Source organism: Felis catus, chromosome D4 (genome assembly GCF_018350175.1).
Source record: "Felis catus isolate Fca126 chromosome D4, F.catus_Fca126_mat1.0, whole genome shotgun sequence".
NCBI classification, from domain to species: Eukaryota; Metazoa; Chordata; class Mammalia; order Carnivora; family Felidae; genus Felis; species Felis catus.
In genome coordinates, this window is record NC_058380.1 from 50,341,084 (window position 1) to 50,629,441 (window position 288,358).

The 288,358-nt window shown below is 41.6% G+C and overlaps 4 protein-coding genes, 1 long non-coding RNA gene and 1 pseudogene across 23 annotated transcripts in view; 3 read left to right on the forward strand and 3 right to left on the reverse strand.

Annotated features, from left to right (window-relative positions):
* Window positions 1–393: 393 nt before the first annotated feature.
* On the forward strand, window positions 394–107,035 carry TEK (TEK receptor tyrosine kinase). Of its 3 annotated transcripts, none has more exons than XM_003995529.6 (23): window positions 395–987; window positions 45,440–45,751; window positions 56,039–56,149; window positions 57,026–57,178; window positions 60,747–60,878; window positions 61,199–61,339; window positions 62,314–62,442; window positions 66,112–66,263; window positions 67,876–68,020; window positions 73,908–74,069; window positions 75,829–75,963; window positions 80,461–80,748; window positions 86,816–87,115; window positions 89,001–89,155; window positions 90,664–90,874; window positions 93,278–93,388; window positions 95,649–95,839; window positions 96,387–96,500; window positions 101,131–101,201; window positions 102,248–102,288; window positions 103,221–103,317; window positions 105,135–105,234; window positions 106,029–107,035. In XM_003995529.6, exons 1-23 carry the CDS (start codon window positions 936–938, stop codon window positions 106,101–106,103), a joined length of 3,378 nt encoding a protein of 1,125 aa, XP_003995578.3. In that variant the 5' UTR covers window positions 395–935; the 3' UTR covers window positions 106,104–107,035. The 3 variants fall into 3 exon arrangements, with proteins under 3 accessions (XP_006939254.3, XP_003995578.3, XP_019671616.3); XM_019816057.3 differs by having other exon boundaries at window positions 89,001–89,152; XM_006939192.4 differs by lacking the exon at window positions 75,829–75,963 and having other exon boundaries at window positions 394–987.
* Window positions 107,036–107,493: 458 nt separating this feature from the next.
* LOC101093554 (putative exonuclease GOR) lies at window positions 107,494–150,222 on the reverse strand. Of its 4 annotated transcripts, none has more exons than XM_045043922.1 (16): window positions 149,817–150,222; window positions 145,251–146,419; window positions 144,726–144,815; window positions 142,178–142,385; window positions 141,617–141,735; window positions 140,057–140,209; window positions 129,831–129,927; window positions 125,954–126,016; window positions 124,399–124,548; window positions 122,784–122,897; window positions 120,063–120,136; window positions 119,783–119,890; window positions 118,392–118,507; window positions 112,412–112,550; window positions 110,144–110,264; window positions 107,494–108,583 (listed from the first exon to the last, which is right to left on the reverse strand). In XM_045043922.1, exons 2-16 carry the CDS (start codon window positions 146,409–146,411, stop codon window positions 108,501–108,503), a joined length of 2,796 nt encoding a protein of 931 aa, XP_044899857.1. In that variant the 5' UTR covers window positions 146,412–146,419; window positions 149,817–150,222; the 3' UTR covers window positions 107,494–108,500. The 4 variants fall into 4 exon arrangements, with proteins under 4 accessions (XP_044899857.1, XP_044899856.1, XP_044899855.1 ...); XM_045043921.1 differs by having other exon boundaries at window positions 149,363–150,222; XM_045043920.1 differs by lacking the exon at window positions 149,817–150,222 and adding an exon at window positions 147,925–149,349.
* Window positions 132,531–134,264, forward strand: LOC101093808 (annotated as a pseudogene).
* LOC123381800 lies at window positions 140,135–172,164 on the forward strand. Its single transcript, XR_006589243.1, has 3 exons — window positions 140,135–140,301; window positions 157,723–157,909; window positions 171,994–172,164. It is a non-coding gene; the product is annotated as an uncharacterized LOC123381800 (long non-coding RNA).
* EQTN (equatorin) lies at window positions 150,375–176,411 on the reverse strand. Of its 4 annotated transcripts, none has more exons than XM_023242372.2 (9): window positions 176,220–176,411; window positions 170,515–170,664; window positions 162,890–163,189; window positions 159,095–159,181; window positions 157,042–157,131; window positions 155,679–155,729; window positions 154,233–154,298; window positions 151,320–151,473; window positions 150,375–150,845 (listed from the first exon to the last, which is right to left on the reverse strand). In XM_023242372.2, exons 1-9 carry the CDS (start codon window positions 176,233–176,235, stop codon window positions 150,566–150,568), a joined length of 1,194 nt encoding a protein of 397 aa, XP_023098140.2. In that variant the 5' UTR covers window positions 176,236–176,411; the 3' UTR covers window positions 150,375–150,565. The 4 variants fall into 4 exon arrangements, with proteins under 4 accessions (XP_023098140.2, XP_006939255.4, XP_019671620.3 ...); XM_006939193.4 differs by lacking the exon at window positions 176,220–176,411 and adding an exon at window positions 173,928–174,011; XM_019816061.3 differs by lacking the exons at window positions 170,515–170,664; window positions 176,220–176,411 and adding an exon at window positions 163,417–163,579.
* An 11,390-nt stretch (window positions 176,412–187,801) lies between these two features.
* MOB3B (MOB kinase activator 3B) overlaps window positions 187,802–288,358 on the reverse strand; it is a 202,980-nt gene continuing 102,423 nt past the window's right edge. For 8 of the 11 annotated variants that reach the window (XM_045043694.1, XM_045043693.1, XM_045043691.1 and 5 more), the window contains 2 exons: window positions 223,962–224,164; window positions 216,835–217,658 (listed from right to left, as the gene is read on the reverse strand). In XM_045043694.1, coding sequence (XP_044899629.1) covers window positions 217,572–217,658; window positions 223,962–224,164 — 290 coding nt within the window. In that variant the 3' untranslated portion in view covers window positions 216,835–217,571. Of the gene's footprint in view, window positions 192,908–215,837; window positions 216,800–216,834; window positions 217,659–223,961; window positions 224,165–288,358 lie in introns of those variants that run through there. The other 3 variants (XM_045043697.1, XM_019816065.3, XM_023242374.2) reach the window with 3 other exon arrangements.

A 288,358-nucleotide genomic window follows, 5' to 3' on the forward strand; every position in this document is an offset into this window, starting at 1 on the left:
TTTTTAAGGTTTTGTATATAATTTGCTTCTGAAACACTGTTGGCCAAGAACCATGAAATCCGTTTCATTACCAAAATCCTTCTAGGCCAAGTTCTTTAAGAAATGAGATCACCTTCAGATGAATTGTTAGCAAAAATTAAAGCTATAGCCAGTAGCATGGATATGTTTGGGCTCTTGGCCAAGAAATAAACCATGTGTGTGAAAGAAAACAGGCTAACAATTCTGGACTCTGGTCTCCGTGGCTGCATTGCACATTGACCTCACCGGTAATTATCCAAATTAATTGCCTTTCGGGTTGTGTTCTCTCATCACGGAAACCTTCCTTTCCCAATTCAACCCATGTGGGTTAAAATGAGAAAACAAAAGCAAAAATTCCGCCCCACACCCAGAAGCCCCTTCTGTCAGGGATCCCAGGTGGACCCGGGAGAGCTGTTGGAGGCTGAGAAGGGCCGGTGATCATCGCATACCACACATAGGTGGAGGGCTGTTATTCTGTTTCCCGCCTAAGAGAGGATACCCCTATTGTTTCTGAAAACGCTGACCAGGACCCACACTTCCAAAAAAAATTCCTCTATCCCCACAACAGCAGCAAAAGCAGCAGCAGAAGCAACAGCAACAGAGAAGTGTTTTGATGAATTGCAAGATGGATAGGGCTTTCAGTGCCCCCAGCCCTGCTGATACCAAACGCCTTTAAGATACAGCCTTTCCCATCCTAATCTACAAAGGAAACAGGAAAAAGGAACTTAAAACTCCCTGTGCTCAGACAGAAATGAGACTGTTACAGCCTGCTTCTGTGCTGTTCCTTCTTGCCTCTGACTTGTAAACAGGACCCAGTAGAACATGCGAATGGAAAGTCACAAACCTCTTGGTGTCTGAAAGGATCCTTGGGACCTCATGCACATCTGCGGAAACTGGATGGAGAGATTTGGGGAAGCATGGACTCTTTAGCTGGCTTAGTTCTCTATGGAGTCAGCTTGCTCCTTTCTGGTAAGGTTTGGCTTTGTTGCCTTTTTTTAATTTAATTTTTTAGGTTTTTTTCTTTTTTCTTTCTTTCTTTAACAGTTAATGATACTGGGCTTTCTCACCAGTATTTAGTTCTGGTTAACAAAGGGCAGCTGTGTTATAGGCACTGTTTCTCTAGGACTTTCCATTTAATAGATGTGAGGATTAAAATGCAATGTCTTTGTGGCTTGGAACTGAGTTTTTCGAGAGTTTCCCTTCCGCTTATTTGCTCCCTATGTTGCCACAGACCCTATGAGAACTGATCAGGTCACTTTATTTGTGGAGAATCACTTACTATGGCACATTATTTTACTCTTCCTCATTTGGGATTGTTACCTTATTAAAAAAACCCAAACAAACCCAGTTTTACCTGCTTCAAAAAAATCTTGCATAATTTTTAAAAAATGAAATTCATGCAGACAATTATGGGGACCCACTTAAGGCAATGTACAGATTGTCATTTTTAAAGGAGAACAAAGATGCTTTTCTATAAAGATGTCATATCCACATCCTATTACAAATTTTTAAAAAATATTTATTTATTTTTTTGAGAGAGAGAGAGAGCACTCACGAGAGCATGCACTAGTAGGGGAGGGACAGAGGAGAGGGAGTCACAGAATCCGAATCAGGCTCCAGGCTCTGAGCTGTCAGTACAGAGCCCTATGTGGGCGCAAACGCTTGAACTACGTACGAGATCATGACCTGAGCCAAAGTCAGATGCTTAACTGACTGAGCCACCCAGGGGCCCCAGCCACATCCTATTTTAGTTAAAGCAATCAAATTCTAGGCTTTTTGGGTTTTTATTAGACCTTGGGTCATGGCTATATAATTATTTTCTGTTTCTTTAAAAAAAATACTTGGCATGTAGTAATTTATAAAGTCTTTATTGGCCCAGTGAAATGAAAGTTGGGGCACTTATCCAGATTACCGGGCACAGGAGAAGATCAAAGCCTGTTGGAGGGCTAAGGAATGGTTGGCTTGCATGTTTTTAGATCTGGTGTGTGTGTTGCCCAGATTCTCCACACAGTGGCATGCCTCTGATGCTTACCCACCCTGAGGGACGCTGTCTGAAAGTGGTATCCAAACATGAAGTACAAATCACAACTCTAATCGCCTTAGGTTTCTCCCTTTTAGTTTGAAAACATTCTAATTATTGTAATGAAGATAGAAATGATACTGGAAATGGAACTGGGCAAACGTACTGACTTGAATGTTGCAGACTATATTATATTATTAGAATTTGATCTGAACATACACATAAGTTTGTGCTACATTATTTTCATACTTTTCTATATGTTTGGAAATTATTAAATATTCAAAAAATTAATCCAACAAGAGAAAAGAATTGCATGTAACTTGTTTATAGCATTTCAGATCACTTTCAACACCCAGTTATATTGAGGATTTAATCATATTTTGAGACTAAGAACGTGTAATGTCAGTTGCTGAGATGCTTTCTCTCTTTATGTAGAAATTATATTAACATAGAAGTGTTAATTTCTCATGTTATATGCACCTTTAAATGAAAGAATTATCATGATTCCATTTTTGTTTGGCTTTTTTTCTGTGTGACATACTTATGAGTAACATGAAATCTGGAATTAATTCTACACCAGGGATTCTAGTAACACAAAGCTCAGGGTCTATCATTGGTCTGAGCTATTTTATAAGTTAAATCACCTACGTGTGCACACATGCCAACACACACACAGTTTTAATTCACTTTTTGCCCCTCAAAGTGACTGTGTCATGGCACTTTGTAGTCTAGGCTTAGAAGAGCTGTCATAAAATCAGACCAAAAAATTATGTGGTTGAAACAGTTGCTCCCTGTCTAGACCTTAGCTCCCTGGAAACACAGCCCTGACTTCAACAGGGAGAGGCCCAAGGAGAGGGATTTCATTCTCCTATTGAAAAGGAAAGGTGACACTAGCAAGGTTGGTTTCTGGGGTAGGTCTGTTGTATTGGAATCCTAAGTTCCCTTCCCAGTATAACTCTCCATGGACATGAACACACAAGGCTTGGTAATTGCGACAAGAATCCAGCATGATTATATCTACAAGCATAGGAGCCCATTCTTTGCACCAAACTCCCCTGGTAGACCATAGTAATAGAACAAGGGACTTATGGTTTATGGTTTTTTCTCTCTATTCCAATGGGTTGTTTCTGATTTTTTTTTTGTAACAAATAAGACTGAAAAAATATGTCACATTTGCCTCAGTGAAGGTGGCTCTGGGTGGCAGATATCCGTAAGAGGTTTGGAAGAGGTATATAATTTTCAGAAGACTTCCCCAACCTACCTAGATTCTGGTACATTCCCCTCCCCATTGAGAATCATGGCCAATTTCAGCTTACAAACAAGTTATAATAAACATACTAGCTTTTCCCCACTCTCCCGTCCTCACCAAACTAGGCTGTTCTCTCTAAAGAGTTGTGTATATAGCAATACAAAATACAACAAATTACTCTTTCTGCTTTATCATAGTATGTCCTATATGATCAACGCCGACCCACTGGGAAGGCTCTAGTAGTATGCCTTCATATCTCTTTGTTGTTTCATTTGACATTTTAAGTAACAACCTGGGTTCAGAGATAGTGGATATCTTATCTGGAATGACAGTGGAAATTCGGTTATAAGGTCAGGGAAGTGGTCCCAGAGGGAACCTTCTCATTAGGGCTGGTCTTGGAAGGCTATATCAAGTCTGAGTAATCAAGGGTGGAGGTCTAGTAGCTGGGACCAGAGACACACCTGGGAATTATTCGCACAGGGAGGAGTTTTGCATTCTTCACAGATGCTCCCTCCTAAGCATTGTCTCTGTTGGAAATGTCAGCATTTCCCTTTCAGCTCTATGCTGGGAGAGCTTCCTGCAAGAGCTCCAACTCTTCTAAGACATCCCTCCAGGAGGGAAGAACTCTTCCAAGGCCATTTCAGAGGACTATGCTATGTCCTCTGGGAGATTCATATGGGTGGGCTCCAAATTTTTCTGACGTTATCTATTTGACTACTCCTAAAAAGATAGGTATGTAATTGTGTAACCTGCTTATTCCCTGTAGATGGCTTATCGGTCAGAGCATAGAACCTGGATTCAAATGATTTCTCTAGGCTGGATGAGTGGACCAAATCCAAGAGACAGCCCTTTAAAATAGACGAATGTGAAGTCATGAGTTTGGTTTCAATAAGTGGATGTATGTATGTTCAGTGTGAGAGAGACTTGGTTTGTTGAGTTTTCTTTTTTTTTTAATTAAAAAAATTTTTAAGTTAATTATTTTGAGACAGAGAAAGTGAGTGGGGGAGGGGCAGAGAGAGAGAGAGAGAGAGAGAGAGAGAGAGAGAGAGAGGCAGAGAGAGAATTCCAAGCAGGCTCTGCCCTGTCAGCACGGAGTCTGGTGTGGGGCTCAGACTCAAGTACCTTGATATCATGACTTAAGCTGATAACCGAGTCAGATGCTTAACCAGCTGAGCTACCTAAGCGCCCCTGTTTATTCAAATTCCTAGTGAGTAACACGTTTTGGTGATACACAAAATTCATAGATGCCAACATGTGCTCTGCTTGCTGAAAAGGTAATTTATAAGCTGCAACAGTTCACTTTAGTAGATATATAAGGTCCAAGTTAGAAATTGTAATCCCTGTACTGCTCAAAGAATACCCATTAAACACTGAAGACATTGAGAAATTTGGCAGTAAACATAGTGGACAAGCAGGAAGGTAAGTGCTTTAGAAACCATTTTATATGGGACTATTTAGCCAGGGAAAAGAGACCAAGATCAGCATTTTTAAGGGTTTCTGTGTACAAGACCCCATAGATAGTGTATTTTGCCAGATCTAGGATAGAGGGGTGAAGAGAGTTAGGCTTTATTTATGGAAACCTTCTAAAAATTGGATCACCATCCCCATGAAGAGTGAACTCCCACACTGGAGAGTGTTCAGGCATAGGTTGGGTGATATCTATCAGGAACATCAGAAGGATGTGGAGTCTGATGGTTACTATACTTGTCTTTCACATCTCTTGCATTTTACTATTTCTCTGTGAGTTCAGAAAAGCCACCAACACCTTTGAAACCAAACAGTGTGTTTCCCGAATTTCAACTCAATCCACATGACTTGTGAGAGAAAAAAGTGTACCTGCACATGTGCTATCATGGCTCTTCCAAAGACACTCCTTTATGGGACTGAGGTGGATCTAATCAAGAAGGCAGGAGAAAGAGTTAAGAGTATGAATTGTGAAGCCACAGACCTGGGCTTAAGCTCAAATTGGATGACAGTGGGAAAGTTACTTGATTTCTCAAAGACACCATTTTCTCATCTCTTATGGATGAGAATACGTATTTCCCAGAGTAGTTATGAGGATCAAGTGTGATAATGCAAGAAGAGAGCTTAGCCGGTAAGAACTTTCTAAATAAATGAAGCTAGTGTAATAAAAAAGGGGAGTATTTCTCTGAGAACCTCTGTGCTAGTTCCAGACTGTTTTAATCTTTTCTAGCATGTAGGGGAGTCACTGCTCATGTAAGCAGTCTCTTTCTGAAATAACTCAACATAGGGTCACTTGGGTGGCTCAGTCAGTTAAGTGCCGACTTCAGCTCAGGTCATGATCTCGCAATTCTTGAGTTTGAGCCTCATGTTGGGCTCTGTGTTGACAGCTCAGAGCCTGGAGCCTGCTTGGGATTCTGCGTCTCTCTCTCTGCCCCTTTCCTACTTGCTCTCTGTCTCTCTTTCTCTCTGTCTCTCTCAAAAATGAGTAAACATTAAAAAGTTTCTTTTTTTAAATAACTTAATTCCTCAAATTTTATGCTTGTCTCTCCCCCCTTGGGCTACTATCCCAGTGCTTCCCTTCACCTACCCTTCATCCCTGCTCTTGGCCCTTCTCCTTCCATCAGGCCCATATTTACAGTCTACACATTTTTCCCCTCATGGCTCTTGTTCATGCTGTTCCATCCATTTGGGAATGACACCCTCCATGCCTTCTCTGCAAACAAAATTGAACTCAACTTGCCTGGGTCAGCTCTTCCTCATGATCTCCTTCCCTTAATTCTGAGTTCCCTTCTCATAGAGGCTGTGTCTTGAGCTTTGGGCACATAGATTTAGCTCCATTAGCCTTTAACATCTTTAACAACAGATAATACTTCTTTTTTATTCTCTATAGTGTGTTGCATTTAATGTTCACACATTTAATGTGTGTGTGAAACATGAAAATACACTCATGAAAGTGTCTTTAACTAGGCCTTTACCTTATACAAGGTATTGTTTGATTGTTGAATATTACCCAAAAGGTATGTATACTTTTTTCAATAGACATTTGAATTGTTGGCTGCCTTTTGTTTATTCATTTTTTCATTCCTTTACTCAGCTATCATTTCAGTCAATGAAGACCTATTGAGGATTACTCACAAAGCCAAGTCCTATACTGGATTCCAGGAATGCAAAAAAGGATGAGTCATTTTTCCCCCTTGCTAAGTTCACAGTTTAGAAGGAAAGAAGAATATAGGCACATGAATTATATGATGATGTGATAAATGTTATCATAGGGATATATATAAAATCTAGCTTTTCAAGAGCTATAAAAACTGTTTTTGGCTCCAATAATAAAAAATGAAACTTTAAAATCTAAGTTATGCATAAATGTCTAAAAACATAGAATATCGACTTCATTAGTTGCTAAATTTAGTATAAATAAACTTAATAATATTTGAAATGAATCTGTAGCTTAGATGTTCCTCACTTTGCAAGAACTCCCTAAATAGTTGTGACTATTGCTAATTATTGCCACTTGTAGTTAGGAATTGCTCGTTATCAAATGATTTGAAAACTAAGAAGATAAAAAAGAAAAGGGAAGAAAGAACTTCCCATTAGAGAGAGCAGGGGGTCAATTAAGTTTGGGGTCAGATCAGGAAGGGCCTTATAGGGCATTTTAAGTAACTTGTACCTCATTCTGTGCATGTTGAAATTTAGTATGGTGTTTGTTCTATCATAGTTGATGTCTATCTTGGAAAAATTACTGTGATAATAGTATGGAAGATGGGTTGACCTGGCAGAGCCTGTAGGCCTGAACTAGTGTGGCTTTTCAACACTCCAGGAAGAAAGGCCTGGATGGACAGGGGGGTTGAGAGTATTGAGGAGATGAAACTGTAAGGGTTGGTGATTGATTGCATTTGGGAGATTGAGAGAAATGGGGGAGAATAAGTATAGTTCCACTGTTCTGGTTTGGGTAGTGGTGGTGCCATTCACTGTGCTGGGAAACATGGCAGGAGGAACTGGTTGGAGATGGGCTGAGATGGAGCAAATAATGATTTTGTATGTGTTGATTTTGAAGTTCCATGTAAAGGGAAAATATTTAGCAAAATTTGGGTCTCTGAGTGTGAAGCTCAGATGAAGGAGACTGGGCAAGGGCTTGAGACAAACACCCTTGATTCATGGGAAGTGAAGCCATGGGCATGGACGTATATGAAGATAAAGTTAAGGGACAAAAAGGAGAAAGTAGCCAAGTGGGGGCAGCAATCAGGGAATTGGTAGGAAAAGCAAATCCAATTAGATTTCTTTCCTGGAATTTTAGAGAATTGGTGTTGTGGTAGCTAAGGAAGAAGAAAGTTTTAAAAAGAGGAGAGGAAGGGCGACTAGGTGGCTCAGTCAGTTAAGCATCTGATTTCAGCTCAGGTCATGATCTCATGGTTTGGGGGTTCAAGCCCCGCTTCAAGTGAGCCCTGCTTCTCTCTCTCGCTCTCTTTTTCTACCCCTTGCTCACTTGCGCTCTCTCTCAAAAAAAAAGAGGGGCGCCTGGGTGGCTCAGTCGGTTAAGCGTCTGACTTCGGCTCAGGTCACGATCTCACAGTCCGTGAGTTCGAGCCCCGCGTCGGGTTCTGTGCTGACAGCTCAGAGCCTGGAGCCTTCTTCGGATTCTGTGTCTCCCCCTCTCTCTGAACCTCCCCCATTCATGCTCTGTCTCTCTCTGTCTCAAAAATAAATAAAAACATTAAAAAGAGAGAGAGAGAGAGAGAGAGAGAGAGAATAAAACAGTTGCTGTTAAAAAAATAAAAAGAGGAGAGAAGGATTGGGGCAGCAGACTGACAGCTTCTGGGTTTGGCGTGGTAGCACCAGGTTACAGGTGTGTGGTTTTACAGGGAGCCAGCCGCACTCCTAACAGTGTGGACCAGGACTGGAAGGGATGTCAGAGGATCATTTGGCATCACTCCCAGCCTTCAGGAAAGGGAATGTCTAAAGTTGCCTCCCTTATTTCTGGAATTTCAAACTGATAACCCAATTCCCACCGGTCTGGCCAGACTATTCCTTAACTCACAGCACACGTGCGGAATGTTTTTTAGATTGAGCCATGCCTGCTTTCCTCTGCACCCCGCCCCCACTCTTCTTGTCCCTTTGGGAATTGGACCGTCCTTCTCTTCATGTTCGTTTCCCCCGGCTGCAGGGGCAGGTGTGGGGATGTGGGTCTGCCAGATGGAAAGAGTCCTGACTCTTTTCAATACATCCGTTGATGGGAGGGAGCGCATTCCTTCTGCCTGGTTGGTTCCCTGTCTAACATGGTATGGATGTGACAGGGAGCCAGTCAGGCAGCCAGATGAGGGACATTGTGGGCGGCTGCTGTTCACTTTCTGCTTGCCACAGCCCTTGCTCGGGGCTTGACCAGTGAGGTGTATGTGGTGGTCACACCCATCTCAGCAGATCTGTCAGCTTTCCCGCTTTTGTTAGAGGGTGATATCATGCTTCCTGGGGGGAGTGCTGGAAGACAATGCTCGGCCACTTTTCTCCAGATACAATAGGCGGAGTCAGGAAGGCAGTATTGACATTGCTGGGGCTGGGGAGGCACTCACTGCTCTGTGGCCGTCAGATGGTGAACCAGCTTAACCTTGGCACACAGGGCCTGGGTTGTGCAAGGCGTCTGGCTGCAGAGCCAAAGGGGACTCCGCCCTGGGGACAGGGCTGCTTTAGACATCTGGGAATCTGGGATGGGCTTCAAATTCTGATCCCTGTGTCAAAAACAACCACAAAACAATAATAGTACCAGATAACAAAAATGACTACCGTAGCTTGAATGTTTCTATGTGCCAAGTGTTTCATGTGATTTTTAATAACTCATGACAACTGTGCACAATAGATATTATTCGTTTTTTTTTAAATAGATGGTGGAACTGAGGCTCCAAAAGTGACTTGCCCAAGGTTAAAACGTAGTAGACATCCATTAGTTTGGAATGCCTAGCATCCCTATGTGTTAAGAGCTGCTATGATTTCCCTCCATGTGACCCTGATGGGACTGCCAGTGACGGCAGAGTGTGCCATTCATCTGACCACAACCGTTGGTTCAGATGGAGGATGCATGACCCAACAGGACCAGGTAGACTCTGGCTCAGGGAATTGATGAGAAAACATTTTCTCTCTTTGGTGAGGACACTGGGCACCCAGAGCTACCAGCTGCCCTGGGTACTTGAAGGAAGCTAGTCTTTGGAAGGAGACAATGAGGACAGTAGCACAGAGAACCTGGAACCATGACAGGCTCTCCATATTATCGGAGCGCTGAGTGCAGTGGTTTTTAGAAATCCACTCCTGTACCTTCCAAGTATGGGATACAGTTACCTTTATTTGCTTCCACAATTTTGAGTTGGTTTCTGTCTCTTGAAAGTGAATCGTCCTGAGTGATGCCCTGGTTTCAGTAGGAAGTGATAGAGGCAAGAGTTAAACTGAGAATGACCTGAAGCCCAGTTATGAGTTCTTTTAAACTCTTCACTGTGTGGTCTTCTAACTAGTGTTTCATGGTCACTGCAGGCTGGTTCCTGGAAAAGGAGGCTGATGACAGTTCTTAGTCGTGTGGTTTTAGGAAAGATTTTAAAAGAAACATTACTTCAAAGTACTTAGTACAGTGTTGGTACATGACAAGCACTCAAAAAAATCAAACGCTGTTAATTGTTTGCTTATAAACAAAGCTGGAGACTCTTAGGTTGCTTTTTGCTGGTCTTTGCAAGGCACATCTTCACCCTTGAGGGCAGGCAACCCGTATTCTATGCCAGATGGAGGTCTCTGCTTCACTTGGTGAAACTCAGCATTAGTACCCTTCGTGGCTTGGCCTTGTCTCAGAGAAAGGAGTGAAAGGAGTCGTTTCTTGATTTTTTTTTTTTTTTTTTGCTAAATATCTGGAGTGTCAGGTAGGAGAATTCCTTCGAGTGGATCTCCTAGGTAGCAAGACAGTTCTTCCTGCAAGATGCCAGCTCCCGATTCCTTCTTTTCTCTTGTCTTGACTGAACAGAGGCTCTAGGATGACTTGTCATTTATAGGTCCCCACCGCACTGATCCCAAGCCTAATTCCTAGTTCTTGACAATTTACTGTGGAATTGTTAGTTCCAAATAGAAGTTGCCTCATTTTTGACTAAGCTCATTATCGGATTTTTGGACCCATCCTGGAGCGAGAGAGAGAGAGAGAGTATGTGTGTGTGGCAGCAGCTCTCCTCCCGTTTCACCACCATCTTTGCCCCAATTACTCCTGTTCTTACTCTGAATTCCTCTTTATGTCCAGTACCTCTCACATCCGGAAATCACTTTCTAATCGGTGGGGGTTGATTCAAACACCCACCTGCGTTACTACTCATTGCTACCACTTCAGAACCAAAGGGCACGGTGTTGTAGCTGTTGGTTGTGGTCGGCACTGTTTCAGAAACCAGTCTTTACCTGCTTCGCAAGGCTCTTGCGATTCTCAGTCCCTCATGTCACATTGGAGGGGTATTTCAGCCATACCAGGCTCTGCGATTTCTAAACATACACTCTTGAAGCCTCCGTGTGCCTTTGTGTATGTTGTGTCTTCTGCCCGGAATGCTCTCTTCTCATCCCCTTTTTCATGTGACTTATTCATGCTTCAAGGTTTATCTCAGGTTCCAGCTCTTCCGAGAAGTCTTCCTTAAACTTCTTGCGTAGGTTTGGGCCCTGCCTTTACCTGGGCTTCCACTAAAAACGTGGCCTGAAGTAAAGGCATATGCGTAGGTAGATTATTCGGGAAGTGATCTCGGGAGCAGGAGTGAGGGACTAGGGAAGTAGAACAGTATTGGAAGTGTTATATGCTGGTCACTGCTATGGATGCCTGCTACCCCAGATATCCTGAGGAGCCTTATACAATGAGACTCAGAACTGTTTACCCACAAAGAAAAAGGAGAGGCATTAATCCATTGCTATCCTCCTCCTCTGTTCAGGGTTATGTAGATAAAAGAAACTAGTGGGTTACTGCTGGGATCTTGTACTGTTGTGCCGGAGAAAGTCCCAGGAAAGGAAAAGACATGTACTTGCCTGGGCACTGGGTGAGCTACTTTGACACCTGCCCAAAGTGGCTGCTGCAGGTGGAGTGGGGTGGATTTGCATTGGTGCCCAAGAAGTGTCACATACGGGCACCCCTATGCTTGCCTCTGTCCTCATACTTAGAACAGTAGATGACAATGAACAGTTTGCTTGTTGGTGTTACCCACTAGTGAGCTGTGGTTGGCATTTCAGTATTCCCAGCACCAGACGTAGTATTGTGGCTGGCAGAGAAAGGCTTTATTTATTTGTGTGTTTATTTTTGAGAGAGCACAAGTTGGGGAGGGGCAGAGAGAGGGGAACAGAGGATCCAAAGTGGGCTTTGTGCTGACAGCAGCGAGCTCAGTGTGGGACTTCGACTCATGAACTGTGATGTCATGACATAAGCCGAAGTCAGATGTTCAACCGACTGAGCCACCCAGGTGCCCCAAGAAATGCTTTAATAAATGGGTTTGCGTTGGAATAAATGTTCCAACCTAGTGCTTCCCTACGTGTGCTCTATATATTACTGCTGGCCTGAAAAAGATGATTGTATGTGCTTCCTGGAAGCATATTTTAAATTATCTATTTTTGTATCTAAGTGTAAATATATGTGTGTATATATCTATCATATCAATCAGGTGATTTAATGAATATTCTTTTTTTTTTTTAATTTTTTTTTTCAACGTTTATTTATTTTTGGGACAGAGAGAGACAGAGCATGAACGGGGGAGGGGCAGAGAGAGAGGGAGACACAGAATCAGAAACAGGCTCCAGGCTCCGAGCCATCAGCCCAGAGCCTGACGTGGGGCTCGAACTCACGGACCGCGAGATCGTGACCTGGCCGAAGTCGGACGCTCAACCGACTGCGCCACCCAGGCGCCCCAATGAATATTCTTAATACGAGGCTCAGAAAAAAATGAGCTAAAGAGAATGGTTAATAGAATAATTAATTGTACAAGCAGCATGTAGATTCAGCAAGGATCATGCCTGTGGTACATAAATTAATGCACTTTGGGAGATACTGCTCTAACTGAATCAGTTAGCTAATCCTCTTTAGAACTCTGTGTCCAAAAAGAAAATAGAAAAGTAATTTGGCATGTAATGAATATTATCCCAGTGAGATGAACCAAGTGGAAGAGTCTTCCAGTGATCAGCCTGTGTCAAAGGATTATCTAGGACTCTAATCTTGCTTTTTCCAGTAAACCTGGAAAATGGGCATTTGTTATTAAATCCTAGACAAGATCTAGTTTACCCCTTGGACATAACTGGGGCCCACAAGTCCGCCAGCAGACCAGCAGGTGTAGTGAGCCAGTAGAAGAACAGGTAAGTCCGTTATACTCACTCATTCAAGCTAACATTTACGGAGCCCTTTCTGTGTCCTGGGAATCTGCTAGGCATTGCAGTTAGAAAGACGGCTAAGAGAGGCACGTGACGTCAACTGGCTTGTGAATGTTCGGTGAAAAGTTCTGCTTTATGGGAGGCAGATGTTGGGAGCATGGAAAATGGAGGGAGTAATTCTGGAAGAGAACAGGGGTCTCATCACGAGGGTGACATCTGAGATGGATGGATAGGATTACACTTTGTGGAAAATCAGGAGTAGAAGTGAGAAGTAGAGCATTCCAGGCAGAGGAAAACGCATGAAAATGGGGAATATGTTGTGTGGCAGTTTTATGTGGTTATGCTCCAGAGCCCACTGAAGGAGGTAGCAGGGGATAGAGCCAGGAAGATGAGTTGGGAAGACGGTAATTTGGTTTGAGTTAGGCTGAGTGGGCAGGGACAGACCAGAGACCCTTCCTGGAGTCATTAGGATGTAGAGTGAAGCTGTGTGAGGGAATGAGATTGTCCAAGAAGAGGACAGCAGACTGGTATCAATGGGGTAAGTGGGTAGAAGAAGAGGAAACTGGAGGCATTCAATGAGAGAAGCCAAGGGAGGAGGGAGTTTTAGCTGCTTCAAAAAGTGCAGAGGCAGGAGTAGGGTGAAGGGAGGGACTAGAGAATGTGGCACTTAGGTGCTGTGTGTTGCAAAGCATTCTTGGTGAATGGCGCTGGGCTGGGGTTGAGGAGTAAGTGGGAGGTGTGGAAGTGGGGTTGGTAAGCATAAATTCCTTTCTGGGAGATGTCCCTTATTCTGGAAGATTCCTTTTACCACGTGCCTTTCTGTAAGCTTGATGCGGCATGATCTGGTAGGAGGAGGCGTGAGGTCCTCTCTGCTAACACTGGCAGAGGATACACAGAGGTCTGGAGATAGGGAAAGAACTCTTACATGACAGATACTCTCTCTTGCCCCTGGATGTGGTCCCCAATTACCTGAATTAGGGAATTATTTTAGTTTCAAGAACATGATAACAGAGGTAGAAGTCTTTATGGCAGGCCACACACTAACTGTTACATAGAGTAGCAGAATAGTGGAACTGTCAAAGTCTTAGAAGATTATCTGGTCCAGTATTTCTGAAGACGAACTCCTCAGAGAATCGTAGAATCCTTTATTTTTTGTCTTTTGAGTATCGTATGGAGCTAATGTTTGTTACCTTAAGAAATACCGGTTTGATTCAACTTTCTCATTATACAGATGCCAGCACTGTGGTTCAGTACTTTGTTTAAACTCACTCAGTGCATTCGAGGCTAAGTTTCTTCACTTCAGTGGAGAATGTGGAAGGCAATCTATAAATTCGGGCAGAATCCATGTACCGTCAAATTGCCTATTCTGTTTAGGTTTGAGCCTCCAGATCATTCACTTATAAATTCCTTTCCTTCTCTTTTAAGTGCTTAATGGATACAGCTGCAAGGCCCCTGGCAGTGCTGGCTTGCTTTGTGCCTCCCAGCCCCCTTCCCCCTGTGTATCTCACACCCAGATTCAGCAGGGCTTTTCACACAAATAGTCTGCCAAGAGGTGTGGAACTGGAGCCAGAAACACACAACAGCTGCAGAAGGGTCAGCCACATGTAGAGGCCTGGGGTAATCTGCAGGCCTGGACACAGCCCTGACCACTGATGACTCCGGAGTCCATAAGCCATCAGCAAAGTGAGTAATACACTCATTCTGCCAGCTGCTTCTGGAATCAAACAAAAACTAGTGTTGTTGCCAGCCAGCAGGGAAAGAATCACCTTTGATTGCATCACTGTCTTCCCATTAAGGCTGGGGAGAGCCTGTGGTTCAGACTGACTTCTGTTAGAGAACCTCTCTTCCTCTCCTAGAGATCACTCTCTGATGGAACTCATGGTTTATCACCCCTGCCAAGCCCACATTTTCACCTTCCCCAGGTGGTTATGAGCACAGGCTCGGGGGCCAGATGGATCTTGGTTGGAGCCCTACCCAGGGTGAAAATGGTGTGACATTGAACAATTTATTTCACCTTCCTGTCGAATGGGGATCGTGTCACCCACACTGCAGAGTGGTAAGGATTCCATGATATAAGTTGGTCAAATGCCTGGCAAGTGCAGGCTCATAAAAAAAAGCTCAATAAATATTAACTGTCATTATTATTTCTTATGTTTCCCTATGTTCCTAAGAGCACCCTGTTGCTAAGAACCTGTATAAATGTTATTCTATTCCATTCCATCCCATTTCAACATCTCCTTCCTTCCAGCCTATTCTATTCTATGAATATTTCTTGACCTTCTACTCTGTGCCCCACCCTGGGTCAGCAGATGTAAAGATGAATAAAATAAAGTCCGTGCTGCTAAGGAGGTTGCTGTTGGGGTGTGAGTTGCCCGTGGACATTCAGTACATTCTCATCATTCCTAATAGTTCCGTTCTATAAATCATGGACACAGCGTTAGATCCCTGCAAGTCGCAACTTTTTTTTGTCAACGAATCGATACATACCTAGTTTTGTGTGTGTTTCCATTTAAAGGAAAAATCATTTAATGCATAGGACTGACTCATTAGCATGGGACTCGTGGTCAACAGCATGAACTGCAGCCCAAAAGGAGCTTATCTAACACGTGTTTTCTCCTGAGGTACATCGTAGCTTTCTCATGCTTAAGAACACTAAACAGCACTTCAACACTATGCCGGGGAGCTATCTTATTCTTTTTATCTTTTGGATTTGTCTTAAATTTTTTTTTAATGTGAGTATAGTTGACACACCGTGTAACATTAGTTTTAGGCATACAACGTAGTGATTTGACATGTTGATACATTATGTATGTTCACCACAAGTGTAGCAACCACCTGTCCTGTTATATTACTGTAACAATTGACTGTATTCCTTATGATGTGCCTTTTAGTTGTTTGGAGGCAATTTAAATGGTGAAACTGCCAACTAAAAGCACAAAAATGTGAAAAAATAGCACTACCTATACTGTGGAGAGGATACTGGTTTACAGTTGGGAACATGTGCATCTGAGGACTCGGGGTTTTTCCTGCTCTACTGTGCATTCTAATGGCTGGGAAGGCATCATGAGTGCTGATTTTGAGGCAATAAATAAATTGTAGGCAAATTCAAGTATACAGAATCAACCAATAATGAGGATAGACCGTTGGTACAAATGACTCTACTCGGGCGGTGATGAGGTTTCCACAGATGTACAGGCAGGCACAGGAAAGAGAGAAGTGAGTTCATTCTGGGACACTCAGCTCCACTGATGGAAATCAGGCTTTCCAAGAGGCATTTCTGACCAAGCAGACAGTAGACATGGATGCCTGAAGAGATGACGGTATGGCTGCCAGATTGGGGCTCAGGGTGGAGGGGGTTCTGCCTCCAGTGCCGTACCACGTGGCCTGGATTTGACTGGATGCCCTTAAGCAGACTTCTTCTCACCCACGTTCATGTCAAAGTGAGACCCAGTCCTCTGAGACACCAAACACATGAGGAAGGACCCACCTCTGTAGTGTTGGTGAATAATAGAATTCCCAGTAGGTCGAAGGGGAGGATGATTTGTGTTGTACAGTGTGCAAAATGAATGAAGTTCCCAAGTAGACATCTCTCTGTTTCTCTGGCAAAGTTCATCTCCAGTTCCCAGCTTCCTGATTTCTCTACCTCCCTCCCTTCCACCTGTCCTGTTCCAGGCTATTGCACTTCACCCCTGCGTGCACATAGCACTCAGCACACCAAAGGTCAGCTCCCTCTCCTGGCTCCCTCTCCTGTGGACTCTTTGCAGGAGGCCTGTATTACTGGGATGGCTTTGGGGAGTTTTTACTCCATGCTTCACTCCCCACTTATCCAAATATTCACTCAGTAAAATATTTTTTCCATATTTTGGAATAGGCAAGAAAGAAGTACAGGGTCCCGGATGAGTTACCACTCCCTCGTGCTGCCAGTTTTTCCCAACAGAATATTTTTTCATCTTGGACACATGATCCGTGGTTTCTACAGTTAATTTGTTTTTATTATTTTTTATTTTAGAGAGAGGAAGCAAGTAAGGGAGGGGGGCAGTAGGAGAGAGAGAGATTGAAAATCTTAAGCATGCTCCACATTTAGTGTAGAGCCCAACACGGGGCTCGATCCCAAGACCCTGGGATCATGACCTGAGCCAAAACCAAGAGTCAGACACTTAACCGATTGAGCCACCCAGGTGCCCCAGTTTCTACAGTTTTTAAAGAGCCTAGTCCAGGCCCTAGCCACACTAGATATTTGATAAATGAATAGATTTCCATTAAACAGATGATTTGGGGAAAGGAGACACTTTTGTAATGTTTTCCTCCACAAAACTGATTGGTACTTTTAATTACTGTAATTTCCTGACATATTTCGCAGCAAGGTTTTATAACCCTCATCACAAGTGCTAAACACTTCTTTCTAATAATTTTCATCAAAATTGCCAATGATCCTATTTTTGAAACTTAAAATAATTGTGAATTTTATCTTAAAGAATAAGCAGAAGGAGCTGCTGAGAAAATTCTGGGGAGAAAAAGGTAATTCTTGGCAGTAGCTCTATTATCTTTTTATTATTATTTTATTTTATTTTTTATTTTTTTATTATTATTTTAAATGTTTATTTTAGAGAGAGTGAGCGAGCAAGCAAGCATGTGAGCAGAGGAGGGACACACAGACACAGAGAGAGAGAGAGAGAGAGAGAGAGAGAGAGAGAATTGCAAACAGGTTCCATGCTCAGTACTGAGCCTGACATGGGGCTCTATCCCACGACCATGAGATCATGACCTGAGCCAAAATCAAGAATTGGATGCTCAACCGACTGAGCCACCCAGGTGCCCAGATAATGGCTCTGCTAGCTCTCAAGGCAGCGTATAATACTCTAGTAACAGTGGAGTACCCTATAAGAGTATAGGGACACAGATTAACAGACTTAGAAAAGTTGGAACCAGACCTGAGTTTACATAAAATTTTATTATCTATAAAGGATATAAATCAGTGGAGAAAAGAATAACAGTTATGGGAAAATTAGTTTTCTGTTTTGAAAAAAGAACTGTTTAAAAAACCCATCTGTTACCACACACTGAAGTAAATGCCAAAGGGATTAAAGAGTAAATGTAAAAACTCAAGCCACCAAAAAAACATGGAAGCGAATATTTATTGATTTTTCATAGGGAGAAAGATTTCTTAGGCTTAAAAACAGTGAAAGAAACCACAAAAATAAAATTCAGTATATATAGCTACATAAATATTTAAACTGTTAATGTAATAAGCAAAATAAAAAGGCAAAGGAAAAATGAGAAAAATACTTGCAACAAATATGGCATATAAAAGACTAAAGTATTTTCATAAAAGATGCTCATTTGAAGCTGATAGAAAAAGGAAAACAACAGAAAAAGAAGAAGAAATAATTCACAGAGGAGGAAATACAAATGGCTAATAGTCTTGTGAAAAAATTCACCCTCTGAATTAAAATCAAATCAAAATAAGAGACTATTTTTCTATATCAAACTGGCAAAGATTAAAAAGCAAGTGAGAATATTCAATAATACACATGAAATAAGTGTGTATGAAAATACACTGCACCTTTTTATTTTTTAAATTATTTTTTAAAGTTTATTTATTTATTTTGAGAGAGACAGAGACAGTGTGAGTGGAGGAGGGGGCGTAGACAGGATCCCAAGCAGACTCCACGCTGCCCTTGCAGAGCCTGATGCAGGGCTTGAACTCACGAAACTGGGAGATCATGACCAGAGCCAAAGTCAAGAGTCAGATGCTTAACTGACTGAGCCACCCAGGTGCCCCAACACTGTAGCTTTTTAGATAGAAATTTAGCACTGTAAACAAAATGTTACCGTAAGATTTTAAATGTAACAAGATTAAGTAAAAATTCAGGATATGAAACTGTTCTGTTTTAACCTAAGAAAAAAAAGTATGTATGTTGGTTTCTGCAGTTTCTCTTTGTATACCCTGGGCAAAAAACAAAGAATATACATCAAAATGTTAGCGAGAGTAAAAGCGTTCCTTTCTAATCATTTTGTCTCGCTGTGTTTGGATAGGTGTTGAAAGACAGATTTCATAATAAGACATATCTTTTAAAAATTTATATGCTGACTGTTCTAAAAAGAACATCAAATATAATACTTTCATAGTTGTAGAGATACTTTGTGATGATCAGTTTCATGCTTAAATTGCTATTTCCTAAAAGATAAAAATAAATATAAAAGGACCCACATTTATCAGTACTGCCATCTATTCTGCATATAATGTTTATGACTATCAAGATATTTATTAATATGGTGTAATTACAGAAAAAAAAAGAGATTCTAGGAACACTCTCTTCCTTGGATATTTTTATTGGGACATTCAGATGACCTATTGAAATAAGACCAGGAGAGATGCTGAGAAATGTTTCTCTCATACGATTCAGTTGATTTTTGATGTTTGGGAATGAAAATACTATGCAAATTGGAACTCTGGGTAGTTACTTCAAAATACAGCATTTGTATACTTTAGCTTCCTTAAAATGTGTATTTTTCTACAGAAATAATTTGATTACAAAAACGATGACAAAAAGGGGCCCCTGGGTGGCTCAGTCGGTTGAGCATCCCACCTTTTATTTCTGCTTGGATCATGATCCCAGGGCTGTGAGATGGAGCCCCACATCAGGTTCCATGCTGAGCATACAGCTGGCTTAGGATTCTCTCTCTCTGTGTCTCTCTCTCTTTCCCTCTGCTCCTTTGCCCAGCTCATGCACGCTATCTCTCTAAAATAATAAAAATAAATTTTAAAGATGGCAAAAATAGGGGGGCCTGGGTGGCTCAGTTGGTTAAGCATCCAACTTTGCTCAGGTCATGATCCCATGGTTCATGGGTTTGAGCCCCACCTAGGGCTCTGTGCTGTCAGCTCAGAGCCTGGAGCCTGCTTTGGATTCTGTGTCTCCCCCTCTCTGCCCCTCCCCTGCTCACAGTTTGTCTCTCTCTGGCTCTTTCAAAAATAAACAAACATTAAAAATTTTTTTTAAAAAGTTAAAAAAAGACAAAAATAACACATGTTCCTGTTGAAAAATTTGGACATGCAGAGAAACATTTTAATACAAAAATTATATACTCTTTTAATGTGTAAGTATATTAAATACATTTTAATACATGAGTAACATAAAATAATAAATAAAATATATAAATTATACAGAGAGAGCTCAAGAGAGAAAGAAAGATTAAGAGATAGATTGAGAAGCAGAGAAATTGCTAGGTTTGATTGTTTGGCTTTAAACATCTGTTAACTATTGTCTTGAAGCATAAACCCAGTTGTACAGGCTCCCTTTTAGAATGGGAACTGCAAGAGGGGGAAAAAACGGTCTCAACCACAGGATCATCGACCATAAACCAGAAGGGCCATAGGAAGTGAAGTCACAGCACTAAGCCAGGTCTTCTGATGCTGCCATATAATAATCAAGTAAGACCTGAAACAAATCCTTTCCTCTTTTCCCTGGACCTCCTCTCATCACTTAGAACTTAACCCTGAGGGATGAAGTGAAGATTCAGGGAAGTGTGATGGATGAGAGTAAATACCAGAAATGGGGTGAGAATGTCATATATGCAGTATTTGTTAATTTAAAAAAGGTGTTATTATTAATGAAGAAGAGAGTCTTGGCTTGTTTTCGGGTGATGAAACAGTTGAGAATGCCTGAGAACCCCTGGTGTCAAAGGGCATCTTTCACAATGCCGTGTCCTTCTGGCTCTGTGTCTTTTGCCCTCCATCTCACCATCTTCCTTGTAAACCTTAGGAGCCACAGTCAGCGGAGTTTGAGAAAGGTGAGGACGACAGCCCACCAGCGCCCTCTGCAGTCTTGCACCATGGCCTCCTTTGTGATTACAGTGGCCCCTGTGACACGTCCAAACCTGAAAGCCAGAGTCCTCAGTTTACTGCTGCCCTTTAGTATTTGTATCCGTACTAATTACCTGAACGTGTTTGATCTGTCTACAAATCTCCCATTAGACTGTAAGCCAGTGGCTCTCATATTTGCTTCATGGAGCTCTGGGGTTCCAAAGGGACACCTGTGTGGCTTGCACAGCGGGTGAAGGTGAGGCCTGGGCTTGCTGGTCTTGGGCCCCATGCCCCTACTTTACCAACTTCAATCAGGGTAACCTTAATTTGGTTAACATATTACCTTCTATAAAATATTCCACTTGGTAGAAGGATGCCTTTGCTTCAACAAAACTCATCGAGGAACTGCTAACATAGTTATAAGATACGCTCTGGCAAAGACAGCCCTGAGCTGGGTGTGATAGACTTGTATCCCATATGAGGAATTATTGGCTAAGCCAATACTGGTTAGAAGCACAGGTTTTGAAACTGAAATATGAAAGCTGATCTGTTTCTTCCATTTACTGTAGACCGGAAACCGGGTAATCACACCTGTATATAAAGGCTGATAAAGTGTTGATTGAAGGTTTGAAAGACTCTTCCAGAATAAAGGGGATATATATATATATATATATATATATATATATATATATATATATATATACACATATACATATATATATATATTTTTTTTCTTAATGTTTATTTTTGAGAGAGAGAGAGAGACAGAACACGAGTCGGGGAGGGGCAGAGAGAGAGGGAGACACAGAATCCGAGTAGGCTCCAGGCTCTGACCTGTCGGCACAGAGCCTGACATGGGGCTTGAACCCACAAACCATGAGATCATGACCTGAGCTGAAGTCAGATGCCGAACCAACTGAGCCATCCAGGTGCCTTGAGGGGATATGTTTTAAGTCATGAGGTTGATAATGCTGACTTTTTGGTCAGTGCTATGGGAAGGATTGTTCACAAAAAAGCAGAGTTTGAGGTGAATGAACTGTTACTATATTGACACTAATATTTTGTATACTTGATTTAGAAGTGAACATCATCTCATTTATTCTGTGAGATTTACTGCCAACAAACCTGAAATTGCATAGGTCCTTGGGGGAATCTATTGCATGTGTGCAAGTATTTCCTTCTAAGTTGACATTTGAGTGTTGATTCCTTTCAGACATTAAAAATTTGAAATTAGCCACACAGACCTCAGCAATTAAGTTCTAATTTCAAGCACATACACTAGAGCAAAAATTTTGGCTTCTTTTGAATACATTTTACATTACACAGTCCAAGAACTAAAGTCCGTTTGATCTAGTTTCTAACTCCTTTAGAAACCAAACTTAGGAGTATCAAAAATTCTATTTGAAACCTAGGTCTTGGGACGCCTGGGTGGCTCAGTCAGTTGGGCAACAGACTTTGGCTCAGGTCATGATCTCATGGTTCTTCTAGAGCCCCGCATCAGGCTCTGTGCTGACAGCTCAGAGCCTGGAGCCTGCTTCGGTTCTGTGGGTCTCTCTCTCTCTGCCTCTCCCCATCACCCCTCTCAAAAATAAATAAACATTAAAAAAATTAAAAGAAACCTAGGTCTTTGGCTGATTAGTCATATTTTAAAATTCTGATTTTAAAATCTAGGACTAAAGTCAGGGATTGTGGACTTTAGTTCCTAGAGCACATGGTAAATCTTGTTTTCCAGTGGTGACCTTAGACTATAAATAATGTGTGTCATCCTTAATACGGAGTCAGACTTTGTCATTAAAGAAACCGCAGATTAAAACTGCATGCCCCCTACCGGAAGTTAAGTCCTTTACTACATGGGAAAAAGAGAAACAAGGGTGTGAGATAAGTTTTGTCGTAGTGCACCATTATCGTGCTGGGTGGTGTTCAATATCTCACTCTGTGGACCCTGTTTTCTCTGGATGTAGGATAAAAAACTACCACAAACTGTAGCTTTTGCCTCGGATTGGTCCTGCAGGGAGGATCACCCTCACGGGGGGCAGGTTGTGCCTATTTTGCAGGGAGAAGTCTCTCTTCTCTTCACTGGTCTCACCCCTTTAGGGAATCCTAAGTCCTCACCATTATCATCATCATCATTAGCAGCAGGAGCAACGTCACTGTTTATTGACCATTGCTATTGGTGCACATTCTTAACACATCTTTCATAGAATTTACAAAAGATTTTTTCATATGATGAAATGCTAAAAGGTCAGTATCATCACCTCCACTTTATGGAGGACCAAGCAGAGGCATAGAAGTCTGAGTTATTTGTGTATAGTCCTGGGTTACATTAGTTATATGTGGCAGATCTGGGATTCAAACCCAGGATGGCTTGATTCCCTTGCTTCAAACCGCATATTGCTTGGCTCTGCTGTTCAGCAAGGCTAACCTGCCTGACCATTCACTGTGATGTGATCTGTGTTTGATGCAGGGCACCTGGAGACTGAAATAGTTTAGACACAGCACCACCGTGAGAGCCATGACTAAATCCAAGGCTTAGGATGCACAACACAAGCCATTTCCCTCCCTTCCAATGAACTCATTTAAACGTGTTTATCTTTTTATGCTCTGTGTACAGTACTACTATCCAGAGATAGCCACTGTTCACATTTTCCAGATAAGATTGAATTTTATATCCCTCCCTGTGGAATTCACATGCCCTCTACCGGGTTTCCCCTGTGAATTCCCAGGGTGCCTATGTTCTCATGGTTACCTCCCACACGGAACTGGGCTTCAGTTTTAATTTAATTTATGCACTCCTCCCTTGCTCTCTCCTGCTGCTACATTCTCTGTTCACCTTGGTGCCGGGCCAGATGTGCAGCTCAGCCTTTTATCTCAAAAATAAGAAAGGCAACAGTTTTTCGACACACACAGAGCTACAGATAGATATAAACAAAGAGACACATAGATGGATAGTACGTTTCTGAGTATAATGCACTTGACCAATGAGTTCAAATAGAGATGTGGTAATGCAAACAGCTTCCCATGGAGTATCGGACATACCTGTTTCTTGAAGCCCTTCCGCACCTATCGTAGTGACTCTTTCCTTTTGTGACACCCATTGGGATTATCTTAAATTTATGAATTAATTTAGGAAGAGTTATCGTTCCACTTAAGAACCCTGTACATTTCTCCAAGTCTTGAAATCTTTTGTATCTTTTGGTAAAATTTCATAGATGTTTTCATAAAGGTCCAATGCATCTCATGTTGGAAATTTCATAGATATTTTCATAAAGGTCCAATGCATTTCATGTTGGGCAATTAAGTGATACATTATTAATACACTTGTGATCTACTATACCATTCTTGCCTGCTGGGAATCCAGAGAATATTTACAGAAGATGAATCATTTAATAAAGTGCTGAACTGATTTGCTAATATTTTATTTGGGATTTTTTTGCTTTTCCATAAGTGAGATAAGGAGTAGTCTTCATTTTTCAGCTATTTATTTGAGGTTAGATAACAAGATTATTCTGCCTTAAAAGAATTGGTAGATTTCTATTTAAAAAAAAAAAAGTTTTTCAGGGCACCTGGGTGGCTCTGTTGGTTAAGCATCCAACTTCAACTCAGATTATGATCTCACCATTTGTGGGTTCGAGCCCCATGTTGGGCTCTGTGCTACCAGCTCAGAGCCTGGAACCTGCTTCAGATTCTGTGTCTCCCTCTGTCTCTGCCCCTTCCCCACTCATGCTCTCTCTCTATCTCAAAACTAAATAAACATTAAAAAAACAACAACAAAAAATGTTTTTCTATTACATAAACTCTCTAGCAAAATCAGTTGGCCCTGTGATTTTTTTTTTTTTTTTGAGAGAAAGAGAAAGACAGCATGAATGAGGGAAGGGTGGTGGGAGAGAGAGAGAGAGAGAGAGAGAGAGAGAGAGAGAGAGAGAGAGAGAGAGAGAATCTTAAGTGGGCTCCACACCCAGCATGGATCCTGATGTGGGGCTTGATCCCACAACGCTGGGATCATGACGTGAGTTGAAATCAAGAGTTGGATGGTTGCTTAACCAACTGAACCATTCAGGTGCCCCAGCCCTGTGAATTTTTGATGAGATCATTCAGGCTTTGTATTTTTTTAGCTTAACTTTAGGAATTTATATTTCCTAATAAAATCAATGAATATATTTTTTTCAAATTTATTAGTTGAGAATTATACATGGGATTTTCTTGTGATTTAAAGCATCTTTTCACAAGACCTATTTTACCTCTTGTTTTATTGCCAATTTTAGTTTCATAAATAGACTTCAGAGACTGGCTATTGTGAATTCTACCCACACCAAGAAGTAGCTCTTGGAATTCTCATTTTTCTCTTTTTAAGTTTCTTATTATCTGTATTTAGCTTTATTTTTCTTTCTCCCTGCCTTTCTTGAGTCTTATTAGTTCTTTTTACAAAGGTTTCCTTAGGAGAATTCTCGATTTATTTATATTCAATAATAATAATAATAAGCCAAGTATTTAAAGCTATGTATTTGTCTGTGAAAGCAGTTTTGGACTCATTTATGTGGTTTTGAAAGTAAGATTCTTATCTTATATTTTCTAGAAGTCTTGTCTTTTTAGTTCTCATCTTTTCTGAGAGTTAGTAATTATTTAGAAGACTGCTTATGATTTTTAAGAGTTTGGTTGTCTTTCTTTGTTTAGTGGTGGATTGTTAAACTTGATTTAATATGTTGTGTAAGGGATTATTGTGGTTTTGGAGTATTGCATGGGTTGTTTCTCTTTGACTTCACTGAATTGAGTGTGTGAGTGTGTGTGTGTGTGTGTGTGTGTGTGTGTGTGTGTGCGCATACATGCGTGCATGGATTACAACAGGGCTGCTATTCCACTGTTTTGTACTGGTTCATTTGTACTGATTGTGAAAACAGTGAAATAATTCTGTGCCATCTGGTAAATAATTGCTGCTTGCTCCTCCTGAATGCCCCCTGTCCTGCCACCTTGGCTGCCTAGATCCCTCTAGACTTTCCAACCACCCAGCAACTAGAGGGTTAATATCTGGCCTATCAGAGCCATTCAGAACCTTTTCTGGCACTCAGATCAGCATGCATTTTAATCTGGCTGGCCCAGGTTGTTAAATATTTTGAGTATTTACCTCGGAGCCAAACCAAATTTAAATGAGGCAAATCCAACTATATATACTTGGTCTCAAATTATATAAAGGTGCAGATAATTTCACTTGGGCTTTCCCTTGCACTGAGCTCGGTCCCTGTTCTAGGTTTCTCATGCTCCAGTTGTGACCAGTGTGTGTGGAGGTGCATTCTTTTTGTGCTACCTGGTTCCCCACTACCAGCCAGCTCCTCCATCTGGTTCGCACTGAAGGCAGCGGTGATCTGATCCAGTGCTGGAGGAAAACCTGCATGTTACATTTGTGGACTAATGATGCACTTGCACATTCTCTTTTGGGGTTTTAAGGATTGTTAAGAGTAATTTTCGCTGTATAGTTTTACCTTTTACACACTGATCTTTTGAAATGTGTTGCTCCATTGAGTATATACTCAATTTTGGTACATATTCTTTGGATGATTGGGGAAACAAAGAAGCTGAATTCTTTCATTTAAGGTATAGTTAGATATACCTGAAAGATACATGTATGTGTTTATGTACACATGTATATATGTATATATAATTTATAATAATTATCAAATTGCATGTTTCATTTTCATCTACCTCATCAGTGAAAATTTGAGAGAGATGTGATGCTATCTGCCAAAACTATTCTGCTTTCCTCCCACTCTTTTTGCTTTTATCTGTTTTTTTCTTTATATATTTGATTCTTCATGATTTGGAGCACAACAATCTGTAACACTGTGCTTTCATCATGGACTTGACTTTCCATCAACATAATATAATACACTTTGTTCCATTTCCATCTTGCATTCCACTTCGTCTGAAACTAATACAATTACCCTTTTTTTCTTTATTTTTAATTGCTTTATTTTCTTTTTTCTTTTCATTTCTTGATAAATTCTTTGTCCATCTCTTGCTTTTAAGCTTGTGTGATTTTCAGTGAGTCTCCTATAAGCATCATCTAGGAAGATTTAATTTTTTCTGAGAGGACTTGCTACAGGTGATTTTAAACATTTATATTTAAATCACAGGTAATGTGTTTAATCTTAATTTCTGAATACTGTTTTATCCTTCACTTTTTTACACTTCTCTGATGTTTCCTTTTAGTGTTTTTTTTCTATCCTTTGCTTATTTGGCTTTATTTTGTTGACATTTATCTTCTGTAGTCATTTTTAGTGTATGTATCCTGTTTTTTATTTTATCAGTGGTTACCCTTAGTTTTTTCAGAAAAATTCTTTAACCTATGCTTCTGTATTTATAACAGTAAATAGTGAACCATATCTGGATACTTGGGTCCCAATGGGGAGCTCAGCACACTTAAACTTTCTCTGATTCTTCCTTTTCCCTTCTAAATCTTTGCTTGCTTAATATGCAATTTGAGATCCCAGTTACACATTTTCAATTTTAAGAGGTACTTATGATATTAAAAAATTTTTTTTTCTATTTATTTTTTTTAATTTAAATTCAAGTGAATTAACATACAGTGTAGTCTTGGTTCAGGAGTAAAAGCCAGTGATTCATCTTTTACATTAAAAAATATTTTAATAGTAAAAAGAAACATATTTTTCAGCCCAATTTTATTGGACTTTGGGGTTACTAAATGCTGATAAAAGGTTGATTGGCAGTCTTGGTTATCACTGTAGCTACAATTCCTCATTTGTTTTCTTGTCTTTAGTGGAAAGTGAGGAGAGTCCATACCAAAGGTGCTACTCAGATGACACCTTAAATCTGAGATCCTCCAAACTATGGAAGCAGCCCAGGTGTATATTAATAGATGAACGGATAAAGAAGGAGTGGTGTGTTCTCACACACACACACACACACACACACACACACACACACACACACACCATGGAATATTATTCAGCCATAAAAAAACCCTGAAGTCTCGCCATTGGCAACAATATGGATAGGTCCAGAGAGTATAATGCTAAGTGAAATAAGCCAGTCAGAAAGACCAATACCATATGATTTCACTCATGTGTGGAAGTTAAGAAACAAAACAAATGAGTTTAGGAAGAAAAAGAGGGGGATTGAGAGAGAGAGAGAATCCAAGAAATAGACTCTTAACTATAGAGAACAAACTGATGGTACCGGGGGGGGGGGGGGGTTGGTGGGTGGAGGTGTGGGTGAGATGGGGATTAAAGAGTATACTTAATATGGTTAAAAAAATAAAATAATTAAAACCAAAAAAAATCTGAGATCCGGAGATCTATTTCTCTTTCATGATGTTGTTAATTAAATATGACTTCACATTTGGTGTATCTTTTTTTAAAGTTTATTTATTTATTTTGAGGGGGAGAGTGCACATGTGTGTGCAAGTAAGGGAGAGGCAGAGAGAAGGGGAAAGAGAGAGAATCCTAAGCAGACCTCGCACTGTCACCATGGAGCCTGACCTGGGGCTCAACCTCGTGAACTGTGAGATCAAGACCTGAGCTGAAATCAAGAGTTGGATGCTTAACTGACTGAGCCACCCAGGCTCCCCTCCATTTGGTAATCTTAAAGTCCTCTCTATTCTTTAATTCAAAAAAACAGTTGTAGTGGGTTTGAATGTTCACTTATGGCAGTCTGCAGATCTGAACTTTATTTTGTGAGCTGTGCAAAATAATGGAAGACAAATTCCTATTACCACTGAAATTTGAGCTGAGTCTTGGAAAAGACTGGACTTGAACAGAAAAATGTAGGTAGGGGAAGGGAGTCCTTGGCAGAAGCAACAGCATCACCAGTGGCCAGGAAGGAAAGTCTGCAGAGTCTGGGGCTACAGAGACCAATGGCACTATAATTCTGCAGTAGTTCAAGTGAGAAAGAATGAGGGCCTGAATGTGTGAGAAAAAGTAGAGCTGGAATGGATAGAATGTGATGATTGGCTATGAACAGTGAGGGGAAAGGCAGTTGTTAGTAACTCAAGAGTTTTCCGGCATCTGTGATTGGAAAGGTGAAAGCTTAAGAGATTATGAGAGAAGCTTAAAACATGAGAAGATGCTGAGGTCCGCTGTAGTCATATTACACTCGAGATGCCTGTCTGGGTGTCTGCAGGCATTCTCATCACCTGTGTTTGTAGCTGGGAAGGGGTTACAGCTGGAGACCTAGTTTTGGAATAAGTGATAACTGAAGCCTTGGGAGTTGGTGAGCTCACTGTGAACACGGAAATGGGGTCTTCCGTAGCCCTGGTCAGGCCATAATCTCTGGGCTAAGGTCACGGCCACTTGCTGAGTTTTGGCAAGAAAGGTGAATGGGAAATTAGATGCAAGGGAAACCTGCTATTTTAGATTCATGGTGTTATTCATGGAGTGCTCCTGTACCTCTACTGGGATGACCAAGCACCAAGGCATATGGCTCCTAAAACAATGCATATGGTGAGCCTCCTGTGCCAAGCTCTCCGTTAGGGAAAAGGAAGAGCTACGAAATTTCATTCTGTTCCAGATGGCTTACATTTAAGATCTCATGTAGTCACTCGTTTACTTGGCTTGTCTACGTCAGTTTCCTTGCCCATGATATGGAGATATAAATGACTAATTGATATGGTTGCTGGGAGAATTATGTAAAACAATGCATTTAAAGTTCTGAATGATAGTACGTACTTGATAAGCTGTAGCTATTATATTACTAACAACTCTAAGTAATTACTTGTGTGTACTTGACACACTGCTATTGAAACACCAAACTACCAAATACTTGATGATACCAATTTGCAAATGGTGCTGCTTAAAGAAATATAGCAGCTCTAGGGAGGGGCCTGAGGGCCTGCTTCCAGGGTGGGAGAGGAGGTACAAAGCTGGGCTCCAGTCTCGGGCCAAGCCACAGGAAGCATGGTTTTATCTGTTTTAGTTATCAGACATCAGCACAAAATTGCGTTTACATAAAGGCCTTGACTGAAAAATGAGAGTTGTTTGAAATGAGTGTGGACTTGAAGGTACAGGGGAGGGAACACTTATTGAATCCAGGTAGAGAAATGTCAAAGGAGGACTGTCCACCAGAGCTGTGGTTTCTGTAGATGGCTGAGCCCCGGCGTGGGGGGAACAAACTCGTTCCTTCCACCCTCCTCTCTCCCTCTGGGGCTTCCTACTAGCTGCAGGAACCCAGGTGGCCTCCATGGACCCAGAGCAGGGTGGAGAAGGTAGGAGCCAGGCTGGTGAGGGCCACACCCTGTCAAAACAGACCTGAGGAACAGCCTGGCCTTAGCAGGTGAGACTCTTACACTATGACTTTTAAACTCGTGTTCTAAATTTGATTGAAAAATGCACCCGGCTTATCTATGCCCAGAGTATCCGACTTGAGTATTTAATGCAATTGCTTCTCTGCCTTTCGTGTTTTTGGACTGCTTTCCCTCAAGTGACTGCACAGACAGGCTCTGTCTCCAGGCTGCCAGAAAAATCTAAGTACATCCCACATTGTCTAATTGGGAAGGTAAAGGAATCCTTCTCCTAAACGGTTACAGTGATAAAATTCCCGGCAGCTGCTATAAATAGAATCACAGTCTGTCACACTGCCATACCTATTAGGTGCCACATCTGTGCCACCCATGAGACACAGCCCCTGCCCTGTGGCATCTAGGAGGCTTCCCAGGATATGTGAGAGCATAAGCCAGGGTATGTGTAGACTAAGCAAGAGTTAGCCAGTTGAGTGTGGGCATAGAAGCTCTGGAGGAGGGCAGTGAAGGCATGGAGTATAGCTCATGCAAAGAGAGTCCAAAGATGGGCCTTTAAGAAGAGTTGCCGACATGTTTGAAATGATGTTATTGTCACTGGAATAAATGGGCCTGGCAGGGGCCCAAAGTGATCCATTAACTGTGACACCCAGGGTTTCTCAAGAATCCTCTTTTAAGGAAGACACACAGACTAGCACCTCTTGAGTCATTCAGGCCTGCAGTTTGATAGGGGAAAAGCCAACATAAAGTTTAGTTGGTATTTCACCTAGCAAATGTGTCTGTAGTTTGGAAGTACAAAGGATTTTAAGAAATATTAAAAAAATTTTTTTTAGAGAATGAGGGAGAATGTGAGCTGGGGAGATGAGCAAAGGGAAAGAAAGAGAGAGAGAGAGAGAGAGAGAGAATCGTAAGCAGGCTTCATATTCAGCGCAGAGCCGGATGCAGGGTTCGATCCACAACCCTGGGATCATAACCTGAGCTGAAATCAAGAGTTGGATGCTCAACTGAGCCACCCAGGCGTCCCAGGATTTTTTTCTTTTTGATGGAGGGGAGAGAATAGGACCAGACAAGCTGCTTTGTTTGCAGAAGTAAGACTTCCAATTACAGAAGTAATTTATGTAAGGCCCAGAGGACAACAGATTCCAGAATTGCAATGAAGGAATTTCTAAATGAAACGATACAAAGCTAGAGGCCCCTGAGCCCTCTTCTACAATGAGGGGCTGCTGAGCCAGAGCATTTGATGCTTCCAAAGGCAGAGCCACTGTCCTGTTGAAGAGTAAAGAGAAGTGAGCTGTGCTAACAGCTCAGAGCCTGGAGCCTGCTTTGGATTCTGTGTCTCCTTCACTCTCTGCCCTTCCTCTGCTTACACTCTGTCTCTGTCTCTCTCTCTCTCTGAAAAATAAAGAAAAAACATTAAAAAAAAAAACTAAAGACAACGAAGAAAATGTAAAAGTGGATTCTCCGGCCGGGAGACATACGGGGTGGGGGTGGGGAGCATTTGTTTAGGTGAGTGGTTTCCCTGAGGGGTCAGCTGGCGAAGGCCAGTGGAGCCAAGGCTTATGTTATCTCCAAATAGTCCCCGTGCTCCTCCAAGGCCACCACCTTGCCACCAAGCTGGTTGTGAAACTGCTTTTCTTGCATGTGAAGAGAATTGGTTTCCTGTTAAGGTCAGTTCTGTAAGAAAGGGGACAAGAATCAAAGTACTTTTGAAGGAAACAAAGGGAATCTTCATTAGCTCAGGATCGGCCTGTTTCCTGCCCATATGGGTTTGAAGTGTGTGGGAGGGCAGGCGCACCGCAGGACACAAAGCCATTAGCACTTCTTCCTTTTGTGGGTGGGTGCTTGCGCTCCAAGGGGACTTAGGAAGAAAAAAAAAAAAGAAAACAGAAACAGAAGACCTTTCCCTGAGGCTAAGACAGACCCTAGTTTGATAGAGATTCACGTGGTCAAACTGGCTTTGTGCCATGCTCATAGAAATAGTCCTTGACACAGAAGCCAATGATTTAGATATTCTCCCATTTTACAGTTGAGTACAATGAGACAAAATTTCAATACCAGAGTTTTTAACTACTCCACTATCCTATTGATGCTGCCAGGCAATTGGTAATTCACAAAAGAGTCACCTGGGTTTAAGATATATTACTTTCCATGACTGGAATTCTTCCATTTCAACTTAAATATACTGAGAGTATGAGCAGTCGGTCAAACATAGTGCTTGATGCTGTAGAGTTGAGGATGAACAAAATAGTTCTTTTCTTCAGGAAGTTCATGGAGACAGACAAGTCAGTTATTAATTAGAACCCTGCCACTAGATTGATTTATTGTATATGCTTTTCTATAAATAAAAATACTTATTTTAAAATTATAAAAGAAATACAATATTAAGTATGTGAAAGAGTAAGCAAACATTTACCTTCTTCCTCACCCCACTCTTCATTTCTAAGCCTAGCAATTTCATTATCCAGAGGTACCACTGTTACTACACTGGCGTATGGCTTCTAGTCTTTTCTCTGTATTTTGGCAAAAATGGGATCATGGATGTTGTTTTGCGACGTCTTTACTTTTCTTTATTTTTTTATTATTTTTTTTACAACTTGTTTTCTTAATATATCGGGGACATAACTCCATGCAACTTACAATATTCTGTTATACATTAGGGCCATCATTAATTCAGCCATGTTCCTTTCATGAACTTTGTGTTGTTTCCAGTTTGTGGCCGTAGGCTGTGATGAATATCCTTGCCATGTCTTTGCGTATTTTTACTGGTCATTATGTACAATACATTTTGAGTATAATTTTAAAAATTAATATATAGTATAATTGACTTTGTGTGTGTTTAGCCCTATGAGTTTTTTTTAATTTTTTATATATCTTTTATTTTTTAATGTTTATTTTATTGTTTTATTATTTTTATTTATTTTTGTATGAAATTTATTGTCAAATTGGTTTCTGTGCAACACCCAGTGCTCATCCCAACGGCTGCCCTCCTCAGTGTCCATCACCCACCTTCCCCTCCCCCCACCCCTCATCAGCCCTCAGTTTGTTGTCAGTATTTAAGAGTCAGCCCTATGAGTTTTAATGTATGTATAGATTCGTGCAACTGCTATTACCACAATCAGAATACAGAACCATTCCATCACCCCAGAAATCTTATTGTACTGCCCCAGTGTACACACATCTCTCTCCCACTCCTATTCCCCGGCTCTAATCCCTTCTCTTCATCCTCAAAATGCTTTCCTTTTCCAGAATGTCATATAAATGCAATCATACAATATGTAGCTTTCTGATAGTACCTTATTTTACTTGGCTTAATGCCATGTTGTTGTAAGTTTCAAAAGCTTGTTCCTTACTGTTGTGGAGTAGTATTCTATTGTGTGGATGTACCACAGCTAGTTAATGCATTCATCTGTTGAAGGACATTTGGATATTTCTAGCGTTGAGTGATGGTAGATAAATAGAGCTGCTATCATCAACATTCACTGTATGACCATAAATTTTCGTTTCTCTAGGGTAAATACCTAGGAGTAGCATTGTTGGGTGATACGATAAATGTAAGTTTCATTTTATAAAAAAATGTTGAAACATTTTCCCCAGTGATTGGACCATCCATTTTACCACCAGCCACGCATTCTAGCTAGCACTCCGTATTATCAGGTTTTTTTGTTTGTTTTGTTTTTAGCCATTCTAATAGGTATGTAGTAGTATTTCATTGTGATTTGAATTAGAATTTCCTTAATTCTGCATGCTTTTTTGCCATCCATATGTCTTCTTTGGTGTAGTGTCTCAAATCCTGTGCCCATGAAAACAAAAAAATGAGTTGTTTTCTTACTGATGAGTTTTGAAAGTTTTTTTAATGCATTCTGGATACAAGTTGTTTGTCAGATACGTGATTTGCAAATATCTTCTCCCAGCTGTAGTTTGTCTTCTTATTTTAACATTACCATTTATGGACCAAAGTTTAAAATTTTTGTAAAATCTAATTTGTCCATTTTTTCTTTATGGATCACACTTTTGGTGTCATAGCTAACAACTCACGACCTAAGACCAACATCATGAAGATTTTTCTCCTATGTCTTAAAATTTTCATATTTTTACATTTTATGCAATTTATTTTCAATCAGTTTTTGTTTTAAGGTTGGAGGTTTTAGTTCAGGGCTCAGTTATTTTGCATATTGATGCCCAATTGTTGCAACCCTATTTGTTGAAAAGACCAACCTCTTGTCTCTGAATTGTTGAAAGATACATTTTTGATGTGAAATGGTGTCATATGAGTATAGTTTAATTGTTAATGGGTTTTGAGGCCGGTCTGCTTAAATTTGAATCTCAGTTTTACCACTAATTACCTGTGTGACAATGACCAAGTACTTAACCTTCCTCTGCCTTCATCTCCTTTTCTGGAAAACAAAGATATAGTACCTACTCCATAAGATTGCTATGATGATTATTATGAAGAATACACTTAAAGCAGGGCCTGTCATATAATAAATGAGGAATGAGGGTTAGCTTTTGTGTAACTTTAGTTATTGTAGATATTACAAACATGTCCTACAAATGCATTTCCAAGAAAATACAAAGTATTGCAACCACTTTGTCTTCAACCTACAAATTGGCTATGTGTATTTCTTCGTCGGTGAATTGCCACTAATTTTACTTTTTATAAAATTTACTTATATATCATATAAACTCTTCAGGTTTTACATATAACAATGTCTTTTTCTGTTAGAGTGTCGGAACTTTAAGTTTTACTCCCTAACCTCTGGGGAGGGGGTAGGCGCTGGAGGTTGAATCAGCTAATGGTCAATGACTTTGGCAATCATGGATATGTGATGAACCCTCTATAAAAACCCAAAAGGACTGAGTTCAGAAAGCGTCTGGATCCTGAAGAGAGCATGGAAGCTCCTGGCCCTTTCTCCATACCTTTCCCTAGGTACCTCTTCATCTGGCTGTTGATTTATATCATCATGTCTTTTATCGTATCCTTTAATAAACTGGTAAATGTGTTTCTCTGAGTTCTGTGAGCCACTCTAGCAAATTAAAAGAACCTAAGGAGGTCCTGGCAACCTCTGATTTCTAGTAAGTCAGTCAGGAGTACAACAGCTGGCACCGCAAGTCCAAGGAGGAGGGTTTTGGAGCCTCCAGTCTGTAGCCTAATGGAGATGTGCAGATGACAGCCTGGACTTGTGACTACTATCCCAAACGGGGAGGGGGATGGGTAGTGGGCAGTTTTACAGGACTGAGCCCTTACTCTGTGGAATCCAATGCTGTCTCCAGGTGCATAATGTCAGAATTGGATTGAATCTCAGACACCTTGCCGGTGTCCAAGAATTGCTTGGTGTGGTATGTTGGGGAACCCCTCCCCCCACTTTGGAATTGGGTCCAGGAACCCAAAAAGGGTTGGTGTCAATAGACCTATAAATGGAACATAAATACCTTTCTTCACTAGTATTATAAGAAGTCAGGTGTACAAAGTTTATAAATTACCTAGCATTAGTACCTATTAAGTAGTGTGTGGTAAAGAGTGCTAGCTTTTGTCCCTGCGTGGTATAATCTGAGGCCTGCTGGCGAGGCTAACCCTCTTCCTTTGGTGGTCTTCTTGTAGAGACCATCACGATCCTGGACTTTTTTCATTACAGACTCATTTCTTTGGTTTGCTCTTCTAATAATTCTCAGTGGGTTGTCACTTTAGGCTCTTCTTGATTATTCTCTTTTTTGTGCAAGCAAATCAATCAAATTGGCTTCTCAATCAGGAGATGGAGATCAGGGCACGGGGGAGTTAAAGAGTTTTGTTTAATTCTGTCTTGGAAGATATAGCTATTTGGTTGTAGAAGTAGATACACTCACCTTTGGGCAGCATAAGGGTGGAAGGGAACTTGGCAGGTGATTGAATCTGGATGAGAGCCAGAGAGAAAAAGTGGTCTGGCACCAAATGTGGATTCCTCTCACACCAGACTCATTTCCTGGCACTGGATGAACATGGTCAAATTAGAGAGCACTCTTCTCTTGAGGTGAAGTGGACAGGAAAGATGGTAAGACAGCATTGTAAGGCGGGGGCGGGGGGCATTTGCGAGGTGTTCAAATTTCATTTCTGGATATTCCCAATCTCTCTGTCCTGTATCCTTTCCAGATTTTTGGCTGCCTCTCCTCAGTGTCTTTCCTCCCTTGCCCCAGTTTCTACCAAGCTCCAGGATTTTCCAGGTACCATCCTGCCAGATTTGTAAACATTTCAAAATCCCTCACATCAAAGATGTGTCCATTTACACTGACAGCTACCCCCAGTGACAGGGCGCTGGAGAGAAATCAGCACTTGCAGCCTGACTTTTCTGCTGTCTTTGATGTGACCCTTGAACACTCTCTTTTCCGTGGGTCTCAGTTTACATTGTGAGGCTTGAACCAGGGAATCTCGGAAGTCCTTTCCAGTTTAAACAAGCCTTGATTTGGTGGTATGATGCTTCCTCTACCACTGCCTTACAGAATAGAGTTTGCATTTAAGTGCACATATGTGCTTGCTTGATAATTAGTGTAGCCTCACTGTGCAGACGTTCTGCCTATTCCCTGAAAATAAAAAGTTTCCTGCCAACTGAATGATGCTCAATCTTTAAAAATTTTTTTTTCTATTTTTTTTTTAACATTTATCTATTTTCAAGAGACAGAGAGAGACACAGTGAGAGGGGGGAGGTGCAGAGAGAGAGGGAGACACAAAATCTGAAGCAGGCTCCAGGCTCTGAGCTGTCAGCATAGAGCTCAACATGGGGCTCCAATCCAACAGTGAGATAGTGACCTGAGCTGAAGTCGGATACTTAACTGACTGAGCCACCCAGGCACCCCCCCCACCTTTTTTTGACTAATGCTAATTCTAACTAGAACATGTGTTATTTATCCTGGATAGAAATTTTCTGGTGTTCTAAGGTGGGGAAAGGATGCCATTTCCTCCAGGAGACAGACAAGGACTCTATTTGGCTGGGAAGCAGGGATGGGAAACAGCCATGCCCTTTGGGTAAACTGGCTTGGCACAGCTCATGGGTGAGAACAGTTTGTTGTTAGACACAGCCTATTCACATCAGGAATGTCCTTGTCTAACTCCAAACTCCCAATTACACAATAAAATAACTTCCTTTAGTTATTTCCAGTCTTGTGCATTTTGGTATCTTCTCGTTAATTATCCAATACCTTCTTAAGGAAACATGAGGATGAAGTTATTGCTCAGACAGTTACTACATACATAAAAAGATCATGGAGACCAAAAAGAGATTGAAGTGTTGGAAGTATGCCTGGGAACTGGATTTCTTCAGAGACAAGAAAGCAGAGAGGATACTGAAAATACTTTAACATAGACATCTAGAAATGGCCCTAGTAGTTCTTAGGATCCAATAAAAAGAAACTAATGCTAACTTTAGGGTAGACTTAAGAAAGAACATTCTAGAAGCGAGTCTTATTAAACACTTATTCATTCTTAAAACCCTGCTCCATAGTTTCCCTTTGGGGAAAACTTTTCTGTCTTCTCATATCCCTTTTGCTTTGCCTGGGTAAGTGGAACTCTCCTTCTGGCCAAATGTCACTTCCTGAGGGAGCTTTGCCTGGTCTTCAAACCCTTCCCCTACTCCAGCCAAGTCTGATTAAGTCCACCATTATGCTATCCCATAGCACCTTGTAATTCTCTCTCACAGTATTTATCATGGTTCCAGTGTTATATTTATGTATGTGCTTAGTTTCTCACATCTGTCTTTCACATTTGCCTGTAAACTACATGAGGATTGAGATTATCTGTTTTATTCATTGTTGTATCTCCAAGTACAGCACAAGGGAGGTGCTTGGTAAGTTTGTTTAGTGGATAGGTGGACAAAAATAATGAGAAGTTTTTAAACTATAGAGAATTTTCCTTTTTTGGACAGCACTAAAAAAAAACAACAGAAGTAAAGTAAAATCCAAATGATTCCACCAAATATCTTGGATAGTCTGTGGGTTGTCTCAGCTTCTTTGGCTGTTAGCTAATCCCCTTGATACCAGAAATGCTTTTGGCTAAGGTAGTACTCATTGACATTTTAAATATTTGGAAGTTTAAGATATCTACTGCTATTACAAAGGTGAGACTTTCAAGAACACTTCAGAAAGGTTTTAAATGTAGTCAATATCAAACTTCCAGGAAATCATACAGATAGTTTTTCTGAAGACATGTTATCTTATTCCAAAAACATATCAGTGAAACTACCAATGCCACAATTTTAAGGTGATAAGCACAAGAAAATGACTTCAGTATGCAGTAATTTAACCTAGTTTGTACGCTTAGCCTGTCAGCAGGGAGTTGGGTTAATTAGAACTTCACTGTCTGCAGCAGTACTAACTTGAATGTGGGAAGAGAGGCTAATTAGAATAAGCATGTTGTGCTGCATTGGGATGTATTTGCATTGATAATCATATTTAATGTTTCATTTTATTGTAAGAGGAGAAGTAGTTAAAAGTGATGGCCTTGGAGGTTTTATGTTTTTATTTTAGCAAAACCATTTTTCTCCCAAATAAAAGCTTATGTGAAGTGTAAATGTAAAAAACGGGTAAAAGTTGAACGTCTCTTTGAGAGTGTGTATGTGTGTTAATTTCTCCTCCACCGGTCTCAGAAACTTCTGGAACATTTTAGAGAATGAGAACTTGAAATACAGTTTGAAAAATAGCTCGGTCTCTACTTTCTAATTCATTTAAGTTCTGGGGAGCCTGGGTGGCTCAGTCTGTTGAGTGTCCGACTTCGGCTCAGGTCATGATCTCGTACTTCGTGAGTTCGAGCCCTGCGTTGGGCTCTGTGCTGACAGCTATGAACCTGGAGCCTGCTTCACATTCTGTGTCTCCCTCTCTCTGCCCCTTCCCTGCTCATGCTCTATCTCTCTTTGTCTCTCAAAAAAATTAATAAACGTTAAAAAAAATTAAAAAAAAATAAGTTCTATCATATGGATGTTGATTTAGGTCCATAATCCTTTTTATGACCATTTTTTACTTTTTTGTTATTTTTAAATTTTAATTCCAGTGTAGTCAGCGTGCTGTGTTGTATTAGTTTCAGGCGTACAATATAGCGATTCAGCAATTCCACATATGACTCAGTGCTGTCATCAAGGTAAGTGTACTCTTGATTCCCTTCACCTATTTCACCCATGGTCCCACCCATCTCCCCTCTGGTAACCATCTGTTTGTTCCCTATAATGAAGAGCCTGTTTTTTGTTTTGTGTCTTTTTTCCCCCTTCAATCATTTGTTTCTTAAATTCCACACATAAGTGAAATTATATGGTATTTGTCTTTCTCTGACTGGCTTACTTCACTGAGCATTATACTCTCTAGTTGGATCCCTGTTGTTGCAAATGGCAAGATTTCACTCTTTTTGATGGCCGAGTAATATTCCATTGTATATACAGTAAAACCTTGGTTTGTGAGCATAATTCGTTCCAAAAACATGCCTGTAATTCAAAGCACTTGTATATCAAAGCAAATTCCATAACCCAAAAAATATTCATATAAAAATGATTACAATACTGTAATATAATACAAAATAATAAAGCAAATACAAAATATGACAAAAAATAAGTTAACCTGCACTACCTTTGAAAACCTTCATGGCTGGTGTGAGGGAGACAAGAGAGAGGAGGGTTATTGTGTAGGAAGAATTTCACTATCACTAATGGAATCACTGCTGGCTCAATGGAATTTTTTTCTGCATACAATGGGGGCCATTGTATACGCTCGCACAGTGTTGACTACAGTAAAGAATTAATAAACTCTTGTCATATACTGCATTTAATGTAACCGGAAATAAGGCAGCAGAAGAAAGGGTCTATATCTGTAGGCAGCCTGACCTAGAATGAAGCAAAGCATTCCTAAGCTTCCTCTTATATGGAAAAGCAAAGAACTGTCCACAGGTGCTTAGAAATGACAAAAAATACACGAGAGCCAGTTGTGGACACCTTCCAACATTTTGAAAAATCCCAAATTTCTGCCAAACACCGTGACCTGAGATTGAGCATCTGAGCATGGGAGATGATCACCCACAAGCCCTCAGAGAGAGAGAGAGAGAGAGAATAACCATTGGCTCAGTTGTGATCATGTTATGTTTGGCATCATGTGCTATTCATATTGCAAAGCATCGCTTGCTTATCAAGTTAAAATTTTTTAGAAATGTTTGCTCATCTTGCAGAACACTTACAGAGCAAGTTACTCACAATCCAAGGTTTTACTGTATACACCACATCTTCTTTACCCATTCATCAGTCTGTGGGCCCTTGGGCTATTTCTGTAATTTGGCTGTTGAAGATAATGCTGCTATAAACATCAGCGTGCCTATATTCCTTTGAATTAGTGTTTTTGTATTCTTAGGGTAAATACCCAGTAGTGCAACTACTAAATCATAGAGTAGTTCTTTTTTAAAATGTTTTGAGGAAACTCTGTATTGTCTTCCACAGTAGCTGCACCAGTTTGTATTCCCAGCAACAGTGCACAAGTGTTTCTTTTTCCCACATTCTCACCAATACTTGTTATTTCTTGAGATTTTTATATTAGCCCCTCTGACAGGTGTGAGGTGATATCTCATTGTGGTTTTGATTTGTATTTCTCTGAGGATAAGTGATGTTGCACATCTTGTCATGTGTCTGTTGGCCACCTGTATGTCTTTGGAGAAACATCTGTTCATGTCTTCTCATTTTTTAATTGGATTATTATGATTTCTTAGTGTTGAGTTGTATAAATTCTTTATATGTTTTGGATACTAACCCTTTATCTGATAGGTCATTTGCAAATATCTTCTCCTATTCCATCTTTCAATTTTGTTAGTTGTTGGCTTTGCTGTGCAGAGCTTTTTTATTTTAGTGTAATCCTAGCAGTTTATTTTTGCTTTTGTTTCACTAGCGTCAGGAGACATATCTAAAAAGAGGCTATTATGGCCAGTATCAGAAGAATTACTGCTTATGCTTTCTTACTGGATTTTTATGGTTTCAGGTCTCACATTCAGGTCCTTAATGCATTTTGAATTTATTTTTGTGTGTGGTATAAGAAAGTGGTCCAGTTTCACTCATGCACGTTGCTGTCCAGTTTTCCCAGCACCATTTGTTGAAGAGACTGTCAGACTGTCTTTTTCCCATGGCATATTCTTGCCTTCTTTGTTGAAGATTAATTGACCACATAATTGGGGTTTATTTCTGGGCGTTCTATTCTGTTCCATTGATCTATGAGTCTATTTTTCTGTGACCATTTTTAAAGAAAAATATTTCTATTTCTTGGTTTTTGAGGTATTATTCAGAGCAATGTTGAATGAGAAAATCGAAGTGCAATTTTCAGTGTACCACATGCAATTTAATAAGCAAATGTTACTTTGAAAGATTAGATGATGGGCTGTATAGCACACCAAAAATAGAATGAGCAAAATGACATTTTAGGATGTTGTTATGTCTCCACTGTGATGGACGATCATTTGTGAACTTGGCGGATGCCATGTCATGATGGAAGGTAAATAAGACACATTTTAGGCAAATATTGAGAAGTATTTGCAAGGTCTTTGCTAAGGAAAAATAGTACCAATCCCCAGAATATAAAAGCTGTGTGAAATTCAACATGCAGACTTAGTTACAGCAAACTTAGCCTTGATGATAGAAGTGTAATGAACTAAGTACTAAATTTTAGCAGAGCCCTTCAGACTAGGCTCGTGGCAAAATAGCTCCACAGTGGTCCCCAGCAGGACTTAGAGAAGACCGTGCTGTGATGGAGGAAAAGATGTGAGGCACGGTTGCTGATATTGGTGTGAGCTCAGATGGGGGTCTGTCTTTTGGCCATTTTTCTGAGGAAAATGTCCCTAGTAGCAGATTCCTCTGTGGCACCAGCTATGAGACTGTAGTCACACCTTTCAGTGTCACTGGCTGAACTCTTTCAAGAAGCCACAGGCCACAGCTGTACCCATTGCATTCGGGCCCCTGCTCCATTATTCTCTTTGAGAGGCAAAGTGTGGGGGGCGCCTGCGTGGCTCCGTTGGTTAAGCGTCTGACTTGGTTTTGGCTCAGGTCGTGATCTCACGGTTCGGTTCATAGGATTGAGCCCCACATCGGTCTCTGTGCTGACGGTGTGGAGTCTGCTTGGGATTCTCTCTCTCTCCCTCTCTCTCCCTCTGCCTCTGTCTTACTTGTTTGCGTGTGCATGCATGCACGCCCCGCCCTCTCAAAATAAATTAAAACCCCCCCAAAAGCAATAATTTGAAACAAAAAGAAAGGTTAAGTGTGGCTATTGTTCTTCTCTCTGTTCTTAAATTTTTTTAAACCCATGTTTTTCCCTCTGGCATTGTGGAATGACATCACATTTCCTATTAGTCCAAAAAAGAGAGAAAGAGAGAATGCATTTTTTGGATGCAATCCAAGGAGATTTGGGGTAGATGTGGGGACCACTGATGAGAGACATATATATTCCTGTGGCTCTTGAATCCCTCCCAAATGCATCTTTTTAAGGCTAGAGGAATAACTTACTTTTTACATTTAATTTTTATGTGTAGGTATTATTCCAATGGTTCAAAAGCAGCATATATAAGTACATGGTGAGAAACCTCCCTCTTACCCTGTCCCCCAACTACCCCACTCTCCTCTAATGGATCCCTCTTGTTCTCAGTTTCATGTGTCACCTTCCAGAATTTCTTCAGGCATACACAGACAAGTACAAATATGTGCTCTTGTTTTGGGAAAACTAAAGATTTTTAAGATGCATCCCAGGAATCTGGTAGTTATTTCTTCTCATTTCCAAAGCTCATATACAAAATCCTTGTGATACTTTATTGTAAATGCCATAACAAAGGACAGAGAGCTCACTGGTGGGAGAGGGCTTCCTGTCCCTGGCATGCTGAGTAAGGGTAGGAAAGCATTGCCAAGTCTGGATGCTCGTAGTACACAATCTCCCTTTCTGTCACTCAAAGTAGAGGGAGAGAGCTGGGAGGAACAAAAGGGAAAAGAAACCAGATCCATACCCAGAAACAATCTACAGATGAAGTGTGGCTGTCTCTTCAAATCAACTGCTTTCTCTCTTATTTCCTAAAGTCATTAAATAAACCACAGCCAGTGCCAGTGCAGTTCAGTGAGTTCAGAGCAGATCCCTCGGTCTTGGCAAGCCACCCAACTGGTCCTAGAAATGGGGCTGGATTGAACCAGAGCTGAAAGAATTACAGTGTTTCCTTCCTCTGATGACTCTCTCGGGGGACATGCCTGGAATGAGTGAGCGCAGGAGATGAGGTGGTGTTCGCTCAGAGGCACAGCTGGATGTATGTGTGGAAGTGGGGGCTGTGCTCCGGTGTTACATTTAGAGGCTGTAATTCCACTGCTAGTTTTCCTAGCTTATCCTCTCTTACAACATTTTCCTTATCCCAACCACTGTCTCTTCTCTGGAGATCTTAAAGTTACCATTGAGGCTTGACGCAATATAGATACTACAGGGTCAGGCTTGGAAACTTATTCTAGGTGAGGTTTTCTCCCTCAGTGCCATGTACTGAGTTAACATTTACATTAAGACTTCACTTTGGCATTCTTCCTAATTGATGAGATAAAAGTCTAACTCCTAACTGAATTATTCTCAGAACATCACTGCATGCACCCAACATTGGCGGTTGCCATTAGAAAAAATTGTATGAGGACTTCATGGCAGATGTAATGCTTACCATAAGCAGATGCTAAAAAAGTTCTCTCAAAAAAGTTCTCAAAAAAGCTCCCATTACTCTGCAATCATTGATCACCTCTCTGTGGCATTTTCTAAAAATCGTAGCATTTGCTTTTTAAACTCCATTAATTCTCAAAACAGCCTTTTACGTATGGGCAAGAAAGTCAGTTTAGACTCAGAAGAGTACTTTCACTTTTAACCTTACTATTCTAGAAGTGGGAATGGTGAACTTGAATCAGACAGATCTGGAGTAAAATTTGCCCATCCATCCATCCATCCATCCATCCATCCACCCACCCACTAATCCAGCAAATGCTTAGTAACCCTTTACATAAGGGACCTAGGCAGGGTATTCCTATATATGTCAATGTGAACAAAATGGCTTCAATCCTTGTATTCATGGAACTTACCATCTAAGAGAAGAGAAAGTAAATAAAATAGTCCCAGAGTGTGGTAACCATTATGCGGGAAACAAACAGGAGGCCGTTTAGAGGGTAACAGGATGAGAGTGTACAGATAGTGTAGATCAAGTAGGTAGGGAAGCCATCTGTGAGAAAGGTGTTTAGGAAGAGGCTCCAAGGGTGAGCAGAAGTTAGCCATGCAAGAGCGGAGCCAGGTGCAGAGATCAGCATGTGCAAAGTCTTTGAGGTAGGAGAGGGCATAGTGTATCTAAGGAACTGAAAGATCTATGGGAGTTTGAATTCTAGCTAGGACTTCAGTAGTTGTGGAAGACAGAATTGCCACTCAATCCTTTGAGCCTTCATTTCCTCATATTGAAATGTCAGATAATGGTGCACACCTCACAGGGTTGTTGGGAGAATTTAATGGGTATTAAAGGAAATAACATGTAGTCTACTTGAATCGCTTGGCATCTTCACAAAGGTCTCTGAGACCCCAGTTGGTCCTTGGCACCCAATGTGATTGACCTGTCCAGCCTCCTGATCATTGTATGTAGACTTGGGGACCAACCATCACGTGGACCAGAACATCCTCCATCCCTAGTTTTTCACACTCAGCGAGAGGAGAGAATGGGCACAGATTTCATTTGTTCATCTTAAAAACTTTGGACATCAAAAGAGAAGTAGGGGAGGGAAAGAAGAGGAGGGACAGAAAGTGAAAAGAAAGGATTTTATTTTCTAAAATGTGCTTCATTATTTATGGAATAACTATTAAAGACCAGATAGGATTTCTTAACTACATTTGGAGAGGGTTGAGGTTTGGACATACGTGTTCAGAAAACAATAAAGAGAGCTGAAATAGTGGTCATTGTATGTAGCAGACACAGTACTTAGTAAGTTTTATACTTTATCTCCTTTAATCTTCACACGAATCCTGTAAGATGGGTCTTATTAGCCTTGTTTTAAAGATGAAGTGAATGAAGCTCAGATAGAAAGGTGGACCTCGCTCAGTTCCTGTCTTGTGGGACTTAATATGGAATTGGACAAGTCTTTGGTAACAACGAGAGTCTATAAAGTTAGCATGCTGTGTGTAGAGTGGATATATTTTTTAGAATGCTTTATTGTGGCAGTACCACATTATCATTAATTTTTTACTTTATTTAATTTGTTTTGAAAGGAAGAGCAGATACCTGTGTGAACAAGGGAGGTGCAGAGGGAGAGGGAGAGAGGGAGAAAGACAGTCTTGAGCAGGCTCCACGTCTAGCGTGGAGCCTGATGTGGGGCTTGATCTAATGACCATGAGATCATGTTCTGAGATGAAATCAAGGGTTGACTGCTTAACTGGGCCACTGGGTGCCCCTATCATTAATTTTTAATAATGATAATTATTATCATTAATAATGACAGTAATGCTATTATCATGAATTTATCTCAACTCAACGAGCATTTGCTGAATTCTTAACTAATGTCCCAGACGCTTTAGTGGGTGGAGATTTGTAACACACAGCTTTGTCTTGGGGATGGAGAATAACTGATAGTTCATTGTAGTTAGGATGTGCAGTGGAGCAGGACTGGTTAGTGGCGTCTGAGTGATGGTCACAGTAAAGAGTTTTGGATCTTGTCCTATGGAAGAGTAGCATTAGAAAGACTGCTCCCTAGCTATTTTTAGACAGAGCTTTATAAAAATCAGTTCATCTGTGGGGCCATGGTAATAACCTTCCTCATAGATTATGTGCTTTCTTTTTAGGAACAGTGGACAGTGCCATGGACCTGATCTTGATCAATTCCCTACCTCTCGTGTCTGATGCGGAAACATCCCTCACCTGCATCGCCACTGGATGGCGCCCCCATGAGCCCATCACCATAGGAAGGGACTTTGAAGCCTTAATGAACCAGCACCAGGATCCACTGGAAGTTACTCAAGATGTGACCAGAGAATGGGCTAAAAAAGTCGTTTGGAAGAGAGAAAAGGCTAGTGAAATCAATGGTGCGTATTTCTGTGAAGGGCGAGTTCGAGGAGAAGCAATAAGGATACGGACCATGAAGATGCGCCAGCAAGGTAACATGCCCCTTAGTCGTGGGCAGGTGAGGTGTGCTGAGGCTCACACACAACTTTTGTTTTGGCAGTTGCTCACTCAGAGACTGGGCATGAGCTGTGTGAGTGTGGAGCTTGAAGACCTTGTCTGCCTCGTTCCAGGCATTGCTTGTCTTTGATACATGTATAGCACTAGAGATAAAAGAGACTGGCCAGTCCACTTCTTGCACATTCAGCCCCTCCACTAGACACTGTGCCTAGGTCATGAGATGAACTGTATTATATTTCGTACTAAGAGCTTCATGACCCTTATGGAGATCTGAACAGGTTACATGTATGTAATAGAAAATCACAGTTATGGAGACAACTGTCCGTGCCAAAATATTGGCCGTTTTGAGCTTTCTCATTGAGTTTTCATTTGATTTTTTGTTTTGCTTGCCCCTGAGTATTCTTAACAGAAGTGAATGTTTTCAGGGGAAAGTGTGGTAGAGATAAGAAATTTTAAGGGGAAGCATCTATCAATAACTCAGCTTCATTGGTGACTTAATGTATCAGTTTTCTGGTGCCACAGTAATGCTGTGTGTCACATGACCTCAAACCGCAGTGACATACAACAGCAAGCACATATAGCTTATGAGTGTAAGTCAGCGGGGCTGATAGGTGGCTCTGCCATTCTCGACTGGGCTTTCCCACACATGGATGTTGGCTGCCTGAGGCTTATTATGCTGGCCTTGGCTGAGCCAGCCTGGCTCTTTTCCATGTGTCTGTTATCCTTTTGCAGGCTAACCTAGGTATATTCTCACAGAGATGGCACAAGAGCCAGAGAAGAAAGGGAAACACACAAGGCTTCTTGAAACCCAGTCTCAGTAGTATATACTCTCACTTCCGTCTCATTTTTTATTGCCCAAAGAAAGTCAAACAGCTGAACCTAAAGTCAGAATGGATGGGCATCACACAACCAAATGTCAAAGATTATGGTGACAGGGAGGGATGAAGAACTGAGGCCCTTTTTGCAGGCGGTATACTGTTCTTGGAAAGAGACCATGATTTCATTTTGAAAGTTGAATAACCACACTTAGCTCACAGAACACCAGAGCTTTGAAGGGAGATGTTGAGGGCCTTTTGCAAAGGGCGCAGGGGGCCTGGGGGCCAGGGGGGAAGGGGGGTCGTGTATAACTCTTTGCTACCACTCCCCAAGGCAGTGATGTGATAGAGACTTTCTCCCAAGATACAAGTGGCTCTAAGCTAAATCTTTAGGCCAATCCTGATGGCAGTTGGAGGAGACAGTGTTGTGAACATTATTTAATGATTCTATTTTACCCCAGGGCTCCCAGGCCTGGCCAGGCAGGTAGACTTCTGGTATCTTGGTGCTGCCTGCTGGGAAGATGGTACAGAATTCCAGCAGAGATGACCTTTCCTTGTTCTGACTCAAATGATCTGGCCACTTCAGTCATCAGCCCTTTTTACTGGGCTGGTCATACCTTTAGTGAAGGAGTCCTTTCCAAATTGATGTCATCATAACCACAGGGACTGTGGCCTGCGAATGTGTCATTTCATGAGATAATGACTGTGTGAACTCTTCGGGGTTTGATTTGTAATCATAAAACTGATCCAGATAAATAACACACTTCTACACATTTCTCTTATTGGCAGGTGGTGGTTGTTGTTGTTTTGTTTTGTTTTTTGTTTTTGTTTGTTTTTTTTATATAGGAGTCTGCATTGTTTTAGACCAGTGTTTCTCAACACTGAACGTGCTTATAAATTTCCCATAGGTCTTGGTAAAATGCATACTCTGGTTCAGTAGGTCCTTGAGGAGAGTCCTGAGATCATACATGTCTAACAATGCCCCTGGTGATCAGGTGCCTCTGGGCTGCGGACCACACTTCCAGTAGCAAGTGTGGAGAATTAGCCCCTAGCTGGGGTCCACCTGAAAACATTTCTTTGAATTTGCTAACATTGGTAATTAGAAGATTTGAAGGCAGCAAGCTCATTTTCAAGTCAAAAATGGTAAAATTGCGATTCATGACAAATGAAGGAAAAGGTTTTCTTAGCAAAACTGCAATGTTCACCTTTAGATGACACAAGGGTGAGTGGGAAAAGTGCACAGCAGACATTCCCAGGAAGGCAGGTCTCCGCTGAGGGGAGAGAGTTTGAACAAAGGGATGTGAGGTGTGCCAAAGCTATCATGGCTAAAAAGTCAACTCTGTTATTTTTTGCCTGTGTCATTCGGGATTTGACCTGTGTAAAGAGTTATGTCTCTTTGCTGATAATTCCCCATTCTGAATGAAGATAATCTGAGATTTGTCCCCAGTGGCTTCATAGGAATGAAATATGAAGTGCTGCTGTGCTCTTTCCGGGCTGGCTTGGGGCTGAACTTGACAGTGTAGGAAGAAGAACCTGTAGAGAGTATTAAATCAGAACGTTGGGAGTCAAAGACCAATGACTGTTCCAAACTGACAGTCAAGGCCAGCACAGGTAAAGGAGAACTTAAATTCAGTTACATGAGGTAAAAGCAGACTTGATAATGTGGAGATGACGCCTTTTAGGCTCCTTTCCCCTGACTTTTAATTCCATCTCCACCATTTATCAGCTCTGTGGCCTTGGGCAAGTTACTTAGCACCTATTGGTCTCTTTTTTTCATCATTTGTGTAACGAGCACACTAACAATACCTTCAAAACTGTATTCAGTTTTAAATAAGGTATCTACCAAAAGCCAGTTCCCATGAGTGCATTCATATTAAGATTTGATCGACACCACAGATGTGTTGCTAAAGGCTTGGGTGACATGAAACATTGTAGAATAAGTTACATAATAACAATAGCAGTTTGTAAATGTTGGGAATGGAATTTGAAGCCAAGTGATCCGACTGCAGAGCCTGTGTGGATGACCACCGCAAGACCCTCGGTATATCCCTCCCACTTACTGTGAACCGCTCTCCCCGATTCCGAACACTTGTTGGGAACAGAACAGTTCCAATGGAAACCCTGCAAAGCAGCCCAGGGCACAGTGAAGGTAGTTTGGGTGGGTTTGAGCTTGGCTGTGCAACTAAATGGTACCATGAAGGCAAGTTACTTCACTGAAATCATGTTTCCTCCTTTGAAAAATATCACCAGGATAGAGGTTTTTCCCTGTACATTTGAGGATCAAATGAGAAGACCACCAACCTATCTGGCTCATTGTAAACGTTCAATAATTATCATAGTGTCCTGGAATAAGCAATAATTAAGTGAGACTATTTTCTACTCAGTTATGGAAAAAATTGAATACCATTCATTAACATAATCGGTATACAAAATTTATACAAAACAGAAAAATAGGTAGTACTTTCTTTCCTGCATTCATTTTTTTAATGTTTATTTATTTGTTTTTGAGAGAGAGAAAGAGGGTGTGTGCACAAGAGGGGGAGGGGCAGAGAGAAGGAGAGAAAGAGTCCCAAGCTGTGGGTTTGCGTCCCCACGATCTGTGAGATCATGACCTGAGCTGAAATCATGAGTCAGATGCCTAACTGTGACTGAGCCACCCGGGTGCCCCCTTTCCTACGTTGTAATAACAACATCTCAGGGTGGTGCAAGGATTCTGTATCTTTTACCGACCATCCAGTAGCTGAAATACGGTGTGAGGAAAGTGATATCCTTTATGTGAATCAGGAAAACCTCTACAACGGTGTCTTCATGGTACTATTAATTCCCTAGTAACGCATAATGGGATCTCAGAGGTGTCTGCCCAGGGACACAGCAGGATAGGATAAACATGTATCCCTGCTTGCTGCTGACTCGTGCATCTGGGGAGGAAGTGGAAAATCCATTTGAGATGTGCCAAAACATGCTTAATTTGGCTTGCACACTGCACATGGCCAAACTGTTTTTTATCAATGGCATCATGCAAAAAAAAAAAAAAATCAAAAGCAATTTGTTCAAACCTCCCTGGTGATTTCATTTGGGGGTCGGGAGGTATAAATGAAGTTTGAAATATTTTCACATGCAAGCGGCTGTCTCAGAGTTTTCCATCAGGAGGAAACACAGGTTATTTCCTTCCTTATTTTCATTCGAGAAATAACTTTAAGAACATCAGACATTCCAAACACGATTTGTGAAGTTGACAGAGAGGAGCCATTTGTATCTAAATAACACAAATTAATGTGTTAAAAGCCTAAAGAAAATAGGAACATTTGAAATCCGACCCATTTATTTATTCTTTCATTCCATGAGTATTCTTAGGTGTCTCTTTGTGTCACACATGGGAGGTACAGCGATGGTAGTATGTCCTGAGTGTTAACCTGCCTGACATTCCCCCAGCAGCTTTATATACATTACTGTGTAATTAAGTCTTTACCAAACGTGTATCTGGTGCTGATTATTATGACCCTGTATTAATAGATGAGGCCTTTGGCTATTGTAACTTAGATGCATTCACACACCTAGTATCCACTGTTGGACCTAGGAAGGATAACCCAGGCTGATCCCAGAAGCCAGGCCCTAACCAACGCCCTGTGCTGCCTTCCAAAACAGACGTGCCCTTGTTTCCAGGAGGGTTCAGTCTAGCAGGGCAGCTGTGCTGTTGGGGCCTGGAAGGGGAAAGTGCAGGACATTTGGAGAACAGCCTTGGGGCGCTTACCCTGGGTCCCAGGGGATGAGTAAGGCCCCTGGAGAAAGGGACATCTACATGGAGACTGAAGAGGAGTGGGACTTGGTGAGACACAGGGAAAAGGCAGGAGCAGAGGAGGGAGGAAGCTCATAACTTGCCTGGGAGTGGTCACGTGGTCCACTGCAGACTGAACATAGTTCACAATGGCTGCAGTTAAGAGCTAAGGCTGTGGGACTGGAATAAGAGGAGTGTGGAGAGCGGGTGTGGTTCAACAAGTGGGGGCGTCTTGAGATTTTGTCTCAACTTTAACTCTTACTGTCAGGAGGCCTGGAGTAAGGGACTAAGTCACCCTTAACGCCATCTCCCACATGGGTAGACACCGGATACAACATCTTCACAGCACTGTTGCAAAATTGCACAAAATAATAATGGACATGAAACTACCCTTAGTCTAACATGAACGGAGGTACGCAAAATTGAACTCAATTATTTTACATCCCTGAGAAGCCTCTTTGTTTATAACTGTTACTATCATCGATTCTCTTCTCCACCCCTTAAGGAAAAAGTGGATCATGTTCTTAGTTAAGTTCTGTCAGTTAATTAGCCCATCTAAATCATGTTACTCAAGTCATTTTTGAACCCAGGCCCTAGCAATCTCATTTTTAAATGAGGTAATAGGACTTCACAGCCTTTTGAGTGCTAATGTTATATAACCTAGGAGAGGCTTCCAGAGCTGAGTTACCTAGTTCAAACCCTGACTCTCCCATGAAATTGCTGTGTGATTTTAGACAAGTTACTTAGCCTCTCTGTACTTTAATTTCCTCATTTGTAAAATTAGGATAATTGTAGTAATTATCTGATAGAGGTATTATGAAAATTAACTATGTGTGAAGTCCTTAGAAAAAGTAGTGCCTGATAGTAGGCACTATTATTTATTTATTTTAAATCCAAGTTAGTTAACATATAGTGTAATAATGGTTTCAGGAGTAGAATTTAGTGATTCATCTCTTACATATAATACCCGGTGCTCATGCCAACAAGTGCCCTCCTTAATGCCCATCACCCATTTAGCCCATCCCCCTACCCCCCTCCCCTCCAGCAACCCTCGGTTTGTTCTTTTTAGTTGAGTCCCTTATGGTTTGCTTCCCTTTCTCTTTTTATCTTGTTTTTCCTCCCTTTCCCCTATGTTCATCTATTTTGTCTCTTAAGTTCCACATATGAGTGAAATCATATATTTATCTTTCTCTGACTTATTTCCCTTAGCATAATACATTGTAGTTTCATCCACACTGTTGCAAATGGCAAGATTTCATTCTTTTTCATTGCCAAGTAGTATTCCAGTGTGTGTATATAAGGAAATGCAGTGCCTGGTAGTAGGCACTGTTGAAAGGTGCTTACGGTTTTCACGGTACAGTCAAGTCACATGACACTAGTCTGTGTGTACTGTGTGCAAGCTGGGCTCCTCCATCATCAAAGTACAGCATGGAAGGTTGTAGACCCCTTTATTAGTACCCAGCAGACAACAATCGACCTCGAGCCAGGAATGCAGGACGTGGCAGGTTGGACAGCAGTGGAACTCTGCTATGATTGTTTCTACCTAAGGAAACAGGAGCTTAAAAGGCACAAGGTCTGTAATAATAAAAATCCACAGAGTGGGGATGGGGTGGGGAAGAAAAGCCCCATTGGAGTGGAGCCTCGGGGAATCTCTATTCCTTTTCAGAATACAATGCTGAGTGAGAAGTCTGGGGTTAGCTAAACAGTCTTCACACAAAGGGGCAGAAAATATAAACAAACCACTTAGAAAGGAACAACAGCATGAAATGGTCAGAAAATATTCTCACAGGCGCCCAGGGTCATGTCTCAGAGAGCAGGAGCTGCTGCTGTTAGGATTGCTCATGGATGCATCTTGTCAGAGTGAGAGGGCGCCCCGTCAAGTCCCCCTGCCAGTCCCTGCATGGCTGATCCATGTCAGTACCAGTGAGCAAGCTGCCACTCATGTCTATCCTGCACAGCTCAGCACGGCAGTGTTGCTGTTGGTTTATATTTGGGCAGGATACTGGCCTCTTCTAAGTACCCACGGGTTTGGCATCCATTATTTAATATTCCTAACAACCTTTCAAAGTAAATACTTTGGGGGGGTCTGGGTGGGTGGCTCAGTCGGTTAAGTGTCCAACTTCGGCTCAGGTCATGATCTCGTGGTTCACAAGTTCGAGCCCCGTGTGGGGCTCTGTGCTGACAGCTCCAAGCCTGGAGCCTGCTTCGGATTATGTATCTCCATCTCTCTCTGCCCTTCCCCTGCTTGCACCCTGTCTCTGTCTCTCTCAAAAGTGGATAAACATTAAAAAATAAACAAAGTAAATACTTCTACTTCCAAATTACAGACAAGTAAGCAGAGATGTTCACAGGTTAAGTAACTTATTCAAAGGGTCTAGTAACTGGCAGAGGGTGGCCTCAAGCCCAGGACTGTCCTCTTCCAGAGCTCATGGTGCCCTTTGATCTATACCATTCTCCCTCTAAGGTTGCCCCATGTCACCGTGTCATTGCCTGCACCAAAGGCATTTATGTGGGTGTCCTGGCAGGGCATCAGGCCTGGGTCAGCAGGCACAGAGGAGAATGGGCAGCTGAACCAAAAGCTGAGACCTTCTGAGTATAGTTCAAGGCATCTTCTGCCCTCACAGGGTAGCTCTCCAAGCCCATGGTGTGCATAGTACTGAATCAGCCTCTCTCAAGCCACCTGTCTGAAAGCCACAGAAACGGTAGGAAGGAAGGCTGATTCCCCCGGTGGTCCTCAGCAGGCTTGGTCCTGGGCTGAAACTCCATAGCTCTCCAAACCTTAGGGTACAGGGTGTTTTGCTATTGATTGCTAATTTTGGTGCCTCCTGGTCAGAGAATTTGTTCTATAGGATATTGTGTCTTTTTATTTATAGAGATGTGCTTTGTGGCTTAATAAGGGAGGCAATATGCCTGAACGTATGCTCACATAGCTGGGTATGGGGATCCATGAATAGCCAACAGATCTTTAATTGTGTTATTCAGATTTTCTTTTCTTTTTTTTTGTCCTTAGTAATTTTTGGTCTGATTGTTGAATCGGCTTCTGAAGGTTTCTACTCTGCTTGTGGATTTGTCAGTTTCTTTCATTCTGTCAGTTTCTGTTTCATGGATTTTGAAGCACTGTTGTTATAGATGCTTATACAAGTTCAGGATTGCTCTTTCATTTTTTTTAGAAGTTTATTTATTTATTTTGGGAGAGAGAGAGCATCCCAAGCAGGCTCTGTGCTGTCAGCGTGGAGCCCGACGTGGGGCTCGATCCCACAAACCGTGAGATCATGACCTGAGCTGAAATAGGAGTAAGACATTGAACTGACTGAGCTACCCGGGTGCCTCCCATTTTTCAGTCATTATGTAAAGATCATATTTATCCCTAAAATTTTGTTTTGCCTTGAAAGTAAATGATGTTTTCCTGATATAAATAGTGCAATACCAGCTTCTTTCAAATAGTGTAAGTCTGGTGTCTATTTTTCTCACCCTTATTCTCAATTTTATGTGTCATTACATTTAATGTGTAGCTCATGAAAAAAATAGATATTTTAATTCATTCTGAGATTCTCTGGCTTTTGACGTATATTTGGCATAATCTATATTTTCTTTATGCTGTGATTTTTATTTGGACTTATTCCTCTCCTTTTAGGTCTTTTTATTTCCATTCTCTCCTGCCCTCCATGTTTAGGAAAGTTATGGATTCTTTTTATTTATTTATTTTTTATTTTAAAGTGTGAGAGAGAGAGATTGTACAAGCTGGGGAGAGGGGCAGAGGGAGAAAGAGAATCTTTTTTTTTTTTTTTTATGAAATTTATTGACAAATTAGTTTCCATACAACACCCAGTGCTCATCCCAAAAGGTGCCCTCCTCAATACCCATCACCCACCCTCTCCTCCCTCCCACCCCCCATCAACCCTCAGTTTGTTCTCAGTTTTTAAGAGTCTCTTATGCTTTGGCTCTCTCCCACTCTAACCTGTTTTTTTTTTTTTTTTCCTTCCCCTCCCCCATGGGTTCCTGTTAATTTCTCAGGGTCCACATAAGAGTGAAACCATATGGTATCTGTCTTTCTCTGTATGGCTTATTTCACTTAGCATCACACTCTCCAGTTCCATCCACGTTGCTACAAAAGGCCATATTTCATTTTTTCTCATTGCCACGTAATATTCCATTGTGTATATAAACCACAATTTCTTTATCCATTCATCAGTTGATGGACATTTAGGCTCTTTCCATAATTTGGCTATTGTTGAGAGTGCTGCTATGAACATTGGGGTACAAGTGGCCCTATGCATCAGTACTCCTGTATCCCTTGGATAAATTCCTAGCAGTGCTATTGCTGGGTCATAGGGTAGGTCTATTTTTAATTTTCTGAGGAACCTCCACACTGCTTTCCAGAGCGGCTGCACCAATTTGCATTCCCACCAACAGTGCAAGAGGGTTCCCGTTGGGAGAAAGAGAATCTTAAGCAGGTTCCACACTCAGTGTGGAGTCCCACATGGGGCTCAATCCCATGACCCTGGAATCGTGACCTGAGCCAAAATCAAGAGTCAGACACTCAACCAACTGAGCCAGGCAAGTGCCCCAGAAAGTTATATATTCTGATTATCTTCTCCTAGTGGTGATCCTTAAATTTTAAAAATTGGCTTAACTTGTATGTCAGTTATAGCTCAATAAAGCTGAAAATTTTAAAAATTGGCTTACCTTAATAGAGACTAAAATTAATCACACCTCCATTCTTGTAATTGTGGCTCTCTGTAGATTATGGTGTAAATTAAGGGAATTCAGAAACTGTTGTGGCTGGAAGAATGTTAGAACATGTTACTCACACATCTTGTCCAACAAACCAAGAGACTCGGGCACTGTTATGTTCTAAGGCTGACACAAAGACAGATGTTTCCAAAATGGTTTTATAAGCCAAATATGCAGTAGCTTCCCCAGTGTCCTTCCAGTACTGCCCAGTCCCATAACTGTGTTAGTATATGTGTGTGTGTGTGTATGTGTGTGTGTGTGTATTTATATAGTAATGTATATCTAATTATGCATTTATAATTATGTAACAAACATATAATTATATATATATGTATGTGTATGTGTGTGTATACTGGGTCCCATCATTGCCTTAGTGTTCAATATTCCATTATTTACACCATTAGTAATAAGTCCAGCATGATGCTAATTCCATTTGAGAAATGCTTAGGGCATTCTAAAGCAATTAGAATTATCTGGATCCCCACAATGGAAAAGGACCACCACCCAGAAGGGACAAGTCATTTGGCAAATGTTTAACCATTTCTATTCTTCTCCACTCTGAGAAAACTTGGTAGGGATTGGAGAAGGATGGCTGATTCATCGTTTTAGTTTATGGTTAATCTCAGGTCTTAGTTTGATAACACATATTAATCAGCATAACGTCCTTTTCTCCCCCAATAGTTGTATGGGAAAAAATGTGTATGTGTAGGTGGTGTGTACATTCTTACAGTTTTACAGAGAAAATGACTGTTCCTTTCATCATATTCTTCAAAACCTTAGTGAAGTTTGAAACCCATTAGTTGTCATTGTCTTTTAGATCCTACACTTGAGCTGACTCCTGCCAAATGCTCGCCCTCATCTTCTGAATTCGTAGTTCAGTTGCTCCTGGAGAAAGTGTGTCCCCTCATCTCACTTGTTTGTTTTCTCTCTTTTAAAAGCTTCCTTCCTACCAGCTACTTTAACCATGACTGTGGACAGGGGAGATAACGTGAACATATCTTTCAAAAAGGTGTTGATTAGAGAAGAAGATGCAGTGATTTACAAAAATGGTGAGTATGTGTTTTGTTTCCTTCCAGCACCATGATGTGAGACATCAGATAACGCAAAACATGTTGTTGGATCATTACCCTGGTGCAGTCTGGTGGGCAGATGTTTGAAGTAAAGCGCTATGATGCAAGCCCATTGAATTTTATTAAAGAAGCTCTAATAGGCAGTGTGGTTGGTTGCTTCATCAAGCAAAGTACAGATTCATATACATATATGAATGTACATACATTTTGTATATGTGAATGTGTAATACGGAATTGTGAATGTACAATAAAACCCCATCATGATGTGATAAGTGAGGTCCCAAATCCAGCCATGTAAAATGTGAGGTGGTTTGATTGCGAGGTTAAGGAGATGACCAGGCTGAGACTGGGAAGCCAACTGGCAGTGGTTCTGGGAGTCCAACTGTGCTGTACAAATCTGTCCAGGTCCAACTATGGGTTTGGCACCACCTGGTGGCAGTTGCCGGACCCAGGTGAAATATTGATGGGGACTATTCTGAGTCCTATGGATGGATGGGACTTCCAGATTGGTGTAGTGATTCTAGGTATTTATCTCCTGGTTACTTGGTTAGTTGGCAGGGGTACCTTTGCCCGTTCATCTCTCCCTGCAGAAGATAAGCACTTTAGCTTTACCTCTGTCTTCGTATGTTTGGTGGTAGATTGCGTAGACTAAACTGTCTGCTCTCTCACCGTACCTTTCTCACTTTTTGGGAGAGCATTGAATAGCTCAGCCTTTTCATTCTTCTCCTACATCCACTATGCTAGAGCACATTTTCTGTGTCCAGTCAGGGAGAGCTGATGAAGTGGAGAGGCCAGATGGGGAGACAGGAGTGTCAGCGTGTGACCCACTGTTCTCCACCTTTCTCCCTTCACCAGGTTCCTTCATCCACTCAGTGCCCCGGCACGAAGTACCTGATATTTTAGAAGTGCATCTGCCTCATGCTCAGCCCCAGGATGCTGGAGTGTACTCAGCCAGGTACATAGGAGGAAACCTCTTCACCTCGGCCTTCACCAGGCTGATAGTCCGGAGTAAGTGATTGAGAGGCCACAGTCTGTGATGATTTGGTTGTTAGGATTTTTAGTTACAAGTAACAGAAGCTGACTCTGGCTACTTAAGCAAAAACCAGGGATTGGTTGAAAGTATATTAAGGACTCTTAAAAATTGGTGGAACAGCTGACAAGCAAGTTTCCAGAAAAGATAGGCCCCAGGGAGGATCTGGGGCCCAGCATTGGTGGGGGCAGATGGACTTTCTCTCTAGGATGCTACTCTTAGCCTAACTGTGCTTCAGCAATGTTTCTTTTACTTCCAAAGTTTGAATTCCCAGGGTAAAGAATCAGACTGGCCTAACATATGCTAGATGTCTACTGGCCTAGACCAATGAACTATAGTCAAGTGCAGAACCACTTATCACAGTGTGGGCCCTAGGAACTCCCACTTGAATAGCAGCATCATTCCATAGGAAGGGGGAATCACAGTGAGTTGGGCAGTCTCCCTGAAAGGTATCTGCTACGTGGGGAGGAAATGGGTCTTCTAGGTAGGTCTAATATGTAAACATTAAGTCTCCTATAAATCCCACACTTTCCAGATCATGTAACACTCAAATGGGATTTCTGTTTTCATGTTTGAAAAATGTGCATGAAGTAAAACTAGTAAAAGCTCCCCCACCCTCTTACAACTACCAAAGTGGAGAGTAACCATCCACCATTAATTTTTATAAGAGATTGATTTGTAGAGAGAAAAACTTGCCTTGAATTTTCCCGGCTCTGCCAAGCCTTCATGCTCTTAAATACCCAGGCCTAAGTATTTGGGCCACTCTGTCATTCTAATGATAGGAATCTCTAACTCATCAACAGTTTTGCTTTTGCTTTGCATTATATTCATTTATTCATTCGTTTGTTCAACAAATGTGTATTGATCATAACTCTGTGTCCGGCATTGTGTTGGTATGAAAATACAAGGATAATAAGATGAATCCCTGTCCCCTCGGAATGGTAGTAGAAGTATGAAAAGTGTGGTTCATCTGGTTTGGTCAAGTGAAATCTGCTTTTATCCCACTGCTCTCATGGAGAGTCCAAATGGCAAAAGCACAGTTTATCTTCATTTCATTTAGATGTACCAGCAGTACTCAGAGTCTGGGGTATGTAGACACATTTTCTAGCAATATAAGAAACATCAGATGTTGACCTACGGTAAAAGACTTAACTTTCTTTTTCTTATGTTTTTAAAATTTATTTATTCTGAGAGAGAGAGTGAACGTGCAAGTGGGGGAGGGGCAGAGAGAGAGAGAGAGAAAGGGGGGGTGGGGCGGGCAGAATTCCAAGCAGGCTCCGTGGTTGTCAGTGCAGAGCCCAACCTGAGACTTGATCACAAACCTCAAAATCATGACCTGAGCCGAAAACCAGGAGTCGGACGCTTAACCGACTGAGTCACCCAGGTGCCCCTAACATTTTTTTTAAATGTGAAAACAAACACAACTTAATGTAGACTAGAATTTGAAACTCACCTGATTTTTAAAGATAAAGTGAAAGATTTCAAACACATTTTGATCTCTAGCTTATACCTTGAGATTGCTAGGAACACATGTTCATTCCTTTGCTGTTTTTAGGAGTATTTTGGTGGAAGTATTTGAGAAGCATGGCTAATATCTAAAATCGTTCTAAGAAAGTTTGAATTAGGCTACAACCCATCCCATTTAAGAGTATTTTTCCCCAGTATGATTTATTTGATATTTTAAGAAATGATGTACAGGGGCGCCTCAGTCAGTTGAGCATCCAACCTCAGCTCAGGTCATGATCTCACACTCCATGAGTTTGAGTCCTGTGTTGGGCTCTGTGCTCACAGCTCGGAGCCTAGAGCCTGCTTTGGATTCTGTGTCTTCCTCTCTCTCTGCCCCTCCCCTGCTCATGCTCTGTCTCTCTCTGTCTCAAAAATAAATAAAGACATGAAAAAAAAATAAAAAAAAAAAAAAAGAAAAGAAATGAGGTATAGCCGAAGGCATTTGTCCATTTCTCATAACTGTAGGGTGTCTCTCTAGGACGAATTGAAACCTAGGAATAATCAGTGCATAAAGACTTCGTGTTAAAAATTACACTGGTTATATCTATAGGATTTCTCTCCAATATAAATTCTCTCTCTGACAAAAGATCTCTCACAACCATTGAGTTTATAGGATTTCTCTCTGTATGCATGAGTATTTGGTTTCCTGAAATATAAAACCTCAGGGTGTTTGAAGAAAATCATAGAAGCCTGATTGCATACTTGTTGCTTATCAACAAACTCTTTACCTGGCTTCTTCATCCCCAAGAGGTCACCCCAAGTCTTTCCCCAATCTTTATTCTTTCACCCTTGCCAGGATTAGGGGAGAAGCTGGGACAGGTCTATAGAGAAGTATATAGTTAGAGACATAGTTTAATATAAGAGGAAGCCCACTATCATCTCCATAGGCTGCCATCATTAGTTTTCAACATGTGCAGATAACATGTGGTCTGGCTCTCAAGAAATCACTAATCATGCAGAAGTATTTTTCCCTTTATATATTAAGGCATGTAAATATTAGCTTTTAGACATTTTGTAGCTTTATCTATTAAGTGGAAGTCTGTAAGAAAGGGTCCGGGTAGACAGTCTTCCTGCTTATTTCAGAGAAAATACTGATAACCAGGAGTTCTTGCCAAAGCAGTTATAAAGTTACATCAGCTGTAGGCACAGGTCCAAGCTTACCACTGTGAGACTAATATTCAGGGACAAAGACACTAGTTGCTTTCAGATGAGAAATAAAATTCCTGACCACAAAGGGTCATCCAAATCCCCCTGAGTTTTTTCCCTTACATCAGAAGGTGTCCTTGGATGTAATTAACCATTGAAAATCACCTGGTGAGATTTTCCATGAAAAAGAATCTAGAAGCATTTTACCATTCTTGTATTTTAGGTTCTGTGTGTCTTGCTTCACTTCTTGAATGTTCTTGAAAAACTAGGTGAATGCTACTAGCTTCTGCTTGCTTTTTTAGCTGACTCTTTGCTCTACGTACTTTAGACTGGAGGTTTTCACACTCTGGCATGCATTATCTGGAGGACTTGGTAAACATGGTTGCTAGACCACCTCCAGGGTTCTCATTCATTAGGTCATGGATGGGGAGCACGTTTGAGGTTGGCATCTCCAGCATATTTCCAGGTACTGGAGAAGCTGTTGGTCAGGGATCACACTTTGAAAACCATTGCTCTATCTGTAACCATTCCTGCAGCTCTTGAACACGCCAGGCTTTCCACCCCTATCTTGCTTTTGCTCGGAACACACTCTGCAGCCTGTCTTCTTGGCTAATTACGTGGTCCTGCAGATTCAACTCACACATACCTCCTCTGGGAAGCCTTCCTGTGTATCCTCTTCCATCCCCAAGACAGGATTAGATACTCCTTGTCTTTATTTCGATCCTTATTTCCTGTTTCCATGTCTGTTTTTCATATAAGACTATTAACTTTTAGAGAGCAAAGATTATCTTCATTTACCAGTGTCCACTAAAATGACTGACAGGTCGTGGGTGCCCAGTAAATGTTGGCTGAGTTAATGTGCTCTACTCACCAGAGCCTTGTTTTCCTTGAAAGGATGTGAAGCTCAGAAGTGGGGACCTGAATGCAACCGCATCTGCACTGTTTGTATGAACAATGGTATCTGCCATGAGGATACAGGAGAATGCATTTGCCCACCTGGGTTTATGGGGAGGACATGTGAGAAGGGTAAGTCAAGAGTACTTGCTGAGTAAGTTGTAGATTTCAAAAGCCGTCATTGCTGGATTTAGAATTCGAACCCTGGACACAATTGGGAACAGAAACTAAATGGCTTGTGTTAGGCCATATGGTAACTTGGTGTGAATTGGAAAAAGGTATCCTTTCCTAGAGGTGCTTGATCGCCGGCCACTGAAAAGCTGTCCGTGCCACAGCTGAGATTGGCTTATTTTCCATATTCACAAGTCTAGGAGAGACCCTTTAAAAGAAGACTCCTACATTCCAAGGGGTTGACTGTTTGACTGTGAGTCCTCTTTTCCTTTCCCTCCAAGCTTGCGAACTGCACACATTCGGCAGAACTTGTAAAGAAAGGTGTAGTGGACCGGAGGGATGCAAGTCGTATGTGTTCTGTCTCCCAGACCCCTACGGGTGTTCCTGTGCCACAGGGTGGCAGGGTCTGCAGTGCAATGAAGGTACGTACCAGTCACACCCCTGAACAGAGAAAGTTCTAGCAGGTATACCAAGGAGGTCCAGCTTGCTGGAAATAATAGTGTGGGATATACCCGGGCTGTCCAGTCAGCGGCCCAATGCTGGGCTACAGCGTTTTGAATCACGGATGTTTTCATCCGAAGTTAATTATGTTTTTATAATTAAGACTCTGGACTTTATAGAATGTACTTCTCATGCATATCACCTGGGGTTCTTATTGAAACATAGGTGCTGATTCCATAGGTCTGGACTGGCACCTGGGCATCTCTGTTTCTAACAAGCTCCCAGATGGTGCTCATGCTGTTGGTTTTCAGACCACACTTGGAGTTGGAAGGCCATAGAGGATTTGTTTTTTCAGTGGGATATACATATCAGGACTCTTAGGCCCGATCCAGACAGGATTTGGGATATGAAAATAGAGGAAGGTCTTTTCTTCTGTGGACCTTACTTAGGCAGTACTAACTCCACCTACTCAAAGAGTCCCTCTGCCCTTTCTAAAATATAACTTCCTGTTCAGTGAGACTGAGTGGTATGTGTTGCACATCTTTCAAGTACGGTTTCACACGTCCTGTGATACAGTAGCTTGCCACGAACACGCAGTCAAGGTTGCCAGACCCTCTCTCATGAATGCTAATGTGGTGAATTCACCATAGCTCCAAGGGTTGTCAGTATTTACCTCACAAAATCAGCTGCTTCCACATCTGCCATATTGAGAACTATGATGGAGTCCTGGCGATTCAGTAACAATGTTCTGGGGCAGAGCAGTTCAGTAGAAATAGAACCAAGCCACATATGTAACTTTCTAGTAGTCCTCTTTAAAAAAAGTTAAAAGTAACAGTGGATATAATTTTTAGGATTTTATCTACCCGATAAATAGCTTAGACAAAACTAGCCACCCACAGCCTTAGTTTTTTCCCTTCCCCTGTGGTAACGGTGGTTCTGGTGTCTTTGTCTGCAGCGTGCCAGCCTGGTTATTATGGGCCAGACTGTAAGCTTACATGCAGGTGCAGCCACGGGGAGACGTGTGATCGGTTCCAAGGATGTCTCTGCTCTCCAGAACGCCAAGGGCTCCAGTGTGAGAAAGAAGGTAAAGCAAGGTAACACTGTAGTTTGGGCCATGTTCAGCATGTTTGAGCTGAGCTTTGCTGGTTATAATTCTTGCCCCAGCAGCCCACATTCCTCAAGCCACTTCTGTTTCCATCCAGAAGGTGGGAAGAATATATCCCGCGTCCTAAAGGACACCATTCTAGTTCTCTTATGCAGGCCCTCATGGTGGCCTTCGTTTCTCCTTCCACTAGGAGTAAACCATAGGCACTTTGTGGCACATTCAATGATGACTGGCTAGCTGAGGGCTCTGCCTACCTCTTGTCCCTTCTCTGGGACCAGTCTTTTCCCTGGATAGGCACAACAGGGAAGAACTGCTTTGGAGGGATTTGGACGCAGGCTATTTTTGAAAAGCAAGATATAAAAAAGAATGAAAAACAAAAAGATTACCCTCAAGATGAAATTTTAATAATTCTAGTTCAGAAATTACCCTAGAACAAAACCTGACCCACAGACCAACTCCAGCCCGCTCTTTTTTTTTTTTTAATGTTTATTTATTTATTTTGAGATATATATAGAGAGAACCAGCGGGGAAGGGGCAGTGGGGGGGGGGGTGGTCAGAGGATCCGAAGCAGGTTCTGTGCTGACAGCAGAGAGCTCGATGTGGGGCTTGAACTCATGAATTGTGTGATCATGACCTGAGCCAAAGTCAGCTGCTTAACCAACTGAACCACCCAGGTGCTCCCCAATCCACAATTTTTACAGCTTTATTGAAGCAGAATTTTTATATCATGAAGCTCATCCCTTTTAAATGTACAGTTCAATAATTTTTTTGGTATATTTAGGGTTGTGCAACCATCACCATAATCTAATTTTAGAATGTTTCTGCCATACCAAAAGAAACCTTGTACCTACTGGCTGTAACTCCCATTTTCTGCTCCTCCCAGCCCCTGGCAACCATTAATTTACTTTGTTTCTGTAGATGTACTTATTCTTGACATTTCATAAACTGTAAGTGGAATTATACATTATGTGGTCTTTTGTGGCTGGCTTTGTTCATTGACTATACTATTTTGAGGTTTAATTGTATTGTAGCATATATCAGTGCTTCATTCCTTTTTATTTCCCTACCATCTGTTGTTATAAAGAAAATTTTACCGGAACACAGCCACGCTGGTTCCTTTAGAACATATAATGTATGGCTGCTTTCACACCACAGCAGAGTTGAGTAGTTAGTTACTAGAGAACTTTTAGCTTGCAAAGCCGAAAATATGTACTGTCTAGTCCTGTACAGAAAATGTTTGCCAACTCCTGCCCTAGAATATACTTTTTAAAATTAAAAGAAGCATATTTTTGCATATTTTCAAAATATTAATAGTATTAATACTAAATAATATTATTATTTACAAATAATAAACACATAGCACCTTTTCAATCCTATAAATGTCACTGTTACAGAAAGAAATCTACACTCAGAGCAGCAAAACCGAGAGCTTCACAGCTTTTTCTCTGTTCGTTTTTGGAATCAGAACAGATATGGGAGGAAAATACCAACGACTGTTTTCCCAAAGGCTTTGGCTGAGCTTTCCATGTTCACTTCTTTCCGCCATGTTCGGACTCTACTGCAGAGTAGGAACCTGGGAGAGTCTAGGAAGGGAGGGAAAGGTCTTAGGGCTGCCGGAGGATCGTGTTGGAAATAGGCAACTGAGAAGCTGAAGGATCTGGATTTTCAATTTTATGCCTGCTTTTCTGTTCTAAGTCTGATGTTGCAAAAGGCGTGAGAACCTCAGGCCCAGACCCTGCCCCCCTGGCTTTCAGAGAGCAGTCTCCTTCCCCCCAGTTCTGCTCTCCCTCCCCCTGCACCTCTGACAGCAGGAAACACAAGGCAAAGATGAAGGAAAGACTTCACTGGATTAAAAGTATGGAAGCACATTTGGGACACCTGGGTGGCTCAGTCGGTTAAGCATCTGACTCTTGGTTTCGGCTCAGGTCATGATCTCATGGTTCTCAAGGTTGAGCCCTGCATTGGGCTCCAGTCTGACAGTGTGGAGCTTGCTTGGGATTCTGTCTTTCCTTCTCTGTCAGCCTCTCCCCAACTCGCTCTCTCTTTCTCTCTCAAAAATAAATACACTTTATAAAAAATTAAAATTAAAAAAAATATCAAAGCACTTTTTAAAATTCCTACTCGAGTACCTTCTGATGCTGAAAAATCTGGTAGATTCTTTCTTTTTAAATTTTTTTTTAATATTTATTTTTTGAGAGAGAGAGACAAAGACAGAGAGAGCGCGCGTGAGCGTGGGGGAGGGGCAGAGATAGAGGGAGACACAGAATCTGAAGCAGGCTCCACGCTCTGAGCTGTCAGCACAGAGCCCGATGCAGGGCTCGAACCCACACACCGTGAGATCATGACCTGAGCCGAAGTCAGCCATTTAACTGACTGAGCCACACAGGTGCCCCCAAAATCTGGTAGATTCTAATCATAATCCCTTCAAGTCTACAGATATATCAAGGAATTACCTCTGCCGTTATTAAACTTCTTTCCCTCCTGCTCCATACCCTTTCCTCATCATAATCTGGGCCCGAGAAACAAGATATCAATATAAAATATCAATATTGTGTTTACTGTGGCCTCCCCCTGCCCCTCCATAAAACAGCATGTAAGTCACTGCCGCTCTGGGGGCCCTTACATCATCCACATTCCTCACTAAGTGATGGACTGCTTTCTGCCTCATTTCACGTTTACTTACGAAGGGTCTGAGATTCTCAAATACCTTACGATTGAGAATAAAATTGTTCTATTTCAGGATTATCCATTCTACTACATAGGTATTCGGCAAGGAGTCATGATACCCTTGTTGCTACCAGAGACCTTTTCTTTCAGTATTGGCAGCAACACTTTTGATTGGTTGTTGCCTAGAAACCAGTCTGGGGCAGTTATAGTCTACTTCGGGCATGTAAATGTGAATGTTTTTAATCGCCTGCTACTTGGAGATTCCCAATCAATGAGACATGTCTTGTATATCAGAATGGAGGATCAGCAAATAGGTGGGGTCATTGGCTGAGTCAATGAGAACCTAGTTTTGGGGGTTTTTTTCTTTGCTTTTGTTTTTGTTAACATTTTCTTAAAAAGTAAAAGGAGCTGAAAAGTAGGGCCAGGGGGATGTGGCCATGATAATCATTTTTTTTTAAAATTTTTTTTTCAACGTTTATTTATTTTTGGGACAGAGAGAGACAGAGCATGAACGGGGGAGGGGCAGAGAGAGAGGGAGACACAGAATCGGAAACAGGCTCCAGACTCTGAGCCATCAGCCCAGAGCCTGACGCAGGGCTCGAACTCACGGACCGCGAGATCGTGACCTGGCTGAAGTCGGACGCTTAACCGACTGCGCCACCCAGGCGCCCCCATGATAATCATTTTAATATAGAGACTGTCCATCCCAGATCCATGGAGGAGAGCAGGGCATTATGGCAGAGTGTGGACTCTGGATTTATACAGATCTGAGCTTGATTCTGGACTCAGAGCCTCAGTCTCCTCATCTGTAAAGTGGGGACTATAAGAGCATACCCCCTAAGAGTGTATTATGTGATGATAAAATGATATAACATTTGCGGAGTTCTTACCTGGGGTGTAACTTGCTAACTGGTAGCTGCTTGTATTACTCTTGCTGCTGTGTTAAAGATTAGATGCCACAATGTTGTTTTCTTCATGCAGGCATGCCAAGGATGGTCCCAAAGATAGAGGATTTGCCGGATCACATAGAAGTAAACAGTGGTAAATTTAATCCCATCTGCAAGGCGTCTGGCTGGCCACTGCCTGCTAATGAAGAAATGACTCTCGTGAAGCCGGATGGAACGGTGCTCCATGTAAGAGTCATTCTTAACCTGTCTCCTGACACCACTAGATGCTTTCTATGCAGTAATCCCCTCACTGAAGGCTAGATTCCACCCAGGGCTTGTGTCCTCCTAAGCCAGTGTACTGTTAGCTTTGACAAAATGCCATGTCTCTGGGGGAAGTAGAGCAGATTCAACACAGCCTGGCCAGAGCTACGGTGCAAGGTTGGAAATAGACCACCACAGTCTATCCACCAAGGCTGGCACTCATCCTGCAGAACTTTCCAACTGTGTGTGTTGAGAAGTATGTGTCAGCCTGTGCAAGGCTCGGCCCCCCGAACTATCCCCATGTTCTAACTTCTCCTATCAGGAAGAATGAGGTGGTCTTGTGGCCACCAAAGTGTGTGGCAAGGTAGGTGTGGCCCCATGAATCAGCAGGAGATTCGTGTGTTACCCCCCAGTGCTATCAGGAAATGGTGCTTTGATGACTGGTCTACTTCTACAATGCTTTTGGGAGCAAAAATTAGCAGCGTGTAAAAGAGGGGCGTTCAGCACAGTCCTTTTGACTCTAGATGAATCTGCTCCCACGTTTCCTGTTCAGAAACCGTGATCCATGGAATCCCTTGGATCTGAGGACATTCCTTGGCCCTCCTACTACTTCACTCTGCCCTTGCTGAGTGCTCAGCTCTGGTTAGTGTGCTGTCATAGCAGTTCTTCTCTGCTGGAAAGGACTAAACAACTTCTCCAATATGTTTGCCTCTTTTCTCCCAACAATCCCAAATGCAGCACAGACAGGACTTCCCCAAATTTCTCTGTGTCACAAGTGATCAGAAAGTGGATGTATTTTCTTATCCAAAGATTTTGAAGTGGTTACCTTTTTTTCTCTCAAAGATGATTGAACATCACCTTGACAATAGGGTAGATGCGAGTGACCTCTTGAGGGCAGGATAGGTAGAAAATGTGCCATTACTGGTGTCGACACATCAGATGTTCTTGATTCCACTCAAAGAATTCATTAGGTAGTGAAACAAACTGACAGCTTCTTAGAATCTTGTTGGCCTTTTCACGAGTTATTGGAAGTAAGAGCTACCATCTAGTGAGGGTCAACCATACTGTATACAACATGTTGCTAAACATTACCTGTTCCCTTTTTGTAGAAGTGGAAATTGGCTGGGTGAAGTTGAGTAATTAAGAAATTGGTGAAAAGTGACAGAGCAGGGATGTGATTTGAGGTTAATTTGTCCTCAGAGCCCTGATTTTTCCCACCACACCACACTTGACAGCTCCTCAATCATTTTAGGAAGCCATTTTGTCCTCTCACCAGCCATCTCCGTATTAAACCGGGAAGGAACAAATGTTACCAGAAGCTGTTTAAAATAATTAGATTCCTAGCTTGTAAGTGTTTACCCCACACTCCCAAACACACAAACACAACAGCAGGATCTGAGAGGGCATCTATCCAATATAAACTTTCAGGGCTACTACAATAGCTTTGGAAATAAGCCAATGATTATACTAGCATTGCATTTGGTTTCTTAATCTCTCCTAGAAAACTTCTTATCAAACAATGAGGTGGGGTCAGTGTTATGGACCTTTCGTGTGTTTTGCCTCCTTAGAAGCTTTTATTTGTATTCATCCCTTCCAGCCAAAAGACTTCAACCATACAGGTCATCTGTCAGTGGCCACATTCACCATCCACCGGGTCCTCCCCCCTGACTCAGGGGTCTGGGTCTGCAGTGTGAACACAGTGGCTGGGATGGTGGAAAAGCCTTTCAACATTTCTGTTAAAGGTAAGCTCCGCTTTATAGAAGTAGAGCTTGTATCCTTTATGTATCATTGGGTGCTGCTCCAAGATAGAAATGTTATCTGAGCACTAAGATGACGTTAGGATATTTTCCAGGATAGGAAATCTTAACAACTTTTTATATGCATGAAAATGGAAGGGAGGAATTAAGTATATGACCTGTGGAGTCACACAGCCCTGGGTTTAATTTTTGTCCCTAGTAGCCAGACACCTGTCTATAGCCCTGAGCAATTGAATTTAACCTCTGTGAGCCTATCTTTATTTAAAAATAAAGCTTAGTTTATCTATCTCTCAGGGTTACTGTGAAAATTTGTTAAATATGTAAAAACACTTGGAGCTGTGTCTGGAACAACATGTCTTATAGTGTTAATATTTCATGAAAAGTTTGACTTCATTCTATTCACTATTGCACAGGATAATTTGGCAAATACTTTGAGGCTTACTCATTTATTATGAAATCCAGACTATGCTATATAATGAACATGAGTGATTTCTTTCACATATTCAGCATTGTGAGTATTCTTCCTGCTCTGAATTAGTATTTCAAAATTCAAATTAATCTAAGTGGGTGTATGTACATTCTTGGCTTGAGCGGAAGAAGCAACGTGGAGGTAAATCCAAGTTAGCTTGGCTGGTATACATGGATGCCACAAGGAATTTTAAATGTCAGCTTCATTTTATTAAAACGTGTTTTAAAAACGTTTATTCATTTTTGAGAAAGAGAGACAGAGCATGAGTGGGGGGAGGGGCAGAGGGAGAGGGAGACACAGAATCTGAAGCAGGCTCCAGGCTCCGAGCTGTCAGCACAGAGCCCGATGCAGGGCTCGAACTCACAAACCACGAGATCATGACCTGAGACGAAGTCAGATGCTTATCTGACTGAGCCACCCAGGTGCCCCAGTATTTTTTTTTTAATGTTTATTTTTTATTAAAAAAATTTTTTAAATGTTGATTTATTTTTGACAGAGAGAGAGACAGAGCATGAGTGGGGGAGGGTCAGAGAGAGAGAGAGACACAGAATCTGAAACAGGCTCCAGGCTCTGAGCTGTCACAGAGCCCGACACAGGGCTCGAACTCACAAACTGCGAGACCATGACCTGAGCCAAAGTCGCATGCTTAAATACCTGGGCCATCCAGGCGTCCCTAAATTTGTCAGTTTCTTATGAACTCATTTAGACAAAAACAGCAAGCAGCTCTCTGATATGTGTTGTAGAAAGAAAAGGCACCAAGCTAAGTGCCTCACATACCTCATCTTATTTAATTTTTATAAGAACTGTGGGTGATAGATGTTGTTATGACCACTTCACCAGTCAGAAAACAAATTCAGAGGGGTTAGTTAACGTGTGTAAGGTAGCATATCTCTTAAGAAGTAAATCTGAGTTTTGAACCTGGGTCTCCTGACTCCAAATACTCCACCATCTTTTCTAGACCATTTTATTTTCTGAGTCTGTTGTGTTAAAGATTAAGACGCAAGATAACCAACGTTGACTCGTATTTGACCCATTTTGCTACTTGATTAGGAATCTTTGGGCTATCCCAGAGCTAATTCCCATAAATGAAATAAATGTAAATGCCCAGAACCTAATCTTTTTTTGAAAGACCAATAACAACATTAGCCTGAATACAGCCTTATACATTTGGATTCTGTACCCTGAGGATCCGTGTAAACTGCCAAAGAATCTTTAATATTTTTTGGGTTACTGGAAAAAAGCCCTGATATGTTTTATTCAGTAGAACATTCACACGATCAAAATAATTTCTTATATCTTGCGTGTTCTTGAAAGGAAGGAAATGATATGCAGACAAGACAAATTACCTTATTTTTAAGCTTGTTGGAATGTTTGCTGCCCATGGAAAATAAATAAGTCAAAAATAAACCATGTTGCTAAGATTCAGAAGAGTCAGTAGTTCTCATTTTTATTTTTTGGTGGAAGTCACAGCACACAGCATCAGTGCATAGAAGCATCTGTTTTACTAGGTTACCGATGCCTCTTCATGTCATAATTACTGATATCCATAAAATGGAAATAGCCATTAGGTAATTTAATCAGTATCTTTAATCATAGTTTATACATAAAAAAAAAAAAAAAGATGCAAGGCTTTTTGCTACCAGAATACAAGTTGGTACAACCACTTTGGAAAACTGAAAATATATACTAATCATTCACATACCTATGACCTGGCAGTTCTCCTAGATACTTGCTCAAAAGAAATGAGGGTGTATGTTCAAAAAGGCATCTTCAATAATGTTCAGAGCAGTTTTATTCATAATAGCCCCAATTTGAAATTAACGCAAACATCCATCAACATCATAAAGGATACATAAATTGTAGTATATTCATATACAACGGTTTGCTAGGGTTGCCGTACAAAGTTCCACGGACTAGGTGGCTTAAACAATGGAAATTTGTTTTCTCAAGTGCTGGAGGCCAGGTGAGTGATTAAGGTTTCAGCAGAGCTGATTTTTCTCCTGAGGCCTCACTCCTTGGCTTATGAATGACTCTCTTTTCCCTGTATTTTTCATATGGTCTTCCCTTTGTGTGTGTCCTGATTTAATCTTCTAAAGAGGACAACGGTTATATTGGATTAGGAACAGACCTAATGATGCCATTTTAACTTAATGACCTCTTTAAAGACCCTATCTTCAAATATATTCCAAGGTACTAGGGGTTAAGAATTCAATGTAGGATCTGTTTAAGTACATAACAGATATGCATACACATATGCATACACATAATAATTGTGTTTGGGGGAACACAATTCAGCTCATAACATCCTACAATGCAATATTAAATAGCAAAAAAATTAATTCCTGCAATAATACATAGACATAATAATGAGCAACAAAAATATATGCTTTATGATTCCATTTATATAAAGTTAAAAAACAGACAAACCTAATTGATAATGACAGAAGCCAGGAAAATAATTCCCTATTGACAGGGCAGGGGCACAAGAGTTCCCTTTCGGGAGGCGAGGAGGCGCTGGAAATGTACTGTGTTTCAGTCTGGGTCATGGTTACGTGGGTGTGTACCCAGGTAAAGTCCCTTGAGCTAAACACACTTAAGATTTTTGCACTTTACATTATGCATATCTCAATAAAAATTATTAAATTTTTTAATGGTTATTTTTGAGACAGAGAGAGACAGAGCATGAGCGGGGGAGGGTCAGAGAGAGGGAGACACAGAATGTGAAGCAGGCTCCAGGCTCTGAGCTGTCAGCACAGAGCCCAGTGCGGGGCTCTAACTCACGGGCTGTGAGATGTCCTGAGCCGAAGTCAAATGCTTAACCAACTGAGCCACCCAGGCGTTCCTCAATAAAAATTATTAAAAGACAGGGGCGCCTGGGTGGCGCAGTCGGTTAAGCGTCCGACTTCAGCCAGGTCACGATCTCGTGGTCCATGAGTTTGAGCCCCGCGTCAGGCTCTGGGCTGATGGCTCGGAGCCTAGAGCCTGTTTCCGATTCTGTGTCTCCCTCTCTCTCTGCCCCTCCCCCGTTCATGCTCTGTCTCTCTCTGTCCCAAAAATAAATAAAAAACATTGAAAAAAAAATTAAAAATTATTAAAAGACAAAAAATAAAATGATAAATTACTAAGAGGAAGCTTTGGGGCAGTTTGTTTCATTCTTGTAAAAGTATCCCTTTTATAAGATACTGGTATTAATAGCTATAATAAAAAAAGCATTTGATGGTTTAAGCAAACAGGTGGTCTTATTTGATCATACAAGGGAAGCATGACTTAATGAATGAATTTACTCACAGCAGTGCCCTCTTCTCAGAAACTGCCCTAATTAAAAACACTGGCAGAATCTGAAAGATTCTACATACATAGCATACATTCTTGGGGAGGAAAAAAAACAGGTGTGCATTTTTAAGAAGGATAGGTTAGTGGAGCTACAGAACTCACTAGAAATTCAATTGACAAACATTACGCAGCACCTGGTAAACCTCCATCATCTTTGTCCTTTCGGGGTTTAGAGTCCAGTGCAGTGTTTTACAACCTTTTTATCATTATCACCTCACCAAGGAGCCCCTTTAGAAATTTATTCCCAAACTCTCCTCCCAACACCATAAAATGTTAGTATCATGAAGTACTGCATATCTGTTTATGAACTTAGGCTCTTTCGAGGGTCACAAACCATTGTATTATCTGAGGCTTTTCCAATCATGCAAGAACCAATTTTAACCACCTTGGGGTTGCTATTTCACCCCATTGAGAATACTTGGTCTTTGAGATGGGGAGATTATTCTGGATGGTCTGGGTGGACCTACTGTAATCACATGAGTCCTTAAAAGCAGAGAATTTTTCTTAGTTATAGTCAGAGATATCACAATGGTAAAAAGAGTTGAGGAGACATGATATTGTTGTCTTTGAAGATGGAGGAAGGAGCCACGAGTCAAGGAATGTAGGTGGTTTCTAGAAGTTGGAAAGAACAAGGAAACAAAGTCTCCCCTAGAGCTCCCTTACTGCCATGCTAACACCTTGATCCTAGTCCAGTGAGACCCGTGTCTGACTTCTGACCTCCAGAACTATAAGAATAAATTTGCATTGCTCTAAGCTCGAGAGAGAGAGAGAGAGAGAGAGAGAGAGAGAGAGAGAAAGAGAAAGAGAGAGAGAGACACCATGCATAGTCTAATAGGGAAGACCAATGTCAAATGATCACACAAAATCTCTAAGAATAATAAATTCTGAAAATTGCAACAAAGGAAAAGTGTAAGTTGTGTGAAGGTGTATGACACACAAGCATAACTGGGGTTTGGGGATGGCCCCTGTGAAGAAGTCACATCAGAGCTAATTGCTGAATGATGAGTTAAGAGGTACCAGAGAGTAGTGGGAGGTCTGGAGCACTGCTGGCAGAACAACATGTACAAAGAACCTGAGACAGAAGGGAGCTTGGTACACTGTCAGCCGGATGAACTGAAAGGTCAATGGCACTGGAGGGTACTGGGTGAGGGCAAGAGGAGGCAGGGGCTCAATTGTGCAAGGCCTGGCAGGTCATGGTATGAATCTTAGATTTTACTCTAGACATGATGGGGATCTATAGTTAGGTCTTGAGCAGGGAAGTGAGCATACTTTAAGGAGTACTTTGTGGATAATGGTTTGGAGGGGCAAGAGGAAAGCCAGGAGACCACACCACTGGCAAATGCATTGAATCTGAACAGAGAACTCTAAGGGTGATATGGCAAATGCGGGGGAGTTCTCCGGCCTTGAGACCTCAACCACCAGCCTAGTGCCAGGTTCTTGATTTCATTGTGAGAAAGAATTCAAGAAGGAGTCAAAGTGGAGCAGAAGACGCTTTATTGCAAAGCACAAGTACACACTGAAAGGGGATGGGTGGGGTGCAGGTACAGTCAGATACAGGATCTGAGTCGCTTGGGTGGAGGTAGGGTTCTGCTTTTTTATGGGTAGTCATAACTAGGGGATGGTATGTTCTTGTAGGGTTGTGGGAATAGGCGGGGACTTCTAAAAACTCTGCATATTATTACGCATTCTCCATGTCAGCTACTATATGCAGGCGCAGTCTGATTTTTCTCTTGTGGCTTCTCCACAGTCAAGAGGTACTAGGAGTACTCTAGTGCCCCCAGTGCAGGAGTCATTCTTGGCAATTTGGAGGCTAACTGGGTCCGTGTACACGTGTGCCTTGAGCCTGAGCAACAATAGGATTCTTATGGCCGTGAGAAACCACAGAGCTATCACAGGGGTTACTCAGATGTCACATTCCGTCAGGTGTCAGACTCAGTTCCCTGTCTTTTGTTCCTCCTGCGGTTACCCAGGAAGAGTACCCAGAGGGCACTCTTCCTCTACCTCCACCAAAAAATGATAATCAAGCTCCAAAATGTTCAGGACTAATCTGATTGTTGAAATTTTCTTTAGTTCTTCCAAAGCCCCTGAATGCCCCAAACGTGATTGACACTGGACATAATTTTGCTGTCATCAACATCAGCTCTGAGCCTTACTTTGGGGATGGACCAATCAAATCCAAGAAGCTCCTATACAAACCTGTTAATCATTATGAGGCTTGGCGGCATATTCAAGGTAAGGTGTGAACAGGAAAGACTCCAGCTAAAGAAGTGGCAGAGGTAGAAAAAAAAATTCCTCAAATACAGAAATCTTCTCTCCCACTCCCATTCCTCTGCCCCTGGGTAGTGGCTATAGCAGAGGGTTCCACTTGAGAGTATTCAGGACAGAGTGCGTGGGTCCTGAGTTCTTGGGCTAACTTTCTGGAAATTGTGGTATACTGCAGGACACAGAACCAGGCTGTGTCCAGCGTTACTATTTATATCAGTATGTCTTTCCCACACTTCTCTGGCTCATCAATCCTCTGTTTAGCTACTCTATCTGGCTGGGTCATGGTGGAAGATACATGCTTATGCCATGAATACGGTAATAGGAAAGTCCAGGGCCTGCTGGAAAGGCAGAGAGACTATAAAATCTGAGGGGTGATTGTTGCTGATGTGTTGAGTTGTTCATTCTTTTTCTCTTTTGAGACTTGCCCTGTCCTGCAGGCTCCCAACACACAGAGATTTTGAAAGGATTTTGGACCTGAAAAGTTTGGGCTGCGGCCGACTAAACTGGGGTTGGGGGTACAGTATGTGGACAAAGAGTTGCCCCTCCCCCAACTCCCTGAAGGAAAAAAAATCCCAAAATGTGATAAAATGTCAACAGTTCACGGAAACAGTTACATTTATTTTGAAACACAAATTGCAGTTCTTTTTGTTCCCTGATGCGGAAATCACAGGTTTTTTTTTTTTTTTTAAAGCTGAACATTGTCAACTGGCTATGGTAGCACCAACTTGTTAGAGCTCTCACTACCACACTTGTCAACAGGCATCCTTTAGTATCATTATGCCTGTCAGTTCCTAAAAAGGGCCCTCCACATACTCTCTGTAGGTAATTGACGAAGTTTCAAGAAGGAGAACAAAAGGAGGTTTGAGCTTAATGCTAGCTGACCTATGTTAAATTAAGTCATGGCATTGTTACTGAGCGCTTCATTCTATTCTAGACTCAGCCGAAATTCAGAATCCCAGTGACATAAGGCTGATTTGCTATGTTGCTGTTTACGATATCAATGGCTAGGTCTTATTAAAAATCAGCTTTTTTTTTTTTTCCAATACGGTGGTACTAGTCCGTCATCACTTTCTACAAGTGGACATTCACAAAGTGTTCTATGAACTCTTATACACAGCCCAATTCTTTTTTCTTACCAACTAGGAGTTTATCCTACAATAAGGCAATAGTTTGCAATAGCTATGGAGGACAGAGGCTGGCTAAAGCTAATAGCTAAACATGCATAAACTATTTGTTTATGGGCTCTGTTTTCAAGTACTTCAGAGCCCTTCCTGTGCAAGTAGTGTAACTATTACAAATCTGTTATCCGGTCTTTGTAAACAAACTCCCAAAGAATCTCTTCTGTTGAGAGCCTGACTGCAATCACTATGTATTTAAAAACAGTGGCAATTAAATTATTTTATATTATTGTAATTGGGATTTTCCCTCCCTTAAATCTAATTGTTATTTCATATAGTTGAGGATTTGTGTGGTTTTACTCTACAAATGAAAAGACAAATGTGGAAGTGATTAACTGGCTCAGAGACCTACATGAAATGTATACATCGTCACCTGGAAACTTCCTTTAAAAAGCCTTTTTTTCCCTTATGTTAGGAATGGCTTGCCTGTTTCACTTACACATTATTTCTGAGAACCAAACACTAGTTCACATCACAAAAACAACATTCCGATTTAAGCAAGGTCTGAGAATGCCAACTTAAGTTTCCTGGACTTTCCCTCTTCTCAGTGACAAATGAGATTGTTACACTCAACTATTTGGAACCTCGCACAGAATACGAGCTCTGCGTGCAGCTGGTCCGGCGTGGAGAGGGCGGGGAAGGGCATCCGGGACCCGTGAGACGCTTCACCACTGCTTCTATCGGTCAGTGGAAGCAAACGGCATTTATTCCTGCGCTGGGTGGGAGCGGGGAGGAAGGGGAAAGAGGAAGGAAGACCAGGAAGGGTGGTGGTGGGCGAGTGGATGGGTGGGGGTGCAGGGGGAAGGAGTTTGCTTTTGAATGGGTGGGAAAGTGACAGGAAGGTTGACAGCTTGGAGCCAAATCGTTCTTTTATTTGGGCTGCACTCCTGGTCTATCTCCCTGGGGGAGGGTGTCTGCAGCAGTCCGGGACAGAGGAGGAAGCAGATGAGCCTTCAGGAAGGCAGGGACATCCCTTAGGAGTTGGGATTTACTTAGCAGCAACTGCTTGGTTCCTGAGTTTCACCAACAGCTTCCTGTTTCCATCTTCAGGGCCTAGGCCAGACTCTTGCCACATGTATACTTCAGAAATCCCAGTTGACTTATTTTTAAAACTAATTTCTAATGTTTCAAACTAATTCATGCCCGTAGTTGAAACGTCAAATAGAATGAAAGGCTGTTATCTAAAGATCAGACCCCTGTGTCACCTCCCCACCTACGAGTGCTTCTCCCGATAGGCAGTCAGTTTCACCTCCTTAAGCTACTTCCTTTTTTTTTTTTTTTTTTTGAGAAAGACAGTGCGAGTGAAGGGCAGAGAGAGAGAGAGAGAGAGAGAGAGAGAGAGAGAGAGAGAGAGAGAGAGAGAGAGAGAGAGAGAAGGAGAGAGAAGGAGAGAGAGAGGGAGAGGGAGGGAGAGAGAAAGAAAAAGAAGTGGGACTTACCCCAAGCGGGGCTCGTATTTACCCAAAGTGGGACTTGAGCTCACCTGATATGAGATTTGAACTCACCAACGGTGAGATCATGACCTGAGCACAAGCCAGATGCTTAACACCTGAGCCACCCAGGTGCCCAAGCTATTTCTTATTATATATACCTCAGTGGTTCTCAAACATTAGTGTCCATAAGAATTACCTGGAGAGCCTGTTAAAACAGGTATCTGAGCCCCCCCCCCCCCAGAGTTTCCAATTCAGTAGGTTTGGGGTGGGAGTCAGGCTCAAGATTTTGCAGCTCTAAAAAGTTGGCGAGTTGTACTGGATTTTGCATATCCTCGGTCCATACGTTCTGAGTAATATAGTGATATTTTTTTGGTTGATCAATGTTAGTATCTATTGGCCTTCTACTGTGTTGATTGAGAATCCTTTGAATCTGTGAAGCTTCCTTGATGCTAACCTAGGCTCCATCTTTCTGCTTCCCAGGTACCCCTGTCAGAAACAGGGGAGTGATCCCTTGTAAAGTTTGCCTTTCTAGTGGTCCTTGGGTATAAGCATTTGTTGCTGTCTCCTGGTCAGCGCTTTATAGTTTGTAGTTCACATATATTTAATTTATATTACCTTAAAGGGTAAGAATCATCTTCCCCATTTTATTGAGTGGTTACTAAGTTGATCTTCAGACTTAACATCCTTTTACTTCTTTGGTTGTTGTTGTTGTTGTCACTATTATTATTATTATTATTATTATTATTATTATTATTTTAGCTAGGAGCCCAAAGACACCATTTCTTTATCCCACTTGGTCAGTTTTCCTATTTTTAGTCCAGAAGGATCTGGATTAATGAGTGTGAAATACGAAAGAACATTTAAGTCTCCTGCAGGGGTGGTGCTTCCCTTAACAGAGACTGCCCAACTTCACTCACCCTATCTGTTTCACCTCACTAGCGCCACCATTAGAAAACCAAAGGGAAACTCCAAAGCAACTCTGGTGCTTGTAGAAGCATTGTGCAAATGAGGAACGGTTTCCTGGGAACTCAGCAGATAGCAAATACCAAAAATCATACCAGAAACTATATAAAGTAGAAGATAAAGACATCAAAGGGGCTTCTGGCTGTGGTCAGGTTGCTGCTCAAAGGCAAATGGTAGTTAATTCTCTCTCTGCCAGTACTGATGAATCAAAGGGGAAGGTCATACATAATCTGACTCAGATGGAAAGTATTTATGGAACAGATCATAAAACACTTCACAGACCCACACTGGACTGTCTTCAGTGCTCAGAACATGTTCCAGCCAGGATGTATTTAGAAGTCTCTTGGAATATTTCAAAGGAGTTCTCAGGGGTAGGTGGGGAGGGAATTCTTGATGGTTCTTCTTTTCCCATCATTTGAATCTTGCTGATGTTTGGTTTTTAATTTATCTGGCAGTTGCACTATTTATAAGTGTGTTGACTAAATGGGGAAGGCCAGAAAGCCAGGAGAGGAGGGAAGAGATCACACTCTGAACACATGGCACATACAGGGCAGGTAGGGAGGGGTGAAGGGTAAGTCATGTTCCCAAAGGAAAGGCAAAGGGAAGTTGGTCCCAGTTACTCCCCTGTACCAGGCCTAGGCTTAGAAGGTTTAGATATATGCTCCAAGACATCAACCCTCTGTTCTGCTTTGTCGTTACAAGCTTGCCTAGCCCCTCTGGGCGGCTTCATGGACCTTAAACCTCAGAGATGAGCCAAAGGCGTTGACATCACCTCTTTGAGTTTGTAAAGGTTATAGGGAATAATAACTATGTAGAGTAATAAATGTATTCATGTTAAATAGTTATAATAATGATTTAATTTGCAAACGCTATAGAGAGTAACTATTGCTTTAGCATAATGCCAAGTAAATTGTGGGACCTGACTGCTGGTTCTCCCTAGTATAACAGCAGTCAGACTGGCTGGTGGGAGTCACTGTCCTGATGTATGGAAATAGACCCTTCTTCTCATCAAGAAGAGTTAGAACAGTGTTTCTCAACCTTCTCTCCCTTTCCTTCCCCCTCCCCCTCCTCCTTCTTCAATCATTGCCCCCTTTTTTAGATATCTGTGTCCTTAAGACAAATGTCTAAGCCATTGTAATGTATAAAATGTTCTCATATCCCAGGAACCAGTTTTTGCCCCCTTAGGGGCAATAATGTCCCCACTGAGAAAGCACAAGTTAGAGGATCCCTATTCTGTGTTTTGCAAACACTTAATATCTGGAATTTAAAAATCAATTTACTATTATTAACTGAAAATACACAGATTCCTTCTGTGTCCATTGACACAAGACAGGAAGAGAGGGAGGAAGGAAGAAAGAAAGGAAGGGAGGAAGGAAGGAAGGAAGGAAGAAAGGAAGAAAGGAAGGAAGGAAAGTAGGTTATGTTAATAGAGTCCCTGACACCTTCCAAGCATTTTCACATCCATTATCCCATTTACTCCTCCTGAGTCTGCAAGATTGCTTTTTTCATCCTGTGTTACATGTAAACTTGGAGAACTTACGAATTTTCCCAAGCCACAAAGCATTATCTGATTCATTTCAGAACTCATATTGTTTCCATTCAGGTACCTGTCTGGTAGCCCAGGGTCTTGGCAGGGGCAGCATGTGGTTGTAGCTGATACTTTGATGTGATCAGAGCAGGGCTGCTCCAGGCCCTGCCACTACAGCTATTATAATGTTTGAAATTCTTGCTAAGGAGAAGTAACCCTATAATTGCTTTAAAATATGTTGCTCAAAAGCATGACAGAAACACTGAATAGTTACCTACTATCCCACAATCTTGGGAAATCTGTTTTAATTTTTTTAAAAAAATTTTAATGTTTATTTTTGAGAGAGAGAGAGAGAGAGAGGGAGGGAGGGAGGGAGGGAGGGAGGGGCAGAGAGAGAGGAAGACACAGAATTTGAAACAGGCTCCAGGCTCCAACTTAGCTACCATCTGTCAGCACAGAGGCCGACGTAGGGCTCAAGCTCACGAGCCGTGAGATCCTGACCTGAGCTGAAGTTAGACTCTCAGCCTACTGAGCCACCCAGGCGCCCCTCCACATTTTAAATTTTTATCACTTTCCTCCCTGTCCTTCACCATTTGTAGACATGACTTTTACCATGTTGCAGAGTTTTTTCTCAAGTATTATAAATACTTTATTGGCCTCCCATACTTTTCCCCATGATCTATTTTAATCAATTGGATGGCTATATCATAATTTATTAAAGCATTTTCCTATTTTGAGTATTTAGGACTGTTTGCTATTTAAATAATGCTATAATGAACATCTTCATGTACATAGGTTTTTCCCTTTGAATTATTTCTTCAATATAAATCCCTGGTATGGTTAGGTTATAGGGCCAAAGCATATGGTCATTTCTAGGGCTATTGGAAAATATTCCCAAGTTGTTCTCTAAAGGTCTTCCTGTATTATAAGTATTCAAACTACAAATTAGAATTGTTACAAAGATTTGCAGTTTTGATAGAAAAAAAGTCTTGCATGGTTGCTAGCTTGTGTTTCTTTGATGGCTTGTGAAGTTGTATATTATTCTAGAAGCCAAGGTTGTTATGTAAAGCTGCCCTTTGGGGCTGTTTGTGCTTCACCCTATGTGAAAATCATGGTCTAGGGGCACCTGGCTGGTTCAGTCGGTAGAGCATGTGACTGTTGATTTTGGGGTTTTAAGTTTGAACCCCATGTTGTGTATAGAGCTTACTTGAAAATAAAATCTTTAAAAAAATCATAACCTTTCTGGTTTCTCCCAGGTCTCCCTCCTCCAAGAGGTCTTATTCTCCTACCAAAAAGTCAGACTACGCTAAATTTGACCTGGCAACCAATATTTCCAACCTCAGAAGATGACTTTTATGTTGAAGTGGAGAGGAGGTCTGTGCAAATGAATAGTGACCAGCAGAATATCAAAGTCCCAGGCAACTTGACTTCAGTGCTACTTAACAATTTACACCCCAGGGAGCAGTACATAGTCCGAGCCAGAGTCAACACCAAGGCCCAGGGGGAATGGAGTGAAGATCTCATCGCTTGGACCCTTAGTGACAGTAAGTAACTCATGTGCCCCCAACCTTGCCTGAATGACATTTGGCTAACGCTACTTGGACTTAGCTACCATCAAGTCAAGACTGTTTGCTGGAAATCGTAAAAGGCAGTTAATTGTGAATGGAGGCTAATTAATACCCTGCCCCAGCATACCAAATCATTTGAATAACCTGTAATGCATAAGAAATCTCCATGTTTTTGGATTTGCAATAATTCAGGCAGGACTGTGCTAAAATTTACCTTTCCTTGGTATGGAGTTATGTATTAAGTAAGTTAATAACATGAATAAGCTTTTCTAGGGTTTAATTTGTTACAGGACAGTTTTCAGGATTGTCCTCTTTCTTGGGGCACCTGGGTGGCTCAGTCAGTTAAGTAACTGACTTTGGCTCAGGTCATGATTTCTCAGTTCATGAGTTCAACCCTCACATTGGGCTGTCTGCTGTCAGCACAGAGCCTGCTCCAGATCCTCTGTCTCTTTTTCTGATCCTCCCCAGCTTTGCTCTGTCTCTCTCTAGAAAACAAACAAACAAACAAACAAACAAACTAGGATTGTCCTATTTCTTTAGACACATAAAAATGCTGGTTACTTAGGTCTTTCCTAATCTTACAAGCCAAATACTTGACTTGAAAAATATTCATAATAGATAATTCTTAGGGTTCCAAAGTATATTTGAGAGTAATAAAATCGCTTTTCTTTCAAAATATTCTGCAGCCCAGGATTTTCTGTATTTCAGATTGGTCATTTAAAACTGGGGCGCCTGGGTGGCGCAGTCGGTTAAGCATCCGACTTCAGCCACGTCACGATCTCGCGGTCTGTGAGTTCGAGCCCCGCGTCAGGCTCTGGGCTGATGGCTCGGAGCCTGGAGCCTGTTTCCGATTCTGTGTCTCCCTCTCTCTCTGCCCCTGCCCCGTTCATGCTCTGTCTCTCTCTGTCCCAAAAATAAATAAAAAAACATTGAAAAAAAAATTTAAAATTAGTTAGGACTTCTTGGGTTTCCTGGTGGTATTGAAAATTTTTCATCATTAGGCAAAGAGTTCTCTTTTGATTCATTGCATTAGAACTATATCTGTGTGTTTTGGAGTCCTTGGAAAGATTAAATATTTCTTGGCCACACCGACTGCCACTTATGTTAGGATCTTGTGGTCCCTTGCCAATACCCGATGTCTGAGGCTCTCTTCAGCTGTGTCCTCACTTCCTCCGTACCAGGTGTAGACACTGGCTCTGTTTCTCCAGCCACTGTCTTCTGTGAGTGACATGTGAAGTCAACTGCTTTGTCAGTGTTCAGGAATTCTTCATCAGCTTGTAAAAAATTCTGTGAAATTTAAAGTTACAACATAGTACAGAGAATAGTACTTCAAACACTTACATTCCTACCACCCAGAATTAACAACTGTTAATATTGTGTCATATTTACTTTCAGCCTTTTTGTTGATTTATGGAAGTAATAACACCATACAGACAGATCACAAGCCCCTTGGAGCATCATCCCTACTCTCATTCTATTCTCTGCTCCCCAGAGACAACCCAATTAGGAGTTTGCTGTGTATCTTTCCATTCAAGGTTGAATCAACTCAGTATGTTAATTTCATCGATAAGTGCACATATGCATACAAATCACTCTTCATCTTGCTCTTTGGAATAAACATCATTTCATCTTATCCATGTTCCTTTGTTTAGATCTGACATATCCCTTTTTAACTTCTGCATAATATTCTTTGTTATGACTGTCCTCTTATTTATCCATTCCCTTTGAGGTGGGCATTTAGGTTGTCTGTTTTCCTCCTTCCCAACTTCCTTCCTAACTTCCTTCCTTCCTTTTTTTTTTTTTTTAACTATCCCAAAGAAAAATGCAATGATCATCCTTTATACATGTCTCCAGGTGCATAGGTGTGAGAGCTTTTCTAGGGAGTATGTCCAGAAGTAGAACTGAGGCTATTTTTCTCTGAAGTGGCTATTCCAAGTGGATGATGTCCAGGAATATGTGAGAGCACCATCTTCCCCACATCCAGTCCTGTATATATATCCTTTCTCTATAATACTTGATGTTGAAGACCTTTTTATTTTTCATAATCTCAAAGGTAAAAAATGGTACCCCACTGTTAATTTCAATTTTCTTTTTCTGGGTAACCAGCAATGTTGAGCATATTTTCATGGGCATTTGGATTTCCTCCTTTTTTTGATGTATTTGTTGATACACTTTGCCCATTTTCTATTGGTTGCCTTTTCTTACGGATGTGTAAAAAGCTGTTTATATAATTTGGATACTTATTCTTATTACACACATTGCAAATATTATTCTCATAATTTTTTTATTTTCCACTTGTCTGTGGTGACTTCTCCACAGATACTTTAAATTTTGAAGTAATGAGACCTTTCAATATTTGCCTTTATGGTTTGTACTTTTGTTTCAGAATTATTCTCTACCCCAAGGTCATGAACATATTCTCTGTATTTTTTCTAGTAGTTCTAGTTGTTTTGTATATTTGGGTCTTTAAAATTTAGGGATGTTATTTTGGTGTGTTTTTAAAAAATGTTTTATTTTAGTTTTGAAAAAGAGAGAGAGGGAGGGAGGGAACAAGCAGGGGAAGGGCAGAAAGAGAGGGAAATATAGAATCCAAAGCAGGCTCCTGGCTCTGAGTTGTCAGCACAGAGCCTGACACGGGGCTGAAACCCACAAATGGCGAGATCATGACCTGAGCCAAAGTCAGACATCTAACTGGCTGAGCCACCCAGGTGCCCCTATTTTGGTGTATTTTAATCTTTTTAGTTTTAGTCTTATTTATTCACATATAGCAAGCTAATGGTCATAATGCCATACTTTGAGTAGTCACAGCCTAGCAATTTCATCTGGTCCAAGTGTAAGGGGTGGAATGAATTAAATTTGGCCTATGGCCCCAAACGTATGTAAAAATAATACATGTGTGTAATTTTTTTTGCATACGTATATGCAGAGTATATCATTTGACACAACAATTACTTTGTAAGGAAATTAGAATAGGAATTGTCATCATGTTTAACAAATGAGGAACCTGAAGCAAAGGAAGGTAAGCAACTTGACCAAAGTTATTAAGCAAGTAAATCGTGGGGTTAGGACTCAAAATTGCATATTTTAATTCTATGTTTTGTTTGTTTTTACTAAACCGGGATACCCATTAGTCTCTTTGGAGGGGCAGTGAACAATTGCAAAAAGAGATCGTTTCTTGGAGAAGTTCATTTTGCAGTCATATCCCACTTGTAAATTGTTTGGTTAGCTTTTCCTAAAGTGTTTTAAAATCGACTTTAGAACCTACCTGGTGAAACTGCAAAAATGTAGATGGCTGGATTCAGACTCACTGCATCTAAATCACAGATCCACTAAGCTAGTTCAAAGGGTGACTTCTTTCAGGCATAATGTGGATAAATTGGTAGATGTAAATTTGTGCTTTTTAGTTGGCATTAAAATTAGCAGGTGTCTGCAAGGCACTGCTTCTTTTTGTGACAGGTTTAGATCTACCGCTGGTTTATCAAGTTGAATATTTTTTTGAGGCACCACTATATAAAAGTTAATCATGTGTTAATAGTAGTCTGAAAATGGTAAGAATCCAAATATTTTGTCATCTCCTTATGGGAAGGAAGATTATTCTATATTTTTATAAAAATATACAAAATCTTGGTAGTGGAGGCAAAGGAAGTTAAGACATACTGTTGATGAATCAACTGTGGTTTGGGACATAGAAAATGACCATCAGATTTGGAAGGCCCAAAATCCAATATTTAATCCTCATAAATTGCCACAGTTACCAAAGGAGTATGATCACCGTCATGGAAAGAGGAAATTTAGAATCCAGAAGAATCTCTGAGAATTCAGGATAGAAAGAATATACCTGAAGACATTTCTTGAAGGTTCTGTTTTGCTTCTAAGCAGTATATGGGGAAAGACAGTAATATATGGGGTGAAGTCGCCTGGGTCTTTTACTTACTTACTGGGACCAGTACAAGTCCTTTCATTTTCAAAGTCCATCTCTAAAACTGGATAATAAAAATCTCAGCACTACTCATAGCCACCTATGTGGTTATGAGGGTCAAGAGGGAACCTGCATATGGAAACACCTTGTCAACAGCCTCACAGATGGAAGGTATAATTGATATCAGGGGCAAGACCTTGGATTCCTTCTTCCCTGGGGTCATACAGAGTCACTCTATTGTATAGAGTCAGCGACTTACCTCTTGCAGGAGTCCTTTACCAGACAGAAGGTTGAGTGAAAATGTAGGGACAATTCTGTGCCTATCATCTTCACATCTGGAAAACCTCAGAACCTCTCTTTCTCATCCTCCCCCCAAGTAGAATGTGATCTCTATTTTCCCTAAATCCCAGTAGCATTTTGTCTGTTAAGTCCTTGACACATTTTCTTATGTGTACACTGACTTGCTACTGCTCCATAAATACATTTAGGGCAAGGATAGGCTTTTTGGGAAAGTGGCTAAGATGATGGACTGTGGAGTCAGAGTGCCAGGAGTTGAATCCTATTTCTTCTACACAATAGCTATATGACCTTGGTCAAGTCACTTTACCTCTCTGGGACTGAATTTTTATAAGATTGTTAGGAAGAGGAGATGAGTTACTGTATGGAAGAGCCTATATAAATGTCAACTCTCATAATCTTTCTGTTCTTCCCAGCATCAAAAACAGTATAATATATGTTTGTGGGTAACAGAATTTGAAGTCTTATTTTAATGCAAGCATGAGCAAATATGTGATGTATGTGTTGACGTTTTTCCTGGCTTATGCTATTTTGTCATGTCTTCTGGAGTCCACTTCCAATTGATTGGAATTACCATCTGAGAAAACATCTATTTGCCATTCATGTTTTTTAAAAAATTTATTTCTTGTTTAATTTACATCCAAGTTAGTTAGCATATGGTGCAACAGTGATTTCAGGAATAGATTCCTTAATGCCTCTTACCCATTTAGCCCATCCCCCTCCCCCAACCCCTCTGACAATCCTGTTTGTTCTCTATATTTGAGGCTTTTATGTTTTGTCCCCCTCCCTCCCTGTTTTTATATTATTTTTGCTTCCCTTCCCTTATGTTCATTTGTTTTGTATCTTAAAGTCCTCATATGAGTGAAGTCATATGAATTTTGTCTTTCTCTAATTTCGCTTAGCATAATACCCTCCAGTTCCATCCACATATTTGCAAATGGCAAGATTTCATTCTTTTTGTTTGCCCAGTAATACTCCATTGTATGTATATACACCATCTCTTCTTTATCCGTTCATCCATCAATGGACGTTTGGGCTCTTTCCATACATTTGCTATTGTTGATAGTGCTGCTGTAAACATTGGGGTGCATGTGCCCCTTTGAAAAGTATACCTGTACCCCTTGGATAAATACCTAGTAGTGCATTTGCTGGGTTGTAGGGTAGTTCTATTTTTAATTTTTTGAGGAACCTCCATACTGTTTTCCAGAGTGGCTGCACCAGCTTGCATTCCCACCAACAATGCAAAAGAGATCCTTTTTCTCTGCATCCTCACCAACATCTGTTGTTGCCTGAGTTGTTAATGTTAGCCATTCTGACAGGTGTGAGGTGGTATCTCATTGTGATTTGTTTTTCCCTGATGATGAACAATGTTGAGCATTTTTTCATGTGTCGGTTGGCTATCTGGGTATCTTTGGAGAAGTGTCTACTAATGTCTTTTGCCCATTTCTTCACTGGATTATTTGTTTTTTTGGGTGTTGAGTTTGATCAGTTCTTTATAGATTTTGGATACTATCCCTTTATCTGATATGTCATTTGCAAATATCTTCTCCCATTCCGTCAGTTGCCTTTTAGTTTTGCTGATTGTTTCCTTCGCTGTGCAGAAGCTTTTTATTTTGATGAGGTCCCAGTAGTTCATTTTTGCTTTTGCTTCCCTTGCCTCCAGAGACGTGTTGAATAAGAAGTTGCTGCAGGCAGGGTCAAAGAGGTTCTTTCCTGCTTTCTGCCATTCATGGTTTATGAACTGACATTAAGTATCTCTTAAGAACATAATAATCTAAATGATGATAGTGTATCCTAAGTGAATTAAATTTTTTTTTTAATTTCTAGTTCTCCCTCCTCAACCAGAAAACATTAAGATTTCTAACATCACAGACTCCTCAGCCATGATCTCTTGGACAATCTTGGATGGCTATTCTATTTCTTCTATTATCATCCGTTACAAGGTTCAGGGCAAGAATGAAGACCAGCACATCGATGTGAAGATCAAGAATGCCACCATTACCCAGTATCACCTCAAGGGCCTAGAGCCTGAAACAGCTTACCAGGTGGACATTTTTGCAGAGAACAACATAGGGTCAAGCAACCCAACCTTTTCTCACGAACTGATGACCCTTTCTAAATCTCAAGGTTGGTAGAGTGGACAGGTATTTACATAGGATTATTTCTGGAGATGATTGGGAAAGCCCCATTATCTTAAGATATTTACCTGATATGTACATCATGTGACATAACTCATTTGTCCAAATAGGCTTCACCATCTCTAGATAGGTTCTTAAAATGAAAATGCCCCTGGGAAGGAATCCTTGTTGATCCATTTTCTTTTGTTAAGCCTTAGACTAAATTATCCCATCACACTCCCTATCCAGCAGTGGAGGCTCTGAAGAATATGAATTTGATTCCATGGAAAAAGAATGTGGAAGCTGCTTAGTGGAGGCAGGCCTACGCTGGTGCTTCAGTGGGAGGCTCCAAGAACCAACACCATTCTTTCTCAAATGAACTCCTCTTTTAGCTTGGATGACACTATACTATTCTGAGGTTTTTTTTTTTTTTCTTTCACTGTTTGGATCCAAGTTATAATGTCTCCACATCCACCACTAACCCCCACTCTAGTGAGAGTAAGCTCTTCGAGACAGATGGAGGTCCCTCAGAGTGCCAAGCACAGGATGCCCAGGGTTTGTGATTGATAACACCTGTTGAACATAGTTAAGTGAACAAAAGGGACCCAGGATGGGGATTGGGGGCTGCAGTTCCTGGAGCATCCTCCCTTTGAATTCTGTCTGCAACCGTACCTCCCAGCCCTCTGCCCTGTACCACAAGTGTGAGGGAACATAGAATGATGTTAGATGGAAATTTTGGAAGATTTATATAACCTGGACTAAGGTTTTTTTTTTGTTTTTTTTTTTTACAGAAAATCTTATAGTAGTAAAAACTTCTTGGTTTCGAGGGCTACCTAGGGCTTAAGAAATAAAATGAAACATGGATATTTTCAGTGCTGATTCTTTGGAATATTTTTGAAATGTTAAAGGAATTATGAGTCTACCAATTATAGAGAATTGGAGTTTTCAGATGACACTCTTAATAAATGCATTACTTTTATAATTTTTTGTGTTTTGGTAAAATGTGTACAGGTCCTAAATCCAAGCTCTATAAAAATACAAGCAAAAAAATAAAAAAAAGACATAACAAAACAACAAAATTCTCACTATTCTATTCCAGACTTGTTTTTATGCACCCATGAGTAGAGATAGAAGGAAGGAAAGAGATAATCACAAAAGAATACTTGTAAGAAGATGGGGTGATGCTCTACATACTGTTTTTCGTAAAAATATATTGCATTTAATTTTATTTGAGTTTAAGGGAAAGAGATGGAAAGATTAGACCATAATCTTTAAGTTCATTTTGACCTGAGCCCTGAATTTAATGGTTTTTCTTTTCTGTCTCTCCCTCCTTCCCCTCCTCCTTTCCTTCATTCTCCCATTGGTATTCTCAGATTTTCTCTATCAGTTTTTTATATAAGAAAAAAAAAAGCAAAATACCTTACAGACTCTAAACTCAGCATCTTAGAACAAGAGAGATTTTCTAGGTGGGGAAATTATTCAGGGGAACTTTAGCTACTTTCCCAAAGTCCTACATCTAGTTAGTCATTCTCACTATTGCTTGACAATGTGCAGTTGCTTGGGCCTCTACTTGGAAGTAAAAGTTGGATAAATGATGAGATTAATAATTAATAATTAATAATAATCAGCACTTTGTGTTTTTTGGTGTTTTTTTTGTTTTGTTGTTGCTTTTGTTTTTGTTTTTTTTTTTTTAGGTCTTATAAAAAGTCAGACTGTGAGTCATTCCTCTCCATTGAGTTTCAGAACATATGAATGAGTAGCCCAAGGTCCCATAGCAATTAGGTGGCAGAGTCAGGGCTACCATGACATTTCTGTTTCCCTGTGATGTCTACCATAGATGGTCTTGCCCTGTCTCTCCAAAACTAACCCTACTGCTTCTCCTGTGTTCTGCGCAGCACCAGCGGACCTTGGAGGCGGGAAAATGCTGCTTATAGCCATCCTTGGCTCGGCAGGAATGACCTGCCTGACGGTGCTGTTGGCCTTCCTGATCATGTTGCAATTGAAGAGGGCAAATGTCCAAAGGAGAATGGCCCAAGCTTTCCAAAACGTGGTAGTGTCTCATCTTCCTACTAACTAATAAGTACAAGTCTGCATGAATGCAGAACCTTCACTTGAAAGCTGTGGACCAGGAAATTTACTTCTAAAGCCAGTATTTTCCTTAGCCAGGCCTCATCTTCTCTTTGACTTCCGTTATGAAATGGGAGATAAACAGCATGACTATATAATTTGTTATCCAACCTGGAACATTTATGAGAGTGAAAAGGTTGCTCTTAGTAATTATTCAGGAAGCCAGGGCTAAAACAGGCCCTAACAAAGTGAGCTGTATGGTCATCCTAATGATAAGTCACCAGGGAGACTAATCTTGCAGTATGAAGAACTGAACACTGTTGGTAAGGAAGGACATGAGTGTAACCAGACCTCAATGTCATGGGTAATGATGTATTGTGCTAGACATTTCCTATTTCCAGTTCCCATTTTCGACTTTTAGTATCTCCCACAATCTTATTATCCCATATACATTGTGTCTGTAATATATGTGAATTGTATGTACATGTGTGTATCTCCATTCCTTTGTATCCTTCAGTCTGCAGTCATAGTTCATAATACCTGGCACTGCATCATTCTTTCGCCTAAACATTTTGATCAGTAACCAGAGTTTACAAAATCATACTTGACCAATATGTACCCTGTTTGATTCCTTTGGTTTTACTAGAGCCTGAATGTCTTTCTAGTGTGTGGTTTTAAGCTCTGTAAAATGAACTTGCAACCAGCTTTATCAATGCCATGTACAAAACATTGAGTACAGCTACACATTCTAGATAAGGTATACCTTCATGTCCACAGATCCCTGGGCTTCCCCTCTATGGAGGACAAGGGGAGCTTTGTTATCTGACTCCATGCCAGAGGTGGCTCAACTCAAGCTGCTTCTGGAGAGAAAGGGCCAGCAAGGGGGCCGGGAGCACTGGAGCTCCTATGATACTGGTGCCTTGTCATTATACATGCCAGCCTCTCAAACTCAGGAGAAAAGGTGATGCTGTGTTGGGCTTTGCTGTAAGCCTCTGTCATCCTGGGGTCTGAATCTGCTCCAGAGTGGGCTCAAGAAGTTCTCAGGTTTAGGATAAGCCAGAGCGAGTGAGTTAGAGTCCAGAATAGACCAAGACTATGTAAGAAAAGCTCTCATGGAGGCATGGCCTCTTACTGTCCCAGATAGGATCTCTGTGTTCTTTTCCAAACCAGAACTAAGTACCTGCTTATTTAAAAGCTCAATAGAAACTCAATGTGACTAACTCAGGGATGTGCCATCCTGTGGCATCCCTGCTCTAATTCTCCCCTGCCTTGCTGTCTGCAGACATTGCTAATTGATTGCAGAATACCTTCCCCCAGTGCCTGGAAGTGTCCCATGAAGCTGTAGACAGTCTGTTAGATGAAACCTATTTCCATCTCCATCCCAGAATTAGTTTCTTGTTTCACTTGGTATGGATACAAACCAGGAGTATTTATGCATGTCAGAATTATGAAAAATCCTGACATAAAACCTTTAAAAAATTATTTCTCCAGAGGGAAGAGCCAGTTGTGCAGTTCAACTCAGGAACTTTGGCCCTGAACAGGAAGGCCAAAAACAACCCAGATCCTACAATTTATCCAGTGCTTGACTGGAATGACATCAAATTTCAAGATGTGATCGGGGAGGGTAACTTTGGCCAGGTTCTTAAGGCGCGCATCAAGAAGGACGGCTTACGGATGGACGCTGCCATCAAGAGAATGAAAGGTCAGTGCTTGGCCACATCAAGTCAGCATTTCACTCGGGCGGGGAGACAACTTGACTTCCTGTTGAATCTTTCCTCTATTCTCCTACATTATTTAAACAGAAAATTGGCATGGTGTCAGATATAGCTGTTCAGTGCAACTGCAGGTGATATTTCCTTTGAGGTCAGCTGGTGACAGGGTCAGGACATAAACATGAAGGCATGAGCTGTTTCAATGCCACTGTCTTGTTGTGATGTGAGAATACAGATTCCCTGTCACACACTGCTCATTGTGGGGGAGGACTGTTGTTTCTCTTACTGCAGTGGTTCTCAAAATTGAGCATGCATCACAATCGTCTGAAAGCCTTGTTAGAAGCAGACTGTGGGGTCCACCTTGGTTTCTGACTCAGGAAGTCTGGAGCAGGGCCAGAGGATTTGTATTTCTAATTAGATCACAGGTGATGCTGATGCTGAGGGTTTGGAGGCCACATTTTGCAAACCACTGTCTTCATGGATTATCTGCATCAAAATTCCTGGAGACGTTAGCAATGCATCTACTTGGCTTCTCCCACTGTTGGATCTACAGTATTTGAGTTTCTGGGGCGACACATGAGAATCTGTGTTCTCAACAAGCATGCTCCTTGCTTCTTCTGTACCCTCAAGTTTGAAAACCATTGATCTAAGGTCACAAGAATGAGGTATTTTCCAGTTGTCTTCATCTCAAGACCGCTTGGTGCCTACCCATCTAACAAAATGGCTAATACACATCTTCTGAGAAAGCTGAATGTCTAGCTCACTGTCTGTACTAGCTGTATTCTCTTCTGTGTGAAGTGGCAGATAATGCACATGGCTTGATTGAGAAGCTGCATTGTGGCTTCTAGGGCATCTGGGCTTGGAAAGCTGTGTGTCAGAACAGGGAATGTAATTAACTACTTCTGTGGGTCACCTTCACCGTGTGGGCTCTCTAAGGCTGCTGCTGGGTTTTCCTTTCTGACAGCAGTATTGAGCGCAAGGGGGGAATTAACTTGTTCTTTGCAGCAGGTTGATAGAAAACAAATAAAATAAAACAAATAAAATACTGTCAATGCCTAGAGATAGTAGTATATTTCAAATACACACATACACATGTACACACACAATCTTGCTTAGCATCCAGAAATGTCTTTTCTGTTTTGATACTTTAGTTACAGGGAGTTTTGGGGAATAGTAAGGATAGTGTGAGAAGAAAGGATATAGAATTTTGTAAAATCAGGGCTTTTAAAGTCTGATCTGAGCCTGATGGTCCCATGCCCATGTGAAGAGGTAAAATAGCTTAATGGGGCACCAGGGCAGAAAATGTCTGCAGGGAGAATGATGCATCCAAAGGAAGACAGATACTGAAGTAGGGGACAAGGTCATTATAAAGAACTTCATTTTAAATATGCTTCCAAGGCATTAAACCTCGGGCTTCTTATGGTATGAACAGGGTATCTGATTTGGGATTGCCTACTAGCTAGTTTTGTGTGTACCCTTAGCCCATATGAAACATTCCTGTAATTTCCAAGCATGTTCAGGTAGGCACAGGGCCACCAGCACCAACTGGCCCCCCCTTCCTCCCTTTCCTACCCAACATTATTTTTCAAAAAACCATAATAGCGCTCTGTCACCAATCAAGGCTGATCAGTTTGTGCATCAGCCAGAGAGAGCTTTCCCTTCAGCCTGGTTGGTACCTGGCGGTTCTTCCTCTGATCCAAGTGGTAACCGAGAGACAGGATGAAAAGAATAGAAACAGATGTAGTTCAGTTTCCTGACCATCAAGCAACTTCCATAGAAATGCCGTTGGATTTGAGGTGTTTTTTTGTTTGTTTGTTTGTTTGTTTTTTTAGCAGGACTGATTTGTGGGAAAGCAGGTTAAAAGTATTATGATAAAGGAAGGTGTGTACATTCCCGGTGTTGTTGTACTGAAACTTTGGTTCTGCTCCTCAGCATATGCGTTGCTGGACAGCGGCTTCAGCTAGAATAGCTGGAGTCTAAATAGAGGCTGCTCCATCTCTACCAAATCATCTCACTGGGCATTTGAGAGCTTAAACAAGAAAACTTGAGAACAGTGGTTCTCAACCAGGGGTGATTTGCCCCTTGGGGGACGTTCAGCAATGTCTGGATACACTTTTGGTTGGGCCGCTGGTATCTGGGGGGGGGGGGGGGGTAGAGGCCAGAGATGCTGCTGAACATCCTACTATGCAGAGGACAGCCCCCCAACAACAGAGGTTTCCGCCCAAAATATCAATGGTACCAAGTACTCTTCCTAGAGTAATGTCTGATTTCTATGCAGTTTTCCAGACCTGATGGTGACTAAGTGCCTCTGAAGGTCCTGGGGAGTGGGAGGGAATAGTTGTTTCTAAAGAGGTCTAACAGCCAGGGATCACAACTCTTGACTTAATTCCCAGAATATGCCTCCAAAGATGACCACAGGGACTTCGCTGGGGAACTGGAGGTTCTCTGTAAACTTGGCCACCACCCAAACATCATCAATCTCTTGGGAGCGTGTGAACATCGTGGTAAGATGCTCTTTTCCTGTCTTTCCTGCCAGAATTTTTGTTTAAAACAGGCACATTCCATATTGAAATTAGTAAATATAACAATCTTAAGAATGCTACGCATTTTTTTTTTTTTTAAAGTTGCAGTTTAATTCTGAATGTCTGGTCCTATTTATAGATTGTAATGAGACTTGGGATCTTTTTTGGAGGTAGGTCCCAGGCTGGATCTTTTGCCTTCTGGTGTGGTTCACCCATTAGTGTTCAAAGGTACCCGTGGTTGCTGCACACTGCCATCCTTGCTGATTCAGGGATTCCCTCAGCTACTATTGCTAGGGTTTGGGGGAGCCTTCAGCATCAGGAAGAGTGAAGTGCATTGGCTCTTCTGAGTTGCCTATCTTATTTCCTCCAAACCCAAGACACTGATACTCTGAATGTTAAATCCATGAATGCCAACAACCTATTGTAACAGAAAAGCATTGGTAATGGCTAGGATAAAATAATAGTAATAAACTTATATCTGATAGAACTTCATTTTTTTCCCCAAACAATTATGGGTACAATTATGGTGGAGCTCTACAACTATCCTATGTTGTGCATACTCTTAAAGGTCAACTTATATTATTTAGATATAATTGAGCACTTCTATGGGTTTACTTCAACATCCTACCTGGGTTTATAATTCTGAATCTATGCTTAAATTTATGCTTAATTATTATTAATTCCTCATTGGAAAAGTTTGATCCCACAAAAAAGCTCCATACAGTAATTATTTCCAAACTTGACAACCTCTTGTTGACTCTGAGGCACAAACACCAACAATAGAAGAGAGACTACTTCCTTTTCCTCAATTTATTAAACTAAAAATACTGGGGCTTCAAACAATATATCATTCTGTGATCCAATAGGGTGTAATTCTGAAAGCTAGATCATGTCCCTTAGGTTCAATAATGAAGTAATGACATTTATTTTTCAGCTATTTCCTGAAAACAGTGGTCAGCATGGGACAGCAGTAAATGAAAGTTTAAAAAAAGTAACCACCGCCAACAGAAAAATTTGTATCTTTTAAATTTTTGCTCTGTCATCACCTTAGCACATAACTGGTTGGCTCTTAAAATTTATAGTTCAGTGAGGAAGTGAGAAAGCATTGAGGCGTATCTTGCCTTACAGTGCTACATGCTACAGTACTAGGCTTTTTTTTTTTTTTTACACCAGAATTTCAATTTCTTAGAATGTCTCTGAAGTTAAAATTCATTCGACATTTTAAATGTAAAAAATGGTATACCAAAAATTTTACCTTTAAAAGACAGTAAAACCACTCTACTTTTCATTGACTCAAAAGATCAATGTTTTTGTGAAAGAAGATTAATTTTATCAAAAAAAAAAAAAAAAGGAAAACAATTTGGGAATAGGCGAAGACAACGGACCATAATTTCTTCTAGTACCTATTGTTTTATTTGTCTAAGTTTGAGTTTTCTGATTTCTCTAAGCAAAATGCAGTCTGTGACCTCAGACTCTGTGAACCTAACGAGCAAGACAGTGACGTAGCGGGAGTTTTAGGGGAGCAGTAGAAGGAGGAGGCAGAGAGTTGCCTGGTACGGGTCCTTCTGCCATGGACACTTACTCTTTTTTTTCTTTTTTTAAAATAACCTCAAGAAAAGTTAGAGACAGACTGGAATAACATGCCTGGCTCACATTAGTTCTCCATCAATACTGAATAAAAAAATAACAGGTGATGCAGACTAGCTGTCCTAGATCTTCTGGAGGCAAATCTTACTGAGTAGGTGCAGGCCTTCAGGAAGCCTCCATGTTAGTCCACGTGTGGTAGGCGGGAGGGGGTGGGAAAGAGGGGACCCTGAGTTCGAGCATGGTGCCCTGTAAGCATGGCAGGAATGTGAAACTTCTCTCGGTCCTGTTGTCAGTGTTCTCAAGGTTGGTACCGCTAGATGTATTGCTTTTTTTTTTTTCCTTGTTAATGTTTATTTATTTATTTTGAGAGAGAGCACAAGCAGAGGAGGAACAGAGAGAAGGAGAGAGAATCCCAAGCAGGCTCTGTGCTCATCGTGCAGAGCCTGACACAGGGCTCGAACTCATGAACCGTGAGAGCATGACCTGAGCCCAAATCAAGAATTGGACACTTAACTGACTGAGCCACCCAGGTGCCCCAACGTGTTGCTTTTAGATACTAAATTTTACAAGCCATTCCCAAGACCCTAGCACACCTTTGAAATCTCAGAGCTGTTGAGGGCCACTGAGAAGGTGGTGTCTCTCCCTTTCCCCACAGGCTACCTGTACCTGGCCATCGAATACGCTCCCCACGGAAACCTCCTGGACTTCCTGCGCAAGAGCCGAGTGCTGGAGACCGATCCCGCCTTTGCCATTGCCAACAGCACCGCCTCCACGCTGTCCTCCCAGCAGCTTCTCCATTTTGCAGCAGATGTGGCCCGTGGCATGGACTACTTGAGCCAGAAACAGGTGTGTGGTGAGGACCTTGCTTTGGACATCTTTCCTTTGAAATTCTCTCTGGACTCAGAGTTGAGCTAAATTTATACATTTTTTCTAGTCAACTTCCCCCCTTTAATTCCTCTTATGATTGTCCTAATTTTAATCTCTTTGTTACTATTCTGTTTATATAGAAGTTAATGCCAGACACTGACAAGAACTGTATTTAGTGAATCTCAGCATGTGTATTTGATGAGGAGGTTGAACTGATCTTAGCTTCATTTGGATCCAAATGATGCATGGTAGCAGAGGACTTGGACTGCAGCAGGAAGATTTAATGACCTGGGTTTTTTTTTTTTTTTCTTTTCTTTCTTTTTTTCTTTTTTTTTTTCCCCCTGAAATGCTTCTCCCAAAACATGATGGGTCATTTGGCCAAATCCACTGAGGATATTAGAGAGGAACTTTAAGGGAATTGGGTTCCTCTCTTCTCTATTTCCCAAAGGTCTGACCGCAGTGGCCTTGTGCCAACAGAATGAAGTGAAAAAAGCAAACGATGTTTTTTTTTTTCTTTAAATTTCAGTTTATCCACAGGGATCTGGCTGCCAGGAACATTTTAGTTGGTGAAAACTATGTAGCCAAAATAGCAGATTTTGGATTGTCCCGAGGTCAAGAAGTATATGTGAAGAAGACAATGGTAAGTTCAGAACACAGACACTGAGGACATCCTCCCCAGGACAACCTCCTTCTCCTGATGGCCCTTCTCTTGGATGCCATTGTTCTTTGGTGACTCAGGCATCTGGCTGGGTACCCCAGTAGGTAGTGCCCTGGCCGGGCAAACATCCTTTCTGAGGTTTGATTGCTAAAATGACTGAAGGCTCTGTATTTGCCACTGAAGAAGCCACTGTCACATGTGGCCAAGTGATTGAACATGCAAGCCTCATGGTACAGGGGTCAGTCTACATCCAGGCAGGACCCCTAAGTGTCTCACTCAGAAACCTCTGAGGAGCTCCCTCAAACCCCTTTCATGTACAGCAAGCATAGGAGGGACAAAAAAGACATCTAACATACTTTCCAAATCTAAAGGAAAGAAATTAATAAGGTTCCTACCTCACAAAGAGGCTCTATAGAGAAATCCCTAACTTCTAAGGCCACAGATTTCCCTCTTTGCCAAAAGTTCTCCACTCCCTCTCCAAGCCTACGTCGAATCCACATTCTGCTGATGACACCTCCTCTCCCAAACAGTAACATTTAATCTTCAAGTGAAGATCCCAGGAGAACCTCACCATGGAAGGAGAGAAGCTGGACTCAGTCAGCTTTCGTTGCCTGTCATAGCTCCCTGGAAATGCCCCTTCCTTCCAGGGATGTGACAACAACGTGACGCCACCCTCTGCTTTCCCAGGGTGGGCTGGCACGTTCAGGGCCTTGGAGCTAACAAATCCTGCATCATCACATGTGTTTGGTGGCTCTACCCCAGTGGTATGGCTCCCCCTTTCCCAGGTCTGGTGGACATTACTCTGGCTAAGATTTCCTGGGAATCCTGCGGTTTTCACATGGCCCCTTTGCTTTTGTGGGTAACAATTGCCTCGGCAAGGCTCAGGCTTCTGTAGTTACCCTCTTTTTTAGGTTCTTAAAAAAATGCTTATTTTACTGACTGACAAGATAACAGAAACAATATTCAAGAATGTTTTGAAAAGGAAATGACCCACAGTTCACTACCTTAACACATTTTATTTTTCATTTTTTACTTCTTGCCTTGCACAAACATACATATTTTTATATAGCTACTATCACAGTGAACATAACTATTTTGGATCTTTCCAGTTCCCTTTCTGATAAGGGTTTGAGGTGGGGCCTCTTTGGCTCTTAGAGACCTCACACACATCCAGTGGGGTCTTGGATGCTTATCAACATCAACACCTTCCAGAAGCCTTGGGCGCCTCCCTGAGGGTTGACTCCCAGGCACACAATACTTTTTTCTCTAAGCTTTTCTGAATTTGCCTCACTCAAAGCAGATGTTTCTCAGCAGAGGGGCAGGGCTTGTCTTAAAGAAGCAGGACCCACCACTCACCCATTTACTCCTCCCCCTAGGCCACCTGAAGCTTGCTATCTCCCTCACAGAGAACCTTTCCTTGCTTCTCTTTGGTGTTTGGGGGCTGTGGTGCCCGGAGTGAGGGGGTGGAGGCACTGACATAATTTAGCCCCACAACCTACATATTTTATTTGGATGCTGTCCTCAGATGCCCGGGGAGAATGATGGTTTGCTTGGCATTTCATAAAGGGCAGTGATTTCTGCAGTCTTGGAGAGCTCAAGAGGAATGCTTAGGGGGGCAGAGCACTTAGATGGGTCAGAACATAACTGTGTCTGCTGGAAGTGGCTGGGAGAAGTGTCCTGCAGCAGCATGGGGTCTGGGAGGAAAGACATTAGCCCTCAGGCACCGGAAAGGAGAGGGAATGGAGGGAAGCCAGCTCCCTGCAAGAGGGGTGCAGTGTGGCAAGTTACCACCAGAGGGCAGAGTGGCTACTGTCTCTGGACTATTGTTTAAATCTGAGATTTTTGCACTCCAGCTGCCCCTCAGAATCGTCTGGGGAGCTTTCAAAAAATACTGATGCTGAGTCCTACTGCTTAAATACTATATACATACTTATATACTCTGATTCTGTTGTCCTGGGGTGGAGCCCCTACATCAGTTTGTGGTTGGTTGGTTGTTTTTTTTGTTTAAGTCCCCCAGGCAATGCTAATATTGGAAGTGTTGCAAGCTAACATACTAAGTGATTTGGGGCTTTATTACCATTGATAGATGCATCCCCTCTCATCAATGTCTTTATGACTATAGTGTTTCATGTCTGTGCTAGGTTTGGGGGTGACATAAATTGGGACAGCCTCCACCTTTAAGTAGCTCAGATGCATAATAAATAACAGTTCATTAATAATGAAAAACAGTTGATTAATAATGAAAAGCAGTTGATAAGTGCTGACGGCAAAGAAAGCACAGAGGAGAAATGCACATGGGGACACAGAGGAAGCACACTGAACTGAGCCTGTGGGCAATCAAGAAGGGCTCCGTGGAGGAATCTAACTCTTGTGTTTTACAAATGTTAAATAGATATGGGAGATATGAGAATGAATTGGAGGGTGCAGTACATGTAAAAGCCTAGAGACAAAGGAAGGTAGGAAACATTTGGGGGACAAGTAATTCAATATGGCTGGAGCATAATGCAAAAAAGAGGGAGAGTTAAAATTCAAGGTGGGAAGAGGAATCAAGGATAAGGTTTTTTTTTTTTTTTAAGTTTATTTTTGAGAGAGAGAGGGGCAGGGGTGGAGGGGAAAAGAGAGAGAAAGGAAGAGGATCTGAAGCAGGCTCTACACTGAGATCAGCGAGCCCTATGTGGAGCCAGAACCCACAAGATCATGACCTGAGCTGAAGTCAGACTCTTAACCAATTGAGCCAACCACACGCCCCACAGGGATATAGTTTTATTGAAGATTTTTGAATTCCAGCTAAAAATTTTGGACTCAGCTAAGGAATTAAGATCTTGGGACAATAAGGACATTGAAGAACTTTTTAAAAAAGGAACCACGTGTTTGGATTTGCCATTTTGAGCCATTAATCTGGCTGTGGTGCAGAGAACTGATCCTTAGGGACTGAACCTCTAAAGCAGGAAGATCAATTAAGAGGTTGTCATCAGGTAACAGATGATGGTGGCCTGAACCCAGGTGGGAGAGCAGGAGTGACAGATGGAAATGGACAGACCCAAAAGAAATTAAACAAAAATAATAAAGTGCACGTGGAAATTAGTAATTTGGAGGCATGAGGTCAGAAGCTAGCAGGTACATAAAAGCAAAGACAAGACAGAAAATGTCAATGACTCTTTCCATTCCTGTGGAAGGGAGGAAAAGGCTAGAATAACAGGTGTGCCCGGAGGTGAGGTGGGCATGGAGTGAATATTGGGGAGCACAAGAGGTAAGTTTGCAAAGGGGTAGTTTTATAACTGAATCTTAAAGTACCAATCGGGACTTAGGGTCAGAACAGGCTTCAGAATATCTCCACTTCACAAAGACCTAGGAGACAGTGGCACCTTCAGGACTAGAGTTGGGGCCCAGGGCATGGCTGATCTCAAGATGATCTCAAGATGGGTCTGGGAGAATGCCTTCTCCTATTTCAGGGGAACTGAGAAGACCCCCAAATACTCTTGATGTTGTCTTACTTCCTGGCTTGCCGCAGCTGAAACGCTGCTGTTAGAGCTTGACAAATCCCTGGGGGAGAAGGCCCTCTCAGTAGGGCTTACATGATTCCTGGAGTGGGTTGATGGGAAGGGAGCCCAAAATCACAGCGAAACTAGGAATAAAACTTAGAAGCCAAACTTCCCAATGTCCAGTCATTTTCCCCAGGCTGGACTTAAAGAAATGGGGACAACTTTGGGGCACCTGGGTGGCTCAGTCAGTTGAGCATCTGACTTCAGCTCAGGTCATATCTTGTGGTCTGTAGGTTTGAGCCCTGCATCCGGCTCTGTGCTGACAGCTCGGAGCCTAGAGCCTGCTTTGGATTCAGTCTCTCCCTCTCTCTGCCCCTCCCCCACCCACAGTCTGTTTCTGTCTCTCAAAAATGAATCAACGCAAAAAAAAAAAAAAAAAAAAAAAAAAAAAAGGGACAACCTGGGTGGAGTCAGCACTTGGCCCCCAAAGGGCAAATGATTGCGTGTCATCCCATCTTCAAACCCAGTGTAAACTGCATTGATGGGAGGTTATATCCTCCTTCCCCACTAATGTGTATGCACAATGTTCCCTTTGGTCGGAAAGGCTCTTCTCTCCCCGACCCACCTGAGGACACCTACACATACAGAACCGAGCTCACGTGTCCCCTTGTCTGAAAGTCCTCCCCGTCTCTTCCAGGTTGGCCACCTCATATCACCTGAGCCTTTCCCACACTACACTTTGATTCTCCATTTCCCTGCTGCCTCTCTCCCTTTTCAAAGCTCTGAGTGCCTCTGAGAGCCACAAAGTGAATCAATGAAATGCCTACCAAAAATGCACATGCCCATCCACACACACATACCCACACATGTTATTTTTCTTTATACAAAACAGTGGTAGGGACTCCTTGAGGTCAGCGGGGTTTATACTCCTTGCACATCTTTGGATTTGAGAACGCTCTTTTACATGGGACATACACAAACAGCAGCTCCTGACTGTGCTGTATCTTACGTGTGGGGAATCCCAAACACACTTCCCTGTGGGCTTGAGCGAACCACAGCTCCAGGCAAGCTGTGTGCCTGGGGAAGGGTCCCTGTTGTGCCTAAGTGGCATCTCACTTTGTTCTCTCCAGGGAAGGCTCCCGGTGCGCTGGATGGCAATCGAGTCGCTAAATTACAGTGTGTATACAACCAACAGTGATGTGTGAGTAAGCCTTTTATTGTTGAGGGATTTTTTTTTTCTCCCAGAAAAATAAGCATCTGACAGAGTCTTAAAGCAAAGTAGGACTGTTATGTCCATCTGTGGAACAAAAGTAGTCAGTAAGCCCGAGAAATAAATTTGGAGTCTATGAAATAAGCCTCAGAGTAGACAGTATTCAGGGTGTAATGTAAGATCCCTGGTAACAGGCTGTAGGTGTCCTTCTGCCCGTCAAGGAGAAGTGGTGAATTCTCCATCTCCAGAGGAGCAAGGGGCATATGGAGCATTCCTGCTGCTCCACTTCCCAGACTGACCTCAGCATACAGGACCCAGAACAGTGAGGGGCAGTTCACAATAGCTGCTGGGGGTCACATGTGGCTGGGGAAAAAGGCAGGCCAGATCAAGGGCCCATGTCTGCTCACAGCCAAGAGAGACAACTCTCAGGCTGGTGGTGAAGGAAGGGCTGGGAGTGAAACTTAGGCCATTTCCGCTCCCCCCCCCCATTGACATTGACGGGAGGAAACACTGAGGCCTCGAGGCTTGAGATGACTTGTCCAGGGAGTTTAGCTTATGCCGGGGGAAGGGCAGGGGGCTGGCAAGCACTGCTTCCTCACTGCGTGCAAGGTACCTTTTGTATATTCTCTTCCATCGTCTCTGCATAATTTTGAGGCGGCAATTGGTGTTCCCACTTGCAGAAGACACGAAGAGGCCTCCAGAGGTTCAGTAACTTGTCCCAGGTGACACGAGTATCAGGCAGCTGAGCCTGGATTTAAGTCCAGTCTGTTGGCTTTAGAATTGCACCTGCTTTCCCCAGTACCACCTCATGTTCTCCACCTAAAGTGAGTGGGCGTTCTCACACCATTTCCCCGTTAGGATCCTTCCCTTGGCCTAAGAGGAGGTCAGCACAGGCCACGTACAAGACCCTGTCCTGGGGAGCACACATTTAACATTTCCTTTTCTGGCAAAGCATCAGTCACCCTGACTTTTGAGGCAGGAGATTGACGGGTCAACCTGTTTGTTGATTATTGGTTTCCCTACTGTGTCTCCTGCAGATGGTCCTATGGAGTGCTCCTATGGGAGATCGTTAGCTTAGGTGAGTATCTATGTTTATCTACTAGGCGAGACTCCAGGCAATGGGAGTGGACCCCTCCCATTCTCACTCACTGTGGGATCCCATGGGTGCCATCTTTCTGGGGCACCACTAGATGGGACTGGGACATAGAACTTGATGGGTTTCCATGTATGAGTGTGTTTAGTCCCATGTTTCTCTTTTTGAGAGCCCTGTGTCTAATGTCATATTTAGTACTAACAACCTGGTGGCTGTGAACTTCATCATAGGTTCTTTGTTTGTACAGAGATGTCACAGAACTGTTATAAGTTCACTTCTGCAACTTTAAGATGATATGTTACACAGCCATGAAAAGTCATTTTTGAAGACCATTTAATAGCATGTGAAAACATGCATGCCAAAACCCAGAAACTTCCTTACACAGTGATCCCATTTTATAAATGTTATACATGTTAACGTGAAAAACCTGGAAGGAGTCTGCAGGAGAGCACTACAAATATTGCTTGCTTGCTTGCTTCATGCGTTTTTGTATTTTCCAAGTTTTCTATATTAAATATGTATGTTTTAGAATTAAAATTGGGCAGTACCGATTATAGATAAAATCGGAATTGTATAAACCCGACCGAGGACTTCCAAATAGGACAAAGATACATCCCATTAGTACAGTAGAGGACTCATGTGCAGGTGAACTCAGGGAAGAGAAACAGTGTGGGAAACAAGGAGCCGCCTTCTGGATCTGTCTGCCGACGGAATGGCCACACTGTCATGCAGTTTGGGGCTTATGTCCAGCTGTGATGTGTGGTGGGTTTGCTCAGACAGGAAGATCATGCTGATTTTGCGTCTTCTCTTGACATACTCTGTCTCTTTCCCAGTCTCTGGGCTTGAGGGGCCTGGGACAGGAGACGCTGTGCTCCACCCCAGAGGGGCTCAGGGCAACCCGGTTTCCTGTCTTGCAGGTGGCACTCCTTACTGCGGGATGACATGTGCAGAGCTGTACGAGAAGCTGCCCCAGGGCTACAGACTGGAGAAGCCTCTAAACTGTGATGACGAGGTGTAAGTCAGCCTGGGGCCATTTAAACAAATGTCTATTCAGGGGTGCCTGGGTGGCTCAGTCAGTTAAGCATCCAACTGTGGCTCAGGTCGTGATCTCACGGCTTGTGGGTTCGAGCCCTACATCCGGATCTGTGCTGACAGCTCAGAGCCTGCTTCAGATTTTGTGTCTCCCTCTCTCTCTCTGCCCCTCCCCCGCTTGCACTCTGTCTCTTCCTCTCAAAAAGAAATAAACATTACAAAAAAAATTAAAAAGTCTACTTTGAGAGAGAGAGAGAGTGGAGGGGGTGCAGAGAGAGAGGGAGAGAGAATCCCAAGCAGGTTCCACACTGTTAGCGCAGAGCCTGACACGGGGCTTAATCTCACACACTGAAACGTGATAACCTGAGCTGAAATTGAGTCAGACACTTAACCAAATGAGCCACCCAGGCGCCCCACACCTTAGGGCCATTTTATTTTAACCTTCCCCTGTGTGTTTCTTGGACAGACTGACACTAATGAAGAGGGTACCTGATTCACACACACATGCGTATATGTATACCTGTACATGCACACACATTGAGATCCTACATACTGCCCCCCCCAAAAAAAAGAAGGGGAGTTCCTTCAACTAATACCATTCTGTAATGGGCAGGGAATTGAGAGCTTTCTAGGCACAGAAATCCAGGAGGAATTTAAGGTGATGATTATCAGGAAGGTTGAAATGAAAGGCAAAAAATGCAGAAAAGATCTGAAATCAGTTCATGAGACTCTTCATGAGTAAATGCATGAAACCTTGAGACTAACTTTGGGGACAGAGATTTTAGGCTGTGATAGTAGGAAGATTTTTTTTTTTTTTTTTTTTTTTGGTCATAGAATCTTGCTTCTGCAAGGATTGTTTTCTAGGAGTAAGAATTATACCCAGGGGAAGAATGATTAGCTTTTGTGAAACCACCATTCTCAAAACTGAGTTAGCTGCTGCCTAACTGGCATGATGTGAAAGCACAAGGCTCTAGGTTCAGCAAAGAATTTATTGTCCAAACTGAGCCATTTCTAAGAAAGAGTGCTATTATGGTACTGATACAAGAGGCCATAAACCTAGACCATGCTAGGTTGATAGCCTTCTGTGCACATAAGGTTCCCCTGAGGCATTTGTTCCCAGTGTGAAAATTTGATGTCCCAGACATTGGTTCTGTAGCCCTGGGGCGAGGGGGGAGGGCACTGCCAGGAATCTGCATTTTAATAACACAAGTGGTTCTGACCACATTTGGGAGAGTACTGTCTTAGACCAGTGCTTCCCAGACTGTGTTCATGCATGTGCAAGAGGTAAAGAAGTGATAGAAGGGGGAAGGAGTTCTGTGGTCACCTTGGGAAATTCCGTGTTAAGTCAGGTTAAACAGGTTTTTTGTTTAAATGGCAAGACTTCTCAAGAGTTTGCTCTGCTAATCCATAAGAGGGAGATGCAGTGTGGAAGTTGGCAAATTTATTAGAGTATGGAGCCATTTTTTTTTAAATAACTAACATTTTGAGAGACACAGTATTCCAAGGGACATGCTGCCCTAGACACATGACTCAGTTCTTTCCAGATAATCAGAAGAGGTGAGACCAAGATCCTGCAGGAATGGTACTCAGGGGAGGCACTAGATTTGCTGGCAGAAGAAAGGGGGTCTTGAGGGAGGTGGGAGGCTGGATCGAAACTCAGTGCTGTACCCTGTGCTGCCAGTCAAGTGTAATGACCATGTGTTGAATGTCTACTTTCTTTGTTTTCCATACCCCACACCGGGCCATGCCCAGGACTGAAGCACAGTCAGAGTTAACTGGCTAACTCTTTGTTTCCAAAGGTATGATCTAATGAGACAGTGCTGGCGGGAGAAGCCTTATGAGAGGCCGTCATTTGCCCAGATATTGGTGTCCTTAAACAGGATGTTAGAAGAACGCAAGGTGAGCATGGGGCTCAGGGCAGGCTCTTGAGTCAGAATTCCTCATGTGCCCTGTATGGTTAAAAAAAATGGCTGATACAAGTCACCAAGTACTCCTGGGCATAGCCCTTGGTATTAGAGGGACATAAAAGATGTGGCCGCTAACTCTGAGCAAGTTACAATTTCAGAGGTGGTAAGATTTTTATAAAAGAGAGTCACATGTGGTAGAAGAGATAGAATTAGCTTGTGAGCCTCACGAGTAATGTGGCCTGATCCTTCAATTTTATAGAAGAAATATACACAAAGAGGTGAAAGTGATGTGTCCAAGGACACACAGCCAGGAGTAGTGGAGCCTGGTGTCCAGTTTCTGTGGGGAGGGGCAGGAAGTCTATCAAAATGTCCAGCAGGTGGTCAGCTATACTGATCTGAGGTTGAAAAGGCAAGTCTAGGTTAAGGAAATGGATGGCAGGTTACCACAATGCAAGTGGTAATTAAACCAGAGATGGGGGGGGGCGGGGAGGGTGGTCACCCACAGGGATGGGGACAGAGAAAGTATCTGTAGAGAATGGGACATCTCCGGAGGGACAGCAGAGAGTGGCCTGGAGAGAGAGACGGTGAAATCTTACCTGCTGAGGTCGAGGGATACATTTCAGGAAGAAAGTTGTCAAATACAACATGGGAACTTAAGACAGAAAAATGTCCCCCAGGTACCTAGTCCTTGAACCACATGAAGGGAGCTGGGGTATGACTGTAAGTGCCACATGCAGAGGCAGTACCGGGGGAGCCTGTGTCTCTGACCCACTCTTGCTCTTGTAGACTTACGTGAACACCACGCTTTATGAGAAGTTTGCCTATGCAGGGATCGACTGCTCGGCTGAGGAGGCAGCCTAGGACCAAGCCCACCCGCCTGTATGTTCTGTCTCCCCTCCACTGGCATGACAGACCCTTGATGCCACGCAAGCCAGCAAGACTGTGCCAAGAGAGGTGACCTAGAACATAAACATGTACATATATTGCTGTGTGTCTGGGACTTTACCACAAAAACCCGTGTGTGTGAATCTATAGTACACTTTGACTCTCATAGGACTGTATATACTGTTTCGAGTAAGAATGTGCTGAAATCAGAATGCCTGTTTGTGGTTTCATATGCAATAATATATTTTTCTAAAAATATGGACTTTACAGGAAGGTGTGTGAGTACAATTACTATAATGCATAACTCATTATCATCCTAGGTATTTTTGATATTTACCTTCATAGTGAATGCTATAAAATCTTTGGGTCTGTAGAAGAAAGATCTTGTTAGTAAACCTAACACTGGCCCTGATAGCCTGGGTAAGAAAAGTGGGGGAAATAGGTTAGTTCTATCAGGATAGAGGTTAACATCTAAAAGAGATTCTGCTGTCCATCTCTTAACTTTCTCCCTCGTGTATAGAAGCCATCCCACTTTCACTTGGTCATTTGTCAACTTTGTCATGTGTTTCCAGACCCCACCAGTCAATCCAGAATGCTAACACCTAAAAGTAAGCTTAAATCTCATTCCATACAAGTCTAAGAATCTTTAGAGAAGTACAAGTTTGATAAATTAATGAGATTTGGTTTTAGTTTATCTGGTAACATGGATTTGTGTGTTTTAAGAAACTGAAGTAGGAAGCCTGGAGTTCCACTTGGGAGACATGCGACATTTGTATCAACTGAACATCCCTACATGTATTGCACGTTGTAAAGTTTCAGTGTTGATCAGTTGTGAGTTTACAGTTTATACCGTAGGCACATGTTGCACTGAGGTCATACAGTAAGTGAATAAATGTCTTGCCTACCCACTTTTCGTCCGGGAATGTTTCTCATAGGTATTGACAAACATCTTTATTATACTTTAAAGTTATCCTCCTTGAACTTGTCAGTAAGATCCATGTAGAGCAGCAGGTGGGTACTCGGCCAGACAGGGGCTCGCAAGCTCCCAGGATTGGAAACATCTAGAAGTGTTGTGTCTAGTTCATTTTCTTGCCAGGGCCACACACCTCCAACTGAGAACTTAAATGAAGAGCCCTTGATAATGAGTCCCAATAGCTTCTTTTGCTTTTCATCCAAATGCTGTAGAGATACTCCTGACAACTGCTAGCTTGAATGTATAGTATGTGGAAATGAACCACAACAAGGATGATCTGAAAATGTAAATAAGACCTTCACATTTTTCATATGGCTTTGGAACAAACGTTAAGGTTTTTTCCCCCCATAATAGTTTGACCTTCTTAATTACGTATTACTTAAATTCATAGTATCCAAAATTTGAATTATTTTATTTCATATCAAGTACATGAAAAGAGACATGGCGGAGAAGTACTTGCGATAGTAAGAAAAAGATGTTCAGTGATACTTATTTGTAACTCAAAATGCCAAGGCAGCAAACCTGAAGTATGTTTGAGGGCCTGTCGTCGCAGGCACCTGGGGTCCTTCTGGCACTCAGGTCTCACTACTGATTACTCAGATGCACCTGTATCATCGGCAAAGAAACCTTTGTCATTTTGCAGCATTTTAGCAACATTAATATTGAAGGTTCATCCTTAAGGGTAATCAAACTGAGTTATGTCGTGTAGTTTCCACATCATCAAAAAGCAATTAAGCAAGGAGGAGCTAACTCCTCAAAGGAATTCAGACAATTCCGATATTAGGAACACAGGTTAGAGCATGGTACGTTTGGGGGACCCACAGGACACTCCCTTAGAAAAAGGAGTGGTTATGAATTAAAATCAGGTAACATTATAGCAGTTAGAATAAAAACACATAATGCATTAGCCAAAAGACCTAAATCTTTTTGTTAACAGACACTGAAAATTTACGTTTACTTTGTGAGGAAAACCTATTCTACATATATATGAGACCTAAAAAAAGTCTGCGTATTAGGTAAAGACAGTTTTAGGTATTGAGAGAGAAAAAGAAATGTATGCAACCTCAGACATGACCTTGATGGAAGTCACGGACTCATTGCTTCAACTTGAAACCATTGTTACTATCAATGAAGAGGAACCAAAAATTCAAAACAAACCAACTTTAATTTACCCATTAACCATTCTCCCCTCAGCAATCATAACTTAAGAAATAAACTATGGAAATTTAGCCTTTAAAATGTAATAAATAAACCTCAACAGCGCTTTCCTTTGTCCTCTTTGAAGAAAAAGGTCAAGAAACTTCATGCCATCATAGACCAAACTCTACTGGCAGCAGCAGAGGCCAGAGGGGTCACTGACACAACAAGGCAGGGATTGCAGATCTTGTCAGACAAAATGATTACTTCCTTCCTTTCAGGTCTTCTTTTACCTTCCAGAGGACCAGTTCCATGCAGGCAGTTGCATTGTCAATTGAATTGTGACCTCCAAGTAGTACAGAATATAAAACAATGTGTTAGACAATGACTGTACCCATGATATCACCCACAGCTGTTCTCAAAACAAAGCCTGGAGTTAATGTTTTTAAAAAATTAACACTGGTCACTTAGCAAAATGGTATTTTGTTTGCTTCGTAAATGCTGTACATAAGTGTAGATTAGCAAACATCTCCCTTTTCCTATGTAGCCTGTCCTCGCATGGTGACTGCTTTGCTGTGACTAGATAGCTCATGGGTGCTCTCTCTCTGGAAAGAAGGTCCAGAGGGAAGGTAACAGAGGGGCAGGTATTACAAAAAGAGATCCAGCTAGGAGTCAAAAACAGTCTGTGAGGAGAAGTAGAACTGTCTACACAAAGAATGACCTCAGATACAAGAGTACATGATTTTGAAGAGTGGATGAAATTTACCCAAAATATAAAGTCTATAGTTCTGATGAGGATAATAAATGTATGAGATTAAATGAGAAAAATCATACTAGCACTTCTGAAATAGTGGGTGTATTTTTCATTTGTGTTATTCTGAAAAAGGCTGAAAAAACAAAAAGTATCTGTATTTTTATATAAGCTATTTTTTAAGTGAAATATTTTCATGTGTAAGGCTTAAGATGGATTGCAATAGAACACATTTTATAATAGAATTTTGTAGGAGCTCTTTGCGATGTATTTTTAACAAAGCAGGTAAAGATCCACTTTGAGATTGTATTAGTGTCTCACAAAGAATGAAAGAAAAAGACCATAGGGGTACAATATGTATTTTGTACAATTCATGATATGATCAGAAGGGCTTCCCGTATCTTAGGTATCTTTAGAAACATAGCATTGTAACAAATTTTAACATGCTCAGAATTTTCTTACACTTCTGTATTGTACGTAAGAGGAAACTATATGGGCATGAAGGTGTTGAGTAACTGACCTATTCCAAGGCATGCACTGCTCAACTGTGCATACAGCAATGCCACTAACAAGAGAGGTGGTAGCTATACTTGTACTTGAAATACACCCAACATTAGACAAGTTAATCAACAAACCCAGAAATGTTCTGGGAGCAAGATACACTAATTGAATAGAAGTCAAGTGCACATATAATGCATGTATTGAATTTGAGCTATACTTCTAACAACACACCATTTACTCTGGGTGAGATAACCTGAACCCAGTGAATTTCATAACCTCATTTAATGAAAAGCCTATATGAAAAGGGGTACACGGCAAAATTTAGAATGGAATTCGATCTCCACACCAAAAGAAGTTTTATACATGAATTCAAAGGCCAGGCAATTTGCCCAACAATTATCTGGCCATCATTTTCTGTATAGTTGCTGTTTTGATGCCTGTGGAAGATCCAGGACTATACCTGGCAGTGGGCATTGGCTTTTTACAAGCTTTCACATAAGCAGGTACAAGTCTTTCCACTATAGGAGAGAATCCATGAATAAGAACCTACCTTAAGCATTTCAGAGGGCAGAACTTTTACCATCAACCACATGGTTTGTTTACGTAAGTCAGACATAGGGCCCTGGTATTTATCATTAGCAAACAGGCTCTTACCATCATCCTGAATAATCCTCTGTAGGTAGTCAGCCACCAGACTCTTAAGGGATCTTTTGTGAGGCAAGCCTAGTCGATGAGGAAACAGAACTGTTGTGTCCACAACTGAAGTGTGAATTAACTGTCAAAATAAAGAGAAAATCCTATCAGAGATTTTTCCCAACGAGTAACCATATAGATAGCAGCAACAATAATGGTAGCAGCAGAGTTATGCTACAAAAGCAAGTAACATGAAGCAGTTATGATGTAACAGTGACTAAGCATGCTACATGGACTATCCATTACAACTTGCAGAGTAACTCAATGAGGTAGACCTTTTGTCCCTTCTTTACAGTCAAGAAAACTGAAGCTCTGAGAGATTAAGAAGGGAGTTAGTAGAGAACCCAGAAATCAAATCTAAGACTTTGGGAACCACTTTCCTACTGTGAGAGCACCACCAGGGGGCAGCATGAGGGCAGAGAGGGTCCATCAAAGACTGGGGGGAGATGCAAAGCCATGCCCCTACCACCTTGGGACTCAGCTCAGGGGGGCGCACCTCAACCTAGCACATGTCCTACCACAGATTAGTGGTTTACTTGTCTGTGTCCGGGGAGGGAGCATGGACAAGGACTGTGTCCCGTCTAGTTCCAAATTTCCTGTGCTTATACATGTAAGATGGCGAATAAATTTTACAGAAGTTTCAGGAAGCAGAAAATAGGATAGATGAAGAGCAGCCAGACAACAGAGCCTAGAAACAGTTTGGATTCATTAGGAGAGTTGCATTTTTGAAAGGTGCATGCAAGAAGATTAGCCTCAAGAGTAATTTAAAGACCCACTGAAAACTGAGGAATTGGAAATTTAACATTCAGCATGCCTAGAAGCACTTAAATTCTCCTTTAATGTGTCAACTACCAACGAGACACCAGTTCCTGGCTGCAGAGTATTGAGTAAATAAAAGAAGGTGGTGGTGGAAACAGAGACAAACAGGAAAATCCAGGAGTTATCTGGACAGAAGAAACAGACTGAACACAATGAGGAATCATGATGGCTAGAAATTGTGTGGTTTGGGAGACAGGTGCAATAGGATGGCTCCTGAACAGTTTGAGAGGTGAGGTCACTGAGGTGATGGAAGGTGAGGGAAGGACATCCCTGGAAAGAGCGTTCTTAAAGAAAATTTATGTCCCCACCTCTCTTTCCACACAGCTTGGCAGGGTCTGAGTGGAAGCACATTCCAGTATTATCTGTCACATGCAGAGACAACAATACTATTTGAGACAAATATCTATTCTTTGAATCCCAGCTTTACATAGAAAAAGGCTGACATTCACCTATGAATGTAAATGGCCTTACTGGTATTCTTGCACTAAAAAAGAACTAGCCCTTCTTTGCCTGAAGGTAAGTCCTAGGGTGGCTGAAAGTTCTAGAGTCTCCAAAGTTCTAGAGCTGTGCTGTGCCCTCTGATAAGCCACCAGCCACCTGTGGCTATCTAAAAAATGCAAAAATCATTTTCTCAGTCACATTAGACATATTGTAAATGTTCAATAACCAAACGTGGCTACCATCTACCATAGTAGATAGTGAACATATAGAAAGGCCGATTGGATGCCAGTGTTCTAGAACAGGGGTGGCCACCAAACTCTGTCTTTAAGTGCCCAGTTGTGAATGTTTTCAGCTTGGAGACCACACAGTCTCTGCTACAACTATTTAGCAGTGCTACTGTAGTATGAAAGCAGCTACAGAAGACACAGAAGTGAATGGGAGCAGTGGGTCCAACAACAATATTTGCGAAAACTAGGTGGCCAGCATGGGCCATAGTGTTCTGACTCCTGTTCTAGAACACAGCAAAGAACAGATGATTTTAACCTGAAGTATATTACAGGGGAGATTTTCAAGTAGATCATGCCAAAAAAAATGAACATGACATTTGATTTTGAGCGTACCTATAAACCTACCTTAATATGAAAAAGTGTCTCTAAGGATGTGAATAAAATAACCTGTTAGATAAACTTAGTCTTCCCCATTTGAGTATTAAAGACAATTATTAAAGAGGATGTTAAACAATGATTTTGGTTTTATCATAATGGACTTTCTGATCTGGATGAACCAAATGACTTTAGCTGTCTTATATTGTAGCTTCTGGTTTATAATAGTTGGACTATGTTATCAACATGGACAGCAATTCTTTTCTTCTTAGTTAATGGGGCAAATCAACAATCACTGATAACAATGATAATGACTACCATCTTAACACATACTGTTTTGTAAAAGTATAAGCCTGTATTTCTTTACCTTAAGAGCATAAAGACTGTTTTCAAAGCTGTGTCCAATTAAGACAGTGTCAGCACTGAACAGGTTCAACAGGATGGCTTGGACATCACGGATTGAAGTTTTGATGTTCTTCAGGTCCTCTTCGACCACACCAGAAAACCTGCCCCAGTAAGACACATAATGCATAGAAGAAAGTAACTTACTGGATTTCATCAGGTATGGTTAGAACACATTACTGACCCAATGTGAGAAACATTCACTGAACAAAACAAAGATCTGACTTATGACCATCAGCTGCCCCTCCACTAGGTTATATTTGTAACCTAGTAAAATTTATAATACGGATTAATTTATGTAAGGCTGGGAAGGCAGGAGGCATTCCAAGTTCACAGGATTCCTTTGAACGCTCCTCTTTGTAGAAGCTCAGTTTTATCCATTACAATTTAGTTAAGTAACCTATCTCCCATTAAAGTAAGCCTAAAAAAGCCGCTGTGGAAAGCAATATGGAGGGTCCTCAAAAAATTAAAAGTAGAAATACCATATGATCCAATAATTCCACTACTGGCTATTTACCCGAAGAAACCAACAACACTAATTTAATTTTTTTTTTTTTGCAACGTTTATTTTTATTTTTGGGACAGAGAGAGACAGAGCATGAACGGGGGAGGGGCAGAGAGAGAGGGAGACACAGAATCGGAAACAGGCTCCAGGCTCTGAGCCATCAGCCCAGAGCCTGACGCGGGGCTCGAACTCCCGGCCTGCGAGATTGTGACCTGGCTGAAGTCGGACGCTTAACCGACTGCGCCACCCAGGCGCCCCCCAACAACACTAATTTAAAAAGCTATATACACCGCTATGTTTATTAAAGCATTATCTACAATAGCCAAGACATGGAAGTAATCTAAGTGTCCATTGATAGCTAAATGGATAAAGAAGATGTGATACCGCTCACCCTACACACAGGAATAGTATGCAGCATTAAAAAAGAATGAGATCTTGCCATATGTGGCAACATGGATAGACCTAGAGGGTATTATGCTAAATGAAATAAGTCAGTCTGAGATTTCACTCACATGTGGAAACTAAAGAACAATCAAAAAGCAGAATTAGACCAAATTGATGGTTGCCAGAGGGAACGGGGATAGGAAGATGGGAAAAATGTCAAGAGGGGAATGAGAGAAACAGACTTGTAGTTATGGAATGACTAAGTCATGGGGATGAAAAGTATATCATAGGGAATAGAGTCAATAATACTGTAATAGCATTGTATGGTGATAGATGCTAGCTACACTTGTGACCATAGTATCACGTACAGAGATGTTGAATCACATTTTACACCAGAAGCTAATGTAACACTGCATGTCAAATATACTCAAATAATAAAAATATAAAGCCTATAAATGAAATATGGGTAGCATAGGAGAGCAAATGGAGTCCTAGGTAGAGTCTAGATAACCTATGCTTGAATTAGTCTATGACTCTGCTATTTACTTCCTCCCCAGATTCTCAGAAAATTACTTAACCTTCTGGGCTCAGTCTTATCTGTAGAGTCATTTACCAATCTTAATGGCTTATAAGGACCCAATGAAATACATAAAAAAAATTAAAAAATAAAAAAACAAAAAACAAAAAAACCTACCCGAGTGGCTTTCATGAAGCATTTTCTAGATAACTGTCCAGAAACATGGCTACTGCTACGCTGTACTGCAATTTAGGAGAAAAGCAACTGATAAAAATACTGGGAAGGTATTTTGAACTTAAATTTTATATTGACATTATGGTCTCCTGTCAAAAACAAAACATACCTGGCTCCATTTTTATTTAATATAGTATTGGAAGTTTTAGAGCAATGAGGCAGGAAAAAAATCAAAGGCATCCAAATTGGAAAGTAAAGTCAAACTGTCACTATTTGCAGATGACATGATTTTCTATATAGAAAATATAAAGACTCAACAAAAAACTGATAGACTAAATGAGTTCAGTAAATTTCCCGGGTACAAAAATCAATATACAAAAATCTGCATTTTTTACACTAACAATGAAATTTCATAAATAAAATCCCATATATAAGCATCACAAAGAATAAAATACCTAGGAATAACTTTAATCAAGGAGGTAAAAGACCTGTACACTGAAAACTAAGACACTGATGAAAGAAATTGAAGAGGACAACAGTATATGGAAAGGTATTCCATGCTCATGGATTGGAAGAATATTGTTCATATTTCCATATCACCCAAAGCAGTCTACAGATTCAATGCAATCCCTATCAAAATTCCAATGGCATTTTTCACAGGAATAGAACAATTTTAAAATTTTTATGGAACCACAAAAAATCCTGAATAGCTAAAGCAATCTTGAAAAAGAACAACAAAGTTAGAGGCAACGCACTTCCTGATTTCAAACAGTATTACAAAGTTATTGTAATCAAAGCAGTTTAGTACTGATCAAGAGACAAAGGCAGAGATCAACGGAACAGAATAAAGCCCAGAAATAAACCCATGTACATACGGTTAAATAATACATAACAAAAAAGGAATGAATATCCAATGGAGAAAAGTTAGTTTCTTCAATAAATGGTGCTGAGAAAACTGGACAGCCACATGCAAAAGAATTAAAGTGCATTATTATCTTATATCATACTCAAAAATTAAGAAGTTATCAACTATAAGTCCAGCAACCACAAAACTCCTAGAAGAGAACAGGCAAAAAGCTCCATGACATTGGCTTCAGAATTTCTTTTTTGGCTCTGACTCCAAAGCAATGGCAACAATAGCAAAAATAAACAAATGGGACTATATGAAACTAAAAGGCTTCTGCACAGTAGAAGATACCATCAACAAAATAACATACTGAATGGGAAAAAGTATTTGCACATCATTTATCCAGTAAGGAGTTAATAACTAACCAAGAAATAGATAGAATTCATACAACTCAACAAAAAATCCCAAACAATCCAATTAAAATTAGGCATAGGATCTGAATAGACATTTTTGCAAAGATATACAGATGGCCAATAGGCACATGAAAGGATGTTTAATATGACTAATCTTCAGGGAAATGCAAATCAAAACCACCATGAGATATTGCCTCAGACTTGTTAGAATGGCTATTATCAAAAAGATAACAGGTATTGGTCAAGATATGGAGAAAAAAACATTCATTCACTGTTGGTGGGAATATAAATTGTGTGGCCACTATGAAAAATATGGAGCATCCTCAAAAAATTAAAAATAGAACTACCATATGAGCAACCAATTGCACTTATGGGTATTTATCTGAAGAATAAGAAAAGATGTACGTACTCCAATGTTTATTTCAGCATTATTTTCAATAGCCGAGATACGGAAACAACCTAAGTATTCATTGATGGATTAACTGATAAGATGATGTGGTATATGCAATGGGATACCACTTTGCTCTAAAAATGAATGAAATTGGGGCACCTGGGGGGCTCAGTCAGTTGAGCGTCCGACTTCGGCTTGGGTCATGATCTTGCAGTTGGCAAGTTCAAGCCCCTCATTGGACTCTGTGCTGACAGCTCAGAACCTGGAGCCTGCTTTGGATTCTGTGTCTCCCTCTCTCTCTGCCCCTCCCCCACTCGTGCTTTGTCTCTCAAGGATAAATAAATGTTTAAAAAAATTAAAAATTAAAATGAATGGAATCTTGCCATGTGTGACAACATGGATGAACCTAGATGGTATTAGGCTAAGTGAAATAAGTCAGAGAAAGACAAACACCATATGATTTCACTTATAAATGGACTCTTAAAGGCTAAACAAATGAACAAACAAAACTCATAGAGAACAGAATTGTGGTTTCCAGAGGGGAAGGTGGTAGGAAGTAGAAAAAACAGATTACGCAGATCAAGAGGTACACATTTCCACTTACAAAATAAATCAAAGGGATGTCATGTACAGCATTGGGACTACAATCATCAATACTGTGTTGTAAATTTCAAAGCTGCTAACAAAGTAAATCTTACAAGTTCTGACAAGAGTTTTAAACTCTGTACAGTGACAGATGGTAACTAGTCTTATTGTGGTGAACATTTCACATGTATACAAATGACAAATCATTATGTCGTACACCTCAAACTGATAATGTGTGCTAATTATACTTTCAGAGTTAAAAAAAAAAAAAAAAAAAAAGATACCTGACTCCATCATCAAGTCATCAAGCTTAGGGAATGTGATAATTAATCAAATATTTGGACTAAGAGGAAGTTATCAAGGGGTACTTGGGTTTAAGACTGTTTTTAAAAAATGCAAGGCATTGAATGCATTTGAAGTTGTTTTGAGACTCCATATTTATTTATAATGCAGACCCTTCAGTTACCATTTTGTCACTATGAATACCAATAACTACCCAAGTACTTCCTGACCTGTTCCAAAAAGCAGGTAGGAAAGATTCCATTAAGGCCATGGAAGAATAAGTACCAATAAAAGTACGATAACTGTAAGTATTTTACAATTCTGTTTGCCAATATACCCCAATACAGCTGGAAAAAAAAACAACAGTAAAATAGGGCTATTAGGATATGGCCAAAATGAGTAGGAAAAAAAATCCAATGAGGTCAGGAGAAAGATTAGTATACAAAATATATTTTCTGATCATAACTTTTCCTGAGTTTTGTGCATACAACCATTTTTATGAACTGTGAGGGACTTTATATTAAAAAATGTTTATTAGAATTATCTATAAATATTCTCAAAATTCATCATCAAAACAGCTTTTAACTTACATGACCACTTTGCTTGTGTTCTAAAATGATGGACATATACACATTATATGACACACATACTTTATATATATGTAAGATTTTTTACTATATACACTATTTTATTACAATTATATTATGTATACTTTATAAATTCTATATACTATATAGTATATATATACCATATGATATATATACTCTGTGTATAGATAAGTCCTATTTGTTCAGATATCTAAACAAATCATATATATACTCACATATAAATAAGTAATTTTAAGTAGTATTGGAGAATTTGTTAAAATTGAATAAATATAATCCCACCAATAATAAACACTTCTTATTCTAAAGTGAATTCAGATCAGTGCCTTCTATTTTATTTTTAAATATACAAATATGTCATTTTATATGGCTTATAAGCCTTAAGGAAACCCAAATGTAACTGATTAATCATATCACTGGTGTTTCATCTGAGGTTTATAAAAATTAAAGATACATCTATATTGTACAATTTCAAGTTAGCATTGAGTTTGGGTCAGAGATAATCATTATTATTAAAGTATGACCTATTAGGAGAATCTGCCCTGAACTATTACTTTGCAAACCATATCAAAGCCATGTCTACAAGATTGCAGATATTTTATCTAGTGACAATTTTTACCTAATGGAAGAAGATAATATAGTACTTTCAAAAGGAACTGATTAATGATTTAACAAACAAATGAATAAGAGAATCTATTCACTATTTGTGCTTCTCTCACCTCCTACCTACCACTCCAACATGTCAACATTCAACAGGGCTGAAGCTTTGTCTCTTATTTAGGGTTGTAACCTGGGATCTAACACAGTCTGTACAATTTTATCAAGTACTTAATAAAATATGAATGTTCTTGATCAATGAATTAAAGGAAAATAGCGTAACTCATGCTCTAACACTAAATGAATACAAGTACAAAGCTAAAATGCACATAAACTACATGTTGAATATTCTACAGTCTCAAAAACCAACCCTTTTTTGTGGATCCTGAGAAACTTAACAGAAGACCATGGGGGAGGAGAAGGAAAAAAAAAAAAGTTAGAGAGGGAGGGAGCCAAACCATAAGAGACTCTTAAAAACTGAGAATAAACTGAGGGTTTAAGGGGGGTGGGAGAGAGGAAAGTGGGTGATGGGCATTGAGGAGGGCACCTTTTGGGATGAGCATTGGGTGTTGTATGGAAACCAATTTGGCAATAAATTTCATATTAAAAAAAAAAAAAAAACCAACCCTTTTATATGACCCGTACCTAGTGTTATAGTCAATTACTTCTTCATCTGGTTTCACAAATGTAGCATAGACCACCTGAAGGCTGGGATCAACCACCGTCACTTGCGTAAGTTCCAAACCTTTGGCTGTGTAGCACTATCAAGGGGGAAATATTAAACTCATATATCATATTGAGTAAACATATTTTAACATCTAAGATATCTTAAAGGAGTATTTCTAACTAGAACATACAATTTAATCCTATTACTCAGATTTACTAACAAAAGCCAGTCAGTGGATCTGACAGTCTTGTAAAAGATGTTCCAAGCTTTAACTTTTTTCCTTAATGTTAGTAATATTTCTGCTAAGAAAATAATTTCATTTTCTGGGCTTAGTCTTTACAATTGCTTTCATTAGAGATCAGTGCTATCCAGGAGAGCCTTCTGTGATGATGAAATGTTCTATTGCTATGCTGTGTAATATGGCAGCTACTAGCCACAGGTGGCTACTTAGTATGCGAAATATGGCTAGTGTGACTGAGAACTTGAGTGTTATTATACTGGCTAATGCAGTTATAGATCTTGTTGAATGAAAAAAAGAAAAACTTTACCATAAATATCAATGTGGCACTGGAGAGGACAACATGCTAATATTTGATTTCAAAGCCTGAAGCAGCCTGAATTGTTTCCAGTTGAAGACCTAAGCTGGAAACTGAACAATGTCCTTCTCTATTTATTGTAATTCACTCTAAAATCCGCTCTCCAAATATAATAGAGGGAATAAAAACTTTATGTCTTGGTAGAGACAACCGTTCATGTGATGTTTGACACGTCCCACGTACATTCCCTTATTTTAGTGTATCTGATTCTTACTGTTACCGTGGAACGATTATTAACCCCATACTTGACAGAGTAAAACATCCATTATACCTGCTCCAGGGTGACAGGAGGGAAGCAGTGAAGCTTCCCAGGTCATACGATTCAGTTCTGTTTGTTCCCTACTTTCTCATATTGATTCTCAGATAAAGAAAAATCACCATAAATATTTTGCTGCCTCTATAAACAATAGTTTCTGAAAATTCGTTCAAGTTTTTATGCTGATGCTGGGGATAACAGTATTATTTGTAACATTTTCCACCCGCACAATTTCAGCAATTTGAGCAGGAGAAGCACCACTGGTGATAGATTAAGAAAAATTAATAAATAAAAAGAGACCCACGGACCAGTTCCTGGCCTCATTTCTTACTAAGTACAGGAATTCCCCCAAGTCACCTCTCCTGCACTTCAGTTGCTTCTGAAGATCGGTGAATTACACGCAGAACTATGTGGCCTCAAGAGAAAGCCCAGCCAAGTGATGTTACACACACCGTGCCAAGTGCTCCACAAGGATTCGGTTGTAATTACTGCAGTAAGAGAGAAAACACGGACGTACCACCTCACAGTTCACAGCAAATACACCATGATTGCCGTCGGGGGGTGGGGACTTGACAAAAGTCTTCACAAAGCCCTCTAGGTTTTCCTTTTGGTCATGAACGTGAAGCTGAAATAAACATTGCCAAATAAATTACCGGCTATTTCTGCCAGCACCGTTAAGCTCATAAAAATTTCACCAACTAAAAATTAGCTTAATTAACCCTTTCAAATTCTTTCACATCTCTGGAGGCAGCAAGTCTGGTTCTGAAACAAGCAGCGGTCTGGGTGACAAGCCCTACCTTGGCGACCTGACACCCGGCAGAGCCAAGGACACCTTCACAACAGCTGTACCGTGTTTCTGAGCCACCGAGGACTGCAAACCAATCAAAAAATAAAAATCAAATCAGGCAAACTTTATAAGGCAGAGTGGCTCACTCCCAGAGCATGTGTCTTATCTTACCCTCCAAGACCTGTAAGGACACTGTGCAAGTACTTGATGTTACTCCTCCCCGTAGTCATGTTTTTGGATATTCATAACGAACAGGAAAAACCAACTCCTGGAACAGAGTTCTTGTGGGTTGCACTTTGAAGGTGAATTACAGTTACCAATGTCCTGAACACCTTCCACCCCCTTACTTCTCTTGTTTTGCCCTGATCCCTCAGCTCTCCTCTGGCATCACCCCCTTATTCTGCTTGGACTTAACCTCAAGTATGTTTTCAACATCTTCCCCACTCCCTGACCTTTTCTTCCCCACTCCATGACCTTTTTACTCTGGCTGAGGGGCTCAAAGTACCACATTCTCCCTTCCTATGTCTGAGTTGTTGATCTGATCCAAGAAACATCACCCAGTTATGTAGACTGAGACCATGATGCAGATGTCATCTCCAGCCTTGGCTGGACCTACCAAATCCTGATGCCCTCTCCTTCTGTATCTTTGCCCAAGTACTATGTACATTTTCACAGCTATAATCCCAAATCTTCCTATCTCTTACCCCAATCCCATAATCCAGCTCATCTGTTCCCATATCCACCTTAGCCCTTCTTCACTCTGGCCCAAGGTAATGTTCTCCCAACTGTTCCTATTACTTCCTTCTGTCTACAGTGGTTTCTGCATCAGTTTTCCTATAAAATGGGCTACAACGATCTCCTTAAAGCACACATATTCATTTTATCACTTTCCTCAAGTCATTCCCTTGTTTATTACTGATCAAATGCAAATTTCTCAGGCTGGTGCTGAAGGCTCATGCTTAATCAGTCTTACATTACTCATCCAATCTTGACATCCCACAGCTTTCTCTTACCTTCTCCTGTGGTAAGTAAAGAAGGCAGAGAACCAGTATTAACAGAGCATCTGTTATAAGCCAGGACTTTGACATGTCAGTTCACTCAATTGCCACATAAAGCTCATTCTATGAAGGTGGAAACAAATGCTCAGAGAGCGTAAGTGACTTGCCCAAGGTCTCAGGGAAAGTTGATGTCAAAAGAGCCCCAAATCTCAGGTCTGCCAGTTCCAATGTCCTTGTTCTGTTCATTACGCTGTATGGTCTGGTTAGCCCCGATGGTCTATCTGCTACACTTACTCCTCTTCAGTACCTTCGCTTCTTTGTTCTACTCCTTCTGGAATTCATAGTCCCTCCACCTTCCAAAACTAAGCCCTCCATGCTCTCAACACTCAGGCCAAAGTTACCTGATTTATTATTTATCCATGTATTTATTCAGTCATTCAATCACACCCACTGTTCTCTTCTATTTTCTCCCGGCTTTATCTTCTTCATACTATTTATTACAATATCATTCACATTCATATCCATCTCTACATCAATAGTTCATCTGTCCACCCATCTCTCCAAATGTTTATTGACAGTCTATATGTATTAGGTACTATGCTAAGTGCTGGGGAGAATATAGGGAGAAAAAAAAAGAATGGATGGTGGTCCTTCCAAAAGCTCACAGTCTTTTGGAGATGGCAGATAAACTAGTAGATCATTACAAAATGTAGTTAAGTGCTATGAAAGGAAGAGGCAGGATAGAAGAAGGCAGACCTATTTCAGATGGTGGGGTTGAGAAAGGACCTTGTGGAGGTACTACTGAAGCAGAGACACAAAGGATAAAAAGGAAACAGCCATGGCAAAAGCAGAGAGAATAATGGGTAAGAAGGCTCTGGACAGGGGGTCAGTGTGGTGTGAAAGTAACAATGGACAGGGGAGAAAATGGGGGGCAGAGACTAAGTCAGGCAGGGTCAGCAAGGTAACCAAAGGGTTTTAATCAAAGCAGGGCAGAGACAGGACCAGATATGTGATGTAAAAAATTACTCTCGAGTTTCTGGGGTGAAAAATAGACTGGGGGGGTGCGTGGGTAGAGAGAGAGAAAAGGGTACAGTACAAGCAGCGAGACTGGGCAGGACACTGCAGCAATTGGGGACCGAGATAGGGGTGATTTGGACCCAGACAGTGGCAGTAGAGGTAGAGAAGGGACAGGCTCAGACTACATTACTGAGGGATAATACCTAAGACATACACACTGCTAAGACAAAAAGGTGCGAAGACGAATGACAGCACCCAGGTTTTTGGTTTGAATAGGAAAAAAACCCAGCTGAGTGGATTGTAGCAAATTTATGGTGTTGCAGGCAAGATGGGGGCCGGTGGAGGAAGGAATCAACAGTTCATCTTCATTCAGGGCAGGGGCGGGGGTGGGGGCGGCAAGGAATGGAAGCTATTAACAAAGAAATGATTCTAATGCTGGCAGGTGCAAAGCAGGTGACATCAGGAGGCAGTTGACTGCTGTGAGGTCTTCCCGCACCCCCCTCACAGCCTGGGACTCCCCGCACCAGTGGGCCCCAAGGGTAGCGAGTGGTGGTCAGAAGTAGGTGCTTGTAATTCAAACTTCAGATTCGGTACAGTTTCTCTTGACTGGACTGCACCTGACAAATACAGTGAACTGAATAGTTTATCGCACTTTTCTCTGAACAGCTCTGGCACTGGCTTGTCAAATAAATGAAGCAGAACTACCAAATACTTGCCTTTCTGAGTCAGCACTCGGCCAAAGTGGTAGTAGCATTCTTCTACCCTACTGTGTTTGCCTGTGGGAGTCACACCATATATTTTCCCACAACGACAACAGATCTTCCTAGAAGCTGAAACAAAATATGAAATTATTCATGAATACTTGGGGAGAAAAGACAAATGAACCGAAATGCAGGGAATTAACTGTCTTTGCATTCTTGATCACGCATGGATTACATGCCCAGGGTTGACCGTGAGGTAACAGGGAACTTAGCAGGATTACCCAAAGCAATACTTGTAGGTGACCGGCTCCCGGCACCAGGGGTGCCCGTCTTCCAACAGGCATCCTGTCTGCCTCCAGAGTCAGCCTAATGCCAGATAATTGTGGTTTTAGAGCCATAATTTGACTGTAGCCAACTTGATTAATTATCTACTTTTAGTACATAGTAACTCCTGAAATAGGACATATGTCTTCCTTATTATCCCCTTTAAACATGGAGGGGCCTGCATGCTTATTAAGTCATTGGGAGTAGATCTGGGCTTTTCACTAGACCCATTTGTGAACATTGGTTTTCAGTGATAATCCTCAAATTGGTTCTGATGATGACGGCAACTCTTAGTTGCAGTCTGTTATGAACCTCTGAGGCAGGTACTGTGCCGAGCACTTCGCATGCATTCCTGTAACTGATTCTCACAACGACCTGAGGGGGTAGCTGTATGATCCAGATTTGGGAAAACCAAGGCTGGAGGGAAAACCAACAACCAAACGCAGGTTTCCCTTCCTCCTTCAGAGCCTCTGTTCTTAACTGGGTCAAGGGTTGAAAAAAAAAAAAAAGGTAACTCAAATGGCAAAGACAATAATGAGAAAAATTCTAAAGATACAAAAGATAAATATTTTCTGGTCATCGAAAAAAATATTTTTAAATGTTCATTTATTTTGAGAGAGCAAGTGAGAGAGCATGAGCAGGGGAGGAGCAGAGAGAGAGGGAGAGAGTGAATCCCAAGCAGGGTCTGCACTGTCAGTGAGGAGCCCGATGGAGGGGTCGATCCCATGAACCATGAAACTATAACCTGAGCTGAAACCAAGTCAGATGCTTAATTCACTGAGCCACCCAGGCACCCAGAAAAATATTTCTATAATTCCATTTCCAACTCCAATGGACTTAAGGTTTGACAGCTGGGATATTAAATATTCTCTCTTTCTTCTTGGTGGAAGGAATGAATTTTAACTATGCCTAGTATTTAGAGAAAATGTAAAATAGTAACACTAATTATAAATCTTTTTTTATAAGAATTTCTAATTAAAGGATAGGAAGTATTCAAAACTGACACTGCATATGAATAGTTGGTAGGAGTAGGGACTCCAGAATCAGACTCCTTGGGTTCAAATCCTGGCTCTCCTACTTATTTTCAGAATGACCTTTGACAAGTCATTTGACCTCTGTGAGTTTCAATTTCCTCATTTGTGTGAATGGAGGTAATGCTAGTACTTACCTGAAATGATTATTAATATTTAATAAATTAAGAAAATAAACTTCTAAGACAATGGAAATGAAGTGGAAAGGGAAATATTCCTTTTAGTGTTCCAGCCTTAGCATGTAGCAAGGATCATTTTCAGTCCCATACACTTACTGTCATTTAGAAGAGCTTTGGTCATGCCTGGATTTAAAATAATACTTCCTGGTTTTTCAGGGCTGGGTTGTGGATAGTCATTTTCATGTAACTGTTCTTCCGTTAGAAGGTAGTCTTGCAGATGTCTGTAGAGAACAATTCCTGTGAGTGCTAAGAAAAAAAGAAGTGTGGTTCAATAAAATTTAAATAACATGTTTTAAGGTAGTGGTAAGGTTAGAGTCTACTAACCCTTTCAGATATGAAAAGCTCAAATGCTGATTAACATTAAGTAAGGAAGTAGTCTAAAAAAACCAAAGTCTTCATATCCTTTGACCTATAGATATGCAGATACTGATTGCTCACTGCATCATCTGAGGTCCTATACTTTGGCTAAGAGAAGGGGAAGTAAGAATCCCATCAGTAATAGCCAGTGCATATTAAGCATGCCAAAAACTATCGTCAGGACTTTGAACTTTATATTAACGCAGAAGCGAAAACCTATTGACCTCATTTTTACAGACAAAGAAAATGAGGCTCAGAGAAATGAGGGCACATGACCAAGGTTACACAGCACAGTTAATACACAAACTCAGGTCTTCTGACTCCAAATCATGCTTATTGATTCTTAATAAACACTGAGATAAGCAGAGTACAGAAGCTTACAAGCAGGAAACATGGTAACTCTCACAAGGGCAAAATGCTCAAGTTCAAGGATCTCTTTTCAACATCACTAACCCTAACCCCTCACATGAATGGATTCCTAAAATTTCTCCTAAGGTGTTATTTAAAATTCTGGCAGAATTTGCTACACTATCTTTGGCAAACCCTTTTGTACAAAAAAGAATTCTTCTGTGTGAGAAATATTAGGAGATTCTAGAAGCACCTGCTTTGTTTCAGACAAGTACTTAGAGGACAAGACAGGTGCTACCATCTGGTTTTATTCAAAATACGACCAAAATCAAGTAACACTTTTTCTTTAGCTTTTTGATCCTGGGAGTTTGTTACAAATGCAGACTTGGAGGCTGTTCCCAGACATCCTGAATCAGAATCTGCACTTTAACAAGATTTCCAGGTCATTCCACGCATGTTAAGTTTGAGAAGCACTACTCTCACTGACTGGATAGATATTAAGTATCCCCTCCCACTACTCTTCAAAAAGGAGGCTGAGAATTCAAATACTGCCTAAGTAGAGCCCATTTTTTCATCTATTTATACTAATTTTTAAAAAGGCTATTAAATATTCAGTCTGCAGATGATCCTTCATAAACACAATAGTTTATTTATTCATTTATTTTCATATCCATTCTCTGAAAGAGAGAACGAGTGGGGGAGGGGCAGAGAGAGAGGGAGACACAGAATCTGAAGCAGGCTCCAGGCTCTGAGTTGTCAGCACAGAGTCTGACGCAGGGCTTGAACTCACAAACTTTGAGATCATGACCTGAGCTGAAATTGGGCGCTTAACTGACTGAGCCACCCAGGCGCCCCAACACAATAGTTTACTAATTGCATCACACCACATTTACTTCTCCTTTAAGGTAACAAGGACAAGAGTCTGTCAACATTGCACCAAACTTACCACTTTTCTTTTCATTCTTTTTCAATCCCGTTGTTTTATCGTTGTTATTGCTTCCAGGGACACCTAAAACATACAAGAACTCTTCTTCTGAGACAATGAATTATTTTTGTCTGCTTTATAAAAAAATATAAAACATGAGAAAGGTCTACAGCACAGTGAAGTCTTTATTTTTACCTTAAAATAGGCACCCAACATGGGAGACCAAACTACTTCATAACCAATGCTAAGTTGGAAAAAATGGTAATTTATGAACTAAGTAGATCAGGACTTCGTATTTTCTAAAGCTACTATATTCTGTGTATTGGTTAGAGTATGTCTAAATATGAGTCAATGAGTTTTACATCATTACTAACTATAACTCTCACAATTGGCAAACCATTTCCATTTCATTGCAAATATCCAAATGTGTACTTAGACTTCACGTTCAATATCTTTATGCTGTATTTAATACGAAGAGAAGGGGGGGGGAGTGAGAATACCATGAAAATACTAAAACAAGAGACCCGGTATATTTTATTTTCTTATTATTTCAATTTTTATTTTATTAGGTTTTTTGTTCTACTTCCAGTGTAGTTAGCATAGTGTTTTATTAGTTTCAGGTGTACGATATAGTGATTCAACAATTCCATACATCACCCAGTGCTCATTGTGATAAGTGTATTCTTAATCCCCCTCGCCAGTTTATCCCATCCCCCACTCTCTTCCCCTCTGGTATCCATCAGTTTGTTCTCTATAGTTAAGAGTCTGTTTTTTGATTTGTCTTTTTTTCCCTTTGTTCTTTTTTTCCTTTTTTCTTTTAATGTTTATGAGAGAGAGAGAGAGAGAGAGAGAGAGAGAGAGAGAGAGAGAGAGAGAAAAAGAAGAGAACAGAACATGAGCGGGGGAGGGGTAGAGAGAGAGGGAGACACAGAATCTGAAGCAGGCTCCAGGCTCTGAGCTGTCAGCACAGAGATGAATGTCAAGATCATGACCTAAGCAGAAGTTGGACGCTTAACCAACTAAGCCACCCAGGTGTCCCTTATTCGTTCTGTTTCTTAATTTACCCATGAGTGAGATCATATGGTGTCTTTCTTTGACTTACTGTGCTTGGCATTATATACTCTAGATCCATCTTTGTTGCAAGTGGCAAGAAACATTTCATTCTTTTATATGGCTGAGTAATATTCCATTGTGTGTATATGTATGTGTATATATATGTATACACACACCTCTATCTATATACATCTTCTTTATCCATCATCTACTGATGGACACTTGGGCTGCCTCCATAATTTGGCTGTTGTAAATAATGCTGCAATAAACACAGGTGTGCATACAGCCTTCTGAATTAGTGTTTTCATATTCTTTGGGTAAATAAATACCCAGTAGTGGGATTACTGGGTCACATGGTAGTTCTATTTTTAAGTCTTTGAGGACCCTCCACACTGCTGTCCACAGAGGCTGTACCAGTTCACACACCACATCCTCACCAACACTTGTTTCTTGTGTTGTTGATTATAACCACTCTGTCAGGTGTGAGGTGATATCTCATTGTCGTTTTGATTTTATTTCCCTGAATATGAGTGATGTTGAACATCTTTTCATGTGTCTATTGGCCATCTATAGGTCTCCTTTCAAGAAATGTCTGTTCTTGAGACCTTGTATATTGTAACACAGGTATTCAAGTCTATTTCAAGTGCTGTACATAAAAAAATGCCATAGGGGCGCCTGGGTGGCTCATTTAGCTGAACATCTGACTCTTGATTCTGGCTCAGGTCATGATCTCAGGGTTATGGGATCAAGCCCCGTGTCAGGCTCCACACTGAGTGTGGAACATGCTTATGATTCTCTCTCTCCCCCTCTGCCTCTCTCCCCTGCTCATGCTCTTTACTATAAAATTTAACATTAAAAAAATGGTTTAAATGCCATAAATTATCAAGTTTTTATATTCTTGAAATTAAAATAGCATTTCTAAGCATGACACAAAACCCAGAAACCAAAAAGCAAGACATTAATTACACTTTTATTTATTTATATATATATATATTTAAATGTTTATTTATTTTTGACAGAGAGAGAGAGAGAGAGAGAGAGACAGAGACAGAGACAAAACATGAGCAGGGGAAGGGCAGAGAGAGGAAACACAGAATCCAAAGCAGGTTCCAGGTTCTGAGCTGTCAGCACAGAGGATGATGTGGGCCTCAAACCCACAAATCGGAGATCATGACCTGAGCCGAAGTCAGATGCTTAACCGACTGAGCCATGCAGGTGCCCCTAACTGCACTTCTAAAATAGCTTCTAGGGGTACCTGCGTGGCTCAGATGGTTAAACGTCTGACCCTTGATTTGCCTTAGGACATGATCTCGTGGTTCATGGGATAGAGCCCTGCACCAGGATTCTGTCTTCCTCTCTCTGCTCCTCCCCTGCTTGCATGCACGTGCACACGTGCTCTCTCTCTCTCTCTCTCAAAACAAACATTAAAAAAGAGAAAAAAGTAAAAGTGAAAAGCTTTATTATTACAAACTTCACAAATAAGGCTGAAGTACCAGTGAGTGACAAACTGAGGAAAACATTTGAAGCCCATTAAAAGGGGATATGCGAAAGGTTGTTGCAGATGAATAGGCTGATAATAAAAGGGGAGAAAGATGCAAAAAGGCAATTTAAATTGAGATAGATAAAAGGAAGGTCTTCAACCTTATAATAATAATAAAAAGCTAAAATAATTTCATTTCTGGTCTATACTTTCACACTCCAGAACGGGATAAATGAGGAACTTTTCCAAGGTGTGAGGAAAAAGCTTATACTCCTACCCTATTAGTGGGGAATGTAAACAGCAAATGTTTTCTGGAGGCAGTTAGCAATATTTGCCCATTTTAAACATGCAGACCTTTTCTGCTAGCTACTCTGTGCACAGGGATTTATGTTAAGGATACATAGGCTCTAGTATGAGGAAATGTTTGAGTTCACACTCCATTAATCACAGAACGTAAGGTAGAAAAAACATGTAAGCCACTTAGATACTCAGTGCGTGTGTTTCTTCTGTATTCTACACTCTACACAATGGAGTATCAGTACTACAGGTCTGTACAACAGAGTATCATGTAGTCATTAAAATGTACGATACAGATTTGGATGTTAACACATTCTAGATCAACTGATGAAAGATTTCTAGGATACTTTATTCAGTGAAAAAAGTTAGAGCATACATCAAATGACTGCATTCATCTCAATTATTAAAATTACATATATTTCTGTAGTCATTATGGAAGGGTCTATATCAAAAATTTGGAATAAAGTTGTCTTTGGCTGTTTTGGTTTTTTTTTAATGTTTTTCTGTATTATTTGAATCCATGCTATGTATTCTCGAATACCCCCAAGGAAACAAAATTGGGGGTAGGATTACCCCCAAGCAAACAAAACTGGCTCTTGAGGAATAAAGAAAAAAAATCATAGATATTACAATGGTATGTGGCTTTCCAAAACTCAGCCTTACCCAACAAAATATTATTCCTTAAGTACTTAATACTACTGGAGGTTGGGGGTGGGGGTGATAGAAAAAACAATGTCTAAAAAAGATCTTAGGGGGGCAGTAATGAAAAAAAAAGAGCTGAGAAATACTATTTCACATGGAATGAGTTACTTTTATAACTAGAAACCAAATTTAATTATCTCCATGATAACTGCTCTCAAGGAGTTATATTCATATGTCTAATTTCAAATCTAATTTGTTATTTTCAACCAAAAATCCCACTTGCATGTTCTACTCAAGAGAATATTTTTAAACTATGTTTCATTGAATACCTAAAAATGACCCTGCTAATGAAAAAAAAACATGTTTAATGTCAGGTGTTGATCACAAGTTTTTATCTTATCACTTGATTAATTATAAAGAAATTACCTTGATCTCTCAGTTTCTTAAGAGTATTTATCGCTATGTTCACATACATATTTCTACTGCCACAGCGTTCGTAAATGGCCTTTTCTTCTATTTTAGCCTAGACCATGAAGTGAATAATAAAAGATATTAAATCTCAACATGATGGATAATAAATGTTTACAATATAATGGAATAAATATGGCAAAATATAACTCAAGGGATGGGGGAAAATGGCGCAAATAAAAAGCAACTTATTTTACATTTTTCTGTTTATGGCTTTTGAGAGGAAAGAAAAAAAATTATCCCATGAATCAAATCGAGGAACTAGATACTTCTCTTCACAAACTAAAACCACAGTATAGAGTACAAAAAGCCTACAGTGCATATTCATTTGATTCTCAAAGCAAGCCTCTAATGTATCAAAGGTGCTTATTATTATTCTCGTTTGAGGAACAAAGGTTCAAGGGGGGAGAGAGAGGATAAAGAGGACAGAGAGGAGAGAGAGAATCCCAAGCAGGCTCCATGGCCAGCGCAGAGTCTGATGCAGGTCTCAATCTCATGAACTGTGAGGTCATGACCCGAGCTGAAATCAAGAGTGAGACACCCAGGTGCCCCAGTAATCAATATTTTTATGCTAGGATTCATGAAAATCGTAAACGTCAGTAAAAGAAAACAAATGGATAAAAAATGACAGAAACCAGTAAGGGTAATATAATGATAACATTATATTAATGCTTTATTGGGCACCTAGTATGTGCAGGTTTGGTAGAATAGTCATTAAATGTTTTCTCAGTCTTCATTGTGAATCAGTGAGAATGAGTGCCATCATGACTAACTTGTATGAGGCTCAAGAAAAAGTAGATATCTTACTGTTGCAGAGCTAGTAAATGAATCCAGGAGTGACCAAACGTCAAAGCCAAGATTCTTCTCACTACACTAAACTTCACAGAGAGAAAGCCATGGGGGGTTGGGGAGAGGAGAGAAGAAAAGCAAATTGAAATAATAAAGGATAACATGTCTCTGTAACAGGCTGTTTTTGTCTGTCTTTGCATTGCCATTATTCTTCAACCAGTATAGAATCCTGGAGGAGACACACTTCCGGAATGGCTGAACAAGAACGTTCATGAACTCACCTTCCCATAAAAATAATTAAAATACTGGCAAAACAACTAAAGTAACCATTTCAAAACTCTGAAAATTAACCAAAGCCACAGAACAAACTGAGAATTACTTAAGAGAAACTACTGAACCTCGGTAAGACAATGGTCTATACCATTTTAGCTTGAGGGTTTTCCCATTACCCACTTCCTACCTGCTAGCTTAATGCCATAGTGATAAAAAGTTGGCAGCCTGGTAGCCAACAGAGAGGATGGACTTCTTTTACAGCTACACTAAAAACATCATCCCCAGAACACAGACAATATTTTGTCTGAATAAGCAGCTCCCTGGAAAATCTATTCTCAAGGTGTTGTGGGTATTTGAGTCAGAACTCAGCTCATGGTGGGGGCGGGGGGACCCTATTGCCTGGGTGCTACTAAAACAATAGCAACTGGGTGGCAAGATGACAGCCACCTAAGGTTATGATTTCTTGTTGGGCAAACAGGAATGTGGCCAGGAATTTTAATTTTTTAATGTTTTTAATGTTTATTTTTTTGACAGAGAGAGAGAGAGCAGGGGAAGGGCAGAGAGACGGGGAGACCCAGAATCCAAAGCAGGCTCCAGGCTCTGAGCTGTCAGCACAGAGCCTGCAATGTGGGGCTCGAACTTACCAACTGTGAGATCATGACCTGAGCTGAAGTCGGAAGCTCAACTAAGCCACCCCAAACCTGGCCAGGAATCTAAAAAACATTTTGGAGACCTAGGTGACCACAAAAAACTTTGAAAGGTCCTGACATATTCCTGGAGCTTAAAAGGTGGCCCGGGAAAGACCTGGGAAAAGATAAGGCCCTACTCACTCACTAGTGGCTGTTCTTGAAGCCCTGGAACAAGGACGTAAAAGCTAAGTCTGGCTGTCAACCTAAGTTTTAAGGCACTTCTTCTCACATAGATTCCCCCTGGCAAAGGGAGGAAGACATACAGACAAGGCATTTAAGGAAATTTTCTAACCAGTCATTGGCGAACAAGTAGATTATGCTGACAGAGGGTGATCCTTTTGAAGGAGGCCTTAAAATAAAAATTAAAGGCAAGAACTTAAAAATGCTACTGGAGAACTCAGTGGCCGTACATTGAAAGGAATACAGAATCTACAAAATTAGTTCAGTAAAGTCACTAAACAAGTAAGTAGCAACAAGAAAAACCAAAACCTAGCAACAAAACAAAAATGTACCTGAAACCAGTTATTATTTAATCATACAGTTTGTAACAAAAAAATTATGAGTTATGTAAAGAAACAAAAAAGTGTACCTCATACAGAATAAAAACCAGCCAAGAGAAAATGTCCCTGAGAAAGTCCACATTTTGGACTTTAAGTACAAAGACTTTGTAAATATGTTTTAAAAATGAAAAACTATGTTTAAAGAAGCAAAGAAAATGGGGTCTTACCACATGGACAACATGAATAAAGAGAAATTTTAAAAATAAAAAGTTTTTAGGAATTCTGGAGCTGAAAAGTATACAAATTTTTATCAGTACTCTAGGGGGTCCACAACAGATACACTAGATGGTTATTTGAATTCACATGAGAATATTGGTAAATATAACTTTATAGGAAAATATCGAAGAATGTATGTGTTCGTATGTAATCATTTTCTCCTGTTTTAACAATGGCATAGAGCAGTAATTACAAAATTGTGTTGATAGGCTTATATAATGTTATAATCCATATAATAATAATGGTATAAAGAAGGGGGTATGAAACATATACTGGAACAAAATTTTTATAGGCTATTGAAATGAAGGCAGTTTTAATCTGAATTAGATTGTTTTAAATTAAAATGGTAAGTGTAATCCTAAAGGCAAAAAGTAAGACAGTAACTAAAAAAATATAGCCAAAGAAATGACATGGGCATTTAAATGATACACTAGAAAATATCTATATAACACAAAAGAAAGCACTAATTATAGAGAAAATAAAAAGACACAAGACATATAGAAAACAAATAGCAAAACACATGATGTAAATCCTCTTATTGGTCAGTACTTACTAAATGTTAATTGATTAAATACTCCAACTGAGGGAAGAGACTGGAAGAATCATGAAAAATATGTAACTCTACACTGTATACAAGGTAGACACTTTAGATCTTTAAGTAATATCTGCACCCCACACGGGGCTCAAACTTACAACCCCAAGATCAAGAGTTGCATGCTCTACCAACTGAGCCAGCCAGGCACCTCTAGATAGACACTTTAGAGTCAAAGACCAAACAGGCTGAAAGTAAAGGAGAAAAAAAGATGTACTTTGTAAATAGTAAAATATATGTGAAGTGGCTATGCTAGTATCAGACAAAGTAGATTTTTAAAACAAAAGTTGTTACTAGAGACAAAGACATAATGATAAGAGCCAATCCATCAGGGAGACATAACAATTATTAACAAATATGCATTTAATAACAGAGCAGCAAAATACAGAAAGCAGCAGCTGACAGAACTCAAGTGACAAATAACAATTCAACATTAAGAATGGATACCTAAAGTTTCTCTCTTCTCCAACCATCCAAGATGCTGAAAGGAAGGAATGTCAAGGAGAGGAAGGTGGCCTGGTGCCTGCTGTTGTGAAGAAGCAGGAGGCCAAGAATTTAGTCAATCCCATTTGATAAAAGGCCCAAGAATTTTGGCATCAGACGGGACATTCAGCCTAAAAGGGACTCACCCACTTTGTCAAATGGCCTTGCTACATGTAGCTGCAGCAGCAAAGGGTTATTCTCTATGAACGTTTAAAAGTGCCACCTGTGATTAGCCAGTTCACCCAGGGCTTGGACCACCAAACAGCTACTCAACTGCTTAAACTGGCCCACAAATACAGACTAGAGATAAAGCAAGAGAAGAAGCATAGATTGTTGGCCCAGGCTGAGAAGAAAGCTGCTGGCAAAGGGGATGTCCCCACTAAGAGGCTGCCCATCCTGTGAGCTGGGGTTAATACTGTTACCACCTTAGTGGAGACAAAGACGGCTCAGCTGGTAGTGATTGCACATGATGTGGACCCCATTGAGCTGGTTGTCTTCCTGCCTGACATGTGTCCTAAGATGGGGGTTCCCTAGTGCATTATCAAGGGGAAGGCCAGGCTGGGTTGTCTGGTTCACAGGAAGACTTGTACCACTGTCACCTTCACACAGGTTAAGTCAGAAGACAAAGGAGGTCTGGCTAAGCAGGTGGAAGCCATCAGGACCAATTGAAAAGATAGATATGATGAAATCCACCCCCACTGGGGAGGCAATGTCCTGGGTCCAAAGTCTGGCTTGCATTGCCAAGTTGGAAAAGGCAAAGGTTAAAGAAATGGCCACCCAACTGGGCTAAATGGATGCTGAATTTTCTGTACATAAAGCAATAAAAAGTTCTCTTTCAGCCAGTGTCAAAATAAAAAAAAAAAAAAAAAGAATGGAGACCTCTGTACCATACTTCAATAATGGAAACAAGTCAAATGGTGAAGAAAATAAAATATTTCAACAACACTATGAATCAACTATACCTAGAAGACATCTATAGAACACTCTGTGCAACAATAGCAGAATATATAATGCCTCTCAAGCAGATACAGAACATTTTCCAGAACAGATCATGTGTTAGGCCATAAAATAATGCTCAATAAATTTAAAAGGATTTAAATCACAGAAAGTATGTTCTCTGATCACAATGGTATTAGATTATAAGTCAACAACAGAAATTTGGGAAATTCACAAATGTGTGGAAATTACACAGTGGGGCAAAGAAGAAATCACAAACGAGATTTAAAAATTGAGATGCATTTAAATGGAAACACAACATACCAAACCTTTTGATTAGAGAATAATTCCTATTGTAAATGGCTTTACTAAAAATAAAATGGAAATTAAAAACTTTGCCTTCCATCTTAAGAAACTGTAATTTTACTAGTAAACCAAACCCAAAGAAAGCAGGAAAGAAATGATAATGAGTAGAAATAAATGAAATGAAGAATTTTCTAAAATAGAGATAACTAAAAAAGCAAAAGTTGGTTCTTTGAAAAGGTCAACAACATTGACAAACCTTTGGCTAGGCTAAGAAAAAAGAAATAAGACTCAAATTACTAAAATCAGTAATGGAAGAGAAGGCATCACCACACAATTCACAGAAATAAAAAGAATGATAAAGAAATACTATGAACAAATATATACCAATGTATTATAAAATTTAGATGATGTGAAATTTTAGAAAGATAAAACCTCATGAAATTGACTCAAGAGTAGACCTATGAGATGAATTGGTAATTAAAAAAATATCCACAAGCCCAGACCTCATTGATGAATTCCCCTAAACATTTAAACAAGATTAAAAAAAAAAAAAAAAAAGGAATAGTAACCATTCATAAGATCTTCCAAAAATTAAAAAAGGGAACATTTTACATCTCATTCTATTAGGCCAATATAACCCTGAGACTCCAAAAAAAGAGTAAGTTACTATAAGCAAAGAAAGCTACAATGTCCATCACTAGAATAAAGAAAATGTGGTACCACAAGTAATAAAGTATTATTCAGCTGCCAAAAAGAATGAAATTCTGATATGTGCTACAACATGAATGAACTATGGAAACATTACACTAAGTCAATGAAGCCAGAAACAAAAGGACAAATATTGCATGACTCTACTTAGATGAGGTACCTGTAGTAAGCAAATTCACAGAGACAGAAATTAAAATAGAGGTTACCTGGGGCTAAGGGGGGGGGGGGAGAGAAGAATGAAAAGTTATTCATTACCTTAATAGGTACAGAGTTTCTATTTGGGATGAAGAAAAGCTCTGGAAATGGATAGTAGTGATGGTTAAACAACATTGTGAAGGTACTTAGTAACACTGAATTGTGCGCCCAAAATGGTTAAAATGAGAAATTTTATGTCATGCATATTTTATCACAATAAATGTAACAGTAATGGGGTACCCAGGTGGCTCAGTTGCTTGAGCATCCAAGTCTTGGTTTCAGCTCAGGTCATAACCCCAGGGTTGTGGGATGGAGCCCCATGTTGGGCTTCATGCTGAGAAAAGTAATATTTAAAAAAAAAAAAATTACAGACTCATGTCTGTAGACCTAATTAACGTTGACACAAAAATTCTAGCACACTGAGTCCAGCAACATAAAAAGACTATACACTGTGACCAAGGGTGTTTATCCAAGAAATGCATGAGTTTAAGATTAATAAAAAAACAAACCTACAACAATGTAATATACTACATTAATTGAATATAGACAAAAACTATATGACATCAAGAGATAAGAAAAAAGTATTTAAGAAAAGTCAAGATGATAAGACACAAACTAGGAATAGAAGGGAACTTCCTCAACTCGATAAAGGACATGTAAAAAAAAAAAACAACTAAAAAACCACCTACAGTAACCACTGTACTTAACGGAGAAAGACTGAAAGCTTTCCTCTTAGGGAAAGGAACAAGACAAGGATGCCCCCTCTTACCACCTCCACGCAATATTCTACTGGAAATTTATGCTACAGAAATCAAGCAAGAAAATGAAATAAAATATATACAGATTGGAAAGGAAAGAGTAAGACTGTGTCTATCTGCAGTTGATATCATCTTCTTTGAAGAAAATCCCAAGGAATTCACTGAAAACTATTAGAGTTAATAAATAGGGGCGTGCCTGGGTGGCTCAGTCAGTCAAGTGTCTGGCTCTTGACTTTGGCTCAAGTCATGATCAAGGTTTTTGAGTTCAAGCCCCTCATTGGGCTCTGCGCTGTGTGTAGCCTGTTTGGGATTCATTCTCTCTCTCTCTCTCTCTCTCTCTCTCTCTCTCTCTCTCTCTCCCCCCCCCACGCCCACTCTGTCCCTTTCCCACTTGTGCATGCTCTCTTTCTCTCTCTCTGTCTCAAATAAATAAACTTAAAAAAAAAAGAATAGGCATATAAGGGTTCAAGACACAAGATAAAAAGTATTAATTGTATTTTTGTACACTGGCTGTGAACAATCTGAAAATAAAATTACAAAAACAATTCCATTTATAATAGTGTTAATACAGTATCTGGGAATAAATTTAACAAAAAAGTTAAAGACTTATACTCTGAAAATTACAAAACACTGTTGAAAGGAATTAAAAGAAAAAAAAACCACAAGACATTCCATGTTCATGGTTCACAAGACTTAATATTGTTAAATGACAATCCTCCACAAATTGATCTAGAGATTCAAAGCAACTGCTATCAAAATTATAATCCAGTATTTCTGTAGGAAATACAAGCTGAACCTAAAAGTTATATGGAAATGCCAGGGACCCAAAACAGTTTAAAAAATTTAACAAATATGGAGGAGTCACATTTCCAACTTCAATACTTACTACAAAGCAATAGTAATTAAGATTGTGTAATACTGGTATAGGATAGAAATAGAGATCAATGTAATAAAATGAGTCCAGAATTTATGTTCATTTATATCTAGTATTTATGATCAACTGATTATTGACAAAGGTGACAAGACAATTAAATGGCGAAAAGATAATCTTTTCAACAAATGGTGCTGTGACAATTGGATATCCACATTCAAATGGATGTTTGGACCCCCGCCTCATACCTTATGTAAAAATCATTTAAAAAAGTGAATCCTATGCCTAAATGTAGTAACTAAAACTGTAAAATTCTGAGAAAAAATAAAGTAGTAATAAATCTTTGTGATCTTTGTTTCTTAGATAGGATACCAAAATCACATGTGACAAAGAAAAACAGATGAATTGGAATATATCAAAATGAAGAACTGTTTGTAATGCAAATGATCCAGTCAAGAAAGTAAGAATACAACTCAAAGAAAAAATATTTGTAAATACTGTATCTACTAAGACACTTGTATCCAAAATATATATAGAACTCTCAAAACTTGATGGGGCGCCTGGGTGGCTCAGTCGGTTAAGCGTCCGACTTCAGCCCAGGTCACGATCTCGTGGTCCGTGAGTTCGAGCCCCGCGTCCGGCTCTGGGCTGATGGCTCAGAGCCTGGAGCCTGCTTCCGATTCTGTGTCTCCCTCTCTCTCTGCCCCTCCCCCATTCATGCTTTGTCTCTCTGTCTCAAAAATAAATAAAACGTTAAAAAAATTTTTTTTTAAATAAAAATAAAAAAAAAAACTTGATAAAAAGACGACTAAAAATATATGCAAAGGAACTGAACATATGTGTACAGACATATCCAAGAAGACATACAAATGGTCAAAAAGCACCGATAAATATGTTCAACATCATTAGGCATTAGGGAAATCAAAATCACAATCAGATACCATTTCATGCCCAATAAGTTGGCTCCACAAAATGCAGGTAACAAGCACTAGCGTGGATGTGAAGAAACTAGAACTGTTTACATCACTGATGGGCATATACAACAGTACAGCTACTCTGGAAAATGGTTTGGTATTTCCTCAAAAAGTTAAATATAGAACTGTCATTCAACCCAATTATATGCTCAAGAGAAACATCATCATCTGTTGACACAAAATCTTACAATGTCCATTTATGTACAAATGTTCATTAATAACCAATAAATGGAAATAGCCCAAATGTCCATCAACTGATGAACAGATGTGTATATCCATAAACCAGTCTCATTTGGCAAGAGGAAATTAAGTAATGATGCATACTACAGTATGGATGACCCTTGAAAACAGTATTCTAAGTGAAAACATTAAGCTTGTCACAACAAAATCCCTTATTATCAGATTCCTTATTCTAGAAATGTCCAGAAGAGCAAATTATAGAGAAGGTAAGTGAGTGGCTGCCCAAGGCTAGGAGATATGGAGGGCTAGGGGAGTGACAGATGAACGGTAACAGACGATCTCTTTGGGGTGATGAAATTGTGTTAAGATTAATTGCAGTGATTGCACAAGTGGTTGATTTGAGTATATATACTCAAAGGCACTCCACTGTACACATAAAATGGGTGAATTAATAGGGTATGTGAAGTATATCTCAATAAAACTGTTAATAAAGAGAATCTTCTGAGTCCTTTCTCACTCTTAATACAAGAATCTGTTACGATGACAACTTCACTTATATCCCCAATGTTTCTAGCAACTGGCAGCTCACTACTCTCTAAGAAACAGCAATTTTATGGGCAGAGGTGTCAGTTATAAAGATCTTCCTCACAATTGGGGTAAGATTTGCCTCTCGTTGCTTTCACTCATGGTCCTTTTCATAACCTCCCAGAGAAGTGGGAATTAGCCTCAACCAAGCCCAATTCTAGTGTTCAGATGTGTGTTTGTCTAACAGTATTTAAAATATTAAAATTTTTAATATTTAAAATATTAAAATACTTTAACATAAAAAGTCTTCGAGGACTAGAAATATGTAAATATTGACCTTGAATTGCCAAACTGCAATTATCAGATGGAGCTGAGTAGTGTCTTTCCCCTTTAGATTGCACTTATTGTGTGTATGAGCCATAGTTCCCTGACTCCTTATTACTCCCAGAGTCCACAAAGGCTTTTGAAGATATGCATGGGGACAGGAGCTATGGTTATTGCTCCTGATTTGTAAGGTTTCATTTTGGAAAAAAAAAGGCTTTGAGTAGATTTGCAAAGACAAGTGCCTCCAAGAGACCAGATCTGGCCCATAAATGAGCATAAATAGTGGTATGTAATAGGGAGTAGTGGGGACTATGACTCACTTGACAGTATATGCTTCATATAAAGGAGGGGAGACACTGCTCAGATTAATATACTATTGGCCTTGACAAGTGGGCGCCTGAGTGGCTCAGTCGGTTAAGCACCAACTTAGGCTCAGGTCAGGATCTCAGGGTTCATGAGTTCAAGGTCCACTTCAAGGGAACCTTGCTTCTCTCTCTCACCCTCTCTCTCTGCTCCTTGTGGGATTCTCTCTCTTTCTGTCTTTCTGCCCCTCACTCACTTGAGCCCCCCCCCCAAGAAATAAAAAATTAAAATAAAAAAAAAAGAAAATTATAGGACTAAGACAGTTTTTGTCACTAGAGTAACCAGGGTACTCTTTACAACTTAAGGATAGCAAAAAGATCCTCCAGGAACCAGTCCCACAGCCTGGTTTCGAAAAAGGGGAAGAGAAAAAGAATAAAGTTGTTTCTTGAGGTTTTTTTTTTAATATAATACTTTTGAAGTGTGTGTCTTCAGATATACTGACCTTGTTAACAGCCTCATCCTCTGTTTTATAAACTGTCAAATACTTCTCAACAAAGAGGTTGACATAGCGTTGTCTTACTTCCTCAGGGACTTTGACAGAGGATTCTGATGTGACTAAAGCCCGCTTCCGATGAGCCACTTTGTATTTCGGCATCTTGTTAAACAGAGTTGTTGATTAGCAAAAAGAAAAACACATTTCTGTTTAAAATTGCTACTATGTGTAGGAAACAAGTACAACTATCTCAGGTAAGTTCTCTATCAATTAAATTCAAAACTAATTTAAAGTTATAAATTCATTAAAAATAAAGTAAATAGGAAGGCGCCTGGGTGACTCAGTCTCATGGTTCCTGAGATCAAGTCCTGCATCGGGATCTGCACAGTGAGGAGCCTGCTTGGGATTCTCTCACTCCCTCACTCTCTGTCCCTCTCCTGCTTGCACACATGTGCTCTCTCTCTCTCTCTCAAAAAGAAACATTTAAAAAATAGAATAAATATAAGGCATAACGTTACCTACACTCACAAAAGGGAGCCATGAGGATGCGAAACCAGTGAAGCTACCTGTGAGTACCCCATTCTAGCTGACCCGATTACTCAAATCATCTCTCTACTCTCCACAGCCAGAATCTTAGAGCTCTGGCGTGCTCTTCTCAGCAAATAGGAAAGTTTGTCACGTACCATTCTTAAGAAGAATTTATGTCTCAACGTCAGTTACCATTTCACAAAGAAAAATGCTCAGATTAAATAAAAGTTATCAAAGATTTATACATACTCAATATTGTCAGTAATATCCCAGCTATAAATAATGTTAGCATTCCTTTAGAAGAACTTATTGATACTTTGAGAACTGTACAATCAGTGAATCTGTCTCACTTTTGGGGGGGGGGTAAAAAAAAGTTACACTTTCCTGTAGTTGTTCCCTTGAAGCACAAAGATGTTTTAGGAGGAAGAAATCCTTAAAAGTGACAGGTAGTTTTCTGCTGAAGAATACTTAGTAAACAGAAAAAAAAAGTAATTGCCACAAATAGGAGAAAAATTACTAAGGGGGGACTGCCATCACTGTTGGCATAATTTATGAAAGGTCCACCTGCCTCTCTCTCTCTCTCTTTCACATACACACACATATACACCCCTCACTGGATGTCTCTTGAAAGGTATATTCCAACGTGAAACTTTCCTTTGAAAAAAAGTTGAGGAGTCTTAATCAGAGCCACTGAAGTTTTACGGCTAAAATATGCCTAATATTTCCAGGAACAGGATAAACAACATAGTTCAATATGGACACACAGACACAAATCCCATCATAAAATTACAATAACTATCTGACAGTAACTAGAAAAAGCTGAAATTTCTCTCTGGTGTCTGCCATGTATCTGAAGGAGGGATCTCCAGGAAAAAAATATATATATATATTTTGTTAATATAAAATATATTTTTATATAAAAATATTTTTATATAAAATATAATTATACATATATTTTCAATCTCCCAGGACCTCTATATGTAGACCGGTAAGTTGATTATTAGCACTAAAATTCTGGCCTTCAGACCTAGTTTATAATACCTTCACAGGAAAAGCAGCAACACTTTTCACAGGAATGTGTGATCTGCTTGGTTTTGCATTTGGCTTTTCCCTTGATAGAAATACATCCTGATGAAGCTTGGTTGATGTAAGTGAATTTTCTGAGATGTTTCAATGACAAAAAAAAAAAAAAAGAAAGAAAAAAAAAGGTAAGAGTTAATGACATTAGCCTCAGATGATTCGAGTTTAATTATCAATTCAAGGTTTCATAATACTTCCTTTACAGACTCATTTTTTTTTCTTGAAACAAAATGTAAACACAAAAAATTCCCAATAGCTAACCCCAGTATCATCTATAAGAACAAATTTAGATAATTTATAAAGCAATTCACTTTATGTAGAAATGCTTATAAGGTATTACTGTCTATAGCTTAGCATTTAGGGACAAACAGCATACATTATATAAATATCATGCTAATCATATTTTTCACATAAAGTTCCACGTGAATGACTCAGCTATAATTGGTAATATATGGATTTCATAGGAAATGCTTTTTAAAATAAGGTAAAATCCCATTTCGTGACTAAGTGATTTTCTCATACCTCCTGAGACTCTCCTTTGGGTCTGAGAGACTGGACATGCAAATGTAGTTTTCTTTTGTTCTGAAGTGGCAGCAACAAAAGCCTGCCCACTCTTTATGTCAGCCGTGATCTGTGCTGCCTGTTGCTGGGCACGAAGGATGCCAGGGCGACTCATCAGTGGTGCCACTGGCTCCCTGAATGGGCTAAGGATGTCTTTACTGGTTGGAACCTATACAGCATCAACACAAAACGGAAGAATGATTTTAAGAAGTTTTAAAAAGACTGATCATTTCACTATCGCTTTTTGCACAAAGGCTTGTGGAATGGATTACATTTGTAATACCCCATGTGATTCAACACACACATAAGTGGAGTATCCCCAGAAATATGCAGAGATAAAACTGAACCTTTGAAGCATTTAACTTAGTAAAACTTTTTGTGAACTGAGAGACATTAATTCTCATATGAAAATGACACTTCACTTTGTATGAAGGTAAAAGTGTTAATCAAACTGCTAACAAGACATATCTGACCAAAGTGACTAGAATTTGAAGTTAAGGAAAGAATTCTTTAGGTAACCAGGCTTAAGTATCAGGTGACTCATAAAGGGACAAACAGCAGGCTAGCATCAGACTTCTCTACAGCAACATTCATTACAACACGAGAATGAAGGCGCGCCTGGGTGGCTCAGTCAGTTAAGTGTGACTTTGGCTCAGGTCATGATCTCACAGTTCTTAAGTTCGAGCCCTGCATCCTGCTCTGCACTGACAGCTCAGAGCCTGGAGCCTGCTTCAGATTCTGTGTCTCCCTCTCTCTCTGCCCCTCCCCCGCTCATGCTGTCTCTTTCTCAAAAATAAGCATTAAAAAAAATAATAAAAAAAGAAGAGAATGGAACACCAGAATGTTTAGCTTGATTAGTAACAAATGTCCTATAAAATGTCCTACATTTGTAGGAAATGTCCTACAGAACAAGGAAATAAAATTTCACCCAGATTGACAAGGTTTTTAAAAATATTTAATACCCATTTTTGGTCAAGGTTTGTGGGAAGGGAACTCTGAGACACCACATAGGAATGTACACTGTCACAATCCTTCTGGAAGGCACTATGGTGATATACTTTTAAAATGTTAAAACTATCTTCCTTTGTCCTGTTGCTTACTATTTGTGAGAATTTATTTTAAGGGGGGGATCACTGATAAAACCAACCAATACTTAAATAGAAGAATGGGGGGGGGAGTTACACAGCAAAGTAAAATGAAAACTATAAACACTGTATCATTTGCCAATAAAGGAAAATAATGTTTCCAAAAACTTTTTCCTAAGAGAAGGGGAAAGAAATGATTTTCTTAAGTACCTATATATCTGACCCTTGGATACTCAATATCACCATTTCACAGATAAAGAAAATAAAGCTCTGATAAATTAAATAACTTGCCCAAGGACATCCAACATCAACAAAGAACTAGAATCCAAGTTCTTATTTGTGACTTGGGAGCATAAACTCTTTTGATGTCATGCAGAACATTCTGTTGTCAGTGTCTACCAAGTGCAAATAATACAGAGAATTGAGCACAGAAATAAAGCTTGTTAAATGGCACTTTTTAACACAGAAGTGTTAAAGGAGTACTACTCACACCAGTGCCTTTTAACTTCTTTACATGCCAGCATTTACCATGTTACAAGAGATTTACATGATTTTGAGAATCTACAGTCGATTCCCCTTATTCACCACACTTCTGTTCTATCGAGTCCCACAAACAATGAGTTAGTGAATACTGAACCGTTGCTCCTAGAGCATATACAGAGTCAGGTTCAGGTGAGTCTTTGATCACACTTTTGCCAACCAGTCAATAACCTAACCTTGCTTTCTGTGTGTTTCTGTTTAAAGACACCTTAGTACATATTGCTGGTTCATGAACATTGAATTCGTAGTCAATAGCACTGTAACTTATGCCTATAAAAAGCTTATGTAACACATCTCTGTAAGGCAGACTTCTTGCTCTTAGGAACACTGGATGACCCTATATTTGGGGGCCATTTTAAATAGCAAAATCACCAACAAACAACACAAACATGCAAAGAACGCGGCACTAAATAGATTGAGAAAAGGACATATGTTAACAGTATGAGAGCCAAAACAAGAAGGCAGTATTGCCTTGTTCAGCCTTAGCTGGGAATGTGTGTGGGAGGTAATTTTTTTGCCATGACACAGGCCTACAAAGGTCCCCCAAAACACGAGTCATGATTTTAAGGTTACAAATTAACTTCAGTGAAGAGGAGAATTTGCAAATGCAGAATCTGGAAATACTGAAGATCAACCATAGTCATTTTGGTTAGAAGTCTATGTGATAACAACATCCCTGCTTTTCATGAAAATGTTAGATAATGGGGGAAAAAGTGAATAATGTGGAAAACGCTTACAAACAGAGATCAAGTTACTGAGTGTACACTTGTGCCCCCAGGTGGCTAACAAGACACTAAGTATTGGAATATACTTAAGGCTCAAAATGGCAAGGCATGCATTTTATAAAATAACGTGCCCCGTAAGACAGGAGCTAAGGAACTCACATTGAACTTGGCAATGTGTGCAATTCTCTTTTTGGGTCCAGAAAGGTTTTGATAATACAACTTATCTAATCCCGTTTGCTTTCCTGAAGCCTAGTGGGAAAAAGATAAGAATTACCCAATTTCAGCAGACTACAGGCATATTTAGCACGTTTACTAAAGAGCCACAGGAATCCAAGCTATAAAATACTAGGCAACTTATTAAGCAATAATTCACACAAAACCTAACTTGAATAATTTGACATGCACACACGACTACAGAGGATTCCTCTAAGCTGGGAAATCAACTGTAACCATGTAATACCGTGGCTTCTGCAGGCTGTTGAGTCTACACGACACTATAGCCAGCCAATTGTCAAGGTTTTCACCTTGTTGTTCTAATAGATTATTAGCCCCAAGTATTAGAGCGTATATATTAGATACGCCCGTTATATAATTTCTATTTCTACAGAGGGCAGAACAGAGTATGCGTTTAAGGGAAATGCCTTCAAATTTAGGAAAAGGATTTAGAAGAAAAAACGGACTGACCTGTTTAGTAGTCTCTCCCTTACAAGCTTCACTTTCTGTGAACTCTGTGAAAATTCGAAGGCATTCCTTCCTAGTGTCACCGGAATGAGAGGGAGTGTCCTCCTCAGTAGGTTCCTTACCAAAATCAAATTGGACTACCTTGCGGTCCTCAAAAGTAGTGAGGTCCCGACTATTGTCTGGTCTTTCTAACACTTCGCCTTCTGCACGCTCACCTGCGGGAGAGACCTGGGGCCGGCTTGAATACCAACCTTCAGTTTCTTCATTGTGAGGATTGTCAATTGTTTTTACATATTTTTTGTGATGTGGATACCTTTCATTATGCATTCTGTTCTGTTTTTCTTTGTCACTGAGAGGTGCATGAGGTATGCTCTCTCTGGAAATACAGACATAGTTTTTCCCACCACCACAGCTTCCCATCTTAGGGAGGTGGCTTTTAGCACGATTCAAGTTTACGTTACTTTTAATATCTAGTGAGCTATGCGTGAGCGATACTGGTGGTTCTGATTTGTTATCGTCATCATCTACTTGTGTGGTTAGTTGGGTTTTATCGATTTTTTCCTCTTCTGTGCCAGTAATTTGAAGGCTCCTCTCCTCTGGGGACATTATAGGTACCCTTTCATCCATATTCTGATATTTGAAGCCTCTCAATGGTTTAGGTTTCTTAGAAGTAGGCACGATTGGAGGTACATCTATTACAAGGTCATCTTCATCAGATTCTTGAAGATTTATTGTAATTCTTATTGGTGAAACATGAGGCCTTTGGCTCTCCTGGGACATGTGGCGATTCTCATCCACAGATTTTTTCAAGCGGCAGACTTGCTGTTCGTCAGGCTCAGCCTGTGTCACTTTCGATGCCCCAAGCAGCTCTGCAGAATAATTCAGTAAGGGATCATATTCAAGATCAGTTGCTGGACATTTGTGGTCCAGTACATACTTTCTGGCCTGACTCTCTTCATTCTTTGATGGCTCGTGCCACTCTTCCTTTGGAAGCGGGCGATTTTCAAGAAAATCTTGCCTCATATTTGTATTCCTGAAGGAGGTCATGTGACTTTGCGATGGCTCTTCATGTGTTAAAGCAAGTTTGGAGAGGCTCTTCTGCTTTTCTTCAACTTCAGTCTTGACGGATTCAATTTCTTTGCTGAGCCTTTCCAGTTCTTCCATGGTTGTGCCTAGTTTTGTCAATGCAAGAGAAGTTTTGTTTTATCTTTAAAAATCACTTCAGATGAAATGCAGACTCCAGAATATCCTGGACAAGGAGTTTACTATCAAAAGGACATTAGCTCTTCCAAACCCCAGCCATCTACTAACTGATCGGTTCTTAGAAGCAGAAGAAGTCAAGAACTAGCTCTGTTTAAGTCTTTGAAATGTCGAGCTCATCTCCATGACTGATTAAAGTACATTCGTGCCTTATTACTAAAGTGCCCCACCAATGTGGGGCCAGGTTTATACATAATTGTTAAACTCTGTCAAACATGATATAGTTTGGATATAGCCTATTGAGATTATTTACCAACCAATGACAATTTGGAACCAGTTCAAATACCCGAATGCCACTTACACCGAATTGTACATCGTTTCATACACCAATATATCTTCTCTAAGAAAACATTATTTAAAGCACTAGTCTTTCCTTAATTCAGTGGGCTTCAAAATTTTCATTAAGGTCCCTGGTAGTCTACTGATTGTCTCAAACATAAACTGCCCCCTTCCCTTGCCCACCAACATAAAAAATCTTAAAAAAAAAAAAATCAATCAATAAAACAAAACTCTAGAGCAGCTGGATTCACACTCCTGAGAAAAAACCAGGATAGTAACAAGAGAAAAGGCTCACAGTAACAGCTGTTCCCAATACCTGGCAGCTCCTTTCTGACTTTTAACTAAGGAAATCAAAAGTTTCTTCCCTCTTTTCAAGATACATTTTCCTATATCATTTATGGGATAATTTATACACTTCTCTCTTTTCTCAAACAAGAGATTTCAGATAGAACATGTGGTCCAACTTTTAACCTGTGAATTTATTTTCGATAATCCACATGTTTTGATAACACACATGCTGCTTTTTTACAAAAGGAGCTCTCTCCTGGCTCAACAACCTCTTTTCCTGTTAAATTAATACTGCTGAAATGTACAAGAATGGGTTACAAAGGTGAATGACATTTGGGGGGAGGAAGGAGAAGGCCAAGAGCAAGCCCCAAAACGAGAACTATCCTAGGATCCAAACATAAACGCCTGGATCTAATTTCTCTTTAAATAAACGCGGACAGGGGTCTAAACTCAGGATAACCAGCCGGAACTGCATTCTGTCATCAGCTGGGTTTCATTTGGTTGCCTTGATTGAGGAAGGACTGTTTAAGCAGTGCTTTGGGGGCACTATTGAAAAAAAAATGTGTTTATACTTTCTCTCCATCTCACAAGTTAAAAAAAAAAAAAAAACGTTTTCCCCCACCAGAAGCTATATTTGGAGGGTTAATTTTGAAGTGTGAAGGCACACTTAAGAACCTTTGGTCAGGCTACAGGTGCCTGAGAAAATTTCCTTTGGATTATAAACACTTCTTGCTGCAACCAGGGTCCCACCGCACCTCCTTTCACCAGAGCATAGTAAACCCCTTAGAGTAATTCCATGATGGGTATGGGTGACACAAGTCCACGCACATCCATCTTACAGCCAGCAAACCTGTGCATGCCTTTCTAGGATCCAGCGCGGCGGGAGCAGGCATCTCCTGGTCGGTAGCAGGGAGACCACAGCCCAGCGAGCACCGCTCGCCCCGCCTCCCTGATCACGTGACGACGTGGGCAGGGAAACCCATGTAGAAGGGGGCGTGTGCGCGGGGCTCTCAGTTACTGCACCCCATGTTCCCTGTCCTTTGGACCCAGGAAAGAGGGGCTCTTGAGACAACCAGCCCACTCCATCTTCCCGAACATTACTGCCCCTCCACGCCCAGGTTTCAGGAATCATGGGACCACCCAAAAGGCCTGAGAAAAACTCTCCCACTTAGGATCCCCATAGCACCATTACTGTTCAACATATCTCAAAACATACTTTTCACGGGAGGGATAAAGAAAAAGGGAATAGAGGTTGGCACTTAAGGCTCCTGATCCTGGGTGTGATGCTGGGGAGATTTTGCTCTTGGAGACTCGGGGACAACTTGGTTCTTCCTCCTAAAGCAAGAGCTTTTCTCTTTTAACAGCCACCCTGTAGGAATTGCCCTTAAGTAGCCAGTAGGAAAATAGATCAAAGCACCTCTTTGTGGGCTGGGGAAGAGGCAGATTATGGGCATCAGAGAAAGGAAATAAGAGTCGAGACAGATGCTTGGGAGACAGAAATTAAAAAGCAATTTTTTCATGACCTTTCAGGGCAAACAGAGATCTAGAGAACCTGCTGAGGAAATGTACGTTTGGTTAGTAGGGGACAAATGAAGCACCCCACCCCCAACACACAGACAGACACACGCACACACACCAGCCCGGGCTACACAGACCTCTCCTTACTTCTAGACCAAGCAAGAGGCCAGAGGTGGATACTAGTAAGGTTACCTGATATGCTTCATGCCCCACCCCCACTATAACTTGACTGAACTTTACAATGGTATCTGCAGTGGTCTCCACAAGCTATGCCAATTGAGGATGAGAAACCAATTTTTAAAAATATGGTTTACATCTCTTTTGGCCATTTAAACCATAGTAATGCAATATTGATTAATTCTCTAATACTTTTGAGTCCTGGAGAGAAGTGGGGTCATTAAAATGCGACTTACATCTATTTCTATCAAGGAAATTTTCAAGGGTGGGTGAAGAAAAGAGGTGGGAGTGAATGGTAGTCAACCCCTCACGCCCACCTGACATTTTTTTCCATAAGCCCTTTCTCACCCCTGGATTCAACATGGCTCCCATGGCTCCTCCACACCTGGAGGACTTTCAAGCAGCTGCAACCATCTGCCTCACTCATTTCCCACTGCATTTCCTGGTGTCTGAACTGACAATACAAATGCTGGCACTGACCCCCAGGACGGTCCTAAGGGCATGGAAAATGGCAAAAGGACCCGGCAAAGGGTAGCATGGGCTACTGCTCAAGGCCACCCCTGAGTCACGATCTGTACACTCTCTGAGCCTACCTGAGATGAGCTGCCTTGCCACGTCTTTTCGCTCAGGGGTAGGTCTTATATAGTCCCAAGCTACTCAAAGGCGGAGCTTCCTAGCTTTCCCAACCAATGGTGAGACTGGGGCTGGAGTCAAGGGAGAAAACAGGGAGTGAGCAAATGACTGAGAATCCACAGTAGGGGAAGTGGCAGGTGAGTGGAAAGAGTGTGTCTATCCTCCATGGGGAAGGTTCATAGAGGCATAAGCTAGGGGTGGGGAGAACAATTTTCCAAGAACTTAAAGGACCCTCAGTTAAGGAGCCTTCCACCATATTTATGTGGGGCTGACCTTGCTCCTAAATAGCGTCCTTTGGTTTTTGTTATATTTGACTGTTAGCCTTCACGGATCACAGAGAGAACCATGCTTTGGAAGAACATCTTAGTTTTGCCCCTCTCCCTCAGGTGATCTTAGACAAGGCATCTGACTTACCTGAGTTTTCATTTGTTGATCTGTGAAATAAATGTGCTTTTCATAGGGTAATAGAATTCGGTGTGATATAATATACCAAACTGCCTAACATAAAGTAGGTGAGAATTTAGGAAGGCAGTGAAACCTAAGTTCTCCCCCAACCCCCAGCTCTACACACATCCACAAAAGACCAGATGCATGTTCCTAAAATCTTTTCTGTTGAAACTAATTCCTCAAAGTGAAACAATATCCATATTCCATGGGTCTTCTTTGTAAACTGAAATACTCCTGGGATGGAGAGCCTCCTAAGTCACTGAGAAGTTGACGACTTTTAAACAAGAATGCTAGGAGGCTCTAGTACTAATTTAGTTTCATTTCTTGATAGGGTACAACTGTTTCACCAGTAAAACACAAACAGGTGTGTTCTTTTTGCTTTGGGGTGGGGCGTAGGTAATTGTGATTACCCTGAAAGTCCTCAGAATGCAGATAAGATAAATATCTAAATGTCTTCATTTTAAAGAGAATCAGCCTAAAGTGAATACCTTTCATAAGTCACTGTCCAGGATTATTTTTACCAGATGAGTTTTCCACACCTTAATTTATTTTCTTGTATTTTTTCCATTATAAAACTTTTATGGCTGAGATAATTTTATTGAATACGTCCTCCTTTTCAGACATCAGAAAATTTAAATTCCTCAGCAGAGTTTCCAAGTCATGACCTTAATGAGAGTCCCAAAGAAATTGCTTTCTGACTCAAACTTAATGTCCATTCAATCTGTGGGAGTTTCTTCACTTGGTTCCTCACTCTGAATTAAATCTGACTCATCATTCATGCCTGTATCATCTGAGGCTGTGGAAATCATGTCCGTTGTTCTAGATTTTGACAATGTGTCTTCTTTTTTCAATTCCGAAGATGTAGTACCCCAAAATGTGCTGCTGTCAGCACTCTTAGAAAAAGATGTGTCTGATACACCTTCTGACGGGTGGAAGTAAGACAGAGTTGCCAGCTCTGGGTTGACGGAGTATTCGGTTAGAACTGGACTTTTATAACTGAAAAAGAAAACAGGTATCAAGAATTATTCCTAATTACATACATTTGCAGCTCAACTCAATTCAGAAAGGCATCACAAAAATTGAAACAATATGGAATTGGAATTCTGTCCAATTACTTGGTATAATGCCATATAAATAAATAAAAAATGTTAGACCCTAAGTAGATGTGCTGTTGAGAACAGAGGTCATAGTTCTTTTGTTCCCAAGCTAGAAAAAAGAATGCATATCTAAATTCTCTATACCCTTTTCAATTGACTAGTGTTATTTTTATCTCTAGATGACTAAAATACTAGGGAAAAATTCTCCCTGAGAGACAGCCCCATGCTCCTTTCTGAATAGAGGAAATGGAGCCTAACCTCGTATCTTACAGATAAATTTGGGAGCTGCATTTCCTAACAGCCTACTAAAGAAAGGAGGGTGTGAGCTTCATATCACACCTGTTACAAAGACTCCAGAGGTCTGCAGACTTACCTCATTGTCTTCACCTTGTACAGCAAGGCACTGCTGATGGCCAAGATGATGACAAAAAGGAAGAGGGTCATCAGGGAGATGCCCAGCATTAATTTTAACTTGATTTCCTGTAGCTGTGTCATGTTATCTTCATTTATGGCATTCAAATCAGAGTCTGAGAAGAAAGAAAGAAAAGGCAATGGGAAAGAGTAACCGAGTCCAGCATGTTTCCTGGAGAAGTAAGGATAGCAGAGCAACTGCAGAAAAGCGTTCGCCATCCAGAGTAGTCACTACTCACGCCCACTACTCATATACCATGCAGAGAAGACTGTAGGCTCCATCCTATGGCTAAGTGCCCTTCACTTTTTTTTAAACCTTCACTAGAGTCCTGGAAGAGCTGTTCTTAGCTCCATTTTACAGGATCACAGAAGTTTATGAATTTGCCCATGGCACCTAGCTATTAAGTGGCAAAATCTGGTTTCAAACCCACATTACCAGGTGCTAAAATGTGTATATAGGAATCTTCCTCCCTGACTAATAAAAACCACTGGAAAGATGACTATTGAAAATATGATGGACTCACACAACAGGGGTTAGTCCTTCAGCAGAGAAAGAATTTTACTGTTGGGAACTGCATTGATTTTTCTCTGATGCCAAAAGGATGGTGTACTGAGGTTTAAGAAATGAATTTGCCATTTTATTACTGAGATCAAACCTAATGTATATGATGTTAAAAAAAGAAATGAAAACCTACTGCTTTCTAAAATAAGTTATGTGATAAAAATCATGTCCAGACCCAGAGCTATCAAAGATATCAAATCTATTGATGAAAATATAACTTTACTGCCAAATTTTATATTTTCCCGAATTTATGCCTCACTTAATAGCCATTTATTTAATGCGACTTTAAATGACCATGTTGTTATTTCTCTCTTCTCCCAGCTTTCTCCCACCCAAAACTTACAAAGGTTTTCATTATTTGTTAGGTAATGATGTTTTGGATAAGCAGTGACAAGCTCCCACGTCTGTATTCTCTCATTCTGTTAATTGTCAGAGTACGATCTTAGACCAAGTAGAGTGAAATGTACAACTATCATTGATTATCTTGACTTCAAGGCAGATTACTTTGGGAATAATCAAACAAATGATGTTGAAATGGGCTGTGCTCCTGAATTGCTTTGCTACTCCTTAAAAGGTTTTTTATAAAGAGGTGTACTTGTAGTACATTTTGTTTTTTGAGGTGATGGTCAAAACTAGAGAAGGGTTTGGAATTCTCAACCACTGGACATTATGACAAAGCTAATTACAAGTATGGACAGGTTTTCTCTCTCAGCCTCAGTTCTCTTGTCTGTGAAATGGCGATAATACCAACTTCATGGAGTTGCTGTGAAAACTGACATAATGTATGTAAAGCACCTGGCATGTAATAGGTACTAAATACATGACAGAAAATAAATCGTGCCCAATCTAATTAGTTGGAAAGACAAAGTATTTCTAAGGTAATGCAGCCTTTGTCATTTCTATATACAATTTTTCTAAACAAAGAATTCTCTTCATTCTCTTTAAACACTGCAAGGCGAATGGCTGTATTTATTACAAATAATCCAATGCAGAAGAGAGTTGTCAGGACTTAGATGTATTACCAGGTGCAATTTTTTCCCAGTAGTTTATTTGTAGGACAGAGGTTTTGGGGGTAAATTAATGTATTGCCTTATTGTGACATTTTCTATTGAAATCAGTTCTTTTACTCATATAAATACGACTAATCCATTAATGAAAACTACAAGACTGCATTCAGCAGCAGGAATTTTCTCATTCCTTGCTGGTGGGAATACAAAACAGTATAGCCACTTTGGAATTCAGTTTGGTAATTTCCTACAAAGCTAAACAGTTTTACCAGACAATTCAGCAATCACGGTTGTTGGTATTGACTCAAATGAGCTGAAAACTTATGTCCACACAAAGACCTACATATGAATGTTTATAGCAGCTTTATTCATTATTGCCAAAAATTGGAAGTAATCAAGATGTCCTTTAGTAGGTGAAAGGATAAATATATTGGTACAATTTATTGTACATTGTCCAATTGTGTGGACAATGAAATGTTAAATAGTGATAAAAAGAAATGAACCATCAAGCCACAAAAATACATGAGGAATTTTAAATGCATATTAACAAGTGCAAAAAGCGTTGTGAAAGTCAATATACTATAGTTACCAACTATAGAACATTCTGGAAAAGGCAAAAATATGGAGATGGTGAAAAGAGCAGTTGGTAGCCGGGGATTAGTGACAGAGGGGATGGATTGGTGCAGCACAGGGGATTTTTAGGGCAGTGTAACTACTCTGTATGATTGTAATGGTGGACACATGACATCATGCATCTGTCAAAACCCACAGAACTGTACAACACAAAGTGTGGACCCTAATGTAAACTATGGACTTCAGCTAATAGTAATGTATCAACATTGGCTTGTAAATTATAAAACGTACTAAACCAATGCAAGTTGATAATGATAGGAAAAACTGAGTAGAGGAAATATAGGAGAAATCTGTACTTTCTGCTCATTTTTTTTTTCTGTAAGCCCCAAACTGCTCTGAACTTAGAGTCTATCAATTAAAAAAAAAAAACTGTGTTCTATATATGATTCACTTGCCTACTCCCCCATTTGGTTTATCTGTTTTAGGAATAGAAGTTATAAAATGGGAAAATAAAAATAGCCCTCTCCAACATGGTACCTGGAGAATAATGCTTAGGGACAACTGCTTCTCTAAAACAGCAACTGTCCTCTCTGATATAGTGTTAGCCACCGTGCTACCCTTTCACATACACTTCACATTACTGGGGAAAACACTATTGCCACACAGTGAAGTCACACACTACAATGTGTGCTGGCATTGATGCATCCATTTAATTGAAGTGTTTTGTGCTTACATGGAATTGGGTGAAATAATTGATCTTTTTCCTCAAGCTCCTCAGCTGTTGGTGTTGCATTTAAAGCTGTTAAAACAATAAATTGGCGTTAAGGTAAACAAAATTAACTTCCTAAAATTACTGTGCGTGAGTTTAATATGTAGAATTTATTCTCATTATTCATGACACTTATGTTCCATAAAGTCATGTGAACACTGAATTAGTGAATACTAAACTGCTGCCCCTAGGGGAAATACAAGGTTAGGTTGCTGTGAACCTCTGGTCACATTTTCATCAACCAACCAATACATAACCTTGTTTTCTCTGTGCTTCTGTTTAATGATATTTTATTTAATATATATTGTTGATTCATTAACAGTGAATTCATGATTAACAGCATCATAAATATGCCTGTTATCTGACACATATTTTCTCCATAAGGTATATCACAGCCTTCTTGTGCTTAGGAATACTAACCAGTATCTTAATACTACACTTAGGGGCCATTTTAATTAGCAAAACCACCAACAAAATGCACAAACATGCAAAACACACAGCACTAAGTAAACCACCAAAAGGACACTTAATTACAGTGTAAAAGCTAAAAAAGGGAAGGCAGAGCGTTGCCTTCCTTGTTTTACCTCAGTTGGGAACATGGAGTGTCAGGCAATTAAAATTTTTGCTGCTCTGGGCATGTCCACAAGCGACCACGAAAGTAATTTGGGGGGTTACAAATACTCTTTAGATGTAGGTAAATTCACAAATACAAAATCTGCAAATAATGAGGATCAACTGTGTATGTATATATTTCATGTCTACAATATATGTGTATGGCATATGTGTATGCATACATGTGTATGCCATATGTGTATGTATATATTTCATGTCACATACAATATATGTGTATGCCACATGAATTAAATTTACTCATGTGTGCATCTACATATGATATATACATTTATACATGCATATATATCAATGCACATTACATTTATTCATGTATGCCTATATGCTTTTGACATATGCAATACATATTACATATGCATTTTGACAGATGCTTGCATATATTTTGATATATGCTTTGCATTTATTCACACATTTCCATGTGCTTATGGGCAAATTGCTTCAAACACAGAGAGGGACTATATTGAGCAAGAGCCTTACTTAAAATTTTTAATCATAAATAAATTGAATGACAAGGCTGCAATATTTATAGGAGAATAAACAATTAGGAGAGGGAATCAGAAAATGCAGGACACGGTCAACTTTGTGGTTTTGATTTGCATTTGCTATTATGTATGATAATGGCAGCAAAATGTTGACTTATTAATTCTTAATTAATTCTAATATTAATCCTTAATATTAGAACTGACTCATTAGAACAAAATTACACTGGTCTTGGTTTTCTTGCATAAGACTTTAGAAAACCAAAACAGTTTCTCAGCTACCTAACGACTATCAGTTTACCTTTAGCTAACATTGTCCAAAATGCAGGCTCATTTGGACGGTTGGTTCGTCCTGTTTAAAAAACAAAATAGAACAGGATAACTAGGTAAGGTGAGTTCGCTTTAGTAAATTTAGGATAGAACATTTATTCACTTTTCTGTTGGTCATGTAACAGTTATACTTTGAGCTCCTACCATGTTCCAGACCCTGTGGTCAGCACTAAAGTTACAAAAGTGACAAGACATGGACCTTATGCTGAAGGAACACACCCTCAGTTTGGGAGACAGACAAAAATCACTATTCGTTATGTTGCAGGATAACGGGGGCTTCAATAGAAACACACAAGTGGTGTGCACATAGAAACCAGCTGCAAAGGCCGGAAACTCTTCGAAAGGGAGACGATGCTCCAATGTAGTCTTAGAGGACTAGAAATTGTTTGCTAGGCAAACAAGGGAAGAGTGAGGTTATTTCACTGTGAACAAAGTCAGAGCCGTGAGCAGATTTGGTGAGTTCTAAGAGCCTCAGGTAGTCTGAAGTGAAGAATGTGGGTGGGAAATGGGACCACAGAAGAAACTTGAACCTTTCCCAGGGGTTAGATTGTTTCAGATTTAAACGCCTGGTTTAGTAATTAGAACATGATCCCAAACCTAGTAGTAAATTACTAAAGATATTTAAGAAAGGATATCACTAGGATGATTTTCTAGTTCTAAATATATAAAAAAGATGACTAAGTTGTTTGTTTTAGTAGTGTTAGAGATGCAAACTAATTCACAACAGTCATGTGAGAAACATACTTGGATTGCATGAACTGGAGAAAATAGGGTTTCATGTAACGACAGGTCCATTGTCTTCAATTAGACCACTTGTTCAAGACCTTAGAGGAGAGCCATCCTGGGGGTTATGTTTTCACAAATATTTCATAAGGAACAATATTATCAGCAGGAGAGATAAATGATGATTTTGATTTTGAAACCTCTCACTACCAACCACCCCCCACCAATAATTTTGGGAAACACTAATAATTGACTCTAATTAGAAATAAATTTATTCCTCAAGCAGATAGACACTTGTACATTATTATTTTTAAAATAATATTAAAATGTATTAAATATATTTATATGTTGAATATAAATATAAGTGTAATACATTTTGTTAAAATAGATTTTATTTTAAAAAGAGCTCACACCCTCTCCCTTCATCAGGTAAATCTAAAAATGGACTCAGACTTCCATTGTTTCAAAGATTTTCAAGTGACTTTAAATTGCAGCTGTGTAAGTTCTTTATAGCACGCTATTACTTTATGAGACATCCAGAGTAATGAGACTTAAATTAAATCATATAATGATATGCTCCAGGTATGACTAATGTGTAGAAACTTTAATACTTCGATATTGTTTTTGAGGGGGTTCAGTAGCATGTTCTTCACTGGTGGCTTTCCCAGGAAATGATGTAGTTGTTTCATTGAGGAGTTTATCTAGGAAAAGGGATAATAAATTATAAGCACATACAAATATTGACAACGTCTGTGATTAGGCATATTTTTTAAGCTAAAAAATGGAACATAGAAGAAAAAGAGAAAGATGTTGACATTTTTCCTGAGATATCGTAAAGGAGGGGAAAGACGAAGGCATTGAAGAATAAAGTTTTGGGAAAATGGGTTGCCCGAGAGGGGATTAATACGCCTATAATTTGTGGGAAAGAGGAAAAGCTGGTACTGTGGGGCCAGAAGCTTCTTTTAGAGGTAAAAGAGGTAAATACCAGATGGTATTCTGAGCAGAACTTGAAGTGATACTATCAGCCCAGAACAGCTTGGTTGCTGGTCAGTGTCAGGACGTGGAAGAGGAAGGTACATCAGTATCCTTGTAAATGGGAAGCGTTCCCTTTACTATTCAAAACAAAATCAAGGGTTTTCAGGACTGATTTACTATGTATTTCAGTCTATAATGTGCCCCTCTTCTGGAGGAATGTCAGTAAGAGTGTATTTGGCAACAATTGTGACCCGAGACGTTTTCCACCCCTCCCCACCCCCCATGGTGGCCATTTCAGTCAATTTTGTTTAATGCAGGTGCTAATGAAGTTCCACACGAAGTACAGGCAATCTCGCTATAGAAAAAGTTCTACATAGAGACAGAGTTAATTCGGACTGAGGCTACCAACAGCACCATGACAGGTACCTTGTTGGCAAGAAAGCTATGGAAAAGAGAATCTGTTTCCAGACTTGACATGATTCAGGCAGGACTCCAACAAAATTGGTAAGTAATCCCCGAAGTCTGCTATAGAACCCTCATACTCTATTTTGGCAAAAAATCATGTGGATTGCCCCCTTGCCCTCACAGTTCTAGTTCCAATTGTTAGTCAAAAATTTTCTGCAGAGTTCCAACTCCTTGAGGGGCTTGCTCCTCTAGAATGTCCCTACCATGTTAGCATATCTCCTTCTGTCAGATCCCCATTTTAAATGGCAACAATTTCTTATCCCTATCCAACTTTCTTTGACAATACTCTGGAGACCTGAATTGTAGGAATAGCAATTAGGTTTTGCAATTTCTTTCATGGGTCCTATGGTCCTCAAAAATCCATCTCTTAAGGAATTTGAGCTACTTGGTCTAAGACCTGCCTTTCTGTCTCTTGTCCCAAACAACTTAAGATGATGTTTGGTGTATACAAACAAAAGTGAGTGATTTGTTTAATTAACACATGCCCTTGTGTTTAATTGTGCCCATGTGTTTAATTAACACATGCCCTTGAAATGTCCCTAATTTATTTCCCAAGGTTTGGAATTGTTCAAAATATTCCATTATTATCAAATAGCTTTTATTAACAATTAGGTATTACTGAGTCTGGCTTTTCCCAATATTAAAGTTGCCAGAGCCAGACACGTTCTCTCTTCTCTATTTAATTTTATCCTCTTTTCCTTGTCTTCTGTTTTATGCTTGGGGGTTTTATAGATTTGAGCTGCCAACACTTCATGGTGAAAGATATGTATATCTTTAAACATATACATATAGATATGTATATGTACTTTGGAGACTGTTAATGGCCTCCAAACTCACATGCTGGCAACAACTTTATTTAGCAAATTCATTATGCTTGGTGGAAAGACACAAAAAAGAAATAAGAACATTTGAAGTTGGAGGTATAAGTAGAAAGGAGTAAAAATGTGGGCTTAAGAACGACATACTGTTTTATAGAGCTATACATTTAGTCACTTATCTTTCCATGAAAACTAAAAACATGAGGCTAAGAAATGCAAGAACCTCCTTGACTTCTAACTATTAGTGCAAGGGGTATGGAGTCTCCTTATTTTGGAGGTAGGATTCTCTGACACTAGCTCCACTAAGACCTTTTTCCTACTTGATACTCTCTAGAGCTATTTTGAAATCTTGCTTTAAGGGCTCTTCCTATTTGCAGTGGTGGTTTTCACTACTTTCAGTACTTACAGTTTCTTAGAGCAAATTGCAAATCGGTTGTTGCTCTCACAGATATTTCAGACTGGCTGCCATTTACATTTTGCGTTGTGAACACATCTAAAAACACAAGATCAAATATTTTCAGCAACTAGCTAAGTTACTTCTTGTTCCTTTAAATTTTTCTTCATCTGATTTTTTTTCTTAAAACAAAGGTACTAATTCCAAGAAAAGAATAATAAAGTATTTGAGATATTCTTCATCTACAAATTGTGGAAATGGGGCATGGTTTAAAAATAAAATTCATAGGGGAAAAAGCCAAATTGGTATCCTGATATTAAATAACATTCCAAGAGAAATTATTGAGGAAATTATAACAAGTGCTAAAGTAGATTTGTAGGTGTATATTATTATCACTGTATTGATATAATCAAAAGCCAAGTAAGAAGCATTCGTTTGCCCCTGAACCTTCTGTTAGATTATAGAATAGCTTAAACAGCATATATTTCAATAACAATAACAATCACAGTCTCCCATACATGTTCACATTTACATATGTACATAAAGAATCTTGCTCTTAAAAGTTGTCAGTGGGGTTGGTTATAATTCAAAACCAATGGATATATCCACCCAGAGTAAGAGTAGATTGGATCAAGATGGCTGACTGAATCATTGACATATGAATATATATACATGTCTCTTTTTTCCAAAATCTCATGAAATGACAGAAAATCTTATATGTACGTGAATACATATGTGTGTTTAGTACATACACATCTATTCATTCGTCATACCACTCAGGCTTACACTCATGCTTACACATACACACACATGCACACACACACACACACACACACACACACACACACACAGTCCCATTAATGTATCATGATTTTTGAGGAATTTTTGAGCTAGATCTATGGAAAAATGTAGCAAAAGGAAGCAAAAGCCCAACATGTATGTTGTAAGTTATGAAAGTATAGAAACTAAGACACAGTGGTATTTTTACAGGGAAAGACAGATCAAAGAAACAATAAAAAAGGTAGCAACTGACCCAAGTTCAAATGAGAGTATATATTAAATGGGTTTCACATAAGTAGGGAATTGGTGTTCAATATTAGGCAATCCTCCTTGAAAAACACAAAGTTTCATGCCTATTTTATGCCATATACAAAGATAACTGATTTAAGAACTAAAAGTTAAAGACAAAAATATGAAATCATTTGAAAAAATAGGAAAATAATTTATCTTGGATTGAATAAGACCTATCTAACCAAAATACAAATTTTTTAAAAAAATAATCAACATTGATTTCATAAAATTAAAATTTTTCTCTGTGATTAAGATACCTAAACAGGTTTTAAAGATAAGCAATAGCCTGGGGGGAAAATACCTGTTAACTATTACTATAGCAAAAACAATTTGCTAAACATAAAAGAGCCCCTACAAATACATGACAATACAACCTGATAGAAAAATGGGCCATGGATATGAATAGGCAAATCATAGAAGTAGGAATAAAAATATCCCAAAAATACAGAGAAAAATGCTCAACTTCATAAGTAATCAGAATGCAAATGAAAATAGTCATGGAAAATTCTCATTTATATTCACAAAATATGGTTAACAATTTTCATTGTAGGTAAGATTGTGGAGCATTCTTGGAGGCTATAAATTGGTAGATGCTTTTTGGTAGTGTCTGGGTGGCTCAGTCGGTTAAGCGTCCAACTTCAGCTCATGTCATGATCTCACGGTTTGTGAGTTCAAGCCCCGCCTCGGGCTCTCTGCTGACAGCTCAGAGCCTGGAGCCTGCTTTGGATTCTGTGTCTCCCTATCTGTCTGCTCCTCCCCTGTTCACTCTCTCTCTTTCTCTCTCTCTGTGAAAAATAAAAATAAAACATTAACAAATAAATAAATAAATAAATTGGTAGATGCTTTTTGGAGGGCAATTTGGTGGTATCTATCAATATTTTTAAAGATTCATTTTTTTTATTCAGCAATGTCCAGTACTCGGTATCTATCTAAAGGGAGATACACTTAAGCATATATGAGAAGAATGTCCAAGGGAAAAACTGCACATAATCTAATTCTTTAAAAAAGATAGTGGCTCAATTATGGGACATCATTTTCTGGAGTACTAGGTATCCACCTAGTGGATAGATGTGAAACCAGCTCAAGGTGTTAAATGAGAAAAGTAAATCTTGACACATTTTTGGTAAGATTTCATTTATGTTTTGTATGTATTTGTGTGTGTAAGAATGATTTTTTTCTTTAATCAAAGTTATCATCAGGCTCTTGATTTATACCCTCTGGTTAATTCCAGAGGTACATCCTGAAAGGGGAATGGTTGAACCATGTGCACACCATAGTGGCGGTCTGATCCTGGACAGATTAGATCCCACTCCTCCTGACTCTGCTTTTGGTAGCTATGAAACCTGGCAATTGACCTCTCTGAGCATCAGGTGTTTTTTGCACCTACAAAAGACAGATATTGATTCATCAAAGAGAAAACAGAAATACAACTCACGCATTATTGTTATCAAAGTACTTGAGTGTATATATTTGTACATGTATATATATGTCTATATCTTGATTGTATTTCTATTTTTAATTTGATTAATGTTAATAAGAATTCCAAGATAATTAGATTTAATCTTAATTTTTTTATTTTTCATTTTTAAAAAGTTTATTTATTTTGAGAGGGAGCAGGGGAGGGACAGAGAGAGAGAGAGAATCCCAAGCAGGCTCCATGCTGTTAGCACAGAGCCCCACATGGGGCTCGAACCCACAAAGCTCAAGATCATGATCTGAGCTGAGAGCAAGAGTTGGACGGTTAATCGACTGAGCCACCCAGGCACCCCTGTTTTTATTCTTAACAAGAGTTTCTTAGGAACTTTTCACTTTTTAGAATGGTGGACCTTACAAGGAGATGGAAAGAAAGCCCATATGAGTAATGATGAATAAACTGAAGTTTGATGGACCTTCCAAACATCTTAAAGTCATCTTGACATGAATTGAATTTTGCCCCCCCTCCAAAAGTCTGAACCCCCAGTACCTCAGAATGAAACCTAATTCAAAATAGGGTTGTTGAAGATAAAATTAATCAAGATGAAGTCAGCTTCTTAGTCTGGCCGTCTTGGACAGGGCTGGGCAGGGTAAGGTGGGGTAGGGTAGGGTAGGGCAGGGAAAAAAAGATGGAGTCACCCTGGAGTAGGTTGGGATCCTCATCTGATATGGTGTCCTTACAAGAAGATGGAAATGGACAGAGAGACAGAGCAAGAGTGCCATGTGAAGATGGAGGCAGAGATGGGAATTCGTGACAAGCTGAGGAATGCCTGGGGCTACCAGAAGCTGGAAGAGGCAAGGAACGATCCTTCCCTAGAGGCTTTGGGGAGAGTATAGCATGACCAAAACTTTGGTTTTGGATTTCTCGCTTCCAGAACTGTGAGAGAATAAATTTCTGTTGCTCTGAGCTACCCAGTCTGTGGTACTTTGTTTTAGCAGCCCTAGAAAATGGATACACACCTCCAAAGAAAGTTTGGTTAACAAAAAACCATACGATTAGATCAATTGCAAATCACCAGAATGCCACGTGCCCTCTGTTAATTACAGACCATTATTGAAAGAATCTTGTTAAACTTCATAGTGTCTCATGAAAACAAAGTGATAGAAAATAAAAATTTCATTTTACACATGGAAACATTTAGAAGGTAAATAGGAATTTAAGATGTAGGAAATAAAATGATAGAGTTTTAAAAAGAGTTAAAATAAATCAAACCAGAATAACTAGCTTTTGCATATGTATTGCTATAAACTTTAAAGACTTACATTGTTTTATATCTTTATAATAATTGCCATTCTTCTCATTAGCAGGAGTATCCACCTTATTTTCCGGTGGCTTATTTTCTGGTGGGTCCTTATTTTCCGGTGGTTTATATTCTGGAGGTTCCTTATTTTCTAGCGGTTCCTTATTTTCTGGTGGTTCCTTGTTTTCCAGCGGTTCCTTATTTTCCATCAGTTCCTTGTTTTCCAGCGGTTCCTTATTTTCCGGTGGTTCCTTATTTTCTAGTGCCTGTTTACCTTGTTTTTCAGGTAGCATCATTTCCGATAACATCATGTCCCCAGACTCTGTAAAAAGCATGATCAGAAATATGTTGAGTTCTTTTACTACTTTCCCCTTTTCAGCTACATTTTTTCACAAAGGATTTGAGGCCGAGATTTAGAATGTACATTATGCCATACTTCCAATGATAAACTTTACATCGACCTCTAGAAAACTGTCACATATCAATTTTCTAGGGTAATGGGTCATCTTATCTGCTATTTCTGTAAAATCTTTAAATACTTACTCTCACCATCATTATGGGAAGTCATATTGGGGAGCTGTGAGGAAAAAACCCCAGATACAAAAATATACAATATAAAATTCATTGGGAAATGATATGATTTATCCAGTTATCTACTGTGTCTCCTCAGGGTTTCCTTTCTGTTGCCCAGCAGATCTGACAACTAGCTAGGTCATTATGATGTCACTGCCAAGTGGAGGTCAGAATGTCGGGTAGGAGTTTGCAAAAGCTTTGTGACTCAATCTGACATCTATTTTATCTTTGGTACTCTGGTGGTTTCTAGTTTTTTAAAAAGAAACCATTATCAGACTTTCTTTGAAAATTAAGAAATATATTTTCATGAAATAATGTGAATTGTTAGTCCCTGGATTTTAAAGAACCATGAATATTGTTGCTAACAAAATGAGAACATGCTTTGGTTTTCAGAGCATTACAATATTATGTGTTCTTTTGGATAGCTGCAGCAAAGTATCTGTTAAAAACCAATTAGAGATACCAAGATTCAAGCCATATGCCCTGCCAGTTCTGGTTCATGGACTACCTTAACTATAACTCTTTAGGAAAAGTGTTTTGAAACTCATCATATATATATATATATATATATATATATATATATATATATATATAAAACCTGTATCCTTCATGAAATATAAAATATTTGTTTTCCTTAAAACATTTTTATCAATGAAACCCACCTTTACCTCACATACTGATTGAAAAAATAATCTAGGACCTGGGGAAGATGGCGGCGTAGGAGGACGCTGGGCTCAACGCGCGTCCTGCTAATCACTTAGATTCCACCTACACCTGCCTAAATAACCCAGAAAACCGCCAGAAGACTAGCCGAACTGAGTCTCCATAGCCAAGCGCAGACGAGAGGCCCTCGGAAGAGGGTGGTAGGAAGGGCAGAGAGGCGGTGCGCACTCCATGGACTGGCGGGAGGGAGCCGGGGCAGAGGGGCGGCCCGCCGGCCAAGCAGAGCCCCTGAGTCTGGCTTGCAAAAGCGGAGGGGCCGGATGGAGTGTGTTCCGACAGCAAGCGCGACTTAGCATCTGGGAGGTCATAAGTTAACAGCTCTGCTCGGAAAGCGGGAAGGCTAGAGGACAAAGGGAGGGAGAGTTGCTGAGCCCCCGGATGACAGAGCTCAGTTTGTTGGGGAACAAAGGCGCTCACCAGCGCCATCTCCTTCGCCCATCCCCCAGCCAAAATCCCAAAGGGAACCAGTTCCTGCCAGGGAACTTGCTTGCACCACGCAACCCCCCAAAGCTGTGCTTCTGCGGATCCATCCCTCCAGCGGCAGGTCTGACTCCCTCCCGGTGCCACAGGGACCTCCTGAATCGGACCTCTGAAGGATAAGTGAGCTGAGCCTGCCCCTCCCGCCCCTGTGCACCTTGCCGATCCACCCTAGCTAATACGCCAGATCTCCAGCACCACAAGCCTGGCAGTGTGCAAGTAGCCCAGATGAGCCACGCCACCCCACAGTGAACCCCACCCCTAGGAGAGGGGAAGAGAAGGCACACACCAGTCTGACTGTGGCCCCAGTGGTGGGCTGGGGGCAGATATCAGGTCTGACTGCAGTCCCGCCCACCAACGCAAGTTATTCAAGACAGCACAGGGGAAGTGCCCCGCAGTCCTGCACCACTCCAGGGACTATCCAAAATGACGAAACGGAAGAATTCCCCTCAAAAAAACGTCCAGGAAATAACAACAGCTAATGAACTGATCAAAAATGATTTAAAGAATATAACAGAAAGTGAATTTAGAATAATAGTCATAAAATTAATCGCTGGGCTTGAAAACAGTATAAAGGACAGCAGAGAATCTTATTGCTACAGAGATCAAGGGACTAAGGAATAGCCAGGAAGAGCTAAAAAATGCTATTAATGACCTGCAAAATAAAATGGAGACAACCATGGCTAGGATTGAAGAGGCAGAGGAGAGAATAGGTGAACTAGAAGATAAAATTATGGAAAAAGAAGAAGCTGAGAAAAAGAGAGATAAAAAAATCCAGGAGTATGAGGGGGAAAATTAGAGAACTAAGTGATTCACTAAAGAGAAATAATCTACGCATAATTGGTATTCCAGAGGAGGAAGAGAGAGGGAAAGGTGCTGAAGGTGTACTTGAAGAAATAATAGCTGAGAACTTCTCTGATCTGGGGAAGGAAAAAGGCATTGAAATCCAAGAGGCACAGAGAACTCCCTTCAGACGTAACTTGAATCGATCTTCTGCACGACATATCATAGTGAAACTGGCAAAATACAAGGATAAAGAGAAAATCCTGAAAGCAGCTAGAGATAAACATGCTCTAACATATAAAGGGAGACCTATAAGACTTATGACTGATCTCTCTTTTGAAACTTGGCAGGCCAGAAAGGAATGGCAGGAGATCTTCAATGTGATGAACAGAAAAAATATGCAGCCGAGGATCCTTTATCCAGCAAGTCTGTCATTTAGAATAGAAGGAGAGATAAAGGTCTTCCCAAACAAACAAAAACTGAAGGAATTCATCACCATTAAGCCAGCCCTACAAGAGATCCTAAGGGGGATCCTGTGAGACAACATAACAGAGACATCGCTACAAGCATGAAACCTACAGACATCACAATGACTCTAAACCCATATCTTTCAATAATAACGCTGAATGTAAATGCACTAAGTGCTCCAACCAAAAGACATAGGGTATCAGAATGGATTAAAAAAAAAAAAAACATCTATTTGCTGTCTACAAGAAACTCATTTTAGACCTGAGGACACCTTCAGATTGAAAGTGAGGGAATGGAGAACTATTTATCATGCTACTGGAAGTCAAAAGAAAGCTGGAGTAGCTATACTTATATCAGACAAACTAGACTTTAAATTAAAGGCTGTAATAAGAGATGAAGAAGGGCGTTATATAATAATTAACAGGGTCTATCCATCAGGAAAAGCTAACAATTATAAATGTCTATGTGCCGAATACGGGAACCCCCAAATATATAAAACAATTAATCACAAACATAAGCAACCTTATTGATAAGACTGTGGTAATTGCAGGGGACTTTAACACTCCACTTACAGAAATGGATAGATCATCTAGACACACGGTCAGTAAAGAAACAAGGGCCCTGAATGATACATTGGATCAGATGGACTTGACAGATATATTTAGAACTCTGCATCCCAAAGCAACAGAATATACTTTCTACTTGAGTGCATATGGAACATTCTCCAAGATAGATCACATACTGGGTCACAAAACAGCCCTTCATAAGTATGCAAGAATTGAAATCCTACCATGCATACTTTCAGACCACAATGCGATGAAGCTTGAAATCAACCACAGGAAAAAGTCTGGCAAACCTCCAAAAGCATGGAGGTTAAAGAACACCCTACTAAATAAAGAATGAGTGGGTAAACCAGGCAATTAGAGAAGAAATTAAAAAATATATGGAAGCAAATGAAAATGAAAATACAACAATACAAATGCTTTGGGATGCAGCGAAGGCAGTCCTGAGGAAAATACATTGCAATCCAGGCCTATCTCAAGAAACAAGAAAAATCCCAAATACAAAATCTAATAGCACACCTAAAGGAATAGAAGCAGAGCAGCAAAGGCAGCCTAAACCCAGCATAAGAAGAGAAATAATAAAGATCAGAGTAGAAATAAACAATATAGAATCTAAAAAAACTGTAGAGCAGATCAACGAAACCAAGAGTTGGTTTTTTGAAAAAATAAACAAAATTGATAAACCTCTAGCCAGGCTTCTCAAAAAGAAAAGGGAGATGACCTAAATAGATAAAATCATGAATGAAAATGGGATTATTACAACCAATCCCTCAGAGATACAAGCAGTTATCAGGGAATACTATGAAAAATTATATGCCAACAAACTGGACAACCTGGAAGAAATGGACAAATTCCTAAACACCCACACGCTGCCAAAACTCAATCAGGAGGAAATAGAAAGCTTGAACAGACCCATAACCAGCAAAGAAATGGAATCAGTCATCAAAAATCTCCCAACAAATAAGAGTCCAGGACCAGATGGCTTCCCAGGGGAGTTCTACCAGACGTTTAAAGCAGAGATAATACCTATCCTTCTCAAGCTATTCCAAGAAATAGAAAGGGAAGGAAAACTTCCAGACTCATTCTAGGAAGCCAGTATTACTTTGATTCCTAAACCAGATAGAGACCCAGTAAAAAAAGAGAACTACAGGCCAATATCCCTGATGAATATGGATTCAAAAATTCTCAATAAGATACTAGCAAATCGAATTCAATAGCATATAAAAAGAATTATTTACCATGATCAAGTGGGATTCATTCCTGGGATGATCAAGTGGGATTCATTCCTGGGATGCTGGTTCAACATTCGCAAATCAATCAACGTGATACATCACATTAATAAAAGAAAAGATAAGAACCATATGATCCTGTCAATCGATGCAGAAAAGGCCTTTGACAAAATTCAGCAACGTTTCTTAATAAAAACCCTCGAGAAAGTCGGGATAGAAGGAACATACTTAAAGATCATAAAAGCCATTTATGAAAAGCCCACAGCTAACATCATCCTCAATGGGGAAAAACTGAGAGCTTTTTCCCCGAGATCAGGAACACGACAGGGATGTCCACTCTCACCACTGTTGTTTAACATAGTGTTGGAAGTTCTAGCATCAGCAATCAGACGACAAAAGGAAATCAAAGGCATCAAAATTGGCAAAGATGAAGTTAAGCCATCACTTTTTGCAGATGACATGATATTATACATGGAAAACCTGACAGACTCCACCAAAAGTCTGCTAGAAGTGATACATGAATTCAGCAAAGTTGCAGGATACAAAATCAATGCACAGAAATCAGTTGCATTCTTATACACTAATAATGAAGCAACAGAAAGACAAATAAAGAAACTGATCCCATTCATAATTGCACCAAGAAGCATAAAATACCTAGGAATAAATCTAACCAAAGATGTAAAAGATCTGTATGCTGAAAACTATAGAAAGCTTATGAAGGAAATTGAAGAAGATATAAAGAAATGGAAAAACATTCCGTGCTCATGGATTGGAAGAATATTGTCAAAATGTCAATACTACCCAAAGCTATCTACATATTGAATGCAATCCCAATCAAAATTGCACCAACATTCTTCTTGAAACTAGAACAAGCAATCCTAAAATTCATCTGGAACCACAAAAGGCCCCGAATAGCCAAAGTAATTTTGAAGAAGACCAAAACAGGAGGCATCACAATCCCAGACTTTAGTCTCTAATACAAAGCTTTAATCATCAAGACAGCATGGTATTGGCACAAAAACAGACACATAGACCAATGGAATAGAATAGAAACCCCAGAACTAGACCCACAAAAGTATGGCCAACTAATCTTTGACAAAGCAGGAAAGAACATCCAATGGAAAAAAGACAGTCTCTTTAACAAATGGTGCTGGGAGAACTGGACAGCAACATGCAGAAGATTGAAACTAGACCACTTTCTCACACCATTCACAAAAATAAACTCAAAATGGATAAAGGACCTGAATGTGAGACAGGAAACCATCAAAACCCTAGAGGAGAAAGCAGGAAAAGACCTCTCTGACCTCAGTTGTAGCAATTTCTTACTTGACACATCCCCAAAGGCAAGGGAATTAAAGGCAAAAATGAACTATTGGGACCTTATGAAGATAAAAAGCTTCTGCACAGCAAAGGAAACAACCAACAAAACTAAAAGGCAACCAACGGAATGGGAAAAGATATTTGCAAATGACATATCAGACAAAGGGCTAGTATCCAAAATCTATAAAGAGTTCACCAAACTCCACACCTGAAAAACAAATAACCCAGTGAAGAAATGGGCAGAAAACATGAATAGACACTTCTCTAAAGAAGACATCCAGATGGCCAACAGGCACATGAAAAGATGCTCAACGTCGCTCCTCATCAGGGAAATACAAATCAAAACCACACTCACATATCACCTCACGCCAGTCAGAGTGGCCAAAATGAACAAATCAGGAGACTATAGATGCTGGAGAGGATGTGGAGAAATTCGCACTGTTGGTGCGAATGCAAATTGGTGCAGCCGCTCTGGAAAACAGTGTGGAGGTTCCTCAAAAAATTAAAAATAGACCTACCCTATGACCCAGCAATAGCACTGCTAGGAATTTACCCAAGGGACACAGGAGTACTGATGCATAGGGGCACTTGTACCCCAATGTTTATAGCAGCACTCTCAACAACAGCCAAATTATGGAAAGAGCTTAAATGTCCATCAACTGATGAATGGATAAAGAAATTGTGGTTTATATACACAATGGAGTACTACATGGCAATGAGAAGGAATGAAATATGGCCTTTTGTAGCAATGTGGATGGAACTGGAGAGTGTTATGCTAAGTGAAATAAGCCATACAGAGAAAGACAGATCCCATATGTTTTCACTCTTATGTGGATCCTGAGAAATTTAACAGAAACCCATGGGGGAGGGGAAGGAAAAAAAAAGAGGTTAGAATGGGAGAGAGCCAAAGCATAAGAGACTGTTAAAAACTGAGAACAAACTGAGGGTTGATGGGGGGTGGGAGGGAGGGGAGGGTGGGTGATGGGTATTGAGGAGGGCACCTTTTGGGATGAGCACTGGGTGTTGTATGGAAGCCAATTTGACAATAAATTCCATATATTTAAAAAAAAAGAAAAAATAATCTAATATTTAGGTAGTCAGAAAAGGGCTTAATTATGTTGTTATACTTATATTAATAAAATTAATAATATTATCCATATTTTTCTCATATAATAGCTTATATAATAAGAAATAGAAGCCTAAATCAAATGGACAGTATCAACAATATTGTTCTTCGTGATATTAAAGGATCACTTAACTCCTCCTCTCTCAATTTTAATTATTATTGATAGATAGCCTCTCGGCATTAGAGAATATTCCTAATTAAAATTACAGAAGCATCAGGAAAAACTAAACAAATTTGAAAAGACTTGAAAGTTTTTTCAGCAAAAAGAAGGCTCACAAATTAATTCCAACCTGGTGTCTCTACTGGGCATACCTGACGAACTAGAGGGGCACCTGACTAGGAATGTAATTGCCTAAGTGGATGAAGGGAAGCAGAGAGGACTTACCCTGAAAGAAAAGATGGTCAAGATCAAAGTTGGTCCTGTTTACAGCACTGTTTTCTTTAGGCTCTCTGGCCCATTCTTCTGAGCAATGGGAGGGGGAGAAGAGATGTGCATAAAGGGCTCGAAGGCCTCTGCAGTTCTTTACTTTGGTATCTAACAAGGTGCAAACATAGAAAAGGAGACACAGCTGAAGTCGGCACGCACCAGGTTGCTGTAGACCATCACAGTTTTGCATGATGGAGCCCAGCCGTGATGAAACTCAGGAGACAGAGGTTCCCGGGGTGGGGGGAGAGATGGCGTCCAGTGGAATTACCAGTTGTAGCTGGTGTGGCAGAGAGAAGGAACCAGCTGGAGAAACAGGTTGACTACGGTATGCCCAGAGTATGACACACTGCATGGCACATTAAGTGCTTGAAAATGAATTCAGGAATCACTTACCTGCCACAAGTCAACGAAGTATTTCCTAATGACACAAACAAAATTGTGTTTTTGTCATCTATCTTTCTCTCTTCTAAATCCTTGTGCATTCCCAGGACGGTTATGTTTATTTTCTGATGTGACAAACCCTCTCTACAGGTAGTGGAACTGGCAGAGTGCAGCTATGGCAGATTTTTTAAAAACAATGTGTTTGGTGAAACTAAGTTAAAAAACAAATTCCAATTGTCTTTTGTCCCATGATCAGTACTCTTTTTACACAATATTACTAGGTGTTACAGGTTGAGACACGCCTCCTCCCCCGCATTCATATGTTGAAGTCCTAACCCCCTAGTACCTTGGAATGTGACCATGCTTGGAGATGGGGTCACCATCTATGTGATCCATTAAGAGGAAGTCATACTGAAGGAGTGTGGGCTCCTAATGCGATATGACTGGAATGCTCATAATAAAGGGAGAGCTGGACACAGACACATGCAAGGAGAATGCCATGTGAAGTAGAAGGCAGAGATTAGGTGATGCAGTAGAAATCAAGGAACGCCGAAGATTGTCAGCAAACCACCCAAAGCTAGGAGAGAGGCGTGGAACAGATTCTTCCTCCCAGCCCTCAGAAGGAATCAGTCCTGCCGGCACTCTGATCTTGGACTTCGAGACTTGAGGACTTGTAGTCAACACATTTTTGGTGTTAAAGCTGCTCAGTGTGCCCTGTTACGTCAACCCTAGCACATTAATACTAGATAAACTCCTTTGGGTTCTTGGGAAGATGTTAGGAAAACTAAAACTGAATATCCCCTCTTTGGATGTCATCATCATTTTAGGCTGTAGTTAACCTTTCCACAAATGTAAATACTCTATTACCCAAAATAGAGCCTTTTCCTAAAACAAGACAAAACAAAATAAAACAAAACCCCGCGAGTGTACATTGACTTTTAAAGGTTGCCCTGAAAAGGAACCATTTCTAATACCAAGAATGTCATTAGATATAATTCATAACCTCTGATTATGTTCTAGTTCCTAAATGTTTTCATGTTTGTTGACTGTGTCTAGATTACAAGCTCCTCTCCTATTTTGGTGTTTTCTCCTGCAAGAGCACTGAACCCAGAGTAAGAGGACATATGTTTGGGTCTTAGCTCCATCCCTTCCTACCTGTGTGATCCTGGACAAGTCAGCTCCTTCTGACCCTGAATTTGCTCATCTGGAAAATGGGTAAATTAAATATTGCACCAAGTAGGTATTTGAGTCATTTACTGGGTTGAATTTTATTCCTGAATGTATTTACTTCAAAAATTTCTATACAGATCATTTTTCTTCATGCCTAAAAGGATTAGAGGTGGTAATATTTTCATATATCCAGTTTTTTAAGAGGCAAAACATATCAGTTTCCTACTCAGAAACTTAATATAAGTAGACTAGGTAATAAAGTAGAAGATACACAAATATTAAGAAATGACCCAATATATATTTTTGGAGACTGTCAACTCATCCTGATCTTTTAAAAACATGTTTATTTATTTTGAGCGAGAGAGTGAACATGAGCAGGGGAGGGGTAGGGAGGAAGAAAGAGAATCCCAAGCAGGCTCCACGCTATCAGTGCAGAGCCCGATGCAATGTGGGGCTTAATCTCACAATCAACCATGAGATTATGACCTGAGCTGACATCAACAGTCTGACACTTAACTGGCTGAGCCACCCAGGTGCCCCCTAATCTTTGACAGACTCTATTAAACACCAGTAAGTTCCATAAAGCACAAATCAGTTGTTGCCATCCATGAACATAACCACCAAAACCTTCCTTAAAACATTAATTTGAATACTTAAATCTGAATAATAAATTCACCCACTGCATAAAAGAAAGTATTTGTTGATGTTAAACACTTGGATTTAAAATTAGATCTTTCATTCATGGCATAATAGAAGATGCAAGGAAAGATTGCATGTAATGTGGACATGCTTAAATTGTTTAATTACGTTGCTAATTAAACAATTACAATTAATTGTTACAATTAATTAAACGTAGTTTAAATGCTACGTTTAAAACTTCCAGTTAACCTATGTCATAAGGACATTGCTAATTAACGGCTATCCAATGATCCAGAGAAACAGGGTGGGTGTATTAGAACAGAAGGGCCAGAACATTGAGGTTACTAAGAAAAGAGCGGAAGAAGAGATTTACAGTGGGGTCTGGGAGTTTAACATTTCAAAGCTGGAGCAGGGCAGTGTGGTAATGAGGTCCAAGGGCATGGTTTCAGATTGCTAAATTAGATTAGAGGAAAAGAGCATTGGCATTGGGATGTCACGTAAACTGAGAGACCAAGCTGTTGTATGCACTGCCCATGTGGCCAAGGAAGTTCCCTACAAGAGGAACAAGAGGAAGTGGGAAATGGGTGCCAATGGGTGAATTAGGGCAGGTTTGGAGGATGACAAAAGGTGATGATGGTGGATGGGTGGTAGATGGAGGGCTAAATGGTGTAAACCCTGAAGGACAGATGGTATTTGAGAGCAGGAGTCAAGGTCTTGAATCAGCTAGAAGGCCAACCCCACCTCAAGGCACTGATATATGCTGGCATACAGAAGATATATCAGAAGGGCTTCTAGAAGGCTGCAGTGAAGAGCCAGACCTCAGAGCTTGTGCTCAAACTGGATCTAGATGTTGAATTTATAATTTAACATTATAAATTATAATAAACTCATTCTCCTAAACTCAACATCTAGAAGACATCCAACTTAGTGAATATTCATAACTTTTTTGGGTCATTTGCCCTATTGTTTGTAATTTGGGTTGTTTCCAGTTTTCCTTTTTATAAACAATGAAGTAATGAGCATAGTTATGACTAAAATTTTTTCAGCATTTATGATTATTTCCTTTAGAAATTCCTAAAAGTGGAATTTCTACCTTAAAGCATATGAACATTTTCCAGGTTCTTGATGCTCATTATTCCATAGTCATTTTGGATTTTCTCTGCCCTAGCCCTAGAACCAACCATTTCTCCAAGAATTCCAGGCTCCAACAGCCCATGCCAGGACATCCTCTCCCACCATGGATTCCCTCCTGACTCTGATTCGGTTCCCACTCCTCTTACTCCAATGCCCTCTTCACCTTGCTTGAGCTCTGGGCCATTGTGACTCCCTCCACCCCACCCTGGCACAGATGCCTACTGTGTTTAACCTAAGGATTTAAGGATGGGTATTTTCAGGAAGACGAAGAGGGAAGTAACAATGTAGTTACCTTGAGATTTAGTGGGTTCAGAAATATTCTGTATTGCTGAACACTATCCTCTCTTACTTTCTTCTCAGTGATCACCTTCGTCCCAAATCCTGTTCTAATTCCTTTTGCCCCTAGCTCATATCTTTTCATTCAACTTGGAGTGATTATCCATGTTCACATCTAAAAGGGAATTCACACAGTCAAAAGACCAAAGATACTAACTAGTCTTTTAATGAAAACTAGAGGCCTCTAGATATAGATTGAAGTTAAATGATTTGCCCTCCAAGTGGGAATGTGAAGTGGGCGTGTTCGAATGTAACTGGGAACCTGGGCAGTGACCAAGGCTGACTGAACAAGTCATTATAACATTTACACTGATTTTATGTGATCTTTGTTTGGCCCATCTTATCCCAGAAAGGATTTTAGGAAGTGTATAAGAGGCACAGGATATAACTGGAGAGCATAAGTAAAATATGGGGGTGAGGGTTGGGAAGAGAAAAGCAAAGACAGGGACCCAGTTAAGCAGGAAACAGCTTAAAATGCAACTGTAAAGTTCCATGATCATGTTCAAGGTTGGCATACAATTGCTATTCTTCATAGCAAGCAATACAAAAAAACAATCTTTTCGTTACATGACCCACGGTGTTGAGAGAAACAAGGAACTACTTCTCAGAGGACGGACATCTATTCTGGGTGTTGGAATCGGACAGGCTTATTTTCTCTGTGATCTACTTCCCTATTCAGCTGCATGCGTGCTCCATGCTGCCTCCTTCATGGGGCCATAGCTACGGAGATGCTCTTTCAGCCCCTCAAATGTGCCAAGCCTGTTCTTGCCCAAGGGTCTTTCTCCATGCTGCCCTCTTTGCCTGGAGGTCTCTTTCCCTTCTACCTGCTTGGCTAACTCCAGACAAACTTGATGGTATAAGTCTAAATGTGCTTCCCCCAGGGAAGCCTTTTCAGACCCAAGACCAGGTCAGGTTTTCCTGTTCTTACGGTACCTTGAGCCTAGTCTGTTCTTACAGTGCCTTGAGCCTATCCTTAGAGAACTTGTCACAATCCTAAAGAAACCTTTGCCTGTGTATTTGCTTCCTGAAAGTCTTTCTTTGCTAGAATATGAGCTCTGTGAGACTCTGTGTATCTCGTTTACTGCTGGATCCCCAGACCCTAGCACATAGGAGGTGCAAAAATAAATGTTGCAAAAAATATTTGTGAGAGGCTCCTTAATGAATTTTATAGGTACAATGTCTTGTAACAACCCATTTTATAAGCTGAAGGTCTAAGTAGTTTGGGGACTAAGTTGGGAATGTTGGCAAAAGGCCATCTGCATGAAAACTCGTGGGGAATGTGCTACAGGCCTACTAGGATTGTGCTGTCATGTTCCTGTTCCACTAATGGAACAAAGAGAGCCCGGCAGTGGCCACTTGCACGTGACTCTTACAGACCTGCCCACTCTGGTCCCTCGGGTTGTCCTTTCATGCAGAGAGGGCATCAGGCAGGTGAAGTGAGGCAACACAAAGCCACAGGTGCAAAGTTTATTATTTGTACTGACCACCCTATGCGACAGGTCTCAGAACCTAAGAAGCCCTGAAGACATAACCTCTTCAGTGCATAAGTGAGACTCTTTCCCTTATGGTCTGATCTTTTATTTGCTACCCAGCTCCCTCCCAGCCTCCTCCCTGACCTTCTTGCTCTGCACTGACTCACCATTTACTTTGAATGCATGTGCTTTTCCATATGAGGATATCATATTAATGAGAAGCGTTTCCTTTGTCAGGGCAACTAAGGGAGACGCTTGCTCAGTTCAGCCTCTGCTGAGACGTCAGACTCCTGCTTGGCCCTTGACTCACCTCACTTGTGTAGATGCAAGTAGATTAATACTCTGTAGCTTTCTGTTCTATTCGCCCATGCCCTGATGACAAATACTCCTGCCTCTGACGTAATCCACTTTGTAAATGCCTACTAACTAAAATGAACGCATTCTGTTCTTCAGCGTCAGAAGTGCCCCTCCAGATTAATTCTGCAAAGTAGTTGCACCAGCGACACCCAGGAAAGCCTGGTGGGTCCTTACCTTGTCCTGGTTCCATTCCAGCTGCTCTGAATGGGCATCTAGCTCCTCACAAGCTGCTCTACTCCTTCCCAGGTGCCCCGAAAGGGCCGCCGCAGGAGAGGTGTGTGGTGATTAAGAGTCCTGGCTTTGAGTTGAGTCTGATGATCTGAGTTTACATCTCCACTCTCTGACTAACTATTGGTTTGACCTTGAGCAAGTTGCTTAATCTCTTCGAGACCAGTTTTCTCACCTATAAAATGGGGGAAATTATGGTAACTACCTCGTGGAGTCGATATGGTAATTCAGTGAGGTAACACATGTAAATCAGTTGGCACAGCGCCTGGCACATAGTAAACACACCGTAGTTATAATGTCTTAATAGAAGTCTGTAAAGCAAGAGGTGCCTTTATTTATTTTTAAATGTTTATTTTTTCTTAATTTGGAGAGAGAGACAGAGAGAGACACAGAGAGAGGTAGCACAAGCAAGGGAGGGGAAGAGAGAGGGAGAGAGAGACACAGAATCCAAACATAGCAGGCTCCAGGCTCTGACCTGTCAGCACAGAACACGACGCGGGGCTCGAACTCAAGAACCATGAGATGGTGACCTGAGCTGAAGTCGGACGCTTAACCAACTGAGCCAGCCAGGTGCCCCAGGTTGTGCCTTTTGTAAAAACGAACAGGCCACAAAGAGTGAATGCATCATACAGTATATGCTACAAAATTTCTTTAAAATCCTCTTCATCCAAAATCTTTCCCACACCCCTTTTATTGTCTCCTAAAATAACTCTCTTCTTTGTCATTCCACTAGCTCCTCTTTAGTTTTCTTCCCCTTCCACCTTTGCTTCCTCTCCTCAATTTGTATCTATTTATTTGTTTTGCCAGTAGTTCCATGTTGTTTTTCGTTTAAAATAGTTTACTCCCCCCGCCAACTCTAAGATTAGTTTAAAAAATCAACCTTTTGGGGGCACCTGGGTGGCTCAGTTGCTTAAGCATTTGACTTTTTTTTTTATGTTTATTTATTTTTTGAGAGACAGACACAGTGTGAGTGGGGGAGGGGCAGAGAGAGAGAGAGGGACACACAGAATCCAAAGCAGGCTCCAGGCTCTGAGCTGTCAGTACGGAGCCCAGCGTGGAGCTTGAATCCACAAGCTGTGAGATCATGACCTGAGCCGAAGTCAGAGGCTTAACTGACTGAGCCATGCAGACGCCCCTGCGTTTGACTCTTGATTTTGGCTCAGGTCATGGCCTCATGGTTTCTGAGTTAGAGCCCCGCATTGGGCTCTGCACTGACAGCATGGAGCCTGCTTGGGATTCCCTCCCCGCCCCCCGCCCAGCGCTCTCTCTCTCTCTCTCTCTCTCTGCTTCTGCCCCTCCCCTGCTCTCCTGTCTCTCTCAAAAATAAATAAATACACTTAAAAAATTTTTTTAATCAATATTTTTTCTGAGTTTTTTTATGATTTCATATTTCTTTACTTTTAAATTTATGATCTAAAGCACAGACTGGTAAATATTCAGTAAGGACAAAATTATAAATATTTCAGTGCTTTTAAAAAGATTTTTTTTAATGTTTATTTATATTTGACAGAGAGAGAGACAGAGCATGAGCAGGGGAGGGGCAGAGATAGAGGGAGACACAGAATCCGAAGCAGGCTCCAGGCTCTGAGCTGTCAGCACAGAGCCCGATGCAGGGCTTGAACTCACGGAAAGCGAGATCATGACCTGAGCCAAAGTTGGAGGCTCAACCGACTGAGCCATCCAGGCACCCCTTCAAATATTTCAGTGCTTTTATTAAGACTTGTACTTGCTATTTAGTGCAATAAGGCAACAAAATGTAATAGAAAATAGAAGAATTGGAGAAGAAGAAACAAAACTGTCATTTACAGATGACATGATGGTCTACACAGAAAATTCAAGAGTCTTCTAAGTATCAGAACTAATATGAAAATGTAGCTCAGACTTTAGGGACTCACAACTTCTACTCCTGTCTCCTACAATACTAGCTGTGGAGCTCCGAGTGGCTGTGTAAGGGCCCCTTATTGGAGACACCCCATGGAGAGGGCCCTTGACTACATGGAGAAGGAGAGGGGCCCAGCTGAGCACAGTCTGAGCATCTCTGTTAAAGCACCAGGAGTGTGAGTGACACCATCTTGGCTTCAGCCACCAGCTGAACCTCGCCAAGTGACCTCTGACATGTGGAGCAGAAAGATTGCCCAGGCGAGCTCCACCTGAATTCATGACCAACAAAATCATGAGATATGATAAAATGGGTGTTCTTTCAAGCCACTACATTTTGGCATGTTTAATTATGCAGCAACGAATAGCAAAAAATAAAATTGGAATCTTAAATTCAAACACCACTCTCTGGCACAACTTTCTCTCCTGGTAGCTCTCTAATTCGGATACTCCCACCATCTTGTTTTCCACCTCATGAGAGTCTCTCATTTCCTGTCCTCTCTAGTCCATCCCCATCCAGCAGCCCCCTCCTCTCTTTACTGCTTCTATATTCCAGCTTAGATTCTGTGAAAAGTATTCTGATTAAGGATGCGAGCAAATAATCATTCCTTTAAATATGTTTAGACAGAAACCCAGACTCAGACTATGGCTAGCACACAAACTATCTTTACTCTTGTCTGCCTTCCCCCCGAAACCACCTACTGGGGGAGAAGGGAAGGATCCTTCACCAAAAAAGTGGACCTGATGGTTCTAGTTCTTGGTGCTCCAGGCTGGCTTGGGCTAATGACAGAGAAAGAAGGGAAGGGAGGGTGGGCAAGCCTCAATAGTCTTAAGGGTCTCAAGAAAAGAGAAAAGGGTCTCATGGGGGGGGGCGTGTCTCAACAGTTCTGTCTTCCAGTTACAGTGGAGGCTGTGGCAGCAGCAGGGAGGTGGTGTGGGCTTGTTCCCTGTGCTGTCCTAAAGAGTCTGCCTGCCCTCCAGGTGAAATTCTCTTACAGGCGGTCGGGCAAGCAGGATCATTTTGAGAGTGACCAGGTATGGAAGGGCTGCACTGGCCAAGCACAGCAAGTGCCTCTGGGCATTCAGGACTCCCCAGGCAAAAGCATCGGCACCACCACCAGACAAACAACACAGCATATAACGATTTCAAACAACTGCATTACAACCAGGTTGCATCGGCCAGCGTTCTACAGAAGGAACACTTTAAGTGCTTAGCAGAAATTAGCAGACTGGTTCTTATGCTTAGATCCACTTTTTTTATTCTTTTGGTGTTAAAATGTCCTTTATTCTATGAAATAAGGGTGATGATAGATGGTACCATCCATAAATCACCCCTAACCTGTGACAGGCCTGCTTTGGGCCCTGCTGAGGAGAGGAGATGAGTCCATTCTGGTGGGAGTGGGCTATCTCTGAAGGACACTGTGGGGGGAAAGGGATTCAGGTCTGGGATTCAGAAAGAGTAGTCTGGCTTCAGTTTGTGAAAAGTGGATGGCGAGAGAAGATCGTGGAGACAGAGAAAGCCCTACCCTCACTTTTGCAGAGTAATGGGCACAGGGAAGGACAGCCTGAAGAAACACAAAGGCCAAAGAAAATGGAAACGCAGGAAGAGGAGCCTCTTTGGCTTTGAGGCTGATTTTCTTTCTTTCTTTTTTTTAGTTTTTAATTTATTATTTAGTTTTGAGAAAGGCAGAGAGAGTGCAAGCAGGGGAGGGGCAGAGAGAGACAGAGACGCTCAAGCAGGCTCTGCACTGGAGCAGAGACGGATGTAGGGCTCAAACTCATGAAACTGTGAGATCCTGACCTGAACCAAAATCAAGAGTTGGATGCTTAACCAACCGAGCCACCTAGGTGCCCCGAGGCTCATTTTCTAAGAAGAGCTTGAGCACATCTTTTTCTAAATTGGGGGAACGTACTTGCTATTTTGTTTTTCCCCATAATGTCATTAAAATAAGGAGTCTGCCCTTCAGAACAAACTTTCTAAGAATGGTAGAGAAAAGGGTATAATTTATTTTGTTTTCCTAAACAAAAGCTTTCTTCTTCTGCTGTTAGCCAGACTAGTCTGTTTTGGCAAGCCTTCCACTGGTAATAGCTGCTTTCTCCATTCTATATTCATGTATCAGTTGTATTTGAACTCCAGTCATTAACAGGTGTCTTGTTTGTATCTTTAGAGTAGTAACCCCTCCCCCAAATCTGGCCCTAATGCACACCACATCTTAGTAGCTTGTTGACATGACTAGTATAAGAATAAATGCTAGGGGCACCTGGGCAGCTCAGTCGTTTAAGCGTCCAACTTCAGCTCAGGTCATGATCTCACAGTCCGTGAGTTCAAGCCCAGCGTCAAGCTCTGTGCTGACAGCTCAGAGCCTGGAGAGAGCTTCAGATTCTGTGTCTCCCTCTCTCTCTACCCCTCCCCTGCTCATGCTCTGTCTCTCTCACTCTCAAAAATGAATAAATGTTAAAATTTTTTTTTTAAGAATAAATGCTAAAGATTTGTACGTAAGTGGGAAAAAGTATTCTTCTCAAAGGGCTTCTAAACTTAGGGATGAGAAAAAACAAAGACAGTTGCACCTTGCCAAAGCAAGGGAGTTGAGGCTTTCATACTCCTGCCCCTACGAAATCCACATCATGACAGCATCTGTGAGTACCTACAAGTACAGGTTGTTTGCTTCCCTACTATGGCTGAGTATTTAGCCATAGTACATAGCCATCTACTGAATCAGATGTGTTCCCTATGTGTTTTCCAGTCTTGTGTGTTCCTGTTGCCAAACTTGAAGAGAAAATATTTCCTTTCCTTTCCTTTCCTTGGTATCTACTAGTCTTTCCTGGAAGGCTATGTCTGGTGAGGGACAAAATTATCTTGTGGGCCAATTGGAAGGTGTGAGCTCCTCTGAATCAAAGGGCTTTCCTGTACCCCCCACTGGTCTTGTCAAGCTGGTGGAGACCGACCTTCCCTAGTGAGTCCTTCTTCCCCAGGTGGGACCCTGGTTAACAACACCAGCATGGGGACAACAAACCCACGTGTTTCTCTCCATCGACCCATCAAGTTGAGGATCTTAACGTTCAGTGGCATTTTCAGCAGACTTGTACTTTCTACACTGTGAAAGAAGCATCCGTCTCACCTTGTGTAACTTCCTTGTCATGGCTTCCCAAGGTTCCTTTGGGCTTTTCAGAGGCCACTGATTTTGTGATCCTTGAGGTGAAAGAAGCTTTGTCACCAGGATAGCAAGTAAGCAATCTAAAAGGAAGAATAACTGGATACTTGGGTGGCTCAGTCAGTTGAGTGTCCGACTTTTGATTTCAGCTCAGGGTCATGGGATCAAGCCCCATGTTGGGCTCTGTGCTGAGTGTGGAGCCTGCTTAAGATTCTCTCTCTCTTTCTCTCTCTCTGCCCCTCTCCCACTTGCATGCATGCTCTCTCTCTAAAATAATAAACATTAAAAGAAAATAAAAACTTTTAAAAGGAGGAATAACTTTTTAATAAATAAATGTGTGTACCAAATAAAATAACATAGTGATTGTCAGCAGGAGCTCTGGAGACAGACTGCCTGAGTTCAAATCCCAGCTCCACCATTAACCAGCTGCATGACCTTGAATAAGAGAGTTACTCCTCAACCTCAGTTTCTTCATCTGTAAAATGGGAATAATAACAATGGTACCTACCTTACAGGATTAATTCAGATATTTCAACTAAAACTCTTGGCAAGGTGCCCAGCACTGAATGAGAGCAAGGACCGCCCCTGTGCGAGCTCATTATGCTCCCCTGCATGCAGCCGGCCCTCCATCTCACATCTGCAACAGTTGTTGTCACCAATAGTTCCCTGGATGAATGGTTGTGAGAATGGGGTGGAGAATATACATCAAGTACCAAGCACTGTGAGTGGCACAAAGTAGATTTTCAGTAAATCAATTCCCAATCCTTCTTTCCCCAAAAATGCCTTCCTGATTCCCCTGAAAACACTCAGCACTTGCTCTGCTCCCAGTTCTTTCCAACACAGCGCCTCGGGAATCTGGGAGCAGCAGAGGAGGTTCACATAAAAACCGTCTCATTTATTCTCCTTCTTCTTTGCCCAAGTGTTTTCCTTTTCACGTTTCTCCAGAAGTCTCCTTGCAGTCACTTAGAAGAGATAATGCACATTCCAATGAAATGTCATGAGCCCACAGCATCACAGTCTTTTTTCTGAATGCAAACAGGTGACATGGTGATTACTGGCTTATGGCTCTTAGGGACTTTCTGGACATGCAATTTCTTACCTCTTTTACTTCAAACCCATTAAGTTATAGGGTTGTGCTAAATTCACAGTCCAGATAATGCTCTGCCAGTTTGTAATAACAAAACTATACCTTATGTTATCTGCACAACCTCAGGAATCTCATCCTAAGCCTGGAAATGTGCTAAAAATTGTTCCTGGGAATGTGAAACGAGGCTCACCTTTTGAATGACTTTTCTTTAACTTCCATAGTTCAATAGTTACTGCATCTAATGATTTACTATTTAAAAACAAAACTCCAGGGGCACCTGGGTGGGTCAGTCCGCTGAGCCTCCGACTTCAGCTTGGGTCATGATCTCACATTTCGTAAGTTCGAGCCTCTCATTGGGCTCTGTGCTGACAGCTCAGAGCCTGGAGCCTGCTTCAGATTCTGTGTCTCCCCCCCTTCTCTGCCCTTTCCCTTCTCCTTCTCTCCCTCTCTTTCTCTCTCGCTCTTGCTCTCAAAAATAAATAAAACATTAAAAAAATAAAAACAAAACCCAAAAAACTCCTTCCTTGCCTGCTCCTCTCTTGACAAATGCTGCCTCCCTCTATGTTTTGTAGCGGAATCATTTTGTGGCCAATATCCATGAAGCCCTAGGAATGGGCTTCATTTCATCACAGCGTCTTTATTTCATCCAGCCTTGAAACATAGGCTGGGATTATGTCCTGACATATTTAAGATCTCTCGGTGGAACCAGGAACTAGAGAACACATTAAGGTCTGCATAACTCCTGGTGACCTCAAAGGAAGCTGCACATGGAATGAATGCTGCTTTTCAAATGTAATGTGATTCCTGTTCGTTTCTAAATCAGCCCACAGAATATAGGCATTAATCAATCTCACAGCCATATAGTGCTCTCCCCTCTTGGTTGCATATTTCTAATTGTTGACATAACCACATAGTTTACATTATGGCACGGAATTAATGCCAGTTAATGTCTTTAGCAGAGAAGGAAAATCATCAAAAATTAATGGCAATGGTTCTGCAAACTTTTTAAATTTGTTTATTTTTTTAATTTGATTTTAAATGTCTTAATTAAAGATTTTTTTTAAATTCTGCAAACTTATTTTTATTTTTTAAATTTTATAATGTTTTTATTTATTTTTGAGACAGACAGAGACAGAGCATGAGCGGGGGATGGGCAGAGAGAGAGGGAGACACAGAATCTGAAGCAGGCTACAGGCTCTGAGCTGTCAGCATAGAGCCCAACGCGGGGCTTGAACCACGAACTGTGAGATCATGACCTGAGCCGAAGACAGACACTTAACTGACTGAGCCACCCAGGCACCCCAAGTTCTGTAAACTTCTTATGGTCAAAGCTAAGATCTCCAGCTTTGGGCGTTTATAAATTCTTTTTTAAAATTATTTTATTTTATTTTATTTTATTTTATTTTATTTTATTCTATTCTATTCTATTCTATTCTATTCTATTCTATTCTATTTTATTTTATTTTATTTTATTTTATTTTATTTTATTTTTGAGAGATAGAGTGAGACAGAGTGTGAGTGGAAGAGGGGCAGAGAGAGAGGGAGACACAGAATGCAAAGCAGGCTCCAGGTTCTGAGCTGTCAGCACAGAGCCCGACACAGGGCTGGAACCCACAACTGTATGAGATCATGACCTGATTCAAAGTTAGATGCTTAACCAACTGAGCCACCCAGGCGTCCCTGGGTGTTTCTAAATTCTTAAAAGTCTGCTTGTTTTCCTCTAAGAATGAATGAAATCCATGCTTTTTTTTTCTTTTTTCTTTTTTTTTTTTTTTTTCATTTCACAGCAAGTAGCAAGACCTAGAAATTTCTTAGGTACTTTTTAATCCGTCAAGGAACACTCTGCTCCCACTGTGAGTGATTCCTCCTGGACTTCTGGATTGTTTTCCTTTCTTCGGCCACCCAGAGACCCCATCCTGGCCTCTGGTCTTACCCTCGCAACACTCAGCACTGACCTTCTTGGTGTCCCTCTGTTAGATCCGTTGTCCTGCCTCATCCCTAACTCAGGATCCTCTCTGTATCTGTGAATGCTGCACATCTTGTGAAAGGAAATACTTTATGATCTCAGTTGGACTGGTCACAGAGGCACTAAGGCAATCACACTGACAAATGACCAGGAAAGAATGTGAAAGCTAAATTGCTCCACCACATGGAGCCTGTGTCCACAGAGAAGAAGACAATCTGAAGAAGAGCTCAGTGTCCAGTGGGTGAAGGTGTCTCCTGTGGTTAAGGGTGCGGGCTCTGAAGCACACCTGAGGGGCATTCATCCTAGCTCCATCACATTGCTTGTAACCTTGGGCAAATTACTTAGGTGACCTTGACTATAGAGATAAATGTAGACAGCCAACTTCACAGGGTTGTCACGGGCATTAAATGAGGTTATCCATGCAAAATGCTCGCGTGTTTTTAGTCTATAGTATGCCCACTTCCGGTGTATCATCAAATTAATATTATTATATATATTTTTTATTTATGTTTGATGGAATACTTTAATTAGACACTATCTGCCATGTAAATCCATTCATTCATTCATTCATTCATTCATTCATTCATTCATTCATTCGATCGTTCATTCATTCATGAACCAAAGGCTTATTCAGCATCTAATGTGTGTCAGACACTCTTCTAGGTGCTAGGGAAATATCAATAAACAAAACAGAGATCCTTGATGTTGTGAAATTTATATTCCAGTGGGGTGGGGGATGGACTAATAAATAAATTGACTAATTTATTAATAAATGGACTAATAAATATTATGTAATATTTATATAATGCAAATGCTATAGGAGAAGGAAAATTTGAGCAGAGAAAGGGCCTCATGAGTCCTGGGGAATAGGTGTGATCAGCAGAGGCCTCAATGAGAAGGTGATGCTCAGCAAAAACTTGAAGGAGGAGAAGGATTTGACCATAAGGCTTTGTGGGGGAAGAGCATCCAGGCACGGAACAGCCAGGACACGTGTCGCGAGTGTGAGTGTGCCCAGCATGTGTGAGGCCAGCAAGGAGGCCTGGGGTGCTGGAATGGAGGGAGAAAGGGGGAGCCGAAGATTTTGAGCTGAGGGCACAGGGGAGCATTGCAGGGTTTTGAGCAGAGAAGGGGCTATGTTCTCATCCACAGACAGGACAGGGGTAGGCAGCATACTTCCTCAAGTCACAGTTTATGAATTTTCTAAATGCTGCTGCCTCTTGTGGCTATCAGTCGGCATGCAGTTTGTAGCAACATCAAACACATCATTGTAGAGACATATGCACAGTAGTGGAGCACAGTTATTTGTAACACTTTTTCTAAGTGAATAAACGCAGGATTGTTGATACCTTTTCCCCACTATGTTCTACATATTTCTTGAAAATGCTTAGACTCTTACCCTTTGCTGATCTGATAATAAATGAGGTCATGTCTCAATTGTATGATATGATTTCCTCTGGAGCAGATATTCCCCTTAATCTAGTGTGCACTAATAGTTACAAACTCAATCAAAGTTTATTTAGTTTGAACTGAATTTCCTCATTTAGTTTTTAATTTATTAAGTACTGGCAATTTGTGCTTGGTTTCTGTGTTCATGAAAACTCAGATGATGAAAGCTGCATTAAAACAATGAGAAGTTTCTGTTAACACATGGAGTTCTGATGAAATCTACCTCACAATGAAAGAGAAAAATGGGATAAAATATAGAGTTGTGGTAAATGACACTACCATTGTTTTCAAGGACACTTCTTTATCATTATGGTCAAAGTAGCAGTGAAGTTTGCTTGGGAGCACAGTTGAAGTTTAAGAATGTACGATCACTGAAAGGTTGGATAGATTCAGTGATTGGCTTACTGTCCACGGGAGTATCAATTTTTGCTGTTGGTGGGTGGAGGGACTGAAGGCATCTCATCTGAATGTATTATGTTCTAGAAGAGTTTTCCATTCATTATCATCAATACAATGTAGGTTACAAGAAAGAACATAATGATATAGCAGATAGTGTGTGTAGGGATCAACTTGAAGATTAGAATTGTGGTTTCCTCAGTGGCCTCTCCAGACATGGTGGAGCAGGAGGTATGACCTGAAATGTCTTCAGGGGAACGGCAGGAAAAATGAGCAAGGGAAGCCTACCAGAGGAAGAGGACGATGGTAACTGACAGCCAGCCACGTGTCCGGGACGCCACTGTGAGTGGTGAGGACATGCGTGAATCAAAGAGAACGTACCCCATCACAATGGGTGAGCCACTTCCCAGCCAGTCCTGCCACACAAAAACAAAAGTCTGGTGTTGCCAGATCTGATTTTGTAAGAGGAGACAGGCATTCTGATTTTTAGGTGTCAAATTTCTCAACTTTAAACTGTTGGCAGCTAGTTAGAAAAAGGAAAACAGGGGCACCTGGGTGGCTCAGTTGGTTAAGCATCTGACTTTGGCTCAGGTCATGATCTCGCAGTTCATGAGTTCGAGCCCTGCATTGGGCTCTGGCCTGACAGCTCGGAGCCTGGAGCCTGCTTTAGATTCTGTGTCTCTCCCTCTCTCTCTCTGCCCCTTCTCCACTTGTATGTGCGCACACACTCTCTTTCTCTCTCTCAAAAATAAATAAGCATTAAAAAAAGAAAGAAAAACAAAGCTGTGTTAGTCTAACAAAACATGCCTGCAGACTAAATTCAGTCTACAGTCTGCCTCTCTGTCACATCTTGGTGTACATTTCAAACAGTGGAAGTGAAGTAGAGGAACCCTTGGTATTTGTGCTGGGCTACCAGGAGTCTCATTCCTCACTAGAAATTACCTCATCACAAATAGCTTTTGTCATACATAGTATTTGATTGTTGCTATTAGCTACGGTGGCTATTACACGAGGCATTTACAATTATTCTAAAGTGGCTGTAAATGTACTAATACTATAAAAATACACAGAAGTTATGTATTTGTTTTCCAAATATGTTAATATTTTTATATTATATTACTTTGCAAAAACAATTGTAAGTTAAATAGGAACAAATCCATGAGCAATTGCAGTTCTAAAATCCGAGACAAAGAACAATTGAATATAATATTCAAGGTCACACAAGGAAGGCAGTGGCAAACCTGAGGTTAAAACTCAGGTTTATTTACTCTGATTGATGAGCTATTTCTATAGTCAAGGTTTATTATATTTATATGCCATATTGTCATCAAATTTAATATTGAATTCTACCACAAGAAAAAAGATGCACGACATTAATCTAAACCATATGCATGACATACCCTCCTGGGAAAATCTGAAGAGTATAAAGGAACTTCTGCTAAAATACAAATACATGTATGTGTGTTCTAAAATAAATACACTTTGAATTACTTCTTGTAGAGTTAAGGTTCCATTTCATTTACCTGTTCCAGGATCGCTGCAAAATGAAAAACATTTTTGGTGAAAGAAATTAATTAAGCACACACAAAAAAGACAGACTAGATGATGGTTACATGTCTTTTATTTGTGACATTTGAGTTCTTAAGCTCACATGAACTGATTCCATAAATACCCTTTCATTTCCTCTTGCTTTCCTAATTGATATAATTGTGTTAGTTTGTTCTTAGAGTCAAACCCTTAATTTAATCTCAAATGGAACTAAAATATAGTAAACATTTTTTTTTCTGACACAATTAGAAAAGATACTGGAAAACCTTGACATTAGAACACTAAAAGCTAGTAAAATAGCTTAACTTTCAGATTAGAAATGGACTCTTCTCTCTAAAAGTTATAAAAATCCTTATTTAGTCATCAGAAACTTCTCACCCAGAATTAATAACTGCCCAGAGGGAAATAACCTGTTATAAGTTTTTGTTGTTGTTGAAATATTTTTTAAAGCGGGTTTTCTATTTCCAAAACACTTTGGCTAATTCTAGGAGAGAATCACCGATTTTATCATGGACCAAAATGCTCCAAGCACAAACAACAACACCTGGTGTATCCAGGTGTCATGACTGACTCCTTTTCATGATTTTGCCTTTGTACATATTCCTCGAAGATATGGCTGTTCTTGTCCCATAATATTTCTTTCACTCACAGTGTGATACCCGTGGGATACAGGAGTGATGGAAGGTCAGAGATCACAGGGAATGATGTGCTTCCATCAACGACCAGATGATGACTTGGCCTAATTCACCACAAAAATACAAGAGGACCTCCATCCAAGTCTCAGTGCTTTGCCAATTAAAGAAGCGGTTAAAACAAAACTGTCATCTGCTGAGGAATATCAAAGGTAGAAAGGAAGGAAACTCAGGAAGATAAACCAAAATGGTTGACTATAATGGAGATATGCTCACAAATGGATTAACAAGCAAGTCAGGACTTAGCAAAGAGACAATAGAATTTGGAGAAAGCATGTGGTAATTTCTTACACGTTCACTGCTGGCTATATCCATAATGCACAGTGACATGGAAAGCTTGGGGAAGGGTTCAAGTTGAGGTGCAGAAATGTTAGCAACTGGGCACCAGGGTTTCCGTGAGAATTCTGCCCCTGAGAGAGCTGAAAGGAAAGGAAGCTGAAGGCCATCGGTAACAGTCTTCAAATACTTCGTGGATATGCAAATAAGGCTCTCATTGCTTATGCTTCTTCTTATCCTAATCTTTGTGTTTTCCTTAATGTGAGACACTAGGAAAGGTGTGCTGAAACCCAAAGATAATAGTTTGGTTCAGGTCAGATGGAAGGATTTCAGGTGTTGTGAAGTGTTCAGTGGAGACACACCAAAGGATGTAGAACGTCTATGCTTGAAGGTCTTCGAGAGGAGAATGAGGTTTTCACCAGGAAGGTAACTGACAGCATTTGGGAGGGTAGAAGGGATGGATGAAGAAATCTCTTGAAGTTGCTTCCACTGATCCTAGCCCTCAGAAATGAGAAAACACTCCAAGAGAGAGTTAACAACCTAAGAAGCAGGATATGACTCTAGATGAGTATTTCTTCACGTATTTTTTTTCATTATCATCCTCTTAAGGAGCCTTTTAAGACAGTTTATTCTTAATCATGCCCATGAAAGTTTAATACCATATATACGCTTTATATCTGTTTATGTACTATGGCCCTTTGAAGGGCCACAACCCACTGTAATATCTAAGATTTCTCCCCCACCCCTAAAACACTCCTCACAATTTTTTCACCCTTGAGAGAAATCACCTTTAATGAGAACACACACTCTCTAAAATAAACCATGGGTCTGAATGGGAAGTCATCGAGGATGGGAGCAAAAAAAAAAAAAAAGTTATATATTTCAACTCTGGCTACAGGGACCATACAGATTCTCATTAGCCAGCATACCAATCTAGTGTCCTTATTACTTCCCCTTCCCTCTGTTAAGGGGGAAGTTATGAATCCTTTGTCATTGCTGTATCATTGAACTACAAGGGTTATAATTTTTGGAGATCGTGGACCTCTTTGAGAAAATTAAGAAAGGAAGGCACATTTGCCCAGTCTCAAACCATAAAATGGGTGCGTGTTGAATTTCAGAGCTTCTTAATGGATTAAGTACCTTTATAATGAATGGATCAGGCAGACAACACCTGAACCCACTGGTCAAGTTTAATATCACGAAGAGACAACTGGTCATATGCTTCCTGATAAATGCAACAGGAACAAAACATCACTTGTGTAATGTTCTTGCTAAAATAAAAAATGTTTAACTGAGTCTAATAAGAGGAAATAAGCAGAAAAAAAATTCCAGATTGTGGAACATTCTACAAAAAAATGTCAGTGTCATGACACACACACACACCACAACCACCACCACACACACACACACACACACACACACACACACACACACACGTAAGACAAGAACTCTAACCCACTAACGAAAGAGAACGACAACAAATGCCACATGTGATTTGTAAGTGGATCCTGGATAAATAAACAAAAGAAGCTATAAACATTTTGGGGACAAATGATAAAGCATTTAAAGTTTTATGATGTCTGCAACATATTTTGAAATGGTTCGGCAATCAGAATGTGTATTTACAGAGAAAGAAAGAAAATGTATGGAAAGTGTCAATAATTAAATAATGTTAACAACTGATGCACATACATGAAGGGGGGGTGTGGATATTCACTGTAATCTTGACTCTTTGAAATTTCCACTTTAAAATTTCTCAAAATAAAAAAAGGTAGTGGATACATGTATCCAACTGAAAAAGAATGGTGTGAAATGAAAGAGAGCCCATCAAGTTAGGAGGCAGAAGCAGAATGTGAGGCTCAGATCCCCTGGTTGCAATAAGATGTACTTAGGATGTAGTCAGGTCAAAGAGATAAAAACTGCTTGTGATCATTTTCTTTAGAATTGGCCAAAGTTCTGCAGGAGTAAGGAATACTCAGTAATTAAAAAATAGGAGTGGTTTGCCAGAACTTATCCTAGAGGAGTTGATTAATGCAATTAGAAACATAACCAGGAGGAAATTGTGCCAAGAAGTTTAAAAAATACTTTTTAAAAATGGAATGGAAATTTCATACGCACACACAGTTAATAGGAAGTAGCCTTAAAAAGAATTAATAATAAATGTCTTCAGAGTCTAGTATCCTGTTTGATTAGGCGTTGGTGAAATGCAGGAACATAGTCAACTTCTTAATGCAAAAATCCTGTGGTTTTCCATGATGGCAGACCTTCGGGGTTCCTCCTAGGGCGTGGGCTTCGCTGTCATTTCTCTTGTCTCTCTGCCAGAACATTCCCATGAAGTACTTTACAGTGTATTGCATAGGTTGGGAATGGGGGTTCTTATTTCTCTGTTCTCTGGATCCTTAGGACAGTCATATTCTTTCAGCCAAAAATGATGCCCAGAAGAATCTTTGCCGATCTTGTCCTCTCAGAATTACTTAGGAAGCCAAAAAAAGGGGAGGGGGTCTGTTTGTTGTTGACCAGAGCACAACAATATGGAAAGAGGTAGCAGCATTTGGATTCCATGAGATAACTCTGACAAGATCGGAAGCAAAGGTCAGTTTGCTGGGTGAGGGCAGAATGCCACAGGGTCCAGACAGTCAGCCCTTTCTCTGGACAAAGAAAGATTTCATGCTCTCTAGGCTCCTGTGGCAGCCACAAACGGCTTTAACACATTACATCCAATGAAACGAAATCAGAGTTTTTTAGTTATTCTTTAATTGGTGTTACATTAAAATATACTAATACATTCTTATCTACTTCCCTCCACCAACTGCTATTTTGTTAGATTCCAATGATTGCCGGATTATTATCACCCTCCAATCACAGGCTCTCAGGACTACCACCAGTTTCATGAATGGAGCAGAGAAGGCAACATTTCTTCAGCTAAGACTCACTTGGGTTTCAAAAGGCAGGACGTAGCACAGAATGCGTTATTCTGTTTACTGGAATAGGAAAACTGGGAAGGAATGGAAGAAGGAAGTTAGCTCCAGTTACACTGTTGCCTTGGCAACTGTGGCACAATCATAGGGGCAGAAATTAATTCTTGCCATAATATAATACGGCCGAGGAGGGGGACTGCAGAGGAAGAGAAAGAAAACACGGGCTGGATGTAGGAGCTCAGAGGGCCAGCAGGGAAGGCGACAAACCAATGAGCTGGGTGTTTGAGCTATGTGTACCAAATAGCCAATGGCACTTGTTTTATTTTGTTTTGTTTTTTTCCACTGAAACTTCAGTATTATGTAGAGACAGCCAGAACTCCCTACCCTTTGCTCAAAAACAAACACTGCACTAATCTGGCTCAGAGCTTTTGCTGATCATTCTTGGTCATTTATAACTTCCTTTTATTCCTCTCTTCTTGGAAACAGGAAAAAATTTTGAATAGAAGAGACAAGGAATGGTGTGGCTATAAAAAAACACATTCTATTCAGAGTTAACTGGTAACCTGTCAGCTTTATCCTAACAGCCAGACTCTTCCCCATAGTTAAGGTTTGTCTGGGGTCATGGGTGGTCCCTGATAAAACTGCCGAGTAGGGAATTCTCGCTGAAGCTGAAGGGTGGGGGTCTCAGACGTCTTCAAGGCTCCGTGGTCCTGCATGAAGTTAAACCACAGAATCAGATCAGGGTGGAAGCTTTCAAAGACCTGAAAGGAAGACTTGTTATAGACAAACTTGCTGCTCATCCAGAGTTCCAAAATTCACCCGGGATTTAGAAGACACGGTACAGAAAAGTCGGCCAGTTGACAAGACAGGAGTGGGGAAGTACAAGTAAGTGTCTCAGTCTCAAAACCTGAATTCCAGTAAAGCTTAGGCGGCAGGTCACAGGCAGACTGTGACGTGCACGTAAGTGCAGAGGCTTCCTCGGGGCACTTGAGAGCCAGAAGGGAGAGGGGGCAGTCCTTCCTGCGCACTGTAGTCAGACAGGTCCACGGGTCGTGGCTAGCAGCACTCAGAGGGTTAAGAGCACACGGGGTGAGTGGGGAACGTCTCTCAGGAATCACTGCTCGTCTCCACCTTGCCTGCTCCTGGAAGCAGGTGCCTGTTCGGCCAGGGGAGGTCTCCCTCCTGCTGGTGCAGGGCTCCAGGAGGGAAGAGCTTTCCTCAGTCTTCCAAAGGGGAGATGGGGCGTTAGTGACACATCCTGCTCGTCATCTCTTTCTGGAAAGCAGGGAGAGAAGGATGGTTAGGAGTGACTAGAAGCAGTGACATGTTGAAGGATTCTAAAAAGAAAGCCCTCACAATCTCTGGAGTCTTTAAACAAGAAATTGCAAACATAGCCATGGACAAGGCTCAGCATGTGAATGTGTTCCATTTGGTCTGCAGGTTTGGGTTTTGTTTTTTGTCTTTTTTTTTTTTTAATGTTTATTTATTTTTGAGAGAAAGACAGAATGCAAGTGGGTTAGGGGCAGAGAGAGAGGGAGACACAGAATCCGAAGCAGGCTCCAGGCTCTGGGCTGTCAGCACAGAGCCTGACGCGGGGCCCAAAGTCATGAGCTGTGAGATCATGACCTGAGCTCAACTGAGTGACCCATCCAGGCGCCCCTGTCCTTGTTTTAATCAAAGTATATATATATATATATATATATATATATATATATATATATATATATATATATATAAATTGGCTAACTTGCCAAAACTCTAGGTAGCTCACTTTTTTTTTTAAACTGCAATATCTGGAGCCACTGGACAGTTCAGGTTGAAGAAGGGCTGTCCTCCTCAGATGGAGAATATGGTCTCCAGTTGGCCCCAGTCCCCACCACTCCCAGTTGTCTCCCCAGGAGGAGCCAAGTATCATTCCTGATTGATTTGATCATTGGATTTAGGCTGCTACTTTTCTAATAGGAGAGAACAATTTCTTTTTACCTAAGTTTCAGTCAAAGATGGGAAAATGAAGGATAGCATAAGAGGGTATAAGTGAAGGAAGAATAGTGGGAGGAAGGATTTTTTTTTAATGGGCATGAAGAATATACCAATGTGTCTGACATGCAACCACCTGACCTTTCACTCATCTCCATCACCTGCTGGTTCTTGTGAGCATTTGCACATCCCTAATGTGCCATCTGCTCTCTGTCTCCGGGCCGCTGCATCTCGCCTCTGCATCGGGGAGACCCTTGCCTGTGCCCTGCTCCTACCACAGCCTGCCCTCTTTACCTCGCTAATGGCCACTCATTTTCCCAACTCAGGCATGATGAGTTTCAAGATGCCTGGGAGACCTTCTGAGACTTCTGCCCCAGCCTCTGTGGCGTTAACCACTCCTTCACCTGTGCCAGCCTGGAGTCTTGCATGCAATGAGCTGGTCTGCACATCAGTGTGTATGCATGCGCTATGGGCATTCTGTGGGCCCTACTCCACTGTGAGCCACTGTGTGTCAAGAAAAGAAACATTCATGGAATCACCAACGCCCATTCATCTTGTATCCCCTGCCCTAACACCGTGCCTGGCACAGGGCAGTCACTTCACTTTCATCTCCAAGAATGGCCTGGACAGGCTGGTAATGAACCTTACGCCCTGCAGCATTTGGGAGGACACATTTTATACCACTTTATGTAAATGAATGAGCTGCTTTGAAGTTTCACCTATTGCACAGCTGATGCCAGCTGCTACCTCTCTCACGTGCTGACCCCGGATCACCCCAGCTTATAAAACAGAAAACATCTGAGTAAAAGGAGTTTGGGACCAGGAGTGCCCAGGGGCTTAGAGATTCTATTAGAAAACCACACCAATGTGTTGGTTAAAGAAATGACAGGATATACATGGCATATTCTAGGTACTTTTGCATCCTTGTAATATTATTAAAGACAAGCAATCACATACAGATACATGTATTAAAACACTAAATGACCAACTCCTTATGCTCATGACTTGTGTTATGTACCACGTGCCTGGGAGATGAGGTTGTTGTTCGCAAGGAGCTATGATCTTTCAGAGAGAAAGAAATATAGATCACAAGCTAAAATACAATGACATGAATGCAAATATTTAGAGGAGGAAATGCCATGAGGCAAGGTGGCACCAAATTCCACCCACATTAGAGCTCACTTCTGTCCTTACTATCTACCTGTGTGATCTCCCTGAGTCTTTAGGTCTTAGCAGAAATACCTTTTCTTTAGGGACACCCTCCCTAAGCTCTGAGATAGGGCATTTCCCCCTTCTCTGCCTTTCATGGCACCCTTCTTCACAACTGGAATAGTCTATCATTTACTTCCCTCCTGCCTCTTGGATTCATCCCCTGTCAGATCCTGGAAGATCCACAAAGGAAGGGGCTGCTCTATTCCCTGTGGTGGCAACTGATATTCAATACGTATTTGTTTAATGAAGTAATGGATGGGCCCTCAGTCTCCTCAGCTATAAAATGGAACAGTGATACCTACCTGACAAGGTGACTGGGAAGGGTAAAAGTATTAAGATATGACCAGACTCAATATACATTAATCCCCTTCTCTTCAGAAATACACATATAGCAACAATCACTTCCTGTCAGGGCAAGAAGAGGCTTGAAGAAACTTCTCTGATAATATACCCATTTAGGTGGGCCCTCAAATTTATTTATTTATTTTAATGTTTATTTATTTTTGAGAGACAGAGCGTGAGTGGGGGAGGGGCAGAGAGAGAGGGAGACACAGAATCCGAAGCAGGCTCCAGGCTCCGAGCTGTCAGCACAGAGCCTGACACAGGGCTCGAACCCACAAACTGCGAGATCATGACCTGAGCCAAAGTCGGACACTTGACCGACTGAGCCACCCAGGTGCAGTGGGTGGACCTCACAATTTAAAGGAGTCTGATGAGTGAGGCAGGGAGAAGGGGCTGGAGATCTGAAGGGGGGTGGGAAGAGTGGCCGAGGTGATGACCTCTATGGTCTGGTGGTACCGTGGCTGGAGCAGAGGGGCCAGGCCAGGATGGGACAGTGGGGTGGGGACACAGAAAAATGCACAACTGCTCAAATAAGGACTCATGTACTTGGTGTGAGGAATGGTAATAAATGACAACAATCTTAAAATGAATTTGCTGCTCCTTTGTTAAGCCTCCAAAAGTTCTTGGACTTTTGGTTAACTTCTGATGACAAAGATGGAAAAAATAAGGTGTGAATGCACAGTGTGCACCTGTGTGAGTATCTGAGCTAGCAAGAGAGACAGGTGGCGGGGGAGAGATCATGGGATGAACACAATTTGGCCTTATAACTAATTCTGCAGTTATCTGCAGTGGGTTAATACTTTTGGAAAGAAAGGAACTAGCATTTGTTAAGCACCTATGAGGTGCCAGATGCTTGGTGGGGATGGAGGAGGTGTTAGGTCATTGCATCTGTAAAACTCTAAGAGAAGGAACTCTGGCCCATTTGACAGATGAGGAATCCAGTCCTCCAAGCAGAAGTGATTCACTCAAGCCGAACAAGTAAGCGCAGAGCCTTCCATCAAACAAAGGTCAGCAATCCCCTCGTCCTACTGACCCTGCAGTCATTACATCCCGTAACTCTTACACTAGCCCTGTGAAATAAGATTTGCCATGCTCATTGACACAGGCTCAGAGACAGACAGTAACTTCTCAAAGTCACACAGAAAGTGGCAGGGGTAGGACTTAAACTCAGGTCTATCTGAGTGGAAAGGCCAGCTCTTTGCACTACACCATGTGATTTGTGGTTTAAAGCATCTGAGAATTCCTTATGAAGATGCATTCAGATGATACTGACATATACTAATTGATAGATATTAATTGCAAATGGTTGCAGTCATTCTTGGATTTTCAAAATGTCAAAGATATTTTTTTCATTACCTGGACTGATGCCAATTACAGGCGCACTGGCTAAATAATAAAAAACAATTATGCCACTAAAATGCCATACACACTAGAAATATGGAAGAATTACACACACACACATACACACACGCACACGGGGACACTTTGATAGAGGATATGGGACTTATCTAAAGCCATTAGTCTGTGAAAAGCCAGGACTTTCCTTACTGCAAATGCTTTCTTGACCACAAAATGAAGGAGAAAAACTGTTTATGGGGATGTCTCCTAACATTTTTATAGGGAAAGAATGGTTGAAATAACAGACCAGGAATTTCCAGATCCGTCCCTGAGGAAGAACATCTCTCAGTTAGATCCACCCTTCAAAGCTGTATTCTAGCACTTCCCCACTAGGTGGAGCAAATGAGCTGGTTAAGAAACAACTGGTTCTTGCTGGAAAACACCCCCTAACCAAAACCAGCCAAATATTGGGTTCCATAGCTTTCATCACCATCAAAACCCTCCTGAAGTCATCTAGCAGAACCAAACACATTCCTGCTATCACAGAGAGCGGCCTAAACAACATTTGCCCACACTGTTCTTTAGGAATGAATTTGTCATTGTAGGAGTCATCTATATGCAATGTGTATTAAGGCAGACCACTAAAGAACTCCAAAAGGTACTTTAAAAGCTTCTGCAGAGATGATGAGAATTTCCTGAGAAATTTTCATGAAGACTGTACTTGACTTGTATAGGACGATGTTTTTAAGCACCTGGATTTTTAAAAATCCATCCTTGAGGAAAGAGTAAAGCTGGGTTTTGGTTGTGCTCACTCAGTATTATTTGCTTTAATGTAAGGCAGTACTTGATTTTGTCAAGTCCCTGGTTCCCCACTGTCAACAGAACAAATTCCATACTCTATGGCTTGGCAAACAAATCTGTTTATAACAGACTCACCCCCTCTGTTCACCTCCTGTTGAACCCCCCACCCAGTCACACACCACACCCACCAGGCAACCCAAACTCCTCCCATTTCCAACAGGGCACCATCTATCAAGGTTTCTAGTAGTTTTTCTAGCTCTTTCTTCCATCTGAGAAATACCTTCTGCTCTTCTGTGCCTGGCAAACACTGACATCCTTCAAGATTCAACTGTTAGCTCCCAGAAAGCATTCCTTAGTTTCTTCGGTTTCTTTGGTTCCCCATCACTTTGCACACACCTGTCACTTTCTACCAGCATTGGAACTCATCATTTCATTTTTTGCCAGAGTCTGAAAAGACCCTTAAAACTTTGTTATATATTAATGTATGATGAGAAATATTTTGATATATGGTTTCATATAATTATTTTGGGGAAAAGTATAAACAAAATAGGAGTCCAACATGATGAGTAAGCTTATCTCTGGGTGAAGGAAATGATGCATGTTTTCTATTTCTGATATTTGCCCTTTGCATATCTTCTGGATTTTTAGATATTTTTAATACACATGTAATTTTTTCCTAAGAAAATAAGCTCCAATAATTTAAAACAACAACAAAAATAGAAGTGGACCAAACCTCCAAATTGAAATCATATTTGCTTTTAGAAATAAAGTTAAAATGACTTTTGGCTAGTTTTTGTGTGGAATGGGGGTGGTGGATGAAATCAGCATATCTTCTGCATAAGAAATTCAAGCTCTTCTGTTCTAAACACTTTTAAACTGAAATAGAGATCTTTCCTGGCCATTGGAACAAGTGTTTGATATCTGTAGGACAAACTTGCATGAACTCTAAAAGTCAAAACTTACTCTTATCTCCCAGGGTAGCCATGTTTAGAACGGGCAGTGGAGGGCAGAGAGTACATGGTTGCAAAGAGAAGTGAAATAAGTTAATTGAGGCCACACAAATAATTGCTGACCCAGCTGTGACTACCAGAGCCCAACTGACTCTTTGCTTACCGTACTTACCATCACACATTTTAGCGATTTTTCACATAAAGGGAAAATATTCACATCTACTGGGTGTCAGTCATGTTCACATAGTGATTTTACTAAGTTAGCATTAGAAAACCTAAAACAAGCTCTAAGGGATGCCTGAGTGAATCAGTCGGTTAAGTATCTAACTTGATTTCGGCTCAGGTCATGGTCTCAAGGTTTGTGATATGGAGCCTGGAATATGGTTCTATACTGATAGCACTGCAGAGTCTGCTTGAGGTTCTCTCTCCTTTTCTCTTTGCCCCTCTCCGGCTAGCACTCTCTTTCTCACTGTTTCCCTCTCAAAATAAGTAAACACTAAAAAACAAGACAAAACAAACAAACAAAAAACACACCACCAACAAGCTCTACAAAATGGTGGCATGATCACAGAATCACAGCCTAGTGTTAAAGCCAGGAGGACTCTTGGGTATTGTCTCAGACCTTCACTTCAGAGACTGAAAACCCAGATGGTGGGAGTGGAGACTTGCCTGAGGTGGCACAGATTATTAGCAGCAGGGTTAGCACCCCTGGCTGCAGGCTCTGGGTGCTTGGTGTTTATCTGAGAGAAGGAATCTGTGTAAACGAGGATGTCTTAGAGTTAGCTCAGTGCACTTCAGGTAAAGTCCCTCCCACGTTATTGGCTTCCCCTAACCTACGCTCTAACAGCTGTCCCTGGTTTTCACGCTAGTAAGTCCCAACCCTCGTGTTCAATGCTCTTTTTCATCTGGACTCCCAACCTCTCTGCCACCCTGCCACTCCTCAGCTCTCCTTCTCTCCTTTTGAACTCACAGCAACTCTTCCTGAATCTAGGCTTTCCCTTGTTCCTCTTCTTCCACAACACCCTTCTCCCAACTCCGACATCCTTCAAGGCTCTTGATCAGGGTGGCCTCTTCAGGGACACCTTCTCTCGCCTCCTCCCTCACCCTGTCCCTAAGAAGTATTCGGTGCTCCTCTTCTGGTTTCCCTCAGTGCCCACAGCACCCTTCACATTGTTCTGTGATAGTTTATTACTTTCCTGGTTCCTGCACGGGGTTGCCACTGAGGAGATGAACCATATCTTGTGTCTGTTTGGACCCTGGTGCCCAAGGAAGGCCTGACACATATCAGGTGCTGAAAAAAATACGTATTAATTGGACTAAAATCCAATGAAGAAAAACAATGATTAGGTCTGCAGGCCTGTAAAGCGAGTGGTGGTGGGAAATATGTGTTGAGAACCTACTTTGGTAGAGACATTTATATTTATTTTATGGACTTATTTTCAAAACTGTAGAGTACACATTGTTTTTTCTAACATACAGATGAGGAGACAGAGGCTCAGAGAATGGAGGTAACTTGCTCAAGTTCACAGAGCAAGCGAGGGGAAGAATAAGGATTTGCACCCGGGTTTGGTGTGACTCAAGAACAAAAATAAGCCAACAAACACCAAACGTACTGTCTCCATTACTGCGCTACCGTGAGAAATAAAAGAAGAGCAGTGGGGCCTTTGTTTTTTCTAGTGTTTTCTAGTATATTCGGATACGAGGGCAAAACAATAGCATTCTGAAGTCTACTGTTTTCACTTCACCAACTCTGCTAATTCTGAGAAATAAGAGGAGAAGGAGAAAGAAATATTGGAAACCAAGACGTGTCCGAGGAAGAAGGGGAGCACAGAGAGATGAAAGGAAGGTGGGTGCAGAAGGCTGGCAGCACGCTAAGGAGAGAACACAGGGCTGAAAACTGTGAAAATGACCTTTATGTAAATAAATGGACCCTCCCTCCATCAGCCACCATTAAAAACCCAGTGGCTTAAAATGGGGTAGTTTGAATAGACAACCTACTGTTAGATTTGGCCCTAAGAGGGCAGTAAATTGCTTCTCAGTCAACAGAGTGTGTGTGCACACACGCCCTCACCTTCTCCAGGAGTGGAGCGTCATCTGACACATTTAAAAGACAGTATGTTAAGGTGATGGTTGCTGAAAAACACCAAAGAAAAACGGTGAGTCCACCAGGAAAAGCAATCAGGTGTGGTGATCTTTTTATAAATTGCCTCCTTGCCCACGGACCTGCAGCATGGCCTCAGCCCCCCGCAGTGGCGCACCCTCCCCTCACAGGCTCCCCCAAGAGCAGAGCCAGCCCCGGCCTCTCATCAGCCCCCAGGCTCCCCTCTGAGAGACTTGGGAACGTGAGTTTGAACTGCAGCCTGAAGTACAGGGGCAGCATTTCTGGCTCCAGGGTGAGGGTGTGGCTGACACCAGAGCCCTCTAACGGGGAGAAATTTCATTCCCAGCAGCGAGTTGGGCCTTTTAGGGGTGGTGGCCAGGTTAGAGAGAAAGCTTTCAGCGGTGCCTTTCATCCTACAAATTCCATTTTTTAGACACTTGAAAGCCTCCAAGTTGTATCCTCATTATCCATTTTGTTTCTTTTGTTATTGGCTGTTTTTCCCCCTAAAAGTGGGTGCTTTGAAAATGTTAACCATTTTGAAAATTCTTTCTGTCATGGGTCTTGCCCCCTTCCTTCCTCCATTCCAAACGACTATACTGCTGGTGTCTATGACAAGATTTCACCAGAACCACTGCAGTCCACCTGCCTCTCCAGGGTCCTCGGCTCCTGCCAACACCCATTTCTCTCAGGTCATGTTGCTACACTAGAGGTCAAGCAGATTATTTATTTCTTTATCTCGAGATCTAACCCACTGGTAGCAAAAGCAAGTCCCAGGGGCGAGGAGAGTGAGAACCAAAGTCAGCTAAACTGTGTGGGTCAGGCTGAGGTCAAGGGACAAGGACTCAGTGAAGTTTCTTGGGCACCAGGACACTATGAGTAAGAATTCCAGGAATGGGCAGGTGTGGCCCTAGGGGCTGTGGATTCAGAAGAGGAAAGTGGTATGTATGGTGATAAGGCATTACATGGTAAGAATCAACATCAGCTGTTGTCTCCTAATCATGCAGTTTGAAGGACTCAGAATTTCCTGCGATCCCACGCTGCCTTATGATTCCAGAGAAGCAGGCGCTCTAATCCCTGCTGGTATCATCAACGCGGCTGGCTGGAAAGGTGCCCTTGAAAATCCACAGGGGCATAAAACTTGCTTCCACTCATCTCCATCTCCTACCTGATAAATCCAGATATCTCAGGATCTGCCCCATTCTTCTCTCCAGCCTTGCACACACCTTGCTTCTGTCTGCTTCTGTATCTTTGTGTGCTTTCTTCTTCTACCTGGAGAGCCCATTCCCTTCTCCTGCCCAGAACACTCCTGTTCACCCTTTCGTGCTCTGCTTACAGGTCTGTGAGGGTTACAAGCTGCCTCCATGGGACACAGAGCATTCAGAGAAAGGGACCAGGACTCGGGGAAAGGAAAGAGAGAAGGAGGGTCCCAGTGTCCCTAAAGCTGGTTGCTAAGAATGTAGCCTGGCAGCTAGCTCTCCCTCAGACAGGGGTACAGAACAATTCTGCTCTGGAGGGCAGTGTCTCTCTTCAAGGGGGAGCCCAGGAAAACCAGGAGGCTGCCTGCTGCAGGGAAATCCCCAGAACAAGAAAAGACAGAAAGAAAAACAAACAAGCAAATACAAAATGCCCCATCTACTTTCCAGCCCAGTCTCTGTGGGAAAGCTTGGAGAGTTGACAGTGGAAACAACAGGGTTAGCGGGTGGGGGGGAAGGGGCGGTGGGGAGGGGGGCAGCTTCCACCTGCCCTCAGGCCCCAGAGAAGCTGCTATGTCTCAGGACCACAGCCCTTGAGCCCATCTTGCAGAATCTCTGTGGCACCCTCCCCCTGACCTCTCCTGCTCCAGGGACTTGTTTCATCCTCAGGGCTTTTGAAGCCAGTAGGATGCAGTTTCTCTCCAGGGTCCTGTAGGCAGGGAGCTTCTGTTCAGGAGGGCAAACTGACCAGGGAATAGAGAGCAGGTGCTTTGTGCAAGGATCAGGCATTGGGCTTAAATGTTTTCTTAAAACTATCTTTTTTACATAGTTGTGTCTCTTTAACGGGACCTGAGAGAAAGCATTCCAGTGGGATACTGACACCAGACACCTAAAATTATTTTTGGAACAAGGCTTTATACATTATAACTAACTTGATGAATGAATGAGTGAATGAATGAATGAAGTAGTGTCAGGTCACAAAAGATGGAGTGGACAAGTTGGGGCAACGGTGTTAAGAGCCTTTGTGAATCAATAAAAGTCTATTGTGTTCCTAACAGAATAGAACCTATCACTTCCTGCACTTTTTCTATGCCAGATGCTGTGCTCAATGCTGGACATTCGTTATTTCATTCAGTCCTTACAGCCGTCTTCTATAGGGAGTGGTGTTATACTCATTTTACAGATGAGGGAACTGAGGTTAAGAACCTTGGTCAAAGTAACACAGCTATTAGTGAGGGTAGACAATGTGGGAACTTGAAAACCTGTCTTTCCAACCAGTCCACCATGTCCCAAGGCCTTGTGCCGAATAGATCTTCCTTCAGCTGCATTTATCTGAGTCAGCGGGCACACACAGCCAGCACTGGTCTTGGGAACAGGGACGTGGCTGGTGGAATCATTCATGGGAAGCCCACGGTCAGCAGCCCAAAGTCTGAATTCTTGTAAGGCAGGCAGGGCAGCCAGACTACAGAATTAAGATTTCTCCCGGCTCAAAGTATACATGAGATCCAACCAGCACACAGGAATTAAGAACGTTCTTTCTGTTTTCTTTTAGGAATGTGGGTGGCAAATAAGCCAAAAGAAATAAAAATAGAAACATGGCAGGCCAGACCTCCCTAAACAGGAAAGAACAATATTTATTTGATTAATTCTGTTCCTAAACAGCAGCCCACATTACTGACACGGAGGGCGTTCCCCAACGGAGGGGTGTGTGTGTGTGTGTCTGTGTGTGTGTGAATGTGTGTGCATATGTGTACGCCCCCAAGTACATGTATACATATGTATGGATAGATAAACACACAGACCTGCCACCCACAGAGAATATTTATTCATATTATACAAGAATCAAACTGCTCTTCTTTTCCCCAATCCTGCAAGCATTAAAAATAAGTCACTTTATGTAAACATATTCAGTCTCTTGATTTACACTGGTTCTCATAAAGGCAGAGCTGCACATTTTTGAAAACTCTCTCACTTAACCACAGGAGATGGGTTATGGACACCCTCCAGATGGAGACAGGCTGCCTTACCAGGCATCATGAAAGCAAGAGTGTGATTCACAACGTTCCATCACCGCATTTATCAAGACCTTCTCTCGAAGCCCTGCAGGGCCCGTTCTGACACTCCAGGCATTGTAATGTTCCGACCTACTCTGCAGTGGAGCTACCCTGTCCTCCCCATGCCATCCTTCCCGCTGGTGCACTATTAGCTCCTGACCATTAAAGTGCATGCACCCAACCGGATTCCTGCTCAAAGTGATGCGACCTATAACCCAACGAGGCACAGTCTTGGCCTCTCTGGCTGGCAGCCGCCCCTCCCTCCTCCTTCCCATCTCTGCCTGCCTCCCTCCTCCACAGCCTGGAGCCTTGAGCTCCACACTGCTCTAAAGTGTCTGACTCCCTCCCTCCCATACCCTGCATGTGTCAGCACAGCCGGACTGCTTTCTGGCACATGCTCCTCAGACCCCTCGTTTGGGGACGAGCAAAGGGTGGTTGAGTGCACTCACTCCCCAGAGGGAGGTGGCAGGTTTCAAAGTGGCCCAGTGGCCACCTATCAGGTTGCTGCTCTTTGAAGGCTGGATGTGGGAGGGCAGGGTAAGGAATTCTCTGGCTTCTGTCACTTGGCCTTTCCATGAGGGGGTGGGGGAGGGGAGGCACTGGCTGGTGAAGCAGTTCTCAGTCTAGGCCAGGCAGCTGCAGGCACAGACTTTCTTATTCCTAGAGAAGCTTAATGGACCCAACTCTTAATGACATTCAAGAAACGCTGAAGAAACACGACTTGTCATTTTGGGTGTGCCCTGAACTTTCAGGGCATGGGTCCCTGGAGGAAGAATTTACCTCCCCCAGGAAAACAAAGAGTTCATAGAAGTTGTTCAGCCGAGCTGACTGCACCACAGGACAGAGCCTGCCATCACTTAATAAGACCTCTATTGTGTGTCTGATGAAAACACATAGAGATTTGCTTCCTCAGAGAGCCTATAATTTAGGAGGATAGTAGCTTCTCAGCAGTCCCATTCCTTTGGAAGGAACAGAGTGTTAGGTTAATGAAATACATAGACATGAAACAAACAGAATCTTCATTTTAACAAAATAAGATTGCTTGCTCGGGATTAGACTACAGAAATGAAACATGTTCTCAGCAGCCTCAGAGGTTTAGGTTAGGGGCCAATCTTGGTGTCCCTCTTGGTGGCCCACTTTGTCACTGACCCTCATCTCTATGGGGTGGCCATTATGATTCCCCTACAGAGAAGCTGAAAGTTACAGAGGTTGGTGACTTGCCCACGGTTACGTGGTTAATACTTGGCAGAGCGAGAATTTGACCCGAGATCTGTCATTTGGGTCAATGGGCCTCAGAATCACATCTTTCCTTTACATCAGAGAACTGGAAACCACAGCCCACAGGCCAGATCCAGTCCACACCTGTTTTGTATGGCCCATAAACTAAAGATAGTTTTTACACTTTCAAATCATTGGAAACAAAACAAGAAGAATATTCCATGACACACGTGCTATGAAGTTCAAGTTTCAATGTCCATCAATAAAGTGGTCCTGGGACACAGTCATGCCCATTTGTTTATGCATTGTCTCTGGCTGCTTTCCCACCTGAAAGGCGGAGTCGAGCAGCAGTGACACAGACCATTTAGGGGCCACAAGCTAAAACATGGGAGTGTCTGGACCTTTTCAGAGAAAGTTCGCTGTACCCTGAGGATACCATGGCCAGTGTGACTACAGTTTTAAAGCCCATGGGATCATAAATGGATCCTCAGGCTGCCAAGCTTGTAAAGTTGACCTGGCCACAAACAGTCCAATATTGCTCCTGCTGAGGGCGGGCAGTGATGGTACATCAGGAAGAAAACACATGTAAAACAAGAATAAACTCTGCATGTGCCTGCAGCCCCTTAGAACCATACTTGTATAGCTTTCAGAGTCTGGGAGGAGGCAAGCCCCTTTCTTTTCTTAGCCTCTGATTCCTAATTAATGAACCATGAAAACAACATGGATTTTACTTAAAGGGGATGTGCTTCAGAGAGCGAAAGCAAGTTTTACTTGTTAGGGCTCCTTCCTCACTTGTTCTGCTGATATTTTAGTATGAAGCTGCAATTTTAGACGTTGTAGCAATCGGGGCGATTCTGTGCCTACATGGCCACACTGCATTGCTCTCAGGAGGGAAACTGTCTTATGTATTGAAGGTGGGTAGCTGTTTGGTCTCAGTTAAAGAGAAATAGAAGCAGATACGCTTTTTCTTTGCATGCTGTTTTGTTCCCTTTCCTGGCCTCATTTGCACAGCCTAGACTCCTGGCTCGTATGTGAAAACAAAACAAAACAAAACAAAACAAAACACAAAACAAAACCCACATGTATCAAGATGAAAAGCGCTCTGAAGATGGATGGTGGTGTGGATTGCACAACAATGTGAGTGTACTGGATGCTACTAAACTGTACACTTAAAACAGTTCAGATGGTAAGTTTTATGCTATGTGTATTTTACCACAATTTAAAAAAACAAAACAAAACAATAACAATAACAAACACCCCCATAGGTATCAATTTTGGAAAAAGGATTTCAAAAGCTTCCAGGAAGAGGATTTTTATGTGCAATTTCAGGAACAAAATGGAAAAAAATCCACAGGGAAGGGGTTTTGAAAGATCTGAAGCTTTCTCAGAAAAAATGCGTGTGTCTGTGTGTGTGTCTGTGTGCCTGTGTACCCAAGTGCACACTTGTGTCCAGCTAATTAAATGCCCTCTATTATTGCCGTTCATATTGGAAACAAATGTTCACCAGAATTTTTCCATTTAGAATGATCTATTACTACAAAATGCCAAGCACCCTTGCAGCAGCAACAGAAACCAAAATAAAGGGTAACTGAGAAGCTCTCACAACTCTAATATCTTATGCCAGTGACAGAGGAAAGAACCACACGCGCGAGTACCTATCAAGATTCCTCTGTGGTAGAGCACACACAAAGGCTGCTGTCCCTGTCAAAGAAGGAGAGAGTTCCAAATAAGAGAAAACCACAATAGAAACCTTCTATTAGAAGTGGGATTTAGGTATGGATAGGAGTGCCAACTTCATGAAAAATCTACCTCTTCCATCAGCAGGCTATAAAATTAAAACCAACATACGTTGGATGTGGTCAAATATCTTATTTGACTCCTGTCCATTTGCCAATGTTTTTCAAAGATTAATAAGATAAAATCCCTTGAGTGTGTGCTGTGAGGACTCTGGTACTTTCTGCCAGTTTCCCCGAGCAGAGATGGTGCATGGCGGGGCTTCTGAAGGCTCCACTGTTTGGAGCGAATGTATACAATAACAACAGCTGCTTTGCGGCCCTGAGCCTGGCAGCGACGGGGTCAACAATCTCAGTGCCAACTGGCGATGACACTGGTCGTGTCAAGTGAAGCCAACGACAAAGGAACAGATGTGCTCTGTGTCTCTCAGTGCCTCCAGCAATACAGTCACTGCAGACCGGCAACGGGGATGAGCACAGAGCAGCATGGTGTGCAACTGACACCAAGTCAATCAAATGGCCACTCTCTTATCTGCTTCATCCAAACCGTGCACACCACCCAACACACACACACACACACACACACACACACACACACACACACACACCGATGCTCACTTCATAGGTTTGGAAGTTCTGGGCTTCCAAGATATGAGAAAACTCTAAATGTAACACTTAAGTGCAGGCAAGTGTGAAAGTGTTGCCAGACTGTAATAGGTCAGACCCTGCTCTGCCCTGTCCAGAGGCTCTATAAAAGGCAGGAGGGCAAAATGATGGCTACTAGGTAAAGTGCACTCCTAGAAAGAATTTATTAGGCCTCTAGGGTTATGAATGGAATGGAAGAGAATGGAATGGAATGGAATGGAGTGGGATGGAGTGCAACGAAATGAAACGAAACGAAACGAAACGAAATGAAACGAAATGAAATGAAACGAAACAAAACGAAATAAAATAAAATAAAATACAAGAACTGCTCTAATAAGTTGCCACCAATTAAAATTCTGAAGAGTTCACCTAAAATGTTGGAGCTTCAATTTCTTCTGATTTGCAAACTCTGGGTCCCTACTCCCCCCTCAATGAAACCATGAGCTGGAGGTGCATGGCGGTTGCTCCCAGAGCTTCCTATTTTTTATGGCTTGCCTGTTAATTCGCATTTGCTCCCTGCCTGGACTCTGTAGGCTTTGGGTTTGGGTCATCTGATCTATAGACATTACACTTCTGGAGGCAGGTGCCATTCGTTTTAGTTGCTCCAGCACTCAGAGCCAGCTCTTTACACACTGCCATCTCCTTGGAATCATTAAACAGTGCACATTCCACGTGCTCAGAGAGTTGACGTGACTGGACCGTGGCCTCACAGCCAGATGATGTTCTGTCCAAGGGTCAGAACCTTAGGAAATCACCTGGCTGCTGCAGATTATCAGAAACCGTTTGGGTTAGTGTGCTTCTGAGCAAAACTCTGCCTCAGTGAAGGCCGTGTCTGGGTCAGAATGCATGTGTTGAACTCCTGACTCCACAGGGCTATGTGACATGGGACAAGTGACTTCACACCTTGTCCGATTTTCCTCTTCTTTAAAATGGAGATAAAAACAGTATTTATCTCACAGAATTGTGTGCAGATTATATAAGGTAATACAGGGGCACCTGGGTGGCTGAGTCGGTTAAGCGTCTGACTTCGGCTCAGGTCATGGTCTCACTCACAGCTTGGGAATTCGAGCCCCACATCAGGCTCTCTGCTGTCAGTGCAGAGCCCTCTTCAGATCCTTTGTCTCCCTCTCTCCGCCCCTCCCTGACAGAGAGCCCTCTAGCTCTCTGTCTCTCAAAAATAAATAAACATTAAAAAACAAATAAATGATAAATACATAAACACAGACCCCACAGCACTTGGTCCATAGCTTTATTTAAAAAATTTCCCTATTATTATATCCTCAGATGCTGAGCATATCAAATTTTAAAAGTATATAGTTATTACCGGCCACTTAAAGTTCTTATATGCTGAAATACTTTAATAAGACATAAACATAAATCTCTACTATAAACCTGTTTCAAAATAATTATACTATTATGAATAAATGAAGTAAAAAAAAAAGCCAGTGGACATTTTATTCATTCTGGATCTACACTGTGCCAGAACTGGAAGTATATAGAAATCTCCCCTAATCCAGTGGATTTACAGCTTATTTTATTTATTTTTTATTTTATTTTATTAAAAAAATTTTTTTTCAACGTTTTTATTTATTTTTGGGACAGAGAGAGACAGAGCATGAACGGGGGAGGGGCAGAGAGAGAGGGAGACACAGAATCGGAAGCAGGCTCCAGGCTCTGAGCCATCAGCCCAGAGCCTGACGCGGGTCTCGAACTCCCGGACAGCGAGATCGTGACCTGGCTGAAGTCGGACGCTTAACTGACTGCGCCACCCAGGCGTCCCTACAGCTTATTTTAGTTGTAGAAACCATTTCTTCTAATGCAATCTTACACAGAAGCCATTAAGGAAAAAATATAGCAAATCTAGTTGAAGAGGAGGAAGGGTCCCAGATCCTGGCTCTGGCTTCACCCTGCATGGTCACAGAACCTGTTGCTAAGGATCGCTGATTTGGGCTATGCCCCCTCATTTTACCCGTTGGAAAACTAAGACCGTTCAGACCTCTCCACAGGTAGGAACACTCAAGTTAAGGACCAAGACTGACCTGTCACCATATCCCCAGAGCCTAGCCATATGCCTGGAGCACAGGGTCCTGGAGGTACTATGGTTTGTGTGATGGGGGTTCAACACATGAGGTGCTATGCTGAAATGGTGAGGTCTGGAAGGGATGGGCTTCTAGGGTGTGGTGATGACTGGTGCCATTGTTGGGGGGGGGCGCGACAAAAACACCATTATGGTTTAGACAGGGTATGGAGTGTAGGTATGGAGTGATTCTGGGGGAAGGGATGGGGTGGAGGAACGTGACCCTGAACTTAAGCAAACAAAAGTAGTGGGTCTGGGTGCCATCTAAGAAATCAAGATGAGGGGGCCATTCTTCAGCCTAGGCATCTTGTTGGATTCCATTTCTGCCCAGAAATTTGGGAATTGATGGTATTAGTTTCTTATTTTTATTTATTTAAATTTTTTTCTTTTTTTATGATTGAGAGAGTGAGAGAGACAAAGCATGAGCAGGGCAGGGGCAGAGAGAGAGGGAGACACAGAATTTGAAGCAGGTTTCAGGCTCTGAGCTGTCAAGCTTGAGCCCCACACGGGGCTTGAACTCACACACCGTTAGATCATGACCTGAGCCAAGTCTGAAGCTTAACCGACTGAGCTACCCAGGTGCTCCTTGATGGTATTAGTTTCAAAGTGTGATGCCTGGCCCACCTGCACCAAAATTACTTGGAAGCTTTATTAAAGATGAAGATTTCATGAGTCCTATTCCGGAACTACTGAATCAAAATTTCCAGTAGTAGAACCCATGTATATAGCCTCCGCAAGCTCCCAGGTGTTCTTGTGTGGCAAAAGTCTGAGAAGCACCATACTCCATCTCCCTGGGGCTCACCTGGTGAGCACATGAGAGCCATCTAGAGAGCTTTACTTTGCTGGAGCCCCACCCTTGGAGATTCTAATTTAATAGGCCTGGGATGGAGACTGAGAATCGAAAAGCCTTCTGAAACCTCCCCAGGTGATATGCAGCACAACAGTTTACAGGAATGCAGACTGGTGCAGCTGCTCTGGAAAACAGTGTGGAGGTTCCTCAAAGAATTAACTACCCTACGACCCAGCAATAGCCTGCTAGGAATTTACCCAAGGGATAAAGGAGTGCTGATGCACACGGGCACATGTACCCCTATGTTTATAGCAGTGCTTTCAACAATAGCCAAATTATGGAAACAACCATTCTTAACTGGTTGCCAGAGGGAAGGGAGAGCTACTGTCTCTGTGACAGGAATTACTTCTGTTCTTATAACTATATTCTAATTGGCCCTTAGGGATAAGTTGCTACTTTTCCTTTCAGTTTGTCTTGTTAACCACCCAGGCAGCAGGGAGACAAAAGTTTTCAACAAAGACCTGTCAAAACACTGTTTTGGTGAATCCTGACGTTGTTTAAAAAATAAATTGAATGCATTCACCAAGCAAACTTTAAAAATAAAGTGTATCGAGGTAGACGTGGTCTTCTAAAGTGCTTCTATTTAAGCGTACAGTTTGATGAATTTTGATATGGATATGCTCCCAGGTAACCACCACATTAAGATATGGAACATTTCTATCACCTCTGAAACCTCCCTCTTGCCCCTTTGCAGTCAAGCCCCTACCCACACCCTTGGTGCCAACCACCAACCTGCTTTCTGACACCGTGGCTTAGTTTAGACTGCTTTAGAATTTGATACAAATGGGATCAAACAGTATGTACTTTTTATGTCTGTTTTCTTTTGCTCAGCACAATGTTTTTGAGATCTGTCTGTAACATGAATTATACTACTTGCTGTTTCTTGTGTTTCAAAGGCAAGCACACAGGGCTGCAGGGCACTACTTCAAGGGCAAGTTTCTGGAGTGACGGAGGGCAGATTACTGATACAACAGGCTTGACTGTCTTATATAAGGAGCTTGGCTAGGAAGGGGAGGAGTTTGCCACCACTCTGAGGTAACAAGCGTTTTCACTGAAGCAGGTGATTTCTGGAGGAACGAGCGCACTGGGGGAGGCAGCAGACCTGAGCTGCAGGACGTGGGGAATGAAAGAAGAAAGGGCAATGCATGGACCAAAGGCAAACATCACCTGTTAAGTAAATTTGGTCTCTGGTTTAAAAATATATTAGAGGAGGCGCCTGGGTAGCTCATTTGGGTGAACGTTTGATTCTCTATTTGGGCTCAGGTCGTGGAGCCTGCTTAAGATCCTCTCTCTCCCTCTGCCCCTTGCACACACATGTGTGTGCGCTCTGTCTCTCGTTCTCTTTCTCTCAAAAGAATATTAAAATAAAATAAAAACATACTAGAAAATTCTTTGATATTTCTCTCTTCAATAAATAGAGCATAATTGCCCTCCCCTTAAGTGTGGGCTGGACTGAATGACTCACTTCTAAGGAAAAGAAAATGGTGGAGGGGGGGTTGTTTATCACTTCTGATACTAGTCCTTAACAATATGGTGGCTTCCATCTTGTTTGCCCTCTTTGGGCTCAGCAAGCAGTTAGCACGGACCCAATGTGGTATAGTGTGAGGGGAGATCCCTCTGAGGAAGGGACAATAAAACTGCAGCTTTAAACTGCAAACTCTTGATCAGGACTCAATAGGTGAGTCAAGGGCTCAATGGTGATCAAGGGCTCACATGGATCTCTGGCCTGGTGGTGAGAAGCCAAGGCCCGCTCAAGGAACTCTAGGAAGTTCCCTTTCGAGTAGTCTGTATTTCTCTCTTTTTTTTTTTTTTCAATCCAGACCTACCTGTATGCATTTATTTTTTATTTATTGGTCCAGGTACACTCACATTCACAATGTCATAGGAATCCGTTACCACTAACATCATGGAACTAATATTGATTCATAGTATGTTATAGTACTACACTATGGCCTAACTGGCTTTGTTGGTGGCCTATATATATCTGAACTTTATGCATAAAATTATTTCATGGGAAGAGGTGTTCCTAAGACCACACAAGCCCCTAGGATAGGGACTGCCATACTCTTATCCTCATGCTTTTATGGGGTGGATGGAGCAGGTGGGTGGTGAGAGAAGACATACTGTTATATTTCAATAAATAAAACCTTCCCGCATTCAAATACCAATACTCATTTGACATCTTTTGGAGCCAAATAATCTAGTCTTATCTGGCTGGGAAATTTGAACTAGTCTAGACCACACAGAGCAGCCAAAATTTGGCAGGCTTATCTATGGGCATCAAGCCATACTGACTATTCACATCTTCATATAAACGCTCATGGAGATGAATTAATTCCTACTGTGACTGACATTCTGTAGCAATTTCCAATACCGCAGACACAATGAAGTATAATTATGATTTGGTGCCCCAGAGACCAACAGCAGTCCCGAGGTATGGAGCTGCTCTCTGAGGTGGAGGATCTGACATTGCACCGAGGGAGAAACACTAAACATATGATTTCAAGTTTTATCTATCTTTCATCTGTAAACTAGGTAGGAGAGGAGTGGCCTAGCAAAAAGAGACCATGTGAGGAGCTAAATGCCAATGTCTTACTGAGGCATCCTAGGGACAATTTTAAACATATTTGGCAGCCACTGGTGGTGGGACAGGGTATTAACAGTGTATTGTAGGAAGGAATTCTTGAAGATAAACCCTCCACCTCAGCGGTGTCCAACAGAAGGTTCCATGATGATGGAAAGGTTTACTATCTGCACTATACAAGAGCCACTAGACACATGTGGCTCTTGAGCACTTGAAACGTGGCTAGTAAGATTAAGAAACTAATTTTCATTTCAGTTCAATTTTAATTAATTTAACTTTAAGTAGCCACAAGTAGTTAGTGGCTTCTGTATTGGATGGTACGGCTCTAAGTAATGGATTAAAGGGTAGGATTCTTTAAAAGCATGAGTTTCTTGGGGCCCCTGGGTGGCTCAGTCAGTTAAGCATCTGACTTCTGATTTCAGCTCAGGTCATGATCTCACCGTTTGTGAGATCAAGCCCTGAGTCAGGCTCTGTGCTGACAGTGTGGAGCCTGCTTGGGATTCCCTCTCTCGTTCTCTCTCTCTGCCCCCTTCCCCCTCCCCCTGACACTCTCTCTCTCAAAAAAATAAACTTTAGGAAAATAAAATCATTCTTTAAAATGGAGATGCATCTTATATGACTGGCACTCAGCACAGTGTCTGCGGTATAGGTTTTCAAAAAATGTCTATTAACAGACACTCAGCAGCCAGAAGAGAACTGAGCTCATAATACAGAAAGTAGATTACAGAAGACTGAGTAGTTAGTATTTCCCAAAGGGTATTTCAAAGCTTTAGAAACACAAAACTCTCTGTAGCGAGAGGATTCCCTGATCAAATAAATCTGCACATTGTGTGCTTTAGCTGGAAGGTTAGGATTCATGTTAGGGTATTAAGGACCCCAGAACAGCTAGCTAGCTTCCTTCCTTCCTTCCTTCCTTCCTTCCTTCCTTCCTTCCTTCCTTCCTTCCACATTTATTTATTCTTGAGAGACACAGAGAGACAGAGCATGAGCAGGAGAGGTGGAGAGAGAGGGAGACACAGAATCTGAAGCAGGCTCCAGCCTCTGAGTTGTTTGTTAGCACAGAACTGACGTGGGGCTCGAACCCACGAACCACGAGACCATGACCTGAGCCGAAGTCGGACGCTCAACCGACTGAGCTACCCAGGTGCCCCCCCGCCCCAGAACAGCTTTATTAACTCACTGTTTCCCAAGTTATGTGACCATGGAACTCCCTTTCACATAACACCTTCTGACATCCCTTAGAACTAGCAGATTTGGGGAAGAATACTTTGGGATATGTTACACTAATGACAGAGGAGGAGGGGATCTTCCAGTGAACCCCTTCAAAGCAGGGACCCTGATTTTCAGCACATATTCAGCAGGTAATAAGTGTTTACTGAATGGTCTAGAAATGACTCTCTTCCATTAAAACTCAGGCAGTCTGTAACCATGCCTACTCAGCCAAGGTAAAGAGATGAGCCAGTGTGTGCTCTGTAAGCCTAGGCATTCTTGGGCTGCTATAGTGGGCATACTTACAGAACTGGAAGATAATCTGACATGTAAGCATGACACAGAAGTATGTAATGGAAAACTGGAACAGGAATAACAACAGCTATGGAAATACATATATTTGAAAACTTTTTAGTAATCTCTATGCCCAACATGGGGTTCAAACTCATCAGAGATCAAGAGTTGTATGCTCTACTAACTAAACCAGCCAGGTACCCGTGGAAATATACTAATAGCATTTTAAGACTAATTCATTGTGATTGGAATATCAACTTCCATAAAAAAGAATCAAACCAGAGATACAGGGTGGTGTAAAACAAGATGGGGCAGGGTTCCTGGGGATAGGAGAAGAGAATGGTCCTGTCTGAGGGGGGCGGGGGAAGATAATACAAGAGTCTGATTGAGACCAGGGTGGTCTTAGTTATTTAGTTACTTCCCTAGTTACTTCTGATTTCAGGCTTTGCTAATATTTTAGTAAGAAGGGTTTGGAATTAACTCTAAGTCCACATGATAATTTCAGCTAAAAATTATTTGTAGTTATTGTACATACACATATGCTTAAGTTTAATAACGTGCATATAGACCATTCCATGGTCTAGATTAATCTCTTTTCAATGAATTCCTTTTGTTATCTTTTATTTTTGTTTATTTTTATTTTATCTTGGAGAGAGAGCAAGCAGGGAAGGGGCAGAGAGAGGGAGACAGAGGATCTGAAGTGGGCCCTGCACTGACAGCAGAGAACCGTTGTGGGGCTCAAACTCAGGAACTGTGAGATCATGACCTGAGCTGATGCTGGACACTCAACTGACTGAGCCACCCAGGTGCCCCCTGCTTTTGTTCTCTTAAAACTTGAAATTAAAAAAAAAAAAAAAACCTCAAAAGTCTTTTCAGATCTAGTTGAGTAGAGGAATCTGGATGGAGGAAACTCCAACCAAAACCTTTCATCAAGATCACGGAACCGTGTGCCATGAGGTGCCCGCAGGGCTGGGCATGTTATATGCGAGTATATCTGCAGCCTTCACCACAGGCATGTTATATGTGGGTATATCTACAGCCTTCACCATGTGCTTTAGATTCACCGAGATCTTTCCCCTTCAAATTGGGGCTTCAAAAGGAAAATGTGTACATAGTGTAAAGATAAACATTACCTCAGTGTTTACAAAGATGCTTAACTCCCTACTCCAGGAGGGACCACTCCATCTCCAGGGAAAGCTTAATTGTTTAGTTCAAGGAGACTGTATGTAGTCCACCTTCAACTACAATCACAAAGTGACCTGAACCACCACTAGCTTGCTCCTTCAAGCATCACTGCAATGGCAGCTCTGTGAGGGGGGAGCAGAGGGTATGGCCAGAGAGAGCAGAGAGGACATTCAGAACCCCTGGTCCTGGGCACACAGGCCACCATGTGCAGCTTTGGTCTTTGTTGGTAAGGCCTTTGAAAGCAAAAGATTTGATTTTTCTGCTTCTCATAAAGTGATACATGTTTGTGATAGAAAACTTGAAAAGACCAAATAATTATCTATATATAATCCATATATATATATATATATATGAATAATTATATATATATATAATCCACACACATATATATATATGAAGCATTACCCATATTTCCACCAAGAGAGAACTACCCTGGACACTTTTTGCCATATTTCCTTCCTCATCTATGATTAGATGCTTCTAAAGGACATACTAATAGATATAGGATTAGAGTGATTTTCCAATACATTTTGAATCTTGTTTTTATTACTCAGTATTACATGCTGACAATTTTCCCATGGGCATCATCTTCAGCTATAATTGATCACATTTTAGGCCCTGAAATAAACCAGACCACATCTCCCCTGACCCAACCAAAAAAAGAAAAAAAAAAAAAAAACCCAAAAAACTAAAACCAGTCATCAGCCCACAGACCAGAAGCAAAACTCTCTGGATATCAGCAAAGGATGAATAAATAGAACTGACAAAGACATGTAGCTGATTTTGCCACATTCCCAGTAACTCAGTACAATGTAGTTCATTGAAATTAGTCCCACATTTCTTTGCTGTTTTTCAAACTGCCACTTTACAGTATGTTTGCCAAGGCTCTTAAAATGTTCTCAGGCTGGCACATCCACTCAGCTCTGGGCATTAAGGTTGCCCTGTACTACCACCACCAGCTGATGCTACAATGGACACACACACATACACACAGCATGTCATCTAAAATGACAAAGTCTCAGGAATGCAAACTCCAGCTGTTCTTTGGGCCGGGTGTACCCCCCTCTGCTGGCATGATGGGCTTTAAGTCACGAACTCCCCACTAAGCAAGAAGATGCCAGCCTGGACCAAAGATGACAAGGCTGGGACATGCCATGTCAAAGATCATAATCACCGTACTCAAGCTGGGGGAGACTCTTGATACGGTGTCTTTTACATCTGGGAAAACTGAGGCCCACAGAGATCACATGCCTTGCTCAGGGGCGGACAACTGCTGGCGTAGCATTAATAGTGGAAGCATCATTGTAGGGAAGGCCGAACTGCCAGACTCACAGGCTGAAGCTCTCTCTTTCTTCTTCAACGCCTGTGCCCATGTCCAAGCCATTTGGCCACAAGTCAAGGAAACTGCATGACAAGAAACACCACAGAGGACTTTGCAGAGATGACGTTTCCAAAGAAAAGTTCCTTTCAAAAGCCCACAATGGCTCTTTTGGGGAGCAGCTCTGGCTCATGTGAGAGGTTCTGCTTCTTTTTACAGACCTGATCTCATCTTGCCATGACAGGCCAACCTTGGCTACCACACTCACCCAGGCATCTACAAGGGGAGTTTAGGAATGACCTGGCCACCCCTTAGGGGAATATAAGGTCAGCATATGCTTGGGCCTACATGGCTTGTGGCGAGGACTTATAGAACAAGGCTTTCCAAATCTTTGGTCTCCAAAGTGCCCTGGTCCTAAATTATCCATTGTTAAATGGGTGGTTTTGGAGCTAAAGCCTAAAATCACTAGGTGCAAGGACCTCAATAATTAGCCAACTGGGGGAGGAGTGGGAGACTTGGTGTGACAAAATGGTAGTAATGGCAGTTAGAGATGGAGAGGAATGTAGTTTAGATACGGAGAAACAGAGGACCACACTTGTCTGAAGTAAAGGTAACAAGTGTGAGAAGTAGATAAAATAATATACGTAAAGAGCTTAATGGAATATCTGGAATTCAAGAAATGGAGCTACTGTCTATTTCTTGAAAATGCTTGTGTGCCTTGTACATACTAAGAACTCAATGGCAGGTGTGATACAATGATGCAGAAGGACTGAGGGGTGAGAATGAACAGGGCTGGGTTTATTTTCTTTCTCTGAAGCCCTCCCCTAGGATGAGTTTCATTTCCTTCTCATCTTCCTCTTACCATCTTCTCTCCTTCCTCACCCCATGCAGCAGTGGTGGGTGTAGTAGGGGCCCAGGTGGAGGCAGGAAGGGAAAACTCAAAATCTAGAGACATACCACAAAGATGGAACAGTATTACCCAAAGTTTGCTGCATGGACCATGATCTTTATGTTAACGAGTGATAACAAATGAAAAAAATTTTGCGGGAGTCAAATGTAGTTAAACTGAGTGGGTTACACAAAACTGAACCAGCTTCTTCGCTGCAGGACGTCTCAAGGTCTTTAATCTGCAATTCTACATTGTGGGTCTTCAGGGCTGGAGATGATATAGCATTTTGTAAACTTACTTGATCCAGGGAGAGAAGTCTGTTTTCACTGAGCATTACTCAAGATCAACTTTTTTTTTAAATATAGTTGGCACACAATGTCACATTATTTCAAGTATACAACATAGGGATTGCCATGCTTCTTTGTTATGCTATGCTCACTCACCATCTGTCACCATACAGAGCTATTACAGTGTCACTGAGTATATTCCCTATGCCATGCCTTTTATTCCCATGACTTCTTCATTGCAGGACTGACATTTTGAGGAATATTCTTGGCCAATACTGATCCTTAGATTTTTCTTCTTTGCTTTACTTTCCCACCTCATTGAGCTAACCTCCAATCCTAGAGAAGACACGAAGTGCTAAAAATAGTAAATCTCACATCTGAGAGTAATTGTCATCCACAGCCTTGCCGCCAGAGTGTGGTCTGGGAACCAGCAGCACGGACATCACCTGGGAGCACAATGTGCATGTTCAAGTCCCCTTCCAGGTGTACTGAATTGGAATCTACAGTTTGGCAGCATGCCCATGTGATTCACATGCAGAGTAAAGTCTGAGATGCAGACCGAGGGAGCTTGGTAGTAGGCCCTGAGCTCAATAATTCTGATTTGCTGTATCTGTGGCAAGGCCCAGGTATGTGCATTTTAAAACATAACCTCCAGAAGATTCTGATGCGCTAGCATATGGACCCCTATTAAGAAACACTGATTTAATTTAAGAGCTTCTATGGCCCAAGTGCCCTGCCGTAAGGTAAAAGAACAGCCTTGTGACAGTATTTGGCCTCACAGCTGCACCTCTGCAAGGTAGGTTCTTAACAATCACCTTCATTGTTAGAAATAAGGAAATGAAACCCTAGAGGGAGATGGAGAAGGCCCTGGACCAAGGTCACCCAGGGGTCAGCAGGTGCACGAGGGTGAGCAAGCACCCTCCTTCCTCCCCACCTCCACAACCTTCCTCCTCCTCCCTAATCAGCTTTTTATTCACCAGCTACTGCAATGCTAACAGTGCTTTCGGAGTCTGCTTTTGTTTTTAGTGAAAGACCCACAAAACACTGCTGGTTATTTGTGCTTGCTAATGATAATTCTGATCAGCTCAATTCTGTCAGCTGACTCCCCGGCTGCCAGGGGCCCACAGCAGCCTGCTTATTCAATCAGGGACTGGCCCATTTTCTAATTACCAGCATCATTTGGGCTCGTTTCCTCCAACTGTGAACTTGCTTGAGTTCAAGTCTTCTTCAGCTGTTGCATTTACATGAGAAATGGCTCATCTGTCAAGTCTGTGTCTCTGTTCACCTCCCTCTCCCTGTTGGAGACCAGATGAAATGGGTTCCCAGGCTGCCGCTGACCAGCAGGTCCCAATGGGAGCCATGAGGCAAGCCCTGCAGGGGGATGCACACACTGGCCTTGCTCACTGGGCTGGCCAGAGTGACCTCTTCCCAGCTTCTGAATTCCAAATTTCACTCCCACTCTGAGGCCAGAGAGCGTCACCAACCGTCCCAGTTTGCCAGGGATCGAGAGTTTTGCCAGGGATCGAGAGTTTTCCCAGGACATGAGACTTTTAGTGCCAAATCTGGGAGGGTTAGTCACCTGGACGCAGTAGTATGAGAGCATTCAACGCTGCCCAGGTGACCTAGCTGGAATCTAAAACAGAAAACTAACTGAAAGTTGGGGTATAGATGATGATACTAAGACTGATGATACATCCTTTCACTGCTCTGTGCCTAATTTTGCTTTTAAGTTCTATTGCTAATCCAACAGGATGAAGCTTTATTTCCAACAATGAAGAAGTGGAAGTCTGCTGGCATGTTCTGAGATAAAGGTGGCACCAAGGGAGGAATGATTGGTATACAATCTCTGTGGATGGAGGCACATCCTCAAAGTACTCTTCCTAATTCAAAACATATTATGCACTTGGTGTATACTTGGCAATATAGGCATGTGAGCATATATCCTGTATACCCCCAATTCTCAAAGAGTTGACCATCCTATGGGAGACACCAATACAAAGATGATAAACTGCATCTGTTACAAGGATACCTAGGGGATCACTAAGATGGCAAAAGGCCATGGGAGCTGGGAAGGGAGAAATGGGGTATCCTTGCTCACTATATGCCAGGGACTTTATATTCATTATCTCATTTAACAGCCAACATTCCTTAAGCCCTTACCATGTGACTAATCCATTTAATGTCTACAACAATTCAATTATTATACCCATTCTAGGAGTGAGGAAAATGAGGCTTTGAGAAATCAACTACTTGCTGAAGATTGCAAGTTAGTAAATGAAGAGTTGGAACCCAGAGAGACTGAGTCTGGTGTTAGGCACTGAAGTTGAATCTCCTCCCCTGTGGGGTGCTGGACACTCCGTAAACATCAGATGAAAGCTACAAGGTAGTCTCTGGGAACAGACAAGTACAGCTGTCCATGGTGGATGCAGAGCAGAGAGGAACCTGAGGTGGGGTCTCTGAGTTCTACACTCATGCAATCCCAAGGCATGATATCGGAAATGTCCCACTGGAGATGTGGGAACTCAGAACGCTGGTGTTCTAAAAGAAGCTGGCTGCTCAAATGTTGCCTTTCTGGCCTTTTGCTGCATTAGATCCTAAAGAATGCACACTAGAATGTGAAGCCAAAATGCCTGACTTGCTTACCATTTTGCAAGGGCTTGAAGATGAGTGTGTCATTATTTTACATTTTTTAGTTTGTAGCTATAAGTTCTTCAAAGCATACCCTTCTTATGAACATCTGAGTAACTTGTGTTGCACATACAGGGTACCTGATATATGCAAATTAAATAAAAATGTGTTGATCTGAAATACTATGATTGATTTTAATATGTTCATTGCTACAGTCAACTTAGAAGTTAGGTGTTCTAGCATTATCAACTACTGAAAGTGCTCCTATCAGTAAAAACAGTCCAAAAGTACAGTATTCTTAGTGGATACTGGACTATGCTAAGTATCCAGAGCCCGATATTATATAATTATAATTATTTTTTTAAAGTTTATTTACTTATTTTGAGACAGAGATCATGGGAGTGGGGGGGGGCAGAAGGAGGGAGGGAAGGAGAGAGAGGGATTGGGAGAGACAGAGAGAGAGAGAGAGAGAGAGACAGAGAGAGAGAGAGAGACAGAGAAAGAGAGAGACTATCTTAAGCAGACTCCTTGCTGTCAGTGCAGAGCCTGATGCAGAGCTCAATTCCATGACCCAGAATTCAAGAGTCAGACGCTCAACCCACTGACCCACCCAGGTGCCCCTATAATTACTGTCCTTAGAAACGTTCTCAGTATCTTTTTCTGTTAACTTTATAGGCTTTGGTTTGTGTAAAATGAACACATAATTTCAGACAATTAGGCATGAAAAACATTTGTTAATATGTAAAAGCATTAAAGTTAATTACCCTGCAATTATAATTAAGAAAGCATAAAGGTAGGAAGGATTCTGTTTCAAGCAAGATTTAAAGAAATAAAAGGTTCTAGGGGAAAAACTGATAACCCTTCTTCCTCACTTCCATTATTAACAATTCCTGGCTAACCCTGAGTCAGTCTTCCCTATGCCTCCAAAGAGGCTCTCGTCTGGAACACTGAGCTGTTTGGAGCCTTTCTGTGACTCTCACTTCAGTCAGCTCCTGGTACTGCCAGGTGTTAGAATCCCTGGGGCTCTTCCTCAGTTACTGAAAATTATAGTTTTTTGATGGCTAAGAAAGGCTGGCTGGCGCTCAGCTTAGTCTTACAACGGCCTTTATGCTTTTGTACGTAAAGAAGAAACTGACTGTTGCTTCTATCCAGCTGTTTCTGCTCCTTTGAGGCAGTGAAACCGGCACAGTGAGTGCTTTGGGGAGCCTCTTCCTTCTGGTGGACCTTCGGGGGAAGGTATTTCCCCTGACGGTTTCTCCACCCTCTTGGTTTCCGTGGCCTGGAGTCCCTCTTTCCTTTGTCCTTGACATTTTCTAAATTAGCTTTGTCAACTCTTTCCAGCCTTTTAACTTCCTTGAGCTGTTTGCACACCTTTTCTTCTTGTACTGTTTACCCACAGCTGCCTTTACAGGACAAAGTAGGAGAAGTTCAATCGTGAAGCATTTCAGCTTCTTTCCACACTACTTGCCCAACTGAATTCAGAGACAACCGAGTTCCTGCCCCCAAGAACTTTCGAGAAAACTGTTGTAAAAGAAAATGAATAAGATGAGCACTTCTGTAGCCAATAATATATCTTATTTGTGTCCAGAAAGTCCTGTTTTGTTCCAGAACTCCCAGATTTCAAGTTGAGAAACTCTAAAGGTGATATATCAATTTCTTTTCCAGATACAGATACTGTACCATATTAAACATCTCTCTCTCTCTCTCTCTCTCTCTCTCTCTCTCTCTCTCTCTCTCTCTCTCTCTCTTTTTGTATTTTTGATTCTTTAACAACAGAGCCTTGCTGACCCCGGAGGGACTGCCCCTCCCAGGGCTAGCCAATTCCTATATGTAGTAAACAACTCACCCTCCAGCTGTTTACTCCCCAACCAATACAAACCAATCAATCCAGAGGCCACAGCCCCAACCACCTCCCCTATGCCTCTCACCCTTAGGGCTATTACTGCCTTCCACAAATCACCCCAGATCCAGGTACCACACAACTAAGGCAGACCCTAATCCCCAGGGCCTCCTGAAATTATTCAGATTAGTCAATTCTAATCTTGCTTAGCTTGGCTCACCTGTTCCTTCCCAGAGAAACCCCAATAAAGGCTTTTGCCCCCATTTTCTCTGTTTCCCCTGCCTCTAACCAACCCTGGTGGCTCCCCCACCATGCCTTGCCCTGCCCCCCACCTTGACATGGTGTGTGCCCCTTGCCTACTGATCTGTGAGTGTAACACTCTATCTTTCCAATGGCAGTTGTTTCCTGATCTGTTGGCCTCACCATACATAAATAACAACAAAACCTATACTTAAAAAACATGTACATAAAGAGAAAGGAAGATGGACTAGCAAAAGACCATAGCCTGGGCCCTGTGTTGGTCATTATTCAAATGGACTTGGAAGAAAGTTAGTTGCAAAACTGCCATTTTTAATGTTTTAAGAAGAAAGTGTGATTTTAGTATAAAGCTCTGTATTTACGGGATAAGTACTCAGTAGAGCCAACTAGAAATAGCTGTGATGAGGGCATCCACATTAAGACACTACGTGTTACAAAAGATGTTGAGGATTTCAAGGGTCCTTGACTTCTAAAGCACAGACTGAGTCCAACTATAAAAACACCTTATGAAGAAAACACAAGGAATTCCCATTCACCTAAACAATAACTGTTGTTTCTTAAATCAAATGTTCTGGATTTTAATATATCCCAGGAGATTCAGTACGAAAAGCAAAGCCCTTCAGATACTGTATTCTCATCTGGAGCTTACTTCTGTCGCCATTTCTGGAGTCCAAGGGCTTACTTCTGTCTCTGTCTCTGGAGTCCAAGCACTGACTTCTGTCTCTGTCTCTGGAGTCAAAGCACTTAGTTCCATCTCTGTCTCTGGTGTCCAAGCACTGACTTCTGTCTCTGTCTCTGGAGTCAAAGCGCTTAGTTCTGTCTCTAATTCTGTAGTCAAAGTGCTTACTTTTCTGTCTTACTCTTTGGAGTCAAAGTGCTTACTTTTCTGTCTCACTCTCTGGAGTCAAAGCTACTCGCAGGTAGTTTTGCTTGACTTGGCATGCCTAGCAGCAAACAGCAGGTGCTAAATATGTGTTTACTGATTAAAGGAATGTTTCTGGTTATCTTTGAATGGATAATATGAGAGATCAAAGATGCTCATTTAAGGGAGTAAGTAGATAGGTGGCTGGTTTGGGAGCTGAGAATTAAAGCTACTCCCTCGAGCCCAAACTACTACAATCCTACTACATTCTGCCACTATAATCCCACTACAAACCACTATGTGGTTTACTACACTGGGTGCTGTGGACATCTTGGCATCTCCTGCTCCTGAAGCTGACCTCTAACTCCTGTCTAATGCTGTAGGCCTCTGGCTGATGGCTTATCATGAATGAGCATTTTGCATGGGTTTGTCAGTGTGCTGGGACAAAAGGCTGAGCTCCTAGAAGTAGCATGGTGACACTTACCAAAGGCTCTAGCTCCTTGCGGTCTATGAGGTTCATCTCTGTGACGAAGTAATAGAAGTGCTTGTAGCAGGTGTTGACATGGGCCTCCGCGCCCATCACAATGACCCGGTCAAAGTGGTGGATGTAGACGTGGACGAAGACTCGGAAAAGGCGGCACAGGATCTTCTTGCAGATCTGAAGGAAGTTCTTTGGGAAGGGAACACCTAGAGAAGTTAAAAAAAAAAAGAAAAAAAAAAAAGGAGAACAAAGCCATGATGGGAAAGCTCTGATAGCCCAGGAGCACATGTGTGAAGCTGGAGAGCATCCTGGACCTGAGCTCCCTGGCCAGCCTACAGATGCCTGCTCTCCACGGGTGGCTGTGTCGGATCCTGCCTAAAAAAAAGTGGCTGAAATGCTGTTGTATTTAAATGCCAACAATGACCAGGAAGAGACCAAAAAATGAACGAACAGGGCCAGGTTGGTTTCTTTACCTAAATGTATGGGTGTGTATATATCTGTATATATCTATATATCTATATCTATAGCTATCTATATCTATCTATAATATATCTGTATATATCTGTATATATAATGTGTGTATATACATTGCTTATATTTATATAAAAATATTCATTTTTACATACAAATGTGTGCTCTCCCTTCTTGTGTTTTTCCCCCACTTGATAGAGCACAAGAAAGTTCATCTTCCTCTTACATTAACATAAAGAAAACCAGCAGGAGGAGGGGAATGCTCCAAGGAGACAAGCGCTCCCTGACACATCATGATGGGGGCGGGGCCTTGAGCACTGTAGTAAATTGAAAACACCTTCTCCTCAGAGGGAGCTGCTGTGCCAAAACTCCCGCCAAGGGTGGCCGTGTGAGAACTCCTGAGTTTTCAAGATAATTCAGAAATTTGGAGTGCTATGTGAATTTGCTGCATTTTTAAAACATCAGCAATTAAAGTTTTACAGAAATACCAACGGTCAACACAAGACATCTTTCTAGCTTAATTTCGCCTACAGGCTACCAGTGTGCAGATTCTGATCCAAATTTCTCCTGAGATTCACTGTTTCTGAGGTGGGCAAATGCAGCAAACTCCATAGACACTTTGCATTACTTATTACCGCTTCATCCCCTTGTGGAAGGTAAGAGTGGGTTATGTGGCCAGAGGAGACACCCAGATTTCCTGTTCGATGGCCACTACTGCTGTCTGGTCAGAGCAACACACAGCAGGATCCACAAGCCCACTTCCTTTCCCCCTCTTAAACACTGTTTAAACTCTTGTTATTTACACTGTCCTAAAATGGTGACAAGTCTGTTGTAAGTCCAATAGACTTTGATTTCCTGCTCTGCAACTTTTCTATCTGTATCACCACAGGCAAGATACATAATCTCTCTGAGCTTCAGTTTTGCCATATGTAAGTAAAAGTTGCGACAGTTGTGAGGATTCGATACAGGTACAATTTCCAGTGGCTGTCAAGAATGAGGAGTGGTACTCATGCAATTTTGGTTTCTCATCTATAAAAGAAGGATCATAATAAAGCCTTCCTTGCATGCGTTGGAAGGTGCTAACATGAGTAAAATCCTTCGACAGTGCCTAGAACAGAGTAAGAACTCACCAAATGGGAATGGCCCCCTTCTCTCTGCACTACAGTGAGGGTCTGGAGCACCTCGCTGTTGTTATAAGGAATACGTTACCTTTCTCAAGAAAAGGTAGACATGGCAACCAGCCTTTCATCAGAATTGGAGAGTGTGCTCAGGATGTGGCCCTGGTCCCTAGGAAGCCTGGAATTTTGTTCTCTGTTCTTCCACAGGGTCCCAGTGGCAGCTGTCTGGTGAGATACTCTGTAATGGGATCACCTGGGACGCCCAGGACACGATGGGAGAGACAGAACATGACTGGCAGCTGGTAGAGGCAAGATCTGTCTCCCTGGGGCCCGGCACTCTTACCTGCTTTTCTTCAAAAACAAAGTGGGACCTATCAAATGAACCCAGGGAGAGACTCAGGCATAGCGTGACAGCTGTCTGGGCAACAGATGCTGGGATTTAGGGATGGAGGTGAGGTACAGCTGGGAAGGAGGTGGTGGGCAAACCCTCGCAGAAATTATGGGTGGTTTTCTAGGCTGAGGAGAGGCCAGCAGAAAGCACTGTTGCCAGGCTGCGGAAGGTTCTGGAGTCTTCAAAGAAGCTCAAGTCCCAGAGATGATGGAATCCCCTCCAAGTGTGTTCCCATGAGAAGGGGAGCCCTGTAACCCACAGAGTGACAATACCAACGGCTGACATATTTTTCCTTTACAACCTATCTGCAAAGTAGGCTTTACTACCTATATGTCATGGATGGCTAACACTGAAGCTCTGAAGCACAGATTGACTTGCCCCAGGCTATTTAGCTAAAAAGTGGCAGGGCTGGGATTTGGACCAAGACAGCTTGATTCTAAACACCAAAAGATCTGGTTAAGTTTGGAGTATAACTCTCTACCAAGGATAGAGGCATAGCTCGACTGCTAAGTGAAACAAGGCATCCAAAGGTTACTCTTTGGTGGTACAGAAATATGACTTAAAAAAAGAAAAGTGGTGGAGAGAGAGAGAGAGAGAAGTTTGAAAGAAGTCCACATCGCTGGCAGCCACAGATTCAAGGGGATAAGAGGAAGGCTAATTAATACACTCCGCTGCCTTCAAGGAGAAATGTGTTTTCTCTGCCCATGCCTTGGGACTGGGGATCTGGGACTAATAGTAAAAGCCAACATCAACTGAGCACTTACTGTGTTGTAGGAACTAAGCCAAGAGATTTACACAGATTAGCTGATTAAGTTTGCAGAACAAGACTTGAAGACAGGTACTATTATTATTGTTTTCTCATCTTTGAGATGGAAACAGACTCAGAAAATTAAGTAGCTGCCCAAGGTCATTCAGCTGGCAAACAGTAGAGGAGGGGTCTGGACCCAGGTTTGTCCAACCCTAAAGCCCAGGACCACCCTGAAAACCTGAGATACTGCTCTGGGGCTCCAACACACACCTGCAGCTCTGTGGCCCTTCCTTTCTGGGTGGCCTGAACCCCCTCCAGTGGGTTTATCTTTCACATCCCCTGCCTCCAGTCTCCGTGGAGGCTCACCAGCTGCTAGAGAACATGGGGAGTCTTAGCTGTGTCAGTGCATCTGCTTGACCAGCCCCAGGCCCCACACACTGACTCAGAGGTAAAGCCAACTATTGGGCATACTGAGGATGTTCATGGCAATTGCTAGGTGTCTCTAGATGGTCCCCAGTTTGCCATATTCCCCCCATTCCTATTCTGCTCAGTTCTGAATTCCTGGTGCTACCTTCCATTCCATACCTGGTCTCTGGCCTTGCTTTTGTTCTCAAAGTTGGTTTGCCTCTATCTCTCCCTTTTGGGATATGGCTGGAAATTATCTTGAGAATAGTTGAGTTGCTTTGAGAATCTGCAAGGTCTACTTTTAAAGTCCTGGCCCTACAATTTACTAGCTGTATAGGCAGGTTACTTCACTCTTCTGGATTATAAAATAAAGACATTTGCTTTGCAGTGTCCTTATACTAGTATCTGTACTGTAATGGGTATGTAGTGGGAACTTTTGTACTAAGTTCTATTTTTTAATTTCTCACCTGAATTCCTCGGGACTCTAGCAGCTTAGTTGGATCTGACCCTTCCACCATTCCCTCCCTTACACGCAATTCATTATTCAAAAGTGAACATTGCAAATGGTTCAAGTCAGGACGTGCTCAGCATGTACCAGTCACCTCAGGCCAACTCTGGAAGCTGACAAGTCCTGGACTGAGAGTTCTAGGGAGCCCAGAAACCCCAGTGAGTTCTCTGCTGCACCAGAGATAAAATTTCAGTTCACAGAGCATGGGATTAAGAGTAAGAAAGCTACACAGCAGTTGGGAAATTCATTCCATAATATCTATGGTTCAGGGGCCACTCCTATAGTTTGTGTAATATTTTAGCTGTTTCCCCCCCTTCTCTTCAGCCTTCCAGGTGTTCAGATTTGTGTGTGTGTGTGCATATGTACGTATGTGTGTATATTTGTGGATATATGTGTGCATGTGTATATGTATGTATGTGTGTATATGTGTGAGTGTATGTGTGTTACATGTACGAATCTGTGTGTTTATATGTGTGTACGTACACGTATGCATATGTCTGTGTGGCATGTATGTCTGTGTGTTTTAAACAAGCCTTCAGAAGGTGGGAGGTAGAAGAGACCACTCCCTTTGATGTAGAGAACTGGATGTCTAACCCTTTGGTGGACTCTGCAACTATCTCACCCTGTGTAACTGGCTTCATGGCAGCAAGATAGGGCAAGACTCAGCCCTGCTGATCCACTCCCTTCCTTGACAGGCCCCAGATGGGCCAGATCATGAAAAGTGATCCATCTGAGGGTTTTTGTCTTCATGGGGCTGCTAAGACGTATCCAATTTCCAAAGGAGCCAAGGAAAGGGCTCCTTGGCCAAGGAGCCAAAGGAAAGGGATCCTTGGGTGATGCCTGATACATATGTGTGTGAAGTCCTTTAGTCCCGGGACATCCTGAGCAGTGATATTATTGTTGCAGCTTTGTTTTTAACTGAGGCTTAGCTCAGTGAAAGTACTTGCTCCTAGCCTCATAGCTAAAAGGAGATAATGATTTGGCTCTAAAATCAGGTCTTTTCTTCTGCATCCTGTTACTGAGGGCTCCATGGTAGCAGGGAACAGATCACCATTTTATGACCTGCACTTAGCTCAGTACCTGGCTTATGGAAGGAGCTTGGAAAATGTGTGTTTGCTTGCTTTAAATGCATACAGTCCAGCAATAGGAAGAATGAAAGGCCAATGAATCATCACAAACGGATGCTGGGCTTGTTATAATGATGGCTGGCAGCTGAGGGGGCTGTACACTGGCTGGGTCTGGGCAAAGGGCTATGTGGACATGTGGCACCACTGATCCAGCTCAGGACCACATTCAACCTTCTGTCCCTCTGCTTCTCTTGCGTGTGTGAGATATTATGCACCCTTCACTTTAGTATTTCCCAAGCCATGTTTTGAAAATCACTAATCTTGGGAGATCCTTGGTTAAAAAAAGAGGATCATGAGATCAAATGTATTTGCAAAAATGCTGCTTTTGGGGTGCCTGGGTGGCTCAGTGGTTAAATGTCTGACTTATCTCATGGTTCATGAATTCGAGCGCCACGTTGGGCTCTGTGCTGATAGCTCAGAGCTTGGAGCCCTCTTTGGATTCTGTGTCTCCCTCTCTCTCTGCCCCTCCCCCACGCTCTCTTTAAAATAAATATTAAAAAAAAATTTTAAATGCTGTTTTCATAGAGGTTTACAATGTATCTCCGCAAAATAAAGGATCTGAGAATTCCTGTAGGAAAAAGTCCTATTTTACTCTAAACTGCTCCCCCCGCCCCATAATATCTACTGGTTTAAAATACAGTCTGTAATCATACTCCCCAGCTTTCATTTCTATGTCACTCTACCTTCTATTCACAAGGTAGTCATGTGCAAACAGTCCCTCTAAGCCTCAGTTTCCCCATCCAGAAAGAAACAGGGATGTTAATGTTGTCTGTAGCTCATGAGGTTGTTGTGAAGGTTAAACACACACACTTAAAAAAGGTTTTGCCTAATGCGTTGCAGGTAGTAAGCACCCTCTTGTGAACTGTTACTTTTAGTATCCCATAGACCCAAAGTTCTTTGGAAGACACTTTGGGATTAAATTCCTCCTGCATATTTATTTTCATGAGGGCAGCTTGGGCATTAACACATCAGTTCTGAACTTACAAAGAACTCACAGTGGCAAGTACTCAATTAAGCACTGAGTTACATTCTGCCTTATATTATCTTCTACAAGTTTCTCATATTTATGTCTCATATTATTGTAAGCTCCCTGAACAAAGGGATTGTTTTAAATTCTGAGTCTGCTTTTAAAAGTACCTGGCACAGACCTAGGTAGGGAATACTTATCAATCAAAAGTGAATCATAAAAGAGCAGTGATTTTATTTAGTCAAGATGTGACTCTATCATTTCCTATTTGGGGGAGGAAAAAAGCCTACAGCAGAACAACAGTGTTTTGCCAGGGTCTTGACAAGGTCCTGACATGGGAAGCTTCACGCTGCCTTTGGTGAAAAGGGAGGAGAACTCTGTGATAAGAACATTTTGATTTCAACAAGGAGGTGGGAAGAAAAAAATCTGAAACTCCTCTTTTCTTATCATTAAAACCTCCCTTATTTGCCTTTCAATAAATTTTTTCAGGTGCTGATAATTTTCAGTTACTGTACTCAATTAGAAAGTTAATGCTAGACAATATTAACCAGTAGTCTTAACTGAAGTAGATTGCACGTCTGAAGGGTTTGGAGTTAAACTATGACTAGTCTTATTATAAACCAGATAAGCCATGTGACCACAATCCCAGACAGATATGTACTAATTGATAAAGAAAACAACCTTTGATCAGAAGGTCTCTAAATTATTTGCAATCACTGATTGAGTCTCAGGGCAATCTCTTTCACCACCCCACCCCGAGCCACATCCCAGGACTCTCAGATTCAAGCTGGGGAATTTCATACTCTAAGAAGTTATCCCCAAATGAGAAGATGTGTTCGGAAGAGTGTTCTCTACAGAAGTGATACACACACACACCACACGCACAACCTTGGACCTGGATGATCTTGGGTCATGTGATGGAGTTGGGTCTCTGCAAATGGGTCAGTACTGAAATTAAGTTGGTGAACCTAAAACAGGGCCATGCTGAGCCCAGATTCCAGAGGGAGCTGAGGCAAAATGCCTGGGCAGAGGTCAGAATCCCAAGCCAATCACTTGTATGTGCTTCCCTCAGGAATTTGCTCAACAATTAGACTCAAATCAAGACTGGAGTTTGCTGGATGATCAGGCCAAGCAGGAGGCTGAGCCAGACAGGAGGGATGAAGGCAGAGGGTAAGGTGAGACTGGGGGGCCTGGACTCTCCTGAAGGCCTGACAGGCAGCCCCCAGCCCTGCCTCTGCTGCTCAGGAAGATGTGGTGCTCGGCAGGGAACCAGCATCTGACAGAGTCCTGCAGAGTTTATGAATGTGCCTAACCACAACTTTCTGATCTCCAAACCACAGTCAGTATGAGAGCTAAATCGAGCATGGAATATAATAATTTCTCTGGGGCCCCATGTGGATTTGCCTTTTATCTCGGACTTAGTAAATCTCCTTTCTCCCAAACAAAATTTAATAAAAAATTCCAGTAATTTCTGAGCTTCAATCCATTTTCTTCCTTCCTCCCCCCTCCTCTCCCTTCCCTTGCACTGTTAAGCAGATGCCCCATTCAATCCTTCCTTTTAGAAAACCCCTGAAAGAAAATAAACTATCTAAATGGCCTATGTTTTCTCTTTTGTTCTGTTATGGAAGCTGCAAAAGAAAAGAGTCCCTCAGAGAATGCAGAAATGCTTTGGATAACAGGGCCACAGATTGAAGACAAAGGTCCCAAACTCAAGACCCAGGTGAAAGCTTCTGTGCTAGCTATAGCACATTCCTGTTCTGTTTTCTATCTTTTAAGAGAATGTCCAATGCTTGGGGAGGAGACTCTGGTCCACGATCACACTGGGCTGGACCCGGACTATGGAGATGTAGCAAGTAAGGGCTAAGAGGTTGTCTCCAGGGACAGCAGAGAACTTTCCTCAAACATCCCAGGTTCCATAAGTAATTGGCAGATATTCCAGCCTGTCATTTATTTTGTTAATGCCTCTACTTCCTAAGAGTTCAGCTCAAAGACTTCCATCATCTCCAGCCTCAGGTTGTCTGCCATCTGCTGAACCTTCCTGAGCACAGATCCCACATGGTAATTCCATACTTCTCTGTGGACCCTGACTCAGGTCTGCCTTCTCTCCTAGACCGTACCCTCCCTGAGGGTCCTTGCAGCCGATCCTCGGTGCCTGGCAGGGAGCCTGGAGTGGGCTCACCATGTAACCAATAGTTGCCAAGTGCTGGACCCAGAGCTGAACTCTTAAGCCACATGCTGACCCTGAAATCAAAGCTCAGAAAGGCGAGGGGACTGACTGGTTGGGATTTCAAACTAGGCTGTGATGAAAAGGGGTCTGAAGTCCAGCCTCTGATTCTGGAGCCTGTGCTCTTTCCACTCGGCCAGGATACTCGATGGGGTGTTCTCACAGCTCCTTTCGTCTCTTTCATCCAACTGGAGAAACTGGAGAGGCAAAGCTTGTTAAAAGACGAAGGTGGAAGGCGGAGGTTTGTCTCTTACTTCTCCAAATGCATGTGTCGTCCAGCATTAAGAACTGTGGCTAAGGTATCTGGTTCTGGTGCCCATCAGACTTGGGTTCACATTCTAGCTGGGAAACTTCCGGGCTGCTTGCTCTTGAGCAAGTTTGCGAATGAAAAGGCTCATTTCCTCATCTGAGAAATGGGGATAATTAGACCTAGGTGTCTGTGAGATTGTGAGGGTTAAACAGGGAGCACCCGGTAACTAACAGAACAGCCGGCGTTAACAGCTGTTAGGAAACTTCGGCTCTTCTTCATCAAAGCCCAGGGTGCAGGGGAAGGACAAATGAAACAGGACAGATGAAGTCACCTTTTCTTCAAAGGGCAAACTCTCCTGGAAAGTGGATCTGGGGAACATCCTGTGAGTTGTCTAAGGAGTTTCCACATGGCACAAGATGAAACCTAATGTTCTGGCCCATCCTTTTGGGACCCCTGATAGCACACAAATGACAACAACCAGAAATGCCCACAACTCCCCTTAACACTCCCTTAACTCCAGAAATGCCCCCAACTCCCGTCACTCACGTCTGAGGGCATTTGTGCTGTCCTTTTTGTCTTTGGGGTTCAGTAACCGAAGAGTGCATGGATGAAAATCCCTGCACAAGCCATAGAATTCCCTCATTCTCAATAGTTCCTGAAGAAAAACAACATCCCACACACGTGGGAAAAGAAAACAGACCTCCTCTGGCAGCGTGGCCGAGAACATACCATTTCCCAAACACTTGCAAAACAAAATGCAATTGGATCACGAGGAAAACAAACAGCGAAAAAAACCTCATAACACAGATCTGTTTCTTACAAATACACATCCTCCTCCTCTTAGCTTCCGCCCTGCTGCCTGCCCATTGCATCACCGTTCTCCCGCCTCCTAAATGTATCTACATATTGATCTAAAGAAGCCCCATGTGCTCGGGCTCAGGCTGATCAAAAGTCAGCTGCAGAGGACTGACTCCTTGAAGCAGATGTTTTGTGTTATCTCTGTGCGTTCCTCAAGAAAGTGTCTGTTCGTCATGCCAAGCAAAACAATCCCGTGTAGCAAGACTTTGTTCCTCTGCCTTAAAAAAAATAAAGTCCCCAAACAAGCTGACAGCTGCAAATGGTTAGAAATAAACTGGCTACTACCCTGTTCCCCAACTCCCTTTGCCCTTCCCCAGTGCCCCCTGTGTTGCCCTCTGACCTACCACCACAGTGGTTGGACCAAAGGAAAATAGACTAGCATGTGATTATATGTTCTAAACAGATTGTTAATTCTTTCAGACATGCCATTTTGCCAGGCAGAGGAAGTGCTGTTTCAGCCACCCAAAGGAGCGACTGTAAATACAATGTGCCTGCCTCCCACACTTCCCTCTTCTCCCCATGTCACTTCCCTACTGCCAGAGGCTGTTCCTTATCTGCCCATTCATCTCCAGGATGTCTGCCTTCACCCTCTGCCATCGCAGCATGGAGGTGGAAGTAGACTGAGAAAGACCCAGGAAATCCTGAGGAAGATGCTCATTCACTACAGAAAGGCAATAAAAGCCGTAAAAAACAAACTGTAGCTAGTTCAGATGTGCTGAATTTGCTGAAAATCAAATGGGGCCAAATGGGGTGGAGTGAGAACAAGATGATAATCAACTTCATTAGTACTAGAAAGTCAGACAGAAGTACCTGCACTTTGATCATGATCGCCAGTTGGAATCTGAAAATGACTCTGCCTTCTTGTCATGGATGATGTACTATGAGCATCATCACAAATAACACTTTCCTTTATTCACCAGCAGATTCATTTTTCCATGATGTGATGAAGGGCAGTTAATCCCAAATCTTGTCTGAAGAGTTCTCCCTCCACCTCTACCACCACTTCTCTAGCTCAAGCCACCATCATTTCCTGCCTGGTTTGCTGGAGCTTCTCCCCTCTACTCTTGGATTTTTTCTAATCTCCCACCGGGCAGGCAGACAATTTTCCTACTATGCAAATCTAACCAAGCCATCCACCTTTTTGCATTAACCTCTAAAGCAGCTTCCTACTGCTTTAAGGTAATATCAGAGCTATTTAACACAGCAAGCAAGACCCTCTACGGTTTCAACTTTGTTTATCTCTCCATCATCACTTCTGGAGCCTCCTAATTTGTATATAATACTCCACTCTTCTGGAGCTAAGATCCTCTTCTGCTCACTCTGGGAGTTGCCTCATACTGAAGAGTTGGCAGCTGGAAACCCTCTTCTTCAACTTCCCCTTCTCGTCTGGCTAACTCCCATTTGTTATTCAAGGCTCAACTCCATCATCACTTCCTCTAGGATATCCTCCTTGTCCACCTAACCCAGTCAAGTCAGGCATATCATGACGCCCTGTACTTCTCCTATGACCATACTTGCTACATTATAATTGTCCATTTTTTAAGTCTCCCCTGGACTGAAAATTTTGTACTGTCAGGGAATGTACTTTTACCTTTCTTGTTCACAGTTATCCCTGGCATCAAATGCATACCAGAACATGGTGGTCTTAGTGAGTATCTGTAGAGTGAATACATGAACAAATGACCATGTAAAGTGTGGGTGGTGAAAACTTCTGCTTGGGTTGCCTTTGCTTTTCCCATCCCCAAGCAGTGGCCTTGAGTTACTGCCTGAAAACTCTTGCTCTGTGGAAAGTTTCCCCGGGGGAATTGAAAAACAGGCCCATGTTTAACCTTGTCATGTCTGAAGTTATAAGGCTTCAGTGAAAGCTGATACTTGTATCTCTTCATACTTGGCAGATCACAAAGAGAAATGCATTTTTCTATCAGGTTTTCACTCATAAAGAGAAAGAAGCAAGCCCTCAAACCGTATTGTATATTTGTACTGAAGTGCGTATTTTCATATAAATAGAAAAGTGCCAGACAGGTAGTTTTCCAAATTTAGCAAAGTCAGAAATAAGCCAGGATTGACTGACAAATACTCCTGATACATGACAGGGGTAAGCAGGGGACAGGGAGAAGACAGCAAAGCAACAGATCCTTTTTGCAAAGGGTGGGCAGATCTAGAAAGAATGATGACTGGAACCCACTTTAAGGAGTGCTTTGCAGAGCCACAAGGCAACAGTGACCAGGAAGAAATTAATCTGAGGTAGGGGTGTGACTGTTGGGGGGTTTTCTCCAGACAAAAAGAGTCTAAGAAAAGGACACTTGGCCAAAAACATTCAGGGCAGACTCTGCCTGCAAAGACCCTTGAAGCCTGAAGCTGAGGGGAAAATGCCAAGTGGACGCAGATGACTCTTTACACCTGAGCTGGAGGGGTGAAGGCAGGGACTGAGCAAGAAATGGTGAGTCACTGTATTCGCATGTAAGAGCCAATGAGGGTGAACCAGTAAGAGAGGGGTCAAACCAGAAATAGAGCTCTGATACTTGATCTCTGGGATCCAAGTTCAGCTAAAATCACAGACTAAGCTGTGTATCTGTAAATTACCTACTGGAATACAGTCTGAACCAGGAATCACAAAATCGAATGCCTTCAAGGGTCAGAAAGAAAAAAGAAGAGTATAGTCGGCTGGGTGTAATAAGATAGTGAGCAGTGCGTACAGTGACAACCCGAGAGGGCTCTAGGCAGGAAAGGACAAGAGCCCCTCTGCCTCAGCTGACTGCTGTTGAGGGGGTATATGGGTCTAGGACTGCCCGATCTTCTAGGAGCCTAGATTCCAATGTGGAATCTGTTTATAGTTAAATGTTGGTGGTTAATTCAGAAACATTAAAAATTTTAACATTTCATTTATTAATGTTATTTATTTTTACATAGTTAGCTTGGAAAAGCTGACTTTCTATAAGATGACAGCTTAATTTTTAAAGATTTACACTAAAAAATGTAAAATGCTCTGGTAGTAATGAGCTACAGCAATGAGCACACAACAGCCATATCTTAGCTTCTTTTTTTTTAAGTTTATTTATTTTAGAGAGAGAGAGTGTGTGCACACAGGTTGGGGAGGGGTAGAGAAAGGGAGAGAGAGAATCCAAGGCAGGCTCTGCACTATCAGCTCAGAGCCTGATGTGGGGCTTGAACTCATGAGCCATGAGATCATAACCCAAGCCAAAGTCGGATGCCCATCCAACTGAGCCACCCAGGTGCCCTCCAGATCTTAGCTTCTAACACCATTCTTCAATAAAAGGAATCAGGGCTCCTTGGAGAAACGGCTGATTCTAGGGCTGCAAAAGGAAATGTAAAAGACAGCCTGGCACCTTGTAGTGCCAGAAAGAAAGGATCACAACCCTAGGGGCATGTCCAAGGGACACTGGAGGCAACCTGAAAGAGCTCGTGAACCACCAAAGCTGGAATGGGAGCAACAAAATAAATGGAAGAGTACTGGATTGTAACCCAAAGTATAAAATCAATATCCACAAGTCCCGACTGATAGACGGTTGAATAAATGAATGGAAAATTGACAAATGTCCCATGGAGGGGAATTCCAGGTAACTTATGTCGATACTTCCCCCTGAAGGAGGTGGAGGCCCCCTCCCCACCAATGATTGTGGGGTACACTAGGTGACTTTCTTCCAAAGAGTAAGTATGGAAAGAGTTAATGGAGAAACTTAATGGAGAAACCTGGCAAGCACTACATTGGCCAGGTGATCAAGGTTAATATCAATGACAAGTCATGTGCATGGCATAGATCTTTGATATGATGTGATGAAAATGTCACTTCATATCTGTAGTCTTCCTCTCAAGAACTTATAGCCCCTGTCTAACCATGAGAAAAACATCAGGGAAACCCAAACTGAGGGGACATTCTATAAAATATTTGACAAGTACTGCTCAAAATTGTCAAAGTCATCAAAAACAAGAAATGTCTGAGAAAAACATCATAGCCCAGAGGAGCCTAAACAGATTTGATGGCTAAATGTAATGCGGTGTCCTGGATGGAATCCAGGAACAGGAAAGGGGCATTAGGGAAAGATTCATAAAATGTGAATAGTGTGTGGAGTTTATAGTACTGTTGTTAGTTCCTTAGTTATGACACATGTATTATAGATATAAATGTAATGTAAGATGTTACCAACATGAGAAACTGTGTGAGGGATATATGGGTTCTCTCTGTACTACCTTTAAACTTTTGGATAAATCTAAAACTATTCTAACTAAAAATTTTATTTAGATAAAAAATACCACTCTGTGGACCACAAATATTTGATTAGGCCCTGGAACCATAATTTTTTCCCTTTGGTTCATGCACTGACATTTCTATGTTTACTGATGAAACTCTGATCAGGATGGCTACATAATTTGCAGAGACCCTAGTTCACAAATTATTAAGAATTTCAAGATGATGACAGCAGAGTATTCAACCGAGCACAGCGCTCTCCTGAGGGCAGGCTCCATGTGACTGTACATGACCCGTGGCTGGGAAGCAGACAGTCTCTGATACATAGCATGGTCTGAACAGAGCTCCTAGTTATTCTTGCCAGATAAAACTCCCACCTACGGTCTTTATTTGTTCACTAACCAATTTACATAACTAACAAACATTTATTTATTTGGTGGTGTGCTAGATACTAGAGATTCAGCAGTGAGCAAGAGTTAAAATGGACTGATAAATCATAAGATCACCTTATATGTAACTGAATTTGGGCACTGACCCTAGGACCTCCCCCAGGGAGACACCCCTCAGGTTCATCCCCTCAACCTCTTGATTTTCCCCTTTTCTCCCATCTCAACTGCAACACTACTTCCTACAATGGGATTTCTTGTATGTGTATGTACTTAAGTTTATTTTACTTATTTTGAGAGAGAGAGAGAGAGAGAGAGAGAGAGAGAGAGAGAGAGAGAGAGAGAGCGCACCCACAGGGAGGGGCAGAGAGAGGGGAGAGAGATGGAATCCCAAGCAGGCTCCATGCTGTCAGCCTGTCAGCACAGAGCCCGATGTGGGGCTCAGACTCATGAACTGAGAGATCATGACCTGAGCCGAAATCAAGAGTCAGTTGCTTAACTGACTAAGCCACCCAGGCACTCCTACAATGGGATACCTGAAGAAAGTGGATTTTAAAAATTCTAATATTAAATATGTAAATGCTTTATGAGGCTATTTTGTAACATTTGCAATTGAAAGTTTCAGTTACTTTGGCTCCTAAGAGAAACTTTATACTTCCTGAGCACCTAATGGCATCAGACATTAACATACGTTAATACTGATTACCCTAAACAAACCAATAAACCCATGAGTTGTTTCCCGCCCCACCCCCCCTTTGCAGATGAGATAATGAGAAGCTTGAGAGGCTGAGTCACTTGCCCGAGATACAAATGACAGGTGGTAAAGCTGGAATTTCAACCCAGACCGACCTCACTCGGAAGCACACATTTCTCAAATAAAACACGCTTTACCCCTCAAAATCCAGGGCGGTTCCTTTAAAATTATTTTTTAAATTAACTTCATTTTCCAGAAAATATCTCTGTATAGCTCGTTTTAAAAATCCTCAACTGAAATAAATTACTGTGAGGCCATTAGCCAGTTTTAAGGTCCTTAATAAAGCATGACATTTGAGGAGGACGGTCTGAGAGTTCAGGAATTCGTCATTTGGAATTTGGTGGAGGTAGGTGGAAAGAGAGGTAAGAAGACAAAGAGACTCCAGCAACTGCCTCTTTAGCATCTGAGATTCTAAAGCAGAGGGAAGAGGCTGATGCTGCAGGCCAAAACCAGCCAGCAGCATGTTTTCTTTGGACCACACAGTATTTTGCAATGCTGCCAACATTTAGAAATTGGGAACTATAGTACAAAGATCAAGAATTCTGGCTTCTTTTGGAAAAACTCAGAAGACCTGTCACAGCTGGCCTGAAATTCCCTCATGGCAACAGCTAAGTGATACCTGCTTCCTGTAATTGGGAGATGCTCCATTCCCCTGGGCAGCCCCATTCAATTCATTCATTCACTTTGTCAGCTTGGACCCTTTAAAGAAAACATTGCACATGGTTGCAAATTTGACTGCAGTAAATGGTAGGCACTTCTGGCTGGGTGCCCTTCCTTGGGATGAGTCTTCTGCCCTTCAGGCAGAAGGGGCTCTTTCCACCAAGGGGCCACCCCAGAATGGTGCCCACTGGCCTGCCACCTGCTACTCTAACTTGGGTCACCAGTCCCAGCTGTTGTAGAAGCAGGTGGTTTTGTTTTGTGTGGCCAGGTGAGGCTTGGTTGCATGGAAAATGTCTACTGGCTATACTGGAAAATGATTACCCTAGTGACACTGCCCCCGAGTATGTAATATTTTCAGATTCCTCCTTCCCAGGCCTCTCTGAGCACTGACTGGCACCGTCCTCTTTCTAGTCCTCTAACACAAATGTGCAGAGGGTACCATTTGCTTGTTTGAAGGCAACTCCAAGAGGAGCATCAACAGACAGGCATCTGGATTAATGAAGGCAATGGGCTTGGTGTTTTGCGACACAGGAGTGTCCTCCCTATGCCTTTTCTTTGTTAACATTTACATAGACTTGATTTTCTTACTGCCTGCATATTTGCATGATACACATAGACATTGCTAAACCCCCCCTTCCGGCATATTTGGTCTATTCTACACTAACTAACTATGGTGATGTTTTGGTGATGTCACACAGAAGCACAGTCAGCCAGCTTACTCACTGGAGAGGACTGTGCACCTTGAGAGACTCTTAGGAGTCCCAAGGAAACCACCTTGCAGGGCACGTGTCTCCTTGCCCAGTACTACCTCTCCTAAGTTCTCATGAAGTTCTTACTTTCCTGGGCTGAAATGCATTAGCACCCTTTGAAATAGTAATTAGTAATTTTAAATGTTTTCTAGTTTGGTGAAAAAATTTCTGACTTATAAATCCATAGTTTATATTTTCAGACAGGTATTTCGGAATATGTACTTATAAAGATAGGTCATTGCCTAAATTCTTTTGGTCTAATCACAAAAGTAATATTGTTAAAAAATTAGAAAATGCTGGTCAAGTATAAATATTATTATCACCCATAATCCTACCATGAAATAACCACTGATAATATTTTGGTGTGTTAACTTCCAACCTTTTATCTTTGAATATATATATACATATACATGTATATATATATATGTGTATATATATGTATGTAAATGGTATATTGTTTTTAAAAATAAGATTAAAATCATATAATACATTGTATCCTCTTTTTTACACTTAATATTATATCATGAATACATATAAATATTCTTTGAGCAATGGATTGTCACAGATTCAGCAATGATGAGGACAAAATAATATGTTTGAGTGACTCTCCTTGAATATATCTTCAGCAATTAGTCTCTGACAATGTTCCTTGGTTAGATTCTTAGGAATGGGTTGAATCTCATAGATTGTATTAGTAGTTCATGCACATTTTGCACTTTACTCCACAGTAGATCCATTTGTCTTATAGAAATTATTAACTTTTCTGTAAACCTTGAAATAAAACAAATGGGCTCTATTTATCCTGCAGGATAGTATTGGTATTCCCTGGCATACCAGTGGGTTCCCTGTCATTGTGCACACCTTTGCAAGAGAAGCCCTGACGTAGGACTGAAGAACTAAGGCTGTAGAAAGCAGTTAATAGTCTTCCTTTGAGTATAGCAGTGGTTCTCTCAACCCTGGCTGTACATTAGAATCATCTGGGAAGCATATTACACACACGCACTCACACACACGCACACACGCGCACACACACACACACACACACACACACACAAAAGAATGGCAATGTCCCACACTAAAAAAAATTGAATCTGAAATTCTCCAGATGATTCTAGTGTGTAGCACTGGTTGAGAAACACTGGCCTAGAGCCGTGATCTTAAAGTGTGGTGCTTCAAACAGCAGCACCAGCAATATGTGGAACTCACTAGAAATGCAAATTCCCAGACTCCAAGCTAGAGGCACTGAATCTGACTCTTTGGGACCAGGGCACAGCAATCAGTGCATTTTAAGATGCTTTCCAGATAATCCTGATCCATGCTAAAATTTAAGACCACTGGCCTAGGGTATTCCTTGTCCATGTTCCTGGTCCAGAGATATAGTGTACCTAACCAAGTAGGGGAGTTTATTGAAAATTCATAGAATCTGCTACCAGACAGATTGAGTTCAAGTCTCTTGTCTGCCACTGACTAGCCAAATGACTTCAGGCAAGTGAATTAGCTCCTCTAAGGCTCAGTTTCACCATACAGGATATGGGGATAATATTAACAATACACCTACCTCATTTGGTTATGAGAATTAAATGTAAAAAAAATAATGTAAGGTATTCTGTAACATGGGAAGAGCTCAAAAAATATTTGCTATTATCATTACCCATCCAAGATACCATTATTAGTGGTCAGGAGGCTGGAAGGAAGCTTCAGAGGTGGAAGAAACCAACTGATCTGATGGTTTTAACATCCCAAACAAATGCTTGCTCCCTGACTGTTGTCTAGCACGGGCTTGGATTTAGATTACACCTTCCAGTGGCAAGAACAGATGAGTTTCCCAGGATAAGACAATCAATCATTCTCTCAGGAGCTATCTTCAAATTGTGGAAGCACTGAGGGGCACCTGGGTGGCTCGGTTGGTTAAGCATGCGACTTCAGCTCAGGTCATGATATCACAGTTAGTGGGTTCGAGCCCCTCATCGGACTCTGTGCTGACAGCTCAGAGCCTGGAGCCTGCTTCGGATTCTGTGTCTCCCTCTTTCTCTGCCACTCACCCACTCACACTCTGTCTCTCTCTGTCTCTTGAAAATAAATAAATGTTAAAAAAATTTAAAAAATTGTGGAAGCACTGAAAATATATGGCTAAAGACACAGGCTTGGTCACAGGCTTGGTCACCTGGATGTGAAAACTGCCAGGGGTGGGAGGAGGAGGAGAAGGAAGGACCCTGTATTATCTAGACCAATGTTCTCAAATGGGGGCCTTAAGAAGCACTTGGAGGGCTCACTAAAACACAGATTGCTGGGCTGCACCCCAGAGTTTCTGCATGTTCGGGGTGGGGTCCAGGCTTTATACTTCCATCAAGCTCCCAGGTGATGCTCACGTAGCTGGTCAGACCACATTTTCCATGCTAAATTGAAACTTCATGAAACTGAAAGGCCACAATGAATGGTGACCTATAAAAGCTTAAGAAAAGAAGAAATATTCTCCAAGACATTGACATTTCCTCTGTAAAATTCAAATTCCTTTTGATGTGCTACTTAGATTTGCCTCAAACAGGACTGGCCAACCGGACAGATGTGCTGATAGTTACATTTTCATTTGAAGCCCAGGTCCTATGCTGGGAGAGATGGAGCAATGGGTGGTTGCAGCCCCCAGGCTGCTTTCACAGGTGGTGGTGGTGGGGTGGAATACCAGCCATTCCCAGCTGCACCTCTTCCTCCCAAGAAGCCAACCCACACCAATCACTTAGTATGTCCTAAGCATTTGCTTTTTAAAAAAATTTTTAATGTTACTTATTTTTGAGAGAGAGAGAGAGAGAGAGAGAGAGAGAGAGCGAGCACAGGCAAGGGGGGAGGGGCAGAGAAAGAGGGAAACAATCCAAAGCAGGATCCAGGCTCCAAGCTGACTGCACAGAGCCCAACGTGGGGTTTGAACTCACGAATCTCGAGATCATTACCTGAGCTGAAGTTGGATGCTTAACCAACTAAGCCACCCAGGTGCCCCTGTACTAAGCATTTGTATACACAATGTCATTTAATCCTTCTTGTGATCTTATGAGGTAGGTAGTACTTGTATCCCAATTTTACAGATGAAGGAACTGAGCTCAAGGAGGTTAAACAAGTTTTCTGAAGACATGTGACTAGTAATAAAGATCTTCAGAAATCAGACCTCAAAATATTCCTTTCTCTTTCTGACCCACACAATGGGTAGAGTCGTCCTAGTTTGTAGACTGAAACAACCATGTGCATGGCTGAGGATGAACCAGGCATTGTTGGTATATGGACACCCTGTATCTGAGCCATCATGGGGCTAAGAGAATGGGATGGACTCAGCATTTGGGTGTAAGTAATAGGGTCACAGCCCATATTCCTGTTTTCCTGCGCTCCAGCAAGCTCTGGTCTCACCATTTGGACCAACTGAACAGGAGGCAGAGTTGGCCTTACCCCATCCAGTTCCTTGATAACCACCTTCAAGGATGTGGCCAGTATGATGACATCTATCCCCAGTCCCAGCTCCAAAGGGACACGGTCAAGGTGTAGACTCAGAAGCATTTGAACTGGAGGTCAGCTCTGCTGAATGACCATAGGGATGAGGGCTGGGGATTTCTGTGGCTGTCTATTCATGTCTCTGGCTCACTCTTTGGTTTATGGTCCACTCACCCAGCCCCTGCCAGCTCTGCATCATTTCCTGACCCAGAACCACACCTGAGGAACTATATGCATCTTTGGGTATAAAATGACTGACTGGGCAAAGGCAGAGCCTGGGCATGTGATTGAAGTGATAAGAGAAACTGAGATCTTATCATATAGGGAGGCTAAGAGAAGACTGGAAAGATAGGGTTCAAATACTGGAAGATTGTCACTGGAAAGACAAATGGGAAAAGAAAATTTGCCCAGGGCCACAGAACTAATAAGCACTGGAGTGGAATTCAAGCCCATTTCTTTCTGACTTCAAAGTCTGTTCTCTTTTCACTATTCTATTCCACCTCCTTAAAGCCAGAGGCAGTCCCTCCCTTCTTCAGGTCAATGCAAAGACATAACTTCGTATCACCAGAAGTGTCCAAAAGTGGGGATGCACTGCTTCAGGTGATGGTACAAGCCTCCTGTGCAAGAAAGTGTTCAAACAGAGGGTACGTGCTAGTGTTGTTGGGGAGGCAATCCAGGTAAGAGAAGGTGGTTTCCATTACTGGCTATACATGACAATCACCTACATTTGTTTACAGGACAGATTCCCAACCCCTCTTCTGATCTTCCCCAAGAACAGGGAATTTTTCAAAGCATCTTCAGGAATTCTAAAGCAACCTGTGGCAACTGTTAGGGTGTCTTTTACCTCTGAGATCTTATGGGTATAGAGATTCTGGTGTAAGAGAAGGCCAGCTATGGGGTGTCAGTGCTGATGTTAACAGTAACAACACCAGTTAACTGCTGAGTGTTTACTCTGGGCCAGAGTAAGACCTCAATTTCTCTTATCACTTCAATCACATGCCCAGTCATTCATTTTATACCCAAAGATGCATATAGTTCCCCAGGTGTGGTTCTGGGTCAGGGAATGATGCAGAGCTGGCAGGGGCTGGGTGAGTGGACCAGAAACCAAAGAGTGAGCCACAGGCATGAAAAGACTGCCATAAAAGTCCCCAGCCCTCATCCCTATGGTCGTTCAGCTGAGCTGACCTCCAGTTCTGTGCATTACATCACTAAGTCCACACAACCATCTCACTGGACAGACACCACTGTTGTCTACTTCCCAGATGAGGAACTGGGCAGAGGCAGATTGAGTTCTCTGCCCAAAGTCACACCACAAGGATTTGGAGGAGCCAGACTGTGAGTCCAAGCAGGCTCTAGATCTTTACTCCTAACTGTAGGACCTGATCCAAAGCCATCCAGTCCAGGGAAGGTTCTAAATGAAACCTACCAGTGGTTAACCTCCCAATTAACAAAAACTGCACAGTAAAGGAAGCACCAGGAGTGAAACAGACTCAGACCTTGAAATGAGTATAAGAACTGACTTGCAAAGCTCACAAGGTACAGTCTAGACATTTCTTTATTCTAAATATATCATACTGGGTTCTTAAAATTTTAAACTTTTAAACATAGCACAAAGGGCATCCAAGTAATTCATACTGCCATTCTTTCACTTAAAAACAAAACAATACGTAAGCTACTTGGACGGCTCCGTTGGTTGAGCCTCTCTGACTTTGGCTCAAGCCATGACTCATGGTTGGTGAGTTTGAGCCCCAAATTGGGCTCTGTGCTAACAGCTTCAGATTCTTTGTCCCCCTCTCTCTGCCCCTCCCCCACTTGTATGCACATATTCTCTCTCTCTCAAAAATAATTAAACATTTAAAAAAATACATAGGGGCACCTGGGTGGCTCAGTCAGTTAAGCGTCTGACTTCGGCTCAGGTCATGATCTTGCAGTTTGTGAGTTTGAGCCTCGCACAGGGTTCTGTGCTGACAGCTTGGAGCCTGGAGTCTGCTTCAGATTCTGTGTCTCCCCTCTCTCTTCCCCTCCCTTGCTCATGTTCTCTCTCTCTCTCTCTCTCTCTCTCTCTCAAAAATAAATGTTAAAAAAATAAAAAAATAATTTATATATATATATGTGTGTATATATATATATATATATATAAACAAAACAAAGCTTGCTTACTTAAAAGTGGTTTTATTCTGTCAGAGAATGTTCAGACAAAATGGTATAAATGTATCGGCACAATGGTTAAAACATTAATCCCAGTGAAATTCCTGATGTGCTAATTCAACAGAACCTGCCCATGCCTTTCTGGGAAGAGTTGGGTCACCTCTGCTTGCAGGGTGTGTACAAATCCTCGCCCACTACAGGTCTAGAGACCACCACCAGGAGTGAAGCTTTATTTCTGAGCCTTTCTCAACCAAGTATGTTCTTATTTCTTCTTTCTGGGCCAATCTCAAGGTCTCAGGAGGGCTGAGTACAAAAATAGGTGGGATTTTTATACTCTGATTCCTGAACTCACTGGGGACTTTCCAGGTACATGCCCTATTAAACTAATCCTCTCATGAAAGTGGATTCTGGGCAAGATGGTTGGAGGAGTGAAGTTGGTCCATCTTCTGACTGTCACTCCTTCTTCCCTCTGGCATTGCGAATCACCCTTGTTCTTGGTTCTGGCCCAGGGCTCTTAAACTATTCTTGCTGTTTAATAATCCTCTCTCCCAAAGTTGTTAACCCCCTGTGAGATTGGTTAAAATTCGAAGGAGAGAGTTGGATTAGCCTGAATGGGATGTCTGAGCTTTTTCCCGCAGCTGAGAGAAGTTCAGTTGAAGCTGTGGCTGGCAGGAGGTAAAGCCAATGTAACCGTTTTAAACCTAGAAGTCATCCGGGGAATACTGATTCACAACACCTCTCACCAGATGAAGATCTGGGTGGCCTCTGGAGGAACTCAACTAATCTCTGTAGGGTTTCAGGCTCCTCGGCTCTAGAGTTAGATAAAACACTTCACATGACAAGAGGTTTGACTGACCTCAGCCTGTCTCAAACTCTTTACCTAGGGCACTGAGGCGCTTCCAGGCTGGCGGGAGGAACAAGGGGATCTCTTCTTCCACCTGCCAATCCATTGTGACATTCGTGTTCTGTGTAGGATTTCACTTGACAAAATTAAAGTTAGAAAATTCCTGGCCTAGGTGATTTCTAAGGTTCCTTCCAGACCTAACATTCTATGGTTCTGAGATGCAATTATCCACAGAAACAATGCTGTCTCCTCTTGGTGTTACCACCTCAACCCATGCTGATCTGGAGATTGTTTGAGGGTTAATACCTCTTCCCTGGAATTCTCAGGGCTACAAACCTGTCTCTGCCAAACGACTGGGAAGCTGCCTCCATTTTCTGAACATCCTCTGATCAGACGGGATTCCCTCAGTGTCCCTGGAAATCTGCCAAGTGCCTATGCAAACCAAGCCGGCTGCAGGCAGCAGGGGTCTGGGATGAATGGCCACTTTGGACACCCCAGGCCAGGCCGCTCATGGCACTGCCTGCTTTGTGATGGAATTAAAGACCGTTTCCTTTCAGGTGTCACCCTAGAATTTCCAAGTCTGTGAGAAGGTAACATTAAATTGGCAAGGGGTAGGCATAACCTGATAGGAGTAGGTGTTCCCAATCTGAAGCCTTGGTGCCAAAAAACCCCGGATTCATAATTCTGACTTCCCTTCATTCTGGCTTATTTCACCTTTCTGAGCCTCAGCTTTTTCATATGTCAAACAGGTGAGGAAGTGACAATGTGAGTGTTGACAGGTTGGCACAGCGTCTGGAACTGTACATGTTATTATCTGTTATTGCTGCCACTTTGTACTCAGTGAACACCCGGACTGCCTTAAAACGTGATGAGTAATAAAAGAAGCCCCCCAAATGAAGGGGCTCAAAGTTACCCAGCTGTACGGATACCCATTGCTTTAGATAGCAAAGTAGTTCTCTTTCGACAAGGGCTCCTCTGCCTGAAGTCTCAGGCTCCCCATATTCGAGTGTTCCTAGTTATTGCCAAGCTCTGAGTCATCCTTTGTGCCTAGAAGCTGGCAAGTGTGAGCCCTGTTCAGAAGATCAAGGCCAACTGTCCCTCAGCTCCTCCACACCCCACCACCCCCACTCTCATGGCTTGGGGTGGAGAAAACCACCTCATAAATCAAGGTACATGATGAGTTCCTTCATGTTGATTCACGCAAATAGTTCCTCAGCTCGTACCTGGGCGGAGAAAAGGCAAGACCAAGAATTCTAGGGACTGTGCCTTCTCAGGACTTAATAAAAACCTGGTACGTGTGAACATGTAGAGATATATGGTTCTCCAGGGCACCATGAGAGATGAAGGGACACTCAGGGGCCACTCAGAATGTTACTCACTACAGAGCGGGACTGGCAGAAACAGGTTCTGGCAGCTCTCCCACGGGTGTGAAAGTAGCAGTTTCCCTCTCCAGTCCTGCTGAAAGCCCCACAGCAATATCACGAACTTCCAGGGCTTGGTGCTATGTGACCTTTATGTATTAAACATGTAAACAATTAAACAAGTAAAATCTCAGTAAGCAAGAAGGTACTGGGGAAGGGGAGAACAAACTGATTGAGAAAGACGCAATACGGGTGCCTGGGTGGCTCCGTCAGTTAAATGTCTGACTCTTGGTTTTAGCTCAGGTCATGATCTCATGGTTCATGAGTTCGAGCCCTGCATCGGGCTCCACGCTGACAGAGGAGAGCCTGATTGGGATTCTGTCTCTCCTCTCATTCTGCTTTTACCCTGCTCACACACACACTCTCTCTCTCTCTCAAAATAAATAAACTTAAAAAATATTTTTTAGAAAAGAAGAGAGAACAGATGTGGAGGGAGAAGGAAATGTTCATCACTACAGACCTACTCCATGCCACGCACTATTCAAGTTCTTTATAAGAAAGGTAGAAAGGTCAAGTAGCAAGAGCGTGGATTTGGAACCCGGCCTTCCAGCATTCACATCCTGGCACATGGGCACTTGGACAAGTTATATCATCTCTCTGCGTCTTGAAGTGCTCACTCACAGCACTCCATTAGGACGACACAAATTCCTATGTGTTGGTGCTCGTACAACACAGCCTGGTCCATAGGAAATGCTACAGAACTTGCTGTTACTCACAAGGTTTCTCATTTAATCTCACCAACTTATTTTGATCTTGGTAAGGCAGGCAGGGTCCAAGTTTTACAGTTGAAGGAACCTGGACACAATTTATCTAGGGTCACATGGATAATAAGTGGAAGTTTGGGAATTCAGACTCCACCTCAAATGACTCCAAGTCTGTTAGATAAATAAACACTGATTCATGAAGGTCCCATGAGAGAGGGCCAGAAGACTTGTCAAAGGAGCTGACAGAATGGGTTGTGGGGTGGATCCTGAGTCAAGTCTAGAAGGGCAAGCAGGCTGTTTATATGTGGATGTGGGTGTAGAAGGATACCTATCTGTAGAAACATATTATTTTCGTTTTAAATCAGGACAGAGAAACTCTGTGAACCCAGTAAGCCAGTGCCTTTAAAGAGTGTTTGGGAATTACGTACGTACATACATTTCCTGGTAAGGTGCCGGCAGACTGCATTCTTAATTTGTGATTTATACTGTCCTCTACCCAAAACATAGTGGGCATCTAGTAAAAGGCTGTGATTACCCTTAATTACTATTATATGTTGGCATGAAGTTAAATTTACATGCATTATCTAGCAGTCCTCAAAGTTTGTTCTCATGGCTAGATGTTCCTTTAAAAAAAAAAAATTAAAAGGGGAGCCTGCGTAGATCAGTCTGTTAAGCGTCAGACTTCGGCTCAGGTCCTAATGTCGCAGTTCTTGAGTTTGAGTCCCACGTGGGGCTCTGGGCTGACAGCTCAGAGCCTGGAGCCCGCCTTAGATCCTCTGTCTCCCTCTTGCTCTCCACCCCTCCCCCATTCACACTCAGTCTCTTTCTCTCTCAAAAAATGAATAAACATTAAAAAAAATTTTTTAATCAAAAATATCAGAGTTAGATAAAACGCTTTTTACTAGCTCTTTCCTGGAAATTTCCTGGTATATAGAAGCCTCATAAAGATTCAGAGAAATTCTACAGTAAAGAAACCTGCTTACTTTTAATGCAGGATTTCTTAAGCCTCCTTAGCCACAGAGTGCTTTTCTATGTAATAGAAACTTTGGGGAATGTTGAAATTACCTGATTAAATTTTGACTTCCCTGCGAGCAAGGTATAATTATCCCCATTTTTGAGGTAAGAAAATAGAAACTCATCCAGTAGGTGGTGGAGCCACCACTAGATGCCCAAGCTCTGCCTCCAAAATAACAACGCTTACATTTCCAAAGCACTGAGCTATAAAAGCCACCATCACAGGCATCACATCTTTTGCTTTTCATTGTAAAATTTTAGGTAAAACTAAATGTTAGTAGAATTAAATGGCTTGAACAAAATCACAGAGCTCCTTAAGACTGGAGAGAGGACTAGGCTGAAGTTCACTAGGCTTTCAAAATCTGTAAATGAAGAAATAAACTACCATCGTTTGTCATGAATGGTCTGAGTGCACAGCGGCCTGAGCCAAGAGCCTGCCCAACAGCTGACTTCTGATGGCACTGGGGGGTGAGTTGCAGGAACGCAACTGGGGAGCTCCTATTATTTTAGAGCTCAATAGCTCAAACAACCTCAGTCTATTCCCACTGGCAACTAGCTGGCACACCCCTCAGTGAACTGATGAAAACAGAAATCTGGCCACTTGGCGATGATAATCACTCTTATTTAAAACACATGTTCTCAGGGGCGCCTGGGTGGCTCAGTCGGTTAAGCATGATCAGACTCCTGGTTTCAGCTCAGGTCATGATCTCACAGTTCGTGAGTTTGAACCCTGCGTTGGGCTCTGCACTGCCAGTGCAGAGCCTGCTTGGGATTCTCTCTCTCTTTCTCTCTCTCTCTCTCTGTCCCCCCCCCCCCCCGATTTGCTATCTCTTTCAGAAAAAAAAAACTTGAAAAAAATTAAAAACATATGTTTTGCAGCAACTCCTATTCTTCCAGAGGAAACAGCAGTGGAGGAGAATGTGCTTTAGGATCGGGACACACCCACTTCAACGCTGTCTCCATCAGGAGCCCCCTCCAGCATTTCTCTGGCACATGTGAGTGGACAGAAGCACCCCAAAGGCTTGCCAAGTGCCTCCCAGTGCAGCCCACCCTGCTGTTCTGCCAGTAAGTAGCATCTGATAGGGAGGCGAGTCCTCCTGGCTACATGGCACAGCCAGTACCTGGGAAGGTGTGCCTGCTTCTCAGCCAGCAGCCCACAGCCCCTGTCCCAGGAGCCCAGATGTGTCTCACCAATTACAGAGGTTGCTCAGTGAGTCCCTGTCAAAGAGAAGTGGGATGAGCATCCAGAGACCATTAAGGGATGGAGATAGTCTTCTTGCCCTACAAATCAGCATCAAGCCACAACTGTGTAATTCCTGCCACACAGCCTGCTACAGGGCAGGAAGCAGGACCACCAGAAGAGGAGAAGGGAGGAAAAGAAAAGTCTGTAGAGTATGTTTCCCTGAACGTGTTTTTTAGTTGACTTTCCTCTGTGAAGTTTAACATGCTCCTCTGAATTCTTATACTAACAATAACTTCTATTTTTTTTATTTTTTAAAATGTTTTTTGTATTTATTTTTGAGAGAGAGAGAGAGAGAGAGAGAGAGAGAGAGAGAGAGAGAGACAGAGCACAAGCAGGGGAGGGGCAGAGAGAGAAGACAGGGAGACAAAGAATCTGAAGCAGGCTCCAGGCTCTGAGCTGTCAGCACAGAGTCCATTGTGGGGCTTGAACTCAAGAACCATGAGATCATGACCTGGGCCGAAGTCAGACACTCAACTGACTGAGCCACCCAGGCACCCCACTACTAACAATAAATTTTAAAACAAAGCAGGGCATGCAAAAAGAACAGTGACTATTTTTTCCCAATTCATGTCAACTCAGTAAAAAAAATGTATTCAGCACTCCCAGAGGGTCAGACCCTATGCTAGGCACCGGGAGACCACGACAGAGTGACAAGGAGATAAAGAAGGTAGGTCAGGACCGACCAGTGGCTTTGAAATTGTACTGTGCAGGTGTTAAGATGGTGTCTGAAGGGGTGCAATGGGGGGGGGGGGATGCAGGCTGAAAGCATGGGGATTTCTCCTGCTCACTGCTCTCTTCCTCATCCACCTTCTCTCCAGCAACCTCCACAGCCCCACTATGACCTGCTCTGTCTCTTCGCAGGGACAGCTGTTGAGAGACTTAATTTCTTGATATTTATAAATCCCTCAAGAATATCTGAAGGTACTTTCTGCAGGCCTGGCCCAGGAACAGAATTCTTACTGAGCATGCAAAGACATGTGCCGATATTGACTGCCCTAATGGGTTCTGGCAGAGGAAACACCCTCACAGTGAATTGCTTGCTGAGGGCTTTAGAGCGTGCTCCAGCACTGGCCAGGCAGCATGGCCGCAAGCATCAACTTGCTCCCTTTGACAGTTGGCTGAGGCAGCTGCTGAATTAAGCCCCAGGGCACCCTGAGCTCTGGATGCTTCTGGTGCCAACCATCATGGTGAATGGTGTCTCCATGCCTCATGCACAGGAATGAAGAAGGTTCTCAGACACTTTCCCCACAGACATGTTTGGGGAGGTTTCCAACCTTGTAAGTTCCGGACACCTAGACAGCTGCACAGAGATGTACAAGAGGAACATCTGTGACTGTGTCTCCTTGGGGATATGTTGTTCACAGGCGGGAGGCAGCACGTAAAAGACACTGGGTGTCCAGGAATGTGTGCAAAGTTCAAGTCTTGACCCCACTGCTCCTCACTCATGACCTGGGGCAGGCAAGTCACCCTTGTTTTTAAGCCTGCATTTTCTCATCTGTGGATCAGGGGGCAGTACTGTTCCTATCTCATTGGCTTGAGGGGTTAAATCAGTCACATGGAGTGATGAGCATATTAGGTACGTACCCAATATGTCTCAGCCATTTTTAGTATGATTAACGTTATTACTGACACATCTGAGAGGAACAAGCACCAAGGAAAGTCCAAGGACATGTCCCATCACAGCATGTGATGGTCTATATCTGGAAGTAAGGCTAGTCAAAAAAAAAAAAAAAAAAAAGCAAAAAAAAAAAAAAACCAAACAAACCCACAAAACACAAAACAAACAACCCCACAACAATAACAAAACAAAAACAAAACCACTAAAGCAGATCGAAGGAACTGCTATGTTGATGGCAATTTTTTATTTTTTCAAGAACAGCATGAAGAATTTTTTTTTTTTTTTTCAGATGCTGGAACGTCTAAGTGCAAGAAACCTCTCTCCTTAGAGAAATACACCAGATGGAAGCTCTTTTCGAAGGAATTTCAAAATCTATAAATGTAGCACAAACAGAGTCAGGTGTAACCCTGTATCAGTTGTCATCACATTCTTGATGGCCCTCAAGGCCCCATCAGCCTGAGATCCAGTGATATTTTATTAAGCTACAGGAATTGCATTTCAGAACATGGTTTGAAGGAAAATGTCATGAGCTTATCTTTCCAAGGGCCAAGGCAACAATCAAGGAATCAGCTCATGACTCATATCCCTCATGCAAGCACACTTCCCTCTGCCATCTCCTTGCTGTCAGGGGAGTTTTGGGGAAGGTGCGAGCATTCATCCCTATTAAATCACGTGAACTGCACACCTCTAATTCCACAGCTGTCTGCCGTTGCCACAGTAATAGACATTCTATTTGCATTGGCTTCTCCATGCAATCCGGAAATAGCAGCAAAATGTGGCAGAGTTGCTTCTGGGTACCAAAAATAATGTTACAAACCTCTGAAAATGAATACCTATGACTTAATGAAACCTGTAGTCTTAGTAGTGTTTGCTTAGAAAATTAAACTTAGATGCCTCCTTTAAACAGAATGAAAGGGAGGAAGTGGATGAATAAATGAATGACTGTTTACTGAAAATAGGTGTCATCAATGGGATTCACAATTTATAAAATACTTTCAATGCTGGGAATTTGTTACTGAAGAGACTTGGCAGACTTAGAACCATGGCTGAGGATTAAAGGTGATACATCTTAGCAGGCAGATCGTTCTACCCTCCTTTGCAAACACAGTAAAGTTAGGAGGATGGAAGTTGAGGGGCAGACTGCCTGGGTCTGAACCCAGTTGTTACTAAACGGTGTGACCTTGGATAAGAATCTACAACTCCGTTTCCCCATCCGGAAAATGAGGATGATAATACCATCAAAGTCATGGTGCTGCTGTGAGGACTGAGTTAATATTTTTGAAATATTTAAATCTGTGTTATCACACATTTCTATATAAATATTAGCAGCTGCTATTGTTGTTACTATTACTACCATTATCATTATAGTGATTCTCATCAGATTCTCCCATTTTTCCTCCTACAGGCTGCCCTCAAGTTCCTTGAGCAAATTTAACAAAAACATTTTAAGGCCAGAGATGCTCTCTCTACAAAATCATTATAGCATCTCCTTAACCACTGACCTGTATTTACATTTCAGCCTGATTGAAAGTCTCCTTGATTTTTTTTAATGTTTATTTATTTTTGATAGAGGGATAGCACAAGCTGGGAGGGGCAGAGAGACAGGGAGACACAGAATCTGAAGCAGGCTCCAGGCTTTGAGCTGTCAGCACAGAGCCCGATGTGGGGCTTGAACTCATGAACTGCAAGATCATGATCTGAGCCAAAGGTGGATGCTTAACTGACTGAGCCACTGAGGCACCCCTGAAAGTCTCCTTGAAAGGGAGTCCTGAGAGGCTGGGATAGAAAGAAGGAATATTAAATGAGGAATAGTTTGTCTTGTGGCAAGGGGTACCATGGGGGATTCACATGCTATGCTATTTTGCTTCCCGGGGTACATACTTGTGGCAATGTCGGAACGTATCTTGGGGTGTCACAGTTAGGAGGCAGAAGGGCTACTGGCATCTGATAGGTAGAGGCCAGAAATGCTGCTAAATATTTTACAAGGTTCAGGACAGTGTCCCTGCCTGCCCCCAGCAGAGAATCATCCAAACCAAATGTCAACAGTACCAAAGGTTAGAAACCTTGTTAGAATAGACCTTGGAAAGAAAAGCATGCTGGCCCCACAGGATCTTCCACTTTAGAATGGATACAGTGGTTGTTTTTTTTTTTTTTTAATGTTTATTTATTTATTTTTGAAAGAGAGAGAGCGTCTGTTTGTGTGTGTGTGCGCATGCGCGTGCATGTATATGCACCCTCGAGTGGTTGAGGGGCAGAGAGAGAGGAGAGAGAGACAGAGAGAGAGAGAGAGAGACAGAGAGAGAGAGAGAGAGAGAGAATATCCCAAGCAGGCTCTGCACTGTCGTTGCAGAGCCTGACACGGGGCTTGATCTCATGAACCATGAGATTGTGACCTGAGCAGAAATCAAGAATCGGACACTTAACTGACTGAGGCACTCAGGCGCCCCTAGGATGGATTATAGTGTTAACTCCCAGCAATCCAAGAGTTAATCTAGTTTCCAAAGGTGCTGGCCTACTTTAAGGTGACATGGGGGGGGGGGTGTGCTACTACACTAGTAGCAGTATTCATTTATTCCGGAGCATTCCCGGTTCCCGAGAAAAGAAACTAAGGAGCTGGTCCTCCAGCACCCATATAGTTTTCATTTTAGCACTGAAGAGGCTGCCTTCCATATTTTCAATTTGTACATTGAACATCTGTAGATACTAGTTTTGAGCCTTGAGATGGTTCTTCAAATTTAACGTGTCTAAAACATGCCCAGCCAATTCCTTTCCTCTTCTTCCTGAACATGCCCACCTTTCCTATCTCAATAAATGCTTTGACCATCTTCCCTGTTTCTCAAGCCTGAGAGCCAGGCAACATCCTCCCCTCCCTTTTTCCCTCATGCTCACATTCAGTCCTCAGGCAGATTCTTTTTGCTCCTGCCTCCTGAGTACATCTTGAATGCTTCCTTCCTTCCTTCTCTACTGCCACTGCCCTGGCCTGACCACTGTGACTAACATCCTAAATTGCCTCCCCATTGTTATTCTTGATAATTTCTAATTAATTCTCCACACAGTGATCTAAGTCATCATTAAAAAAATAACTAAAGGCTATGGCTCTTTACATCCTTTGTTGGCTTCTCACCAATGTGTCAACTAAAATTCAAACCCTTTCCTATGGCCTGAAAAAGTCTTATATCAGGGGGTCTCAAAGAGTGGTCCCAGACCTGCAGCATCAGTGTCATGGCTGTGTCACCAGGAACTTGTGTGCAAATTCCCAGCATCGCCCACCACCCCTGCCCCAGACCTACTGGATCAGAAACATCAGGGGTGAGGGCCAGGAATCTGGATGTTAACAAGCTCTTGGGGTAATGGTGATGCATGCACTTCAAGAACCACTGCTTTATGTGATCTGATTCTCCTCTCTTCCCAGTACACTCAAGTCAAAGGGGCTTCCTTGCAATTCCTTGACCATCCCAAGGTCTCTTCTATTTCAGGTCCTTACATGGTCTGCTCTTGCTGCCTGTAACACACTTCCCATCTCTCTTCTCCTCTCCCTTCCTAGATACTTCCTCTGACCACTCCTCATGCAGACTTCTGCCTCCACCTTAAATTCTTAGTTTTCTTCACAGCACTCCCTACCACTAGTTCTTTTCTATCTTCTTCTTTTTTCTGGTTTACTTGTTACTATCTGGCTCCTCCACTATTCCATAACCTCCACTAAGCCCGGCCATGTCTTGTTTGTTAATGTATGTACAATGAATATTACAGTGCTTGGTATGTAGCAGATGATCAATACAGAGGGCCTAGATGTGTTATCACTCTATGGTACTTCCAGTAGAGCACAGGGAGACACAATGTGTGGCATCTGCAGCCATTCTACATCTGAATTAGGCAGACATAGCTATTTGACACCCACAGTCCCTCCTTGTACCTAGCTCTGCTTCAGAATTTGTCATGACACTTCATTCCAGGGAAGGGGGAAGGGAGAAAGGGGAAGGGGGGAAGCAAGGGGGAAGGGGGGAAGGGAAGGGAAGGGAAGGGAAGGGAAGGGAAGGGAAGGGAAGGGAAGGGAAGGGAAGGGAAGGGAAGGAAAGAGAGGAAAGGAAAGGAAAGGAAAGGAAAGGAAAGGAAAGGAAAGGAAAGGAAAGGAAAGGAAAGGAAAGGAAAGGAAAGGAAGAAAGAAGAAAAGGAAAGGAAAGGAAAGGAAAGGAAAGGAAAGGAAAGGAAAGGAAAGGAAAGAAGAAAGAAAGAAAGAAAGAAAGAAAGAAAGAAAGAAAGAAAGAAAGAAAGAAAGAAAGAAAGAAAGAAAGAAAGAAGGAAAGGAAGGAAGGGAGAGAGGGAAGGAAGAAAGGAAGGAGAGGAAGGAAAGAGAGGAAGGAAGAGGGAAGGAGGGGGAGAGAGACAGAGTTGGGGGGAAGGAAGGAGAGGTAAGAAGAAAGGAAGGAATGAAAGGAAGGAAGGAAGGAAGGAAGGAAGGAAGGAAGGAAGGAGAGGAAGAAAGGAGAGGAGCGAAGGAAGGAAAGAAACAAAGGAAGGAAGGAGAAGAAGGAGAGGAAGCAGAAGGAGGAAGGAAAGAAGGAAGGAAGGAAGAGGGAGGGAGGGTGAGTGAAAGAGAGACACAGTTGGGGGAAGGAAGGAAGGAAGGAAGGAAGGAAGGAAGGAAAGAAGGAAGGAAAGAAGGAAGGAAAGAAGGAAGGAAGGAAGGAGAGGAAGAAAGGAGAGGAGCGAAAGAAGGAGAGGAACAAAGGAAGGAAGGAGAAGAAGGAGAGGAAGCAGAGGGAGGAAGGAAAGAAGGAAGAGGGAGGGAGGGTGAGTGAGAGAGACACTGTTGGGGGGAAGGAAGGAAGGAAGGAAGGAAGGAAGGAAGGAAGGAAGGAAGGAAGGAAGGAAGGAAGGAATCAAAGTTGTTACTTGCAGTGGAGATGAAAGAAATACGCTCAATAACTGAAATGCTAGTATTATTTATGTGCCCAACAGTGTGCTTATATTTCACAAGAATTATCTTACTTAACAGTCATGTGGAAGAAGCAATAACTATTCTTTAGCCCAGGTGGAGGTGCCAGAGGGAATCCTGGAGGAGTTTTGAGGCATGGGTGAATCAAAAGCACAAAAAGCAAAGAAGCAGGGAAGCAGAGGCATGAACCCTTTACTCACACCTACTTTCTTAAGAGAGGTCTTATTTGGGAAGAAGAAAGCTTTGGTAAAATGACTTTTGGCCGAGCATTATTCTATTCAGAGGTTATACTGCTGGCTGCTCTTGTCTCCGCCAATTCTTCAATGGTAATCTTCTTTTTGAATATTGGCAGCATAACTGATCTCTGTGAAGTTTATTGGTATAAATGAATGCTGGAGTGTCATGGCAGTGCTTAAAAGATCTCCGGAGAAAGGACTTCCAAGTTATACGCAGGCCCCAGCTAATCTGATTCGTGTCTCCTGGGCCAGTAATCCCTGCCTGTGATGAGTTAGGTTATTGTTGGAAGCGTACTGTCGTGTGAAAAATGTGATGGCAGAAAATGTTTGGAAACCATAAACTATTAAAGTATTTTAATAAAACTAAGTGTTTATACTAAATATCCTCTCTGAGTGTGATCCAAAAGAAAAAAAAAAGTGTTTCTCACTTGATTTGCAATAAATGGAGATCTGCATAGAGATGGGAATTATAGCACAGCCTTCACTTCCACGGCAATGGACTGATGTCACATAGGGGATGGAGACTTTCCTGATGGGGCCAGGATTTGGCATGGAGGTATTCATTACATGTTTAGTCAGTGTAAAACTGATACCAAATTTAGGAAATTTTTTTTAATATTTAATTTTACTTAAATTGATTTTGGAAGGAAGCACTTACAGCAAATCAAGGGGTCGTTTTCCAATACTTTAACCAGAAATGGATGTAGAGATCTCATATAATTCAGAAAATTGAGCTTGACGTGATGCCATGCCTCCATGGAAAGGACAAAGAATTCTCAATGCGGGGAAGATCATTTCATGTGAGATCCAATGCCTTTATATGAAAGTCTCTGGAAGTATCATTCCCGAGATGAGCAGTGCCTAGCATCCCCTCCACGGGGTCCTAAAAACTCAAATTTGAGGTCTTGCCCGGAACTACTGAATCAGTCTCTGAGGGCAGGGCTCTGGAATCTGAAGTTTTAGTGTTTCCCAGAGAATTTTTAATTGAAACCATTTTTTTGGTAGAATCTGAACAATGTAACAAGGAAATGTTCCTTTATTATATCTAGGTAATTCTCGAACATCATTACAGCTTAATGAAAAATATAGACCATAAACACATACTAGGCCCACCAGTTATGAGGGGTATCATAGAGCGCAAACATGGGCAATTAAGACATTTGCAGGTATTTTGAGGGAAGCAAAACAGTGTCATACAACAATACTAGACTTCCGGGTTTCAAAATTCAGCACAATTTTAAAAACTGGGTAAAGGGATCAACACAAGTTGTCTCCTTTACTTTGCCAACTAAAGCACATAAAAATGCCTCACCAGCTCTACCATTTCATAAAAGAAATAGCATTTTTTTAAAGAAATGATATTTTTAATGCTAAAAAAATAACAAGCAGGAAAGAATCTCAGAATAAAAAAACCAGACCTTTATCCAGAATACACTGAAGAGTAAGTACAAAGCATTTGATACAATGTCTGTATTTTCCTCATTTTCATTTTGTCCCAGGGAGTGCTGACTCCAGAACTGATGTTTGGGAACCTTTCATGCAGTGGAGAGACCAGGGTTTTTGGAAAGTCCAAAGTCTATGCTAAGCTTTGCCCCTTGCTGGCTGTATGACTTGTGCATCACCTGCAAGACTGATGCACCTTGGCTTCCTCATCTATAAAATAAGGATAATTGTCATTGTAACCATGGATTGGTCAGTTGCCACACTGAATACACTCAAAAGATGTCCTGCTTCCTTGGTTTTCTCTTCTTAGGGCTCTATAATCTACTAAGAACCTTGTTGGATGTAAGATAAAGACTTGCTTCCAACCAAAAGGAGGAAAAGACTCTGCTTAACTAATTGCTCCCAGCTTTTCTCTTTTTTTTTTTAAGCTTCTTTCCTCTTTCTTTAGATTCTGATGGAATTTCACATGAGGCAGATCCTGGGTACTTGGTTGTTACCAACTATTTGAAACAGCACTTCCCTGCCTAGTTTGTCATAAAAGAATGGGTACGAGTAAATTCCTGCCATACATGTTTAAAATGCTGTCTAGATCTTGTTTGCTTTTTCTATTATAACTATTCATGAGTAACTTATTTCCGCAAAGTAAGAGTGGGCCAGGTGATTATTTGTGTGTGTGTGTGTGTGTGTGTGTGTGTTTGTGTGTCAGAGAGAGAGAGAGACAGAGAGAGAGCAGAATGGAGGGAACAGAGCTGCTGGCACAGCTCCAGAGCACCATGCACACAGCAGTCTATGTGATTGGGGTCCCACTGCCAACTGTGCCTCGACGAGTCATACAAAATGATGGACCTGGGTGGAGGGAGGCACACAGATGAATACTGTTCCACAAACAGAGCCTATGCATGGGCCTCCAAACAACTTAAAATAATTTTGTAGCTAGTATTTTTTCAGTCTTCTGTGTCAAGCATTATGCTAAGCACTTTATATGCATTGTCATATTTTATCTCTCACAATAACCCTACAGTAATTATCCCCACCTTTGATATGAAGAAACCAAGAATTAAGTGGTCACTTGCTCAACATTGCCCAGCTGGTCAACAGGAAGAGGCAGAATCTGAATCTAGATCTGTGGAAATGCACAGCCTAAACTCTATACCTGTTGGCTAAACCACCCCTCCACGTAGAAGAAAGTAGAGAACAGAGATCTTGTTTAACACATGAACTTTTAAGGAGGGTTCGTTTCTCTTCTTTCCTCTGAAAAAGGCAGCTGACCAGCTCTGGCTTATGTTTCACCTCTGTGAAGGCAGAAAACAAAAACTTTTTGGAATAACTTACTCCTCAATCCCTAGAACAATGATATTTCTGTTTTCCTGGGGATAGGAGGCTCTCATATTTGGGGCTCTCACAGAATAAGTTGGTGGTTGTATTTCCTAAAGGGATGACCTCCCTTTCTTCAAGCAGTAATCACTCATGCCCTGCTGAACTGGACAGAAAGCGGTAGCCAAATATCCTGTCGTTAAGCCTCCTCCAAGGCAACTCTGGTGAGTGGTTATTTTGGAAGTGGCTCTAATCTGTCACGTTATGCAGCTTTGCTAAGACTCACTTTATTAGCTACCACCAAGAGCTAATAAAACATGTCAGGAAGTCTCTGTAAGCTGTAAAAACATTTCCAAAGGTCACTGCCGACACTCCGGACTTCAATGAGTTTTTAAAGGAAAAGAAAACAGAGGCAGAGGCCCAGAGTTTCAAAAGACAGAACTACCAAAAGCAGTGGCCCCAAATGGGTTGTAAAGGGCGGCAACTCCATATTACACCAGCCATTGAATAAACTCTGTCTAGAGGATGTCTTGAAGCAAAGGTCCAAAAGCCACAAAAGGGTGGTGGGGATGGTGACGAGGAAGAAAAGCAGGACATCCAAGGTTTGATCTCATATGAGGATACTTTATTTCTCTTGGTTATTTAAATTTGGTGTGTGGGGCATCGAACGGTCACACTTATTTACAACAGACTCCTTTATAAACAACGGTGTGGGTGGCAGAGAAGTGATTAATTTTAGATTACCCACTGCATGAGGCATTTTTCTTAATATAGGACTTTTTTTTCTATTACAAAAGTAAGCACACTATTTAATAAATAGTAGTAAAACATGAAAAAGAAGTATTCATGTCACCTTAAAAGCAGGGAACAGAGTTTCACGCTTTGTGTTTTAGGAGCCATACTTTAACATTTGGGCTGTCTTAGGTGACTAGGGTGCGTGGTTCTACTAGCTTGAAAATATTAATAATCACTGGGATTTCCATTCACCACTGATAGACAGAGTAACAACAATCCTGGCTTAGGATAAAAATTTTAGATTTGAAATCTGAACTTTGGGGGAAAAAAGGTCATCCACGGAGTCAGTCAGTCAGGATGTCATGTTGTAGGAGCTCAGTGAGAAAAGACCATTGACAAATTGGTGCGCTCCAGACCGAGAGAGGCAAATTTGGTCCTGCCCTGGAACAGTTGCCAGACAGCTCTAGTGCACAGACTGTGCATGTCTGTCCTTAAAATTTATCACAGGCTGCCGTAGGGGGTGAACGTGATTCAATTCCTGAGGGCTGCAATGCCCAGTGAACTAGTCACTAACTGGAGATACAGTAGGGTTGAGCTGAGTCAGATGAATTCCTTTGGTCTTACTGTTTTCTTTTTCCTCCTCTATTTGCTAAGATAGTCAACATAAAGTGGCAACGAGAGCCCTAGACCTTGGAGCTGAAGTGAGCAGGGCTCTGAGTCCCTGCTCTGCCCTGCTTGCTTCTAATTTCAGGCTAGTTGTCCGGCTCCCACAGCAGCTCAACACTGAAGATAACAATAGGACCAGCCTCAAAGAACACTAGGAGGACCAAATGAGCTCCTAAAGCTCTCAGCAGAAACCTTGGCACCTAGTGGGCATACAGTACGTGAGGAATTCACAACAATGTGTTGCTTGCGAGACAGGAGGTTCTTTGAGGACTGGGTTGTGTCTCCTTCAGGTACTGAGCAAGATGAGCCTGGGAACAACCCAAGGAGGTGGGGATCTCTAAATATGCTCAAGAATAAAGGAATTTGGCTTGATTTATTTCACTTTCCTTTCTTGGTACATTCTCCCTATTTTTTTTTTCCTTCTCCAAAATAGTGAACCACATTTATTCTTGCTTCAAACAGATGTATCATCGTTAGCAGGTTAAGGCTATCCAATTCTCTTCTTCTTCTTTGTTTTTTTTTTTACTTGTTCTAGAAATATTTATCTTTCTTGTATTATTCTTGATAGTCAGCTTTCCTTTCCACCTTCTTCTTTCATAGCTTTCCTCCCTAGGAAAACTGCTTTCCCTTTAGTTACTGAGGTTCTGGTGAGTTTGTCAGTCTGTTATCCTTGCCACCTTATCCCTAACCACCCCAATTCACATATACCCAGAATTCTCATTTGATTCTCAGATCACCTACTCTGTAAGAAATCATTTTTACCACTCAGGTTAGTCAGAGTCTGTTTCTGTTGTTTGAGACCAAAGAGCGATAGCTGATACCTACTGATTTTTGCTTCCTTTCTAGTGATGCTTCCTTCCTACTTTGTGGGTGGTTTTCCCGTATGTCTCCTTGACCAGCCTCCACCAATCTCCTTCCTCACCAAACATGCCAGATTTTGTTCTGTGAGTAAAGATGAGCCACCACTCTACTCACAGGTCAGCCCTCCTCTTAAACTAGCACAGTGGCTCCATGAAATTCAGTTACCTTCAAGGCAACCTGATATTCTTCTGAACAAAATGTTAATGTCAGCATCCTAAGTGCCCTGAGACTTGGCTATCACAGTCTTAAAGTGGTAATGCATGAGGAGAAGTAGATACCATCTGCTTTAACTCTATTCATTGACAGTGTGGAAAAAGGAGGAGAGACTTTTAATGACTTGTGTAAGTCCAAATGGTTAGACAGAGGACAGATTAGAATGCGGTCTCCTTACACTTGGGTAAAGTGCTTTTGCCATCTGATTGGGCAACTTACAAGGAAATACTATTTTGGACCCAATCCAAGCAAGTTTTCTTTGTGAGGTAGAAAAGCCTTTGTCATAGGATGCTAACATCTACAAGACAGTCTCATAATAAAGAGATCTAATACTTGTTCAAAATCAAAAAAGAAGTCAGGGAAGAAAGAAATGCACCAAGAAGGGAGAGAGGTGTTAAGGAAAACTGCCTGATATTTCTTCTACAGGGAGGTGCAGGGATCCTCCAAAATGAAACCATTCCAAGTCCTTTGCTAGCCAACACATATTGAACATAACACATATTGAACATAACACATACTGCACATAAAAATGTGCAGTGAACTGTTTTAAATTTGAGGGTTCCCCACAAAAAAATAAGCATTGGATAACTGACCCAAAGCAATGAACCAATAAAAGAGTTCTTTATTTTAAATTCATATAAAAATATTTAATTTTCTTTTGTCCCCAAGGAACAAAACATCATAGTCTCTTAAAACTCCCTGAGTGATTGAATGAAGGCAATGGGAAGGGGGATATGTAGGTTTTGGAAATGCATTGCATAATACATGTATAGTTCTCCAAAATTTTTTGTTAGATAACACTATATAAATATCGTATCCCCAAGTATGAACACCAAAGGCATATGGCAATGATATGTATCTCTAAAATTCTCTGATCTAAAAATCTGTTTTACAGCAGATATTTTCTAGACAGAGGTGTTGGTTGTCATACCATCTGGCATATTACATTAGCTTTAAAAATGAATGAAATTAGATCTGCACACTTGACTTTAAGCACGTAATTAAATGTCTATGTCTATGTAAGGCAGTTGTAATTGACAAAAGGTGGGCAGATACAGCTTTCTGATTTTTTTAACAGATTCTCTAACTCAGAGAACTTTTAAATGAAGGGCTTTAAGAGATACTGCTTAACTGTTAAACACATAAAGCAGGGTGGTCAAATATATGGCTTACATGTCACCATGCTCCTTACCATACTTCCAAAGCAGATGTTGCTAATTCACCACAAGTGCTCTTTTCAACTTGGGCCAAAGAGTCTCAGAATCTTCTCAACACGGCACAACAAACAGCCATAACCAACAGATCAACATAGAGAAACCCGCTTACCATTCCTCTATTAAACTATCCTGGTATTCATGCTACTTATTCAATGACTGGAATTTCCAGCGTTCTGTGAGTTGGCAAGTTGATTAATTATGTGGTCTTCCATAATGAAAAAACAGTTATCAGTTACAAATCGGTCTAAAAATGTGCAGAATGTGTGGGTCATTCATTTCCCCTGGCTCTCAAGAACATATAGATGGGCGCCGAGGGTCCCCGTACACTTCAATGATCTATCGTAGCACTTTCCATAACATCTCACTCAACTCCACCTCTGTAACTGAAGTAAAAATATCCTCAACTATGACAGAGGAGTATTTTTTTTCACATTTTCCAGATCAAAAATGGATTTCTTTTCCTCCATTCAAGACACAGGCCCTGGCCTCTTCAATTTCATATCCTCCCCAAAGTAGAAATAAAACACATAGGCAGGCCTAGGATGAGACCTGGTGTTACAGAAGTGCCTCCCAACCTCACCACTGCAAAAAAGGTCAAGACTGATAATACAGTTAACCCTTGAATAACAGATTTGAACTCTAGAAGTGTACTTACATGTGGATTTTTTTCAATAAATACAGTACTGTAAATGTATTTTCCCTTCCTTATGGTTTTTTAAATAACATTTTCTTTTCTCTGGCTTATTTTATTACAAGAATACAGTATATAATACACATATAAAATACATGTTAATTGGCTGTTTATGTTTTCAGTAAGGCTTCTGGTCAACAGTAGGTCATTAGTAGTTAAGTTTCGGGGGAGTTAAAAGTTACATGAGGATTTTCTACTGTGTGTGGTAAGGGGGCAGGAACAGCACACTTAGCCCCCACATTGTTCAAGAGTCAACTATATTAAGCATCTCATTTAATTCAAGGCTTTTCTTCCATTGAACCACAGCCTTTTTAGAGCTAATACTTACATTAGAAAGTAATGACCAAATAAATGTAAGTCAATAGTGTCTCCATTGATTAACATGAAAAGCAATACATTACAAGGGAATAAACCAAATAGTGACTCAGTATTTTGAAGTTATCACTAATTCTGAGTGATTACCTCCTCTCCTTGCTCTGATGAGTGTAAGTCTGTGAAAATGGACTATTGTCTCTTTCCTTATTACAATATTCTTTTTAAAAAGTTCACAGTGGGGTGCCTGAGTGGACTCAGTCAATTGAGTATCTGACTCTAGATTTTGGCTCACGTCATGATCTCATAGTTCATGAGACACGAGGCTCTGCATCGGCAGTGTGGGCCTGCTTGGGATCCTCTCTCTCTCTCCCTCTTTTCCCCTCTCCTGTTCATACTCTCTTAAAAAAAAAAAAACAAAAAACTTCATAGAATAATCAGGAGATGATAATTAACAATAATAATTGAATTCCCTCCTAAGAATTGCTTTTATGACTAGACATTTTGTAATTTATAATTACAGTAACTTTTCATGTGCAAATAAGTACTTCCAAAATACTTGGGATTTCATGAAATTAACTTGCTCATTTAGAGCAGTTGGACTGTTTTCCCAGCAAGTGCATTTTATTTTATTTTTTATTATTATTATTATTTTTAATGTTTATTTATTTTTGAGAGGGATAGAGACAGAATGTGAGTGAGTTAGGGGCAGAGAGAGCGGGAGACACAGAATCCGAAGCAGGCTCCAGGCTCCGAGCTGTCAGCACAGAGTCCAACACAGGGCTTGAACTCATGAGCTGCGAGATCACGAAATGAGCTGAAGTCAGACGTTCAGTGGACTGAGCCACCCAGGAGCCCCCCAGCAAGTGCATTTTAGACCAGAGTTTCTCAACCTCAACACCATTCACATTTGGGGCTGGGTACTTGTAGTGAGAGGCTGTCCTGTGCATTGTAGGATATTTGGAAGTATCTACCTGATAGATTCAAGGAGCACCTTCCCACACGCGACAACTAAAAAATGTCTGTAGACACTGCCGCATGTCTAGAGTCACCTGGGTACAGTATCACTCTCATGTGACAGCTCCTACTTCAGGTCACTCATTTTCTGCTTACTAGCCACTCCCCTCTACTGATAAATGAAGCAAAGACAAAGTTTGTGGCATACCTCCTCCCTACTGAGAAGGTCACCCTTCTAAGCTGAGTAGAAATTAAAGAAATTTTACCTTTAATCACATAGCATCCCCGCAAGGAGCTCCAATTCATTGTTGAGAAACAGAATCCAATACCACAGAGTAAACAGAGATACAGTGTGTCTCCTGAGAGATATCTCCTTCTCATCCCCCCCTCCCAATCTGGGCAGAGATATAGATATCACTTCACCTCTTGCCTTCTTCCCTCCGGGAGATCAACATAGCACTAGAGGGTTTCAGAGCTCAGAGCAAGAACTAACCAACAGCAACCATCTCCTAGGTAATTCTGTGCAAGTTATCTCATCTCTTAGAGGCTTAGTTTTCCTCTTCATGAAAACCAAGATAATTCCCACTTCTTAAAGTTGTTGGTTGGTCTATGACCCAGAAATTGCACTACTAGGTATTTATCCAAGGGATACAGGTATGCTGTTTTGAAGGGGCACATGACCCCCAATGTTTATAGCAGCACTATCAACAATAGCCAAACTATGGAAAGAGCCCAAATGTCCATTGATGGATGAATGGATAAAGATGTGATGTGTGTGTGTATATATATACACACACATATATATACACACCTATATATACATATATATACATACACACGCAATGGAGTATTACTTGGCAATCAAAAGAATGAAATCTTGCCATTTGCAACTATGTGGATGGAACTAGAGGGTATTATGCTAAGTGAAATTAGTCAAAGACAAATATCATATGACTTCACTCACTCACATGAGGACTTTAAGACACAGAACAGATGAACACAAGGGAAAGGAAGGAAAAATAATATAATAACAGGCAGGGGGACGAAACATAAGAGACTCTTAAATATGGAGAACAGACAGAGGGTTACTGAAGGGGTTGTGGGAGGGGAGATGGGCTAAATGGGTAAGGGGCACTAAGGAATCTACTCCTGAAAGTAGTACTTTGTTGCATTTGTTGCACTGTATGCTAACTAACTTGGATGTAAATTAAAAACAAAAGTTGGTTGGAACTGAAGAAAAGAGTATATATATAAAGCATTTAGCACAGAGTTTAGTATACAGCAGATGTACATAATGAGAATTATGAGTCTTTCAGTCCCTCTAAATGGACCCCCAAACCAGGGCCACCTCACAGTCTAATTTGCAAGTCACAATGGAGACCAGAAGAGCCACAGGGAAAAGCAAGCACACGTGTACCCCTACCATGATCTGGATGAACAAGGAAGGTCAACATATCTGAGAGGCAGAAAACACCTTTGAAACAGAAATATTCACTCTGTAATACTGCCAAGTCTATCTACAAATACATGGTTACATATAACTAAATGCCTTGATGACTTTTTAAAGTCACGTGTGATCTGAACTAATGAAAGGAGACACCCGTAGCTGTTGTGACACATTATGCACACAATACATAACATTTCCCTTGCTTTCACCCCACCATCCACATCCCCTGCTGCTAGTAGGCTGAACCACATGAAACTGCTGATATGTGACTATTTTTCATCTGTGAAATGGCAATTTCTTGGGGGTCAATTTCACCTTTGGGGGAAAACAGACTCTTTCAAATATCTAAAATGTTAGGTTCTCAAGTAGAGATCAAATAAATTATTTTTGGTTACATGTGGAAAATTCTGAGGAAGCCAAGCCAAGGTGAGGTATACTCAGTGTGGGTGAAAATTCTATTCTTTCCCATCTTTTTTTCATCAACTCAAGAAGCAAATTTACAATGCTCCCAAAAGACTCTAGCAAAAGAGGCAGGTGCTTGATCCTAAATCCCAACAGAGCTCTGAATTAACAATAGCAGGGAGAGGGAACTATCTATCTGAAACTGCTCATAGGTTATTAACTAAGAGAGAGGCATATATATGTCACATGGGGGCAGGACAAGGAAAAAGGACCCTGCAGCACAAAATGGCAGATGGAAAAGCAGTTGAGGCTATTGTAGATTTGGGCATCCCACCCCTAGCTCACTCTGGCCTAGGAGCATCCCACTCCTGGCTCATCCCTAGGGAGCAAGCACTAAGCAGTAGAGAGGCAGAGCTCCAGGGACTTGGCTGAGAGAGACAAGCCCCTGGATGGATGTTTTAGAGAGTACTACACACACCAACTGGACTTGACTGCTGTGGCCTGGACACCCTCCCATTAACACAAATCTTGAAAACGGTCTTGCACACCCCTCTGAACCCTTCCACTGGTCACGAGCACAGAGGGATCAAAACTCCCAAATCTGTCTATTCATTCCTAATTCCTTTCCCAAGCTCAGACTCCCCACTGACTGCCAACAGATCTCCGCCTTGATCTCTTCTTAGATCTTAAACTTCATATGCTCCCTAAATGAAATCACGTCCTTCTGCCCGTTCCTGTTCCTCAGTCATCTCTCTCAGTTAGTGCAATCACTATTGAACCCCCCTCTGAAAAGGAAATCCTTCAAATGCAAGGTTCAAGGTTCTTTTTCATTCTCCTTCCACGTATTTAAATAATTTTGCTTCAGAAGAGGGTTTCGGGCCCAACTTCTCCTAGGGAGGCTGCAGCCGTTGCCCTGGATCAGGTACTTGCTTCTCACTTGGACTTAGAGCTGCCGCCCGCCCGCCTTCCCTTGTTCCTCATCTTCCCTCAGAGCAGTCTCTCCTCCAAACTTCCTCCAGAGCCCTCATCCTGAAAAACTAGCTTTAAAACCTTTCCGTTGGTTGAACATTGCCCACAACACATTTCTTTGGCATTTAACTAAATGAGAACATATATATGAATGGATTACTTTGGCCCTGGCAGAGAATAATGAATAATACTTACTGAAATTATTAATTGCATTGTTAATTGTATATTCAGCTCTTCAAAATGTGGCCCCAACCTAACCTTATTCCTACTGCTCACCCAACACACCCGCTTTTTCAACTGTGCTTTCTCCTGGCTCCCTGAACTCCTCAGGACATTTTAGAATCCCCTGCCTTTGCATACTCTGTTCCCTCTGCCTGGAGTACCTGCCTCCCTCCTTCAATCCCCAACTGCCAGGCAGATTTTGGCCAAAAATCGCCTCCTGGGTGAAGCCTTCTCCAATATACTCAGGTGAAAATAGTCATTCCCTTCTCAAAGGAACATTTTTATATCTCTGCTATTGTAGCACCCATATTTTGTGGTGATTTGTTTGTTTGCTGTTCTCTCCATGCTACCCTGTGAACACCTCAAGAACAGGTACTCTGTCACTTACTTTCATCTACTCAGTACCTACCTCAGAGCCTGAATTAGAGAAGGCCTGTGTAACGGTGGGTGAAAGGGGTGGCCAGTGGCTGGAGTACAATAATGGTTCTGGTGTTACATTAAATGTACAAAGATAATTACTTAGGGGCGCCTGGGTGGCTCAGTCACTTAAGTATCCAACTCTTGATTTCGGTTCAGGTCATGATCTCACGGTTCATGAGCTCGAGCTCCACACTGGGTTCTGTGCTGATGGCGTGGAGCCTGCTTGGGATTTTCTCTCTCTCTGTCCCCCCCCCCCCCCCCCACTCACTCTCTTCCTCAAAATAAATAAATTAATTAAAAAAAAAGATACTTAAATAGGGCAGTTTGCTTATATGCTCTCTACTCTTTCTTTTAGTGTTTCTTTTAGGAGAAAATGATATGAAGTATCTAGCTTAGCCTTCTGTGGAGAGGGCAGAAGTATCTGAGACCCAGAAGCAGGACATCGAGGGTTCCTCTGTTCCTTTTCAAATAGCTGTTCCCTTTCAAATTGCTTCACCTGCTTTGAGAACTTGTGTTTTTATCTATCCATTGCAAAGAACAGAAGCCTCCTGAAGCTATCTAAATAGTGAGAGATTTACTGTGTTAAACATGGCCCCCAAGAGCAGGCAATGGAGCACAACAGGGGAACTGGATGAGGAAACTGAAGCCTGGGGACTGATGCCCCTCCTCTCTCATGGGCCTGTGGCCTCATTTCTTTGCCTGGCACTACCACCTGGAGTCACTCTCTTCTTTTTAATCTCTGCCAAGACTTTACTCTTTCTTCATCTGACACATGTGTAAGCCCCAAATGGCAGCCTCAGCCTGGCCCCCAAGACTTTTCAACTCAAGGGCTCTAATAATTTCCCTCTGGGCCTTAGTACTATTAAACCAGTTCAACAAGGAGGCTATTAGACTGAGGTGCCTCTAATTCCTCAGAAGCCTATGCAAGCAAACCAAAACCTAAGTCTGAAATGCCTGAAGGTTAGGAAATCAAACCTAAGGACAAACAATCATGTGTAGCCAACTAAGCTTTCCTAAATAAGGCAAATGCTTAAGCTATAACCAATCAAAGAATTTTCTTGTTTTGTTTCCACCTTTTCTCCATGAAAATCTTTCCCCTTGCACCAGGCAGTGGAGAGCTTCTAACCACCTCCAGTTTGGCGCTGCCTGATTTGAATTGATTTTTGTTCATAAACTCTTAAAAATTTTAACATGCCTCAGTTTATCTTTTTTTAAAAAATTTTTAACGCTTTTGTTTTTGAGAGAGAGAGAGGAAGAGAGAGAGAGAGAGAGAGAGAGAGAGCGAGCGAGCGAGCAGGGGAGGGGCAGAGAGAGAGGAAGACACAGAATCTGAAGCAGACTCCAGGCTCTGAGCTACCAGTACAGAGCCCAAAGCAGGGCTCAAACTCAGGAACTGTGAGATCATGACCTGAGATGAAGTTGGACGCTTAACCAACTGAGCCACCCAGGTGCCCCTCCATTTATCTTTAAGAGTAAAAAGATCATAAGACAGGAGCTCTAGTTGGTCAGCTCCCTTTTAGATGGCACAAGAGTCACATGGCACAGGCCACCCTATTGGTGGGCTTGGCACACATAAGGTGTCCACCCTGGTCCAGTCACCTGTGTCAAGGAGGGGTGGGATCACATGGACAGATGCTTTCTTATCTGGGGCTGTGAGCAAGAATTGGTGATGGGAGAAGGGTCACAGGCAGTATAGTCAGCTCCCAGGGTATATTTCCACTTCTAAACACCCACCTGCCAACCTCCAAGACTTGTCCTATAACTTTCTGTCTCACCCTTCATCCCTGACAACTATGCTAGCCTGCCAACATCAATACTATCGGAAAGGGCACATCTAGATGCCAAAAGTTAAATCCTTTTAATACAGTAATGAGGCGTTAAAAGCATTAAAGGAACATCAAAGCAAGGAAAGCAAAAGAAAAACATACAGGTAAGCCAAAAATTAAAAACATATGGTAAATTTTGCAATCTATCTCCTATCTCAGAGCATATTTTAAAATACAGCAACCACAATTCCAGAGGCGAAACTTCATTTCAGCCACTATTCCATGTAATGGGTGAGCTCTATGCTCTACCAATTTCCTCTGCTCCTGTCCAATGGCCTGACACGCAGGTGCAGATGCTTCTGTACTACAGAGAACACAGCACAGAAGTTGGGGTCAGAGTTCTGCCACTTAGTATTTGTTACCGAGAGAATTTCATCCAACCTCTTTTTATCTCAGTTTCCTCATCTATCAAATGTTAATAATAAACTCCCTTTGCAGGGTTCTTGTGTATGTTAATCATGATAGTCACAAAACACATCTTCTTATGCCTACCATGTAGGGAGCAGTCAATGAGCAGTATTGGGTTGTACCAGATGAAGTTGACCCTTTGGTAGGTCCACTGATTTCATATGCTTCCCCTGTCAGAGAACTTATCACTTTTTATGATTATCTTGTATGTGTATGTTTCCACCATTAAATTATGCCTTCCTGTTTCCCTCATGAGGCCTGTCAGCACTTGGCAGACAGTAGGTATTTCATCCGTATTTTTTGAATGAATGAATGTTAACAACGACGGTGATGGTGGTGATGATGAAGCTACCTCTTCTGGACAGCCTACCGGGACAATATGGTCCTTGATTCCATTGCCGGGCATACAGTACGGACACAATAAATGTTTATTAAAGAAATGAATGAGTGAACAAGTGAATAAATTTGAGGCCTATGTATACAAATTCCAGAGAGTATCAAGTCCATAAAAACTGCTACAAATCTGGGTATTGGTCATTGCCATCACAAAACATACAGTGGCTTGCCTTCATTATCACATTTTCAGCGGGTTCTTTGGTATTACATGGACCCTATCAGCATTCATGTGGCCCCATGGGCCTCCCAGGGAAATGAGAAAGGCATAGTGCTGAACTGCAGCCTGACAAGCCAGAAAAGGTTAGGACTGTTGTGTATAGCTTCCCGAAGCCTGCTGGCTTTAGTCTTCCCTAAAACAGCCAGCAGCTTGCAATTGTACCATAAGTCTTTGGATGGAACAAGACCTTCCCAAGACACTGTGTGGAGCTCATGCTACTTAATGTAGCTTTTGTCCAAAGAGCCCACTGAGTTGATTCCCTATATCTCTGATCAAATGTTCAGTCTTCCCTAGAGAAAGAAGGCTGGAATGGAGAATAGTCCTGGAAAAAAGAAGAAGAAGAAGAAGAAGAAGAAGAAGAAGAAGAAGAAGAAGAAGAAGAAGAAGAAGAAGAAGAAGAAGAAGGAAAGGAAGGAAGGATGGAAGGAAGGAAGGAAGGAAGGAAGAAAGAAGAAGGGAGAAGAAGAGGAAGAAGAAGAAAGAAAGGAGAAGGGAGAAGAAGAAGAGGAAAAAGAGGAAGAAGTAATAGAATTTCTGGTATCTGGCCCTGGTGACCACCAGAACTGGAGAGGGGCTGGACTGATCAAGAAGATAGAAAGAAAAAGATCCAGTAAAAAAGGAAGACTTCATTCAGCCATAAATGTATCTTTAAAATTTCAAATAGTGACCAGTTTATGTCTCTGGATTTTAAAATGAAATCACTTTTAGAGGAGAGGAATGTTCTTTCTGGTCTTGACAACAAATAAAGGAGAAACAAAGTATGAAAGGTAGAATGTAAATTACATTTAAGAGAAAATCAGTGACTTTCAATTATTTAGCCTTCAGGAAACCACAAATATGCAAGTATGGGGAGAAGAGAAGAAGAAAAGAATGGCTGAGGTTCACAGAGACAAACACACCAATGTTATCCTCAGAGATCTTCTACATTGCTTACCGCCTGGCCCCCTCTTTGTGTTATCTGGCTGGTCTGGGGAAGGCAGAAGTGCCCTGCATTTCACCATGTGAATTTAGAAAAAATACTCAAGAGCAGAACATCAGGGAACCATTCCCAGACAAGCATAAGGAGTCCTGCCGTTTCTCACCAACGATTCGGGAGCTGGTCTTTTCAACTGAAGCTGCTGTTTACAGAAGCGTTACCACAGGATTATAATTATAGGTTTTGTTTAGTTATAAAGAGAGTCTGAATCCTCCATCAAAGGAAGAGGAAACAACTCACTGAGAGGTGTGGAGTGAATCTTTCACACTCACTGTTGGATGGAATGCCAGTGGTCTGCATGGATTCGGGCCAAAGCATGAGCCCTTGAGGTATGGGGAGCTCTGAGCTCATGGTGGGCAGGAGAGTCAGCACTCTACCCCACCTTTCCTTCTTCTTGGAGAAGTGCTGGAAGTAAGGGAGGCATGAAAGGCCTGTGCTCCCATGGGCCGGCTCCCATCCAGCCAGACTTCCCTCTGCTCCAAAAACTGGTTGTTCTCATTTCTCCTGCCCAGATGCACGGAGGGGTGCTGTTCTGGCAATGAGAATGTGGGGCAAGGTCTCAGGGGCTGTCTCTGGCCAGACAATGGGATCCCTGGAATGCCCATTTGCTCCCAATATTGCTTCCTCTCAAATTTTCTGGTCTTTTCTCTCATCTTTGGCCCCGATCCTAAAACTTGGACTGAATTCACATTCTTTGACAACCCATCACATCACTGGCTCTGAAGACCTAAGCCCTGGTCCTGCCTGCCCCACGTGGTATCTTCCCTCAATCCTCACAGGTCTCTCCGTTTCTAGAGGTTATTTCTGTGCACTGAGCTGGGTACTGGGAGCACCTATAGCTCTCCAGTGCCCCAGGGTATCCTGTTGATCTTGACCAGGACGTACACAGCAGGCTTGAGTCTGATCCTTGGAAAAAATGTGCTATGCACAGAGGAGGGTCTGTTGACCTTCCACCCCATGACAGCTGTACAGATTAATATATTGGTGACTCAGCTGCTGGAATAATGCATGTACTACTTCTGAAATGTCCCAGCAGGCTCTGTCAAGTTGATACAACAGGCAAGCCACACTGGGGGTAAAAGTAAAAATTACCCTCCTCCTAAGAGAAATCTATTTGACACAAGCCAGCCATTCACCAGACACATAACAGACCAAACTGGGATTTAGTCTTCAGCCTGCCCGAATTCTCAAGAATCTTCACTTCTGCACACAGATGGGAGGTGCATTTTCTATTAACATCTGAGCAAGGAGGGAAAGTCCCGGCTTTCCTCTCCTTTAATCTACTTTCTCCTGGATGCTGGGCATTAGCATTCCATTAACATTTGGTTACATGGAGCTTCATTTTCCCAGTGCATTAGTATGTATCTTGAAGGAACGTGGTAGCTGTAGCTATAAGACCCACCATCAATCAACCACTGGGCATGAATCTCCACTGAGTGTTGCTCGTGCTGCAATCTCACTGTGCCTGTTCTGGTTTAAGGTCCTGCTGACCGGGCCCATTGACAGCATGCCTCCCGGCTCTCCTCCTTGGGCCTCTGGTCCCCTGGTATCATTGCCAGGGAGTGCATTTGCTCTGGGGAGCTCTGAGCTTTATGGATTTTGCAGCACTTCCCTTTTCTTCCTGTTACAAAGCTCTGGCTTAGCATGAAAGCCACCTGGCAGAGGGCACTATCTTTTTTCCCATGTTATGGTTGAGGAAATGGAGGCAAGTTATCAACTTAAGTCAGGCCACATAGCTAGTAAGTGCTGGAGCTAGAATTCATCCATTCGACAGATAATGTTAGGTTCTTATTATGAGCCAGTCACTGTCTTAGGGATTGGGGATTCCATGTTAGTAAACAAAACAGCCTAAAATTCCTTCCTTCCTACCTTCCTTCATTTCCTACTGGGGTTTAAACTCAAAGCTGTTTGACCCCAGAGTCGGAGTCCAACAATGGTTAAATTACATGACACTAGTTCAGAGGTGGTCACAACCACATGGGAAGACTTGCTTTAAAATGTTTGACTGTAGCCACAATGAGATACCACTTCACACCCATTAGGATCGCTTGTATCAAAGACATAGAAAATAACAAGTGTTGGCGAGGCTGTGAAGAAATCAGAATTGTGTGCCGTTGGTGAAAATGTAAAATGATGCCATCACTGTGGATGAGAATTTGGCAGTTACTCAACAAGCTACACATAGAATTATAATCTGATCCATCAATTCCATTTCTAGGTACACATACAAAGGAATTAAAAGCAGGGACTTGAACAACAACCTGTACACAAGTGTTCACAGCAGCATTGTTCACAATGGCCAAAAGGTGGAGAAACCCAAATTTCCATCAACAAATGAATGAATAAACACACAATGAAGTATTGTTCAGCTTTAAACATTATTCAGATTCTGATTATTATCTCATTATTGAGATTCTGATACCGGCTACAACATGGATGAAACTTCAAAACATTATACCAGTGAAATAAACCAGATACAACAGAACAAATATTGTATAATTTTACTCACACAAAGTACCTAGAATAGGTAAGTTCATAGAGGCACAGAATAGAATAGAAGTTACCAGGGGCTGGGGGAAAGGCAGAAAGGGGAATTAGTGTTTAATGGGTGCACAGGACATTTGGAGTGATAAAAGTTCTGGAAATAGACAGTGGTGATGGTTGAACAATACCGTGAAAGCACAACATAGTAAATTCACTGAATGCAACACTTAAAAACAGTGACAATGGTGAATTTTGTTATGTGTACTTTACACACTACAAGAAATAGCATTTTGTTTTGTTTTGTTTTGTTGATCATAAAGGAAATCAGCCCCAGAACAAGAAGTCAGCAGATAATTATTGAGAGGTTCTCTCAGGGTCTGGAGTACCTGCGTGATCATTCTGTCATTTTTTTTTTAAAGTTTATTTATTCTGAGAGAGAGAGAGAGAGGCGGCGGGGGGTTGGGGGAGGGCAAAGAGAAAGGGAGAGAGAGAATTGCATGCACTGTCAGCACAGAGCCCGATGTGAGGCTCAAGCTCACCAACGGGGAGATCAAGACCTGAGCAGAAACCAAGAGGTGGGTACTAAACCAAACAAACCACCCAGACGCCCTGAGACACTGTGGGAAGAAAAGACGCCAGCTTTCTACAAGTCCTCACTCAGCTCCTTTATCCACTGGCGTCGTTTATCCCCAAATGCACAGCCAGTATGGGACAAATGTACTGAGTATAGTCTGATGAAGATCACGGCAGGGCAGTACTGCGAAGTGGCAAATCTGAGTCACCAAATACAAGAGTTTCTACACGCATCTGGCTAGGAAATTGCTTAGAAAAGAGGGTTTATTATGCCTTGAGTTTCTGGAAATTCTTTTAAGAGCATAGTTGCTCTGGGATAAAGATATACTTTGTATCTTTCTGGAATTAAGCACAGGCAAAATTAACCATAGGGCCTTGCATCTAGCAGGTGGGGGTCTTCCCTAAATAGTAGTGGCTTCTTTCCTGGTAGATATTTCTCTTCCGAGTAAAAAGGCACCTTGCTCTCTCAGTATGAAACCTGGAAGGAAAGTCCTGGGATTAGGGGAGAGGGATACTATTGCAGTAGAGGAATCCAGCTCTCTCCTGGTCCCAGAGAATGTTCAAAATTTCTAGGGAGGAGCATCAGAATGGTGAATTGTGGCCGTCTAATTTCCACCAAAGGGCTTGCAGATTTGTACCAACCTTTTGGGATTATAGTCTGGGGATCAGAAGCCAGTGTGAGGCCTCAGGTGGGCAAGGCGGCCTGGAGGAGAGGGACAGCCATCATCAGAACCCACGCTCCGTCTAGTTTTAGACTTTTAAAAAGTCTGTATGTATTTCCTTGTTGATCTTTCTCAGGATCTGGCAGAGCTTGAAAATTTGAAGCAGGCCAATTCGACCAAATGAGGCAACAAAGGAGAGTTTTAGTTCACACCTGAGGCATGACAAATGTAAATAAGTAAGTAAAGACATAAAGGGGAGTGATGAAATGGCAAAGTACAGGGTAGTTTTAGGGCAGTGAAACCATTCCGTATGGCATGGTGGATTTGTGATAGTATGCATTTGTCAAAACCCATAGAACCATAACACAAAGTGAGCCCTAATGTGATCTATAGACGTCAGTTAATAATAATGAATCAATTTCGGCCCATCAATTGTAACAAATACACCACACTGGCCTAAGATGTGAACAACAGGAAAGGCTATGAGAGGAAAAGGGACATAGGAGAAGTCTGTATTACCTGCTTAAGTTCCTGCTTAAAACCTAAAACTGCTCTAAAACAATAAAGCCTATTAATTCAGGAAAAAAGAGGATGGCTATTGGTCCCAAATCGTTTATTACTCATGCTGTTTCCTTGCAGCCTAACTAAGAAAGATGAAACAGTTCAGGTAGAATGTGGCAGGATAATAATGGCACACAGCTTATTAAAAATAAAAAAAAAGTCAACTTTGTCTTGAAATCTGTCCTTACAATAAAAAAAAATTGAAAAATTAAATAAAAACAAGGAGGAGCAGCATTCCTATCCATGTCCAGGGCAGTATTTGAGAGGTAGCTTGAAATTCCAGGGGGTGGAGACAGGCTGCCTGACCAGGCTCCTTTCCTCACCTGGAAGAGTCTTTTCCAAAGCAGTCGTCTTAAAAACTCCTGGTTGAAGGTGCCTGGGTGGCTCAGTTGGTTGAGCATCTGACTCTTGATTTCAGCTCAGGTCATGATCTCATGGTTAGTGAGTTCAAGTCCTGCATTGGGCTCTGTGTTGACAGCATGGAGCCTGCTTTAGATTCTCTCTCTGTCCCTGTCTCTTTGCCCCTCCCTGGCTCTCTCTCAAAATAAAAAAAAAACTTTTTTTTTTTTTTTTTTTAAAGAAAAAGATGGAACAGGAGTGGAATCCTGCCATATTTCCATTGCTCTACTCCCCTGAGGCAGACAGCTCAATTGTAAATCTTAGCACCATAAAGAAGTGGGTGGCAGGGGTAGGAGGAGGAGTCTTCCCTTTGGAATGTTATCGTCAACTTGGATTGGATTCATTCTCTTCACTGAATTGGGGCTTTTATGTGATTTGAAGCAATGTACAATTGTTACTACCTAAGAGAGACTGGAATGGCCTGAGACAATGGCCTAGGAACAAAGGGAAGACCACCACATTGAACACATGTTTTTAAAGGGAGAGTAGGAGACAAAGCACAAAGTTACATTCTGGCTGCAACACCAGGCATATCCACGAATGGACCAGTTATGTACATCGCTAGGTTTGTTTTAAAAGTTTTCCCTTGGCTATTTTGAAGAGAATGGATTGGAGAGGGGGCAAGAATAAAGTTGGGAGACTTAAGATTGGAGATGCTGTGGTATTCCGGTGGAGAGAGGATTACAGAAAGGACAATGACAGAAAGGGAGAAGTCTGACATGCATTAGAGCATACGAGCACTAGTATCTAAGGCTAGATTGAAAATTCAGGTAATGGAGAAAGAAGCAAGGATTTTTCTAGGTTTCTGGCTTGAGCAATTGGGTAGGAGATCATGGATGAATTGTGGGCTGGAGAGCCCTGAGGAGAAGCATGGAGGGGTCTGGGGTGGAGGGGAGGCTAATAAATCCAAGCTTAGCAAGTTCCTGAGGCTATTTTAAAACAGTCTTCCAAAGAGCTCTGGTTTCTTTGAGGTATCTCAATGAACAGAAGGCAAATGCTGGAATCTGGGATGAATTCTGAAAACTGACATATGCATTGGCTGGAGTCAAGCTTTCATTTAGCTTGGGAGCAACAAAGTATCCTGTGACATCTCCACACAGTGCCTAGCCCTATAAATCTGGAGTGGGTTCTGATGGAGAAATACATATGATCTCTCATTGCTGCTTCCCAAGGGGAAGACTTGCTTTTTAAAGCACCAAATGTTTGCCTATTCTCATCAACAGATGCCAACTTCTACAGGTACCATTAAACGGCTTCAGAAGACCTCAGAGTATGACTGCGAATAACCACCATCCCTGGCAACGTGCAGCAAAACTGCACATTCATTTCCCAGTGTTCAGAGCAGAAACATCTGTCTAAAGCCACAAGGCCTTGGTGGACACAGGCAGCAGCAGACCCGTGGGGCCCATTCATCTTGACACCAGATTGTTACAGATGTTTGCAGCCGCTGAGAGCCTGTTCTGAAACTCATGGCCTCCATTCAACTAGGGCTGGGCAGTGGGATGACCCTGAGGTTCCCCACATGAGGCAAGACCCACCTCCTGCCTCAGCAAAAGCTAATATGGGGATTAGGTTTAAAATGTCCAAGTGTTGAACAAAAGGCAGTTTTTCTTGGCTCCTGCTACTGAGGTTATACTCCCTTTGGCCCTGGATTTGGTGATAAAGAACCAGTAACACATGGTGTAATTTTCAAAGTGCTGCCTCACTACTTAAATCAGCAACATAAACATGAAATGACTCGGTCACAAGTTCTTTTCCCCCAATAAGTCAAATGCATGTCGGCCTTCCAAGCAGCTGTTGGTAAGAATTGCTATTCGGATCTTCAAAATTTTTTACCGAAGTGAGGAAGAAATCCTTCAAGAGGGCTTAGCCAAACTGTAACTATGGTTTTAAGGTCCTTTGGAATGAAGGAATTTTTATAAGATGGCTTTATGTGTGTGCACAATCTGTAAAGACAAAATACCAAATTTTTCCTCAAGTATAGGCTAAAGGTGCAATTTCACTATATGTTTTCAGAAAAGTTATTAAAAATGATGACTTAATGCCCATTTCCTAGGTTTGAAAACTGCCCTAAGGCTATGTTAACATTAAGAGAAGCCAGGTGAATCATGGGAATTCCAAGCACTGTATCTGCAGCTTACCTCTCAGTCTAAAATTATTTCAAATTATAAAATAAAAATATTAAAAATGATGACAGGATTCTGTGGTCTTTGGGTTTTCCCATCGATGACTTCTCTCACCAAGAGCATTATTCCGCACTGATGAAAAATCTTATCTGACCAATTTTGGATGGGATCATGACACAATAAGTGAGGTGGATGCTTGCATTTTCTGTGAGTCTAAACTTGGCAATCACTGACCCAACATGCTAGCAAAGCACCACCAGCCAATAGTATGAGAAAGGGCCTCATTCTTCCGTTTCAAATGGAAAAGGTCCTGGCTGATTCAAATGGATTTGGCTCTAGATCTGAAAACCACCGTGTCATCCAGGGACGACCAAACAGATGTCTGTCTACTTTCCTGTAAGTGATGCCTTGCTGAGGAAAACACAATTTCATCACATGTAGTCCTAAACTGCAGCAAGAACGGATTCTATCGCTCATATACATTTTAATGTGGGGTTTTATGCACTTCTTAATTTTTTTTAATTTTTAAAATGTTTATTTTTTTTTGAGAGAGAGAGAGAGAGAGAGAGAGAGAGAAAGAGAGAGTGGAGGAGGAGCAGAGAGAGAGGGAGACATGGAATCCAAAGCAGGCTCCAGGCTCTGAGTTGTCAGCACAGAGCCTGACATGGGGCTCTAACTCACAAACTGTGAGATCATGACCTGAGCCGAAGTTGGACGCTTAACCAACTGTGCCACCCAGGCGCCCCTGCAATTATTTCTTTAGCTAATTCATGTAGACAATAGGATTAGATACACTTTTCATATGCTGTCATTTCTGAGTCATGTACATTCAAGCTCTGTCAATATTTGGACTTGTAATTATGTTTTTATCCTCTTATGACAAAAAGGTATTTTGGTTAATGGACTATCCTAATTGATAAAACTATTATGTAGCATATACTAGTATTGTTGAATTCTGAATAATTAGAATTTAATAAACTACACTTGTGGGGAAAAAATTAAGTATCTCTATTAAGCAGTAAGCTCTCCCTTCATGATTCTGAAGGACTGCAAGATTTTATTAGGCTTAAAGACCAGTTGAAAAGAGAAATCCAATAAGTTGCTTATCAAAGAAAAAGTGTTTTTCTTGAATTTGAACATGAGAAGATTTGGTGAAACAGCAACAATAGAGGGACCTCAGAGAACATCTGGTCTAGTTACCATGTTTCAGGATTTTAGGAAGTTTAAAATGACTGGTGCTTAATTTGGGGTTGGGGTGGGTTGCTAGTCTACTTGGACAATCTGATAAAGCTGTAGAGATCCTACCTAGAAAATGCAATATGAAATACTTTAGGTATAATTTGAAGGGTCTGGTAGAACCCCTGGAGGTTTCTTTTCTTTATTTTTGTAAAACAAAACAGAAGAGAGGCACCACCATAAATCTGCAAACGTGTTTACGGTTGTTAGAACAGACCAGGGAAAGACTAAAAGAAAGATATACACTGATTTGTTATCTTTACTTACATCTGGAGTTTGGCATTGTGGTGAGTTTGGCGGGGGGGGGGGGGGTGGAACCTCTTAATTTTATTGAGACTTGAGACACTTGGTATTACTTAAATTATTAGTGCCAGGATGTATTAATACAAGAGCCAGAAAAGAAATGAGAGAGAGAGAGAGAGAGAGAGAGAGAGAGAGAGAGAGAGAAACAGGGTGAAGAGAGACAGAGGGAGACAGCCCACCTTTAAATGACATGATCAAGTTGGGTTTGGGCAACATGACTGCAACTTGTCTTCTCCTAGCCCCCTGGGCCTGGCTGCAGGAGTCAATAGTTGTCTTCCCTGGGATTTTTTATTTTTATTTTTTTTAACGTTTATTCATCTTTGAGAGACAGAGAGAGACAGAGCATGAGGAAGGGGCAGAGAGAGAGGGAGACACAGAATCCGAAGCAGGCTTCAGGCTCTGAGCTGTCAGCACAGAACCCGACATGGGCTCTCGTTCACGAATCGCAAGATCGTGACCTGAGCGGAAGTCAGATGCTCAACTGACTGAGCCACCCAGGTGCCCCTTTCCTGGGATTTTTAAGAGCACCCTCTAAGCCTCTAAACTCCTGCTCAGTGTCCCTAGATGAGAAGAAAGAAGACAATAGTTGGGACTATACCAGTAAAGGGATGGTAAAGGGAGCCAATGCTTACTGAGCCCCTGCCAAGAACTTTACATACATGATCTCCTGTGAGCCTTGAACACAAACCTCTGGGGTGAGGAAATAGGAAGGCCGACAATATGCATCACCGACCCAGAGCCTGACACCAGTAATGATTTTAACTGTGCTGTGAGCCTTCAGCATACATGTGGGAATACTTTACACCCAACCCTTCCTCACAGGAAAGAGAGGCACTCTCACCTCCACTGTACAGATGAGGGGTGGAGGCTTGCAGTCAAAGAGATACCTGAGAGTAGCAGAAATCAACTCGAATCTTCTCACTCACATCAAGTACTCCTCTCAAACCACAGCGTTCTCTAACACAGCAGTTGGAATGATTCTCTTAGAAATCAAAGGAGAGGGGCGCCTGGGTGGTTCAGTCAGTTGTGCATCCAGTTTCGGCTCAGGTCATGATCTTGCAGCTTGTGAGTTCAAGCCTCGTGTTGGGCTCTGTGCTGATAGCTCGGAGCCTGGAGCCTGCTTTGGATTCTGTGTCTCCCTCTCTCTCTCCCCCTCCTCTGCTTGTGCTCTGTCTCTCTCTGTCCCTCAAAAGTGAATAAACGTAAAAAAAAAAAAAAGAAACCAAGGGAGATTACTTCATGTCTCTGCTCACAAGCCTTCACTGGCTCCCCATCTCCCTCAGAATAAAATGCAAAAACCTTACTGTGGCCTTAGAGAATGTAACTTCCTTCAACTGTCCCCATTTTCCCACTGTAGTCCCACTGGCCTCCCTGCTGTTCCTCGAGCATCCAAACACAGTCCTTTTTCAGGTCCTTCGCACCTCCTTGCCCTACCTGGAGCATGCTTTCCCCAGATGGCCAGGGATGCCATCTCTCGTGCCACTCAGATGTTGCTCCAATATCACTTTCTCACAGTGGTTCTTCTGTCCTCTTGGTATGAAGCAGTCCTTCGTCACCCTCCCGTTACTTTTCTCACTTATCACCTGCTGACATCTTATACATATGATTCTAGTCTGCCTTCCTCTTCCACTCAGAAGCCCAATGAAAGTGGGGACTTAGTCTTTATTGTTCTCTGTTGTATCCCCCTTAAGAGACAAAACTTGATAGGAGCTCAATCGATATTTGCTGAGTGAGGGAACGAATAAATGCAGGAAAAAGTGAATGAGTGCTACCTTCCCTCAGGGCACTAAGTTACAAATGGAAAATAATGAGGACTTCATATTGAGTGTGGCTTACAAATCTAGGGCTGATCCTGCTTTCCAAAGACTTGGCTGGCTGAGCAATTTACGCTTGAGCTTTCATTCCCCAGCACTTCCTGAGTTCATTCATTCAATCTTCTCTGCATGAAAATAAATCAAGCACCGGTCACTTCATGCATAAATTAAATTCAGTCCAACTTTATTACCTTCTTTCAGAGGAAACTTTCACAACAGAGGCATTTAGTGAATGTGAAATATGCTGAACACCTATACTGGTGTCATTTCTTTAAGCCTGCTAATGTAGTCTGACCTAGGTTAACGTTCGGCATCTATAGAAATGAAAGCTCTTAGTGGAATGTAACCAAGGCATCATATTTAATAAAGACAGCTGAAGCCAGATTTTTATTGCTCTGTTTTCACACCTTTGCAATATGTAGTTTTATGCTTTACCAAAAGTTTCACAGGAGTGATGTACTTCATAAGCTTTTTGTATGACAATCCTTGTGAGATCAGCCTCTAATGATTATTAATGGCTTTGAAAAGATTGTATCTGGAAGAGATGATTCTAGGACTGGTGAGGCATGCGTACCACTAATTCTGCTTTGCCTATAAATTACAGATACAGAAACAATTTGTCAGGAAACACTGTATTGTAATGTTTAAAAATTGTTAAAATGTCACTTATAAAATTTTAAATGGTATGCCTTGAAATCAGTTTTCTATGTCCTGACTTTGCAAACAGAAAAATGATGGAGATGTACAGATGTCAGGTCTTAATAGGGTCAAGAAAAAAGTGCTGCCAATGATTACCTTCAGAGAAGTAGTATAAATCATCCTAATAATACTAATTAAGCACAAAACTGAAAAACACTCAAGTTGAGGTTTTGCTTGTGTTCTGCACTGAGAACCAGAAAGAGCAGGACACAGGGAGTCAGGATGCCTGGATGCCATGCCGTCCAACAAACACTAGAGGGGCTGATTATGTTTCAGGCACTGACCATGCCTATGACGTGGGGTCCTTTTTCTAGTCTGGGCTTCAGTTTTCTCATCTGTACATCGGGCATAAATCCTGCCCTGCTGACTTTACATCACAGTTGTGAAAACAAGGATGAAGAATGAGTTACTAAGCATTACAACTCTTCTGGTTATTATTGCAAATAAATGCAAAAATTTTACTTGTTCTGTAGATACCTTTGGCGCCACATATATGATAGTAATAACATTTTTTTTAAAAAAACTTAACCATAATTTAAATCATTCCTTGTCCCATGCAAGCAACTATTGGTATAACTGGTATTCTAAGACATCCTCACTCATCTGCTTACACTTGGATCATTGGAAAATTTATGAAGTATTTTGTAGGAGTATTGAAAGAGAAAAGACAGTGGAGTTGGATTTATTATTATCTGGTTTCTGATCTTCTCTTTAGAAAGCTTGCACCACCCCATATGTAATAACTTGTTTACTATCTGTCTTTACCACAAGACTAGAAGATACATGAATTGTTCACCTGTTCAAACACAGTGCCTTCACATGGTAGACACAAAATACCCGCAAATAAGTATCTATTTAATGAATGAGTAAGAGTCTAACTCCGACTCAGCGCTTGTAAGAGGAAAGTATCAAATGTTTATCCAGAACTACTTATATGCCAGGTACTTTCTAAGTGATTTTGCATATATTAGCTCATCTAATCATCAAACCACTATAGAAAATAGGTGCGGGGAGGCTGACTTTACAGGTGAAAGCGTGAGGACACAGTCAGGTTAAGCAGCTTTCTAGAGGTTACGTAGCTAGTAAGTGGTAGAACTAGGACATGAATCTGGAAGGCTGGCTCCAGAGTCTGCTCTCTTTAATCCCTGCACTAATCAGGGTGAATGTCTGTGCACACTGTGTATGTGTCCAACGCTCCAGCTTCCTGACAATCATCACTCAGATTGACTGAGCCCCTTGACGCCCCCCATGCTCATGTATGACGCTGTTAGATAAGAGAAGGAAGATGGGAAAGGACACTTAAAGAAGTTTCTGTGGCTTCTTAAAGACACTAAGACTAAAGATAATGTGCTCAGAAAAAGTGATGTGGCTGATTTTAGAGGCTCATCCAAATAGTCATGACCAAGTGAAGCCAGGTTCCAAGGCCCATGGGCCTGGGACAGAGAGCTAATGCACATGGAGCTCAAAGTAAAGATCCGAAGAAATACTGAAGAACAGGGTAGCTTGCCTCATTTCACATTAGGGTGGCTTTTTGTTATCCTTCTCCCATATTGCTTCATTTCTCATATATTTGTATGTAAATTAAACCCCACAACGGTAGGGAAGATCAACTCTGACTGATTCCCGCCATTGCCAAACCCCATGAAGGAACCACTGGGGGCTAATCGCAAGCTGCACAGGGCCACTGGCTGCTCGGAAGCCTGGCAGCCCAGCAGAGCCATGAAAGACCACTGTAAAGACACGCTACAAAAGGAAATTCTGATAGTGGCTTAATAGAAAAGTGCAATGTGTGTTGGCCACCATGCAAGTAATATATCAGACTGGAGAGCCAATCTGTGAACTGACACATACACATTACATTCCTACCCGCCACAGGTCGGGGCTCCAGGATATAACTGGTACATCAATGGCAGACACCCTCTAGAGATCCAGACCTTCTGAGATCTCCCAGGCCTGCTTCCATCCCCTTCTCAAGGCAGCTGCCCTTATGCCCTGGGTTCTGTAAGATATGCCTATAATCCTTGAAATATATTTCTTGCCCAGCACCCCCCAAGTTAGTGTTTGTTTGCTTACACTACTTTCGCATTAGCTTCTGTCAAAGAAAAACCCTATTCAAAGTCTCTGGGGACAGATTTACTACTATAATTTAAGAATCTTACAGAATTTAGAATAGCAATATAATGGTATATATACTGCTTATTACATACACTCCCCCCTCTCCCCCCCTCCCAGCAGGGCCAGGAGCAACACCCTGGAATCAAACACATTAATGTATCTTTGTGGCAAAATATAAGAATGTTCATAGTAAGTTTAAAGAATATAAATAGCCTCAAGCCAGAGGAGAACACTTGTAGCTTTTAGACCTTTTCTGGACTCTGAAATGGCTAATGAGGGATTACAGACCCATTTTCATAACCTGAAGTCCAATATGGTGGGCCTTACAAAACTGGAAGTGATCAGGGTGGGATGGAAGACAGGGTTCAGTGGGTTCATCAGAAAGTCTGAGGGCCCCTCCACCAGTCCTCTCCTCCCTTCATTCCTCTTTTCCTGGTACCCTCCTCCAAGGTGTTTCCAAACTTCATGTATTTCAAGCATACATTATACCACGTGCTCATCAATCAGAGGGGCTCAAAATGTGAGGCTAGAAAAGGCACAGAAAAAGTAAGAAAGACCAACTGCTAAGTGGCTTGTCCATTAGAGAACACAGTGCTGATTCACCGAGTAGGAGAAGGGCAATCTGTTTCTCTATGAAAAGCAAAAAGAAACAGTCTGATATTTACTCAATGCTTCCCATAGCAAAAGACGAGGCTAAGCCTTCTAACAGAAGGTCTTGTTCCCTCCTCTCAGTAAATTTTAGAAGATAGGTGCTATTATTACCCCACCTTATCTATGAGGACACGAAGGCTTAGTAAGGTTAAGTAACTTGCCAGTAAGTAACAACACTATACTGTGTTGATTCCAGAGAACACACTCTTGATCTCTTTAACTTGGTGTTAACTTGGAGAATACACTGAGTGATACTGAAACCCAATTTTCTCAGTTATAAGCATCACTTAGGAAGGAAAGAAGGGCGGTATGCTTTGTTGTTCTGTTTTCATTTTTGCTGGGCATGAACAGGACAGGAAGGTGCTTGTGTTGAGAGGTAGGGAGCAGTCTTGGGGAGTACAGATTTTTAAGCCCTTATTGGTTGAGATACCACATGTATTGGCAGAGCTCATGCACACAGAAGTCCAGGCAGGTGACAAAGCTGCTTTGAAGTAGATCTCTTATTTGGGCACTAATTCCATTCCCGTGGGGATTTGTGAAGCTGACTTGAGAATGTCAATGCCATTGTGTGTCACGGAGCTCTAGCTCATGTCTAGGCAGCAGCCGCTGCTTCTACACAAGAAGTCCAGGCTCAGCTGAATTCTGATCTCAGAGTAATACAGGACCACTCTCCCTCTCAAGTCTGAATTCAAGGGGGAAATGAGCTGTTCCAGGCTCCCCAGGACTCATTTTCCCAGCCTGCACGATTTCCTTTTCTGCAGCCTCCTACTGCCCAGACAGGGAGGCCTGGCTTCCATCAGAACACTCTCCCCTCCCCCATGAGTGCTTTGAAAGCAAGCTCTCAGAGTTCATTACAAGCACAGAGAGGTGGAAGAGAATGGAATGGGCAAGGACACTTGATTTTTCTTGCAGAACCCCATGCTTGTGTAGGCAAGACAGAATTTGTAAGCACACACTAGATTATCCCAGGTGCCAAATTCAGCAGAGGGCATCCAAGTTTGCCAAAAGCAAAGGCAGAGTGAGTGCTACATGCTCCCCTAAAAGCAGATGCAGACATTCCAGGGCAAGGACTGCAGAAAGCCTCCAAGGCTTAACTTCTTACCCATCTGCAGCAGAGTCTGGGGCCCCTTGATGCAGCCCTAAGACAGTGCTGCTTTCATTCCCCCCACCAGCACCGCCCCCCCGACCCTAGATCCCGTGCTAAGCCTCCTTGATACAATCCATACAGATTATGTTCTACAAAAGAGAAATTTCAGTAACTGATATGGAACCAATGTGCAAGCATCCCAAAAGAGTATCTGGTTATCTCCTAGGGAAAAGGAAATGCCAGTAAGAGTGAAGCACTTCACCTGCAGACAGTTCCCATGTGGCCAACATCAAACATTCCTTCGGAGTGACCAGTTTGAAGAGAAATGTCTGCACACACAAGCATAATCTTTTCATAGCCAGCCACCTCTCTGCCCTGGTTACTCTAATGGTGGCTTCATGTCAAACCAGCTGGCCATGTCTTTGCAGTAAGTAGGTGTGTAAAACCTGCCACCAAAATCTCAGATTCCTAACTTGAGACATGGATTTAATCCATTTTTTTGGCTCTTCTCCCCCCCCCGCCCCCCCCCCCCCCCCC

Coding starts and splice junctions, on each gene's coding strand:
- TEK (XM_003995529.6), top strand. CDS start 936: ATGGACTCTTTAGCTGGCTTAGTTCTCTATGGAGTCAGCTTGCTCCTT. Junction 62,443..66,111: donor GCTCCAGTGTGAGAAAGAAG/GTAAAGCAAGGT, acceptor TTCTTCATGCAG/GCATGCCAAGGATGGTCCCA. Junction 102,289..103,220: donor ATGGGAGATCGTTAGCTTAG/GTGAGTATCTAT, acceptor CCTGTCTTGCAG/GTGGCACTCCTTACTGCGGG.
- LOC101093554 (XM_045043920.1), bottom strand. CDS start 147,967: ATGCCTGCTCCCGCCGCGCTGGATCCTAGAAAGGCATGCACAG. Junction 146,420..147,924: donor TCCTAGAAAGGCATGCACAG/GTTTGCTGGCTG, acceptor TGACAAAACTAG/GCACAACCATGGAAGAACTG. Junction 129,928..140,056: donor AGGATGAGGCTGTTAACAAG/GTCAGTATATCT, acceptor TTCATGGTCTAG/GCTAAAATAGAAGAAAAGGC.
- EQTN (XM_006939193.4), bottom strand. CDS start 173,985: ATGGTGGGAGAGGATGTCCTGGCATGGGCTGTTGGAGCCTGGAATTCT. Junction 151,474..154,232: donor ATTATTTCACCCAATTCCAT/GTAAGCACAAAA, acceptor CTTTCTTCTCAG/ACTCTGATTTGAATGCCATA. Junction 150,846..151,319: donor TACAAGGTGAAGACAATGAG/GTAAGTCTGCAG, acceptor TTTCTTTTTCAG/TTATAAAAGTCCAGTTCTAA.